At 45.6% G+C, this 260,685-nt stretch overlaps 7 protein-coding genes, 3 long non-coding RNA genes, 1 other non-coding gene and 1 pseudogene across 15 annotated transcripts; 2 read left to right on the top strand and 10 right to left on the bottom strand.

Moving 5' to 3' along the window:
• Positions 1-5,851: 5,851 nt before the first annotated feature.
• On the bottom strand, positions 5,852-17,412 carry BPIFA3 (BPI fold containing family A member 3). Its single transcript, XM_061437282.1, has 8 exons — positions 17,334-17,412; positions 17,022-17,160; positions 10,478-10,628; positions 9,359-9,466; positions 8,332-8,481; positions 7,085-7,169; positions 6,600-6,663; positions 5,852-6,082 (listed from the first exon to the last, which is right to left on the bottom strand). Exons 2-8 carry the CDS (start codon positions 17,143-17,145, stop codon positions 6,048-6,050), a joined length of 717 nt encoding a protein of 238 aa, XP_061293266.1. The 5' UTR covers positions 17,146-17,160; positions 17,334-17,412; the 3' UTR covers positions 5,852-6,047.
• Positions 17,413-33,525: 16,113 nt separating this feature from the next.
• On the bottom strand, positions 33,526-54,693 carry LOC133259612 (latherin-like). The gene is made up of 9 exons (XM_061437300.1): positions 54,523-54,693; positions 47,702-47,815; positions 46,456-46,585; positions 43,023-43,127; positions 42,009-42,158; positions 38,988-39,069; positions 37,997-38,060; positions 36,629-36,708; positions 33,526-33,838 (listed from the first exon to the last, which is right to left on the bottom strand). The coding sequence occupies exons 2-8, from the start codon at positions 47,799-47,801 to the stop codon at positions 36,653-36,655; spliced, it is 687 nt and encodes a 228-aa protein (XP_061293284.1). The 5' UTR covers positions 47,802-47,815; positions 54,523-54,693; the 3' UTR covers positions 33,526-33,838; positions 36,629-36,652.
• Positions 54,694-68,374: 13,681 nt separating this feature from the next.
• On the bottom strand, positions 68,375-108,315 carry LOC133259600 (short palate, lung and nasal epithelium carcinoma-associated protein 2B). 3 transcript variants are annotated; one of them, XM_061437281.1, is made up of 9 exons: positions 108,303-108,315; positions 77,753-77,913; positions 75,725-75,854; positions 74,334-74,438; positions 73,211-73,357; positions 71,179-71,260; positions 70,070-70,133; positions 69,127-69,200; positions 68,375-68,569 (listed from the first exon to the last, which is right to left on the bottom strand). In XM_061437281.1, exons 2-8 carry the CDS (start codon positions 77,898-77,900, stop codon positions 69,172-69,174), a joined length of 705 nt encoding a protein of 234 aa, XP_061293265.1. In that variant the 5' UTR covers positions 77,901-77,913; positions 108,303-108,315; the 3' UTR covers positions 68,375-68,569; positions 69,127-69,171. The 3 variants fall into 3 exon arrangements, with proteins under 3 accessions (XP_061293265.1, XP_061293263.1, XP_061293264.1); XM_061437279.1 differs by lacking the exon at positions 108,303-108,315 and adding an exon at positions 78,715-78,819; XM_061437280.1 differs by lacking the exon at positions 108,303-108,315 and adding an exon at positions 78,715-78,819 and having other exon boundaries at positions 68,375-68,556.
• Positions 93,034-93,469, bottom strand: LOC133258859 (large ribosomal subunit protein eL33-like; annotated as a pseudogene).
• LOC133258784 (short palate, lung and nasal epithelium carcinoma-associated protein 2A-like) lies at positions 98,766-113,644 on the bottom strand. Its single transcript, XM_061435509.1, has 8 exons — positions 113,511-113,644; positions 109,996-110,156; positions 106,953-107,067; positions 103,957-104,064; positions 102,492-102,644; positions 100,105-100,186; positions 98,995-99,081; positions 98,766-98,789 (listed from the first exon to the last, which is right to left on the bottom strand). Exons 1-8 carry the CDS (start codon positions 113,642-113,644, stop codon positions 98,766-98,768), a joined length of 864 nt encoding a protein of 287 aa, XP_061291493.1.
• An 8,785-nt stretch (positions 113,645-122,429) lies between these two features.
• Positions 122,430-158,332, bottom strand: LOC133259598 (short palate, lung and nasal epithelium carcinoma-associated protein 2A-like). Of its 2 annotated transcripts, XM_061437276.1 has the most exons (9): positions 158,219-158,332; positions 157,266-157,410; positions 155,890-156,052; positions 154,538-154,645; positions 153,190-153,339; positions 151,012-151,105; positions 149,943-150,006; positions 149,008-149,086; positions 148,234-148,416 (listed from the first exon to the last, which is right to left on the bottom strand). In XM_061437276.1, exons 2-8 carry the CDS (start codon positions 157,402-157,404, stop codon positions 149,049-149,051), a joined length of 756 nt encoding a protein of 251 aa, XP_061293260.1. In that variant the 5' UTR covers positions 157,405-157,410; positions 158,219-158,332; the 3' UTR covers positions 148,234-148,416; positions 149,008-149,048. The 2 variants fall into 2 exon arrangements, with proteins under 2 accessions (XP_061293261.1, XP_061293260.1); XM_061437277.1 differs by lacking the exons at positions 148,234-148,416; positions 158,219-158,332 and adding an exon at positions 122,430-122,613 and having other exon boundaries at positions 157,266-157,946.
• Positions 124,882-180,088, top strand: LOC133259602 (uncharacterized). The gene is made up of 2 exons (XR_009740462.1): positions 124,882-124,925; positions 179,484-180,088. It is a non-coding gene; the product is annotated as an uncharacterized LOC133259602 (long non-coding RNA).
• On the bottom strand, positions 177,710-188,365 carry LOC133259599 (short palate, lung and nasal epithelium carcinoma-associated protein 2A). Its single transcript, XM_061437278.1, has 9 exons — positions 188,261-188,365; positions 187,317-187,477; positions 185,423-185,555; positions 184,053-184,157; positions 182,933-183,085; positions 180,495-180,576; positions 179,341-179,404; positions 178,459-178,533; positions 177,710-177,891 (listed from the first exon to the last, which is right to left on the bottom strand). The coding sequence occupies exons 2-8, from the start codon at positions 187,462-187,464 to the stop codon at positions 178,499-178,501; spliced, it is 720 nt and encodes a 239-aa protein (XP_061293262.1). The 5' UTR covers positions 187,465-187,477; positions 188,261-188,365; the 3' UTR covers positions 177,710-177,891; positions 178,459-178,498.
• A 2,773-nt stretch (positions 188,366-191,138) lies between these two features.
• On the top strand, positions 191,139-191,211 carry TRNAC-GCA (transfer RNA cysteine (anticodon GCA)). Its single transcript has one exon. It is a non-coding gene; the product is annotated as a tRNA-Cys (tRNA).
• A 9,093-nt stretch (positions 191,212-200,304) lies between these two features.
• LOC133259596 (uncharacterized) lies at positions 200,305-202,062 on the bottom strand. 2 transcript variants are annotated; one of them, XR_009740461.1, is made up of 3 exons: positions 201,802-202,062; positions 201,092-201,168; positions 200,305-200,489 (listed from the first exon to the last, which is right to left on the bottom strand). It is a non-coding gene; the product is annotated as an uncharacterized LOC133259596 (long non-coding RNA). The 2 variants fall into 2 exon arrangements; XR_009740460.1 differs by having other exon boundaries at positions 201,097-201,168.
• Positions 202,063-230,594: 28,532 nt separating this feature from the next.
• LOC133259595 (uncharacterized) lies at positions 230,595-232,280 on the bottom strand. The gene is made up of 2 exons (XR_009740459.1): positions 232,057-232,280; positions 230,595-230,926 (listed from the first exon to the last, which is right to left on the bottom strand). It is a non-coding gene; the product is annotated as an uncharacterized LOC133259595 (long non-coding RNA).
• Positions 232,281-241,014: 8,734 nt separating this feature from the next.
• Positions 241,015-255,043, bottom strand: LOC133259594 (uncharacterized). The gene is made up of 6 exons (XM_061437273.1): positions 253,125-255,043; positions 248,673-248,736; positions 248,255-248,315; positions 246,718-246,809; positions 243,931-243,992; positions 241,015-241,437 (listed from the first exon to the last, which is right to left on the bottom strand). The coding sequence occupies exons 1-6, from the start codon at positions 253,541-253,543 to the stop codon at positions 241,425-241,427; spliced, it is 711 nt and encodes a 236-aa protein (XP_061293257.1). The 5' UTR covers positions 253,544-255,043; the 3' UTR covers positions 241,015-241,424.
• Positions 255,044-260,685: the final 5,642 nt, after the last annotated feature.

The raw sequence follows: 260,685 nt of genomic DNA, 5'->3' as shown, positions 1-260,685 counted from the left end.
TCCCCCTGCTGTTAGCAGGGGCCCGAGTAAAGTCTTCCCTGAACTTATTGTCTGGCCTCTAGTCAATTTCTATTGACTAAGGAAGGCCAAGAACCCTGGTTAGTGTCATTAGGACTCAAGCTACCGGATAATAATCACAATAAAAACTATGACAATAGCTAAGGCTTGCGGAGCTCTGCCTAAATGTCAGGCCCAGCATTGCTATTTTTCACATCCAGCCCTTCACGAATCCTCATAGCCTTGTGTGGGGTGGGAATGAATACATCCATTTTACAAAGGGGGAAACTGAGGCTTGGAGTCTGAGGCGATGAGTCCAGAGTCTCACGGTGGGCATGGGGCCCAGGTATCCATGCTCCAGTTCTTTCTCTTGATCACTGGGCTGAAACGAGGATGGCTTGGGCATGCTATGACCATTTTGCATCCCTCCATCTGTGAATGTCATGCTCCCACTTGTATAACCTGAAAAAGGCTACCCGGTCTCCGAGGCCTGAGGGATTGTGTGGCATCCTGATCTCTACCCTTACCCTTTTTTCTCCCCGTCCCCAAATGAAGGTATGAGGAATTTGTTCCCACCCCTTGGGTCTTTGGAGTCTGTTTTACAGACGAAAAAAAAATGAGGCACAGGGAGTTCCAGGTCTTAGTCCAGTGAGAGCAGCTCTTGTCTTGTGGAACCAAACACCTTATAAGCAAAAGCAGACAGTGAAGGAGGAAATGCACATTTATTGAGGACCTACTGTGTGCCAGATGTTTCCATACATGAACTTCATCTTTGACATGATTGGTTGATATGGTTGAACCTCAAATGTCAGAGGAGACTAAGGTTCAGAGAGGGTGATTATTGCCGAGGAACACACAGCGAGTGAGTCATGGAATCAGAATTCTCCCCCGTGTCTGATGTCCTGGTAAACAGTGAGCCGTGCTGCCCTCCCTTCATTTCAGACCATCACAGGAGCTACTCCTGCTTCCTGTGAGTCTGGCTGATGCCTCTAGGAGGCTGTGGCTTTGAACTCAGTTATCCATTCAAGCACATACCAGACTGTTCCTACAGCCTGTGTGTTGACAGTCACCCTCAGAGGGGCCCCCTTTTTATGTTATTTTGGTACAGCTCTTCTGGACTGGGTCACATTGTTACTATCTTTTGGGGAAACAGAGGCAGATAAGTCAAGGAATAGATTCAAGTTTGTTATTGGACAGCTAACAGCCAAGCTAGGAAGTCACATTTGTGTTACAGCAGAAAGGGGATGGCTTTGGGCACATATTGCCCTGGTTCAAATCCTATGACCCTGGGCAAGTCCCTCCAATCCTTTGAACCTCAGTTTCCTCATCTGTAAAATGGGGAGTTAGTATCTACCTCGCAGGGCTGTGGGGATAATGTCTAAGGAGGGGGTTTATGTTCAGTTCATAAGCTCATGTGTTTACATGTTTTTTGTTTTTTTTTAAAGTTAAAAAAGTTAAAAAAATGTACTATCTGTTTGGCTGTGCCGAGTCTTAGTTGCGTCATGTGGGATCTTTTGTTGCAGTGTGTGGACTCTGGCTGTGGCACACAGGCTCCAGATTGTGCAGGTCGGTAGTTGCAGTTCTTGAGCTTAGTTGCTCTGTGCCCTGTCCTTGTTTTGACTGGAAATGTAGAGACAGCCACACCCCATTTAGTCCCTTGATGCCTAATGCTGTGCTTTCCTTTCTTCCTAAAAGCCCCTTCGAGTTAACTTTTTAAATTATATTTTCTCTTTTATTTTTAATCGGAGGATAATCGCTTTACAGTATCGTGCTAGTTTCTGCCATAAAACAACACGAATCAACCACTGGTATACTTAACGTCCCCTCTGTCTTGAACCTCCCTCCCACCCCCACCCCATTCCTTCCCTCTTATTTGTCTGCACTGGGTCTTGGTTGAAGCCTGGGGGAACTTTCATTGCCAGGTATGGGCTCAGTCGTTGCTGCAGGCAGGCTTAGTTGCTCCATGGTATGTGGGATCTTAGTTCCCTGACTAGGGGTTAAACCTTCATTCCCTGCATTAGCAGGTGGATTCTTAACCACTGGAACATCAGGGAAATTCCATCCCTTTAAATTTAGCCTTTACTTTTTACTCTTTTGCTGGACACCCAAAAGTGTTCTGTGTCGCAATTCCTTGGGCCTTGGGCAGGACCTTAGCCCATCTGTCTGGACTATGACCTTCCAGTTGACCTTCTCTCCTTGGGGTCCAGCCATCTTTCCTGGCTCTGGAAGGGAATAGGGGCACAGACTCTGCCCATTCTGGAATCCCCCACTTCGACCTGGGGTTTCTGCTGGCCCTCCTCTCACGCCAAGGTTTGCCTGGGGAGAAGCAGGAGACACTTCTCAGAACCCACGACAATTATGTGCTCTTCAGTTTCTCTTGGACTCTCACACACTCCACCAACAGGGAGATTTTCTAGTCCTGGGAGCAAGAAACCTTGCTTCAATTAGCCATATGCATACTATTCTATACATTAGACTATGCTATAACATAGTCATATACATGTTATTCTCCTATGTCCCACATTTTGAAAATGAAAAACTCAGGCTTAAAAAATAATTAACCTACAGTAAAATTGACTTTTGGGGGGGTGTATAATTCAATGAGTTTTAACACATGAATAGTTCTATGTAGCCACAATAATAATCAGGTTACTACAGAACATGTCCATCACCCCCAAAATACCCTCATGCTGCCCTTTCAGAGTCACTCCTTCCCTTCTCCCGACTCCCTCCCGCCCCTGCAACTGGCAACCACTCATCCGTTCTTTGTCACTGACGCTTTGTCAGAGACCCAGGCTTCGCAGACTCAAAAGCCTTCTCTCAGCTTCTGCTGCAGTTGCCCTTCCTGGAAGCACCGGTGTGGCTGGTTTCCCTGCCCCGAGCAGGACAAGGGTCATGAGGCATCAAGAAGTGTGGACGGACACCCAGCTAACATTTCAAGACAGTGTTTTCCGCTTTGGTGACGTCAGTGCCTCCTGTTGTGTTTCTCAAACTGGAGATTGTGCCCTTTTCATCCTACATATCAGACTGTGATTGTGTTGGAGAGTCTTTGCTGGCATTGTTTTGTGAATCAAGAGATCCCTTTTTAAAGGGCAGAGTTCATTTTATTTTTCAATTGTGCAAGGTCTGCTCTCCAGAACTTGGGAGTGGGATGCTAGCTCTGTCCCCTGGGAGCCAGAACTCTGTATGGAAGCGAGAGGAAGTCGTTACAAGCATAGGCGGGCAGGGTCTGGAGCAAGCATCTGAGTATTTGGGGCTGAATATCTGCTTCAATTACCCCCTACCCCAGACCCCGGTATCATATTAGAGGTCCATTGTGCACCAAGCTCCTCCAGGAGAAAACATGATGAGTCCACAGCTCTGTGAACCTTAAAACAAAACAAAACAAAACCCAGAATTCAAGAAACCCGAGAAGGGCTCTTGAGAAAGGCACTCCTGGCAGGGGTCAGAAGAAAGGTGGACAAAAGCCACTTTCACCGAGGGACCAGGCAATCTCGCGGGAGGATGAGGCCCAGCCCTCCCGTGTTTGCTCTCTGAATCACGAGCAGGAAAATCCCGTAAACTCAAGGCTGTCAAGGGGAATCTTTTGTGTGAACGTGGGCGTTTAGGGTTGCAAATCCCCAGTGAAGCATTTTGGATTAGGGAGTCTGAGTTGAAAGATGGAGACGTGAGTATCGCTTGCCCTATTCTCATCTCTGAGCTGTTGACACCTCCTTGTTTGAGCTTGTCAGTCAAGCTGAATGAATATTTCATCATTTTCCCCTCAAGCTGAATGAATATTTCATCATTTTCCCCTAAGTGTAGGGTGTGTGTAGGTGGGTGCAGGAATGTTGGGAGGGAAGACTGAAGTGGGGGATCCACAGTGGTCAAAGATGTGGGCTCTGGAGTCTGGCTGCTTGAGTGCAGTTGGCTTGGTCATTTCCTGGCTGTGTAAGGAGAGCAGTTTTGAATAAGATAGCAGTTTTGAACTTCATGCGGTTTCTGTGAGGATTTGATGAGATGCTGGATGCAAGCTCTGAGCACCAAGCTTGGCATATGCTGAGTCCTTAAATGTGTGTGTTACTGCTATTAATTGTGTGTATGTTATTTCCTCTTTATTTCTCAGTATGCTCTTCCTTGCCTTGGGTGGAGGAGGACAGGAATCTATATTTAAGAACCGAGGGACTTCTCTGGTGGTCCCAGTGGCTAAGACTCCGAGCTCCCGGATGCAGGGGGCCCACGTTCAATCCCTGATTAAGGAACTAGGTCCCACATGCCATAACTAAGAGTTCTCACACTGCAACTAAAAAAAAAAAAAAAATTGAATAGTCATTAATCAACTTATTAACAACAAATTAAATGACTTTTAATTAGCACTTCCCGTGGACCTAGCACGTGTTAATCATACTGCAACTGCTTTTGTGTATTCCTGCAAATATCCTGCAGGGTAAATAGTTTTTATTTTCAAAATAAAAATTTTTGGTTAAACTATAACATAAATGGGAAAAACGCACATAAGTGAATAGCTCAATGAACTTTCACAAACTGAATGCCTTCCCTGTAAATCAGCGCCCAGATCAAGAAACAGAATGGCATCAGCCCTGCAGAGCCCCTCCCTCTACTTCTAGTCACCAAGCATCTCCCCAAGGATAACACCAACTTGACTGCTGACTACATGGATTAGGTCTGCTGTGTTGTGGCTTCACATAGATGGGAGATCTGTGTTTTGGAGCCTGGCTTTATTAGGTGTGTGAGATCCATCCATGCAGTTGAGTGAGTGCAGGTAATTCTCTTTACTGTAGAGGATTCTGCTGGTGACCTTCCCACAAGCTAATTATCTATCCACTGTATTTATCCTTTTTTTGGATGTGCACTTAGGGAGTTTTCACTTTGGGGCTCTTATGACTATGGCTGCCACGAGCAATCTTGGACAGATCTTGTGGGATCCACAGACACGTATTTCTGTACTTAGGGGCGGGATTTTGGGTCAGAGGGAGGAATATGCTGCCCTTTTGGAGATGCTGCCACCTAGTTTTATGAAGTGGAGTTATGACTCACCTCCCTCCAGCCGTGTGCTGGCTCCTGTTGCTCCACGTCCTGCAAGATTTCTATCCCCTTTCTGCAGGGGAGGAAGACCAAAAGGTTACGTGCCTTGTCCCTGACATAGCCAGGGAGTCCTAAGACCAGGACTTACCCAGCATCTAACCACGAGTAAATGTGCCAGGCCGATGCTGGGGGCGGGTACGGGGTGTGTGGTCACTGGCTGCCCTGATGCACATGTCCATATACTCACGGAACTTCATATTGGGTTGAATTGAACTTGAACGCAGATCTTTTTGGTGCAATGTTTCTACTTTACCACTCTATCACCATTCTTCACTCCCTTGGAATCCAGCAGAGCGGTTGGCACATATTAGATGCTCAATAAAGTGAAAGTGTTAGTCGCTCAGTCATGTCCAACTCTTTGCAACCCCATGGACTATAGCCCTCCAGGCTCCTCTCTCCATGGAATTCTCCAGGCAAGAATACTGGAGTGGGTTGATGTTTCCTTCTCCAGGGGATCTTCCCAACCCAGGGATCAAATCCAGGTCTCCTGCATTGTGGGCAGACTCTTTACCATCTGAGCCACCAGAGAACCCAGGTGCTTAATAAACATGGGTTCAATGGATGAGAGGATGAGAAACCTCAACAGGACCCTCCCTGCACTGTTGAGCAGATCTGTGGATGGGGGCTACTGGCTGCCAATTACAGGATAAGAAACGATGTTTTCTGTGTCATTTCTGGGCTGATGAGCAAACCCAGGCATATCCAGTCTCAGGATGGATCTTCATCAGGTCTGACTTTTGGAACCCAAAACTCAGGACCTAGGCAGAAGGCCTTTTGCACTCTTCAGAGCTAGAATTTATTATGGAAGAGGACAGGATGTCCATAGAACCTGTGGTACAAGTTTTTGGAGCATCAGAAGTCCCACCATAAGGGAGACTTAAGGTCTCCAAGTGTGTTATTTCCCTCTAATGGATCAGTGGCTGCTGAAGGGTGCTCAAGTCTGGTTCATGGAAGGTTGGCTGGACTCAAAGTTGGTTGAGTTTGTGAGCAATATCCTGTTCTGTAAGGAGAAGAGGCAGAATCAGTCACCAGGTGTCTGCCCCCAAATCCCCAGCTCCACACTGAAGGGGTCTCTCATCCTTTCATGATGACCAAGGCCCAGTGCTGGGAACATTTGCACTGAAACTCTTCAAACGATATCTAATCACTTCTTGTGTCTTCCATTCACAGTGAGTTCCCTGATGGCAGGAACTTTATCTGTTTGTCTGCAACTGGGGCTCAGGTGAGCTCAGGTAGGGGGGTCAGTGCTCCCTAAAGGATTGAGCGGAGATCTTGGGGGAAGCTCTGGTGACCTGGAGGTTTGATGGGGTACAGCCTGATTGGTAGGGGTGCCCTCCACTGTCCCACCTCACTTGGGGACAGTGATGGTCATGGTCACACATTCACCTCCGAGTGTCCTCAGAGCACATGCAGGCACCCCTCAGAAGGCCTCCATGGGAGCTGAAGCAGGGACAGCTCTCTTGTCCATTTGCCCATCTTCAGTCCTCCCCACCAAATGGACACAGATGCTCACTTACCCATGAGACTTTTCAACAGTTTCACATCCAGCTGCCTGAGTATCTCGTCAATCAGAGGACATACCTGGGCCACCAGGACAGAAAGAAGGGTCAGACCAGGGACTGGAAGAAGAAAACTGGAAGGCTTGTGGCTGGGAGCCATGGGATTTCAACAAGGAATCATGGCAAGAGTGGCTCTCCTGTATTGAGTGCCAACTATTTGCCAGGAGCCATGCACCACACTACTCTGCTTTGTCCCCCTGAATCTCTGTGGCTTTCTGTGAAATAGAGAGTGTGATGGCTCCCATGCTACAGATGGGGAAACTGAGGTCCAGGGAGGCTAAGTCACTTGCCTAAACACACAGCCAGTAGATGGCAAAACTGAACATTTTAATGGAGATTTCCCAGGTTCTAAAGACCCATTTCTCCAATGAAATGCCAATATATATGCCCTGACCCACAGACTCAGGGATGCCCAAGGTGAAAACCCTTTTTCTCAAACTTACCTGACTTTCTATCAGATGTGGGATAACTTTTTCCAGGTTATCTCTGAAGTTGCGGAGAAAAGGATTCACCTTTGGTGGGATAGCTCTAGAAAGAGAGGTGGGTGTATTGCACAGATAAATACAGGAAACACCAATGGCAAGGGCTGTGTGTGGAGGGCATCTCACAGCCATTGACTCCTCAGCCAGCTCTACACGAGAGCTGTCACTGTAAGCAATAATCGAAGGGCGAAATGATATGCCTTGCCCAAGGTCACACAGCTAGTTAAGTGCTGATTAGATTAGAACCAGGTCAGTAGCCACACCCCACAGTCCTCTTTGTGGATGTCTGGCATGATCTAGGCATTCAGTGAATATCTGATGAATAAATGAAAGGACATACACTGAGGACCTAGTTGCTTTCAGCCATCTGGAATTATGGAGAGAAATCAGACATAGATCTTGCCCTTGAGGGACTCACTAGTCTGTTGGGATTCACTCACTTGGTCAGCCAGCTTACAGATCTTCATTTAGATCTGTTTTTTTCTATCTTGCTCACTACTGTATCCCTAGCAGTAAGCGCACCGTGCCTAGCACATAGTAGGCTCTCATCAAGTATCTGTCGACTGGCTGAGTGATGAGGAGGAGCTTTAAAGGAGAAGGGAGGGGCGTGTAGGCCTAAGGATGAAAATATATCATGCTGATGGAGGGAGTCCTGAGGGGCTCGAGGGCACAGGGCCGCAGAGTGGGGCATGGGACAGGACAAGCAGGGCCTTGAGTGACAGCCAGGAGTTTGCTCTCTATCCAGAGGGTGTTGGAGAACCGCTGGAGAGTTTGAAGCAGAGGTGGGGGGAACAAGACCAGATTTCTGGGCTGGGGGAGAATGAAGACCAGAAAATCTCCCTGCTGCAGGGGGAGAACGGAGTGAAGGCAGTGAGGTCTGAGTCAGGGAAAGCCGGAGGAGGTTCAGAAAGTGGACTATGAGCCCGGCCAGTGGGTGTGAGGATGGAAAGAGAGGGAGCAGGTGAGGGTTGCCAGGAGGTCACTGATGGGACCTGGTGAAGATGGCCTGTGGGGAGGGGGAGGAAGAGTCTGGCTTCTGGGAGGGTGGCAGGGCCATCCCCAGGATGGGAATGCAGGAGGAGGAAGAGATCTGGGGGAAAGCATGAGGTCGGTCTAGGGCTTTCCCAGGAGCTGGTGGAGACGTGCGACCGAAGTCAGTGCCGGTCCGGAAGGGGCCCAGCCCTGGGAAGGGGTGGCTGGGATCTTACTCAGTGAGGAAGGTCGTGTGGACACTCCTGGGCTCCACGTGGCATTTGCCTATCACCAGATCCCTCCGGCCAAACTCATCTTTCTCCAGCCAGAACTCCACAGAGAGGTTCATGCGTTCGTGTGTCTTTATGATATGGTTATTGAAGGGCCTGGGGATGAGACAGCAGAGGAGAGGGAAGGGCAGGAGACAGAAAAAGAGTAGAAGGAGGAGAAAGCAGCCAATATGGAGAGTGGCTGTTTTGCCAAACCAGCCCAGTGGGGCTCCACGGTGCCTGGATGTTAAATTTTGTTGTCAGTGATTAAGGAGAAAAATGTTATTAGCCTGAGTGACTTCCAAAGATCCTTTTAAATAGACTAGATTAGGGGGCCTTTGGGCTTCCCTGGTTGCTCAGATGGTAAAATAATCTGCCCGCAAGCCAAGAGACCCAGGTTCAATTCCTACGTTGGGAAGATCCCCTGGAGAAAGGAATGGCAACCCACTCCATTATTCTTGCCTGGGAAATCCCAGGGATGGAGGAGCCTGGCAGGCTACAGTCTATGGGGTGGCAAAGAATCAGACATGACTGAGTGACTAACACTTTCTGGGAGGGGGCTTTGGAAATTAAAAAATGGAGATTTAATTTTATTATAAAAATCTTTATCATTTAGTGGAGCCCTCCATTTCCTTGGGAGCAGCAAATGTTAAAGGACAGTTTAAACAGGTAGAGGGAAGGGTGATGAGATCATTAAAGTGTTTCTCTTTTTAAAGATCGTTATAGGGAACTCACATAGGTTTAAATGAGCAAATGACCTGTCTCCACTTATCAGTGATCGCCATCCACATTTCAGCTGAAGAAACCAAGGCTCAGAGAGGTGAAGTGACTTGCTTGAGGTTACATAGCAAGTGAGTTTGGAAACCAGGATTTGAAACCAGGTTGGGGCAGAAAGATCTGGGTTCCCCAAATGGCCAAAATCTGCCTGCCCCCACTCCCGGCTTCCCAATGAAGAAGAACAGTGCCCTTTAGACCCTGCTTCTGAATGACTCACAGTCTCAAGTCAATGTCAAATCCAAGTGAGATGTTTGCTGTGAACCACTCCTTATGGAAAGACATCCGGATCCCACCATAGTCCAGCTGAGCGTTGGTAATGTTGGCACTACACAAGGAAGGAGAAAAAGGCCCCCACCAATGCTGAAGGACCTCAGACCTAAAGACCTTGGGTTGACAGACAAGGCTGGCAGTTGGGTTTGGAGTCAGATCCTTTTACAGATGTTCTGCTGGCAAGAGCTCCCGGTAGGAGTCCTGGGCTACAAGCTGACCCCAAGCACCCCTAACAGCTCCATACAGCTGTCTCGTGAAACCCACAGCCAACTGCAGACCCAGCCACTGGGCTTGTTCTCAGAGCCAGCCTAATACTCTCAGAGGATGACTGTTAAAGGAATGAATGAAGGGAAGCGATTGTGGCCTCATACATCAAGGTGATGAGCACTGGCACTCATTAAAATGGAGGGAATAAGGCATTCAGATCACAGAGAAGGCAGGTCAAGGGCACAGAAGGTGTTACAGCTGAGTAGCTTTGAAACCTGCATCCATTGAGAGGAAGGAGGGAAAGTGAAGGTGAAAGACAGGCCCAGTTCTGCGAGACTGATTATACCAACGGCTATGCAGTTGTTTAACCAGTGGCTATGCAGTGGCTATGAGTGCAGTGGGGAAAGCCCCTAACAACTCCAGGATGCAGCGGTCGTTATGCCCATTTCACTGATGGGACTCAAGGCTGAAGCTCGGGGAGCTCAAATGCCTTGCCCAGGGTCACACAGCTTTCAAGCAATAAAGTGGGGTTCGAATGTCTGACTCTAGCCCTGGGTTCCTATGGCACCCCAGATGTTATCCGGGCTGTGCTCTGGGTACCTATGTCTCATAGATGAGATCAGAGTGGTCCAAAAATTTCCCCAAAGTTGGTGGCAGCGCCAGGATGTAAGTGAGGACACTTTTGCTCCCGAAACCTCTACCTTTAATGACTATGCTGTGCTGCCTTCCCCAGTGACGCCCCAACTCATCTTCCCTCCTTCCTTCTTCATAGGGCTTGCACCTCTAGGCCTCAGCTCTGCCCTCTGACCCAGAGCCTTTTAAGGAATCCCAGGGCCAGGGATGGTGTTCAGGATCTCACCTGCCTTCTTGATGGTGATGAAGGCTCATGCTGCCGATTAGCCAGCCCACCATCCCCGGGGCCATCTTCCCAGAGGCATTCAGACTGTCCAGGAGGTGAATGTTCTGGATTCGGCCCTCTGTATTATGCTTCATGAGGCCCTGGGCAATAACTGGAAATGGACATGGGACAGTGACATTGCACGATGTCCTGGCAAAAGTTGGGGGGTGGGTGTTGGAGCCAGGAGGCCCAGGTTGCTGGCTGCAGCACCCACTTCTTGCCGAGTGACTGCTGGGGGCTTCCCTGGTGGCTCAGATGGTAAAGAAATCTGCCTGAAATGCAGGAGACCAAACGTTTGATCTCTGGAGGAAGACCCCCTGGAGCAGGAAATGCAACCCACTCCAGCACCCAGTGCTCTTGCCTGGAGAATTCCATGGACAGAGGAGCCTGGCGGGCTACAGTCCATGGGTCACAAAGAGTCCCTGGTTTCACGGAAGACTCTTACCCAACTTTATAAAAAGGTAATTATGAAAGTAAATGGGAAAAGAAGATGCAAAATTCATTTTATGAGCCTAGTACGACTTGCTTCAAGAACAGTACAAGACTGATGACCTAGAGGGGTGGGGTGGAGTGGTGTGAGGGAGGCTCAAGAGGGAAGGAGCACACGTATACTTATAGCTGATTCACATTGTCGTATAGCAGAAACCAACACAACACTGCAAAGCAATTATCCTCCAATTAAAAATAAAAATTTAGAAAAAAAGAACAGTACAAGGGAAGTTATGTATCAGTTTTATATATATATGAAAAATTTGCTAAGATCCTAAATAAATGACTAGCTAACAAATCTAATAGTTCAGTTCAGTTCAGTTGCTCAGTCGTGTCCATCTCTTTGCGACCCCATGAATCACAGCACGCCAGGTCTCCCTGTCCATCACCAACTCCCAGAGTTCACTCAGACTCACGTCCATCGAGTCAGTGATGCCATCCAGCCACCTCATCCTCTGTCGTCCCCTTCTCCTCTTGCCCCCAATCCCTCCCAGCATCAGAGTCCTTTCCAATGAGTCAGCTCTTCGCATGAGGTGGCCAAAGTACTGGAGTTTCAGCTTTAGCATCATTCCTTCCAAAGAAATCCCAGGACTGATCTCCTTCAGAATGGACTGGCTGGATCTCCTTGCAGTCCAAGGGACTCTCAAGAGTCTTCTCCAACACCACAGTTCAAAAGCATCAATTCTTCAGAGCTCAGCCTTCTTCACAGTCCAACTCTCACATCCATACATGACCACTGGAAAAACCATAGCCTTGACTAGATGGACCTTTGTTGGCAAAGTAATGTCTCTGCTTTTGAATATGCTATCTAGGTTGGTCATAACTTTTCTTCCAAGGAGTAAGAATCTTTTAATTTCATGGCTTCAATCACCATCTGCAGTGATTTTGGAGGCCCCCAAAATAAAGTCTGACACTGTTTCCACTGTTTCCCCATCTATTTCCCATGAAGTGATAGGACCAGATGCCATGATCTTTGTTTTCTGAATGTTGAGCTTTAAGCCAACTTTTTCACTCTCCTCTTTCACTTTCATCAAGAGGCTTTTGAGTTCCTCTTCACTTTCTGCCATAAGGGTGGCATCATCTGCATATCTGAGGTTATTGATATTTCTCCCGGCAATCTTGATTCCAGCTTGTGTTTCTTCCAGTCCAGCGTTTCTCATGATGTACTCTGCATATAAGTTAAATAAGCAGGGTGACAATATACAGCCTTGACGTACTCCTTTTCCTATTTGGAACCAGTCTGTTGTTCCATGTCCAGTTCTAACTGTTGCTTCCTGACCTGCATATAGGTTTCTCAAGAGGCAGGTCAGGTGGTCTGGTATTCCCATCTCTTTCAGAATTTTCCACAGTTTCTTGTGATCCATACCGTCAAAGGCTTTGGTGAACAAAAATGAATTGGAATGGGTGAATTTAACTCAGATGACCATTATATCTACTACTGTGGGCAGGAATCCCTTAGAAGAGATGGAGTAGCCATCATGGTCAACAAAAGAGTCTGAAATGCAGTACTTGAATGCAATCTCAAAAACGACAGAATGATCTCTGTTCATTTCCAAGGCAAACCATTCAATATCACAGTAATCCAAGTCTATGCCCCAACCAGTAATGCTGAAGAAGCTGAAGTTGAACGGTGCTATGAAGACCTACAAGACCTTTTAGAACTAACATCCAAAAAAGATATCCTTTTCATTATAGGGGACTGGAATGCAAAAGTAGGAAGTCAAGAAACACCTGAAGTAACAGGCAAATTTGGCCTTGGAATACAGAATGAAGCAGGGCAAAGGCTAATAGAGTTTTGCCAAGAGAATGCACTGGTGATAGCAAACACCCTCTTCCAACACATAAGAGAAGACTCTACACATGGACATCACCAGATGGTCAACACCGAAATCAGATTGATTATATTCTTTGCAGCCAAAGATGGAGAAGCTCTATACAGTCAACAAAAACAAAACCGGGAGCTGACTGTGACTCAGCTCCTTATTGCCAAATTCAGACTGAAATTGAAGAAAGTAGGGAAAACCACTAGACCATTCAGGTATGACCTAAATCAAATCCCTTATGATTATACAGTGGAAGTGAGAAATAGATTTAAAGGACTAGATCTGATAGACAGAGTGCCTGATGAACTATGGATGGAGGTTTGTGACATTGTACAGGAGACAGGGATCAAGACCATGCCCATGGAAAAGAAATGCAAAAAAGCAAAATGGCTGTCTGGGGAGGCCTCACAAATAGCTATGCAAAGAAGAGAAGCGAAAAGCAAAGGAGAAATATCTAATGCAGAGTTCCAAAGAATAGCAAGAAGAGATAAGAAAGCCTTCTTCAGTGATCAATGCAAAGAAATAGAGGAAAACAATAGAATGGGAAAGACCAGAGATCTCTTCAAGAAAATTAGAGATACCAAGGGAACATTTCATGCAAAGATGGGCTCGATAAAGGACAGAAATGGTATGGACCTAACAGAAGCAGAAGATATTAAGAAGAGGTGGCAAGAATACACAGAAGAACTATAGAAAAAAGATCTTCATGACCCAGATAATCACAATGGTATGATCACTCACCTAAAGCCAGACACCCTGGAATGTGAAGTCAAGTGGGTCTTAGAAAGCATCACTACGAACAAAGCTAGTGGAGGTGATGAAATTCCAGTTGAGCTCTTTCAAATCCTGAAAGATGATGCTATGAAAATGCTGCACTCAATATGCCAGCAAATTTGGAAGACTCAGCAGTGGCCACAGGACTGGAAAAGGTCAGTTTTCATTCCAATCCCAAAGAAAGGCAATGCCAAAGAATGCTCAAACTACTGCACAGTTGCACTCATCTAACACGCTAGTAAAGTAATGCTCAAAATTCTCCAAGCCAGGCTTCAGCAATACGTGAACCGTGAACTTCCAGATATTCAAGCTGGTTTTAGAAAAGGCAGAGGAACTAGAGATCAAATTGCCAACATCCGCTGGATCATCAAAAAAGCATGAGAGTTCCAGAAAAACCTAATAGTACATTATAAAAATATGACATGACATTACAAAATATAAATTTTGGTTTGCTACATTATAGATACATTATAGTATACTACAAAAATACATTATAAAATAGTAGCTTGTAAAGATATAGTATATTATAAAATATAATATTTATTTTAGAAATGATAGGATGGGTTTAACATAAGAAAATCTGTTAATATAATTTATCATATTAACATAATAGATATGTTTTAGTATGGTAATTTTTAGATGCAGAAAAGCACTTGTTAAAGGCTAATATGGATTTATGATTAAGAAAAATTTAGGAAACTAGGAATATAAGGGGACTTCTTTAACAAAATAAAAACTATATTCCAAAAACCTACAGAAAATATACTTAGTGAAGAATTCTAGATATATTCCCACCCCTATAGGAGACCTTGGCTCTACTGCAAAATAAGAAAAAGGCATAAGAACTATAAGGTTTAGAAGAAAATAGGAAAGACTGTCACTATTTGCAGATGATGTAATACTCTAGACAGAAAATTGAACAGAATAAATAAGACAAATTATTAGAACTAATAAACCATAAGACTTTGGGGTAGCAGATTAATTTTCAAAAATCAACAACTTTCCTCTCATCTGTACCAGCAATACCAACTAGAAAACATAATAGAAAATCAGGCAGTGTTTACTGAGGCAACAAAACTCACAAAATCTCTAGGAATCAATTTTACAAAGCATGCTCAAAGCATTTACTGAACTTTAAAATTCTATTAAGGGTTATAAAATAAAATCTGAATAAATGAAAAGTTATACTAAGTTTGCAATTGGATAATGTAATATTGCAAAAATATCATTAAATTCATAAACAAATTCAATGAAATCCTAATTAAATTTCCAGAAGATTATTTTTTCTTTTTCAATGAACTAAACCCAGTCTAAAATTCATTTGGAAGAAGAAAGTTCTATCAGATGAAATGGCATTTTACGAAGATGTAGTGTTTAAAATACTATGTTCTTGGTACGGAAACAGTTACACAGAAACAGAACACAGAACTCAAAAAGGAATCCACGTGTTTGGAAACTTAATCATTTAGTAGATGAGTTGAGAAAATGGACTCATATGGAGAGAAGTGAAGTTGAATCTCTAACTTACGTATATAAATATACATAAAGACAGCCTACAAATAAATTAAAATCTTACATGTAAGTTTGAAAATATTCCTGTTCAATGAAGCATCTACAAACAAAGTTAACAGGTGACAGTTTGGGAGAAATGTTAGCAGTACTTAGACCGAGAAGGGACTAACGTCAAATAAATTAACATCTCCTCAAATGAAAGAGAATTAAAAAAATGGAAAGCAAATAGAAAAATGGGCAAAGGGTAAGAAAAGGGAATTCAAAGAAGTCAAAATGGCTAAAGAAATTAAGATGTGATGCTCAGGACCTCCGTGGTGGCCCAGTGGTTAAGAATTCACTGGCTAAGGACCCATATACTGCAGGGCGACTAAGCCCATGCACCCCAATTGCTGAGTCCACGCTCCAGAGCCCAGGAGCTGCAACTACCGAGCTGACATGCTGCATCTACGGCAGTCTGCACGCCTAGAGCCTGTGCTCTGCAGCAAGAGAAGCCAGGCAATGAGAAGCCCGTGCACGGCGACGAGGAGCAGCCCCTACATGTGGAAACTAGAGAAAGCAACAGAGACCCAGTGCAGTCATAAATAAATAAATAAAGTTAAAAAAGGATATGATGCTCAAAGTTCCTACTAATCAGGTAGTTAAGCTACAACAATTAGATATTGCTCACAACAAAACAAAACAGACTAGCAGACATTTAGAAAGATGACATTATGTACTGAATTGCGTTACCCCTCCCCAAATGAACATATTGAAGCCTCAGACTCCAATTTGACTGTTTGGAGATGAAGGCTTGAGGGAGGAGTTAAGCTTAAACCAGGTCTTAAGGGTGGGGCCTTAATCCAATGGGACTGGTGTCCTTTTAAGAAGAAGGAGAGACACCAGAGTACACTCACTCACTCACTCTCTGTGTGCACACAGAGCAAAGGCTCGGTGAAGACACAAGGTTGCTGTCTGCAAGCCAAGAAGAGACGTTTCACCAGAAACCAACCCTGGCAACTTGAACTTCCAGCCTCCAGAGATGTGAGACAATAAATATCTGTTGTTCAAGCACCCTGGTCTGTAGTATCTTGCTATGGCAGCCCAAGAGGACTGATTCAGTGTTGGGAAACGTGGGGACAGAGGTATGCTTGTTTGCTACTGGAAGGGGTGTAATCATTCTAGAGAGCAACCTAGCAGTCTTTAAATTCAGTTTGCATCCGCTTTAGAGCCCAGCCATCTCCCTTTCGGATATACCCCAGAAAAATTCTCCCACAGGTTCTAAAAGGAACACATATGAGAATGTTCATCACCGTGCAGTTCATAATAGCAGGGAGTTGGGGACAACTCAAGTGTTCATCCCTAGGGAAATGGACAAGTGGTGGTGAAGTGGATGAATTTCATGGACTTTTCTGCACTAACATGAAGCAACATATGTCAACAGCATAATGTCCAGAAAAAACAGTAAAAAAAAAATGAAGTCTTATTTATTGGGTTGGCATCAACTTATTTATTGACATCATTAAGATGTCATGGAAGAACCTGAACAACCATTACGGCCAACCTATGTTTTATAAGGATATGGGCATTTTAAAACACATATATTAAACACACTGCATTGCCTGCCAAGGAAGAGGGGAATAAGAAGAGGTTTAGGGGAAAATAACATAAAATAATATCCAGAAAAAACAGTACAACAAGAGGTTGAGGGGAAAATAACATAAAATAACACAAGAGGGGCCTTGCTATTGTGCCTGATAATGACAATGTGCTATGAATAGGCATATGATCAACTCAACCTCAATTTTTCGTACTTTGAGTCTACGAAAAAGAGAAAGAAAAGAGGGTAAGTGACTGATCCCAGCTCATCTAGCTGGGTAATGCTTTCCCACCCTCCCTGTGACAGCGGGCAGAGCATGAGGTTAGCTTACTTCTTGCCAGAGCCGATTTGCTGTCTGTGTGAGTCTTGGCCAGGCCAGGCTGGTGTGGCTTGTGTAGGGCTGAGGGCAAGGCCAGCAAGCCGAGGAGGACCAGGAGCCTCCAGACAGAATGCATCTTGGGTTCTGGGACCTGTGGGTATCAAGAAAGATCAGTTGATACACAGGTGGATGGCTGCAAGGGTGGCCACCGGGATGAATGGACTCATGGTTTTTGGTAGGAAGATGACACCAGAGTTAGCCCCCCAGCATGCTCTGGGGAGGTGTTGTGATGGGCTCTGGCAGCTGCCGCCGGGGCTTGCTCACATGGTGAGGGCAGCAGGTGGAACACTGGGGTGAGGCCAGGGATCCAGAGGGAGGCTTGGTTGCTTGGAGACACCCAGTAGAGCCCACTGTTGGGTCATCCAGCAGGGGTCCTCTCCCAGACTCTGCAAAGCCTGGATGTTGGTGACTCTTCAGTGAATAAATGAATGAATGAATGGGTGAGGATGGCTAATCTCAGGCTTCCCAATTGGGCTAGGATTTTCCTAAGGGCAGGATCATCTGTAATGTCTACCACCATGCTTGGTTGGTAGAAATTAAGTGCTGGTGATTGTTTATTGATGACTGAATGACTGAATACATGAAATAATGAGATACATGAATACATGAATGGTGGTTGGTCTCTGTTCAGTTCAGTTCAGTCACTCAGTCGTGTATGACTCTTTGCGACTCCAGGGACTGCAGCAAGCCAAGCTTCCCTGTTCATCACCAACTCCCAGAGCTTGCTCAAACTCATGTCCATTGAGTCGGTGATGCCATCCAACCATCTCATCCTCTGTCATCCCCTTCTCCTCCTGCCTTCAATCTTTCCCAGCATCAGGGCCTTTTCCAATGAATCAGTTCTTCGCATCAGGTGGCCAAAGTATTGGAATTTCAGCTTCAGCATCAATCCTTCCAATGAATATTCAGGACTGATTTCCTTTAGGATGGACTGGCTGGATCTCCTTGCAGTCCAAGGGACTCTCAAGAATCTTCTCCAACACCACAGTTCAAAAGCATCAACTCTTCAGCTCTTAGCTTTCTTTATAGTCCAATTCTAACATCCATACATGACTACTCTAAAAACCACAGCTTTGACTAGACGGACCTTTGTTGGTAAAGTAATGTCTCTGCTTTTTAATATGCTATCTAGGTTGGTCATAGCTTTTCTTCCAAGGAGTAAGCGTCTTTTAATTTCATGGCTGCAGTCTTCATCTGCAGTGATTTTGGAGGCCCCCAAAATAAAGTCTGACACTGTTTCCACTGTTTCCCCATCTATTTGCCATGAAATGATGAGACCAGATGCCATGATCTTCGTTTTCTGAATGTTGAGCTTTAAGCCAACTTTTTCACTCTCCTCTTTCACTTTCATCAAGAGGCTCTTTAGTTCTTCTTCACTTTCTGCCATAAGGGTGGTGTCATCTGCATATCTGAGGTTATTGATATTTCTCCCGGCAATCTTGATTCCAGCTTGTGCTTCATCCAGTCCAGCATTTTGCATGATGTACTCTGCATATAAGTTAAATGAGAAGGGTGACAATATGCAGCCTTGATGTATTCTTTTCCCAATTTAGAACCAGTCTGTTGTTCCATGTCCAATTCTAACTGTTGCTTCTTGACCTGCATACAGATTTCTCAGGAGGCAGGTCAGGTGGTCTGGTATTCCCATTTCCTGAAGAATTTTCCAGAGTTTATTGTGAAGCACACAGCCAAAGGCTTTACCATAATCAATAAAGAAGTAGATGTTTTTCTGGAACTCTTGTTTTTCAATGATCCAACACATGTTGGCAATTTGATCTCTGGTTCTTTTGCCTTTTCTAAATCCAGCTGAAAATCTGGAAGTTCACAGTTCATGTACTGTTAAAGCTTGGCTTGGAGAATTTTGAGGGTTGCTTTGCTAGCATGTGAGATGAATGCAATTTTGCGGTAGTATGAACATTCTTTGGCATTGCCTTTCTTTGGGATTGGAATGAAAACTGACTTTTTCCAGTCTTGTGGCCACTGCTCAATCTTCCAAATTTGCTGGCATATTGAGTGCAGCACTTTCACAGCATCCTCTTTTAGAATTTGGAATAGCTCAACTGGAATTCCATCACTTCCACTAGCTTTGTTCATAGTGATGCTTCCTAAGTCCCACTTGACTTCAGACTCCAGGATGTCTGGCTCTATGTGAGTGATCATACCATTGTGGTTATCTGGGTCATGAAGATCTTTTTTCTATAGTTCTTCTGTGTATTCTTGCAACCTCTTCTTAATAACTTCTGCTTCTGTTCAGTCCATGCCATTTCTGTCCTTTATTGAGCCCATTTTTTGCATGAAATGGTCCCCTGGTATCTCTAACTTTCTTGAAGAGATCTCTAATCTTTCCCATTCTATTGTTTTCCTCTATTTCTTTGCATTGATCACTGAGGAAGGCTTTCTTATCTCTCTTTGCTAGTGTTTGGAACTCTACATTCAAATGGGTATGTCTTTCCTTTTCTCCTTTGCCTTTAGCTTCTCTCCTTTTCTCAGTTGTTTGTAAGGCCTCCTCAGACAACCATTTTGCCTTTTTACATTTCTTTTTCTTGGGGGTGGTCTTTATCACTGCCTCCTGTACAATGTCACAAACCTCCAACCCAGGCATTCTGTCTGTGGCCTCTCTGACTGCAACCCCTACTACTCTATCTCTCCTCTGCTCCCCTGCAGCTGCAAAGACCTTGGGGTTCTGGGCTCCACAAGTCAGCTGCCCTGAGCTCTGAGACAAAGGCACTTTCCCCTTCCCATGCTCCCCCCACAGAGCGGGGAAGTGCAGGTCCTGTGTGAGTTTCTCTGAAGCCCTGGGCCATTCCCGGACACTTCACTTCTGGTTTCGTAAATCAAAAGCATCAGTTCAGGGTGATAGCTTTCCTCATTTGAGGTTCTCTCTCAGGGTTCATGATCCCCTTGAGGATGTTTGTAGAATATCAATTACTTTGAAATGTACTTTTCTAGTCTTCCTGGTCTTGTGTAACCAGCTGGGATTTTGTTATTATTTTATTAAGAGAATTGGAGAAGAGAGGGCACTGTTGTCCTTGGCTCTTTGGAGGTGTGAACCGGGGGTGAGGGTAGGGGCTGTCAGTCCCACTTCATCACAGGCTGTGGTTCTCAGGGCCACTGAGTGTAAAGAAATGATGATGTGGAAGGTGTAGACTGTCCAGGTCTGGGGCATGATTTGGGAACAGGAAGCACTGCTCAGGGGTGAGCCCTGGATTTGGAGTCATAATCCGGAGAAGTCAATGGCACCCCACTCCAGTACTCTTGCCTGGAAAATCCCATGAACGGAGGGCCTGGTGGGTTGTAGTCCGTGGGGTCGCTAAGAGTTGGACATGACTGAGTGACTTCACTTTCACTAACGCATAATCACAGGTGGTTAAGAGCATGGGCTTCTCAGTCACACGGACCAGGATGCAAATCCTGGCTTTCCCTCCTGGCAGACTCAGTTTCCAGATCTGTAAAAAGAGGAGGATCATCGTGCAGGGCTATAGTGAGAATTAAGGGGAATCATGCTCAGGGCGATGCTCAAAATGCTTGTAGCTATGATTGTGGTCACCCTCACCCTCGCCTCTCTGAGTCTCAGTTTCCTCACCTGTAAACTGGAGAAGCTGGCGCAGTGAATGACACCATGTATGATTAGCCTGGAGATGGTGCCCAGGACACTGAAAATGCACAGCATGTTAGGGACCCACCTCTCCTGAGTGTGTCTGCAAATGAACGCGTGGCTGTTTGGGCAATTCTATCAGGAATTACAAGGCAGGGCTGTGTGCCTCCAGTGCCTGGAGGGCGTTTGCAGATGTCCAATCAGATGGTGGGCTTCGCTCTCATTCATTCAACAAACAAAGCCCTGAAGTGTTGAATGCTACATGTCAGGCACCACAGCTCCGAGCATCCAGGCGGGTTCCTCATGTCCACGGGGAGACAGTCTTCAGCGAGCATGTGGCTATGAAGCTGGGCTCTGCTGTGGAGTGGAGGTGGGAGGAGCTAAGCCAGGGTACAGTGAGGGAGACCTGGCTGGTGGGGAGGGGGTAATCAGAGAAAAGACCTGCCCAAGAAGGCAGAGTTGACATTTAAGGGAAAGACTACAGCTAGCTGAGTGTTGTCCCACCTCTGTCCCTGCTGGTGCTCCCAGAGAAGGGGGTGCTGGAGGGAGGCTCAGCTCTTCTGTAAGCAGCTACCTACGAGGATGGTGATGATATTTATCTGATGGCCTCATTCACCGTGCTAAGCCTGCTTCATGCAAGATCTAATTCTACCCTCCTGCCAAACATGAGGGGACAGGGACCCAGAGAAACCCACCAGCCTGCCTCCCCAGAGCAGTGAGATGCTGTTTCCCTTTGGAAGATGGAGCTGCTGGACATCCCAAACTTCACCCATTAGCAATCCCCAATACTATTTCAAATAACGTTCCTTAGAACAGGCTTCTTTACGTTTTGGGGAGACATTTGGAAATGTGATGAAAACTTGGGTTTGTGATGATAAACATATATGTACCTGGTTTAAAAATGTTGCTCACAGTAGCAGAATTTCTGTGGTCCTCCTAAGGCATGTAGGTAATTGGCTTTCAAATTGTAGTGTTGGAGAAGACTCTTGAGAGTCCTTTGGACTGCAAGGAGATCACAGTCAATCCTAAAGGAAATCAATCCTGAATATTCATTGGAAGAACTGATACTGAAGCTGAAACTTCAATCCTTTGACTACCTAATGTGAAGAGCCAACTCATTGGAAAAGACCCTGTTGCTGGGAAAGATTGAGGGCAGGAGGAGAAGGGGCGACAGAGAATGAGATGTTTGGATGGCATCACTGACTCAATGGACACGAGTTTGAGCAAATTCGGGGGAATGGTGATGGACAGGGAAGACTGTCATGCTGCAGCCCATGGGGTTGCAAAGAGTTGGACACAACTGAGCGACTGAACAACAGTTGGCTTTCCAAGAGTTTGACTTGCAGGAACATTGATTTGTCTACTCAACCACTATTTCCTGTGGGCCCACTATGTGCCAGGTACTGCACTTGGTTTGGGCAATATCAGGATCCCTGCTTCTCTTGCAGCTTATAGTCTGGGGAGAGAATCAGGACAAAAGATGAACAATACATGAAATAATTACGAATTGTATTGAGGGGGTAAAGTGAGGTGAGACTGGGAATTGCAGGGAGGTCACTTTGGACAAGGGTTAGGGAGATTCTCTGGAGAAAGTGGCCTCTGAACTGGAACCAGGAGAAGGAGATGGAGCTGGCCTTGGGCACTTATGTAAGAGCTGCCAGCAGATGGAACCACAGGCTAAAGGCCCTGCGGTGGGAGAAGGCTCAGTAGGTCAGAGGAACAAATGAACTGCGTGTGGCTGGGACCATCAGGTAAGAAGTTAGCAGCCATGTGCCCGGAAGAGGCCCCGGCTCACATCCACAGCTCCAGGGAGGGGCATCCAGCCATGAAAGGGGACAGACACCCCGGCAGAGTGAAGGCTGTGCAAGTGCTGTGTGCGAGTGCCCTCCTGTGGCCATTGGGAGTGGCTTCCCCCATCTCCTTGCGCTCTAAGACAGCTTAAGGTCCCCCAGGGCAGAGGTCTTCAAACTTCAGGGAGCAGCAGAGCAAGTGGGTAACAGGCAGCCTCCTGCACCTGAATCAGCAGGGTTTGGGACAGGCCTTCTTGGTCCACTCATTGAGAATCACTCGTCTAAGGAATGGGATCCATTATTCATTGATATGCTATTTATCACACAAGATTAGAACTTTAATCCACATACAAGTTTCCCTAAAATGGAGGTAGGGGCCTTCCTGAATGGAATATTGGAATTTAACAAAAAAGGATGACAGTGGGTTCTACCGTGGCCTGGAGAAGGGGAAGAGAAGACAGAAGAGCTGGGGTTTCTGGGGCATTGCTGTACTTTTGGAGGGATGGGTGGTCCTTGTGAAAATTCAGATTTCTAGGCCACCCCTGAGCCATGGAGTCAGAGTCTCCCTGCATATGGGACTTGGGAATGAGCTTCCGGGCCATCCTGCTGTACAGGGTGCAGGAGGTCTGTTCAGCTGAAATAAGAGTAATGATACTAGTCAACATTTGTTGAGTGCTGACTGTGCATGAGGGGCCATCTAAGTGCCTTCCTTGTAATTGCTTAGTTAGTCCTCCACGCCACCCCTGAGGTAGGTACTGTTGTTATTGGCCTCCCTTTGCAGAGGCACAAAGAGGTTAGGTAAAATTCCCAGTCACCCAGCTGTGGGAGGTGGGGCTGGGGCAGGAACCAGGCAGCCAGACCCACAGGAGGGAGATCAGAGGAGCTGTCACTCATTTCCCACCAAGCTCCCACCCTACACTCCTCTGTGCCCCCCAACACCATCCATAGCCCCCCCAGGCAGCACAAGGAGAGGCAGGAAGAGTAACAAGAGCAGACTCATTGAATCCCGAATCTGTACCAGGCTCTGCTCTAATTCTTTGTAGATTAATTTGACGACTCCTCCCAACAACCCTTGAGGCTTGCTTTGTTGTTGCCCCATTTCACAGATGCAAAGCCTGAGACACAGAGAGATGGGGGCACTTGCCTACAGACATGCACCCAAAAGTGTGAAGTTGTCTGATAAAGGTAGGCGCTAGTTTGTCTCTGGATAAATTCACTCACAGTTCTCACCCTTCGTTCTGGGCTCTGTGAGCTTGCCTTGTCCAGTGGCATTTCCTCTCGTATTCTACAGAGACCGCTAAAGAGTCCGTGGGACCCGCATGGCGAATATCAAAGACTTTCAATGAGCCGGAGTTGCTGGGGCACCAAGGGAGTGAAGACTGCCCGTCTTGCCACAACCGTGAACACTCTGGACCACAAGAGGGCAGAAGCTGACTCCATCCAGCCCAGGGTCCTGCACAGCGGAGGTGTTCTCAGGACGGGGGAAGGCGGGTCATCCGGGGGCACCAGCCATTCAGGGCCACAATGCTGGCCTTAAATGTCAGCCAGTGGGAAGGAGGGAATGTGCTTGAGCCCTTACTACACACATCAGACCTCAGCATCCATCGTAAGAAGTTAGAAAAAGAGTCAGCTAAACCCAAAGGGAGCAGAAGCAAGGAAGTAATAAAAGTCAAAGTAGAAACTAATGAAATAAATGCAGAAAAATAGTAGAGAAAATAAAATCAAAAGCTGTTTCTCTTAGAAGATTAATAAAATTGAAAAAGTCTCAGCAGAGAGATTAGGAAAGGGAGAGGACACAAGTGACCAATATTGCGAATGAAAGGGGTGGCAGTATTACAGAATTCACAGGTATTAAAAGGTTAATAAAGAAATATTGTGAAGAATTCTGTGACAGTAAAATCTACAACTTAGACAAAAATAAAGTCCTTGAAAGACACAAACTACCAAAGCTTCTCTAGAAGAAATAGATGACCTGAAAAGCTCTATATCACTTACAGAAATTGAATTTGTAGAAAAAGCCTTAGCACACAGAAAACACTAGGCTAAGATCATGTCATCACCAAACACGACATTATATCCAAGCTATTCCAGAAAACTGAAGAGGAAGGAAGACTTACCAAGTTCTTCTCTGAGGCTAGCCTTACCCTAATACCAAAACCAGACTAATACAGACCAATGTCCATTGTGAACACAGAGACAAAACCCCCCAAAATTTTAGTGATTTAAATATGGTAATGTATAAAAAGGGTAACACATCTTGACTATGTAAGGGCTTATCTCAAGAATGAAATATTGGTTTGGCATTTGAAAATCACCACATTAACAAACTAAAGAAGAAAAATTACACAACTCAGTAGATACTTAAAAAGCATTTTATATATCTCCAACATCTAGATTTGATCAAAACTTTCATCTTGCTAGGAATTGAAGGGAACTTCCTCAGTCTGATAAAGTAAAGGGCATCTACACAAAACCTATAACTAACATTGTAGTTAATGGTGAAAGACTGAATGCTTCCCCACTAATTTCAGGGACCAGACAAGGATGTCTGCTCTCACCACTTCTGTTCAACATTGTTCTGGATGTTCTACCTAGACGGGAAAGGAAATTAAACAGCTGGATCAGAAAAAGAGATGTCAACTAGCTTTATTCACAGATGATATGACCATCAACACAAAGTCTGATGGATTCTACAGAAAAGTCACTAGAACTAATGTGTGAGCTTAGCAGTTACAGAATACAAGATCAAGAAGCAAAATCAAATTACATTTCTACATACTAGCCATGAATGATTGGAAACTGACATTAAAACAATACTATTTTGATAACATTAGCACTGGGATGACCCAGAGGGATGGTATGGGGACGGAGGTGGGAGGGGTGTACACTCGTGGCGAATTCATGTCGATGTATGGCAAAACCAATATAATATTGTAAAGTAATTAGCCTCTAATTAAAATAAATAAATTTAAATTTAAAAAATATTAAATACTTTGGAATAATATGGCCAAAGGCATGTAAGATCTGTACACTGAAAACTACAAAATATTGCTGAGAGATATTTTAAAAGATCTAGATAAATGGAGAGATATGTTCTGTTGGAAGACTCAATATTGTTAATAAGTTTTCTCCTCCGGTTGGATTTCAGACTCAATGAAATTCCATTAAAAATCCCTGCAAGATTGTGTAGAAATTTATAAATTTATTCTTAAAATTCACATGGAGATGTTAAGGAGTTAGAATAGCTAAAATAACTGTGAAACGAAGCAAGAGCAAACTAGGTACAAGAAGCTTTGGTGATAGGGAATAATACCAGGTGGAGCCTTTGTCAAGCGCCAACAGAAAATCACAGTGCATACCCCTTGGAGCTCTAGAACAAGGCCACACCATCTGCTGCAGAGAACTATAAATCATTTGGAAAATAGCACCTAGCTTGATACCAGCCCCTGGTAGACAACTGTGTCTGACTGTGGGCTCTCAAATAACCATGTGGCCAGAACTTCTCCTCTTGAGCTTGGTACAGCCCGAACCACCAAATAAGCCAAAAAAGTCAGGTTGGCCCAGGATCAGTCCATGATACATTGGAAGTGTCCTATCCAGGACTAGTCCTGAGCAGTTCAGAGGGTACAAATAAGGTACATAAGCAGGCGGCCCAGGTCCCACGTCACCTCTCACTGTTGCACTGGCATCTTTTCCTCGACATCTATGGCCTTATAGAAGTTTTCTACAACCAACTGACAGAGGAGAAAAATTTTTGAAATTTGATTCATGAGTGGATCAGCTTGGTATGCTGATATGACATGAAAAAGATCTGTTCAGCACTACAGCTCCTCTCACAAGGAGCCCAGACCATTTCTCTGGACAGAGCTTTAGGCCGAGTACCTGTCACCTACTCTGTGCAGAGAGAGTGGCCTGAGGTAAGGCTAGACATGGACCTGTGGGCTGTGATGAAGGGCTCATTGGTCATAGGACTGGAAGGAACAATATTGGATGGTTGAGGATATTGGATGGGTCTGGGGAAGAGGCGCATGAATGAACAATGGGAGTGAATATCACTATAAATGGAAGTTTTTGTCCCCCTGAAATTCATATGTTGAAACCTAACACTCAATGTGATGGTATTTGGAGGTGGGGCCTTTGGCAGGTGATTAGATCATGACGTTTTCAGGATTAGTGTCCTTATAAAGAGGCCCCAAAGAGCTCCCTTGCCCCTTCTGACATGTAAAGGCACAGCAAAAAAGATGGCCATCTATGAACCAGGAAGTGAAGGCTCACCAGACACAGAATCTGTCATTCTTTAATCTTGGGCTTTCCAGCCTGCAGAACCATAGAAATAAATTTCTGTTAGTTATAAGCCATTCAGGCTAAGGTGTCTTGCTATAGTAGCCCGAATGGACTGAGACAATATAAAGAGTGTGAATATGTGTGTGTGTGTGTGTGCGTGTGTGTGTGTGTGTGATCAGTTCCCTTTTATTATTTTTAAAAATAATTGATTTACAATGTTGTGTTAGTTTCTGGTATATAGCAAAGTGATTCAGTTATACATATATAGATCGTTACACACGTATTTCTTCTTTTTAATAAACATTTATTTATGATTTTTGGCTGTGCTGGATCTCTGTTGCTGTGCGTGGGCTTCTCAGAGGGTGGCTTCTCTCATTGTGGAGCACGGGCTTAGCTGCTCCGTGGCATTTACAACCTTCCAGGACCAGAGATACAACCTGTGTCCCCTGCATTTGCAGGCTGCCTCTTAACCACTTGGCCACTGAGGAAGTCTTATATTCTTTTTCATATTTTCTCCATTATTGTTTATTACAGGATGTTGAATATAGTTCCCTGTGTCCTATAGCAGGACTGTGCTGTTTGTCTATTTTATATATGGTAGTTTATATCTGCTAATCCCAAACTCCTAATTTATTTCTCCCCACCCCCTTTCCCCTTTGGTAGACAAAAATTTGTTTTCTGTGTTGTGAGTCTGTTTCTATTTTGTAAACAAGTTCATTTGTATGATATTTTAGATTCTACATATAAGTGATGTCGTATGATATTTGTCTTTGACATATTTCACTTAGTATGATAATCTCCACTTCTGTCCATGTGACTGCAAATGGCATTACTTCATTTTTCTTTATATGGCGGATTACTATTCCATTGTGTATATTTATGTATGCCACATCTTCTTTAGATGTTCATCTGTTGATGGACACAGATTGCTTCCGTGTCTTGGCTATTGTTAATAGTGCTGCTATGAACATTGTTGTGCTTGTATCTTTCTGAATTAGAGTTTTCTCTGGATATACGCCCAAGAGTGGGATTGCTGGATCATATGGCAATTCTTTTTTAAAGGAAGCTCCATACTATTTTCTATAGTGGCTGCACTAATTTACAGCCCCACCAACAATGTAGGAGGGTTACTAACGGGTGTGAATCTTTGTGTTGCACCAGTGCCCACCAGAGAGCATTCATTGTAGAAGAGTCACAACCAACCAACCGGTTGAGATGACTCCGAGGGTAGATGCCGGCAAGCCTCTGTCCTCAGCCACTGAGTACTGGTCTCTCTTCTTAGCAAAGTATCTCCACCCAGGGCACACTTGCATTTCAATCATCCCGAATATTTATCTAAACTAGACAATTGACCCCAGATATTATAGAAGCCACTATTCTTTAATCATCAATGCAGGGTTTGTCCATTTTGAATTTAGTTCATTTCAATGACTTTAAGAAAAAGTGTGGATTTCATGTAACTGTTGTTTTATTGTTGGAACAATGGTCTTTCACTTCTCAGTCCTAACCAAAGTGGAAAGCTTTTTCTGTAACATTAAAAAGAAAATAAGAACCAATGTTGTGTGGGATACCATAGGGGTAGATAGGCATTATGTCAGACCACAGATAGTGATGATGGCTGAATCACTAGGGACAGAAAGGCAAACCCATATCAAGAAGATGTGCTTATTACAGTGAGTAGAAATGACTGATTCTTCTCAACCTGCCATAACCTGGCTGGATGGTGTTCTTCCTTCCCGCTGGAATGGTGGTACATTAAGGGCTTATCAGAATTAGTGTTTAATATTCAGAGAGTATTGGGCATAATGTATATGAAAATAATAGCATATTTTTTTCTTTGCAAGGAGTCAAATATATAAATTAACTTGTGACTTTGGACCTGCTCAGGCTCAGTCTCTTATACAGTTTCCAACTGGACAAGGATTGTTGCTGTGCATGCCCAATATTAAAACCTGATAGATCAGACTACACATACTCTAGGAAGGGCATCTCAGGTTGCATGGTCATTTGATATCTCATAGTTAGATGGTCATCTCTACCAGGACTCAGTTTCAAGACAGGAGCGGTTTTTCAAAATCAAAACAGTTATCCGCACAATAGGATAGTACTCTTCTCCAAAATGCTGGAGTTTTCTCCAAAATTTTGTGTTGTGTTTCTCTTATTAAAGTTTGCCAGAACATCAATACAACGCCCTTGTTTGCTAAAGATACTTTAAAAGTATAACTGGCTCTGCCTTGGTCCTAAGGACAAAGTGGTAGAAGAGCTTGAACTGCTTGGTGGAGAGATTTTTCTTGCTCTGAGTCCTACTCAAATCTGGTGCCTTAAGAGTTAGTACATGCAATCAGAAAGGCACTTTTAACTGTGGTATGTATGCGTGTTTGTGGGTGCTCAGTCATGTCCAATTCTTTGTGACTCCATGGACCGTAGTCTACGAGGCTCTTCTGTCAATAGGATTTTCCAGGCAGGAATACTGAAGTGGGTTGCCATTTCATTCTCCAGAGGATCTTCCCAACCTAGGGATTGAACCTGAGTCTCTTATGTCTCCTGCATTGGTAGGTTCTTTACCACTGACACCGCCTGCGAAGCCTTAGTTGTATTATATATTGTCTTAAAAATCAAAATGGCTTATGAAGCTTTGCGCTTTTTTGTAAGAATAAGCATTGCAAGGGCACAACAATTTTTTATTTATCTTGGAGGGACATCCTGACATGCTCCAAACCATTGTCCTTTCAAAAGTTTCATCACAGTGGTGGGGTCCTGGGTTTTCATGAAATTTTGTCATATCTTTTTGCTCTCATGTATTTTGATAATGCATTTAAATTTCTTGCTAATTTCTGCTCATCACATATAACAAGCATAATGTTAACAGTGTATTGGATGTATGAAATGTTCTTTGATGTCAAGATAATCAATAGTTTTGCAAGCCATATTACTATTATTTTAAAATTGTACACTTTTAAATTTTATTTATTTTTGGCTGTGCCGGGTCTTTGTTGCTGTGTGTGGCCTTTCTCTACTTGCATTAATCAGGGGCTGCTCTTTAGTCATGGTGGATGGGCTTCTCATTGTGCTGGCTTCTCTTGTTGCAGAGCAAACGCTCTAGGGCAGGTGGCCTTCAGTAGTTGTGATGCATGGGATTCGCTGCCCTGTGGCATGCGAAAGCTTCCTGGACCAGGGATCGAATCCGTGTCCCCTCCATTGACAGGCAGATTCTTAACTGCTGGACCACCAGGGAAGTCCTGCAAACTATATTATGGTAGAGAGCAAGATGCTTACTGGCCCAAAGCAAAACTGTGAAGGTGTGTTGATAGCATTGACAAGTAAAAGCAAGCTGATTCTGATGGTTCCTACAGCTTGGTATAGGGTAAAAAATGTTTCCCAGGGCAATAGTGGATCCCAGGTGTCAGGTGCTGTGGACAGTGAGCAGTCGTGTTAGGTGGGGATGGGATAATAATATGATTTTCTTTTTCAGTGTGTCCATTTGGCTAGGCTACAGTCCCCAGTTATTTAATCAGGTACAAATCTAAGCGTTACTTTGAAAGGAGTTTCCAGATATAATTCAAGTCCATAATGAGATGACTTTATGTAAATGAAGTTATCTTGGATGATTTAGGTAGGACAAATTCAATCAGTTGGAAGACCTTTAAGGCAATGCTGAGGGGGAGGGAGAGATAGAAGGAGACAGAGAATAAGAAGAACAAGAAGGAGGAAGAGAAGGAAAAAGAAGAAAAATTTCTTGTGGGATGCAGCTTCAGTTCTGGCTTTTCCCTTCCTGGTAGCTTTACCTACTGGTTTTGGTCTTGCTTAACCCACCTCCATAATCACATAAGCCAATTTCTCAAGAGCTTGAGCTTGCACTCTCTCTCTCCTCCCTCTTCTGTAAATTGATCCTGAATGATAGAGTATCAGCATCATTTTGTCTCTCAAATCTAAATTATAACCTTTGTCTCTTCAACTCCTCCAACTGCTTTTGGTTTATTATCCTGTGACAAGAGAAAACTCCAGGAGTTTCTGCTTGCCATTGTCTCCTAAAACAATTCTCACTCTATAAATCAGAGAGCCATCTGGGGATTCTGTCAGTTGCTAATTATATCTGTTCCAATTATACATGAATGAACTGGGGAAATAATCACAGAATGGGTCCCCATAATTATTGGGCCCACTCTGAATCAAACTTGTACCAAAATCCCATTTATCACTTGAAAAACAGAAGCCCGTTTTAACTAGTGGACCTGGAAAATTGGGTTCCCAGAAAATTACATAAACTCGCAGCCAGTATCTCACATTCCCAAAAGTTTGGGGTATTTTTTTTCATGGTACACCATGATTGTGATGATTGTCAATGGGCCAGTCTGGGAGAGACTTGAAGGAAGATTTACAGTATACACTGTGGCCACATTGTGGGATCCTTTGCCTTCCTTTCCATCAGTGTCTTCCTGATTCTGAACTAGCTTATAACTGGAAACTGGATGAGAGGCTCTGATTCTCCCTTTTGGCAACCCGAGTCAGGTTTCTGGATACCAAACTTGAAGAGTCCCCTGATCAATTAACATTTAGTAGATGGACTAGTTCTTTTTTAGGGAGACTGATCAATTAGAAACTGCCAAGTAGTCGAATTACCAATTTATCATTGCTATTCATTAAAATGAGCTTGCCATCTTGTTCCTGCCAATTAAGCTCTGCACTTGCTCTCTGTTTTTTTATATCTCATCATCCCAAGTGAAATAAAGGAATCCTTCACTCTCTCTTTTGGCAGCACCACATGGCATATGGGATTTTAATTCTCCAACCAGGGATCAAATCTGTGCCCCCTGCAGTGGAAGCATGGAGTCTTAACCACTGGACCACCAGGGAAGTCCCATTAACCATTTTTTTATGGAGGCCTTCTCAATGGTCACATGTCCCAAGAAACAAAAAGCCATCATAAAGCTCTTCAAGGATACTGATGCTCTTCTCCTAATGCAAACTATTTCTCAATTTTCTAGTGAAGAGATGTTCTTTGGGCCCCCTCAGGAGATAACGATGGTGTTGGGGGAGGTGCATGTATTTGCAAAACATAAATCCACTCCAACAGTCCTATCTCCCAAACCTTTGGGAGACTTACTTTAAGTAAAGCCTTAATTAAGTAAAGCTTTAAAGCCTGGGAAGTTGTAGCATCTCAACCACATTGGATGAAGGCCATTGTTGAGTTCAATTTCCAGTAACCAACATAATAAACTATTAAAGCCATTTTCAATTGTCTGATACTAGGACTAGATTCAGAATCTTTCATAAATGTACCCAGCAATTAATTAAGTACAACCTATTGCTATATCCTATCATCCTTGGTCTAATGTATTTAGAATCACTTGCTACAATATTCTCCATATCTGCTTAAATAAATTGTCAAAAATTTCAATTAAGTGTAAAAGTTGTTTTATCTTTTATTTTTGTCTCCCCCCCCACCCCCCCCAGTACTCTTGCCTGGAAAATCCAATGGATGAAGGAGCCTGGTAGGCTGCAGTCCATGGGGTCGCTAAGAGTCGGACACAAGTGAACAACTTCACTTTCACTTTTCACTTTAATGCATTGGAAAAGGAAATGGCAACCCACTCCAGTATTCTTGCCTGGGGAATCCCAGGGATGGAGAAGCCTGGTGGGCTGCCATCTATGGGGTCGCACAGAGTCGGACATGACTGAAGCGACTTAGCAGTAGCAGCAGAGCATGCTGAGATCTGAACCTAGTTGTGGGTCTAGTGGCAGCAGAAAGTGGTAGGATGAACTTTGAGGATCTTTGAGGAGTAATCCTATGGAACTTGGAAGCAAACTTCTGAGGAAGGGACTCCTATCAGCTGGTGCAGTACCCAGAAAATGCTTTTGATAAGGCTGGTTTTAGGAACATCAAATAAAAACCTAAACTCCATCTGACTTCCCCTAGCTGAGTGAAGAACTATTGCCAGGTGATGCTCAGAGGAATAGAAATAAACAGGAGACAGGAGTTTTCTTTTCTTCTCCTCCAGCTTTGCAATCTCCCTCTAGTAGCCTCTGTTGACAGACCCTAACAAGGAGCAAACCAGCAAAGAAGACACGTGGCTTGCAGGGTCCCAGACCAGCATGGCAAAACAGAGTACAGAATGATAGATTTGGAAGCAAGAGGAAAAATCTTAATAACCAACATGGTTTATTTAGAAGAGTAAGTGATGTAATATTGTAAAATGCACAGAAGAGTGCCAGGTATGAATCAAGGTAGTGATGAGGAAGAAAAAAAGGGGGCAGAGCAGGTAGAGGGTAGGTTGGGTTGTCATCCAAAGTGCTAACTGCTAATGAATTGAGAAATATGAACACCTGATAAGGGTTCTTTGGCACTGGACACAAAGAAGTTCATAGACAGCCCTGGGCAAGTTATTTTGAGGAGTTAGGGGAAGAAACCAGATTATCCAGAACTAAACAGTGGAAGCAGATGAAGAAGTAGAGGTAGTGGATAGCTGTATGTCTTTTGAGCCTGGTGATGGATGGAATAAAAATGGGAATACTAGAACAGACAGTTTTTCTTTCATAAAGCACAAAACTTGTAGACTGTTCTAGTCTGAGAGCAATTAGAAGACAAGATTGACACTCTCACTTCACAGTGAGGAGACCGTGGCCCAGAGCAGGGAGCTACCCAAGGTCACAGAATCAGTTTAGAAAACACTTCAGATTGGACAGGAAGACTTGGTTCTTAGCTTTTGGGAAACTCTGTATCGAAGTGTTCTGGTATTTCTGAGATAAAGGCTAAATCAATCCAGGCATCTTCTTCCATCTTGTGAACTTTTGTTGTCATAACCAGACCCACTGCCATCTCTGGTTATTGTTGTCCCTGCTCACACGGTGCTATGGAAGCTGGACAGTCCACAGGTCAGAGCTGCAAAAAATTTATTGTGGGAAAATTATAGTGAATCAATATATGGATTCTGATGAGATTTATAGGGAAATAGTCTCTATATCAAGAGTAGTAGTAAGTCTTTGGGTCCAGGGCAGGTAATGAAATTCCAGGCAGCAGCTGAATAATCAACATGAACATCTACATAGGTGATGGCCTGGAGCTTGGAGGACATTCCAGGGAGACCAGCCAGAACCTGACTCTGTATGAAATAATCAAGATATTAGTTAACTTCATACCCTTTCTAAGGAGGTTGTAAGCCAGTGCTGAGCCTTTCCCCTTCCCCCACCTTCCTTCAGATTGGTACGACTGTCCGCTATCCATGGTGCTGAACCATATTCCTAGCCTGACACGCACGCTCTGCCTATCACTGAATAACAAATTCTTGCTGTTTTCTGGACTCTCATCAACTAAGGTGAATCATGCTCCTCACCTTGGCCTACTTCATGACAGAAAGATGTAAAGTATTGCCAGATGCTTTGGTTGATCAAAAGACGTATTTCTTACTTTTAATATTGGCAACTCATTCACATTTATAAAACACTGGGTTGGCTAACAAGTTGGTTTGGGTTTTTTTGCAAGTGTTATAGAGAAGCCTGAATGAACTTTTTGGCTAACCCAAAGCTTTCTATGTCAGTGGGCTGAATAAAATATAGGGGACAAAGTTCGGGACTTCTGTCCCAAGCAGAATAGGATGCCTAGATATATTGATGGGGATAAAATGAGATGCTATAGGCCTTTCAAAAGTTTGTAACTGGCAGCAAACTAGCTTAGTTAGAGCTGCACTGTCTAATATGGCAGCAGCTAGCCACACGTGCATATTAAGCACTTAATATTGAAATGTGCTGTAAGTATAAAATACACAATAGTTATAAAAGATCTGGTACAAAATATAGAATGTAAAGCATTTCATTAATATTTTATATTGATTATATGTTGACATGGTAATATTTTAGATATATTAGCTAAATAAAATTTATTACTAAAATTAATGTAATCTATTTATTTTTCTTTAGAAAGTGGCATTACTAAGGCACTCAAAATTATGCATGTGTTTTGTGTGTTACATTTCTGTTGAACCACACTGGCTTATTAATAGACTATTATGTAACTAAGCTAATCAACCCAAGGACATAGATCCAATTGTGATGTTGACTATTCAGTTTCTTAAGTCTCCTGTCATGGATGGCATCTACTACTTGGTGGCTGAATTCATCATATCCACCTTGTCTCCAGAAAGCATGTGTACAGTTCATTACAAACTTATCATTACCTCTCAGAGGAGGATGCCTCCATCCCCCATGAGTCCTATGTCCAGGCACCCAAAAGTTCTCCCCATTGGAGAGAGCATCAGATGCTTTCCTACCCCTGTGTGTTTGCACATGCTGTGTATCCTTTGCTTTGTTATTATTAATTTATTTACCTATTTATTTTTGGCTTTGCTGGGTCTTCATTGCAGCACACAGGCTCTTCATTGCTGTGCAAGAGCTTTCTCTAGTTGCAGCAAATGGGGGCTGCACTTGTAGTGCACAGGCTTCTCGTTGGGGTGGCTTCTCTTGTTGCAGAGCATGGGCTGTAGAGCGCTCAGGCTTTAGTAGTTGGGGCACACAGGTTTAGTTGCCCCATGGAATGTGGGATCTTCCCAGACCAGGGATTGAATCTGTGTGCCCTGCATTGACAGGTGGATTCTTAACCACTGGACCACCAAGAAAGTCCTTATCCTTTGCTTTTAATGTCTTATATCACAAGAAAATTCTTAATCATCCTTCATCACCCAGTTTAAATCCTGCCCCCTCTGTGAAGCCCCCCTTGATCTTGCCTCTCTACTTCCACAGAACACTTTACTGCATATAAAACTTTCTATTCATTTGTCTTATCCTTCAGTAGGCTGGGGGCTCTTGAGGTTATAAGCCATGTGTGAGTCTTTGTAATCTGGCACTTGGAATAAAACAGGGAAAAAGATAAAGTCTTTGTCTTCATGAAGTCTATATTCTAGTGGAGAAGACAGAAAATAAACAGGTAGTATAGTAGGAAGTCAGACAGTAAAGAATGTTATGATGGAAAGGAAAGTAAGGAAGAGAGTGGGAAATTTGTGTCTTTTTGAGAGACCTGAGATTGTGACACTTGAGCAGGGTGTATCAGCACAGAATAATTGCAAAAAGTACATGACACATGAATAATGGCATCTCCTTTTACAGAAACCTCCCTCTTTTCTCCATCAAACATCACCCTTGTAAAGACGCTTCCAATAGCTGAGCCCTTTCCACACTGCAGTCACATTGCTCTTCTGTCTTTGCTTCAAAAAGGAAATCTTCCTGCCTCAGGACTTTTGCACGTGTTCATCCTCCTGCCAGTGATGTTCTTTCCCAGGGTTTGGCACAACTCCTGCTTTACAATACAGGGCTCAGCTGAAAGATCTCCTCAAAGGGGCTTCTGCCTGCTTATATTCTCTTAATTTGATGTGTTCTTCCCTGCATTCACCCCAGCCACTCTCCTCCTATTTGGTTTTCTTCACCGTGCTCACCATTCTCTGGAATTTAGTTGACTGTGTATTTATTTCCTAGTTCATTGTTAGTGCGCTCAACTAGGATATAAGCTCAGGAGAGAAGAGTCTTGTTTTGTTCATGGCTGTATCCCTCATATCTAGCACATGTGTGTGTGTGTGTGTGTGTGTGTGTGTGTGTGTTAGTCACTCAGTCGTGCCCAACTCTGCAACCCCATGAACTGCAGCCCACCAGGATCCTCTGTCTATGAAATTCTCCAGGCAAGAATACTGGAGTGGGTTGCCATTTCCTTCTCCAGAGGATCTTCCTGACCTAGGGACTGAATCCAGGTCTCCTGCAGCAGGCAGATGCTTTACCATCTGAGCTACTAGGAAAGCCCCATCTAGCACATAATAGACCCTTAAATTGAAATTTTATGAATGAATGACATAATGGCTCTAGAGGCCAAGCATCGCCACTAAGGAGTGGAATATGTTCTGATGTCTTACCAGACTGGTACAAACATGGCTTCTTCACTTTGAAGCTATTTCAATGGCGGCTTGGTACCCACTCTGCTGCAGCAGCCAGTCTAGAATGCAAAACAGATAGCTCAGAACAGTGGGAGTGAAGGCAGATCAGACAGACCAAAAGGAATTCCCTCTGCTTTAACTGGGGGTGGCAGGGTAGGGGAGTGAGCCAAAGGCTTGAAGACAGGAAGCTGGGCTGTCACTATCAGTCACTAGCTGTCTCTGACCACTTCACTGACAGTTCTGAGCCTTCTTTTCCTCATCTATATATTGGGAACAACTATCCTTCCCAAGCGAATCACTGAAGAGTAAGACAGTAGAGGAAGTTGGCATTATAGCAGCCAGAGTCTCCATTTGCCCGGCCATCTCCCCATTGTGGTGGCCCAGAATCATCAGGGTGAGATTGAGCTCCTCCACTCACATTTACTTTGAGAAGCTGGGGACTAAGCTTTGGGAACTTTAAAGCAGTGGTCCCCAACTTTCTTGGCATTAGGGACTGGTTTCATGGAAGACAATTTTTCCATAGATGGGGATTGAGAGAAGATGGTTCAGGTAGTAATGGGAGTAATAGGGAGCTATGGGGAGTGGCAGATGAAGCTGCTTTGTGGGCCAGTTCCTAACAGGCTATGGACTGATAGAGGTTGGGGACCTCTGCCTTAAAGCTCAACCAGATTTAACTGCCTTGAGCTTCCTATTGCATAATCTGGGTGTACCCTGTCAATGGAGGGATATGAACAGCCACCAGAAAATTGCTTACTGGGAGAGAAACTGTAGCATCTAGCACTTGGTAGAACTAGTGAATAGTCAGTGAAGGTAGGAAGAGTCTTTTAAGTCCATTGGTTTTCAGAGTCCCACTGGGGCCTCAGCTGCTGAGATTCAATCTTGGATCTGTTGCTTTGGGTTCTTGCAGATGTGGGAACTTCAGTGGCTTAGAGATAGTGACTGTTGGAAGGAGGCAGGTTTTGACTGGGCTGAAACTATTTTCTGCTTATAAAGCAACATCTAAAATTTAGGAGGAATTGGACAGCTTTTGTCTCCCACAGAAACCTCCATTCATACTTCAGCTTCTCTAGGCTTTTGGGACCAGAATAGAATTGAAATCAGCCTGACTTAGCTAATGGTGGAGGGTTAACGGCTAGGGCAAGCAGGGTGATTACCCCTGGGCTTGGTGTGCACAGGACTCTCTCAATTAATGGCAGTTGAGGTCATTAGAATTGTTATTATTAGGGGCCATTCTGGTTTCAATCTGAGAGAAGCATAAGGTGAGGTCAAGGCAGAGGGGATGAAGTGTGAAGGAGGGTTGGAGCTTTCTCCTGGAGTACTCCATCCCTTTCCATCGCCATCACTTACTCATCAGCTCATTAGCCACCTGTGGGTTCAGGTTATAGAGCCATGAATTGATGAAGGGGCATACCTGAAAGATAAGGAAATATGCAAGAATCAGGAGGAAGGTGCTACCCACTGGAGCCTGAATGGGAGTAATCAAGGCAAGTTCTTCTAAGCCAACCCATCCGAGGGAAAAATCAGGTAAAGGGCTTTGGGGGACAGACTGCCCTGGCATCATATGTCAGCTGAGCCATTTGACAGCTCTATGACTTGGGTAAGTCATTCTTCTCTGGGACATTTTTTTTTTTTTTAATTTGGAAAGTGGAAATAATATTGTTACCTAAAGTATGAGATAGTTTGAAGGATGGGATAAGAAAATTCATGTAAGATACTTAGCACAGTTTCTGTGACCTTAATGAATGTTAGCTCTCAAATTTATAATTACCTTCTACTGATTTTACTGATAAGGAAATTGAGTCTTGGAGAGGCTTATCAATTCGCCTCCAATCACACAGAAGCTGGTTCTGATATGAAGAATTAAATGTTTGTAAAGCACTTTCTCCATGCCTGGATGCAGAATGGAAGCTTTTTTCTCCCATTTCCTCTTTCTCTAACTTTCCTTCCTGGGAAATTTCCTTCCAGTTTAAGAATAGCTAATCCTGGACATCCCTGGTGGTCTAGCAGTTAAGACTGCACTTCCGATATGTGCGTGGGTGCTAAGTCGCTTCAGTCGTGTCCGACTCTTTGCGACCCTAGGGACCGAAGCCTGCCAGTCTCTTCTGTCCGTGGGATTCTCCAGGCAAGAATACTGGAGTGGGTCACTGTGCTCTTCTCCAGGGGATCTTCCCAACTCAGGGATCTGACCTGTGTCTTTTATGTCTCCTACATTGGCAGGCAGGTTCTTTACCATTATCATCACCTGGGAAACACTTCCAATACAGGCAAAGTTTAATTTCTGGTTGGAGAACTAAGATCCTATATGCTGTACTGAAGCAATTGGATTTTGTAGACTTACTTTTTCTCCCAAATTATTGATGATCAGGTTTTTTATAGTTATCTCCACATATTCCCAAACAAAATTTGGTATCCGACTGGTTCTAAATGAAGAATGAAAAAAGTGGGTAGAATGGATTAATTTCTCCCAAACTCTCCTTTTTTCATTTCACTTCTTTGCTCAATGGACCCCAAATTGCTTAAAGTCTATTGCTTGTTTCCATAGCACTTTATGGGTCTTCCCTAGTAGTTCAGACGAGAAAGCATCAGCCTGCAAGGCAGGAGACCCGGGTTTGATCCCTGGGTCAGGAAGATCCCCTGGAGAAGGAAATGGCAACCCACTCCAGTATCCTTGCCTGGAAAATTCCATGGACAGAGGAGCCTGGTGGGCTATAGTCCATGAAGTCGAAAAGAGTTGGACATAACTGAATGGCTAACACACACATACAGAGCGCTTCATGACCCAGCCTTGCCCTTCTGCCTTGACCTACTTCTTAGGGATCCTCAAAATGAATCTTCCCATTCAAATCACCCTGACCTCATCACTGCTGCCCTTCATCCCCCTCTCTGTGACTATTTTATTTTTCTCTCCTGAGATGCCTTCTTCAACTCCTGTCACCCTTTTAGGTCCAGCTGTTTCCTCCAGAAAGCCCTTCTGAAGTTTTCCAGCCAACTCTGAGTTTGCTCTGGCAAACTCCTATTTCGCTGATTATCTAACACCCTAGTAGAACGTGTTCCCTTGGCTAGATGGTTGTGCATTCACCAAAGGAATATTTTAACAGTCTTCAGCTGGGAGAGATGAGAAAGAAACAGGAAATAACAGTGACAAGGTATCTTTGTATTTCTTACTCAGTCTTTAATCCTTACAGGTGAGGGAAAATCTAATTCTCAGGCATCAGGTTTGTGCCTGTATTCTATAAATTATATATAAATATATATATATATGTAAATATATATAATCATGGGGAGATGGCATGCTTGTGTGCTAAATCGAGTCTGACTCTTTTCAACCCCATGGACTGCAGCCCACCAGGAACTAGGGGAACTTCCTGATCCAGGGATTGAACCCAAGTCTCCTGTGTTTCCTGCATTGTCAGGCAGATTCTTTACCACTGAACCACCTGGAAAGCCCATATATAATTACATGTAAATATAAATTCCATGTGTCTTTATTCTATAAAAACCTTGCATATAAATCAGTTGATCTACCCCTGCCAGCCTGACATCTTAGATTTCCCATAGAGAAGGGACTTGTTTTCTTCAACACATCAAAAGACATGGGAGCCATCTTCAGAGAAAAGCAGAGACATTACTTTGCCAACAAAGATCCGTCTAGTCAAAGCTATGGTTTTTCCAGTAGTCATGTATACTTGTGAGAGTTTGACTATAAAGAAAGCTGAGCACCGAAGAATTGATGCTTTGGAACTGTGGTGTTGGAGAAGATTCTTGAGAGTCCTTTGGACTGTAAGGAGATCCAACCAGTCCATCTTAAAGGAAATCAGTCCTGAATATTCATTGGAATGACTGATGTTGAAGCTGAAACTCCAATACTTTGGCCACCTGATGCAAAGAACTAACTCATTTGAAAAGATTCAGGATGGGGAACACATGTATACCTGTGGTGGATTCATTTTGATATTTGGCAAAACTAATACAATTATGTAAAGTTTAAAAATAAAATAAAATTAATTAAAAAAAAAAAAAATAAAAAATAAAAAATAAAAAAAAAAAAGAAAAGACCCTGATGCTGGGAAAGATTGAAGGTGGGAAAGATTGAAAAGGGGATGACAGAGGATGAGATGGTTGGATGGCATCACCAACTCAATGGACATGAGTTTGAGTCAACTCCAGGATGATGGTCAGGTGATGGACAGGGAGGCCTGGTGTGCTGTGGTCCATGGGATTGCAAAGAGTTGGATACAACTGAACGACTGAACTGAACTGAAGTGAAGGGGAGGTGACTGAGAGCCAGGGAGGCTGTGTTCAGCTTGGTTCTCACTTATGTTTGAACATGACTGAAGAACATTACCAGATCTGTATGGGCTCAGAAAGGATTCCACACTCAGTTCTCTCTGGAAACAGTGAGAAAACTGGGAGATGAATCAAAATAAAGAACACGGGAGTGAAAAAAGACAGGGAATAAAATAGATTGGGGTGATCACTGGATTCAGTTAATTGTGGATGTCAGCCTAAGTTTTAAAAAATTTTACTAAAGAAGATTGTAAAAAAGAGATTATAAATGTATAGGAAAACACTAAAACTCTGGTTAATAAAAGAGCAAACCTCTGAAGATGGTTACTCAGAAGAGGAAATGTCACAGACTAATAAGAGATTGATGAAATCCTGGCCCTACTGGTAGCCTGCCCACCTCCTCCTCCAAATAAAAAGAAAAGGAAAGAAAAGAAAAGAAGAGAATTTCATCTATGGTATTTTCTAGCTACTGAAGAGAAAAGTTGTGAAAATGGAATAATTGGTGTTGTTTGAATATGAAGTGAAACTGACCAACACTGGCTAGAAACAAATCACTTAATTTAGTTTTAATGGTGAAGTATTTGGTAAGTTATTTGGAATGTCTTTAAACTATTATATGCCTTCAGATTTTAAAGTCATAAATATGTTTACACTTTTTCAATATTTTTAGCTATCTACAGTAAGGAAATGATCCCATTTATAATTCTATTTTTGGAAAATATTTTCCAAAAGTCTCAGGATTATTTATGAGAGTAAAAAATTCATAAATAACCTAAATGCCAACCAATGATCAAGTGATTCTGTTTTCTTTGTCCTTAGTACTATTCAGGGAACCATTTTCATATAAATGAAATTATGAATTTTACAAACTACACAATTCTAAATTACTGTGAAGCTCTATTTATAAAATGTAGTCCATGAGGTCACAAAGAGTCGGACACGACTGAGTGACTGAACTGAACTGATTTACACAAAAGGCTGCTTTTGGAGGGTACAGTTGCTGGTGACATCTTTCAGTTGAAGCCTCACTGTGGGCTTCATCACACCTGGTGGAAAAAGATGGAAAACTCACAGACTTCCAGATTGGATCCGAACACTCTCAGGAACGAGCCTGCAATGCCCGAAGGTGAGCCGGTATATGCCATTTACATCTTTCTCCAAACGCAGCTGGACTTTCATATGTGTCCTCACTTGAAATATGAGGGGATTGAGAACTGGAAGCCTGTGGGAGGGAAGAGCTAAGGATGGTGGGAGAGAATTTCAGAGCTTTCTACATTCCCATTTATTTCTAGAATGAGGGTCTCCATATTTGCACAAGATCCTAAAAATCACCCTATTACAACCCTTTCCTCATTTTTCAAAAGATGTGACTCAAGACTGGAGAGCAGGAGTGGCTTTCTTGAAGTCATGTATCCAGCCAGCAGCATCCAGCACACACGACTGATACTACCTCTGGCTCAGGGGACAGTTAGAAAGGAAAAAGTTAATTCTGAGTATGGCATCCTATCAAACCAAGAAACCATGACCTTGGAAAGTACTTTTTTAGAGGTCTTAAAATCTACTGCCTCGAGGGTCAGGCTTGAAATGGAAATGAATGAAATAGACCAGGGCTTGGCTTTGTAGGGAGATGAGTGAAGGCTGTGATGAACTGAAGAACGCCCATCCTCTAAAAATATACCATGCAGACTAAAAATACATATCCCTAGGCATCTGTATGTGTTACTGCCAAGGAGTATAGGGGTCTAGAGCAGATTCCTGAGTTCTCACCTTAAATCCTATTCAGTCAGAACTGAGTTGGCTCATGAAGTCCAAATCAATGAGTGGGGGCCTTTGAACGAAGCAGGGAAAAAGAAACTCACTCAACCTTCCTCCTTTCCTTAGAGGGGCCCCAGGATGGAAGCATTCGAGTATTCTGCAGGCTCCTGATTCTACACATAGGGTGACCCAGGCCTGGGGGAGGGGCTGTTTCATCTCAACCACACAATGAGTCTTTCTGAGGCTGTGCTGGACATCCTCCCCCCTCCCCCTGCTGCACACTGTGCAAAAGTGAACGGAGCTGCACATGAGATTCACAGCTGTTACTTACTTTGTATGTACAGAAAATGCCAATGCTACCAGTAATTCGGCTTCCTTGTTGTTGACGGAGTCCTGGAGGAAGACCTGAATGAGGCGCGGGTCTTCTAGTTCTACCCTGGGTGAAGAAATAGCACAACAGGGGAAGGTTGTGGGCTTCAGCTGTGGGTGGACCTCACTTTGTGTGAAGGCAGGTTCCCTGCAGAGCAGAAGCTGAAGGCATGCAAATATGGTTGCTCACTCTTTAATCATGGAATTGCATAGCTACTGCATGTTATGAGCACTGGGAATATAGCCCTGAGCAGAAGGAAACTCTTGTCTTAATGCATCTCAGGGTGATCTGGTCCAGTCCTTTGGTCAGCACTAAGCAGTTTGGAGGGCTTCCCAGATGGCACTAGTGGTAAAGAACCCACCTGCCAATGCAGGAGATGTAAAGGGACGTGGGCTCGATCCCTGGGTTGGGAAGATCCTCTGGAGCAGGGCATGGCAACCCACTCCAGTATTCTTGCCTAGAGAATCCCACTGACAGAGGAGCCTGGCGGGCTACAGTATGTGTGTGTGCGTGCTAAGTCACAAAGAGCCAGACATGACTGAGTGACTTAGCATGCACACACAAGCAAAACCAGGCTGGGATAAAAGGGTGGATAAATAGTAAGGAAAAGACTGAAAGCCATATGTAGCACATACCTAGAGAGGGTGTGTATGTGTAAAGCAATAAACCCAGTAAATAAACCCAGGTGACAGGTACTGTGAAAAGGCCCTGTAGGATCAGGCAAAAAAGGATGACATTGGGAAGAATGGAGTTTTAGATAGGGTAGTCAGGGAAACCATTTCATTGGCGGTGACATTTGGCCAGAATCATGAATAAAGTAAGGGTACAGGTCATGAGGAGGGGGGCTTCCCTGGTGGCTCAGCAGTAAAAAATTCACCTGCCAATGCAGGAGACTTGGGTTTGATCCCTGGGTCTGAAAGATCCTCTGAAGAAGGAAATGGCTACCCACTCCAGTATTCTTGCCTCAGTTCAGTTCAGTCGCTCAGTCATGTCCGACTGTTTGCGACCCCATGAATCGCAGCACACCAGGCCTCCCTGTCCATCACCAACTCCTGGAGTTCACCCAGACTCACATCCATTGAGTCAGTGATGCAATCTAGCCATCTCATCCTCTGTCATCCCTTTCTCCTCCTGCCCCCAATCCCTCCCAGCATCAAAGTCTTTTCCAATGAGTCAACTCTTCGCATGAGGTGGCCAAAGTACTGGAGTTTCAGCTTTAGCATCATTCCTTCCAAAGAAATCCCAGGGCTGATCTCCTTCAGAATGGACTGGTTGGATCTCCTTGCAGTCCAAGGGACTCTCAAGAGTCTTCTCCAACACTACAGTTCAAAAGCATCAATTCTTCGATGCTCAGCCTTCTTCACAGTCCAACTCTCACATCCATACATGAACCCAGGAAAAACCATAGCCTTGACTAGACGGACCTTTGTTGGCAAAGTAATGTCTCTGTTTTTGAATATGCTGTCTAGGTTGGTCATAACTTTCCTTCCAAGGAGTAAGCGTCTTTTAATTTCATGGCTTCAATCACCATCTGCAGTGATTTTGGAGCCCCCCAAAATAAAGTCTGACACTGTTTCCACTGTTTCCCCATCTGTTTCCCATGAAGTGATAGGACCAGATGCCATGAAATAAACAAGTCACAAGGATAACCAGGGGAAGAAACAGCTAGGCTGAAGACAGAGTAAGTGCAAAAGCCCTGAGGCTGAAATTTGGCCAGCATGTTTGAGGAACAGCAACAGACTCAGTGTGGCTGGTGGGCAGTGGGTGAGGGGAGAATTATAGGAGAAGCAAGAGAGTCAGGGCCAGGCATCACAGAGGCTTGTGGGCCAGTGATAAGAACTTTGGGTTTGGTTTTGAGAGCAAAGAGAAGATGTTGGAGGGTCTCACTAAGGGAGTTACAGAGTCTGTCTTACTCCTTAGATTTTTCTGGCTACTGGTGGAACAGGATGGAGGGAAGGGGCTTAAAGTGAAAGAAGAGGGTCTCTCAGATCAGAGGAGGTTGGCAAAATGGGCAGATGCCTGGATGTGTTTTGAAGGTAGGGCTGCCCAGATTTGCTGAGAGGATGTGGCTCTGAGGGAAAGAGAGGAGGCTAGGACCATATTAGGAGCTTTGGCCAGAGCAAACTTCCTGAGTGGAGCTGTCATTAACTAAGATGAACTAGGTCGGGGAAGGACCAGGTAGGGTGGGATGAGGGTGGGTGGGAATCAGCAGTTATGTTGGATGTGTTAGGAACAGGAGCTGGGTCTTTTTCACTCTGGTGGTCAGATAACATTGATTATTGTAGAAAAAGTGAAAGAGAAAGTGTTAGTTGCTCAGTCGTGTCTGACTCTTTGTGACCCTTATGGGCTGTAGCCTGCCAGTTTCCTTTGTCCATGGGATTTTCCAGGCAGGAATACTGGAATGGGTTGCCATTCCTTTTCTCCAGGGTATCTTCCCGACCCAGGGATTGAACGGAGGTCTCCTGCATTGCAGGCAGATTCTCTACTATCTGAGCAACAAGGGAAACCCATTATTGTAGAGGTTGCTATTGTTGCTGCCATTTGGGTTCTTACTAAGGATGGGGAACTGTGCAAGCATTTTACATGTATTATTTCATGTAATATCACAGCAGTTCTCCAGGGATACATGCTATCATTCCCTATTTAACAGGAAACAAGAGTTGAGAAGGGAAGGGAAGAGGAAGAGAGAAGGGAAGAGAACTGTTGCCCTCCTGGCAGATAGAGAGATTGAACCCTGTCTGCAGCACCTCCTCAACTCCTGTAGCCCCCTCGACAACCCCCACTGTGGGAATTTCTTCCAACTATAGTACATCCTCTCTGTACGAATCTTTAAGTTGTGAACTTTCAAAGATGCAACATGCGTTTGCGTGTCCAATCACATAAGGTGTGAGTGAAACTGCAGCTTGCCCTCTGTCTCCCATTGCTGACCATCCTTCAGCTCTATCATCTCTCACCTCCTGCAGTCAGCAGCTCTTCTCGTCCTGTTCACTCAGTGCCAACCCCGGTGTGCCAGCTGTTGTGCTGTATGACTGTACTTTTCAACATACTGTGCTATAAGACTTAAAATGTTTTCTTTTTTTTTTTGTATTTTTAATGCATTATTTGTGTGAAAATATTATAAACCTATTATAGTACAGTACTATATAGCCATTGGTGTTAGTTACCAAGGCTAAATTTGTTGGACTTACAGACACATTGGACTTATGAACATGCTCTCTGAAAGGAACTTCTTTTATGTAGGGGACTTACTGTAGTGGATCTAAGGTCATAGGTGCTGGAAGGGCTGCTGACTGAAGGGAAGGTCTCTGTGAAGTCAGGGCACGTGCGGTGAGCTCTAATAAACTGACAATCCCGATGAGCCTGGACCTGGGGGCGGTAACTGGAGCACACTCACACAACATTGCTGTCACTGTTGATGTCCAGCAGGCCAGCTGGTTGGCTGAAGACATTCTGCAAGGACTCTTGAAGGTCAATATTCTGCAGGCTCGGGAGAAAGCCCACGCTGAGGAGTTCTTTAGTCAAGACTGAAAAACATGCCCCCCACCCCCACCCCCAACCCAATTAGACATTTAGAGGTCAAAGTGTCTCAGATGCAACCTTGACCTCTGAGTAAGTCCCATACGAGGTGCTTCCTCTTCGTTCACCTAGTCTTTCTGGTCTGCTCAGTGCTGGGCCAAGTTCCAGATGCCATCACTTAGTAAACATTTACAGGAGCCACAGCTCTGTCAGGGATGGGGCTGCCACAGTGAGAACAGGCAGAACTCTCTGCCCTGGTGGAGCTGGCTTTTCAGTGGGAGTGAGGGGAGAGATGGCAGAGCCATGAATGAAGAGACTTGCAGGAGGCGGGGGCAAATAAATGCTATAAAGGGATTGATTTCAAAATATTTAGCAACCAGTTTGGCATGGCACTGGCTGGTCAGAAAGAACATCAGCTGTAGCTGAGGCCTGGTCCTGGGGCTCCTGTGCTTAACTTTTCAGATTTTTGGTTGGTGAGGAGCCTGGAGTTCTGGGTTGGGGGTGAAGCTGGGATGGTTCGGGTGATGAGAGAGAGCTGCTAGGAGTCTCTGAATAGGGATTATTTCCTAGGGAGAATAGACAATTTTTTCAATATACTGAATTCCCCTGAATGCTATTTCTGTCTATGAGGGAAAATAAAAGGCAGAGTGAGGAATTGAGAGTCCTGGGTAAGGGTGTTAATATATGCAGTGAGATGGAGGAAGGTCTTCATGCAAATTCAAAATTTTAGCAGAGATCTGAAGAAAGGGAGGGAACGGTGCTGATAGTTAGGGGAGGAGTGTTCCAGCCAGAAGGAATAGCATGTGCAAAGGTCCTGGGGTGTGCTTAATGTGCTGAGGAGGCTACTGTGGCAGAAGGGCGGGCGTGAGCATGCGGTGGCAGGGGAGGTGGGCAGAGGTTTTAATAGATGAAGCACGGAGACAGGAAAGGCAGGAACCTTGGGGGAAGGGGGTTAAATAGAATAATGCAGTGATGATCAGAGCTGTTAATGATTATTGGAGTTAACTGTGTCCCAGGCACTAGGCTAATCAGAACTTAACTGACATTAGTTAATGCCCTGGATCTCTAGAAGAGGCCTGTGGGCCTGACACAACCAGGCATGACCCAAGGCTGGACAGTCTCACCATCGTTGATCTGGGAAGAAACTTCAGATAGGACTTCTTGCGCAGATGATAAAGCAAGCAGCCCACAGAGGAGAATGAAGAGGCTGGAGACCTTCAGCATCTTGGAATGGGCACCTGTGAGTAAGCAGGGCAGAGAGGGTTCTCTGAGAGAATCTCCCCAGAGCTTGGATCCAGGATGGCCACAGAACTCACTGGACCCATTTTACAGATGGGGTCACTGAGGCTCAGAGGGGAGACACGCTTTTCCCCATAGTACTGAGCAAGAAATGGAAGGTCCAGCCCAAGGCTTCACAACCCATATTTTATGCCCAAGAGATCTAGGCATACAACTCTTCCTTCAGGGACACAGCCTCCCCCAGTGGAGCTCTGACTGCCCCAGTGAGAGGCTGTATAAAGTTGTAGCTACGAGACTGTAGCAACAAAATCAGAAATGAGGCTTTTCCTCTCCTGATAACAAAAAAAATAAAGAGAACAGCGAACTGGTCTAGAGAAACAGCATAAACAGGCCTGAAAAAGTTGATCTATCTGAGTTTTAACTGTTACTAATCTGTAGTGTCTGTAACTAGATGGGCTCCTCAAAAGCTAACCTCTAACACTCCCTGACTTGGTGTGAATTACATTTTGCAGGGATTAACACTCCCTACACTCCTTTGCGGGCTTCCCTGGTGGCTCAGATGGTAAAGAATCAGCCTGCAATGCAGGAGACAGGGGTTCAATCCCTGGGTCGGGAAGATTGCCTGGAGAAGGGAATGGCTACCCACTCCAGTATTCTTGCTTGGGAAATGCCATGGACAGAGAAGCCTGGTGGGCTACAGTCCATGGGGTCACAAAGAGTTGGAAACAACTTAGCAATGAAACAACAACAGCAACAACTATATGTGTGTGTTTTTATTTTATATATATATATATATGTATATAAAACTCAATCACTTTACTGTACACCTGAAACATTACAAATAAACTATACTTCAATTTTTTGAAAAATATTCTGTAAAGAAAGAGAGAAAAACAGTCAAGTGCTCTCCACTCTCCAAGTTCCCATTTCTTGCTCATTAATGTCAATATCTTCTCTTAGGACTGAGCGGTTATAAGGACTTAGTGCATTCCTCCAGCATTCAGGGTCCCCCCGCTTCAGACTTTGTTAATCTGTGAATCTTCCAAAGGCAGGGCTAATGAGGAAGTTTAATACTGTGAATGAAAAATGTTGCCTGCCATATCATTAAACAGGATGTTGCAGCAATCAAGCCAGTACGGCCACCACCAAAGGTAAGCCTTGAGGGAACTCAGGATGGAGACATGCAGGCTGCCCCACAGCCAAGCCCACAGCATCCCAAGTGGCACCCCCTCTCCCTGAGGGGACTCAGCATAAGAAAGAACAGAATCCTGGCCGTGGATACCTAAGGTGCATACCAAAGGAATCTTATCAATGAGCCCAGACCCTCGCATCTTCCTATATATAGAAAAGCACTAACTTTTTTAGCTTGAGATAGCTGTTTTTTTTTAGTTGGCAGTAATCTTTTTTTTTTTTTTTTTTAACCTTTCAATTATTTCAGATTGGGCAGTAATCTTTTGATGTTTCAACTACCTGACTTTTGTTGCAAAGCTCTTGTAGATTCTGGCTCTTCCCTTACCTCTTCAGAGTAGTCCCTCAAACCTATCTGAGAGACTGCCCCCTGTGCTTGAAGTCCGCAGGAAGTCAGCCAGATAAAACAGAATTTCCAACTTTTAGGTTGTGCATTCTCTTCACTTGAAAGTTTGGTGACCAATTACGAATGGACCAAGACCAGACTTCTCTCCTTCACCTGAACTATATGAGGAACTGGAGCTTGGTGCCAGCAGAGCCTTCTTGCTCTTATTTCCCTTCCTTGAAGAGTCCAGATGAGTTTGAGTGAAACTTTCTCCTGGTTCTTGGATCACCCATTTGTTGGTTGATGATCCTGATTTTTAATTGGTGATATCTGACAGGTACCTGGTTCCCTAGTGGAAAGATTGGGAGGGACCACCCCTAGTTAAAAGATGCTGGGGGTACCCAGTCAAAAGACTCTATGGAAAGGATAAACTCCCAGAGTTGAAAGGTATTAGGCAAGTCTGGTTGAAAATACTGGGATTTGTTCAGCTAAAAAGATACTGAGTTGGCAGAGCTGAGAGGTTAGGGAGGAGACTGACCTGTTGTCTTTCTTCAGATTGGCTACCTTAACAAGAATTTGTAGAGCTAGAAGTGAAGATATTACACAAGAGCTTTCAGCTCTGAAGAAAGTACTCTCCTCCTGGCCAGCAAGGGCTTTCTTGGGTGACTGAGAAACTTGCAAGAGTGCTAAAGGCAAGTGCAGCTGTGCCTATAGGGAAACCCACTCTTTTTAATTAACAACTTGATCTGCTGGAGATTCGGGCTTCCCTAGTGGCTCAGCTGTTAAACAATCTGCCTGCAGTGCAGGAGACCTGGGTTTGATCCTTGGGTTGGAAAGATCCCCTGGAGAAGGGATTGGCTACCCATTCCATTATTATGACCTGGAGAATTCCATGGACTATACAGTCTATGTGGAGAAGGCAATGGCACCCCACTCCAGTACTCTTGCCTGGAAAATCCCAAGGACGGAGGAGCCTGGTAGGCTGCAGTCCATGGGGCCGCTAAGAGTCGGACACCACTGAGCAACTTTCACTTTCACTTCTGCTGCAGAAACAGATAAGAACTGGTATCTCTGCTATCCAAGCATCTACCATGGTCTTATATTTAATACTACCCGAGGCAGACATAAATACTACCCTGAGACATGTAGAAGGAGCTAAAATGACTCTAGGGTAAAAACCCAGAGGAGTTAAGCTCACAAGAGGCATATTGGCCCACCACACAATTTCACTAGAAAATTTTATCCCTGACCAATCCAAGTTTAAAATGGGAGACAGATTCTTTCAAATAGAAAAATGAGTGGCATCAGAAAGCCAGCCTATAACTAACACCCTAGCCAGATTCAGGTACCATATGTCTCAATTTCATATTTGCAAGTACTCACTTAATTGAAAATTAAAGTAAATCTTGCCCTGCACATGAATAAGGGGGCTCTCATTGCACAGGCAGTTGTTAGAAAAGCTATCTTGATATAAACCCCTTTTCAAATCTCTGATCTCGAGAAAAAAAAAACAAAAGCCCTTCTGCAGGAACCTGCATTTCTCTTCCTGTGCCTTTGAAATGTAAATATTCTGATTTTTTTCAGCTAAAGTGTATGAGTTGAAAACTTGGTCTTTCCCATCCAAAAGGTACACTTATAGTGTGCATTTGGCAGTCAATCATATACACTGGGATTATGAACAGTGATTTTTCTGACTGTACCAACTCTCAGGGGCTTTTGGCCATCTTAAATTTCATTGCATCGGCCTGTACAATGATGGTCTTTACTTCCTTAGACTATTTTGGGGAGTAAACTTTCTAGATCTTGTTTAGCCAGCCTCCTTCACACTTTCTTGTGGGGAAATCTATTCCATCTTTACACTATTAAAATATATCTCACTAATGGCCAGATGATGGATCCTTTAAACTAGAAAAACTCAAAATGATAAATTTCTAGACAGTTCTCATTACAAGCAGCTGTTTTATTGGTACCTATGAGGAAATTATCAAAGTAAGAGGCAGAAAAAAATATATAACTGTTAACTGAAGAACTTCCTCAGTTTAAAACGAACAAGAAAACCAGTTTAGGAAGACTTTTTTGTGTTTCCTCTTCCCCTCGGTGGGTCTTACAGATGCTAATAAAAATATTAGAATAATAATATTAATTGGTTGATTAATAGGAAAATAAGAAAAAAACTTAGGGAAAGCCTAGAGAGTTTTTCCCAACAAGGTAGAAATTTTAAGGGACTTATCTAAATGGATAAAGAAATCTTTGGATGGTTATTTTTAAATGGGTTAGATTGAAAGGACATTTATGAGATTAAAACAGAAGGTTTTTTAAAAAAATTTATTTGATACTATACTACCTAAGGTTGAATGGGCCAAAGGGATCCCCTACTGTCCCCCAACATTAAAGAGCCCCTATGGGCTTCCCTGATGGCTCAGATGGAAAGGAATCCACCTGCAATGCAGGAGACCTGGGTTTGATCCCTGGATTGGGAAGATCTGTTGGAGGAGGGAAAGGCTACCCACTCCATGGACAGAAGAGCTTGGAAGGCTAGAGTCTATGGTGTCGCAAAGAGTTGGACATGACTGAGTGACTAAGCACAGTGACTAACATATTTAAAGGGCTAGAAAAATTTACACTGAGATATCTGACCAACAACTACTTGGGGCAACAATTAGGCCAATTAATCAAATTAAAAGATTGACAAAAGTTGAGTCCCTTGGCTCAACCCCTCTTGGAGGACACCAGAGCCTTCTATACAAAATAGATAAAATGATTAAGAAATAAAAGAAAGGAAAGCTCCTTCTTGTAAAACCAAGACTTGTTGATTGGATCCTAATGAAAACTAAAGTTGAAGTTATAAAGGTTGATAGAATTGAGATAAATGTTGTAAAAAGTGGTGTATTTAACTGAGCTTTATATAAAATGGTTACATCTCTCTTGCTTAATTATTTTGTGGAAGACATGTTTCACTGGGAAATATTTCCCCTGCATAAGACAGGGCACACAGGAAATATTAATTAAACATACTAAAGGACTTCCCTGGTGGCTCAGATGGTAAAGTGTCTGCCTACAGTGAGGGAGACCTGGGTCAGGAAGATCCTCTGGAGAAGGAAATGGCAACCTACTCCAGTACTCTTGCCTGGAAAATCCCATGGACAGAGGAGCATAGTAGGCTACAGTCCATGGGGTCGCAAAGAGTTGGACACGACTGAGCGACTTCACTTTAAAGGAAACCAATAGGGTTACCTGAGGCATACAATATAAAGTAAAAACTGGCAACTAATATTCAGGGGCTAATAAAATAAAATTAGTGATTTTGCTCTGGGTTTAACTTGTACACTCAGAAAGAGAGCCTTGTTGAATTACCTTATGCAAGCTTTTGAAAGTGAAAGTGAAGTCGCTCAGTCGTGTCTGACTCTTTGCAACCCTGTGAACTGTAGCCCACCAGGCTCCTCCATCTATGGGATTCTCCAGGCAAGAATACTGGAGTGGGTTGTCATTTCCTCCTCCAGGGGATCTTCCCGACCCAGGGATTGAACCCAGGTCTCCCGCATCGTGGGCAGATGCTTTAACCTCTGAGCCACCAGGGAAGCTTTTGAAGGCATGATAATTAAAACCTAAAGTTGAAGAACATAAAACTCTCAAATTTCAGTTTAGTTGGTAATCTCATTGAAAAGTGATTAAAGAAAATATAGTTGAGCAAATCAATTTTTAATATTATTTAGGTGACAAACCAGTTCTTTGGGGAATTAAAAACAATTGTCTTTATTTTTCTAATCTCTATAAATCAGAAATATAAATACAGTCCACAAGGACCTTAGACTGAGCCTAATTAGCCCAATCAAATAGAACCTAAAACCAAAGGGACAAAAAAGAGGAAAAATGGCCTTTTTAAACTCAAGTTACAGAAAATCTAATTCATAGCCTCCTTCAGACTTTATCAAGGATAAATACAAATCTTGAGTCTTTCCCACAAGTAGTAAAGTCTTAGTTATCTAAGCAAGCACATTTAATTCATTCCAACTGTTACTTGTAAACTTATAAGTTTTCATTATAATGCCTGATTTGCAAGTTTTTAAAGTGAAGCTATGAGATCTATAGTTTTGTCTGTTTGTTACTGAGTACAAGCTTGCTTGGAGAAGGCAATGGCACCCCATTCCAGTACTCTTGCCTGGAAAATCCCATGGATGAAGGAGCCTGGTAGGTTGCAGTCCATGGGGTCACTAAAAGTCGGATACGACTGAGCGACTTCACTTTCGCTTTTCACTTTCATGCATTGGAGAAGGAAATGGCAACCCACTCCAGTGTTCTTGCTGGAGAATCCCAGGGACAGGGGAGCCTGGTGGGCTGCCATCTCTGGGGTTGCACAGAGTCGGACATGACTGAAGCGACTTAGCAGCAGCAGCAGCAGCACAAGCTTGCTTTGCTTGCTGCAGGACAGGCCAATAAATTGGGAGACAAGATACTGAGACAAGGAATAGTGACTTTATTTGGAAAGCCAGCAGACCGAGAAGATGACAAACTAGTGTCCCCCCAAACCATCTTATCAGGGTCTGGGTGCCAGACCAGAGACAGGGAGGAGATGAGGAAGTAAAGTGAAAAGGCCATTAGTCTTGCAAAAATATCTCTTGGCTTGGCCAGCATCAGGGAGAGGATGTATTAATTTCTTCTTTTCTGTAGCCATTCACAGGTGGGCAGGGTCAGAACGTCTCCCTGTGATCTGGCACTTAAGTCAGAGCCGCAGATTCTGAGGCCATGAAGTATGCTTACAGCTATAGGCAGCATCCTTTTAGTGATTATAATAACAAAAGCAATGAAAAGCAAAGGTTAAAGTAAAAGAAACAGATCCAGCATGGAGTCAGGGCTTCGAAAAAATTCTTTCAAGGTGGTTGATCCAGCTTTTATTTTCCTGTCCTGTTTTTTTCCTGATTGAATATCAGACATGATGGCTGGAGCTCAGCAGCTGTTTCATTATCATAAAGATGAAAGCCCTGACCTAAGGGGAAGCAGAAGGAAGAGCTGGAAGGATCCCCCATGTCAGTGTAACGATCTACCTCTGGACTTTTCGTTATTTAAGTCACTATTTTCTTGTGATCTGTACTAGAACCAATCACAATGGCAACTGGTAGCATTTATCAGAGGCTTTAGTCTTGTTTGACATCTCATGAAAAGGCAGGTTGGGGAGTGTCATTGCGTTGGGCTCACCTGGATGCCTGTGGTGTGCTGCAGAGATGCCCTGGGTCTCCGTTAGTTGGCTCCCAGTGGACTCTGCATTGGGGCAGACTTTATAGATGGTGAGTGATCCTATTGCTGGGGAAGACGTGGCACTGAATGACGGACTGCTGGAAAACTGATGAGAAGCCCTTGATCTTACCATGTCCATCCAATACCTCCAAAGTAAACTTTCCTGCATGGAAGGCCACAGGAGATTAAGGGGATTAGTGAGTCACTTAAGCACTTTAATGGATGTGTCAATAATGTATTTGGAACTGTACATCATGAATGTCACCATATGCAGAGGTGTGGGGAACATGGAGAGCAACCAAGAGGGCTGGGAGACTGTGTTCATGATTCATTCACATTCCAGTCCTGCTTTGAGCCATTTTCCTCATCTGTATCATGAGTGAGGTGGATCCAGGGACTGTGAGGAAGGAAGTCTCTGAGTAGAAGCAAGGGAGAGGGTACTCTTGCTTCCATCTGTTGCAGGGAGGAAGACAATTCTGACTCCATGTTGGAAACTGTTTCTTTGACTTGCTTTTCATTGCTTTTGTTATTATCAGTTCATTTCAGTTCAGTTGCTCAGTTGTGTCTGACTCCTTGCAACCCTGTGGACTGCAGCACACCAGGTTCCCCTGTCCATCACCAACTACGGGAGCTTACTCAAATTCATGTCCATTGAGTCCATGATGCTATCCAGCCATCTCATCCCCTGCTGTCCCCTTCTCCTCCCACCTTCAATCTTACCCAGCATCAGGGTCTTTTCCAATGAGTCAGTTCTTCTCATCAGGTGGCCAAATTGTTATTTGTTATTATAATCATTGTTATTATAAAATTAAAATCATTGTTATTACAAAATTGTTTTATAAAAATTGTTACTACAATCATACTTAATAACTTGACTCAGAGGACCCTACCCTTCTGCTTGACTGTAAACTAAAGTGTCTTTGGTCAGTTCATAGAGAGAGAATTTGTCCCTACCCACCTGTGAACAGAAGAGATTAACACATCTTTTCCAAAGGCTGGCCATTCCTTTGGAAATGTTTTTCAAGACTGAAGACCATTTCACTTCATTTCCCCACTGCCATTCCCTCTCCAGTCTGCCTGTTGACTCTAGTTCCTCATTGCTTTTCCTCTGACTCTACAAAAGCGCCTGGCATCCAGACCCTGACAAGATGGTTATTTTGAGGCACTAGCTTGCCATCTTCTTGGTCAGCTGCTTTCAGAGTCATTTTCCTTGCCTTAGCACCACATCTCTCAGATTCATCGGCCTATTGTTCAGTGAGCAGAGCGAGCTTGTACCCAGTAATTCATCCAAGGAATCTTGTGCTCTGGACCGGCTCTGCCCATTCCTTGCTGTTTGACACGGACAGCTCCCATGCCCTTCCTGGGCCTCAGTTTCCCCATCTGTAATAACAATAGCTGACACTGACAATTTTCACAAATGTTTGTGGAATCCTCCTTGAATCCTTATAATATAAAAACTTTTATTAGTCCTATTTTACAGATGAGGAAACTAAGATTCAAGAGAGGAAAAATTTTGCTCAAGATCACAGAGCTAGTTTATAGCAGAGTCAAGATTTGAATCCAGTTCTTCCTTTTGCACAGGCTTATCACCTTGACATCACATCACAAATTCCTCTTAGAGCAGAGCTGAAGCCTCCTTTTCGGGTAAGGGTAACAGCTCTCTGTTGCACTGAGAAGGAAGGCTTGTTTCTTAAGTCTCCGAGGACAGACACACTCCATCATTTGTTCCAAAATGCTGGCACCACCTCCATCAAGCCTTAGTCTTAAATTTGTATTAAAATATGTATTTTAGGTTGTTTAAAAAAATCCACATTTTCAAAGAAATATTTTTAAAATATAGAAATATGGAAGACAATGTCTCTATTTAGAGCTAAGCCCTGCTAGTACTTTGGTTCATTTCCCTCTAGTCTTTGTCCTAGGAGACTAGATGTAGACAGAGATGAAGAGACACGAGCAGCCAACTATCCTCTCTGTGGCAGGTCCTCTGGAAGGGAGAACTTAGGGATCTGCTTCCTCATCTCCCACACTAAGTCATGTAACAATTCTGGGCAAAGATAAGGATAAGACAGGCTCATGGAATCTCAGCCAAGGGGCCCTTGTCATGCTGATCTCCACCCACCATCCCCAAATGCAGCTGAAGTTCTCTGCTGCTTACCTGTTGTTTCCCTGGAATGTCCCTCCTGCTTCTGGGCCTTTGCTCAAGCTGTTCCTGTGGCCTGCCCGGAATACGGCAAATGATCCACAAAGAATGAATGATTCAACCCTTGCAATCTTGCTTTATTTATTTATTGAAGTGTTCTGTAGCTGGTTAACAATGTTGTGTAGGTTTCAGGCGCACAGCAGAGTGATTTAGTTATACACAAGTACGTGTATGAAAGGGAAAGTGTTAGTCACTCAGACATGTCCGACTCTTTGTGACCCCACAGACTGTAGCCTGACAGGGTCCTCTGTCCACAGACTTCTCCAAGTAAGAATACTGGAATGAGTAGCCATGCCCTCCTCCAGGGGATCTTCCTGACCTAGGGATTGAACCTGGGTGTCTCACATTGCAGGCAGTTTCTTTACCCTCTGAGCCAACAGGGAAACCCCACATACATATATACATATGCATTCTTTTTAAAATTATGTATGTATTTATTTCTTTTTGGCTGCACTGGGTCTTCATTGCTGCGTGCTGTGTGCATTCTCTCATTGCAGAGCATAAGTCAGTCGTTGCGGCGTGAGGGCTCTAGACAGCAGGCTCACTAGTTGAGGCACATGGACTTTGTTGCCCCACATCATGCGGAATCTTCCCAGACCAGGGATTGAACCTGTGTCTCCCGCACTGGCAGGCAGATTCTTAGCCACTGAACCACCAGGGAAGTCCTGTAAATTCTTTTTCAGATTCTTCCCCCTTATTCTTACAAAATATTGCATATACTTCCCTGTGCTATACAGTAGATCTTTGTTGATTATCTATTTTATATGTACTGTATATGTCAATCCCAACCTCCTAACTAAAATCTTGGTTAATTTCACCCAAAGTAAGAAACTGTTTTAGAGTTCCTTGCTAGAAATTAGTTTCTGTCTTATTCCAAGGCTGGACATTTGTCCCTCTGCTCAACCCTAGGTCTGAGTACATGAACTTCTTCCACTTATTTATCAGATCTTAGAGGCTGTCTCTAATTTTGCTCTCTTCCCAGACCTGTGCTTTGTACTGTGCACACCACATCTTATTTCATCCTCTCCAAACCCTGAGAGGTGTTGATGCTCTGTTACTCACATTATAGGAAGAGACTGTAACCTGAGAAGCTGAGCAATGTGCCTCTAGCTTCTGGAAGAGTCAAGATTCACAGCCAGGAGGCAGACCCCAGAGCACTTAACCATGATTCAGTTTCATCTAGTACATTTCCTACCTACTGATACATACTGAAGCCAGAATGCCATTCTGACTTTGTAGAGCAGAGTTCCCAGTAAATATTTCATCATGAGCACCCACCAAAACATCACTGCATGATTCTTTGTTTATAGAACGTGAATCAGGAAGCCCAGGTGAAGAGGCTGAAAGGGAGGCAGTGGTCAGGTTCTAGGGGAAATGCAACAGCAGACTTGAATCCTCTACCCTGTAAGTTTTAATTTTTAATAGACTATTTTTTAGAGCAATTTTAGGTTCTCAGCAAAACTGAGCAGAAAGTGCAGAGAGCTCTTATATATCTCCTTCCCCTCCATCCCCAGAGCCTCCCCTGTAATTGATATCCTCTACCAGAGTGGGACATTTGTCATAATGATGAACCTACATCGTTATCACTCAAAGTTTACATGAAGGTTTCGTCTTGGTGTTATACCCTCTGTAGGTTTTGACAAATGTGTAAGAATGTTTCTCTGCCACTTGTGTACAATTTCATTGCACTAAAAACCCTCTGTGCTGTGCTGTGCTTAGTCGCTCAGTCATGTCTGACTCTTTGTGACTCCATGGATTGTAGCCCACCAGGCTTCTCTGTCCATGGGGATTCTCTAGGCAAGAATACTGGAGTGGGTTGCCATGCCTTCCTCCAGGGGATCTTCCCAACCTAGGGAATGAACCCAGGTCTCTTGCATTGCAGGTGGATTCTTTACCATCTGAGCTACCAGGGAAGCCCAAGAATACTGGAGTGGGTAGCCTATTCCCTCTCCAGGGGATCGTCCTGACTCAGGAATTGAACTAGGGTCTCCTGCATTACGGGTGGATTCTTTACCAACTGAGCTACCAGGGAAGTGCCCAAAGCCCTCTGTGCTCTGCTAATTCATTTCTCCCTCCCTCCTAACCTCTAGTAACCACTGATCCTTTTACTGTCTCCTTAGTTTGCCTCTTCCAGAATATCACAGAGCTGGAATCATATAATATGTAACCTTTCAGTAGACTTCTTTCATGTAATCATATGCATTGAAGATTGCTCTGTGTCTTTTCATGACTCCAGAGCTCATTTCTTTTCAGGGCTGAATAATATTCCATTGTCTGGATGTACCATAGTTTATTTATTTATCCACCTATTGAAAGACAGAGGCTTCCCTGGTGGTTCTGATGGTAAAGAATCCGCCTGCAATCTGGGATACCTGGATTTGATCCCTGGGTTTGGAAGATCCCATGGAGAAGGGAATGGCTACCCACTCCAGTATTCTGGCCTGAAGAATCCCATGGAGTATACAGTCCATGGGTTCGCAAACAGTTGGACATGACTGAGTGACTTTCACACACACTGAAAGACATGTTGGTTGCTTCCAAATTTTGGCAGTTGCAAATAAAACTGCTATAAACATCCACGTGCAGGTTAGTATGGGCCTTTAATTGGGCACCGTAGAGTGTGACTGCTGGATCATGTGGTAGGACACTCTGAAAGTTTTGATGAAGGTATAACATTTAATTCACGGGTACCATTGTCAGCCCAGCTGCTCCCATCGGTGGCCACGTCTGCAGAGGCTCAGATGGATGGATAGTGTTTGCAGGACCACGGGGACAAGTGCTGACTTGGCCTGCAGCCTCGGATAAGAGCCAAAGGGAATGGCTTTGCTCCCTCTTCTGGAACCAGAGGTGTGGTCTTGCTCCTTCCTGCAACACTGGCTCCCTCCTAAGTGGGGGAGATCATAATGTAGGCCCCTGAGCCATAAGCCCTGGCCCTGGAGCCTAGACTGGGGCCCCAGGATGGCAAAGGCTCAGCATGAATGAGTCACAGGAAGGCCTTCTCTGGGCGTCCCTCTCTCATAAGCACCTCTTCCCTTGGAGGGAAGTCTGTCTGCAGCCCTGCCATCTACCCCAACGGCTCCTGCCCTGGGTTGGACCTGGACCAGCCACAGCCTTTGTCACCTTTTAATCCACGTACCAGAGGAAACTTCCTCAAACTAAGAGCTGAGATGGTCTCTCCTCTGCTCAGAAACCTTCCTTGGCTCCCTGGTGTCTAACCTGCCAGCTAAGTCGCTTCAGTAGTGTCCAACTCTTTGCCACCCTATGGACTCTAGCCCACCAGGATACCCTGTCCATGTGTTTCTCCAGGCAGGAATACTGGAGTGGGTTGCCATTTCCTTCTCCAGGGATCTTCCAGACCCGGGGATTGAACCCGCATCTCTTAGGTCTCCTCCATTCACTGGAGGGGTCTTTATCACTAGCGCCACGGAATGCCTAACCTGGTGGTTTTCAAAGTGGTCTGGGGGATCCCAAGTCCCTTTCCAGGGAATTTGCAAGATTCAAATGAATTCTAAATTAATTTAAATACATTATTTGCCTCTTCATTCTCATTCTCTCACAAGTGGGGAGCAGAATTTTCTAGACACTTCGTCACATGTGATTTTGAAACAGACCGAAGTCTTCTGAAGTCCAGAAGACTCTTACCACAGACCATGCTGGCTTGGAGAGGAACTGCTTAAAGTCACCCTGAATTGCCCAGCAGAGAGCATGGCTTAGTTAGGTAGTCAATCATCTTTCTTTTAAAAATCCATTTTATTTCTTGCATGAAGATTTCAGCATCCTTTTCAGTTTTTACCACCTACGTTCAGTCTTTTGCATCATTATGATTCTGGCTAAGCACAATTCTAAGATCTATATTTTCACCCAGCTGTAAAGCACAAATATTTCCCAATTTTTTTTTTTTTTTCAACATTCAGAAAATAGTGTATTGAATTGTAGTAACAATGAAGTCTCCTAATTTGGGACCTTGGCTTTTCCACTGTGATGAAGTTTATTCTACCCCCATCTCAAGAGCAAATATCTAAAATAAAAGTGTCCATCTGCTGTCAAATATATGGGGAAAAGTATATACTCTCCCATCTTAGTGTAAATAGAAAGATCCGGTTTGGCAAATAAATTTGTGACGTGTTTTTGGAGCCATAAAATGTTCCAAGGCATAGAGCTAATAATTCTGATCCTCAGATATTATCCTGAGGGAATTGGACAAACATTGGAAATATCCAGCATTTACTTAACTGAATTAAGTCTCCAAAACAGCCTGCACTGGAGTTTGGCACTTGAGTTTGTGGATGACTCAGAGGACACTCAGGTTTTGCCGTCTTTCTTCCTATATATTCCCCTATGGCAGACAGCCTCTCACCCTCTCAAAGTATCCTCCTCTCCCCTGAATCCTCCCTCATAGGGTATCACTGCCTCTAGAAAAACTTCACTCCTTTTTGAGGTCTGGGCAGGGAGCCAGAGCTGGTCCTGGGGGTGCCAGAGTCACAGTAGTAGAACATTCTCTCACTTCTCCACCCATCCCCTTCCTTTTCCCTTCATTGTCCACATCTGTTATCTGTGGGGCCCAGTGGCCTTGGCCCCACCACTCCATGTCTTGGCTTCGCTCACCTAGTCAGTTCCGTTCAGTTGCTTAGTTGTGTGCAGCTCTTTGCAACCCCACGGACTGCAGCACACCAGGCTCCCTTGTCCATCACCAACTTCCTGAGCTTGCTCAAACTCATGTCCATCGAGTAGGTGATGCCATCAACCATCTCATCGTATGTCATCCCCTTCTCCTCCCACCTTCAATCTTTCCCAGCATCAGGGTCTTTTCCAATGAGTTGGTTCTTCATATCAGGTGGCCAAAGTATTGGAGCTTCAGCTTCAGCATCAGTCCTTCCAATGAATATTCAGGACTGATTTCCTTTAGGATTGACTGGTTTGGTCTCCTTGCAGTCCAAGGGACCCTCAAGAGTCTTCTCCAACACCACAGCCTTCTCCATCACTCAACTAGGGCCAACACAATTGGCCATAGCCCATCACACATGTCCTTGAGTGCCAAGTATCTGGCCCTGGCTACTGGAAAATAATGACAGGTCTCCCACATCCCCCAAATCCTGAGTTGCTAGAATTTTCCTGTTCACCACCCACTTAGCTGTCCTGGAGATGATGTCTGATTGTGTACTACAGTCAAAAAGAGGTTCATTCACTCATTGATTCATTGAACACTGGTTAGTGCCTGTATTACATCTGGTCCTTTACTGGACACTGGGGTTGCTGAGAAGACAGAGGTACTGGCCCTCAAGGAGTTCACAGGCTTGTGGGGCAGAGATGAATAAGGAAAGTGAGAGAGTGATGTCACCAAATGGAGACATAGTTCACTTCTGACTTTGCTCCTGTCACAAGAACAACTAACAATGATTCAAGAACAAGACACCACTGAGAGGATCCTAGTGAGGCTGAAGCACCCTCCACACCACGGAGAATCAGGGCAGACCACCTTATAAGTGTAAGAAGCAGCTCCACGTAGCCCTCCTCTAGGCCAGCACAGCACCACAGGGAGAGGTCTCCTCTGAGCCTCCAGAGGGAAAAGAGAACCCTGGGGGGCAACCAGAGCCTCCTCAGCACTGGGGTCAATTTGGGGGATGTCTTCTTGTTTCACAGCATGGGGACTGCCAGGGAATCTGTGAAGGCTCAACCACTGGGAAACTGACTGCTGGAGAAGGGGGAGGAAGTATTGCATGCCCAATCGCGTCTGAATCTTTGCGATCCCATGGACGGTAGCCCACCAGATTCTTCGGTCCACGGGATTCTCCAGACAAGAACACTGGAGTGGGTTGTCACTTCCTTCTCCAGGGGCTCTTTCCTGGATTGAACCCGCATCTCCTATGTCTCCTTCATTGGCAGCCAGTTTCTTTACCACTGAGCCACCTGGGAAAGGGGGAAGGGGCTTGCAAAAACAGCATGTGGATCTTGGCAGACCAAGTTCATACTTACAACATCCAAGCAGTCATCATAACCAGTGGTTCTGTCCATCTGCAGAACCAAGTTGGGGGTGCACTCTGATGAGGGAACTTGGCCAAGAGCAGTTCTACCTGATTCAAATCCTCAGACAAGGAGTTTTGCTGGTCCTAGAGCTCAGTTTATCCACGTACAGGAAGGGAGGGGAGTCCTAGCCCCACTCGCTGTGGGGAATGTCTTCTGGCCCCATCTGTCCAGAAGGGCTAATGCCAACTCCTGGAAGCTGTGCTGCCCAGATGGAGCCTAGAGAAGGGCAGGTAGAGCCCAGAGTTTGTAAAGGAAAAGTAGTGACTCTGTTCACTCAGGAAACTTGGGGGTGTGGGTTGGTTTGAATTTAGACAACAAACAAAAAGCTTGACCAGCTTTGGAGCTGCTTCTCCTACTGTACCTGGGCAGTGAATCTAACTGATAGCCCCATTCATTGCTAAACACAGCCTTCAGCCAGTTTAGCTAGGGAATCTACCCAGAGCACACAGGAAGTTGTGTCACCCATTCAACAGTTCTAAGTACAGGGGTATTTGAAGGGACCACAGTTCCTGGCTTCCCTTGTTTGCAGAGCAAAACTGATGGCTTCACCTGACCAGGGGACACAGGCTTCCAAACAACAAGCTGTACAGGTACTGGGTCCTGTCCTGCTGCATCTTGTACTACATACAGTATCAAGTCCTGATCATCTAGTAAGTCTGGCCAGAGAATCCAGGCAACCGTAGAGCCCATCTTACAGCTTCACCAAGATAGGAAATTAAGCCAGCAGTCCTTTACAGCTATCTTCAGGCAGAGGCACATCCCACCCCATCCCCATCCTCAGAGCTCAGTTGACTCACCCCAACCATTATTATGCCCAAGGACATCACCACCACACACACACACCCCAAAAAACAACTGAGCTGACTGGTGAAGAACTGTCTCTGCCAAAGCAAACCTATAAAGTCTGGAAGAGGACTCAAATGTGCAGATTCCAATGTAAGGAATCAAGGATCACACACAGAAAACCAGTGAACTATGATACCATCAAAGGAAACTAATACAGTTCTATAAATGATCCTCAAGAAAGGAAGGTCTGTGAACTGTCAGACAAAGAATTCAGAATAATCCTCTTAAGGATGTTTTATTGTTCAGTTACTCAGTTGTGTTTGACTCTTTGTGACCCCATGGACTGCAGCATGCCAGGCTTCCTTGTCCTTCACCATCTCCTGGAGTTTACTTAAACTCATGTCCACTGAGTCAGTGATGCTATCCAACCATCTCATCCTCTATTATCCCTTTCCCCTCCTGCCTTCAATCTTTTCCAGCATCAGAGTCTTTTCTAATGAGTCTAAGGAAGTTTAGTGAACTATAAGAAAACACAGACAACCAAATGAAATTAAGAAACCAATGCATGAATAAAATGAGAAGTTCAATAAAGAAATTGCAACCATAAACAACAACAACAACAGAAATCCCAGAGTTGAAAATACAATAATTGAATTGAAAAAAGTCAATGAAAAGTTTCAAAAGTAGATTTAACAATAAGGAGGAAAGAATCAGCAACCAGGAGAATAGGACATTAACAATTAAGCTAGTCAGAGGAGAAAAAGGAAAAAGAGTGAAGAAATTATTGATCCTTGGGTTGGGAAGATCCCCTGGAGAAGGGAAAGGCTACCCATTCCAGTATTCAGGCCTGGAGAGTTCCATGGACTGTATAGTCCTTGGGGTGGCAAAGAGTCAGACATGACTGAGTGACTTTCACTTTCATGGAAATTATGTGACACAATGAAAAGAAATAATATTTTCATTATAGGAATTCCAGAAGGAGAAGAGAAAAAGGACAGAAAGTATATTTAAAGCAATACTAAAACTCCTAAACCTGGGGAAATGGACATCCAGACCCATGAGATCCAAAGAACCCTAAATAGACAGAATCTGAATAGATCTATATGAAGACACTTTATAATTATATCCTCAAAATTCAAAGACAAAGAAAAAATTTTAAGAGCAACAAGAGAAAAAAACCGAAGTTACATACAAGGGAATCCCGTGAGATGACTGGTGGATTTCTCAAAAGAAACTATTCTGACTGAGAGAGAATGAGGTGACATTCAAAATATTGAAAAAAGAACCGTCACCCAAGAATTCTATACCTGGCAAGGCTGTCCTTCAGAAACAAAGGAGGGATAAAGAAAACAGGAATAAAGTTTCTTGACATGGGTCTTGGTAATGACTTTTGGATGTGATACCTAAAACACAAGCAACAAAGTGAAAAATAAAGAAGGGAACTACATCAAACTAAAAAACTCTTCCTAACACCAACAACAGCAAAAACAAACAAACAAAAAAACAGTAAAAGGAAAAGACAAGGCATGCTGTTAAAAAAAATATTTACAAACCATATACCTGATAAGGGGTTAATATCTTAAATATATAAAGAATGCAAACAATTCAATAGCAATAAAAGAAAAAACAGCACATGGACGATTTTGTCCACTGCTGTGTCTATAATTACTAGGAGTTTCTTAGCACACAACAGAGGCTCAGTAAATACTTACTGAATGTATACCTGCACGCATGAATGAAAAACCCAGTTGACTGGTATACTGCCCAGAATGGTTGTCTAAGCCAACTCAGATATAAACTATAAAAATTGTGTTCTTATACTGGTTATTCCATACTGACAATAAATGTGGTATTTAATGATAAAATACTTTTAGGAAGTACTAAAGAGGGATCATTTTTTTCAAAACATAGGCTTTTATAATGAGAAGAAAAAAAGAAAAACAACAACACAAGAAACAAAACAAAAAACAAAAAATGGGCAAAGATATTTCTCCAAAGAAGATATGTGAAAGACCAACAGGTATGTGAAAAGATGCTCAACATCACTAGCAACTAGGGAAATACAAATTAAAATCACAATGAGATGTCATCTAATGCCTGTTTGAATGACCATCATCAAAATGACGAGATCACAAATGAGGTTGTGGAGTAAGGTGAACCCATGTGCATTTGTTGGTAAGAATATAAATTGATGTAGCCACTATGGAAAATAGTGTGGAAATTCCTCAAATAATTAAAAATAGAACTATCATGTGATCTAGAAGTTCTACTTCTGGGAATAAATCCAAAAGAAATGAAATCACTAACTCAAAAAGATGTCTGCACCCCTGTGTCTATAACAGCATTATTTATAATAGCCAGCACACAGCAACACTTGTGTTCATTGATGGATGAATAAATACATAAGTTATAGTATATATACACAGTGGAATATCATTTAGTTGTTAAAAACGAGGAAATCCTATTATCTGTGACAACATGGTTGGACCTTGAAGGCATTATGATAAGTGAAATAAATTAGAGAAAGACCTGTACTATGCGATCTCACTTATGTGTGGAATCTGACAAACAAAAACACCGAAGTCATAGAAAAACAGATCAGACTTATAAATATCAAAGGAGGAGGCAACTGGAAGAAGATGGCCCAAAGACAGGAACTTCCAGTTCTAAAATAAATAAGCACTAGGAATGTATTATACAACATGGTGACTATATCTAACAATGATGTATGATACGTAGGAAAGTTGTTAAGACAACAGATCCTAAGAGTTCTTATCACAAGGAAAATGTTTTCTTTTTTCTTCTTTTCTTTTTATTGTATATGTATGAGAAGATGAATGTTAGCTGAACTTATTGTCACAATCATTTCATAACACACACAAATCAAACTGTGGCCTTCAACTTATTTCAACTGAATGTCAATTACTTCTCAATAAAAATGGAAAAAAGATTTTAAAAGTATAATGAGATACTCATACTCATACGTAATAACGAGAGCTGACGCTTCCTGAACCCTCTGTCTGTGTTGGACAGTAATGACAAGGTAGCTTGTTTAGAACCCCCAGCTGGAAAACACGGTCTCTTATTTTGGGAAACATTGAGGAGTGGCCCCCATTTAGCTGGGACACAGCTCCTAAGCAGAGCTGTGGGGCTGAGGAGGATCGAGAAGCTGGAGGGGGAGAAGAAATGGTGGATGGAATAGTGTGCACAGGGTCAAGTGGGTGGCTGCCCAAAAGAAGTCTTGAATTTTGAGACGTTCTTCTATATTTTTTGTGGAAGTTGAGATAGTCACAAAATAGGCACAAAGGAAAACTCTGATCCATCTTCCGTGGCCAAGAGGGGAAGAACCAGCTGCGGAGACTGACATCAAATGGAATCTAGTTTTGCCTCTGACCAGCTGTGTGGCCCTGGAGAAGTCACTTTACTTCTCTGAGACTCAGTTGCCACATCTACTCCAAGAACCGTTCACTGCATCACTCAGTAGATATCAGAATCTAATGACATACAGTGTGTAAAGATTAAATGTGTGGTTTCTCAACACTGTTTGACAGTAATTCCAGTGGGTAGAGCCTGAGTTGTGCTCACTAGTGTCAGACCCTGGTAAAGCACTTTCCACTCATTGACTCGTTTAAATCTCACAACAGCACAATGAGGGAGGTTTTACTGTTAATTCTTTTTGGCAGGTGAGAGAACTGTGGTTCCAAGAGAAACTTGCTTGAGATTACACAGCTAACAAGGGGCAGAGGCCAGGTAAGCCAAGTTCAGCTCTGTCCAACCCCTCACCCTATGCCTTGTCAGCAGCCCTGGCACAGCCTGAACTAAGGTCCGCTTTGCAGAGCTAAGGAGAGATGGTTGAAGTCTCCCCTAGGCAGCCCCAGGGGCTCAAGGCTCCCCTGAGGTGATTTGACCTTGTGAGGCAGCCTTCATCAGGTAGAAAGCTCTTGGGTGGAGTAAGCGCTCTTGCAGGCCTCTGTGTGACCCTGGCCTCTCATAACCCGAGTCTCACAAGAGGATGACGGTGGTTCTTCCCTCACAGAATTGCACACAAAGCACTGAGATGGCTGCTTGGCCAAATGGGCAAAGGTTCCCTGGGCCTTTTGGCAGGAAAGTCAGGGGCCCTCCTGGATAAGAGAGGCTGCGGGGACTCTGAGGTGACAGCCTGGATCACTCCTCCAAAGAGGTGATGCAGCATGGAGTAAGGGATGTGGTCCTCTCTCTTCCAGGGCAAAAGGGAAACTAAGGGCTTGCATGTTAGGGAGGAAGAGTGGACTCGAGAGGATCTCATCAGTCCTGCTCAGAAGAGAGCAGGGCCAGGATGATGGGACCTGCTGGGGGCAGGAGAGAGGTGGCTGAGTACTGAGAACCAGGGTGTCACCTCTCTGAGCAAGTGTTCCCAGGGACATGGGTTAAAATTCTAGCCCTGCCACTTGCCACCCTGTAACCTTGATGAATCACTTATCTTCTGTGAGCCTCAGTTTCCTCATCTGTACAATGGGGGCAAGAGCCAAGTCTCCTGGCAGAAGGGTGCTGTGAGGAGGTCATGAGGTCAGGTGTGCTGGGGAAGGCAGCCCTACATCATGGAGGTGCTGTAGCGGAAGCAGGGTGAGGCTGTCTCTACGATACCTCAGGTCACTTTCTTGCCCATCCTGGGCCTCAGTGTTCCTGATTGTAAGACAAGGAGGTGAGGCTGGATAATCCCTAAACTCCCTTTTAGCTTCAGATCCAGGTCTCTGCTTACCTGGTTGCACATATCCCACATCCCCCAAAATTCCAGTGGAAGAATGCAACAGACCATACAGGAGGTGCTGAAAAGGCTTTTTATTGCTGGGGGTGGAGGGTGATGAGCATAGGGTGTCCTGACTATGAGCATGAGTATCCGAGAGTGTCCTTTGACTGGGCTCAGTTGTCACTCCTGGGGGATGGTGGCAGCACCGCCTGTCCCAGAGGGAGACGGTACAGAGATTCAGTCTAGTCCTGGAACCAATCTGGAAGGAGACCCTCGTGCGAGGCATGGACACCCTTGGGACCCTTTCCTGCTGCTGCATTCAGCAGGCACAGCTCCCAGAGTACTTCCCCACAAACCCTGTGAGCTCTGAGGCTTGGGGAGGGTCTGGCACCTGTGGTTTGGGGTCTTTCTCTGGCACCTGGCACTGACCCCCCTTATCCCCTCACCCTCCCATCCCCATCACCTTAGCAACAATGGCCAATGTAAAAAGACTGATCAAGGCCCAGAGGAGCCAGGGTTCAGGGCTCAGTGTATGATCAGGATCAGGGATCAGACTGAGATGCGATCTGGTCTCTATCTGTGACCAGTGTCAGGGCTCAGTCAACTGCTGGAGTCAAAGCTCAGTCTGGCTGTTCCGGGCTCAGTCAGGGAGCAGAATCAAGCACAATTTGTGTGTCTGATTTAGGGTCAGGAGTTGGTCTGTGACCGAGATCAGGGCTGAGTCTACCACTAGAGAAAGAAGAGAAGCCAAGCTTGTTTCTGCTTCTCCACAGGCCCCTGTGGGGGGTCTCATCCTCTCTCAGCCTGGGGCCCTGGACCCAGCCCTCACCAGCAGGTGGGCATCCCAGTGGTTTCCTCATCTCTGGCCTTCAGTTTACGGTTGGGTGGTGACCTGAGGTTCACCTGAGGGAACACAATTAGTAGCAGTTCTCAGGCGCCAGCACTGGAAAGCCGAATACAAATCAGACACCAGTGACTGCCACCCTCCAGCAGGTCAGACTTGACAGCCATGGGACCTCTTGTGTGTCCCTCCATCTATCTGAGCCTCAGCTAGTTCATCTGTAAAATGGGTATGATGACACTACCCATCCCCACAGGGTCATTGCAAGGATCCAATGAGATAGTATATAAGAAGCACAGATCGATGGCCCAATGAACTGTTTTGTGGCTATTTTGTAAAAGAACTGCCTCCAGGACCCTGATGCTTCACTCATCCCATTTCTGTTGCCCACAGCCCCAGCAACCCCAGTGATGCCAGAGACCCAGGTCCAGGCTGGGGGTGAAACCACACCTCCTTATAAGAAGGGAAAGGGAAGGGGCGGTTTTTATCATCAATGCCTACTGGATATTAGGCTTTTTCTGCTTTTTCTTTAAATCCATTCATCAGCTAAGCCATGTTTACAATCTCCTTTCACCTGGCAGGAACCTGAGGCTCAGAGAGGTGGAGCCAGTTGACCAGGACTACACAGTTGCTAAGTAGCAGATCCAGGGTTTGAATCCAGATCTGGCCTGACCTCTTTCTCACATCATTCTGGGCATCAGGTTCTGCCAGTGGGACAAAGGAGGGCAGCAGAAGCTCTCAGAGGTTGACAGAGACCCTCAGTCTGCAGGACACCTCCAACCACACTCCTGACTTGCTCAGGATGAAGGGTCCTCAGCTTCTCTAGGATCCCCTGACCAGACCTGCCGGTGCTGTAGGCATAAAGCAGCATACCATCCCTGGTGAGGCTGCAGAGGGAGCCCCCTCCCTGCTTCCCCAGGCTGTGTCTTACCGATGAGTTTCTTAACACACTCTGCATCCAGGCTTTCAAGGAGCTCGCGGAATCGTGGGCACAGCTGAGGGTCATACAGAGCCAGTGAAAGAGAGAGAGACACACAGAGAGAATTGGAAAGAGGGAAGGAAAGAAAGAGGTCAGGAGATGAGGAGGGAGAGGAGAGATGGGAGAAGGAAGAGGACTGGTTATTACCTGCTACGAGCACCCTGCCTGCCACCCACAGAGATGCTCACTACTTGGGGCCTCAGAACTTCTGACCCTTAGGATTCTAGAAGAGTGGAAACCTAGAAGGCCCATATCTGAGATCCAGAGGACACTAGAACCCTAAAAACCTCAGAACACTATAATCCCAGTACCTTAAGTATCTAGACTGTAAGCATCCCATATCCCTGTGCTCTTAGAAACCTTGTCCTTTGGACTCTGAAACCTCAAGGGTCAAATGGGGCCCTGGGAACCATAGAGAAGTGTTTCTCACAATTTTGTGTGCATACAATTCCTCGAGGATCTCTTTAAAAGGCAACTTAATGAGCAGCAGGTCTGGAGTGGGACCTAAGGGTCTGCATTCTAAAAACTGCCCAGGGAAGGTCAGTGCTGCTGGTCTGACAACCATAGTTTTAGCAGTGACCCTCCAGTTCAGTAAATCTCAGGGCCTCCTGGAGGATTTGAAAAAAAAAAAAAAAACCCAGATTGCAAGCCCGCTTCCAGAATGACTAATTTAGAATCTTTGGAATTTAGGGCGCATGGTACATATGATTTTGTATATGATACATAGGAATCTGACCTGTGGCATGTACAGATTTTGTATTTAAATAAATTAAATACAGTTGTATTGAAATAAGAAAAATATTAGCTAAAAGGCCTACTGGCAGTCCATGGGTATGGCCAGTGGTCAAGTGTGGGACCCAGTGATTTCAGCTCATGTTGGGCCCTCTTCTCCTCCCCAGGCCAGGCTGAGCGAAGCGGGGTGGGGTGGGGGGAGTAGCAACTGACAACTCAAAGGGAAGTTGGCCCTTCAGAAAGGAAGTTGCCCAGTACAGCCCACCCATGGAATGTCACACCTGCCCCCACCAGGTGTGACTCTATACCCCCAGGAGTGGGTGACTCACCTCGTCCTCCACTACAGAGGACACCACCCTTCTGGCAAGGTTGACTCCAATGTCCACGACATCACTGAGCAGTCCAAAGCGGCTGGAGAAGAGAGGAAATTGATAAAGGTCAGTGAAGTTGGCAGAGCGGCCAAGAAGGAGCAGTGGGAAAGAGGGTGGAATATGGTGGAGCTCCTTGAAATCAGGTGACTTGAGCCTCTACCCAGGGGGATCATCACTTAGAACCCCATGGTTGACCAGCAGCTCACCCCAGTAGCTCATGAGCATCTCATCACAATCCTGAGAGCTCATCCATCCATCCATCCATTCTTTATCCATCCATCCATCTAGCCATCCATTCATTTATTCATCAGTACATATTTATAAAACACCAACTATATGCTGGGAACCAAGCCTGACTGGAACCAATACCAGACCACCTGACCGGCCTCTTGAGAAACCTATATGCAGGTCAGGAAGCAACAGTTAGAACTGGACATGGAACAACAGACTGGTTCCAAATAGGAAAAGGAGTACGTCAAGGCTGTATATTGTCACCCTGCTTATTTAACTTATATGCAGAGTACATCATAAGAAATGCTGGGATGGAGGAAGCACAGGCTGGAATCAAGATTGCCGGGAGAAATATCAGTAACCTCAGATATGCAGATGACACCACTCTTATGGCAGAAAGTGAAGAAGAACTAAAGAGCCTCTTGATGAAAGTGAAAGAGGAGAGTGAAAAAGTTGGCTTAAAACTCAACATTCAGAAAACGAAGATCATGGCATCTGGTCCCATCACTTCATGGGAAATAGATGGGGAAACAGTGGAAACAGTGTCAGACTTTATTTTGGGGGGCTCCAAAATCACTGCAGATGGTGACTGCAGCCATGAAATTAAAAGATGCTTACTCCTTGGAAGGAAAGTTATGACCAACCTAGATAGCATATTCAAAAGCAGAGACATTACTTTGCCAACAAAGGTCTGTCTAGTCAAGGCTATGGTTTTTCCTGTGGTCATGTATGGATGTGAGAGTTGGACTGTGAAGAAAGCTGAGCACTGAAGAATTGATGCTTTTGAAGTGTGGTGTTGGAGAAGACTCTTGAGAGTCCCTTGGATTGCAAGGAGATCCAACCAGTCCATCCTAAAGGAGATCAGTCCTGGGTGTTCATTGGAAGGACTGATGCTGAAGCTGAAACTCCAATACTTTGGTCACCTTATGTGAAGAGTTGACTCATTGGAAAAGACCCTGATGCTGGGAGGGATTGGGGGCAGAAGGAGAAGGGGATGACAGAGGATGAGATGGCTGGATGGCATCACCGACTCGATGGACATGAGTTGGGTAAACTCTGGGAGTTGGTGATGGACAGGGAGGCTTGGTGTGCTGCGATTCATAGGGTCGCAAAGAGTCAGACACGACTGAGCGACTGAACTGAACTGAGCAGGGTTTACTCTTCTTGCCTGCTCCTAACTAGAGGCAAGAAGGTAAACACAATATATTATTATTGTTATTATCATTATTTGAGGGACATTATATAATAAGAGAAGGGTCAGTTCTTCAAGTAGATGTAACAATGCTAAATGTGCATGCAACAGAGTTTCAAAAACCTTGAAGCCAAAACAAATAAAGATGAAAGGTGAAATACACAAATTCACAGCTATGGTTTGAGAGGTCAACACTCCCGTGTTGGTAATGGGAAGACCCGAGAGACAGAAAATAAGGATAGATATTACTATTACTGAAAGCTTAGTATGTGCTTGGCCAAATATTCTCCGAGTATGCTATGTATTTTCTCATTTGGTCAACATAGTAGCCTATGAGTTAGGTAATGTTACCAACCTTAGTTTAAAGATGTGATAGCTAAAGCTTCTATAGGCTAAATTGATTACAAAGACCCAAGTGAGTGGCAAAGCTAGCTTGACTCCAGAGTCTGAACTTTTTTTTTTTTTTTTTAACAATACTCTGCTCCCTCCCAGGTAAGGAATAGGGCTGAAACTATGGGTCCCAGCTCCTCTGGAATTCCTTGCTCTGCTGAGATGTGTTGGGCTGACCTGTGCAGCACCGTGAGTGAGATGCTTTCTGGGTTGTTGGTGCATTCTCCCACGACCACCTGGGGGTCACCAGTATCAGTTTCAATGCTGACAGTAGTTTGGAGGTCCACATCGAGGTCCAGGTCGACAATCTCACCCAAAAAAGGCCTACAGGGAATAAGATTCACAGTGAACAGAGGTGGAGAAGTCTCTTCATGTTGCTCACCTGAGTCTCTCTAGATGGCCATTGCATGGGATATCTATGGATATAGTCAATAGTGTGTAAATTTTTTATGAAATCTACATTCTTACATTAGGTAATACTTTTCTGGCCCCGTGGGTTTGGCTTGTATGAAATTTTTATGCAGTATCACACCGATAAAATAAAAATAATAGTTAACATTTCTTGAGCACAAACTGTGTTAAGTATTTCACAAAGTTTTTTACTTGAATTAAGTGATTTAATCTTGACAGCAGTACCATGAGGGAAAAATACTATCCTTATCTCTATTTTCAGACTGAGGAAATGTTTGGTATAGAGAGGTTAAGTAACTATCCCAAGATCTCACATCCAATGAATGATGAAATCGCAGTACACTTAATTTATAAAGACTCTTCTACACATCTGCATTTTCCTTTCTCTTTGTATTTAAAAAGTAATTAAAATACTTAGAAATTATTGTTTCTAATATAACTTATATAATTAATGAATTAATAAAATTCCTAATATAATTATAGTTTCCATATAATTTCACATGCCCTTCATTACATACTGTACACTACTATATGGCCATACTGGTCACTGCTACTTAAAGAGAATCTTGAGAGATAAAATGATGCTGGAAGAAACTTTGCCTAAGAGTTATAAATGTTCATGTCTTCTCAATTTTCAGCTATTATGATTAGATAAGTTTTATGATTTTGGAAATATATTTCATGGAGGATTTTTTAAAAAAGAGATTTGGTTCTGGGCAGTGTTTCTTAGAACATGTTAAAGGTTAGGATTTAGGAGTTGCAAAGGCCTCCTTATTTTACTGATTGGGAGACCAAGGCAGCAGGGTGGAAAAGTGCCTGATTCCAGATTGGAGACCTATTGGCCATACCTCACTGCCTCTCCCAACCCTCAGATTCCAAGGCTACTCACAGGCTCACAGTGACGTCAGCAGTGATGGGGATCGACACATTAGCACTGTTTTCAGAAGTCGCTTCGAATGTGATATCCGGGACCTGGACGTTCCTGATTCTCACCCTGTGTAAAAACCACAGTTCACCCCTGTCACTCCTGACAGCCATTGCTTGGCTCTTCTCTGTGCCAGCTTTGTGCTGAGTTTTGAGCCTCATGGACTTTGCCTGCTTTGGTCTTCATGAGAGCCCTGCTCAGAGGCTGAATTCTCTCCATTGGATGGCGTGGCAGACTGAGGATCGGACAGCTGTGATTTCCTCAAGAGGCCAAGGGTGAATATGTGCCAGAGCCAGTATTTGCTTTTTCGTTTTTCTTTTTAGTTGAAGTATAGTTGCTCTACAATGTTGTGTTAGTTTCAGGTGGGCAGCAGAGTGATTCAGGTAGAGATATGTATATTTATAGAGGTATCTTTATTTCAGATTCTTCTACCTCATAGGCTATTACAGAATATTGAGTATAGTTCCCTGTGCTATATAGTAGATCCTTGTTGGTTGTTTTGTGTCTGTGTGTATGTATACATATATAGTTTGTATATGTTAATGCCTGGAGTAGGAAATGGCAGCCCATTCCAGTATTCTTGCCTGCACAGTCCCATGGACAGAGGAGCCTGGCGGGCTATGGTCCACAGGGTTGTAAGGAGTTGGACATGACTGAAGCAACTTAGCAATGTTAATGCCAAACTCCTAATTTCTCCCCCACATTGCTTTCCCTTCTGGTAACCATGAGTTTGTTTTTATGCTCACGAATCTGTTTTGTATAAGATCTTTTGTATCATATTTTAGATTCCACATATAAGTGGTATCATATGGTACTTGTTTGTCCTCTGTCTGACTTACTTCATTTAGTATAATAACCTCTGTGTCCATCCTTTTGTTGCTGCAGACAGCATTATTCCATTCTTTTTATGCAGAGACAGATTTTGAACCCAGAACTGCCTGACTCCAAGATGTTATATAGGTGTGGAGCCACCTATGTGGTGTGAATTCTAGTTTTCTCTCTCCTGAGGCCATTCAGACTTTTATACTCAGCTATATTCAGAGAAGAAAAGTCTTATTCCTTAGAAAAGGGACTTTAGGCATCAGCAAACAGATAGAGGTGAGGAAGAAGAGAATCTTCATTGTGACCCTGAAATCACAGAATGAGAAGGTCCAGACCCATGAGATGCTCACAGGCCCTGCAGCCCTGACTCTAATTTCCCCAAGATCTGGCAGAGCTGGCCTCAGACCGCTTCTGCTCTGCAAAAACACACAAGGTTTATTCATCTTTCTTTCTTTTATATTAAACTTACCTCCCCAAAGATATGTATTCTCTTTTCTGGGAACAAAGATCTCCAACATGAAGCATCAACTCACCCTGTAAGCCTGCTCACTACTTGAAAAATTCTAGAAATGAGTTGTTCCAAGAAATTCTCAGTTTCCTGTTGCTCCACAACCTCGTCTGAACACCTGGATTCCAATTCAGTCTTCAAATTCTGAAAGATAACTGCAAAAACAATCTCCGTTTAGTGTGGTACACAACTTAAGAAGCAGCTCCTAGGCACCAGGTACTAATGAGACTACTTTCCTAGGTTATTTTATTTCATCTTATAACACCTTCATAAAGTAGGTATTACTATTATCTGTGCTTTCAGATGAGGAAATAAAGGATCAAAAGATTAAGAAATGGGCCAAAGTCACACAGCTAGGAGACCTTGTTCCTAGTATGCTGCCTTCATGCTAATATATGCTCATTATTTCAACAAAGCAATCAATCCACTATTGAGCAGGCAATAGATATTGATTGTACATCAGATTCTAGTAGTAAAGATTAAGGAGATGCTCATACAAACTGAGAATAAAATAAGAAATGGAAAATGTAGAATCAAAGAAAAAACATGGCTCCAAATTATTAAAGTGGCAAGTAGGAGCCCTAGATAAGAGGCCTAGAAAGCAGTGATTCATTCAGGAGCAGGAGGACAGAGAGTCCTAACAGAGGGTCTTTCAGAGAAAAGAGGGATTTGATAGAGGAAGTGGCATGGCAGATGTAGAATGGCACAGTTGAAAAGAGTTCAGAATATACATATAGAAAAGAATTCAAATGAGAAACAGGAAGGCAGCAACGAGCTCAGAAAAAACCACACAAAAGGCTACAGGAAAGGATATGTAATCAGAGTACTCCAGATTGGCTCTGCAATGGACAATATCTACCTAATTATAATGATGGAAACAGAGGCGGAAACTCCGTCTGGTCCTATAGATAATCCAGACACTTCTGCTTCTGAGCTCAGTTTTGTCAGCACTGAAACTGGAAAGTGGGTCCCTCCTATATCTTTGACATTTGCCCAAGCCCTGGCAAGGTTTGAAAGGCCATCATATACAGAAATTAGTTTCTCCTACAAAGAATGTTTCTCAGGGCAATGTTTCCAGAAATTGAAAAGAAGGCCAAGTTCTTTCAAGAAATCAGAATTACAAGGACGTATGATTAACTAGATAGGTAGGTAATTTTAAAGCTACCTAGGCTAGGTAGGCAGAGAAGGTGATGGCACCCCACTCCAGTACTCTTGCCTGGAAAATCCCATGGATGGAGGAGCCTGGTAGGCTGCAGTCCATGCGGTCGCTGAGAGTCAGGACAGGACTGAGCGACTTCACTTTCACTTTTCACTTTCCTGCATTGGAGAAGGAAATGGCAACCCACTCCAGTGTTCTTGCCTGGAGAGTCCCAGGGACTGGGGAGCCTGGTGGGCTGCTGCCTATGGGGTTGCACAGAGTTGGACACGACTGAAGCGACTTAGCAGCAGCAGCAGCAGGCTAGGTAGAAATTCCTTTCCAGTTAATTAATACAAAGTACTAAGAAAATTGAATAGCCCAGCAAAAGAATATGCTACAAATATAAATAAAATATTTAAGTTAAATATGTAAATGACTAATAAAATATGAAAAATACGAGTGAATTCTTTCATAATTAGAGAAAAGCTAAGTGACATGAATTATAACCTTTCATCTGTGAGATTGGCAAAAAATTCAGTTGTCCAAAACAGTGCTGTCAGGGAAGTGGAAAAAAAAGTAATCTCATAGTTTGGAGAAAATATTACCATAGGGTATTATTTGTCAATATCTACTGTAATTTAAAATATGCATACTTTTGAACTTTTGAAATGTCACTTTGAGGAATTTATCCTACGAATATATTAGCAATGTTTACCATGATTTAAGATGTAAAGTGATATTCAGTTAAGTGTTGCTTGTTTCTAGAAAAATAATAAATGGTGACCCAGGAACCAATTAGTCACCTCTCTTAATAAACAACCCATAAAGAGGCCCCGCTACAGCCTCTGGTGATACAGGCAGAGTATTTAGCAGGAAGCTCCCAGGCACCACTGAGCGTCCCTGTTGTTAACTCACTTTCAATTGTACTGTCAAAGGTGTCAAGTCCTCTCTCAAGACCAGATTTCAGCCTCCTCAGAACATCGTTGCCACGAATGTCAGGAAGAGACGCTGAGGTCCCGGCAAGCAGGCTGCACAAGAGAACAAGTTTCCAAAGCTGAACCATCTTGTCCTGACACCTGGACAGTCATGGGAGGAACAGGAGTGAGAATTATCCATAGGGAAATGGGATCTTGGATGAGCACCTATCACTCTGACACTCAGCAGTGCTTGACGATAGACGTGGTTATCTCCTCTCTTTCAGATGGGCAGCCCAGGTCAGGAAGTTAGAGCAACTTGCCCAGAGAAAAACAACCAGTGAAAGAAGGAGATACTATTTGAAAAGTCCTGCCTGACTCCAGGTCAGAGCTCTTTACCACATGCTGGCTTCTCTGCCTGGAACATTTCTCTCTTCTTTTCATTTTTACCTGAGTCACTTCCTACCTACTCTGCAAATTCAGTAAGATATCATGTCCTCTAGGAAGATCACTCTAGACTCTCCCCAGTGTCTAGGTTAGGGGCCCCCACTCCACCATCTTGCTGCCTTCATTGTATGACCAGAGTCCTGGGTACCAGTTAGGGAAGACTTGGCTGCCTCTCCCATCAGGCTGTGCACCGCTTAGAGGAGGGATTGTGACTTATCTCACTATTGAATTCATCACACATAGTAAAAACCCTGCTCCTCGCTCAGTACAACAAAATAAAGTTTGCTGAATAAAAGTATGAACACATAAACGGACACCACATCATGACCCTGCTTTGCTTGTCAGTTTGGCACTTCTCCTAATTGAATCTATTTCTTAATTTGCTCTAATCAAGATAGAAGCTAACTGAATTAGACCAATCCCTCTGCCTCCAGCCCCAAAGCCTTCTGAAGGCCTTAGGTGGGGTGACATTAGGTGGAAAGCCCGTCAGTCACAGGTTTGGAGGAAAATACTTACGAAGTCCTTGCTCGCCTGCACAGCCTCCTGAATTCCGCTGGGTGCTGATGGCCCTTATATCCTCTGGATGGCGATGGGCAGGGAGGCTGACCCCGGAAACAAGCCCTGTGTCCAGAGCCATCCAAGGAGACTCCAATGAAAATAACCCCTGTCCAGAGTGAATAGAGAGAGACTTCCGAAGCAAAGGTCACCCAGGATGACTGAAGTGGAATGGGTGGATATGGAGAGGACTTTGTGCCAAGACTAAGAGCAGGTTCTCATGCTGCCAAGACAGCGGCCATTGCAAGTGGGGGCTGGGATAAAGACCAAGAATGGATGAAGTGGAGAATGTTCTGGTAGAAGGACTTATGGTGATCATCCAGCTTCAGTCCATCAGGATTTGGAAACGCAGGCTCAGAGGGAAATTATGATACTATTCAATCAGTATTTGGAAATCAGCTTGAGGTCTTCCAGAAAGACAGGGACAGATATGGGGCTAGAACTGTGGCCCACAGAGTCAGGGTCAGTGACCAGTGAGATCATTCTTCCCAAACTTTCTCTTATGTCTGCTGCTGCTAAGTCGCTTCAGTTGTGTCTGACACTGTGTGATCCTGTAGACGGCAGCCCACCAGGCTCCCCTGTCCCTGGGATTCTCCAGGCCAAGAACACTGGAGTGGATTGCCATTTCCTTCTCCAATGCATGAAAGTGAAAAGTGAAAGTGAAGTCACTCAGTCGTGCCCGACTCTTAGCAACCCCATGGACTGCAGCCTACCAGGCTCCGCCATCCATGGGATTTTCCAGGCAAGTGTACTGGAATGCGGTGCCATTGCCTTCTCCATCTTATGTATGAGTGCTCTCCATAAAATCCCTCACAGTAGAGCCGGCCTTAGGGCAAATGTTTTCAGTTGTTCAGACAACCCTCTTCCCTGTCTGCCTACATCATTTAGTCAATAGAGTTACTTCTGTGAGTGAACAAAATCTGCCTCCACAGGTACCCTCATGTATGCAGGATTCCTATGCACACGTGCCCCTAACCCCTCTGCTCTCAATGCAGCGGCCAGAGGTCGAAGCACTCAGCTTTAAAACAGCAACCCCATCAAGGCCTTGCGGTACTGTTCACTGCCACCCCAAACTCATCTGCCTCTCCTTCCATGGCCCTACTGACTTCCTTCTGTTCCAGATGGATACCAACCCTTTTGCTGCCTTTGACCTCCACACAAACTGTTCCCTTTTCCCAGAATTCGCCTGCCTAGCTGTCCCTGGCTCTCGACATCCCCTCGCAACCTCTGTGACGGCTCACCTGAGGTGGTCCCTCCCCATCTTCCCCGAGCTCAGCTTCTTGCTGGCTTCTGTCACAGCAGATCATTATCATTTGACTTCTTCCCTTGTTCTCTGCCCTCAGCAAGTTGTTACCACCCTTTCTCTAGGCCTTTCCTCTCATGTGGGTCCCAAGACCCTGTCCTGGCTCTAGAATGCTCCAAGCATCTCTGTGGCATCTGATAAGGCCGTCCACTCTCTGATAAGTTGGTGAGGGTCCCATCCTTAGAGATGCTTGGTAATTTGACCAGATGATTGCTAATGTCCTGTGTGACTTGATGTGACTGTGAGCCATGATTTGAAATTTCCTTGGTCTCTCGTTCGAAGATCACTGTGGCACATTTGTATGACTCTTGCTCCCAGCTTTTATTTCTCCCTGAGTCTCGCTGCCTCATGGGGATGCGGTTCCCTCAGGCTTCCTGCCTCTTTCCTTTTCTCACCATCCTGTCTTCCCAAGACCCACATCCACCTGGCCATGGTCTCCTGGAGTCACACTGGCTGGTGCTGGGTAGTTTCTCATCATGGACCACATCCAGGACAAAGTCAGTTTCTTTTTTGTCTTCTGGGGGCAGCAATGAGTGGCAATCATTAGCCAAAATGCCCATCTCCTAGTAGGGGCAGGTGAGTGCCAGGGCCTGGGCTTGGCACTGCAGGTCCACTTTCCCAACTGGTGCTCAGGACAACTCTGTGAGGAGGTTCAGAAAGCCCCATTTTCTGGTGAGGAAAGAGGTTTACGGAAGGGAGGTGACTGGCCAAGATCTCACAAGGAAAGGACCCAGCATTTGGGTCCCCAGGGAAGGACATTTCACTCAGATCACCTTGAGGCCAGCTGGTAGGGCAAGAGAGTCCTTGGACTTGAATACCCTGTTTATTCCTTGACCTCTGCTGTCTGAGTTGGTTGTAATGCCTGGTGCATTGGGCCCCTGTCAACCTGGAACACCCGGTCCGGGAAGCGCAAATGCATGCTCACTTGGCATTAGGCTGGGAGCACCCGATAGTCACCCAGGGTCGTCTCTTCCATTTGCCCACCTGCATCTCAGTAGAAACCTGGAACCCTGTCCTGGACATGATAGCAGCCAGGAGAATGTAAGGGTAGGTCCAGAGGTTTCGGGAGTTAGATTTCCTCACCCTGACTGTGGTCCTACCATCAAAGCACAGGGCAGGTGTCCAAGCCTAAGCCTGGGTCATGGAGAACCCTGTCCAGCAGAGCCTTGGGCCTGTCAGCAGATCACCCTCCCAGACTGTCTGTGCCCAGTTCTGCAAATATCTGAGGCCCTTCTTCCCCTGGTTTTGGGCACAGAGCTGAGGGCTGTGCAGAAACCTTGTGCAGAGAATTGTCCCTACTCAGGACACAGCCCAGGGGACTGAGTGTGATATAGTGAGCCCAGACCTGGTGTTGGCCCCAGGCTTCAGCTGGTAAAATAGGTAATCAACCTGTGTTTGGATCCTGGTGGCAAATGGAAATTAAAATGGTACTGAGGTGCTGCTGCTCATACCCCGGCTCCAGTGCTGGGCCAGCTGAGTTTGAATCCTCTCCTCCTGTTACTGGCTGTGCAGCCTGGACAAGGAGCTTCATCTCCCTGAGCCTCAGGTCCCCTGTGTGTGAAATGGGACTAAAGATGGGATTCTCCTCCAGGTGTGTGGTGATGATGTGGCGGGATAACGTGTATGAAGGGCTGAGCATGAAGTAGGTCCCTGTTATGCGGTGACACCAGTGATGAAATGATGATGTCAGTTGCTCCTGTTGTCTGGCCACTTCACTCCCCCCCGGTCTATACGTGGTCCCACCCCAGAGGGTTATGGAGAAGACTAGAGAAGATAAAGCACTCAATATGCTTAGTGCTTAAGCAACGGCTACTGCATTTCTTACTTTTGTGTGCAGTAGAGACTGAAAGAGATAAAATGGGCTCAGGCATCCATAGACCAATGTCCACAAGTCCTGGCTCCCTTGGGTGATGCTGTACAGCCCTGACAGGTGTGTGTCCTTGTGTGCTTCCTCATATGCCTGTTTCCCTTCTAGGGCTGAGTTAGTGAAGACAGTACCATGGTCTCAAATATGATCTGATCGAATATAGGGATTCGATGGAACTTTCTGGTAAGAAGTTCTCTCAGGCAGCTCCTGAACTTGGGGGGAAGGATTAATGAGTGATGTCTGACACGACTGAAGCGACTTAGCAGCAGCAGCAGCCACAAGTTCAGGAGGGGAGAGTGGAGGCACTGCGTGTGTGCCACTGTGGGACCAGGTCATATCCAAGAGGCCCTTTAGCCAGCGATGGGCACAGCAACACCACACAGTCATGGACAGTGGGACTCTGGGACCTGCCTGGTGCTGGGAGAAGGAAATGGAGACCCTTATCTAGATTCCAGTCTTGGCCAGTAAATAACCTGCTTTGTGACTCTGAGTAACATGTTCATTTTCTCCCAAGGTCTCCATTGCCTCTAACTGCAAAATGAACAGAGGTTCTCTGCTAGATGGCTGACTCCTCAGGGCTCTAAGAGGTGGTCAGCAACATCTAAGGGATACTTGCTACATTCCCACCTGCCCAGGCACCCCACACTCTTGCTTTGAGCATGAATCCCATCAGCTCCTTGGGCACAGTGATAACCGCCCCCTCTCTGAAGCCATAAGGGCCAAAACCACAGGCTTCATGCCCAGACCCTGACACAGAGCGGATTTTCAATAAATATTTTTTAGAGCTTGCATAAGCATTTCTAATGCTGATTAATTAAAATGTACCCATCCAGTAATCCATGTGTTTTATTTGTAACAGTACAATAAGCTTGCTCTTAGGTCATCCTTGGGTGTGCATCCCAGAAGCTTTCCTTGTTGGTGGTGTGACAGCAGGTAAATGTCATAACCTCTCTGAGCCCTGTTTTTTTCCTTTCAACCATGAAAATAAGCACTAGAATATCCTCTACCTTAGGAAGAGCTGCTGGGGGCACTAAATGAGGAAATGTCAGTAGAGAGCCCAACCCAGTCCTGGCTGAGGAAGGTGCTCCATGAATAACAGAGGTCATCATAATTACTATTACTGCAGTACATAGTAGTGAGTGGTGACCTAAGGCAGCATTCAGGAGCCCTGGAATATAGGGAGGGAGACAAGGGGGAGTGTGCGCAGTTCTTGAAAGTATGATGAGGCTGTAAGCAAAGCAGAGTGCTCCCACTTACTAGCCTTATGATCTTTCCCTCTTCAGTCAGTTCAGTTCAGTCACTCAGTCGTGCCTGACTCTTTGTGACCCCATGAATCGCAGCACACCAGGCCTCCCTGTCCATCACCAACTTCTGGAGTTCACTCAGATTCACGTCCATCAAGTCAGTGATGCCATCCAACCATGTCATCCTCTGTTGTCCCCTTCTCTTCCTGCCCCCAATCCCTCCCAGCATCAGAGTCTTTTCCAATGAGTCAACTCTTTGCACGATGTGGCCAAAGTACTGGAGTTTCGGCTTTAGCATCATTCCTTCCAAAGAAATCCCAGGGCTGATCTCCTTCAGAATGGACTGGTTGGATCTCCTTGCAGTCCAAGGGACTCTCAAGAGTCTTCTCCAACACCACAGTTCAAAAGCATCAGTTCTTCAGTGCTCAGCTTTCTTCACAGTCCAACTCTCACATCCATACATGACCACAGGAAAAACCATAGCCTTGACTAGATGGACCTTTGTTGGCAAAGTAATGTCTCTGATTTTCAATATGCTATCTAGGTTGGTCATAACTTTCCTTCCAAGGAGTAAGTGTCTTTTAATTTCATGGCTGCAATCACCATCTGCAGTGATTTTGGAGCCCCCCAAAATAAAGTCTGACACTGTTTCCACTGTTTCCCCATCTATTTCCCATGAAGTGATGGGACCGGATGCCATGATCTTCGTTTTCTGAATGTTGAATTTTAAGCCAACTTTTTCACTCTCCTCTTTCACGTTCATCAAGAGGCTTTTTAGTTCCTCTTCACTTTCTGCCATAAGGGTGGTGTCATCTGCATATCTGAGGTTATTGATATTTCTCCCGGCAATCTTGATTCCAGCTTGTGCTTCTTCCAGCCCAGCGTTTCTCATGATGTACTCTGCATATAAGTTAAATAAGCAGGGTGACAATATACAGCCTTGATGTACTCTTTTTCCTATTTGGAACCAGTCTGTTGTTCCATGTCCAGTTCTAACTGTTGCGTCCTGACCTGCATACAAATTTCTCAAGAGGCAGGTCAGGTGGTCTGGTATTCCCATCTCTTTCAGAATTTTCCACAGTTTATTGTTATCCACACAGTCAAAGGCTTTGGAATAGTCAAAGAAAGTCATAGTCTTTCCCTCTTAGAGACTCAGTTTACTCACCTGTGAATAGGGCAAATGGGTGTACTACACCACTGAACTGGTCTGAAGGGTACACAGTTAACATGCATAAATCTGGACCGCGGTCCCTAAAGATTAGCTCTCTTCCTCATCCACCGGAGAGGGAGCCCCACTAGGCAGGGATCTCGTCTGTTTTGTTCCCTGACATGTCCCCTGTGTCATAACAATGCCTTGTGATCGTAGCTGATGAACACATGCTCCCTGACGTGTTGTTGTCACTGTTATTATAACACACAGATCGGGGACTCTGCCCATGGGTGACCCTGAGGGAGAGTACATTGCTCTGTCTCCAAGTACTTTCTGTGCATGTCTGCCTCTCCCCAGACATGGGGCGCTTCTGCTGCATTAGAACCCACCACCCCCCTTCTCTCTGGCCCCACAGGTGACCACAGGTGTGTGTAGTGGCTAATGGTGTGGGCGGGCTGGCCCAAGATTTCTCTCCTACGTATGTTGCTCCAGCTGGTGGGAATGTAGCAAGTAGCCCCCAGACATTCCTGACCACCTCTCAGAACACCAAGGGGTCAGCTGTGTAGCAGGAGGCCTCTATTCATTTTGCAGTTAGAGGAAATGGAGACCCTGGAGAAAATGAACGTCTTCCTCAGAGTCAGAAAACAGGTTATAAACTTAGCCAAGCCTGGAACCCAGATCAGGGTCCCTCCTCCACCCCACAGCACTAGGCAGGTCCCAGAGTCCCAACCTCTGTGAATATATGTGGTGTCCATGCCCCTATCACTGGCTGGAGGGGCCATTAGAGATGACCTGGTCCTGATCTGGTGAACATGCAGTCATTCCACTCTCCCTTCCTGAACTTGGGGCAGACATCACTAATCAATCCAGCCCTCCAAGTCCAGGAGTGCCTGGGAGGGCTTCTCTGCAGAAAGCTCCATCCAGTCCCTACAGTTAATGAGGTGTACTTGACATCATATTTCTTGGAATCTTTAACATGGTCCTGACAGGAAGCTGAGGGTTAGTGAGGAACTGTACCTCCCAAAGCTTATACACCAGTCACCAGGGAGCCAGAATTTATAGACACATGCGTACTGGAAGTCTGAGCCCATCTAGGTCATGTGGTCTTTATAGTGCACAAAATAAGAAATCTGGTTTCCATTGATTAAGGATAAAGCATATTGGATGCTTGATCTCCTCCCTTCGTCCTCTCCATAACCCTGTGCAGTGGGGTCATGTACAGGTGGGACACCTGAGGTGGAGGGGAGTGAAGTGACGAGACACCAGCAATAATTATAATATCATCATCACTGTTGTAACTATGTATTAGGAGCCTACACACATTATCCCTCCACATCCTCAAGGCACACCTGGGAGGAGACTCCCATACTTAGTCTCATTTTGCACACTAGGGACCTGAGGTTCAGGGAGATGCAGTCCCTAGTCCAGGCCATAAGCCAGCAACAGGAAAAGAGGATTAGGAAGCAGTCTGCCCGAATCCAGAACTGAGGTCTGACCACCATCCCCTTGGTACACTTTTAATCTCCATTTTGCCACGGGGATCCAGATACCAGGTTGTTAACCCATTTACAATGAGGCAGCAGAAGCCTGGGGCCAACTCCAGGTCTGAGTTCATTACATCACTCTCCACCCCCTGGGTTGCAGTCTTGAGGTGAGAACAAGTCTCTCCACAAGATTTTCCTCACATCCCTCAGCTCTGTGCTCACAACCAGGGGAAGAGGGACCTCAGGTGTGTATAAATGAGGCTCAGATAGTGTGGAGGGTGGTCTGTTGATGGATCCAAGGCTCTGCTGGATGTGGTCCTTCATGTCCCAGCACCAGGCTTGGGCACCTGGGCTGCTACCTTCTCCCTACTCTGTGCTCTGATGGTGGGACCATAGTTACGGTGAGGAAGGCTAGCTCCTCAAGCCTCTAGCCCTACTTGTACTTTGTCCTAGCTGAGTTCATCAGGTTCCTACTGAGATGCAGGAGGGAGAACAGAGGAGATGGACACAGGTGACCCAGAGGACTCTGCTGGTGCTATAAGCCTGTAGCCAAGTGGGCACCCATCTGGGCTTCCTGGACCAAGTGTTCCGGATTGACATGGGCACAATGCACCAGGCGTAACAACCAACTCAAGCAGCGCATGTCGAGGAATAACATATTCAAGTCCAAGGACTCTCCTGCCCCACTAGCTGGCCTCAATGTGACCTGACTTTTCCTGCGGACGCAAATGCTGGTTTTCTGTACTTGTGAGGCCTAGGACAGTCACCTCCCTTCCCTTAACTTCAGTATCCTCAACTGGAAAGTGAGGTTTGCCATGCCTACTAGGTGAGTTGACGTGAGCACCAATGGTGAGAGTGCACCTGCAGTGCCAAGGCGTTTGCCTGGGCCACAGTCTCCCTAGACTTTTCAGCCAAGAGGTGAAAATGATGACCTCTAAGCTCTCCTGTGGCTTTGATATTTGTTGTTCCCAGTGTGGTTGTGTGACCCTTGAGTAGGCATCAGATTGGAGGAGGGAGACATGGTCTACAAATGTGTTGCTAGTTTTGGATCCAGGTATCCACTGCCCTGATTGCCCATACCTTGCTCTTTCTGAAATCTCAATGGAAGGAATGCAATGGACCACACTGGACATGCAAAAATGGCCTTTCATTGCTGGGGGTGGAGGGTGATGAGCATAGGGTGTCCTGACTGTGAGGAGGAGTATCTGAGAGGTGTTTTTTGACTGGGTTCAGTTGTCACTCCTAGGGGATGGTGGCAGCACGGACGGTCCTAGAGGGAGACGGTACAGAGATTCAGTCAAGTTCCTGGGAACCAACCTGGAAGACGACCCCGATGTGAGGCACAGAGAGCCTGGGGCCCTTACTGGCTCCTATGTTCATGAGGCACAGCTGCAGGAGTGTTTCCCCCAAAACCCTGCGAGCTCTGAGGATCAGGGAGGGACTGGCACCTGTGATTTGGGGTCTTTCTCTGGCACCTGGCACTGAGCCCTCCTCACACCCTTACCTTAGCAACAATGGCTAATGTGAAAAGAATGACCAAGGACCTTGATGAGTCATGGTTTGGGGCTCAGTGTTTGATCAGGTTCATGGATCAGACTGAGACACAGGTCAGGTCACTATCCATGACCAGTGTCAGAGCTCAGTCAACAATGGAGTCAAAGCTCAGTCTGACTGTTTTAGGCTTAGTCAGTGAGCAGAATCAAGTGCAGTCTGGGTGTGTGATTAAGGGTCAGGACTCGGTCTGTGACCGAGATCAGGGCTCAGTCTGCTATTAGAGACAGAAGAGGAGCCAAGCTATGCTGCTTATCCACAGGCCCCTGTGTGTGTTTCTGGAGGGTCTCAACCTCCGTCAGCCCAGGGCTCAAAGCCTGGCCTTTACCAGCAGGTAGGCATCACAGAGGTTTTCCTCAACTGTTCTATGGATTTTCCAGTTAGAGTTTATAAACTTCCTCTCAAGGAACAAACAGCAGTTCTCAGGCTCCAGCACTGAAAGCTGAATAGAAGTCAGACACCAGTGGCTGAAACTCTCCAGTGGGTCAGACTTGACAGCCATGGGACCTCTTGCATGTCACTTGATCTCTCTGAGTCAGTTAGTTCATCTGTAAAATGGGTGATAACACTACCCATCCCCACAGGATCATTGCCAGGAGCCAATGAGAGACTATATGAGAAGAACAGAGCAATCGCCCAAGGAACTGGGTCTGTGGCTATTTTCTAGAACTGCCTCCAGGACCCTAACATTGTTACTCACCCCATTTTGTTGGTCCCAGCCTTGTCAGCCTCAGTCTTTCCAGAGACCCAGGTCAAGGAGAGTCTCCAGGAGCTGGAGGTCAAACCACAGCTCCTCATAAGAAGGGAAAGAGAAGGGGCCATGTTTATTAACAATGCCTACTGGATACCACGCTCTTTCTGCTTTGTTTTTAAATCCACTCATCAGCTTGGCAGTGTTTATAATCTCCTTTCACTTGGGAAGAACCCGAGGCTCAGAGAGGTGGAGCCAGTTGACCCCGAACTCACAGTTGCTAAAAGAATACCCAGGATTTGAGCCCAGATCAGGCCCGTCTCTTCGTCACATCATTCTGGGCAGCAGGTTCTGCCAGTGTGACAAGGGAGCAGAGTAGAAGCTCTCACAGACTCACAGAGGCCATCAGGCTGCAAGGGCCCCTCCGGCCACAATTTTCTGACTTGCTCACAAGGACTTGCTCACAATTTTCTGACTTGCTCACAAGGGTCTGCAGCTTCTCCAGGATCCCCTGACCAGACCTGCTGGTGCTGCAGGCTAGAGTGTGGTGCCCTCTCCTGTAAGGCTGCAAAGGGAGTCCCCTCACTACTTTCCCAGGCTGTGACTTAGCCTTGTGGTTCCTAACAGAATCCACATCCAGGCTTTCAAAGTAACTGTGGACTCATGGGCACAGCTGAGGGTCACAAGGAGCCAGGGCAAGAGAGTGACACAGAGAGAAAAACGCAGAGAGGGAAGGAAGGAAACAGTTGAGCAGCTGAGGAGGGAGAGGAGAGACGAGAAGGAAGACGACTGATTAGTACCTGCTGTGAGCATCCTGTTTGCCACCCACAGAGATGCTTAGCACTGCGGCCTCAGAACTTCTGGCCATTAGGATTCTAGAACAGTGGAAGCCTAGAAGGTCCAAATCTGAGAGCCAGAGGTCACTAGGACCCTAAAACCTCAGACTATTAGAATCCTAGAACCTTAAAGAATCTAGACTTTTAACATTCCAGAACACTATTCCCTTAGAAACCTTGACCTCTTGAGCCTGAAACTTTATAGAGTGAAATGGGCCCCTGGGAACCATAGAGAAGTGTTTTTGTGCTTTTCACAGTTTTGTGTGTCTACAGTTACCCGAAGGTGCTGTTAAAATGCAAATTAGCAAGCAGGTCTGGGGTAGGACCTAAGAGTCTGCATTTCTAATGAGTGTCCATGGAAGGTCAGTGCTGCTGGTCTGAGGAACACACTTTGAGCAGTGACTCAAGTTCAGTAAATCACAGAACAACATGGAGGACTTTTTAAAATATAAATCCAGATTCCCAGCCTCCTTCCAGAATGACTAATATAGAATATTTGGAATTTGGGGCACATGGTACATATGGTTTTCTTATATGATACATGTGAATCTGAACTATGATGTGTATAGTTTTTGTATTTAAATGAATTAAAATTGTGTTGAATGAAGGAATATGAGTAAAAATCCTACTGCCAGTCCGTGGTTATGGTAAATGTTTCAAGTGTGGGACCATTGATTTCAGCTAATGTCAGGCCCCTGCTCATCTCCCAGGCCAGGCTGAGTGAAGGGGGGCAGGGAGCAACTGACTGTCCCAAGGAAGATGGCCCCTCAGAAAGGAAGGTCCCTAAGAGTACAGCCCAGCCAGGAAAAGTCACCCCTCCCCCCACCAGGCCTGGCTCTGCACCCCCAGGAGTGGACAATTCACCTCGTGGTGCATTACCAGGGACAACAGCTCATTCACGAGGTTGACTGCAAAGTCCACAACCCCACTGAGCAGTCCAATGCCCCTGGATAAGAAAGGAAACTGATAAAGGTCAGTGATCTCCCTGGTGCTATAGGCTAGGCAGGGTCTAGCGGGGCCCAGGCATTTGGACTCACATGCCAGTCTTTCCAAGTGCTGGCCAATCTTTTGCTTTGCAGTTCTGTAGGCAAACCTATGGTCAGATCGCTTGTTGAGGCAGGATGCTCTGACCTCTGCTCGTGGCTCAGCCTTGTTCCTTGCCAAGGCCAATCTGCTCCAGCCTTCAGCTTCCAGACCATTTCTCCACTTCCAGCCAGGAGCAGGATCAGCCTTTCTCCTTCCATCCTCTTCCCTGGACTAAACATGTTCTTTCAAGCACACAGTTTAAGATGTAGATTTGGTGGGTTACTGAAGATCAGCAGTTTAAATGGAGAGGATTCAATTTTCAAGATCTCATTTTTCAAATTTCCCAGTGGGTGGATGATGATTTGGGGACACTCTGCAGGACCTGATCTACCCAGCACGGTGAGAGAGATGCTGTGTTGATCGTTCCTGCATTCTTCCACCACCACCTTGGCGATATCAGACTCTTAATCAGTTTCAATGCTGAAACTATACTGGAGGACCAAGTGGAGGGCCAAGACGACAATCTCACCCAACACAGGCCTGCAGGGAAACAGATTCACAGTGAACAGAGGTGGAGAAGTCTCTTCACATTTCCCACTTTAGTCTCTCTCTTGTGTGGACGTTTTATGGAATGTCTATGGACAAGGACAGGCCTGGTGTGCTGCGGTCCATGGGGTCACAAAGAGCTGGATAGGACTTTAGTGGCTGAAAAACAAATGGACATTGTGAATACTATCTGTTTTCTTTATGGAATCTACATTCTTACAGTAGGAATTTCTTCTCCTGGCCTCAAGGGTTTGGCTCATGTGACATTTCTATAGATTATCACAGCGATGATTAAAAAAAAAAAAAGAACATTTAAGGTATTTTTCTTGGATTAATCCATTTAATCTCTACAGGAAGACCATTTGAATAAAGTACTATCATTATCTCTGTTTTCAGAATGAAGAAACATGTGGTACAGAGAAGTTAATTAGCTATCTCAAAATCTCATAACTAAAGTGATAAAGTCATAGTGCACTTTAATTAATAAATACTCTTTTACACACCCTCATTTTTCTATCTTGTTGTATTTTCAATGTAACTAAAATACTTAGAAATTGTATTTTCCATATAATTTTCACATGTTTTTCATTAAATACTGTACACTATATGGCCTGTTCTGGTCACTGCTGTTTTAAGAGTATCTTGAGAGGAAAAATGATGTTGGAATAAGTGTTCATGTCTTTTCATTTCTCAAGTTTTATAATTACATGTGTTATTATTTTAAATATGGAGGATTTTTTTTAAAGAGAGACTTGGTTATGGGAAAAGTTTCTTAGAACATTTTAAAGGTGAGGATTCTAGAGCTGCAAAGGCCTCCTTATTTTACAGATTGGGAGACTAAGGTAGCAGGGTGGAAAAGTGCCTGATTTCAGATTGGAGACCTATTGGCCATACCTCACTGTGCCTCCCAAACCTGATTCTAAGGCTACTCACAGGTTCACGACACCTTCAGCAGTGATGGGGATCCTCACATTAGCCTTGTTTTCAGAAGTTGCTTCGAATATGATATCCAGAATGTGGAGGTTACTGATACTCACCCTATACAAAACCCACAATTCACCCTTGTCATTCCTCCTGACAGCCATTGCTGGGCTCTTCTCTATGCCAGCCTCGTGCTGAGCATTTGAGCCTCATGGACCTTGCCTGCTTTGGTCTCATGAGAGCCATGCTCAGGGGTTGGATTCTCTCCATTGGATGGCATGGCAGACTGAGGATCAGACAGCTGTGATTTCCCTCAAGACGCTGAGGGTGAATATGTGCCAGAACCAGAATTTGTTTTTTTTAATTGATATATATGGTTGCTTGACAATGTTATGTAGGTTCAGGTGTGGGGCTACCATGGTGGCTCAGAGGTTAAAGAGTCTGCTTGCAGTGCAGGAGACCTGGGTTTAATCCTGGGTTTGGGAAGATCCCTGGAAAAGGAAATGGCAACCCACTCCAGTATTCTTGCCTAGAGAATTCATGGACAGAGGAGCCTGGTGGGCTACAGTCTGTGGGGTGATAAAGGGTCAGATCAAATGAGCAACTAACACTTCCACTTTTAATTAGGTTCAGGTGTACAGCAAAGTGATTCAGATACATATATATATATATATATATATATATATATATAGAGAGAGAGAGAGAGAGAGAGAGAGAGAGAGAGAGGTATTTTTATTTCAGATTCTTTACCCTTATAAGTTATTACAAAATATTGAGTATAGTTCCCTGTGCTATATAGTAGGTCCTTGTTGGTTGTCTATTGTATATATAGTAGAGTGTGCATATTTATGCCAAACTCCTAATTTATCCTCCACACTGCTTTCCCTTTTGGTAAACATGAGTTTGTTTTTTTTTTTTCTTTTTCTTTTTCTTTTTTTATGTCCATGAGTCTTTTTGTATAAGTTCTTTAGTATCATATTTTAGATTCCATAAATTAGTGCTATCTATGATATTTGTTTTTGTCTGAAATTAAAAGATGCTTACTCCTTGGAAGAAAAGTTATGACCAATCTAGATAGCATATTCAAAAGCAGAGACATTACTTTGCCAACAAAGGTCCGTCCAGTCAAGGCTATGGTTTTTCTAGTGGTCATGTATGGATGTGAGAGTTGGACTGTGAAGAAGGCTGAGCGCCGGAGAATTGATGCTTTTGAACTGTGGTGTTGGAGAAGACTCTTGAGAGTCCCTTGGACTGCAAGGAGATCCAACCAGTCCATTCTGAAGGAGATCAGCCCTGGGATTTCTTTGGAGGGAATGATGCTGAAGCTGAAACTCCAGTCCTTTGGCCACATCGTGTGAAGAGTTGACTCATTGGAAAAGACTCTGATGCTGGGAGGGATTGGGGGCAGGAGGAGAAGGGGACAACAGAGGCTGAGATGGCTGGATGGCATCACTGTATTGATGGACGTGAGTCTGAGTGAACTCTGGGAGTTGGTGATGGACAGGGAGGCCTGGCATGCTGCGATTCATGGGGTTGCAAGGAGTCGGACACGACAGAGCGACTGAATGGAACTGACCTAGTTCATTTACTATGATTATCTCTACATCCATCCACTTGTTGCTGCAAATGTTATTATTTCATTCTTTTTTTTTTTTAACAGGACAAATCCACACTTTTATTTATTTTCAAGAAGTTTAAATTCTCGAAGGGTACAGCATCACACGAATTCTGTGTCCAATGGCCTTAGCAGGAAGGTTGCTTCAGAATTTGGCACGAACCATGCCACTGTTTCCATGAGCTTGAGTTATCTTTCCCCAGATTACTCTGGTTTTGTTAGGTTTTCCACCAGGAGTTTCTGTGTTGTTCTTTGCTTTGTACTCATAAGCACATCTCTTGCCTAAATAGAATTCAGTTTCATCTCGAGCATATACAGCTTCAATTTTCAGGAGAGCAGTGTGTTCCCTTTGGTTCCGTAGACTCCGTTTATAGCCAGCAAAAATGGCCTTGGACCACAGCCTTCCAGACATATTTGTTGTTTTAGAAGTCCCGTTCCCAGCAGGCCTTCACAGGGTCCAAGATGGCTGAAAGAGCTATTTCATTCTTTTTTATGCAGAGCCAGAATTAGAACCCAGAACTGCTTGATTCCCAGACTTCACGTGTGGGCCACCTACATGGTATGAATTCTAGTTTCCTTTCTCTTGAGGCCATTCAGACTTTTATACTCACTTATATTCAGAGAAGAAAAGTCTTATTCTTGGGGAAGGGGTGTGCCTTGGTGTGCCTTATTCTTGCCATGGGTGTGCAAGAAGTCAGACATGATGAGCAACTAAAGCACAGCAGAGCACAGCACTCCAAGAGGAACCTTTTTCCACATGAGTGACTCAACAAACTATGGGCTTCCCTGGTGGCTCAGCTGGTAAAGAATCTGCCTGCAATGTGGGAGACAGAGGGGTTTGTGTTAGGAAGATCCTGTGGGGAAGGGAGTGGCTAGGCACTGCAGTATTCTGGCCTGGAAAATTCCATGATCTGTATGGTCTGTGGGGTCGTAAATAATTGGACACAACTAGGTGACTTTCAGTTTCACTTTTTGGCCTTTGATATTAAACTTATGTCTCCAAAGTGATGTATTCTCTTTTTTGGGAACAAATATCTCCAAATGAGGCATCAACTCATCCTGTAAGCCTTTAAAAATTCCAGAAATGAGATGCAGTTGGGGGACTGGAGGAGATGGACACAGGTGACTCAGAGGTCTCTGCTGGTGCCAAGGGGGCACCCATTTGGGCTTCCTGGACCAGATGTTCCAGGTTGACAGGGGCCCAATGCACCAGGGCTAACAACCAACTCCAACAGCAGTAGTGGAGGAATAAACATATCCAAGTCCAAGGAATATCTTGCCCCACCAGCTGGCCTCAATGTGCCCTGACCTTCCCTGCGGATGCAAAGACTGGGCTCCTGTCCTTGTGAGACCTAGGGCAGTCACCGTCCTTCCCTGAACCTCAATATCCTCAATCGGAAAACGAGGTTTTCCATACCTATTAAGTGTGTTGTCGTGAGCACCAATGGTGAAGTGCACCTGCAGCGCCAAGCCATTTGCGCGGGTCACAGTCTCCCTAGACTTTCCAGCAAAGAGGGTAAAATGACGACCTCTACGCTCTCCTGTGGCTTTGATGTCTGTTATGTTTCCAAAGTGGTTGTGTGACCCTCGTGTAGGCATCAGAATGGAGGAGGAAGATATGAGTCTACAAATGTGTTGTCAGGACTCCCTGTGGATTTGAATGGCATAAGCTGACTCACATTGGCTTCAATAAAAATAAAAACAAGAAGTGAGAAATGTATTTGAACTGAAATTTTTGTGGCAAGGAGGACTTCAGGCACACTTGGATCAAGACATTATAACAATACATTGTCTCATCCCCTTTGTACAGCTTCTTTTTTTAGTGAACTTTGCCAAAATATTTGTATATAAATACTATCTTGAGGACAAAGCAGACCCAGGCAACATGTGAAGACTTAAAGCCCCCTGTGAATCATAAGATCTAGCTAAGGGTTTTTCATTTCTTTTACATTTTCAAAGCACCAATATTAGTTTGGTTAATATTTTCAATTATTTTTCTCTTCTTATTTAATTCACTCCTGCTGTAATCTTTATTGTACTCTTTCAGTGGTAACTTAGGGCTTAGTTATTCTTCTTTTTCTAATCCCTAAGGTACAGAGGTAGGTTGTTTATTTGGGTTTTTCTTGCTTCTTTATGTAGGCATTTATTGCTACTCTTCCTAATATTTTAATACTAGGGGTATAATGTACAACATGATGACTATAGCTAGCAGTGATGTATGATATATAGAAACTTTGTTAGCAAATTCTAAGAGTTCTCATCACAAGGAAAAATTGTTGTTCTTTTTCCTTTATTTTTTATTGTGTCTATATGAGAACTTGAATGTTAGCTGAACCTATTGTCATAATCACTTCATGGTACACAGAAATCAAACTGTTGGCTTCAACTTATACAGTGATGAATGTCAATTTTTTTCTTACCAAAAATATGGGAAAAAGATGACTAAAAAAGTGTAAACCTTTTTTATGAGAGCTGACACTTCCTGAGCCCTCCGTCTGTATGGGACAATGATGACGAGGTAGCTTGGGTAGACCTACCAGCTGGAAAACATGGTCTGTTTGTTGGGGAGACAATGAGGAGTGGCCCCCACTTACCAGGAGACAGCTCCTGAGCAGAGTCTTAGGGCCGAGGAGGATTGAGAAGCTGGAAGGAGGGAAGGAATGATGACCAGGTGGATGGAACAGCCTGGACAAAGGCTCAGCACTGACCCAAGTGGGCTACTGCTTAAGAGAAGTCCTGAATTGTGAGACCTCCTTGTGTACTGTTCTGGGAGTTGGGATTGTCAGAAAATAAGATGGAGAGTAAAACTCTCATCTCTTTGCTATGGCCAGCAGGGGAAGAACCAGCTCTGACTTCAAATGGAATCCAGTTTTGCCTCTGACAGCCTGTGTTGCCCTGGAGAAGTCATTTCACCTCTCTGAGATTCAGTTGTCATGCCTACTCCAAGAACCATTCACTGCATCACTCAGTAGAAACCAGAATTGAGTGAGATACAGTGTATAAAAATTTAATACAGAATTTCTCAACACCGTGTAGCAGGGATTCCAGTGTGAGAGGCTGACATTCATCTTGTGCTCACCAGTGTCAGACTCTGGTAAAGCACTTTCCACTCATTGACTCATTTAATTCTCACATCAACACAACGGGGGAGATTTTGCTGTTAACTCCATTGGGCTGGTTTGAGGACTGGTTCTGAGAGGTTAAGTAAGTTGCCTGAGATCACACAGCTGGCAACGGCAGAGACCAAGTCAAGCTCAGCTCTGTCCAACCTCTCACCTCATGTGTGTCAGCAGCCCCGGCACAGCCTGAACTGATGTCTCTTGGGAGAGCCCGTCCAAGGCCCCTCCAGCTGCCCCAGGGGCTCTAGGACCCCCTGTGGTGACTTGACCTTGTGAGGCATCCTTCAGACAGAAGGCCCTTGAGTGAAGCAGCGCTGGTTCAGGACTCCGTGTGACCCTGGCCTCTCTTAACCAGAGTCTCCCATGAGGACGAGAGCCAGTTCTTCCCTCACAGAATTGCACACAGCACTGAGATGGCTCCTTGGCAACATGGGCAAATGTTCCCTGGCCCTCTTGGCAGGAAAGTCAGATGGCCTCCTGGACAGGAGAGGCGGGGGTCCCTGAGGTGATAGCCTGGGTCAGTCCTCTGCAGAGGTGACACAGCTGTGAGTAAAGGGCTCTGTGCTCCAGGCTCCAGGGCAAAGGGGAAACTGAGGGCTTGCACTTTGAGAAGGGCCCCGAGAGAAAACTCATCAGTCCTGGGTGGGAGAGATCAAGGCCAGGACAGCGGGACCTGCTGGGGGCTGGGGAGAGGTGGCTGAGTAGTGGAAGATGGGTCGTCTCCTCTCTGAGAAAGAGATCCCACACCCATGGGTTTAAAACCTAGTCCTGCCAGTTGTTACCCTGTAACCTCAATATGTCACTTGTCCTTATGAGCCTCAGTTTCCTCATCTGTCCAATGGGGACGAGATTGGTGTCTCCTGCAGAAGGGTCCTTATGAGGAGGTCATGAGGTCAGGTGTGCTGGTGAAGGCAGCCCTCCAAGATGGCAGCGGTGTTAGCAGAAGCAGAGTGAGGCTGTCTCCACGTGACCTCGAGTCACCTTCTTGCCCATCCTGGGCCTCAGTGTTCCTATTTTTTTAAGACATGGAAGAGGGGTTGCATTATCCCCAAATTTCCTTCCAGCTACGGATCCAGGCCTCTGCTGCCTGTATTGCCCATACCTCGCCTTCCCTGAAATCCTAGTGGAAGGAGTGCAATGGGCCACACAGGATGCAGAAATGGCTCTTTATTGCTGGGGTGGAGGGTGACGAGCATAGTGTGTCCTGATTGTAGGGAGGAGTATCTGAGAGTGTCCTTTGACTGGGCTCAGTTGTCACTCCTGGGGGATGGTGGCATCACCGACCATCTCAGAGGGAGACGGTACAGAGATTCAGCCACGTCCCTGGGGACCAATCTAGAAGGAGACCCTGGTGTGAGACATGGACACCCCAGGGACCTTACTGGCTCATGTGTTCACCGGACACAGTTGCAGGAGTGGTTCCACACAAGCCCTGCGAGCTCTGAGGCTCGGGGAGGGGCTGGCACCTGTGGTTTGGGGTCTCCCTCTGGCGCCTGGCACTGAGCCCTCCTCATCCCCTCACCCTCCCACCCCCTCACCTTAGCAACAATGGCCAATATGAAAAGACTAAGCAAGGCTCAGAGGAGCCAGGGTTCAGAGCTCAATGTATGATCAGGATCAGGGGTCAGACTGAGATGCAGGTCAGCGCTCTATCCAATACCAGTGGATAGAGACTCAGTCAGGGCTCAGTCAGCAACTGGAGTGAAAGCTATGTCTGACTGTGTTCTAGGCTCAGTCAGAGAGCAGAATCAAATGCAGTCGGGGTGTATGTCAAGAGTCAGGACTCAGTCTGTGACCAAGATCAGGGCTCAGTCTGCTAGAGAAGGAAAAGAAGCCAAGCTTTGCTTCTGCTTCTCCACAGACCCCTGTGTGTGTGTCTGTGTGTGTGGCGGGGCAGGAGGAGGGGGTTGCTGCTTATCCTCCTTTAGCCCAGGGCCCAGAGCCCGGCCCTCAGCAGCAGGCAGGCATCGCAGAGGCTTTCCTCATCTGTGCTCTTTATTTTGCCTCTGGGATTTCATAAAGTTCATCTGAAAGAACAAATAAGTAGCAGGTCTCAGGTTCCAGCACTGGAAGCTGAATAGAAATTAGACACTAAAGGCTGAAACCATCCAGCGGGTCAGACTTGACAGCCATGGGACCTCTCATATGTTACTCCGTCTCTCTGAGCCTCAGTTACTTCATCCGTAAAATGGGTATGATGATATTACGTATCCCTACAGGGTCATTGCAAGGATCCAGTGAGATAGTATATAAGAAGCACAGAGTGATGGCCCAATGAACTGGGTCTGTGGCTATTTACTACAAGAACTGCCTCCAGGACCCTGACACTGTTACTCACCCCATTTATGTTGCCCCCCCAGCCCCAGTAACCCCAGTCTTGCCAGAGACCCAGGTCAAGAAGAGCTTCCAGGGGTTGGAGGTGAAGCCACAGCTCCTCATAAGAAATAAAAGGTGAGGGGCAGTGTTGATTAACAATGCCTACTGGATATTAAGCTCTTTCTGCTTTTTCTTTAAATCCACTCATCAGCTCGGCATTGTTTACAATCTCCTTTCACTTGGGAGGAACCCGAGGCTCAGAGAGGTGGAGCCAGTTGACCCCACCACACAGTTGCTAAGAAAATATCCAGGATTTGAACCCAGACCTAGTCTGTCCTCTTTGTCACATCATTCTGGACAGCAGGTTCTGCCAGTGTGGCAAAGGAGGGATAGAAGCTCTCAGAGGCCCACAGAGGCCATCAGTCCACAGGGACACCTCCAGCCACACTTTCCTGACTTGCTCACAACGAAGGGTCCTCAACTTCTCCAGGGTCCCCTGACCAGACCTGCCGGTGCAGCTGGCATAGAGCAGCATGCCCTCCCCTGTAAGGATGCATAGGATGCCCCCTCACCATTTCCCTAAGCTGTGACTTAGCGATGCGGTTCTTAAGATAATCTGCATCCAGGCTTTCAAAGAAACTGCGGACCAGTGGGCACAGCTGAGGGTCACAAGGAGCCAGGGAAAGAGAGAGAGACACAGAAATGCAGGGAGGGAGGGAAAGAAAGAGGTTGGGAGGTGAGATGGGAGAAGGAAGAGGACTGGTTATTATCTGCTGTAAGCACCCTGCCCGCCACCCACAGAGATGCTCAGTACTGGGGGTCTCAGAACTTCTGACCCTTAGGATTCTAGAACAGTGGAAACCTAGAAGGTCCAAATCTGAGAACCAGAGGACACTAGAATCCTAAAACTTTAGAACATTAGAATCCTAGAACCTTGAAGAATCTAGACTTTTAACATTCCAGAACCCTATGCCCTTAGAAACCTTGACCTCTGGACTCTGAAACTTTATAGAGTTAAATGGGGCCCTGGGAATGATAGAGAAATGGTTTTGTGTTTTTCACACTTTTGTGCACCTACAGTTCCCTGAAGATGTTGTTAAAATGCAAATTACTGAGCAACAGTTCTGTGGTATGATCTGAGTCTCCGTTTCTCATGAATGTCCATGGGAGGTCAGTGCTGCTGGTCTGAGGAACACACGTTGCGCATGACTCAAGTTCAATAAACTGCAGAACAACATGGAGGACTTTTTTTTTAAATTAAGCCAGATTCCCAGCCCCCTTCCAGAGTTGAGTAATATAGAACCTTTCGAATTTTGGGCACATAGTATATATGGTTTCTTTATATGATGCACATGAATCTGAACTATGGTATGTACAGATTTCTTTTTACTTAAATGAATTAAAATTATGTTTAATGAAGAAAAATATTAGCTAAAAGGCCTACTGGCAGTCCATGGGTAGGGTAAATTGTTCAAGTGTGGACCCAGTGATTTCAGCTCATATCAGGCCCCTGGTCACCTCCTCCCCAGGCCAGGCTGAGTGAAGGGGGCAGGTAGCAACTGATTGCCCCAAGGAAGTTGGCCCCTCAGAAAGGAAGGTGCCCAGAGAGTACAGTCCAGCCAGGGGAAGTCACACCTGCCCCCACCAGGCCTGGATCTGCACCCCAGGAGTGGGGGACTCACCTCGTAATGAGTTACCAGGGACAATACTTCATTCACGAGGTTGATTGCAAAGTCCACAACCTCAGTGAGCAGTCCAATGCGCCTGGAGAAGAGAGGAAACTGATGAAGGTCGGTGAAGTTGGCAGAGCACCCAAGCAAGAGCAGTGGGAAGAGGGTGGAAGATAGTGGGGCACCGTGAAGCCAGGTCACTTGGGCCTCTCCCCAGGGGGATCATCACTTAGAACGCCATGGTTGACCAGCAGCCCACTCCGATAGCTCATGAGAGTCTCATCACAACCCTGAGACCTCATTGATCCAAACATCCACTCTTCTATTCATCTACCCATTCTTCCATCCATCCATTCTTCCATCCATCCATTCTTCTATCCACCCATCCATCTACCCATTCTTCCATCCATCCATGCGTCTAGTCATCCATCCATTCATTAACATATATTTAGAGAGCACCAACTCTGTGCTCAAAAGCAAGACTGACTGGTGACATATAGATGAACAAAGCACAAGCAGCTCCTAATGTGGCACCTGAATATTGGGTGGATAAAAGTTTTGTTTGGAGTTTTCTGCAAGAGCTTATGGAAAAACCCAAAAGACTTTTTGGCCTACCCAGTATTAACAGGTTTTCCTAAGGCTGACTCCTTCCCACCTTCAGCTCTCCACATAACTGTCACCTCCTCAGGGCAGCCCTTGTGACTGCTTGCCTAAGGGAGGGCTTTCTGTCATAGCGCCCTGCTTGGTGTTCTGTTCTGCCCAGGGATGATAGCAATCGAACATTTTCCACGTGGGTTCTTTACTGCTGGACTGAATGCTCCCCTGTCTGCTGTTCCTTCCAGAGACTAAGCTCCATGAGAACAAGCACCTTGCCGGCAGTCACCAGTACTTTCTTCTGAGCTCAGGATGGTGCCTGCCTGTATGGAGCAGCTGCTCCACACATTTTTGGCTGAAGGAATAAATGAAGTAAACTTACGATTGAATATTTAATGACAACTTGTGACAAGTAGTGAGAAGGGCAAGAGTAGAATCTTATGAGAGAGAAAGAGAGAAACCTTATTCTAGACCCAAAACGATGAGACAAACATGGAAATGGGATGCGGGAAAGGTGTCCTAGGTGCCTGAGCAACCCGTGCACAGGTCTTGAGTGGAAGGAGTTTGTCTGAGGCTCAGACCAAAAGCTAGCGGGTCCAGGGAAGAGTGGGCAAGATGTGGATCCAAATTAAGTAGAGCCTAGATGACCCTGAGAGGGCCTGAGATTGCATCCAAAGTGGAAAGAAGAGCCCCCTGAGAGTTTGGAGCAGCAGAGTGGAATCCCATTTTACAGACACGGACACTGAGACCCGGAAGGCAGGATGGTTTCCCTGGCTCTACCGGCTACTCAGTGTCCAGTAGGGCTCAGGCATTTGGACTGACATCTCAGTCTTTCCAAGTGCTGATAGGCTGCAGACCTATCCTATCTTTTACTTTGGGGGTGTTTAGGCAAAGCTGTGATCAGACACCTGTTGGGCAGGATGAACTGACCTCTGCTCATGACTCAGCCTTGTTACCTGCTAAGGCCAACTTGCCCCAGCCTTCAACTCCAGACTAGTTCTCTCTCAGCCAGAACCAGGATCAGCCTTTCTCCTTCCACCCTCTTCCCTGGGCTAAACATATTCTTTCAAGCACACAGTTTAAGATGTACATTTGGTAGGTTACTGAAGATCAGTGATTTAAATGGAGATGACACAGTTTTTAAGATGTCATTTTTGAGAATTTTTCAGTAAGTAGAGGATGGTTTGGGGACAATCTGAAATTAGAGTCCATAGTAGACATTTACTATTCATCTTGCCCTCTCCTAGCTAGAGGCAGGAAGGTGAACACAGTGAATTATTATTATTATTGAGGGCCATTATGTAATATGAGATGGGTCAGTTCTTCAAGTAGACATAAGAATGCTAAATGTGCATGTATCTAATGACAGAGCTTCAAAAAGCATGAAGCTAAAACAGATGAAGCTGAAAGGTGAAATATAGCAATTTACAGGTATATTTGGAGAGGTCAGCACTCCGGTCTCAGTAAGGGGAAGAACAAAGAGACTGAAAGTCAGCATGGATATTATTTTTACTGAGAGCTTAGTATGTGCCAGGCTGTATGGTAAACACTTGGTTTTCTCATTTGGCTAACACAGTAGCCTGTGAGTTATGTATTCTTACCATCCTTCGTTTACTGAAGTGAAAACTGAAGCATCTAGAGGCTAAATTGATTACAAAACCGCAAGTTAGTGGCAAACCTAACTTGATTTGAGAGTCTAACCTCTTTTTTCCATACTCTGCTCCCTTCCAGGTAAGGAATAGGGCTGAAATTATGAGTCCCAACACCTCTGACATCCCCACTCTGCTGAGATGTGTTGACCTGACCTGCCCAGCATGGTGAGTTTGGTGCTCTGTTGATCACTCCTGCATTCTTCCATGACCACCTTGGAGACTTTAGTCTCTTCATGAGTTTCAACGCTGACACTATACTGGAGGACCAAGTTGAGGGCCAAGTCGACAATCTCACCCAATACAGGCCTGCAGGGAAATAGGTTCACAGTGAACAGAGGTGGAGAAGTCTCTTCACATTGCCCACTTTAGTCTCTCTCTTATGTGGACATTATATGGGATGCCTATAAACAAGTACAGCCCTGGTGTGCGGCGGTCCATGGGGTCACAAAGAGTTAGATAGGACTTAGTTGATGAACAACAAATGGACAATGTAAATACTATCTGTTTTTTTTTTTTTTAATGGAATTTACATTCTTACATTAGGAATTTCTTCTCCTGGCCACAAGGATTTGGCTCATGTGAAATTTATATAGAGTATCACACCAATGATTAAAATAAAAATGAGTTAACATTTCCTAAGAAAATACTCGGAGATGACAATGGCACCCCACTCCAGTACTCTTGCCTGGAATATACCATGGATGGAGGAGTCTGGTAGGCTGCAGTCCATGGGGTTGCTAAGAGTCCAACACAGCCGAGCGACTTCATTTTTCACTTTCCTGCATTGGAGAAGGAAATGGCAACCCACTCCAGTGTTCTTGCCTGGAGAATCCCAGGGATGGGGGAGCCTGTTGGGCTGCTGTCTATGGGGTCGCACAGAGTCAGACACGACTGAAGGGACTTAGCAGCAGCAGCAGCAAGAAAATACTACGTTCAGATCAGAATACTACGTTAGGTATTTCCAAAAAGATATTTTACCTGGATTAATCCATTTAATCTCTACAGCAATAGCATTTGTAAAAGTACTATCATTATCTCTGTTTTCAGAATGAGGAAACATGTGGTATAGAGAATTTAAGTAACTATCTCAGGATCTCATAACTAATGAATGATGAAGTCATAGTGTACTTTAATTTATAAAGACTCCTACACATCCTCATTTCCTATCTCTCTGTATCTTCAAAGTAATTAAAAGACCTAGAAATCATATTTTCCATATAATTTTCACATGCTCTTCATTACATACTGCACACTGCTCCACAGCCCATACTGGTCACTACCATTTAACGAGAATCTTGAGAGACAAATGATGCTGGGGTAAACTTTGCCAAGAGTTATAAGTGATCATGTCTTCTCAATTCTCAAGTTTTATAATTAGAAAAGTGTTAAGATTTTGGAAATGTATTTCATAGGGGGATTTTAAAAAAAGAGAGATTTGGTTATGGGAAAAGTTTCTTAGAACATTTTAAATGTTAGGATTCTAGACTTGCAAAGACCTCCTTATTTTACAGATTGAGAGACTAAGGTAGCAGGGTGGAAATTGCCTGTTTTCAAATTGGAGATCTATCGGCCATACTGCACTGCATCTCCCAAACGTCAGATTCCAAGACATACTCACAGGTTCACGTTGACTTCAGCAGTGATGGGGATTTTCAAGGTAGCACCTTTGCCATCAGAAGCTGGTTCGAATGTGATATCCAGGATGTGCAGGTTACTGATATTCACCCTGTGCAAAACCCACAATTCACCCTTGTCATTCTTCCTGACAGCCATTTCTGGGCTCTTGTCTATGCCAGCGTTGTGCTGAGCATTTGAGACTCATAGACCCTGCCTTTGGTCTCATGAGAGTCCTGCTCAGGGATTGGATTCTCTCCATTGGATGGCATGGCAGACTGATGATCAGACAGCTGTGATTTCCCTCAAGACTCCAAGGGTGAATGTGTGTCAGAGTCAGAATTTGTTCTTTTTTATTAAATTGATATATAGTTGCTTTACAATGTTATGCTAGGTTCAGGTGTGGGGCTTCCACGGTGGCTCAGAGGGTAAAGAATCTGCCTGCAATGCAGGAAACCTGGGTTTTATCCCTGGCTTGGGAAGATCCCTGGAGAGGGAAACGGCAACCCACTCCAGTATTCTTGCCTAAAGATTTCATGGACAGAGGAGCCTGGTGGGCTACAGTCTGTGGGGTCACAAAGAGTCAGACATAACTGAGTGACTAACACTTTCACTTTTCATTAGGTTCAGGCATAGAGCAAAGTGATTCAAAAATAGATATATATAGATATAGATGTATTTTTATTTCAGATTCTTTTTCCTTATAAGTTATTACAAAATATTGAGTATAGTTCCCTGTGCTATATAGTCGGTCCTTGTTGGTTGTCTACTGTGTATATAGTAGTGTGTATATATTTATGTCAAACTCCTAATTTAGCCTCCACACTGTTTGCCTTTTGGTAACTGTGAGTGTTTTTTTTTTTTTTTCTATTGTCAATGAGTCTTTTTATATAAGCTCTCTAATATCATATTATAGATTCTATGTATTAGTGGTATCTATGATATTTGTCTTCTCTGTCTGACCTACTTCATTTAGTATGATTATCTCTACATCCATTTGGTTATTGATGCAAACAGCATTATTTCATTCCTTTCTTTGCAGAGCTAGAATTAGAACTCGGAACTGCTTGATTCCCAGACTTCATGTGTAAGGCTACCTACATGGTGTGAATTCTAGTTTCCTCTCTCTTGAGGCCATTCAGACTTTTATACTCACTTCTATTCAGAGAAGAAAAGTCTTACTCTTTGGGAAAGGGATTTTAGGCACCAGCAAACAGGTAGAGGTAAGAGTGAAGAGAACCTTCATCCTGACCCTGATATCACAGAATAGAAAGCCTAAGCCCGTGAGATACCTGGACAGCCCCCGCAGCCCTCTAATTTTCCCAAGCTCTGGTGGAGTTGGCCTCAGACCACTTCTGCTCTGTAAGAATATGCAAGGTTTATTCATCTTCCCTGGTGGCTCAGTTGGTAAAGAATCCACCTGCAATGTGGGAGACCTGGGTTTGATCCCTGGGTTGGGAAGATACCCTGGAAGAAGGCATGGCACATCCCTCCAGTACTCTTGCCTGGAGAATCCCCACGGACAGAGGAGGCTGACAGGCTACAGGCCATGGGTGTGCAAAAAGTCAGACATGATGAGCAACTAAAGCATAGCAGAGCACAGCATTCTAAGAGGAACCTTTTTCCACATGAGTGACTCAACCAACTATGGGCTTCCTGGTGGCTCAGCTGGTAAAGAATCTGCCTGCAATGTGGGAGACCTGGGTTCAATCCCTGTGTTAGGAAGATCCCCTGGAGAACAGAATGGCAACACACTCCAGTATTCAGGCCTGGAGAGTTCCATGATATTCGTAGTCAATGGGGTTACAAAGAGTTGGATGTGACTGAGAAAATTTGACTGTGTAAATCACAACAAACTGTGGAAAATTCTTCACGAGATGGGAATACCAGACCACCTTACCTGCCTCCTGAGAAATTTGTATGCAGGTCAAGATTAAACAGTTAGAACCAGACATGGAACAACAGACTGGTTCCAAATTGGGAAAGGAGTATGTCAAGACTGTATACTGTCACCCTGCATATTTAACTCATATGCAGAGTACATCATTTGAAACGCTGGGCTGGATGAAGCACAAGCTGGACTCAAGATTGCTGGGAGAAATACCAATAACTTCAGATATGCAGATGAGAGTGCCTTTATGGCAGAAAGTGAAGAAGAACTAAAGAGCTTCTTGATGAAAATGAAAGAAGAGACTGAAAAAGCGGGCTTAAAACTCAACATTCAAAAAACAAAGTTCATGGTAACTGGTCCCATCACTTCATGGTAAATAGAAGGGGAAACCATGGAAACAGTGACAGAGTTCATTTTTTGGTCTCCGAAATCACTGCAGATGGTGACTGCAGCCATGAAATTAAAAGATGCATGCACCTTGGAAGAAAAGCTATCACCAACCTAGACAGCATATCAAAAAGCAGAGATATTACTTTGCTGACAAAGGTCCATCTAGTCAAAGCTGTGGCTTTTCCAGTAGTCATGTATGGGTGTGAGAGTTCAACTATAAAGAAAGCTGAGCACTGAAGAATTGATGGTTTTGTACTGTGGTGTTGGAGAAGACTCTTAAGAGTTCCTTGGACTGCAAGAAGATTAAACCAGTCCATCCTAAAGGAAATCAGTCCTGAATATTCATTGGAAGGGCTGATGCTGAAACTGAAACTCCAATACTTTGGCCACATGAGGCAAAGAACTGACTCCGTGGAAAAGACCCTAAGGCTGATAGATTGAAGGCAGGAGGAAAAGGTGATAACAGAGGATGAAATGGTTGGATGGCATCACTGACTCGATGGACATGAGTTTGAGCAAGTTCCTGGAGTTGGTGATGGACAGGGAAACCCTGGCCTGCTGCAGTCCATGGGGTTGCAAAGATTCGGATACAACTGAGTGACGAACTGAACTGAGCGACTTCCACCTTCACTTTTTATCTTTGATATTAAACTTATGTCCCCAAAGAGATGTATTCTCTTTTCTGGGAACAAAAATCTCCAAATGAAGCATCAACTCACCCCGTAAGCCTGTACACTACTTCAAAAATTCCAGAAATGAGTTGTTCCAACAGGCTCTTAGCTTCTTCAGTCTTCTCTGGGTCCGCCTCAGCAGTCTTCAATTGCTCCAAGATAGCTGCAAAAGCAATCTCCACTTAGCGTGGTACACAACTTATGAAGCGGCTCCTATGCACCAGGTACTAAATGAGAATATTTGCCTATGTTATTTCACTTAATCTTTGTAACAACTGCATAAACTAGGTATTACTAATATCTTCACTTTCAGTAAGGAAATAAAAGATCAAAAGTTTTAGAAATTGATCAAAGTCACACAGCTAGGAGACCTTGCTCTTTTTATGCCGCCTTCATGCTAATACATACTCATTATTCATCAACAAAGCAATCACCCCACTGAGCAGACAATAGGTGTTGATTACACATCAGTTTCTAGTAGTGAAGCACTAATGAGCTGCTCATACAAACAAAACAAATGTAGAATAAAGTAAGAAATGGAAAATCTAGAATCAAAGAAAATATATGGATTGTCAAACAGGAGTCTAGGAATGACAGCTTTGCATAAGGCCTAGAAAAGGGTTGACTAAAGAAGAGAACAAGAACAGAGAATCCTAATGGACAGAGGAAAGAGGGATTTGATAGAGGAAGTGACATGGCAGATGTGGAATGGCACATTTGAAAAGTATTAAGAAAATATGTGTAGAGATAATTCAAATGAGAAACAACGAATAAGAAAAGGCTGCAAGAAAAAGTATGTAATCAAAGTACTGCAACGTGGCTCTGCAGTGGACAGTACCTAGTTATAATGATGCAGCGATGGAAACTACATCTGGTCTTATAACTTACTAGGTGACTTTGATGCAGACACCTCTGCTTCTGTGTTCAGAAGCATTGCTGTTTTATCAGCAATGAAATTGGAAAGTGGGTCCCTCCTGTATCTATAAGGTTGCCTAAGCCCTGGCAAGGTTTGAAGGGCAGTCCGTTACAGAGGTTAGCTTCTCCTACAAAGAACATTTAGCAATGTGCCAGTAATGTTTCCAAAAAGTAAAAAGAAGACCAAGGTCTTTCAAGAAATTAGAATGACAAGGAAATATGATTCACTAGTTCAGTTCAATTCAGTCGCTCAGTCGTGTCTGATTCTTTGCGACCCCATGAATTGCAGCACACCAGGCCTCCCGTCCATCACCAACTCCTGGAGTTCACCCATGGGGTCCCAAAGAGTAGAGCATGATTGAGGGACTAACACTTTCATTTTCATCCCTATGCCTCTTGTCCCCAAAACCTTCTGTAGGCCTTCATGTCGAGTGACATTAACAGGGAAGCCCAGGAGTCACAGGTTTGAAGAAAAATACTTACAAAGTCCTTGCTCCCCTGCATCAGTTCAGTTCAGTCACTCAGTTGAGTCCGACTCTTTGTGACCCCATGAATCACAGCACGCCAGGCCTCCCTGTCCATCACCATCTCCCGGAGCTCACTCAAACTCACGTCCATAGAGTCGGTGATGCCATCCAGCCATCTCATCGTCTGTCATCCCCTTTTCCTCCTGCCCCAAATCCCTCCCAGCATCAGAGTCTTTTCCAATGAGTCAACTCTTGGCATGAGGTAGCCAAAGTACTGGAGTTTCAGCTTTAGCATCATTCCTTCCAAAGAAATCCCAGGGCTGATCTCCTTCAGAATGGACTGGTTGGATCTCCTTGCAGTCCAAGGGACTCTCAAGAGTCTTCTCCAACACCACAGTTCAAAACCATCAATTCTTCAGCACTCAGCTTTCTTCACAGTCCAACTCTCACATCCATACATGACCACTGGAAAAACCATAGCCTTGACTAGATGGACCTTTGTTGGCAAAGTAATGTCTCTGCTTTTGAATATGCTATCTAGGTTGGTCATAACTTTCCTTCCAAGGAGTAAGTGTCTTTTAATTTCATGGTTGCAATCACCATTTGCAGTGATTTTGGAGCCCAAAAAAATAGTCAGCCACTGTTTCCACTGTTTCCCCATCTATTTGCCATGAAGTGATGGGACCAGATGCCATGATCTTCGTTTTCTGAATGTTGAGTTTTAAGCCAACTTTTTACTCTCCTCTTTCACTTTCATCAAGAGGCTCTTTAGTTCTTCTTCACTTTCTGCCATAAGGGTGGTGTCATCTGCATATCTGAGGTTATTGATATTTCTCCCAGCAGTCTTGATTTCAGCTTGTGCTTCTTCCAGCTCAGCGTTTCTCACAATGTACTCTACATATAAGCTAAATAAGCAGGGTGACAATATACAGCCTTGACGTACTCCTTTTCCTATTTGGAACCAGTCTGTTGTTCCATGTCCAGTTCTAACTGTTGCTTCTTGACCTGCATATAGGTTTCTCAAGAGGCAGGTCAGGTGGTCTGGTATTCCCGCCTCTTTCAGAATTTTCCACAGTTTATTGTGATCAAGGTAGGTAATTTTAAAGCTACCCAGGCTAGGTAGAAATTCTTTTCCAGTTGGTTAATACAAATTACTAAGTAAATTGGATGACCCAACAGAAGAATATGCTACCAATATAAGTTAAATATTTAACTTACAATACATAAATGGCTAATAAATATGAAAAAAATGAGTGAATGCTTACATAATTATAGAAATGCTGTGATGAATTATAACCTTTCATCTGTGAGATTGGAAAAAATTTCAGTTGTCCAAACCAGTGCTGTCAAGAGAGTAGAAAAAAGATACTCTCACAAATGACTGGAGAAACTATTAATATACAGGATTATTTGTCCATATGTGCTGTAAATTAAAATATGCAAGCCTTTTGACCTTTTGAAATGTCACATTGATGATTTTATCCTGTGAATGTATTAGCAAAGGTTACCGTGATAGAAGATGTAAAGTGATATTCAGCATTTCCTGTTTCTAGAAAAAGAGTAAACAAATGAACCAGGAACCAGTTGGTCACCTCTCTCAGTAAAGCACCCATAAGGAGCTGCCCCTGCTGGCAGCCTTTGGTAATACAGGCTTAGTATTTAGGAAGCAAGCTCCCAGGTGCCACTGCCCATCCCTGTTGTTGGCTCACTTACAAGTGTACTGTCAAGGTTGTCAAGTCCTTTCTCAAGACCAGATTTCAGCTTCCTCAGACCATCCTCGCCAAGACTGTCAAGAAGAGACGCTGAGGTCCCAGGGAGCAGGCCGCACAAGAGAACACGTTTCCAAAGCTGAAACATCTTGTCCGGACACCTGGACAGTCACGGGAAGAACAGGAGTGAGAATTACCCACAGGGAAATGGCATCGTGGATGAGCACTTAGGACTCTGACACTCAGCAGTCCTTGAAGATAATGTGGTTATCTCCTCTCTTACAGACCAGCAACCCAGGTCAAAAAGCCAGAGAAACTTGCCCAGAGACAACCAACCAGTGAATGAAGGAGCTACTATTTGAAAAGTCTGTTGACTCCAGGTCAGCTGTCTTTACTAGAGGTCCTTTGCACATGCTGGCTTCTCTGCATGGAACATTTCCCTCTTCTTTTCATTTTTAGCTGTATCACTTCTTACTGACTTTCCAGCTTCAGCAGGACATCATGTCCTCTTGAACTCTCCCCAGAGACTAGGTTAGGTGTCACCACTCCACCATCTTGCTGCTTTTATTCACTGTTAAGAGTCCTGGGTCCCTATTAGTGACAACTTGGCTGCCTTTCCCACCAGGCTGTGAATTCCTTAGAGGAGGGATTGTGACTTATTTCACAAGGAGTTGAATTCCCAACTCATAGTAAAAAACTGCCGCTAGTAAGTATAACAAAATAAAGTCTGCCAAACAAAAGTATGAACAAATAAGTGGTATTGTATCATGATGCTGCATTCATCATCAATTTGACATTTCTCCTAATTGAATCTATTTCTTGGTTTGCTCCATTCAAAGTTAGCTAATTCAAGTGGCCCCACCCCTCTGCCTCTTGTCCTTAGAGCCTTTGGAAGGGCTTCCCTGGTGCCTCAAGGTAAAGATTGCAATGGATGAGACCCAGATTCCATCTGTGGGTCAGGAAGATCCCCTGGAAAAGGAAATGGCAAACCACTGCAGTATTCTTGCCTGGAGAAATCCATGGACAGAGGAGCCTGATAGGTTACAGTCCATGGGGTCACAAAAAGTCAAACACAACTGAGGGGTTAATTTAATCTCTATGCCTCTTTTCCCCAATGCCTTCTGTAGGCCTCCATGTGGAGTGACATTAAGGTAGAGCCCACCATTCATGGTTTGAGGAAAAATACTTACAAAGTCCTTGCTCCCCTGTGCAGTTTCCTGGAATTTTGCTGGGTGCTGAGGGCTCTTTTATATTAATGGCGATGGGGTAGGAGGCTGCCTCCGGAAACAAGCTCTGCGTCCAGAGCCATCCAAGGAGACTCCAGTGAAAATAAGCTCTGTCCAGAGTGAACAGAGAGACTTCCAAAGCAAAGGTCAGCCAGGATGCTTGAATTGGATGGCTATGGAGAGGACTTTGTTCCAAGACTAAGAGCAGGTTCTCATGGAGCCTCCAGATACCAACATGGTGGCCATGTGGGTTGGGGCTGGGGCTAAAACTGTGAATGGATGAATTGGAGAATATTCTGGCAGAAGGGTCCATAGTGATCATCTAGCTTAATTTTATCAGCATTTGCAAACTCAGGCTCAGAGAGGGAAAGCAGTCAGCCTGTAAGAGAGGGACAGAGATGGGGCCAGGCTTGCGGCCCATAGTAGCATCAGGGTCAGTGACCAGTGAAGTCGTTCTTCCCAAACCTTCTCTTATGTCCAAGTGCTCTCCATAACATCCTTCACAGTAGAACCAGCCTCAGGAAAAACATTTGCAACGACAGTTTGCTCAGGACCCACCCTCCCCCATCTGCCCACTCCATTAAATCAGTAGAGTTTCTCCTGAGAGTGAATATGGTCTGCCTCCATATATATGCCCATATATGCAGTATCCCTCTGCACACTTGCCCCCAACCCCTCTCTCTACTCTCAATGCAGCTGCCAGAAGTTAAAGCTCTCACCTTAAACCGAAGTCCCCATCATAGCCCCTGTGTCATCTACTCACTGCCACCCCAAACGCACCTACCTCTTTCTCCCTGGCTCTATTGTCTTCCTTCTTTTCCAGAAAAATATCAACATCATTGCTGCCTTGGCCCTCTGCACAGATCATTCCGTCTTTACAGAACTCTCCTCTTGAAGCCAGCGTGAGTTGGGTCCTGCTGTTCAAACTCACAGTAAGTCCTGATTTAACACATTTATAGATTCACATCAACTCCTCCCTTTAGGTGACAACTCCAGGGTCAACTTACCACACTGGAAACATAACAGACATCAAAGCCACAGGAGAGCTTAGAGTTCAATGTAACCTCCTTGCTGGGAAGATTGGGGTACCCATGGTCCAGAGAAGGAGAAGGACTCAGCCAAGGCTAGACGTGAATTGAACCTCACTTATTTTCCTCTTCCATTTCACGTGTTTTAGTTCTGTTGAAGTCTTCCGCCTGGGCAATATATTTTTAAAAGAAAAGATTATCGTTACCATCTTTCTAAATTCCATATATATGTGTTAGTATACTGTATTGGTGTTTTTCTTTCTGGCTTACTTCACTCTATATAATAGGCTCCAGTTTCATCCACCTCATTAGAACAGATTCAAATGTATTCTTTTTAGTGGCTGAGTAATACTCCATTGTGTATATGTACCACAGCTTTCTTATCTACTTATCTGCTGATGGACATCTAGTTTGTTTCCATGTCCTGGCTATTATAAACAGTGCTGCAATAAACATTGGGGTACACGATTCATGTTGATGTATGGCAAAACCAATATAATATTGTAAAGTAATTAACCTCCAATTAAAATAAATTTATATTAAAAAAGAAAAGATTAAATAGAATTATCAAATAAGTTTGCTTAAGCTGTAGATGCCCAAGCTCCTCTCTAAGTGGAGGTAACTGGACTAGGGTGGCTCAAAGCTACTTTTGACCTTGAGTTCTAAGAGCTGTGATCCTAGCACTATCCTCTGGACCCCATCTTTGCCTGGACACGACTGCACAGCACTAGGTGCTTATCTTGCTTCACCTTGCTTTTTCATCTCATGAGCAACCAGGGGAAAGTGAGGCTCAGAAGGGAAGGATGACTTACTCAGGGTGGAATAGATGGGAAGGGGCAGATCTAGAGAGGGCACCCAGTTCTGCATCCTCTCCCATTGAGATCAGCTGTTCCAACTCTCAGCCTCTGGGAGAAGCATCGAGTCTCACTCTGGCCCCAGTAAGTCCAGGGTAGTACCTGGCCATTTGCTTGGCACTGCAGGACTACTTTCACCGTTGGTGCTCAAGACAGCTCGCTAAATAGGTTTGGAAAGCTCCATTTTCTAGTTGAGGAAACTGAGGTTCAGGGAAGGAAGGTGACTGGCCGAAGTCTCCCAAGGACAGGAACCAGCATTTGCTATCTCAGGGAAGGACCTTTCTCTCAGATCACATTGAGGCCAACTGGTGGGGCAGGAAAGTCCTTGCACTTGAATACCCTGTTTATTCCTTGACCTCTGCTGTTTGAGTTGGTGGTAATGCCTGGTGCATTGAGCACATGTCAACCTGGAACACTCGGTCCAGGGAGCACAGATGAGTGCCCATATAGCATTAGGCTGGGAGCACCAGTAGAGCTCCAGGTCACTCAGGGTAAGTCTCCTCCGATCACCTACTTGCACCTCAGCAGGAACCTGTAACATTTTGACGTGAACACGGCCAGGTCAAAGTAGGGGTAGGACCAGAGGCGTGGGTAGCTAGTGTTCCTCTTGCTGACTATGGTCCCATCATCCGAGCACAGGGCAGCTGCCTAAGCCTGGAGCTGGGACACAGAGGACCCCATCCATCTGAGCCTTGGAATGGTCAGCAGACTCACCTCCCAGGCTGTCTGTGCCTAGTTCTGCAAACGTCCAGGCCCTTACTCCCCAGGTTGTGGGCACAGAGCTGAGGGCTGTGCAGGAATTTTGTGAAGAGAGTTTTTCCACCTCAGGAACACAGCCCAAGGGGCCGGTGTGATGTAGTGAGTCCAGACCTGGTGTTGGCCCCAGGCTTCAGTTGCCTCTTGTAAAATGCAAGACAACTCCATGTCTAGTGGCAAAATGGAAATTACAATACCCCAACTCTGGGGTTGGGCGGACTGGATTCAAATCTTCCTTTTGCCCTTTGCTGGCTGTGTGGCCTGGACAAGGAGCTTCATCTCCCTGAGCTGCAGGTCCCCTAAGTATGAAATGGGACTAACTATGGGCCTCTCCTCCCAGGGGCGCTGTGAGAAGTGGTGGGATAATGTGTGTAGGCCCCTGACAGACAGTTGCTACAGTGATGGTGATGATTACAATTGTTGCTGGTGTCTGGTCACCTCACTCCCTTCCACCTCAGGTTTCTCATCTGTTTAATACCCCACTGCACAGGGTCATTGAGAGGCTGTAGTGGGTCGATTAAGCAGCTAATATCCTTAATCAATTGCAACTGCATTCATTATTTTTGTCTTCTGTAAAGATTAAAAAAGCTTGAATGGGCTTAGATCTACAGGGCACCTATATTCACAAATTCTGCCGTGCTTGGGTGCTGATATATAGCCCTTGGCACATATATTTCCTCATTCTGCTCCAGCTTCCCCTCGAGTCCAGTTAGGGAGTCTCAGTAGGATTCTCATTGATTGTAGGGCCTGGATGGAGCTTTCGGCCAAGATGCCCTCCCAGGAAGCCCCTGGGCTTGGAGGGAAGGATTGATTGGTGATGTCTGCCACAAGTTCAGGAGGAGAGAGTGGACACACTGCATGTTTCCCAGTGCAGGATCAAGTCATCTCTAAGGTCCCTGCAGCCAGTGCCGGGTACATCGACAGCACATGTCCAGGGAGGATGGGACCCTGACTTGCCTGGAGCTGGAGGAAGGGAAAGGAGACCCAGATCTGGATTCTAGTCTTGGCTCTGTTAAAAACCTGCTTTGTGAGCCTGAGCAAGACATTAATTTTCTCCCAGAGTCCGTTTCCTCTAGTTACAGAATAAGCAGTGGTTCTCTGCTGGACAGCTGACACTTCAGGGCTCTGAGAGGCGATCAGGAACATCTGGGGCTACCTGCCATACTCCTACCAGATGGCGCACCTGGAGCTCTTGCCTTGCAGGAATCCCAGCAGCTCCTTGGGCACAGAGATAACAGCCTACTCTCTGAGGCCATGAGGACCAGGACCACAGGGCATCATCCCCAGGACCTGACACGCAGATGCTCAACAATTATTTATTACAGCCTGCAGAAGCATTTTTCTTTATTGCTTATTAATAAAGTGTACACATTTAGACATTCATACATTTTGTTTATAATAGCATAGTACACTTGCTCTTAGTCAGCCTTGGGTGTGCATCCCAGACTTTTCCTTTGTTGCTTGTGTGACAGAAGTCAAGTACACTTAACATCTCTGAGCTTTGTTTGTTTTTTAACATGAATCTGGAATAAGAATGTCATCAGTCAGTTCAGTTCAGTCGCTCAGTCTTGTCTGACTCTTTGCGACCCCATGAATCGCAGCACGCCAGGCCTCCCTGTCCATCATCAACTCCTGGAGTTCACCCAGACTCACGTCCATCAAGTCAGTGATGCCATCCAGCCATCTCATCCTCTGTCGTCCCCTTCTCCTTCTGCCCCCAATCCCTCCCAGCATCAGAGTCTTTTCTAATGAGTCAACTCTTCGCATGAGGTGGCCAAAGTACTGGAGTTTCAGCTTTAGCATCATTCCTTCCAAAGAAATCCCAGGGCTGATCTCCTTCAGAATGGACTGGTTGGTTCTCCTTGCAGTCCTAATTACCTTAGAAGAGCTGCTCAGGTATCTGAGGAAATGTCAGTAGAGATCCCAGCCTATCCTTGGCTAGATAAGGTGCTTCATGAATAATAGAGATCATTGTCATTACTATTACTGCAATAAAGAGTACTGAGTGGTGATCAAATGTAGCATTTAGGTGCCCAGGAAAATAGGGAGAATGACAAGGGGCAGTGTGTGCAGTTCTTGAAAGTATGATGGGTCTTGGTTCAAATCCTAGCTCTGCCTTGTGAGCTCTCCTTCTCATAGACTCAGCTTACTCACCTATAAACTGGGCACAATGAATATACCTACATCACTGAACCAGTCTGAAGCGTACACACATTAGCATGTATAAACCTGGACACCTATCCCTAGAAATGTGTTCTCCTTGCTGTTCCACTGGATTGGGAGCCCCACAGGGCAGTGACCTTTTCTCTTTTGTTCCCCGATGTGTCCCCTGTGTCATAACAATGCCTGTGATCTTAGCTGATGAACACATGTTATTGTTGCTGTTATTATAACACACAGATCGGGGACCCTGCCCACGGGTGACTTCCCTGGAGAGCCATGCTGCTCTGTTTTCAAGTACTTTCCAGGCACATCTGCCTCTCCCCAAACACTGGGAAGTTTTGCTGCATTAAGATCCACCCCTCCCTTCTGTCTGGTCCCTCCCTGTTCAGGTGACCACAGGTATGTGTAGTGGCTAAGGGTGTAGGCTTGGCTGCTGAGGTTTCTCCCCTATGCATGTTGCTCCAGCTGGTGGGAATGTAGCCAGTAGCGCCCATTTATTCCTGACCACCTCTCAAAGTGCCAAGGGGTCAGCTGTCTAGTAGGGAACCACTGTTCATTTTGTAGTTAGAGGAAACCGAGACCCAGGAGATAATGAACCTCTTACTCAGAGTCACAAACCAGGTTATAAACTGGGCCAAGCCTGAACCCAGATCAGGGTCCCTCCTCCATACCACAGCACTAGGCAGGTCCCAGAGTCTCAACCTCCATGACCATGTGGTGCCCATGTGCCCTCACAGGTAGAGGGACCATTAGATATGACCTGGTCCTGCCCTGGTGAACATGTGGTTGTTCCACTTTCCCTTCCTGAACCATGGCAGGCATCACTAACCAATCTTGCCCTCCAAGCCCAGGACTGCCTGGGAGGGCGTCTCTGCAGAAAGCCCCATTCAGTCCCTACAATCAATGAAGTGTATTTGACACCATAGTTCTTAGAGTCTCTAAAGTGGCCTGGAAGGGAAACTGAGGCTTAGTGAAGAACCGCACCTCCCAAAGACTATACACCAGTCACCATGGGAGCCAGAATTTGTAGACAGAGGCCTACTGGAAGTCTGAGCCCATCTTTATAGCACACAAAATAGGAAATGTAGTTGCCATTGATTAAGCATAAAGCATATGAGATGTTTAATCTCCTCACTTCATTCTCTCCACAACCCTGTGCAGTGGGGTCATGTACACATGGGAGACTTGAAGTAGAGGGGAGTGAAGTGATCAGACACAAGGAATAATTATAATATCATCATCACTGCTGTAGCCGTGTATCAGGGGCTTGCCCACATTATCCAAATGCATTTTCTCAGCATACTATGGAGAAGAATACCAAGTGTGTGAGTGCTAAGTGGCTTCAGTTGTGTCCGATTCTGTGTGACCCTAAGGACTGTAGCCTGCCAGGCTCCTCTGTCCATGGGATTCTCCAGGGAAGAATAGTGGAGTGGATTGCCATGCCCCCTTCCAAGGGATCTTCTCAACCCAGGGATCAAACCCAAATCTCTTATGTCTCATGTGCTGGCAGGCAGGTTCTTTACCATTAATGACACCTGGGAAGCCCGGAGAGTCCCATGCTGCTGCTGCTGCTGCTGCTAAGTCACTTCAGTCGTGTCCGACTCTGTGCGACCCCATAGATGGCAGCTCACCAGGCTCCCTTGTCCCTGGGATTCTCCAGGCAAGAACACTGGAGTGGGTTGCCATTTCCTTCTCCAATGCATGAAAGTGAAAAGTGAAAGTGAAGTGACTCAGTCATGTCCGACTCTTCGCGACCCCATGGACTGCAGCCTACCAGGCTCCTCTGCCCATGGGATTGTCCAGGCAAGAGTACTGGAGTGGGGTGCCATTGCTTTCTCTGGGAGAGTTCCATACTTACTCTCATTTCACAGAGAAGGGACCTGAGACTCAGGGAGAGGGGTCCCATGTTCAGTCCACATATCCAGCAACAGGAAATGAGGGGATTGGGAGAGGAGTCCCATGTTCAGTCCACATATCCAGCAACAGGAAATGAGGGGATTCGAACCCAGTCTGCCCGAACCTAGAGCTGAGATCTGAGTACCACTTCTTCTGTATCTTTTTGCCAGGGGGATCCAGGTACCATGTAGTTTTAGCCAATTTACAGTGGGGAAGCTAAAGCCTGGGACCTCCAGCAGATCTGAGGTCACTCCATTACTCTCCAACCACTGGGCTATGATCCTGAGGCCAAAAATTCTCTTCACCAGATTTTCCCACAGCCCACACCTCTGTCCCCACACCGAGGGAAGGAGGATCCCTGGTGCTTGCAGAACTGGGCACAGACAGTGGGGAGGGTGGTCTGCTGACGGTCCAAAGATCTGCTGGATGGGTCCTCCATGTCCCAACCCCAGGCTTGGGCACCTGGGCTGCCACTTTCTCCCTTCTCTGTGCTCTGAAGTCGGAACCACAGTCAGGGTGAGGAAAGCTAGCTCCTCAAGCCTCCAGCCCTGCACCTATTTTGTCTTGGCAGTGTTCATTGGGTTCCTTCAGATGTAGGAAGGTGACCAGAGGAGATGGACCCTGGATGACCTAGAGCTCTCTACCAGTGCTCCCAGCTGATTCCAAGCGGGCATCCATCTGTGCATCCTGGACCGGGTGTTCCGGGTTGACAGGGGCCCAATGCATCAAGCGTAACAACCAACTCAAACAACAGAGGTCAAGGAATAAACAGGATATTCAAGCCTAGGATTCTCTTGCCCCACCGGGCGGCCTCGATGTGATCTGGATGAAGGGTCCATCCCTTTGGAGCAAAATGTTGGGCCCTGTCCTTGTGAGACCTGGGCCACTCACCTCCTTTTCCTGGACCTCAGTATCCTCAATTGGAAAAAGGGGTTTTCCCCTGCCTCCTTAATGGTGAAAGTGGACCCTCAATGCCAAACCCAGGGCCAGCCATTTGTATGCCCCTCCTGGGTGCTGGACTGGGGTCAACAACTGTGACTTACGGTTGCTTCCAAAGGCTGTGAGCTGGAACAGTTGATCTCGATGGGAGAAGATGCAGAACTGGGAGCACTCTCCAGATCTGCCCCTTCCCATCTTTTAACGTTGAGCAATTCATCCTCCCCTTCTGAGCATCACACCCCTCAGCCAAGAAATGAGGACAGTAACACACTCTGCCTGGTTCCTGTTGAGCTGAAACAAGATGAAGATGAGAAGCACACAGGGTTGTGAGGGTCTTGTCTAGGCAGAGTCGAAGTTCAAGAGGAAGACGGGGGTGGGGGGCGGTCACAGCTCTTAGAAATCAAAGTTGAAAGTACCTTTGGGCCACCTATTCCAGTTGTTTCCATTTCTGGCCAGACACTATGGGACCAGACTATCCAGGCACCCCTGACCCTAAGTATCTAGGAAGAGGCTCAGCATCTAAAGTTTAACCAAACGTATCAGGTAATATTGCTTAATCTTTATGGTAAAAGGCTATTGCCCAAGTAGATAATTTTAAGAAACCTAACATATGTGAAGAGAAAGAGGAAAATAAGTGGGATTCAAGTCTCGAGCAGCCTTAGATGAGTCCTTCTCCTTCTCTGGGCTACAGTCTCCCTAGACTTTTAAGCAAAGAGGTGAAAATGATGACCTCTAAGCTCTCCTGTGCCTTCGATATCTGTTATGTTTCCAATGTGGTCGTGTGACCCTCGAGTAGATGTCACAATGGAGGAGGAAGACATGAGTCTACACATATGTTGTCAGGACTTCCTGTGGATTTGAATGGCAGGATCCAAGTCAAACTGACTTCAACAAAAATAAAAAATAAGAAGCCAGAATTGTATTTCAATTGGAACATTTCTGGCAAGGAGGGCTTCAGGCACACTTGGATCAAGGCACTAAAGTGATACATTGACTCTTCCCCTTCCTATGGCTTCTTTTTCTAGTGAACTTTGGCATATAATTATGTCTAAATTCTATCTTTGAGGACAAAGCAGAATCAGGAAACATGCGAAGACCTATAGCCCCCTTGTGAGTCATGGGATCTAGCCAAGGATTTTTCAATTTTTTTTTTCAAAGGACCAATACTAGTTTTATTAATATTTTGGTTAATATTTTATATTCTTTATGTCTTTTTATTTCATTTACTCCTGCTGTAATCTTTATTGTATTCTTTCAATGGTAACTTTGGGCTTAGTTTATTCTTCTTTTTAGTCCCTTAAGGTATAGTTGTAGGTTGTTCATTTGGGTTTTTCTTGCTTCTTAATGTAGGCATTTATTGCTATTCTTCCCATATTTTAGGTTCTAAATAAATGAGTACTGTGGATGTATTGCATAACTTGATGACTATTGCTAACACTTTATGATATATGTGTGTAACATCACACATCTTTTGTATATCATACATCTGTTATGATGTATGATATATAGGAATGTGGTTAAGAGAGCAAATCCTAAAGAATCTAATCACAAGTAAAAAGTGTTATTCTTTTTCATTATTTTTTATTGCATCTACATGAGAAGATGAATATTAGCTTAACCTATTGTCAAAATAATTTCTTAATACACAGAAATAAAACTTGCCTTTAACATATACAGTGATGAATGTCAATTATTTCTCACAAAAAATTGAAAAAAGTGTATTAAAAAAGTGTAAACCATAATCATGAAAGCTGAACTTCCTGCACCCTCTGTCTGTATGGGACAATGATGGCGAGGTAGCTTGGGTAGACCTACCAGCTGGAAAACATGGTCTCATAGTTGGGGGAACATTGAGGAGTGGCCCCCACTTACCAGGAGACAGCTCTTGAGCAGAGTCAGAGGGCTGAGGGGGATTGAGAAGCTGGAGGAAGAGAAGGAATGATGACCAGGGGAATGGAACAGCCTGGACAAAGGCTCAGCCCTGACCCAAGTGGGCTACTGCTCAAGAGAAGTCCTGAATTGTGAGACCTCCTTGTGCAATTTTGTGGGAGTTGGGATTGTCACAAAGTATAGACAGAGAGGAAAACTCTCATCCCTTTGCTATGGCCAGTAGGGGGAGAACCAGCTCTGGAGGAGACTGACTTCAAATGAAATCCAGCTTTGCCTCTGACCAGCTGTGTGGCCCTGGGGAAGTCACGTCACCTTTCTGAGACTCAGTTGCCACACCTCCAAAGACCATTCACAGAGTCACTCAGTAGAAATCAGAATTGATATACAGTGTATAAATATTGAATATGGGATTTCTCAACACCATTTGACAGTAATTCCAGTGTGTTGAGGCTGACATTCATCTTGTACTCACCAGTGTCAGACTCTGGTTAAGCATTTTACACACATTGACTCATTTAATCATCATGACTGTCAACGGGGAGGTTTTGCTTTTAACTCCATGGGGCAGGTGAGAAAACTGCGGTTCTTGTAAATTGCCTGAGATCCCACAGCTGGCAAAGGGCAGAGGCTAAGTCAAGCTCAGCTCTGTCCAACCTCTAACCTCATGCTGTGTCAGCATCCCCGGCACAGCCTGAACTGAGGTCCTCTTGGGAGAGCTCAGGAAGGCTGGTCCAAGGCCCCCATGTGGCCTCAGGGACTGAAGGGCTCCTTGGGGTTACTTGACCTTGCATGGCATCCTTCAGACAGAAGGCCTTTAAAGAAGCAGCCGCTCGTGCAGGCCTCTGTGTGACCCTGGCTTCTCTTAACCTGAGTCTCCCACGAGGACGACAGTGGTTCTTCCCTCACAGAATTGTGCACAGCACTGAGATGGCTCCTTGGCAACATGGGCAAATGTTCCCTGGGGCTCTTGGCAGGAGAGTGAGACGGCCTCCTGGAGAGCAGAGGCCCAGGGTCACTGAAGTGATAGCCTGGGTCAGTCCTCAGCAGAGGTGACACAGCTGTGAGTAAGGGGTGCTGTGCCTCCCACTGCAAGGCAAAAGGGAAACTCAGTGCTTACATGTTGAAGAAACAGAAGGGCCACGAGAGGACCTCATCAGTCCTGAGCAGAAGAGACCAAAGACAGGACAGTGGGACCTGCTGAGGCCTGAGGAGAGGTGGCTGAGTGCTGGGAGATGGGGTCACCTCCCTGAGCAATCAGTCCCATAGATGTGGGTTTAAATCCTAGTCCTGCAAGTGGCTACCCTGGAATTACCCTGCTACTTGATGAATCACTTGTCCTCTATGAGCCTCAGTTTCCTAATGTGTACAATGGGAACAAGAGTGGTGTCTCCTGGTAGCAAGGTGCTGTCAGGAAGTCATGAGGTCAGGTGTGCTGGCAAAGACAACTCTCCAGCATGGTGGTGATGGTAGCAGAAGCAGAGTGAGGCTGTCTCTACATGACCTCGGGTCACTTTCTTGCCCATCCTGGTCCTCAGTTTTCATGTTTGTAAGACAAGGAGGTGGGGCTGGATAATCCCCAAACTCCCTTCCAGCGCTGGATTCAGGTCTCTGCTGCCTTGGTTGCCCATACCTCATCTTCCCTGAAATCCCAATGGAAGGAATGCAATGGACCACACAGGAGGTGCAGAAATGGCTTTTTATTGCTGGGGGTGGAGGGTGACGAGCATAGGGTGTCCAGACTGTGAGGAGGAGTATCCGAGAGTGTCCTTTGACTGGGCTCAGTTGTCACTCCTGGGGGATGGTGGCAGCACCGACCGTCCCAGAGGGAGACGGTACAGAGATTCAGTCCCATCCCCGGGAACCAATCTGGAAGGAGACCCCACTGTGATGCATGGACACCCTGGGGCTCTTACCAGCTCCTGCGTTCACCAGACATGGCTGCAGGAGTACTTTCCCCAAACCCTGTGAGCTCTGAGGCTCGGGGAAGGACTGGCACCGGTGGTTTGGGGGTCTCCTTCTGGCACCTGGCACTGACGCCCCCTCATCCCCTCACCCTCCCACTCCCTCACCTCAGCAACAATGGCCGATGTGAAAAGACTGATCAGGGCCCAGAGGGAAAAGGGTACAGGTCTCAGAATATGATCAGGATCATGGATCAGACTGAGATGTAGGTTGAGTCTCTATTTGTGGCCAGTGTCAGGGCTCAGTCAACTACTGGAGTCAAAGCTCAGTCTGACTGTTTTGGGCTCAGTCAGGCAGAAGAATCAGGTGCAGTCTGGGTGTGTGATTAAGGGTGAGGACTCGGTCTGTGACCAAGATCTGGGCTCAGTCTGCCACTAGAGAAAGAAGAGAAGCCAAGCTTGTTTCTGCTTCTCTTCTAGCCCCTGTGTGTGTGTGGGTTCTCACCCTCTCTCAGCCCGGGGCCCTGAGCACAGCCCTCATCATCAGGCGGACATCGCAGTGGTTTTCCTCATCTGTGCTCTTCACTTTCTCTGTTGGGTTTCCTGAAGTTCATCTGAAAGAATTCAGTAGCAGTTCTCAACTCCAGCTCTGGAAAGTTGAATAGAAATCTGACACCAATGACTGACACCCTCCAGCCAGTCAACTGATTGCCATGGATCTCTTGCATGTCACTCCATCTCTCTGTGCTTCTGTTCAGTTCAGTTCAGTTCAGTCACTCAGTCATGTCCAACTCTTTGAGACCCCATGAACTGCAGTACGCCAGGCCTCCCTGTCCATCACCAACTCCTGGAGTTCACTCAAACTCACGTCCATTGAGTTGGTGATGCCATCCAGCCATCTCATCCTCTGTTGTCCCCTTCTCCTCCTGTCCCCAATCCCTCCAAGCATCAGAGTCTTTTCCAATGAGTCAACTCTTCACATGAGGTGGCCAAAGTATTGGAGTTTCAGCTTTAACATCATTCCTTCCAAAGAAATCCCAGGACTGATCTCCTTTAGAATGGACTGGTTGGATCTCCTTGCAGTCCAAGGGACTCTCAAGAGTCTTCTCCAACACCACAGTTCAAAAGCATCAATTCTTCAGTGCTCAGCTTTCTTTATAGTCCAACTCTCACATCCATACATGACCACTGGAAAAACCATAGCCTTGACTAGACGGACCTTTGTTGGCAAAGTAATGCCTCTGCTTTTGAATATGCTATCTAGGTTGGTCATAACTTTCCTTCCAAGGAGTAAGCATATTTTGATTTCATGGCTGCAATCACCATCTGCAGTGATTTTGGAGCCCCCCAAAATAAAGTCTGACACTGTTTCCACTGTTTACCCATCTATTCCCCATGAAGTGCTTCCTTTAGTTCTTCTGAAAAAATGGGTATGATGCTACTACTCACCCCCACAGGATCATTGCAAGGATCAAATGAAATGGTGTACATGAAGCACAGAGTGATTGCCCAAGGACCAGGGCCTTTGGCTATTTTCTAGAGGAACTGTCTTCAGGTCTCTAACACTGTCATTCACCCAGCTTCTGTTACCCAGAGCCCCAGCACCCAGCCATGCCAGAAACCCAGGTCAAGGAAAGCCCCCAAGGGCTGGAGGTAAAGCCACAGTTCCCCATAAGGAGGGAAAGGGAAGGGACATGTTTCTTAACAATACCTACTGGATATTAGGCTTTTTCTGCTTTTTCTTTAAAACCACTCATCATATCGGCAGCATTTACAATCTCCTTTCATCTAGGAGGGACCCAAGACTCAGAGAGGTGGAGCCAGTTGATGACTCCACAGTTGCCAAGTAGCCAATCCAGGATTTGAACCCAGATCTGGCCCGTCCTCTTTCTCACATCATTCTGGGCAGCAGGTTCTGCAGACTTGACAAACGAGGGCAGTAGAAGCTCTCAGAGGACCACAGAGGCCATCAGTCTGCAGGGACCACCCCTAGCCACACTGTCCAGACTTGCTCAGGATGAAGGGTCTGCAGCTTCTACAGGGTCCCCTGACCAGACCTGCCAGTGCTAGAGGCGTAGCATGGCATGCGCCCCGCTGTGAGGCTGCAGAGGGAGCCCCCTCCCTGCTTCCCCAGGCTGTGACTTACCGATGTGGTTCTTAACATACTCTGCATCCAGGCTTTCAAGGAGGCTGTGGATTAGTGGGCACAGCTGAGAGTCACAAGGAGGGAAAGAGAGACACACAGAGAGAAATGGAGAGAGGGAAGGAAGGAAAGAGGTTGGGAGGTGAGGAAGGAGAGGAGAGATGGGAAAGGAAGAGGACTGGTTATTACCTGCTATGAGCACCCTGCCCGCCACCCACCGAGATGCTCAGTACTGGAGGTCTCAGAACTTCTGACCCTTAGGATTCTAGAACAGTGGAAACCTAGAAGGTCCAAATCTGAGAACCAGAGGACACTAGAATCCTCAAACCTCAGAGTATTAGAATCCAAGAACCTTGAAGAATCTAGATTTTAATATTCCAGAACCCTATGCCCTTAGAAACCTTGACCTCTGGACTCTGAAACTTTATAGAGTTAAATGGGGCCCTGGGAACCATAGAGAAATAGTTTTGTGTTTTTCACAATTTTGTGTGCCTACAATTCCCTGAGATATTGTTAAAATGTAAATTACTGAGCAGCAGGTCTGGGGTAGGACCTGAGTCTGCTTTTCTAATGAGTGTCCAAGAAAGGTCAGTGATGCTGGTCTGAGGAACACACTTTGAGCGTGACTCAAGTTCAATAAATCACAGAACAACATGGAGGACTTTTTTTTTTTTTTTTAATAAATCTAGATTCTCAGCCCCCTTCCAGAGTGACTAATATAGAATCTTTGGAATTTTGGGCACATGGTATATATGGTCTTTTTATATGATACAAATGAATCTGAACTATGTTATGTATATGTTTTGTATTTAAATGTGTTAAATTTGTGTTGAATCAAGAAAAGTATTAGCTAAAAGGCCTGCTGGCAGTTCATGTGTATGGCAAATGATTCAAGAGTGGGATCCAGTGATTTCGGCTCAGGTCGGGCCCCTGCTCATCTCCCAAGGCCAGGCTAAGTGAAGGGGGGTAGGTAGCAACTCACAGCCCAAATGGAAATTGGCCCTCCAGAAAGGTAGGTGCCCAGAAAGTGTAGCCTACCCAAGGAAAATCACCCCTCCCCACCACCCGGCCTGGATCTGCACCCCAGGAGTGGGGGACTCACCTCGTAGTCTGTTACCAGGGACAACACCTCATTCACGAGGTTGACTGCAAAGTTCACAACCTCACTGAGCACTCCAATATGCCTAGGAAAGGGAGGGAATTGATAAAGCTTTGTGAAGTTGCCTGAGCAGCCAAGCGCGAGCAGTGGGAGGAGGCCAGAAGGTGAAGCACCTTGAAGTCAGGTGACTTGAGCCTCTACCCAGGGCGCTCATCACTGAGAACCCCATGGTTGACCAGCAGCCCACACCAATAGCTCATGACAATCCTGAGACCTCATCCATCTATCCATCCATCCAACCATCCTTCCCCCATCCATGCACCTAGTCATCCATTCATTCATCAACACATATTTAGAGAACACCAACTATGTGTCCAGAACCAAGCACAAAGCAACTGTGATAAATTTGTGATAAACAAAGCACAAGCAACTCCTAACGTAGTACCTAGGATATTGGCTAATTATTGGCTTGAAGGTTCATTTGGAGTTTTCTGTAACAGCTTATAAAAAAACCCCAAAGACTTTTTGGCCAACCCAATATTAACACATTTTCCTAAGCCTGGCCCCTTCCCACCTTCTGCTCTCAGCCTAGCTGTCCCCTCCTCAGGGCAGCCCTCATGACTGCTTGCCTAAGGGGGGCTTTGTGTCATAGCACCCTGTCAGGTGTGCTGCTCTGCCCAGGGGTGACTGCAACTGAACAGTTTCCTGTGGGCTTTTTACTGCTGGACTGAGTGCCTGTCTGTCTGCCCTTCCCTCCAGAGACTAAGCTCCACAAGAACAAGCTCCTTGCCCTCAGTCACTAGTAAGTTCTCCAGAGTTCAGAATGGTAGCTGTGGCAAGGAGCAGATGCTCAAGACACTTTTGGCTGAAGGAATACATGAAGTAAACTTACGATTGAATATATAATGATACCTTGTGACAAGTATTCAGAAGAAGAAGAGTAGAATCTTACGAGAGAGAGGAGGAGGTACCTTGTTTTAGATCCCAAATGATGAGACAAACATGGAAATGGGATGCAGGAAAAGTGTCCCAGTTGCCTGAGGAGCCCGTGCACAGGTCATGAGTAGAAGGAGCTTGCCTGAGGCTCAGAGCAAAAGCTAGCACATCTAGGGCAGAGTGGGCAAGGTGTAGACCCAGACTAGGTAGAGCCTACATGGCCCTGGGAGGGCCTGAGTTTTCACCCATAGGAGAGAGAAAGCCCCAAGAGTGTTTGGAGAAGCAGAGCGGAATTAGACACTGAGACCAAGAAGGCAGGATGGTTTCCCTGGGACTATAGGCTAGGCAGGGTCCAGCAGGGCTCAGGCATTTGGATTTACATCTCAGTCTTTCCAAGTAATGATAGGCTGCTGCTGCTGTTAAGTCGCTTCAGTTGTGTCCGACTCTGTGCGACCCCATAGATGGCAGCCCACCAGGCTCCCCCATCCCTGGGATTCTTCAGGCAAGAACACTGGAGTGGGTTGCTATTTCCTTCTCCAATGCATGAAAGTGAAAAGTGGAAGTGAAGTCACTCAGTCATGTCCGACTCTTCACGACCCCATGGACTTCAGCCTACCAGGCTCCTCCATCCATGGGATTTTCCAGGCAAGAGTACTGGAGTGGTGTGCCATCGCCTTCTCCGATGATAGGCTGCAAAGCCTATCTTTGGTTTGAGGGGTGTCTTAGGCAACCTGTGGTCAGATCCCTTGTTGAGGCAGGATTCACTGATGTCCGCTCATGGTTCTACCTTGTTCTTTGCCAAGGCCAACCTTCCCCAGCCTTCAGCTTCCAGATCACTTCTCCTCTCCCAGCCATGACCAGGATCAGCCTTTCTCCTTCCACCCTCTTGCCTGGGCTAAACATGCTTTTTCAAGCACACAGTTTAAGACATAGATTTGGTGGGTTACCAGAAATAAGTGATTGAAATGGAGAGGATTAAGTTTTCAAGATCTCATTTCAAGAATTTCTCAGTGGTAGAGGATGATTTGGGGACAATCTGAAATTAGAGCCCATGGTAGGCATTTACTACTCTCTTGCCATCTCTTAACTAGAGGCAAGAAGGTAAACACAGTGAATTATTATTATTATTATTGAGGGACATTATGTAATATGAGAAGGGTCAGTTCTTCAAGTGAACATAACAGTGCTAAATGTGCAGGCATCTAACAATGTAACTTCAAAAAAGCATGAAACAAAACACATAAAGTTGAAGGTGAAATACAGCAATTCACAGTCATGGTTGGAGAGGTCAACGCTCCTGTCTCAGTCAGTATGGATATTATCATTACCTGAGAGCTTAGTATGTTGCAGCCTATATGCTAAACACTCATTTTCTCATTTGGCTAACATAGTAGGCTATGAGTTAGGTATTATTACCATCCTCAGTTTACAGATGTGTAAGCTGAAGCAGCTAGAGGCTTACAAAACCATAAGGGAGTGGCAAAGCTAGCTTGACTCCAGAGTCTTCCTCTTCTTTACATTACTATGCTTCCTCCCAGGTAAGGAATAGGGCTGAAATTTTGGGTCCCAGCCCCTCTGAGGTCCCACAGCTCTACTGAGATGTGTGGACCTGACCTGCTCAGCACGGTGAGTGAGATACTGTGTTGATCATTCCTTCATTCTTCCATGACCACCTGGGAGACACCAGTCTCTTCATCAGTTTCAACATGGACACAAAACTCGAGGACCAAATCGGCAATCTCACCCAACACAGGCCTGCAGGGAAATAGATTCACAGTGAATGGAGATGGAGAAGTCCCTTCACATTGCCCACTTTAGTCTCTCTTCTATGTGGACATTATATGGGATCTCTCTGAACAAGGACAGGGAAGCTTGGTGTACTGAAGTCTGTCAAACAGGACTTAGTGACTGAACAACACATGGACAATGTCCGTATTTTCTGTATTCTTTGTGGAATCTATATTCTTGAGTTAGGAGTTTCTTCTCCTGGCCACAAGGGTTTGGCTCGTGAAATTTCTATAGTAATCATTTATATACCAATGATTAAAACAAAAATAAGATCTAACATTTCTTGAGAAAAATGCTGCATTAGATATTTCCAAAACAATTGTTTTACCTGAATTAATCCATTTAATCTTGATAGCAATACCATGAGAACAAAGCACTATTATTATCTCTGTTTTCAGAATGAGGAAACATGTGGTATAGAGAAGTTAAGTCACTATCTCAAGATCTCATAACTAATGAATGATGAAGTCATAGTGCACTTTAATTTATAAAGACTCTTCTACACATCCTCATTTTCCTATCTCTTTGTACCTTCAAAGTAATTAAAATACTTAGAAATTGTATTTCCACATAATTTTCACATGCTCTTCATTACACGCTGTACACTGATTTTTTAAAATATAAATTTATCTATTTTAATTGGAGGCTAATTACTTTACAATATTGTATTGGTTTTGCCATACATCAACATGTATCCGCCACGGGTGTACACGTGTTCCCCATCCTGAACCCCCTTCCCACCTCCCTCCCCATACCATCCCTCTGGGTCACTGATTTTTAAAGAGAATCTTGAGAGACAAAATGATGCTGGAGGAAACTTGGCCAAAGAGTTATAAATGTTCATGTCTCCTCAATTTTCAAATTTTATAATTAGATAAGTGTTTTGACTTTGGAAATATATTTCAAGGAGGATTTTTCAAAAGAGATTTGTTTATGGGCAAAGTTTCTAAGAACATTTTAAGGGTGAGGATTCTAGAGTTACAAAGTCCTGCTTATTTTACAGATGGGGAGACTAAGGCAGAGGCAAAGAAAAGTGCCTGATTCCAGATTGGAGATTCATTGACCATATCGCACTGCATTACCCAAACCGCAGATTCTAAGCCATACTCACAGTTTCACGTTGATGTCAGCAGTGATGGGGATCCTCACTTCAGTGTTGTTTCCACAAGTCGCTTCTAATGTGATATCCAGGATGTGCAGGTTACTTATTTTCACCCTGTGCAAAAACCGCAATGCACCCTTGTCATTTCTCTTGACTGCCGTTGCTGGGCTCCTCTCTGTGTCAGTGTTGTGCTGAGCATTTGAGCCTCATGGACCTTGTCTGCTTTGGTTTTCATGAGAGCCGTGCTCAGGGGTTGGATTCTCTCCATTGGATGGCATGGCAGACTGAGGATCAGACAGCTGTGATTTTCCTCAAGACTCCAAGGGTGAATATGTGCCAGAGGTGAATTTTCTTTTAAATTGATATATAATTGCTTTACAATGTTGTGCGAGGTTCAGGTGTGGGGCTTCCATGGTGGTTCAGAGGGTAAAGAATCTGCTTGCAATGCAGGAGACCCGGGTTTGATCCCTGATTGGGAAGATCCTCTGGAGAAGGAAATGACAACCCACTCCAGCATTCCTGCCTAGAGAAACATGGGCAGGGGAGCCTGGTGGGCTACAGTCCATGGGGTTGCAAAGAGTCAGACAAGACTGAGTGACTAACACGCTCACTTTTCTTTAAGTTCAGGTGTACAGCAAAGTGATTAAGATGTAGATATATATAGATATAGAGGTATTTTTATTTCAGATTCTTTCCCCTTATAGATTATTACAAAATACCTCAGTATAGTTCCCTGTGCTATATAGTAGGTCCTTGTTAGTTGTCTATTGTATATACAGCAGTATGTGTATATTTATGCCAAACTCGTAATTTATCCTCCACCCTGTTTTCTCTTTTGTTAGCCATGAGTTTTTTGTTTTTGTTTTTTTTTACTAGAAGTAGTTTATTTTTAATTGGAGGAAAATTACAATATCACATTGGTTTCTAGATTTTTTAAAAAACACATCAATTAATTTCAATCCATTACCTAATGAGGTTACTCTCAATTTCTTCAGCATACCATTTTCTCGATGAACTATAAGCCCTGAAACAGAAACTTTTACAGTAAATCTTTGTCCTGCTCAATTTTTTTAAATTTTATTTTATTTTTAAACTTTACATAATTGTATTAGTTTTGCCAAATATCAAAATGAATCCACCACAGGTACACATGTGTTCCCCATCCTGAACCCTTCTCCCTCCTCCCTCCCCATACCATCCCTCTGGGTCGTCCCATTGCACTAGCCCCAAGCATCCAGTATTGTGCATTGAACCTGGACTGGCATCTCGTTTCATACATGATATTTTACATGTTTCAATGCCATTCTCCCAAATCTTCCCACCCACTCCCTCTCCCATAGAGTCCACAAGACTGTTTTATACATCAGTGTCTCTTTTGCTGTCTCGTACACAGGGTTATTGTTACCATCTTTCTAAATTCCATATATATGCGTTATTATACTGTATTGGTGTTTTTCCTTCTGGCTTACTTCACTCTGTATAATAGGCTCCAGTTTCATCCACCTCATTAGAACTGATTCAAATGTTTTCTTTTTAATGGCTAATACTCCATTTTGTATATGTACCATAGCTTTCTTATCCATTCATCTGCTGATGGACATCTAGGTTGCTTCCATGTCCTGGCTATTATAAACAGTGCTGCGATGAACATTGGGGTACACGTGTCTCTTTCCCTTCTGGTTTCCTCAGTGTGTATGCCCAGCAGTGGGATTGCTGGATCATAAGGCAGTTCTATTTCCAGTTTTTTAAGGAATCTCCACACTGTTCTCCATAGTGGCTGTACTAGTTTGCATTCCCACCAACAGTGTAAGAGGGTTCCCTTTTCTCCACACCCTCTCCAGCATTTATTATTTGTAGACTTTTGGATCGCAGCCATTCTGACTGGTGTGAAATGGTACCTCATAGTGGTTTTGATTTGCATTTCTCTGATAATGAGTGATGTTGAGCATCTTTTCATGTGTTTGTTAGCCCTCTGTATGTCTTCTTTGGAGAAATGTCTATTTAGTTCTTTGGCCCTTTTTTGATTGGGTCATTTATTTTTCTGGAGTTGAGCTGTAGGAGTTGCTTGTATATTTTTGAGATTAGTTGTTTGTCAGTTGCTTCATTTGCTATTATTTTCTCCCATTCTGAAGGCTGTCTTTTCACCCTGCTAATAGTTTCCTTTGATGTGCAGAAGCTTTTAAGGTTAATTAGGTCCCATTTGTTTATTTTTGCTTTTATTTCCAATATTCTTGGAGGTGGGTCATAGAGGATCCTGCTGTGATGTATGTCAGAGAGTGTTTTGCCTATGTTCTCCTCCAGGAGTTTTATAGTTTCTGGTCTTACATTTAGATCTTTAATCCATTTTGAGTTTATTTTTGTGTATGGTGTTAAAAAGTGTCCCAGTTTCATTCTTTTACAAGTGGTTGACCAGATTTCCCAGCACCACTTGTTAAAGAGATTGTCTTTAATCCATTGTACATTCTTGCCTCCTTTGTCAAAGATAAGGTGTCCATATGTGCGTGGATTTATCTCTGGGCTTTCTATTTTGTTCCATTGATCTATATTTCTGTCTTTGTGCCAGTACCATACTGTCTTGATAACTGTGGCTTTGTAGTAGAGCCTGAAGTCAGGTAGGTTGATTCCTCCAGTTCCATTCTTCTTTCTCAAGATCACTTTGGCTATTTGAGGTTTTTTGTATTTCCATACAAATTGTGAAATTATTTGTTCTAGCTCTGTGAAGAATACTGTTGGTAGCTTGATAGGGATTGCATTGAATCTATAAATTGCTTTGGGTAGTATACTCATTTTCACTATATTGATTCTTCCAGTCCATGAACACGGTATATTTCTCCATCTATTAGTGTCCTCTTTGATTTCTTTCACCAGTGTTTTATAGTTTTCTATATATAGGTCTTTAGTTTCTTTAGGTAGATATATTCCTAGGTATTTTATTCTTTCCGTTGCAATGGTGAATGGAATTGTTTCCTTAATTTCTCTTTCTGTTTTCTCATTATTAGTGTATAGGAATGCAAGGGATTTCTGTGTGTTGATTTTATATCCTGCAACTTTACTATAGTCATTGATTGTGTCTGTTTTGTACAAGTTCTTTTCTATCATATTGTATTTCCAAATATTAGTGGTATCTATGATATTTGTGTTTGTCTGACCTACATCGTTTTGTATGATATCTCTGCTGCTGCTGCTAAGTCGCTTCAGTCGTGTCTGACTCTGTGCGACCCCATAGACAGCAGCCCACCAGGCTCCCCGTCCCTGGGATTCTCCAGGCAAGAACTCTGGAGTGGGTTTCCATTTCCTCCTCCAATGCATGAAAGTGAAAAGTGAAAGTGAAAAGTGAAAGTGAAGTCGCTCAGTCGTGTCTGACTCTTCGCGACCCCACGGACTGCAGCCCACCAGGCCCCTTCATCCATGGGATTTTCCAGAAAAGATGATATCTCTACATCTATCCATTTGTTGCTGCAAATGTTATTTTATTTTTTTTATGCAGAGACAGAATTAGAACCTGGAATGTCTTGACTCCAAACTTCATGTGGGGCTGCCTATGTGGTGTGAATTCTACTTTCTTCTCTCCTGAGACTGTTCAGACTTTTATACTCAGCTATATTCAGAGAAGAAAAGTCTTATTCCTTGGGAATGGGACTTTAGGTACCAGAAAACATGTAGAGGTGGGGGTGAAGAGAATCTTCATCCTGACCCTAAATCACAAAAGGAGAACTCCCAAACTCATGAGATCCAAACGGGGCCTGCAGCCCTGACTCTAATTTTCCCATGCTCTAGTAGAGTTGGCCTCAGACTACTTCTGCTCTGCAAGAACAGGGGATCTTCCCAACCCAGGGATCAAACCCAGGTCTCCTGTGTTGCAGGTGGGTTCTTTACCAGCTGAGCCACCAGAGAAACCAAGAATGCTGGAGTAGGTAACCTATCCCTTCTCCAGTGGATCTTCCTCACCCAGGAATTGAACTGGGGTCTCCTGCATTGCAGGCAGATTCTTAACCAGCTGAGCTACCAGGGAAGCCTTCTGAGAGAAACACGAGGTGTATTCAACTTTCTGTCTTTCATGTTAAACTTGTATCCCCAAAGAGATCTATTCCCTTTCCTGGGAACAAAGATCTCCAAATAAAACATCAACTCACCTGGTAAGTCTGTACACTACTTGAAAAATTCCAGAAATGAGTTGTTCCAATAAGTTCTTAGTTTCCTCAGCCTTCTCCTGGCCCTCCTCAGAAGTATTGGATTCCTGGGGGAGCATGAAATCAGTCTTCAATTGCTGAAAGATAGCTGCAAAACAGTCTCCATTTAGTGTGGTACACAGCTTAAGAAGCAGCTCCTAGGCACCAGGTACTAAATGAAACAATTTGCCTATGTTATTTCATTTAATCTTTGTAACAAATCCACAAAGTTGGTATTACCAGGCAATGGCAACCCACTCTAGTACTCTTGCCTGGCAAATCCCATGGACGGGGGAGCCTGGTAGGCTGCAGTCCATGGAGTCGCTAGAAGTCGGACATGACTGAGTGACTTCACTTTCGCTTTTCACTTTCATGCATTGGAGAAGGAAATGGCATCCCACTCCAGTGTTCTTGCCTGGAGGATCCCAGGAACGGGGGAGCCTGGTGGGCTGCCGTCTATGGGGTCACACAGAGTCGGACATGACTGAAGTGACCTAGCAGCAGTTTCAGATGGGGAAATAAAATATCAAAAGTTTAAGAAATGAATCAAACTCACACAGCTAGGAGACCTTGTTCTTTCTACACTGCCTTCACACTAATATATACTTGTTATACATCAACAGAGCAATCAACCCACTGAACAGGCAATAAGTTTTGATTGCACATCAGGATCTAGCAGTGAAGCACTAATGAGCTGCTCATGCAAACAAAATAAACTTAGAAGAGAATAAGAATTGGAAAATCTAGAATCAAATAAAAAATACAGATGTAAATCATGAAAGTGGCAAAGATGAGTCCCTGAATGACAGCTTTGCATGAGGCCTAGAAAGAGATGATGCATACAGGAGAACAAGGGCAGAGTCCTAATGGGCAGAGAAAGAGGGATTTGATAGAGCAAGTGACATGGCAGATGTAGAATGGCACATTTCAAAAGTATTAAGAAAATCGCTGTAGAAAATAATTCACATAAGAAACAACAAGGCAACTAGCTGAAAGAATAAGAAAGAGCTGCATGAAAATGTAGGTAATCAAAGCACTGCAATGTGGCTTTGCAATGGGCAGTACCTAGTCATAGTGATGCGGGGATGAAAGCTACCTGGTCCTGTAACCTACTAAGTAAGTTTGATGCAGACACTTTGGCTTCTGAGCTCAGTTTTATCGGTAGAAATTGGAAAGTGGGTCCCTCTTGTATCTTTCAGGTTGCCAGGATTCTCTGGTGGCTCAGATGGTAAAGAATCTGCCTCCAGTGGAGATGACCTGGGTTCAGTCCCTGGGTTGGAAAGATCCCTTGGAGAAGGCAATGGCAGTCCAGTCCAGTATTCTTGCCTGGAGAAGGCCATGGACAGTAGAGCCTGGCAGGCTATAGGCTATGGGGTCACAAAGAGTTGGATACAACTGAGCGACTATCACACAGTCCCTCTCAACCCCTGGCAAGTTTTGAAGGGCAGTAATTTTCAGAATTTAGCTTCTCATGTAAAGAATGATTAGCAGTGTGCTAGTAATGTTTCCAAAAAGTGAAAAGAAAACCAAGTTCTTTCAAGAAATCAGAATTACTAGGAAATATACACTAGAAAGTTAGGTAATTCTAAAGCTACCTGGTCTAGGTAGGAATCCTTTTGCAATTAGTTAATACAAATTACTAAGAAAATTGAATGACCCAAAAGAAGAATATGCTACAAATATAATTTAAATATTTAAATTGAAATATATAAATGGCTAATAAACTATGAAAAAAATGAGCTAATTCTTTCATAATTAGAGGAATACGGAAATGAACTATAACCTTTCATCTGTGAGCCTGGAAAAAATTTCAGTTGTCCAAACCAGTGCTGTCAAGAGAGTAGAAAAAAAGATACTCTCACAGATGATTAGAGAAACTATTAACATAGGGGATTATTTGTCAATATGTTCAGTTCAGTTCAGTTCAGTTCAGTTGCTCAGTCATGTCTGACTCTTTGCGACCCCATGGACTGCTGCACGCCAGCCCTCCCTGTCCATCACCAATTCCCTGAGTTTACTCAAACTCATGTCCATTGAGTCAGCGATGCCATCCAACCATCTCATCCTCTGTCATCCCCTTCTCCTTTCGCCATCAATCTTTCTTAGCATCAGGGTCTTTTCAAATGAGTCAGCTCTTCGCATCAGGTGGCCAAAGTACTGGAGTTGCAGCTTTAACATTAGTCCTTCCAATGAATATTGAGGACTGCTTTCTTTTAGGATGGACTGGTTGGATCTCCTGGGAGACCAAAAGACTCTCAAGAGTCTTCTTCAACACCACAGTTCAAAGCATCAATTCTTTGGCGCTCAGCTTTCTTTATAGTCCAACTCTCACAAGAATACATGACTACTGCAAAAACCATATTCTTGACTAGATGGACCTTTGTTGGCTAAGTAATGTCTGTGCTTTTTAATATGCTGTCTAGGTTGGTCATAACTTTGTACTGTATTTTAAAATTTGCATACCTTTTGAACTTTTGAAATGTCACCTTTAGGAATTTATCCTATGAATATATTAGCAAAGTTTATCATGATATAAGATGTAAAGTGATATTCAGTTAAGTAATGCCTGTTTCTAGGAACCAGTTAGTCACCTCTCTTGGTAAACCACCCATAAGGTGCACTCCTGCTGGCAGCCTTGCTAATACAGGCTTAGTGTTTAGGAAGCGAGCTCCCAGGTGCCACGTATCATCCCTGTTGTGACTCACTTTCAAGTGTACTGTCAAGGCTGTCAAGTCCTTTCTCAAGACCAGATTTCAGCTTCCTCAGAACATCCTTGCCAAGACTGTCAAGAAGAGATGCTGAGGTCCCGGCGAGCAGGCCGCACAAGAGAACAAGTTTCCAAAGCTGAAACATCTTGTCCAGACACCTGTACAGTCATGGGAGGAACAGGAGTGAGAATTTTCCACAGTGAAACAGGATCTCGGATGAGCACCTATCACTCTTACACTCAACAGTCCTTGAAGATAGACGTGGCTATCTGCTCTCTTACAGATGGGCAGCCCAGGTCAAAAAGCCAGAGAAACTTTCTTGCCCAGAGATAAACAACCAGTGAATGAAGGAGCTGTGATGTGAAAAGTCAGGTCAATTCTCTTCACTGAAGGTCCTTTGCACATGCTGGCTTCTCTGCCTGGAACACTTTCCACTTCTTTTCATTTTTAGCTGAGTCATTTCTTACTGACTTTTCAGCTTCAGAAGGCCGTCATGTCCTCTAGACCCCTCACCAGAGTCTATGATAGGGGGCCCCACTCCACCATCTTGCTGCCTTCATTCACTGTGCAGAGTCCTGGGTACCAATTAGTGACAAATTGCCTGCCTTCCCTACCAGGCTGTGACTTCCTTAGAGGAGGGATTGTGACTTATTTCATGGTTGAAATCCCAATTTACAGTAAAAAACCTGCACCTACAACAGTGTTAATGTTGGTCACTGAGTCGTGTCCAACTCTTTGTGACCCCACGGATTGTATCCTGCCAGGCTCCTCAAACCATAGGATTCTCCAGGCAAGAATACTGGAGTGGGTGGTGTGCCCTCCTTGAGGGGATCTTCCCATCCCAGGGACCGAACCCGCATCTCTTTTGTCCCCTGCATTGGCAGGCAATTTCTTTACCAAGTACCTAGTACAGTACAACATAGTAAATTTTGCCAAATAAAAGTATGAGCAAATAAGTGTGTACCACATCATGACATTGCATTCCTCATCAATTTGACACTTCTCCTCATTGAATCTATTTCTTAATTTGCTCTATTCAAAATATTAGTGAACTCAAGTGGCCCCACCCATCTGCCTCTTGCCCCCAGAACCTTCTGAAGGGCTTCCCTGGTGGCTCAGATGGTAAGGACTGCAATGCAGGGGAAGCAGATTCAATCCCTGGGTCGGGAAGATCCCCTAGAGAAGGAAATGGCAAATGGCTCCAGTGTTCTTGCCTGGAGAAATTCATGGACAGAGGAGCCTGGTGGGCTACTGGCCATGGGGTTGCAAGGAGTTGATCACAACTGAAAAACTAACACTTTCACTTTCATCCCTATGCCTCTTACCAAAGACTTCAGTAGGCCTCCATGTGGGGTGACATTAAGGGGGAGACCCAGCAGTCACGGGTTTGAAGAAAAATACTTACAAAGTCCTTGCTCCTCTGCACAGCCTCCTGGAATTCTTCTGGGTACTGAGGGCCCTCATATTGATGGTGATGGGAAGGCTATCCCCGGAAACGAGCTCTGCATCCAGAGCCATCCAAGGAGACTCCAATGAAAATAAGCCCTGTCCAGAGTGAACAGAGAGACTTCCAAAACAAAGGTCACCAAGGATGCTTGAATTGGATGGCTATGGAGAGGACTTTGTTCCAAGACTAAGAGCAGGTTCTCATGGAGCCTCCAGATACCAACATGGTGGCCATGCTGGTGGGGGGCTGGGGTAAAAACTGAGATGAATTGGAGAATATTCTGGTAGAAGGATCCATAGTGCTCATCCAACTTAATTTTATCAGAGTTTGGAAACTCAGCTCAGAAAGGGAAAGCAGCCAGCCTGTAAGAGAGGGACAGAGATGGGGCTAGACTTGTGGCCCATAACATCAGGGTCAGTGACCTGTGAGGTCATTTTTCCCAAACCTTCTCTTGTGTCCGAGTACTCTCCATAACATCCCTCATAGTGGAACCAGCTTCAGGAAAAATGTTTGCAATGACAGTTTGCTCAGGACCCGCCCTCCCCATCTGCCCACTCCATTGAGTCAGTAGAGTTTCTCCTGAGGGTGAATATGGTCTGCCTCCGTATATATCCCCATATATGCAGTATCTCTCTGCACACTTGCTCCCAACTCCTCTACTCTCAATGCAGCTGCAAGAAGTTAAAACACTGACCTTAAACCAAAGTCCCCATCATGGCCCCTGTGTCATCTACTCACTGCCACCCCAAACTCATCTGCCTCTTTCTCCGTGGCCCTATTGTCTTCCTTCTTTTCCAGAAAAATACCAACATCATTGCTGCCTTGGCCCTCTGCACAGACCATTCCCTCTTTCCAGAACTCTCCTCCTGAAGCCAGTGTGAGTTGTTTCCTGCCATTCAAACTCACAGTCAGTCCTTATTTAATACATTTGTATACTCACATCACCTCCTGCCTTTAGATGACAACTCCCAGTTCAAATAACCACACTGGAAACATAACAGACATAATCGCCACAGGAAAGCTTAGCATTCAACTTAACCTCCTTGCTGGGATAACTGAGGAGCCCATGGTCCAGAGAAGGAGAAGGATGAATCCACAGCCACACATGAATTGACCCCAACTTATTTTCCTCTTCCATTTCATATCTTTTTCGTTTGTTGAAATTTTCTGCTTGGGTAATCACTTTTTAAAACAAAAGATTAAATAATTTTTAAATAAATTATTTTATTTTAATTGAAAGCTAATTACTTTACAATATTGTGGCGGTTTTTGCCATATTGACATGAATAAGCCACAGGTGTACATGTGTTCCCCCATTCTGAATCCCCTTCCCATTTCCCATCCCATCCCATCCCTCTGGGTTGTCTCAGAGCACTGGCTTTGAGTGCCCTGCTTCATGCATCGAACTTGCACTGGTCATCTATTTCACATATGGTAATATACAGGTTTCAATGCTATTCTCTCAAATCATCCCACCCTCGCCTTCTCCCACAGAGTCCCAAAATCTGTTCTTTACATCTGTATCTATTTTGCTGTATTGCATATAGGATGGTCATTACTATGTTTCTAAATTCCATATACATGCCTTAATATACTGTATTGGTGTTTTTCTTTCTGACTTACTTCACTCTGTATAATAGGCTCCAATTTCATCCACCTCATTAGAACTGACTTAAGTGCATTGTTTTTTATAGCTGAATGATATTCCATTGTGTATATGCACCACAACTTTCTTATCCATTTGTCTGCCGATGGACATCAAGGTTACTTTCACGTCCTAGCTATTGCAAATGGTATTACAATGATTTTGGTGTGCACATGTTATTTTCAATTCTGGTTTCCTCGGTGTATATACCCAGCAGTGGGATTTCTGGGTCATATGGCAGTTCTGTTTCCAGTTTTTCTAAAAAGTTTGTTTAAACAATAGATCCCTGAGTTCCTCCCTAGATACTTAGGGTCAGGAACTCCGGGGTGGCTGGCCAGAATTGGAAGTAACTGGACTAGGGTGGCTCACAGGTACTTTACCTTGTGTTCTAAGAGCTGTGATCCCCACAGCATCCTCCAGAGCCCCACCTCTGCCTAGACATGACTGCACAACCCTAGGGGCTTATCCTGCTTCATCTTGTGTCACCTCATCAGCAACCAGGCAGGGATGTTACTGTCTTCATCTTGACTTTGGGGCGTGAGGCTCAGAAGGGGAGGATGACTTCCTCAAGGCCACACAGATAGGAACGGGCAGAGCTGGCGAGTGCACCCAGTTCTGCATCCTCTCCCACTGAGATCAGCTGTTCTGACTCTCAGTCTCTGGGGGCTGCAGCAAGTCTCACTCTTTGGCCCCAGTATCCAGAATCCAGTAGGTCAAGGGCAGTACCCGGGCCATGGGCTTGGCACTGCAGGTCTCCTTTCACCATTGGTGCTCATGACAACCCCCTAAGGAGATTTGGAAAACCCCATTTTCCAATTCAGGGTACTGATGTTCAGGGAAAGGAGGTGAGTGGCCCAGGTTTCACAAGGACACGAACCCAGCATTTGACTCCCCAGGAAGGACCTTTGACTCAGATCACACTGAGGTCGGATGGTGGGGCAAGAAAGTCCTTGCACTTGAATGCCCTGTTTATTCCTTGACCTGTGCTGTTTTAGTTGGTTGTAATGCCTGGTGCATTTGGGCGTATGCCAACCTGGAACTCCCAGGCCAGGAAGCACAGACGGGTGCCCACGTGGCAGTAGGCTGGGAGCACTGGTAGCTCCAGGTCAGCCAAGGTCAGTCTTGTCCTTTCACCCACCGGCACCTCAGCAGGAAACTGGAACCCTGTCCTAAGGTGAACGTGGCCAGGACAAAGTAGGGGTAAGATCGGAGGCTTGGGTAGCTAGTGTTCTTCATGCTAACTGTGATCCCGTCATCAGAGCACAGGGCAAGTGCCCAGTTCTGGGGCTGGGACACAGAGGATCCCATCCAGCAGAGCCTTGGACTGGTCAGCAGACTCACCTCCCAGGCTGTCTGTGCCCAGTTCTGCAAACACCTGAGGCCCTGCTTCTCCTTGTTGTGGGCACAGAGCTGAGGCTTGTACAGAAATCTTGAGCAGAGAGTTATCCTGAATCAGGAACACAGCCCAGGGGCCCAAGTGTGATGTAGTGAGTTCAGACCAGGTGTTGGCCCCAGGCTACAGCTGCCTCATTGGAAAATGGTGAGACAACTCCATGCCTAGTAGCAAAATGGAAATTAAAATACCCCAATTCTGAGGTTGGGCAGACTGGGTTAGAACCTTCTTTTTGCCTGTTGTTGGCTGTGTGGCCTGGACAAGGAGTTTCATCTTCTTGAACCTCAGGTCCCCTAAGTGTGAAATGAGACTAACTATGGGCCTCTTCTCCCAGGGGTGCTGTGAGGAAGTGTGGGATATTCTGTGTCTGCCCCGATAGACGGTTACTACAGTGATGTTGATGATTACAATTGTTGCTGGTGTCTGGTCACCTCACTCCCCTCCGCCTCCGGTTTCTCATCTGTTTATGGAAAATATTGAAAGAGATGGGAATACCAGACCACCTGACCTGCCTCTTGAGAAAACCATGCAGGTCAGGAAGCAACAGTTAGAACTGGACATGGAACAACAGACTGGTTCCAAATAGGAAAAGGAGTACATCAAGACTGTATATTGTCACCCTGCTTATTTAACTTATATGCGGAGTACATCATGAGAAACGCTGGGCTGGAGGAAGCACAGGCTGGAATCAAGATTGCCAGGAGAAATATCAATAACCTCAGATATGCAGATGACACTGCCTTATGGCAGAAAGTGAAGAACTAAAAGGCCTCTTGATGAAAGTGAAAGAGGAGAATGAAAAAGTTGGCTTAAAGCTCAACATTCAGAAAACAAAGATCATGGCATCTGGTCCCATCACTTCATGGTAAATAGAAGGGGAAACAGTGGAAACAGTGTCAGACTTTATTTTGGGGGCTCCAAAATCACTGCAGATGGTGATTGCAGCCATGAAATTAAAAGACGCTTACTCCTTGGAAGGAAAGTTATGACCAACCTAGATAGCATATTAAAAAGCAGAGACATTACTTTGCCAACAAAGGTCCGTCTAGTCAAGGCTATGGTTTTTCCAGTGGTCATGTATAGATGTGAGAGTTGGACTATAAGGAAAGCTGAGCACCGAAGAATTGATGCTTTTGAACTGTGGTGTTGGAGAAGACTCTTGAGAGTCTCTTGGACTGCAAGGAGATCCAACCAGTCCATTCTAAAGGAAATCAGTCCTGAATATTCATTGGAAGGACTGATGCTGAAGCTGAAACTCCAACACTTTGGCCACCTGATGCGAAGAGCTGACTCATTGGAAAAGACCCTGAGGCTGGGAAAGATTAAGGGCAGGAGGAGACGGGGATGGCAGAGGATGAGATGCTTGGATGGCATCACTGACTCAATGGACATGGGTTTGGGTAGACTCCTGGAGTTGTTGATGGACAGGGAGGTCTGGCGTGCTGCTATTCATGGGGTCGCAAAAGTTGGACACGACTGAGCGACTGACCTGAATTGAACTATGACCCCACTGCACAGGCTAATGGAGAGGCTGTAGTGGGTAGATTAAGCAGCCAATATGCTAAACCAATTGCAACTGCATTTCTTATTTTTGGATTCAGTAAAGACTAAATGAGCTTAAATGGTCTTAGATCTACAGTATACCTATTTCACAAACTGTAGCACCCTTAGGTGCTGATATATAACCTTTGGCATAGATGATTCCTCGTTTTCTGGGGAACTGATTCCCCAGTTTCCCTTCTGGGGTCAAGTTAGGGAGTCTCAAGTAGGACTCTGATTGTAGGGCCTGGATGGCATGTTGTGCCAAAATGCCTTCCCACGAAGCTCCTGGGCTTGGAGGGAAAGATTGATTAGTGGTGTCTTCCAGAGGTTCTGGAGGAGAGATTGGAGACACTACATGTTTGCCAATGCAGAACCAAGTCATCTCTAAGGTCCCTGCAGCCAGTGATGGGCACATGTTCATGGAGGGTGGGACCCTGGGATCTTTCTCCTCTGGTGCAGGAGAAAGGAGGAGACCCTGATCTCGTTCCAGTATTGGCTCTGTTAATACCTTTCTTTGTGACTCTTACCAAGACATTCACTTTCTTCCAGGATCTCCGTTTCCTCTAACTACAAAATGAACAGTGGTTCTCTGCTAGACCGCTGACACTTCAGGGTTCTGAGAGGGGATCAGGAATACCTGGGGCTACCTGCCACATCCACCAGATGGCACACTCTTGCTTTGCAGGCATCCCTCCCGCTCCTTGGGCACAGTGATAACTGCCCACTCTCTGAGGCCATGAGGGCCAGGACCACAGGGCATCATCCCCAGGACCCGACACACAGATGCTTAATAATTATTTATTACAGCCTGCAGAAGCATTTTTCTTTAACACTGATTAATTAAAGTGTACACATGGAGAAATTCATGCATTTTATTTATAACAGCACAATAAGCTTGCTCTTAGAGTCAGCCTTGGGTGTGCATCGCAGACTTTTCCCTTGTTGATTGTGTGACAGCAGGCAAATGCCCTAACTTATCCGAGTTTTGCTTTTTTTTTTCTTTTAAACATGAAGCCAGAAATGGAATGTCCTAGGATATTCAGTTACTTTAGAAGAGCTGCTCAGGGAACTAACTGAAGGAAATGTCATTAGAGAGCCCAGCCTAACCTTGGCTAGCTAAGGTGATCCATGAATAATAGCAATCATTATCGTTACTATTACTGCAATAAACAGTAGTGAGTGGTGAACAAAGACAGCATTTAGGAGCCCAGGAAAATAGGGAGTGTGACAGGAGGCAGTGTGTGCAGTTCTTGGGACTGGGTTCAAATCCTAGCTCTGCCTTGTGAGCTTTGCCTCTTGTAACTCAGCTAACTCACCTGGAATGTGGGCAGCATGGGTGTACCTACCTCACTGAATCAGTCTGAAGGGTACACAAGTTAACATGTATAAACCTGGACACACAGTCCCTAGAACTGTGCTCTCCTTGCTCTTCCACTGGACTGGGAGCTCCATGAGGCAGGGATCTCGTCTGTTTTGTTCCCTGACGTGTCCCCTGTGTCATAACAATGCCTTGTGATCGCAGCTGATGGACACATGCTCCCTGACATGTTGTTGGTGTTCCTATAGCACACAGGTCGGCTGCCCACTGACGACTTCCCTGTGGGAAAGCCACGATGCTCTGTTTTCAAGTACTTCCCATGCACGTCTGCCTCTCCCCACTGGGCACTTCTGCTGTGTTAGGACCCACCCCTCCCTTCTCTCTGGTCCCTCTCTGTTCAGGTGACCACACATATATGTAGTGCTTTAGTGGGTGGGCCTGGCTGGCCCAAAGTCTCTCCCCTATGGGCATTGCTTCAGCTGATGGGAATGTAGCAAGTAGCTCCCATTTGTTCCTGTTCAGTTCAGTTCAGTCGCCCAGTTGTGTCCAGCTCTTTGCAACCCCATGCACTGCAGACGCCAGGCTTCCCTGTCTATCATCAACTCTTGGAACTTACTCACACTCAAGTCCACCGAGTTGGTGATGCTATCCAACCATCTCATCCTATGTCATCCCCTTCTCCTCCTGCTTTCAATCTTCCCCAGCATCAGGGTCTTTTCTAATGAGTCAGTTCTTTGCATCAGGTGGCCAAAGTATTGGAGTTTCAGCTTCAGCATCAGTCCTTCCAATGAGTATTCAGGACTGATTACCTTTAGGATTCACAGGTTGGATCTCCTTGCAGTCCAAGGGACTCTCAAGAGTCTTCTCCAACACCACAGTTCAAAAGCATCAATTCTTCGGTGCTCAGCTTTCTTTATAGTCCAACTCTCACATCCATACATGACTACTCTGAAAATACAGCTTTGACTAGATGAACCTTTATCGGCAATGTAATGTCTCTGCTTTTTAATATGCTGTCTAGGTTGGCCATTGGAGAAGGCAATGGCACCCCATTCCAGTACTCTTGCCTGGAAATCCCATGGATGGAGGAGCCTGGTAGGCTACAGTCCATGGGGTCGCTAAGAGTCGGACAGGACTGAGCGACTTCACTTTCACTTTTCACTTTCACACATTGGAGAAGGAAATGGCAACCCACTCCAGTGTTCTTGCCTGGAGAATCCCAGGGATGGGGGAGCCTGATGGGCTGCCATCTCTGGGGTCGCACAGAGTCGGACACGACTGAAATGACTTAGCAGCAGCAGCAGGTTGGCCATAACTTTCCTTCCAAGGAGTAAGCGTCTTTTAATTTCATGGCTAAAGTCACTATCTGCAGTAATTTTGGAGCCCTAGAAAATAAAGTCTCTCACTGTTTCCACTGTTTTCCCCTCTATTTGCCATGAAGTGATGGGACCAGATGCCTTGATCTTAGTTTTCTGAATGTTTAATTTTAACCCAGCTTTTCCACTCTCCTCTTTCACTTTCATCAAGAGGCTTTTTAGTTCTTCTTCACTTTCTGCCATAAGGGTGGTGTCATCTGCATATCTGAGGTTATTGATATTTCTCCTGGCAATCTTGATTCCAGCCTGTGCTTCATGCAGCCCAGCATATCACATAATGTACTCTGCATAGAAGTTAAATAAGCAGGATGACAATATATAGTCTTGACATACTCCTTTCCCGATTTGGAACCAATCTGTTTTTCTATGTCCCATTCTTACTGTTGCTTCTTGACATGCATACAGATTTATCAGGAGGCAGGTCTGCTGGTCTGGTATTCCCATCTCTTTAAGAATTTTCCACCATTTCTTGTGATCCACACAATGAAAGGCTTTGGCGTAGTCAATAAAGCAGAAGTAGATGTTTTCCTGGAACCCTCTCACTTTTTCGATGATCCAGTGGATCTTGGGGACTTGATCTCTGCTTCCTCTGCTTTTTCTAAATCCATCTTGAACATCTGGAAGTTCCTGGTTCATGTACTGTTGAAGCTTCGCTTGGAGAATTTTGAGCATTACATTGCTAGTGTGTGAGATGAGTGCAATTGTGCGGTAGTTTGAACATTCTTTGGGGATTGCCTTTCTTTGGGATTGGAATGAAAACTAACCTTTTCCAGTCCTGTGGCCACTGCCGTGTTTTCCAAATTTAATGGCATAATGAGTACCATACTTTCACAGCATCATCTTTGAGGATTTGAAATAGCTCAACTGGAATTCCATCACCTCTACTAGCTTTTTTCATAGTGGTGCTTCCTAAGGCTCACTTGACTTCGCATTCCAGGATGTCTGGCTCTAGGTGAGTGATCACACCATTGTGGTTATCTGGGTCATGAAGATCTTTTTTGTATAAGTCTTCTGTATATTCTTGCCACCCACTAAAAATGGGGGGAAAATATTATTTTAAAAAATGCAACCATAACCATGAGAGCTGACCCTTCTTGCCCGCTCTGTCTTTATGGGACAATGATGACAAGGTAGCTTGGGTAGACCTACCAGATGGAAAAACAGTCTCTTTGTTGGGGCAACATTGAAGAGTGGCCCCCACTTACCAGGAGAGAGCTCCTGAGCAGAGTTGTAGGGCTGAGGAGAATTGAGAAGCTGCACAGAGGCAAGCAATTATGTTCCAGGTGGACAGAATTACCTGGACAAACGCTCAGCACTGACCGAAGAGGGCTACTGCTCAAGAGAAGTCCTGAATTGTGAGACCTCCTTGTGTACAGTTGTGGGAGTTGAGATTGTCACAAAAATTAGACAGAGAGAAAAACTCTCATCCTTTTGCTATGGCCAGCAGGGGAAGAAAAATCTCTGGAGGAAGGCAACTTCACATGAAACTTAGCTTTGCCTCTGACCAGGTGTATGACCCTGGAGAAGTTATTTCACCTCTCCTCTTGGAGATTCGCTTGCCACACATTCCCCAAGAACCATTCACTGCATCACTCAGTAAAAATGAGAATCTAATGAGATACAGTGTATAAAGATTTAATACATGGTTTCTCAACACTGTTTGACAGTAATTCCAGAGACTGACTCGTGTAGAGCCTGACTTGTGCTCAGCAGTGTCAGACCCTGGTTAAGCACTTTCCAGTCATTGGCTCATTTAAACCTCACACCAGTGTACTAAGGAAGTTTGGCTGTTCATTCTATTTGGCAGGTGAGAGAACTGTGGTTCTCAGAGTAACTTGCTTGAGATTAAACAGCTAGCAAGGGGTAGAGGCCAAGTAAGTCAAGTTCACCTTTGGCCAACCCTTCACCCTATGCCTTGTCGTTAGCCCCAGCACAGCCTGACCTAAGGTCCGCTCGGCAGAGCTGAGGAGAGCTGGTTGAAGACCCCGGATATAACCCCAGGGGCTCAAGGGTTCCCTGACGTGAGTTGACCTTGTGAGGCAGCCTTCATCAAGTAGAAAGCCCTTGGGTGAAGTAGCTGCTGGTGCAGGCCTCTGTGTGACCCTGACCTCTCCTCACCTGAGTCCCCAAGGAGGATAACAGTGGTCCTTCTCTTACAGAATGGCACAAAGACTGAGATGGTTCCATGGCACAATGGACAAAGTTTCTCTGGGTCTTTTGTCAGGAAAACCAGATGGTTTTCTGAAAATAAGAAGCCCAGGGACCCTGATGTGACAGCCTGGGTCAATCCTCTGTGCACGTGATGCAGCTGTGAGTAATGGGTGCCTTGCTGCCCACTCCAGGGCAAAGGGGAAATTGAAGGCTTCCATGTTAGGGAGGAAGGGCGGACTCAAGAGGACCTCATCAGTCCTGCTCAGAAGAGAGCACGGCCAGGATGATGGGACCTGCTGGGGGCAGGGGAGAGGTGGCTGAGTACTGAGAACCAGGGTGTCACCTCTCTGAGCAAGTGTTCCCAGGGCCATGGGTTAAAATTCTAGCCCTGCCACTTGCCACCCTGTAACCTCGATGAATCACTTATCTTCTGTGAGCCTCAGTTTCCTCATCTGTACAGTGGGGGCAAGAGCAATGTCTCCTGGCATAAGGGTGCTGTGAGGAGGTCATGTGGTCAGGTGTGCTGAGGAAGGCAGCCCTCCATCATGGCGGTGCTGTAGCGGAAGCAGAGTGAGGCTGTCTCTACATTACCTCAGGTCACTTTCTTGACCATCCTGGGCCTCAGGTTTTCCTTTTGTAAGAGAAGTTGCGGCTGGATAATCCCAAATGTTCCTTCCCTCTTTGGATCCAGGTCTCTGATGCCCTAATTGCCCGTACCTCACCTCCCCGAAATCCCAATGGAAGGAATGCCATGGGCCACACAGAAGGTGCAGAAATGCCTTTTTATTGCTGGGGGTGGAGGGCGAGTAGCATAGGGTATCCTGACTGTGAGGAGGCGTATCTGAGAGTGTCCTTGACTGGGCTCAGTTGTCACTCCTGGGGGATGGTGGCAGCACCGACCGTCCCAGAGGGAGATGGTACAGAGATTCAGTCAAGTCCCCGAGGACCAATCTGGAAGGAGACCCCAGTGTGAGGCATAGACACCCCGTGGCCCTTACCAACTCCTGCGTTCAGCAGGCACAGTTGCCAGAGTGCTTCCCCACAAACCCTGCAAGCTCTGAGGCTTGGGGGTGGCGGACTGGCACCTGTGGTTTGGGGTCTTTCTCTGGCACCTGGCACTGACCTCTTTTCATCCCCTCACCTTCCCACCCCCTCACCTTCCCACCCCCTCACCTTAGCAACAGTGGCCGATGTGAAAAGACTGATTAGGGCCCAGAGGAGCCAGGGTTCAGGGCTCAATGTATGATCAGGATCAGGGATCAGACTGAGATGCTGGTCGTGTGTCTATCTGTGGCCAGTGTCAGGGCTCAGTCAACAACTTGAGTTAAAGTTCAACCTGACTGCATTCCAGGCTCAGTCAAGGACCAGAATCAAGCACAATCTGGGTATGATTAAGGGTCAGGACTCAGGCTGTGACCAAGATCAGGGCTAAGTCTGCTACTAGAGAAAGAAGAGAAGCCAAGACTCGCTTCTGCTTCTCCACAGGCCCCTGTGGGGAGGTCTCAACCTCCTTTAGCCCAGGGCCCCGAGTCGGATCCTCACCAGCAGGCGGGCATCACTGTGGTTTTTCTCATCTGTTCTCTTCAGTTTACAATTTGTTTTGCGGTTTTCTGAAGTATATCTGAGGGAACAAAATCAGTAGCATTTCTCCAGATCTGGATATAGCTGAATAGAAACTAGATCCCAGTGGCTGCCACCCTCCAGCAGGTCAGACTTGGCAACCAAGGGATCTCTTGCATGTCACTCTGTCTCTCTGAGCCTCAGTTTGTTCATCTGTAAAATGGGTGCACTACCCACTGCACAGTGTTTTTGAAAGAATTCAGTGAGATGCTGTATACGAAGCACAGAGCTATGGCCCAGGTAACTGGGCCTGTGGCTATTTTCTAGAAGGACCACCTCCAGGACCCTGACACTGTTACTTATGCCATTTCTGTTGCCCTACAGCCTCAGCAACCCCAGTCATGCCAGAGACCCAGATCAAGAAAAACCCCAAGGGGCTGGGGGTGAAGCCACAACTCCTGATAAGAAGGGAAAGGGAAGGGGGAGTATTCAGTAGCAATGAGTATGGGATATTAGGCTCTTTCTGTTTTTTCTTTAAATCCGCTCATCAGCTTGGCAGTGTTACAATCTTTCATTTCTGAGGAACCCAAGGATCAGAGAGGTGGAACCAGTTGACCAAGACCCCACAGTTGCTAAGAGCAAATGCAGGATTTGAACTCAGATCTGGCCTGTCCTCTTTCTTGCATCACTCTGTGCAGCTGGTTCTGCAGGTTTAAGAAAGGAGGGCAATAGAAGCCTTCAGTCTGCAGGGACACCATTCCCCCAGCCACACTCTCCTGACTTGCTCAGGACAAAGGATCCTGAACTTCTCCAAGGTCCCCTGACAGTCCTGGCTGTCGAGCAGGCGTAGAGCAGGGCGCCTGCCCCTTGGCAGGCTGCAGAGGGAACCCCCACCGCTTCCCCAGGCTGTGACTTACCGTTGAGGTTATTAACCAAATTCTCATTCAAGGAGCTGATGATGGTGCCAATTCGTGGGCACAGCTGAGGGTCACAGGAAACCAGGGAGAGACACAGCGGGAGATGGAGAGAGGAAGACAGGAATGATGTTGGGATGGAGATCGGGGAGAGGAGAGACACGAGAGAAAGAGGACTGATCATTAGCCACTGGAAGCACCCTGCAAACCACCTGCAGAGATGTTCCCTACTCGGGACCTCAGAACTTCTGACTCTTAGGGATCTATAATGATGCAAACCTAGAAGACCTAAATCTGAGAGCCAGAGAATGCTAGAGTCCTAAACCTTCAGATTAAAACCTTAAAATCTAGACTTTTAACATTCCAGAATGCTATGCTCTTAGAAACCTTGACCTTTGGAACACTGGAATTCTAAGCAGTCAAATGAGGCCCTGGGAACCATCGAGAAGTGTTTCCAGTGATTTTGTGTGTATACCATCCACACGGATCTCGTGAAAATGCAAATTATTGAGTCAGCAGATCTGGGGTAGGACCTGAGAGTCTGCATCTCTAACAAGTGTCCAGATGAGGTCAGTGTTGCTATTCTGAGAACCACAGCTTGAGCAGTGGCCCTCCAGTTTAGTAAGTCACAGAGCCTTCTGGAGGAATTTTTCCCCCATAAACCGTGGTCCCCAGCCAAATTCCAGAGTGACTAATTTAGAATCATTTCTGGCACGTGGTGCATGTGGTTTGCATATGAGGCACAGGAATCTTACAGTATGTGTACTTTTTATATTTAAATAAATTAAATAAAATTGTATTAAATAAAGAAGAACATTGCTAAAAGGCCTCCTGGCAGTACATGGGTATGGTATATGATTCAAGTTGGAACCCAGTGATTTCTGCTAATATCAGATCCCTCCTCCCTTTCTCCCCACATGAGGCTGAGTGAAGGAGGGGAACAGCAGCTGACAGCCCAAAGGAAGTGGGCGCCTCAGAAGGGAAGTTGCCCAAAGAGTACAGCCCACCCAGGGAATGTCACACCTGCTCCCCACCTGGCCTGGCTCTGAGCTGCCAGAAGTGGGGTACTCACCACATACTTCACTATGTAGGTCTCCACCAGATTCACGAGTGTGGTCACAGTCTTTCTGATATCGCTCATCAGTCCAGTGAGGCTGGAGACAGAACTGATAAAGACAAGTGAAGTTGGCAGAGCAGCCAAGGAGGAGTGATGGGAAGGGTGTGGGATGTGGTGGAGCACCTTGCAGTCAGGTGACTTGAGCTTCTACTCAGGGGGATCATCACCTAGAACCACATGACTGACCAGCAGCTCATGAGAGTCCCATCACAAACATGAGACCTCATCCATCCATCTATCCATCCTTCCATTCATTCATTCAGCACATATTTATACAGCAACAACCATATATGCCAGGAACCAAGCCAGACTGGGGACACAGGGATAAACAAAGCACAAGCAGCTCCAAGTCTGGTAACTAAATACAAAGTACATGTAGCTAAGGCTGGCTCCTTCCCACCTTCAGCCCCCAGCAAAACTGTCACTTCTTCAGGGCAGCCCTGCATGACTGCTGTGTAAGGGAGGGCTTTGTATCATTACTGTTAAGTGTGCTGCTCTGCCCAGGGATGGTTGCCATCTGACATTTGCCTCGTGTGCTGTTTATTGTTGGACTGAATGCTTGTTTGTCATTCCCTCAAGAGAATAAGCTCCAGGAGAGCAACTTTTTTGCCTGAAATCACGGATACATTCTCCAGAGCTCAGAATGGTGACTGCCTGGCATGGAGGATATGCTCAGCACATTTTTGGCTGAGGGAATAAATGAAGTAAACCTGCAATTAAATATATAATGACAACTTGCAGAAGGTATTCAGAAGGGCAAGAGCAGATTCTTACAAGAGCGAAGAGGAGGAACATTGTTTTAGACCCTGAGTGATGGGATGTACATTGAAATAGGATCGGGGATAAGTGTACTTGGCATCCAGAACAGCCTCTGCACAGGTCTCGAGGTGGAAGGAGTTTGTTTGAGTCTCAGAGCAAAAGCCAGTGTGTCTAGGGCAGAGTGGCAAGGGGATAGGCACAGTGAAATGAGGGTGGGTCCAGATCAGGTAGTCTGGATGGCCCTGAGGAGGGCTTGGGATTTTACCCAAAGTGGAGAGAAAAGCCCCCAGAGGGTTTGGAGCAGCAGAGTGGAATGCCATTTTACAGACACGGTCACTGAGACCCAGAAGGCAGGATGATTTCTCTGGTGCTATAGGCGAGGCAGTGTCCAGCAGGGCTCAGGCATTTGGACTTACATCTCAGTTTTTCCAAGTGATGGTAGGCTTCAGGGCCTATTTTTGGTTCTGGGAATCTGTAGGCAACCTGTGATCAGATCCCTTGCTGAGGCAGTATGGACTGACCGGTGCTCATGGCTCAGCCTGGTTCCTTGCCAAGGCCAACCTGCCCCAGCTGTCGGCATCCAGACTATTTCTCCTCACCCAACCATGACCAGGGTCAGCCCTTCTCCCTCCACCTTCTTCCCTGGGCTAAACATGGTCTTTCAAGCACACAATATAAGCTGCAGGTTTGGTGTGTTACCAGAAATCAGTGATTTAAGAGGAGAGGATTCAGTTTTCAAGATCTTATTTTGGGAATTTCCCAGTGTGTGGAGGATGATTTGGGGACAATCTGAAATTAGAGCCCATGGTAGCCATTTACTACTCCTCTTGCCCCTCGTAAATAGAGGCAAGAAGGTAAACACAGTGAATTATTATTATTATTGAGGGACATTATATAATATGAGAAGGGTCAGTTCTTCAAATAGACATAGCAATTTAAATGTGCAAGCATCTAACAAGAGAGCTTCAAAAAGCATGAAGCAAAAACAGATAAAGCTGAAAGGTGAAATATACAAATTCACAACACTCCTGTCTCAGTTAGGGGAAGAACTGAGAGACAGAAAGTCAACATGGAAATTATTATTACTGAGAGCATAGTGCCAGGCTGCATGCTAAACCCTGGCATTTTCTCATTTGGTCAACAGAGAAGCCTATGAATTAGGTATTACAACCATCCTCAGTTTAAAAATGAACACTGGAGCTCCTAGAGCTAAAATGATGATAAAACCATAAGTTAGTGGCAAAGCTAGCTTGTCTCCAGAGTTTCATCTCTTTTTCACCATATTCTGCTCCCTCCCAGATATAGGAATAGGGCTGAAATTAGGGATTCCAACTCCTCTGGGGGTCCCGCTCTGCTGAGATATCTGGGCCTGACCTGTTCACGAAGGGGAGTGATATCTTGGCTGGTGTGTAGGTGCATTCTCCCAGGACCACCATTAAGGTACCAGCTTCATCCATTTTAAAGCTGATACTTCTCTGTAGGACAAAGTTGAGGGTCAAGTCAATGACCGCACCCAACAGAGGCCTGTAGGGAATAAGATGCACAGTTAACAGAGGTGGAGAAATCCTTTCTTGTGGCTCACTTGAGTCCCCTTCTCTGTGGACATTACATGGGGTGTCTATGGACAATGTCAATATTGTCTGCATTCTTTACAGAATCTACATTCTTATATTAGGTTTTTCTTCTCCTGGCCACAAGGGTTTCTCTCATGTGAAATTTCTATGTAGTATTACACTGATGATTAAAATAAATATAATAGTCAACATTTCTTTAGCACAAATTCTGTGTTAGGTATTTCAAACAAAAATATTTTACCTGGATTAATCCATTTAATCATGACAGCAGTACCATGACAGAAAATTACTATCTCTATTTTCAGAATGTGGAAACACAGAATGTGGAAACATTTGGTATAGAGGTTAAGTAACTATCCCCCAAGATCTCATAGCTAATAAATGATGAAATCATAGTGCATTAATTGATAAAGACTCTTCTACACATCTTCATTTTATCTCTTTGTATCTTTAAAGTAATTAAAACGCTTAGAAATTATAGTTTCCATATAATTTCATATGCTCTTCATTACATACTGACAATACTATGTGGTCCATACTGGTCACCGTCATTTAAAGAGAATCTTGAGAGACAAAGTGATGCTGCAGGAAACTTTATCAAAGAGTTATAAATGTTTGATCTTCTCAGTTTTCAAGTTTTATAATTAGATAAGCATGATGATTTTGGGCATATATTTCATGGAGGATTTTTTAACAAAAAGCTTAATTATGGCCGGTGTTTCTTAGAACATTTTAAATGTTAAGATTTCAGGTGTGTTTGGCTCTTTGCAAGCCCATGGACCGTAACCCACCACGCTCCTCTGTCCATGGAATCCTCCAGGAAAGAATACTGGAGTTGGTAGCCACTCCCTTTTCCAGGGGATCCACCCTCTGAGCCACCAGGGAAGCCCAAGAATGCTGGAGTGGGTAGCCATTTCCTTCTCAAGGGGATCCTTCCAACCCAGGGGTTGAACCCAGGTCTTCCACGTTTCAGGCAGATTCTTTACCATACGGAGCCACCAAGGAAGCCCGTAGACCTGGAAAGGTCTCCTTCTTTTACAGACTGGGAGACCAAGTCAGAAGCATGGAAAGGTACCTGATGCCAGATTGGAGATCTATTGGCATACCGCACTGCATCTCTCAAACCTCAGATTCTAACCAATACTCACAGGGTCAGGGTGACCTTAGCAGTGATGGAGATACTCAGGTTAATGCTTGTGCCTCCAGGAGTCCCTTGGAATATGATATTCCCGATGCTGATGCTCCTGATTGTCAACCTGTGCAAAAACCACAATTCACCCTTGTCATTCCTCATGCAGCCATTGCTGAGCTCTTCTCTATGCCAGTCTCATGCTTAGTGTTAGAGCCTGACTGACTTTGCCTGCTTTGATCTTCGTGACAGCCCAGGGTGAATATGTGCCAGAGTCAGAATTTGGTTTCTTAAAAATTAAAGTATAGTTGCTTTACAGTGTTGTGTTAGTTACAGGTGTACAGCAAAGTGATTCAGATGTATATGGATAGATAGATTTGTGTGTGCTAGTCACTCTAGTCATGTCTGACTCTTTGCGACCCTACTGACTGTAGCCCATCAGGCTCCTCTGTCCACCAGGCTCCTCTTGATTCTCCAGGCAAGACTACTTGAGTGGGTTGCCTTTTCCTTCTCCAATAGATGGATGTAGATATAGGTATATATAGGTAGAGATAGAGATACTTTTCATTCCACATTTTTCCCCTTATAGGTGGTTACAAAATATTGAGCATAGTTCCCTGTGTTGTATAGTAGGTCTTTGTTGGTTGTCTACTTCATATACAGCAGTGTATATGTGTTAATGCCAGACTCCTAAGTCATCTCCCATCCTGCTTTCCCTTTTGGTGGCCATAGGTTGTTGTTTTTGCCCACCAGTCCGTTTCTGCTCTGTGTAAGTTCATAGCATCATCTTTTAGGTTCCACATGTAAGTGACATCATGTGATATTTGTCTTTCTCTGAATTCACTTAGTACGATCAGCTCTACATCCTTCCATTTGTTGCTGCCAACGGCATTATTTCATTCTTTTTTAGCAGAGCCAGATTTTGAACCCATAACTGCTTGGCTCCCAGACTTCATGTATGGGGCCACCTATGTGGTGTGAATTCTAGTTTTCTCTGTCCTGAGGTCATTCAAATTTTTACACTCAGCTATATTCAGGGAAGAAAAGTTTTATTCCTTGGAAAAGCAACTTTACACACCAGCAAATAGGTAGAGACGAGAATGAAGGGAACCTTCATCCTGAACCTGAAATCACATGAGAAGAAAGCCTAGACCTTTAAGTCCCTTGATAGGTCCTGCAGCCCTGCCTCTAATTTTCCCAAACTCTAGAAGAGCTGGCCTCACACCAGTTGCACTCTCAGGGATGCACAAGGGTTTTTTTTTGGTTTTGTTTTTTTTTACTTTTCTGTCTTTGATCTTAAACTTACCTCCCCAAAGACATGTATTCTCTTTTGGGACAAAGACCTTCAATGTGAACTCAACATCAACTCACCGTAAACACCTGACAAGTAGCTGACGATTGTTACTATTGTCCTTGTCCAACACGATCTCAGCATCCTGGATCTTCTCGGGAAGTACCTCCTTCACAGCGATCATCTCCAAACATGTGAAATCCTGGAGCAACTCAAAATCAGCCTTCACTTTCCCAAGGACAGCTGCAAAAGCAATCTCCATTTAGTGTGATACACAACTTACGAAGCAGCTCCTGTGCACAGGCGCTAAATGAGACTGTTTGCCTCTGTTATTTCATTCAGTCTTTACAGCTCCATAAAGTTGGTGTTCCTTTTATCTGCACTTTCATATGAGGAAATAAAAGATCAAAAGGTTAAGATATGGGCCTCAAGTCCCACAGCTAGGAGACCTTGTTTCTTCTATGCTGGCTTCATACTCATGTATACTCACCATTCATCAACAAAACAATCAATCCACTTTGTAGGCAATAGATATTGATTGAACACCAGCTTCCAATAGTGAAGCTCTAATAAGATACTCAAACAAATGAAATAAATTTGGAATAAACTAAGAAATGGAAAATCTAGAATCAAGGAAAAATTATGGCTCCAACTCAAGAAAGTGGCAAATAGGACTCCCTGGAACAGTCTTGCAGCAGGCCTAGAAAGAAGTGACTCATACAGGAGAAGAAGGACAGCGTGTCCTAAGGGGGGCCCTTCAGGGAAAAAGGGATTTGACAGAGTGATGGTAGATGTAGAATGGCACATTTGGAAAGAATTAAGAATATATGTTTCAAGAGTAAGTCAAATGAGAAACAAGGCAATAGCTAGCTCAAGGGAAAACAAAAGGCTACAGGAAAAGATATGTAATCATAGTAGTGCTACTTGGCTCTGCAACACAGAATCACCTAATGATAATGGTGCAGACAGAGATGGAAACTACATCTGGTCCTGTAACCTACTAGGTGACCTTGATTCAGACCCTCTGTTTCCGAGATCAGTTCTATCAGCAATGAAACTGGAAAGTATATTTTTGAAGGTTGCCTAAGTCCTGGAAAGGTTTAAAAGGCAGTCATTTTCAGAAGTTAGTTTCTCCTATAAAGAATGTTTGTCAGTGTGCTGATAATGTTTCCAGGAAATGAGAAGGCCAAGTTCTCTTAAGAAATCAGAATTAAAAAGTGATATGACTACCTGGAAAAGTGGGGAGTTTTAAGCCTACTTAGGTTTGGTAGGGATTAATTTCCAATTAGATAATACAAATTATCAAGAAGATTGAATGACCCAACAGAAGAGTATGCTTCAAATATAAATAAAATATTTAATTTAAATAATGTAGATGACAAATAAAAGATGAAAAATTGAATTTTTTCAAAATTAGAGAAACAGGTGCCTCTGGTCATCCCGCTTTCTGACTCACGTTCAGATGCACTGTCATCCGTCTCGAGCTCTTTTCTAAGAGCAGATTGCAGCTCTCTCACAACGTTGTTGTCAAGAAGAGACGCTGACGTCCCAGTGAGCAGGCCACACAAGAGAACAAGTCTCCAAAGTGGAAGCATATTGTCCTGGACAGTCACGGGAGGAACAGGAGTGAGAGTCACCCACAGGGAAGTGGGATCTTTAATGAGCACCTATCAGTCTTACACTCAGCAGTCCTTGAAGGTAGACGTGGCTATCTGCTCTCTGACAGGTGGGCAGCCCAGGTCAGGAAGCTAGAGCAGCTTGCACAAAGATACACAACCACTGAGTAGAGGAGGTACTATTTGAAAAGTCACGCTTGACTCCAGGTCAATGCTCTTTACACAGAGGTCATTTGCATTTTCTGGCTTCTCTGCCTGGAACATTTCCCTCTTCTTTGCATTTTTGCATGAGTCACTTCTTCTTGAGTCTCCAGCTTCAGTAAGACATCATATCCTCTACAAAGCCCACTCTAGGCCCCTTCCCGGGGTCTAGGTCAGGGGACCCCCCTCTACCATCTTGTTGCTTTCATTCTCTGATCAGAGTCCTTGGTACAGTTAGTGATGACTTGTCTCCTTTCTCACCAGGCTGTAAACTCCTTAGATATGGACTGTGACTTTGTGAATTCCCAACTGAGAGTAAAAAACCTGCACCTAATACAGTACAACAAAATTAAAGTTTGCAGAATAAAAGTATAAACACATAAACGGGCACCACATCATGACCCCACATTGCTCACCAGTTTGAGACTTCTCCTAATGTAACTGATTTCTTAATTTGCTATACTGACAATATTAGCTAATTCACGTGGCCCTATCCCTCTGCCTCTTGAACCCAGAGCCTTCTGAAGCTCTCCATGTGGGGTCACATTTAGGGGGAAGCCCACCATTCACAGGTTTGGAGGAGAATACTTACAAAATCCTTGCTCCACTGCGCAGTCTCCTGGAATTCTGCTGGGTGCTGATGGCCCTTATATTGTGGTGATGGGTGGGAGGCTGCCCCTGGCAACAGGCCCTGGGTCCAGGGCCATCCAAGGAGACTCCAAAGAAAATAATCCTTGTCTAGAATGAACAGAGAGAGACTTCCAGTGCAAAGGTCACCCAGGACGCTTGAATTGAAATGGGTGGATATGGAGAGGACTCTGTGCCAAGATTAAGAGTAGGTTCTCACGGAAATTCCAGCTGCCAAGACAGTGGCCACTGTAGGTGGGGTTTGGGGTAAAGACTGAGAATGGATGAATTGGAGAATGTTGTGATAGGAGGACCCATAGTGATCATCCAGCCTAATTTTGTCATCATTTGGAAACTCAGTTCAAGAGAAGGAGAGCAACCAGCTTGAGGTCACCCAGTAAGACATGGACAGAGATGTGCTAGAATTATGCCCCATGGAGTCAGGGTCAGGGACTAGTGAGGTAATTTTTTCCAACTCTTCTCTGATTTTTGAGTGCTCTCCACCACATCCTTCACAGTGGAGCCAGCCTCAGGGCAGATGTTTGTAATGATGCATTGCTCAATACCATCCTCTGAAGTCTGCCTACTCATTTAATTGGCAGAGTCCCCCCTGAGAGACAACAATATCTGCCTGCAAAATACCTTCTTATATGCGGTCTCCCTCTGCACACCTGCCCTCAGTCCCTCTACCCTCAACGCAGCAGCCAGAGGGGTCTCATTCGGTGTAAAACCGAAGTCCCCATCATGGTCCCTGTGTCATCTGCTCACTGCTACTCCAAACCATCTCCCTCTCCTTCCATGGCCCCTACTGTCTTCCTTCTGTTCTAGAAAGATTCAAGCCTCTTTGCTGCCTTGGGACTCTGCACAGACCATTCCATCTTCCAAGAACTCTCCTCCCTGACTGTCACTGGCTCTCGACATCACCTCACGAATTCTGTGACTGTTCACCTGAGGTGGTCCCTCCCTTTCCCCCTGACTCATCTTCTGGTTGGCTTCTTTCACAGGAAATTATCATCATTTGACTTTTTCCTCTTGTTCTCTGCCCTCAGCAACTTGTTACCATCCTTTGCTCTGTGGCTTTCCTCTCACATGGGTCCCCCAAACCTTGACCTGCCCATAGAATGCTCCAAGCCTCTCTGGAACATCCTATAAAGTCATCTACTCCCTGGGAAGATGGTAAGGGTCCCATCACCAGAAATGCTCAGGATCTTGACCAGATGGCTGCTAAGATCCTGTGTGACTTGATGTAACTGTGAGCCATGATTCTAAACTTCCTCAGTCTCTGCTAAACCACTGTTACACATTTGTATGACTCTTCTTCCCAGATTTTTTTTCTCCCTGAGTCTGGCTCAGGGAGAGCTGTGGTTCTGAGCTATGGGAACATGGAGCTATGGTTCCCTCAGGCTTCCTGCCTCTTTCTTTTTCTCAACCTCCCTGCAGTCACAGTGGCTGGTGCTGTTTCTCATCATGGACCACACCCAGGACAAAGCCAGCTTCTGGCACTGATATCAGCCTCCTCTCATGGCTGAGCTTTGAGGTGAAATGATCTTCATGCTTGATCCTTGATGGTGAGTCTGGGGCTGGCACACAAGTTTCTACTTTCTAAGGAGCCATGTTCTCATGGCGACTCACTGCTTTAGCGGTTGCTGGCTCTAATTCACATGAAGACAGAACTTCACCATAATCAATGTCCCCATCTGCTAAAGCATTTGGGGGACTCCCTGGTCTAGTGCACACTAAGCTAAATCTACCAAAGTGGAGAGAAACCATGTCTTCCTTCTTTCTGAGGTCCTCTATCCTCTGCTCCCTACAGTGTGTTTGGAACTCTTGAAGAACCATATTCATACTTACACATGTGAACATTCAACATGCATGCATGCATACCTGCGAGACAAGACAACATCATTAGATTCAAGGAGAAAACACCTAAATTATCCCCCTATTTTAAGGGCACTTTTACAGAATCATGGAGTCCATGTTACCAGAGTTCTGGTGAAAAAGCTCAGTACGCACAAAAGGGGCTATGGGTCTCCACAGATTGCCTGGGTTTGTTTTTGTCCTTAGAGATACAGTTAAGATACAATTCTCTGACAGAGTTCACTAGAAAATGAAGCCATACAAAGGGAAACGAGACACTGTATCCTTTCAGTGCCTGGATCCAGCTGTGCCTGATGTCCTCTGTGCCCTAGATTTTCCAGTGCAAATACATTTCTCCCTCCCTATCTTTTTTGTTTGAAGTCAGTGTGAATTGGGTTCTGCTATTCAAACCCATAGTAAGTCCTGGCTCGGCACACTTGTAGACTCACATCTGCTTCCTCCCTTCTGATGACTACTAGAGGGTGACATGACCACACTGGAAACATAACAGACTTCAAAGCCTCAGCAGATCTTAGAATTCATCAGTTTAACCTCTTTGCTGAAAAGTCTTGGGAGCTGTGGCCCAGAGAAGGAGAAAGACTCATCCAAGACTACATCCAAGGGTTCAAAGTGATTTGAACCCCACTTACTTTCCTCTTTCATTTCATCTCTTTTGGTTTTGATGACATTTTCTACTTTGGGCATTAACTTAGGGGAAAAAAGAAAAAGATTAACCAGAATCACCTAGTAAGTTTCTTTAAATTATAGATGCCTGGGCCCCTCCCTAGGTACTTAGGCTCAGGGGCTCCATGGTGGCTGACCAGAAATGGAAGTAACTGGACTAGATGGCTCGAAGGTACTTTCTACCTTGAGTTCTATGAGCTGTGACCCCCATGCCATTCTCTGGAACCTCAGCTCTGCCTAGACATGACCCTCACAACCCAATATGCTAATGCGGCTTCATCTTCTTTCCTCTTCTCAGCAACCATGTAGAGGGTGTTACTGCCCCATTTCCCAGCTGAGAAACGTGAGGTTTAGGAGGGCAGGATGACTTGTTCAAGGTCACACAGATGGGAAGGGGCAGAGCGGATAGTGACCCAGTTTTGTGCCTTCTCCCATTGAGGTCGGCTGTTCCAGCTCCCATCCTCTGGGGGCAGCAGCGAGTTGCATTCTTTGGCCCAGATGTCCAGCACCCAGAAAGGCCACGGGTGAATGGCTGACCCTGGGCTTGGCCCCACAGGTCTGCTTTCGCCATTGGTGCTCACGACAACCCCATGAGGAGACTTGGAGCCCCATTTTCCAGTTGAGGAAACTGAGGCTCAGGGAAGAGAGGTGACTCACACAGGTCTCACATGGACAGGGCCCAGCATTTGAGTCACCAGGGAAAGACCTTTCACCCAGATCACATTGAGGGCAACTGGTTTGGCAAGAGCATCTTTGGGCTTGAATACCTTGTTTATTCCTCGAACTCTGCTGTTTGATTTGGTTGTAACGCCTGGTGCATTGGGCCTGTGTCAACCTGGAACACCCGGTCCAGGAAGCACAGATGGGCGCCCACTTGACATCAGACTGGGAGCACCGGCAGAGATCTCTGGGTTATCCAGGGTTTGCTCCTCCGTTCTTCCACCTGCTTCTCAGTAGGAACCTGTAAGTCTGTCCTGGATATGACTATGGCCAGGGCCGAATAGGGGTAGGGCTGGAGGCTTGGGGAGCTAGTGTTCCTCACGCTGACTGTGATCCCGCCATCAGAGCACAGAGCAGGTGCCTAAGCTTGGAGTTCGGATGTTGAGGAACCCATCCAGCAGAACCTTGGGCCCGTCAGCAGACCACCCTCCCAGACTGTCTGTGTCCAGTTCTGCAAACACTGGGGTCCCTCTTCCCCTGGTTGTGGGCACAGAGCAGAGGGCTGTGCTAAAATCTTGTGAAGAGAGTTTTCCCAACTCAGGAACACAGGCCAAGGGCCTGAGTGTGATGTAGTGAATTCAACCCGGTTTTTGCCCCAGGTTTCACCTTTTAAAATGGGAAAACAACTCTGTGCTTGGATCCTGGCGGCAAAAGGAAATTAAGAGCATGCGGAGGGGGCGGTGCTCATGCCCCGCCTTCAGTGCTAGGCCAGCTGTGTTTGAATCCTCTCTCTTCAGTTGTTACAGGCTGTGCAGCCTGGACAAGGAGCTTCATCTCCCTGAGCCTCAGGTCCCCTGTGTGTGAAACGGGACTAAAGATGGGATTCTCCTCCATGTGTGTGGTGCGGAGGCGGTGGGATAATGTGCATGAAGGGTGGAGCATGACGTAGGTCCCTGATATGCAGTGACACCAGTGCTGAATGATGATGACAGTTGCTCCTGTTGTCTGGTCACTTCAGTCCCCTCCACCTCAAGTCTCCCATCTACACTTGGCCCTACCCCAGGGGGTTATAGGAAAGATGAAGTGAGAAGATAAAGGATCCAGTATGCTCAATGCTTAATCAGTGGCTAATGCACCTCTTATTTTCGAGTGCTGGATAAGATAAAATGGTCTCAGGTCACCAGTATACCAGTGTCCACAAATTCCAGCTCCCTTGGGTGATGGTGTATCACCTTCCTTGGCAGGTGCGCTTCCTCATAAGCCTCAGTTTCCCTTCTGGGGCTGAGTTAGCAATGACAGTACTGTGGTCCCAAATACAATCTGATTGAGTATGGGAGCTCGATGAAGCTTTCTGGTAAGAATTCCTCGCAGGCAGCTCCTGGACTTGGAGGGAAGGATTGATTAGTGATGCCTGCCACAGGTCAGGAGGGGAGCATGGAGGCAGTGTGTCTTTGCCACTGCTCAGTTCAGTTCAGTTCAGTTCAGTCGTTCAGTCGTGTCCGACTCTTTGCGACTCCATGAATCGCCACTGTTGGCCCAGGTCATATCCAAGAGGCCCTTTATCCAGCGATGGGCACACCAACACCACATGTTCATGGAGGGTGGGACTCTGAGACCTGCCTGAACTGGCAGAGGAGAAGGAGACCCCTATCTGGGTTCCAGTCTTGGCTCTGTTGGTAAGCTGCTTTGTGACTCTGAGTGTGATGTTTGTTTTCTCTCAGCGTCTCTGTTTCCTCTAACTGCAAAATGAACAGAGGTTTTCTGCTAGACGACTGACCCCTCAGGGCTTTGAGAGGTGTTCAGGGACACCTGGTGGCTACTCGCTACATTCCCACCAGCTGGGGCACCCCACGCTCTTGCCCTGAGCATGAATCCCACCAGCCCCTGGGCACAGTGATTACAACCCATTCTCTCAAGCCATGAGTCAAGACCACCATCTTCATGCCCAGGGCCTGACATAGAGTAGACAGTCAAATATTTATTATAGCATGCAGAAGCGTTTTTCTTTAATGCTGATTAATTAAAATGTATACATTTAGAAACCATGCATTTCCTTATAATAAGACAGAAGCTTTGGCTAGAGTCAGCCTTGGGTGTGCATCCCAGATTTCTCCCTTGTTGGCTGTGTGACAGCAGGCAAGTGACCTAACACCTCAGCATTTTTTTAACTACGAAATTAGAACTAGAGCGTCCTCTAACTTAGAAGAGCTGCTGGGGGGACTAAATAAGGAAATGTCAGAAGAGAGCCCACGGCAGTCCTGGCTGGAGAAGGTGCTCCATGAGTAACAGTGATCTTCATCACTGCTGGTATTGCGATACATAGTAGTGAGGTGACCTAAGCAGCATTAGGAGCCCAGGAAAACGGGGAGGGTGACATGGGGCAGTGTGTGCAGTTCTTAAAAGTGTGATAGGCCTGGGCTCAAGTCATGGCATTGCCGCTTACTAGCCTTGTGAGCTTTCCCTCTCAGAGACTCAGCTTACTCACCTGTACTTTACAGGGCACAGTGGGTTCACCCACATCACTGAACCGGTCTGAAGCGTACACAGTTAGCACGTGTAAGCCTGGACGTGCATCCCTAAAGATGTGCTTTCTTCCTCTTCCACTGGAGTGGGGGCCTCACGAGGCAGGGATCTTATCTGTTTTGTGCCCTGACATGTCCCCTGTGTCATAACGATGTGATCGTCGCTGATGAACGTGTCTCCTGACATGTTGCATTTGCTGTTATTATAGCACATAGACCAGGGACCCTGCCCATGGGTGACTTCCCTGAGGGAAAGCACATTGCTCTGTTTTCAAGTACTTTCCATGTCTGCCTTTCCACAGACACTGGGACTTCTATTGCATTGAGACCCACCCCTACCTTCTCTCTGGGCCATCCCTGTTCAGATGACCACAGGTATTTGCAGTGGCCAAAGGTGTGGGCCTGACTGGCCCGAGGTTTCTCCCCTACACATGTTACTTCAACTAGTGGGGATGTAGCCAGTAGTCCGCAGATATTCCTGACCACCTCTCAGAGCCCTGAGGGTTCAGCTGTGTAGGAGGAAATCTCTGTTCATTTTCTCATTAGAGCAAATGGAGACTCTGGAGAAAATAAACATCTTACTCAGAGTCACAAAGCAGGTTATAAACTGAGCCAAGACTGGAACCCAGATCAGGGTCCCTCCTCCATCCCACAGCACTAGGCAGGTCCCAGAGTCCCACCCTCTATGAACGTGTGGTGTCCACATGCCCATCACTGGTCGGAGGGGCCATTAGGGATGACCGGTCGTGCCCTGGCAAGCATGTAGTCATTCCACTCTTCCCTCTGAACTTGTGGCAGACATCACTAATCAATCCTGCCCTCCAAGCCCAGGAATGCCTGGGAGAGCTTCTCTGCAGAAAGCTCCATCCAGTGTCTACAATCGATGAGGTGTACTTGACACCATAGTTCTTAGAGTCTCTAACATGGTCCTGGATGGGAAGATGAGGCTTAGTGAAGCCTACACTTTCCAACAAAGGGAGTCAGAATTTCTAGACACAAGTCTATACACCAGTCAGCAAGGGAGTCAGAATTTGTAGATGCAAGTCTACTGGAAGTCTGAGCCCATCTAGCTCATGTCGTCTTTATAGCACACAAATATAAGAAATGTAGTTGCCTTTGATTAAGCGTAAAGCATATTGGATGCCTGATCTTCTCACCTCATCCTCTCCATAACCCTGTGCAGTGGGGTCATTGCAGATAGGGGATCTGAGGTGGGAGGGAGTGAAGTGACCAGACACCAGCGATAATTACAGTCATCATCACTGTTGTAACCATGTATCAGGGCCTACACACATGATCCCTCCACATCCTCAAGCACACCTGGGAGGACAGTCCCATAGTTAGCTCCATTTCACACTAGGGGACCTGAGGCTAAGGGAGATGAAGTCCCTAGTCCAGGTACCACAGCCGGCGACAGGCAAAGAGAAGATTCAAACCCAGTCTGCCTGACCCCAAAGCTGGGTCTGACAACCACGCCCTCGGTATGCATTTTATTTACATTTTGCCACCAGGATCCAGGCACAAGGTTTTACTCATTTACTTACTCACATTTTACAATGGGGCAGCTGAAGCCTGGGCCAACACTGTGTCTGAATTCACTCAGACAGTTCAACTCAGAGAGTTGAACTCAGTCAACTCAGAGAGTTCACACTCTCTCTGGAACCCCTGGGCCATGGTTCTGAGGTGAGAAAAAGTCTCTTCACAAGATTTTGGCACAACCCTCAGCTCTGTGCCCACAACCAGGGAAAGAAGGACCTCTGGTATTTGCAGAACTGGGTACAGACACTGAAGAGGGTGGTCTGCTGACAGGTTCAAAGCTCTGCTGGATGGGGTCCTCCATGTCCCAGGCCCAGGCTTGGGCACCTGGCCTGCCACCATCTCCCTGCTCTGTGCTCTGATGGCGGGACCACAATCAGAGTGAGGAAGGCTAGACTCTCAAGCCTCCAGCCCAGCTCCTACTTTGTCCTGGTGGCGTTCATCCAGACCCTGTGAGATGCAGCTGGGGGACCGGAGGTGATGGGCCCTGGATGACCTGGAACTTTCCACCTGTGCTCCCAGCCTGTGCCAAGTGGGCACCCCTCTGGGCTTCCTGGATTGGATGTTCCGGTTGACAGGGGCCCAATGCATCAGGCGTAACAACCAACTCAAACAGAAGTGGTCAAGGAATAAACAAGATATTCAAGTCCATGGACGATCCTGCCCCACCAGCTGGCCTCAATGTGATCTGGGTGAAAGGTCCTTCCCCTTGAGCCCCAATTCTGGATTCCTGTCCTTGTAAGACCTGAGCGAGTCACCTCCCTTCCCTGAAACTCAGTTTCCTCAATTGGAAAATGAGGTCTTCCAAACCTTATAAGGTTGTGGTGAGCATCAGTGGCAAAAACGGATGAGCAGCGTCAAGCCTAGAGCCATGCATTCACCTGCACCTCCTGAGTGCTGGACACTGGGGCCAACAACGGGGACTTCTGCTGCCCCCAGAGATGGAAGAGCTGACCCCGATGGGAGAGGGTGCAGAAGTGGGTGCACTCTCCAGCTCCACCCCTTCCCATCATGTGGCCGTCAGCAAGTCATCCTGCCCTTCTGAGCCCCACGTTCCTCAGCTGGGAAATGCGGCAGTAGCACCCTCCTCGTGGTTGCGGAGAAGATGAAGCAGGATAAGCATGTAGGTTGTGAGGGGCATGTCTAGGCAGAGGTGGGGCTTAGAGGAAGGAGTGGCATCTCAAGCTCTTAGAACTTAAGGTAGAAAGTACCTTTGGTCCATCCAGTCCAGTTGTTGCCATTTCTGGCCAGACACCCCAGGGCAGCCTGTCTGGGAGCTGGTAACCCCAAGTATCTAAGAAGTGGCTCAGGCATCTATCATTTAAACAGACTTATTAGATAACTTTGTTGATCTCTTTTCTTTTTTTAAAAGCAAAGCTTAACATATGTGAACAGAAGAAGATAAGTGGGGTTAAAGTCACGTGTACTAGTCACGTGTACTTTGAACCCTTCTCTGGGCCATAGCCTCCCTAGACCTTCCAGCAAAGAGGTTAAAATGATGACCTCTAAGCTTTCCTATGGCTTTCATGTCTGTTATGTTTCCAGTGTGGTCGTGTGACCCTTGAGTAAGTTTCAGAATGGAGAAGAAAGATGTGAGTCTATAAATGTGCTAAGTCAGGATCTACTTACTTGGCTCCCGAATGGCAGGATCCAACCCAAACTGACTTCAACAAAAATAAAAAATAGGAAGGGAGAAATGTATTTTAACTGGAAAGTTTAGGGCATGGAGGACTTCAGGCACACTTGGATCAAGGCACTGAAGGAATACATTCTCTCATGCCCTTGGTATAGGTTCTTTTCTAGTGAATTTTGCCAAGTAATTGTGTCTAAATTCTATCTTTGAGGACAAAAGCAGACCCAGGCAATATGTGAAGACCTAAAGCTCCGTTCATGTGTCATGGGATCTAGCTAAGGGCTTTTCAATTTCTTTTACATTTTCAAACAATAAACAAAAAGCTTTACCAGCAGTAGAGCAACTTCCCCCACTGTGCTGGCACAGGAAAGCTAATTGCTGAGTGCAGCCTGTAGCCTGTTCAACTACAGAACTTAACCAGAGCACGTGGGAAGCTGTGTAGCCCATTCAACAGTCTTAAGTACTGTAGCCCTTGAAGACAGCACAGCCAGTGACTTCGCTTGTTTGCAAAGCAAAACTCATTGCTTCATGGCATGGAATTCAGGATACTCAAGCTTTCAAAGAATAAATCTAGAGGTTGTGGGTCCAGTCCTGCAACATATTGTACTGCATATAACATCACGTCCCTGAATATCTAGTAAGTCTGGCCAGAGAATCCAGGCAACTGCAGAGCTCATTCTACAGCCTCACCTAATTAGGGACTCAAGCCAACGTTTGGATCCAAATGTCTTCAGGCAGAGGCACACCCCTATCCTCATTCTCAGAGCTCAAACCATTGCCTCACCGGGCTCCTCTATCCACGGGGATTCTCCAGGCCAGAATACTAGAGTGGGTTGCCATGCCCTTCTCCAGGGGATCTTCCTGACCCAGGAATCAAACTGGGTCTCCTGCATGGCAGGAAGATTCTTTACCAACTGAGTTACCCGGGAAGTCCCCATTTGGCCTATAATGTTGTTCAAATCCTCTGTTTCCTTATAGATTCTCTATCTGAATGATCTATCCCGTTTTGAGAGTGGGATAGTAAAGTCCCTAGCTGCCACCGCATTGCTGTTTATTTCTCCTTGTAGCTCTATTTACTTTTGCTTCATATAGTTAGGTGTTCTAATGTTAAGCACACTAACATTTGCTATTGCTAAATCTTCCTGGTGTATTGACCCCTTGATCACTTTATAATGAGTCTCTTTGTTTCTTTTTATCATTTTTAATTTAAAGTCTATGTTGTCTGTTTTAAGTATGGCTAACCCTGCTGTTGATTTATTTGTTAACATTTTCTTGAAATGTCTTTTCCTATCCCTTTACACTCAAACTCTGTGGGTACTTAGTGTTAAAGTGAATCTCTGGTGGGCAGTATATTTTTGGACCTTGCCTTTTATTTATTAAGCCATGCTATGTATTTTAATATGATAATTTAATCCGTTCCCATTTAACTTAATTTTTGATTGGTAAGGACTTACCATTGCCGTTTTGTTAATTGTGCTTTTTTGTGGATCCATTGTTTCTTATTTCTTGTCCTGCTGTCTCTTTTTGTGTGTGTTTTAGTATCCTTTTGTTTCAGTATGATTTAAATTCTTTATGTGTTTTTTTATGTAACAACTGCAGGGCTTTCTCCTGTGATTGTTATTGTTCAATGGCTCAGTTGTGTCTGACTCTTTGCGACCCCAGGGACTGCAGACTGCCAGGTGATGATGAAGGACAGGGAAGCCTGGTGTGCTGCAGAATTCTATAAGTGGTGAAGCACAAGCTGTCCTTCAGAACCAAAGAAGGGATAAAACTATTCTGAACAAGTAGAAGCTGAGAGAGTTCATTCTTTGTCTGGCAGTTCATAGATCTCCATTTCTTGAGGATCAGTTATTAGAGCTTCTGTAGTTTCCTTTGGTGGTATCATAGTTCACTTCTGTTGTGTGATCCTTGATTCCTTATACTGGAATCGCACATTTGAGTAATCAGGCTCCTCTTCCAGATTTACAGGTTTCCTTTGGCAGAGACAGTTTTTCACCAGTCAGCTCAACTTCGTATTCTGGGTGTGTCTCTGGTGATGTGCTTGGCCAGATGGAACCTGCTATTTTGGTCTATTTGGAGGTGAGGCAATGGTTTGAGCTCTGAGAATGAGGATAGGGGTGTGTCTCTGCCTGAAGACATTTGGATCCAAATGCTGGCTTGAGTTCCTACTTAGGTGAGGCTGTAGAATGAGCTCTGCAGTTGCCTGGATTCTCTGGCCAGACTTACTAGATATTCAGGGACGTGATGTTATATGCAGTACAATATGTTGCAGGACTGGACCCACAACCTCTAGATTTATTCTTTGAAAGCTTGAGTATCCTGAATCCCATGCCATGAAGCAATGAGTTTTGCTTTGCAAACAAGCGAAGTCACTGGCTGTGCTGTCTTCAAGGGCTACAGTACTTAAGACTGTTGAATGGGCTACACAGCTTCCCATGTGCTCTGGTTAAGTTCTGTAGTTGAACAGGTTACAGGCTGCACTCAGCAATTAGCTTTCCTGTGCCAGCACAGTGGGGGAAGTTGCTCTACTGCTGGTAAAGCTTTTTGTTTATTGTTTTAATTGAAACTGACTCACACCCCAAGTTTCCTGGGTGGGTAGTCCTTAGCTTTGCTTTGAGAACTTTGGGCTCTGCCTGCTTTTGTCTTGTTTTGTGCTTGGTAAACATAGTTTCCAATAGTTGCCACCAGCCCTTCTGGTTAGATGAAACCACAAGACATTCTTCTTGGGGGAGGAAGCTGGGACTCCCCTCCCTGACTGTTCATGGACAAACTGAGCTCTAGGGCCAGTAAACTCCTTGTTTGAGGATGTGGGTCAGACAGACTTGCTTCCCACCAAGTTCTCTGCTCAGCGTGCACCCCCAGTTCAGTTCTGCAACTGGGCGAAGGCACTGGTTGTGATTACTACTTGATCGCTGCAGGTATGAACTTGGTCTGCCAACACATCCATGTGTTGCTTGTTGCAAGCCCCTCCTTCTCTTTCATTGTCAGTATCCCAGTGGTGAGCCCTCACAGGTTCCCTGGCAGTCCCTATGCTGTGAGATCATAATCGGGGCATCCCACAAATTGATCACAATGCCGAAGGTGCTCTGATTGCCTCCCAGGGTTCTCTTCTCTCTCTGGAGGCTCAGAGGAAGTCTCTCCTCATGGTGCTGTACTGGCCTAGAGGAGTGACATGTGGAGCTTCTTTCTTACCCTTCTAAGGTGGTCTGTTCTGGTTCTCTGTGTTGAGGGGGATGCTTCAGTTTCACCCTTGTATTCTAGGATCCTCTCTGTGGTGTTTTGTTCTAATAATCATTAGCTGTTCTTACCAGGGGAGCAAAGTCAGGAAGGATCTTAGTCTCCATCTTGGTCACAGCACTCCCTTAATTTTCTTACCATCTCTGCCCCACTAGCTTGTGAGGTCCTTGAGGGCTGGCACCTCCCTCTTCTAAGAAACCCCATTACCAAGCAGAGGACCAGATGCAATACAGGCACTAACTGGTGTGGAATGGATGAACGCACTTCTTTTTGACTGTACACAATGAGACTGTATTCTCAGGATAGCTGAATGGGTGGTGAACTGCAAAACGCTAGCAAGGAGATTCCTTGTACCCTGGAGGTGAAGGAAGAGGCGGGATGCCCAAGGAGGAGGGAAGAGGGGGTGCGAGGCTTGATTGCTTCTCTTTCTGGGATTATATGGACAAACCAGCCTGGAACTCAGATAGCCACAGAGTGTACTAACGGCCCCACACAATGCCAGCACCATCTGTGTGCCCCTTGTACACAGGCCCTGCAGGGTTTGAAGAGTTGAATCACTCAGCATGGTGCCAGGCCAGGCTGGGTTCTTCTTACCCAATGTTACAGCAGAATAGAGGAGCCTGAGACTCACAGTAATATCCAGAGTGGCTGTGTAGGGGCTGTGAGTGAGGCCTTGGCAGGCTGAGGGCTTTTCTGCTCAGCTGTGGGCCACTCTGAGCCAGTTGCTTCTCTGCTCTGGATTCTAATGCCTTGCTCAGTGCACGTGGGGTGCATCAACACCCTTGCCTGCCCGAACACTCTCCAAAACTGGAAGAGTCTGGGTTAGAGGGACATGCAAAGGGCAGGGAGCTTGGTACCCTTGGCAAGAACCAGTTAGGTGTGTCAAGGTCACCCATAGATTAGTGAACTACAAAAAAACATGGACAAGTTAAATAAAATTAGGAAAACAAGACATGAATAAAATTAGAAGTTCAACCAAGAAATAGCATTCGTAAAAAAAAGCAAACAGATCCCACATTGAAACTACAATGCCTGAACTGAAGAACTCAATGGAAAGTTTCAAAAGTTTTAATCGACTTGACCATACAGAAGATAGAACTATCTACCTGGATGATAGGACATTAGAAACTACCCAGTCAGAAAAGCAAAAACAAAAAGAGTAAAGAAAGCCTATGGGAATTTTATGGGACAGGATGAAAAGAAATAATATTCATTATGGGAATTCCAGAAAGAGAAAACAACAAAAAGTATAATTAAAGCAACGATGGCTAAAATCATCCCAAACCTGGGAAGAAATGTACATCCAGATCCATGAGGTCCAAAAAACCCCAAATAGATTGAATCTGAATAGGTCTGCACCAAGACACATCATTATTATCTTCTCAAGAGTCAAAGAAAAAGAAAGAATTGTAAGAGCAGTAAAAGGAAAAAGAGAAGTTGCATACAAGGGGACCCTGTAAGATTATTGGTTGAGTTCTCAACATAAACTGTTCTGACCAGCAGACAATGGAATGAGATATTCAAAATACTGAAAGAATATAACTATCAACCAAGAATTCTACAGCTGGTGAAGCACAAGCAGTCCTTCAGAAACAAAGAAGGGATAAAGATTTTATGAACAAGTAAAATCAGAGAGAGTTCATTACCATCAGACCTGACTTATAAGAAATGCTAAAGGAAGTTCTTTGAGTAGAATAAAAGTAGGCTAATTAATAGCATAAGAACATTAAAAGTAGCATAAATTTCACTGGTAGTGGTAAGTATATAGTCATAGTTAGATTCCAATATGGCAATATTGGTGCATAACTCACACAAGTTTAATTAAAAGTTAAGAAAAGAAAGAAGAAAGATAGTCATAACTATAATAATCTATTACTAGTTTTATGATATGAAAACATGTACATTGTAAAAATAACCTAAAATGTGAGGAAAAGATGAAGTAAAAGCATAAAATTTATTGATTCTACTGAAGTTGAGTTGTGATCAGTTTAAAATAGGATATTTCAAGCATAAAATGTTTTATGTTATCCTCACAGTAGCTGGAAGAGTTATTACATAAAAATAACAAGAGTTATTACATAAAAACCCTGTAGTTATTACATAAAAGAACACGGAAAGAATTCAAAGCATATGTAAGAGTTATTGCATAAAAACCCTGTAGTTATTACATAAAAGAACACGGGAAGAATTCAAAGCATACTGAAACCAAAAGACACTAAAATACACACAGAAAAGATAGCAGGATAAGAAATAAGGAGCATTAAATCTAGAGAGGAGCAGAAAACCATTCACACAATGGGGATAGTAAGTTCTTTCCAATCAATAGTTACTTTCAATGTAAATGGATCAAATTCTCCAATCAAAATACTTAGAATGGCTAAATAAATTTAAAAAACAAGATTCAAAAATGCATTTCCAAGGGAGTGGATCCAGATGGTGGAGGATTAGGACAAATTCTCACCTTTTCCCACAAATTCATCACAATACATCTACATGTGGAACACTTCTTGCAGAAAACTACTGATCTCTGGAGGAAGACCTCAGAGTGAAAGAAGAAGAAAATCTCTATATATCTGGGTGGTGGTGGTGGTTTAGTTGCTAAGTCGTGTCCTACTCTCGCGACCCCATGGACTGTAGCCTGCCAGGTTCCTCTGTCCATGCGATTCTCCAGGTAAGAATACTGGAGTGGGTTGCCATTTCCTTGTCCAGGGGATCTTCCCAACTCAGGAATCAAACCCGGGTCTCCTACACTGCAGCAGATTCTTCACCAACTGAGCTGTGAGAGAAACCCATTATCTGGGTAGGACAAAGCAAAAAAGAAAAAGAAAGAGAGAGAAAGGAGTGGGAATGGAACCTGTGCCCCCGGAGGGAGCTGTGAAAGAGGAGAGGTTTCCACACACTGGGAAGTCCCACCATTGGCAGGGAGATCAGCCAGGACAGAGCGGGAGCTTTGAAGCCTCAGAGGAGAACATGGCCACTGGTTTCTGGAAGGTCAGTTGGAAAGAGACCTGCACAGGTGGTTGTCATTGCTGCCAGACTCCCCAGCCTGAGATGCTCCTCTGTCAGCATGGGCGAGGGCTAGCTGCTGAGGTTTGGGCTTCAGAAGTCAGCTTGGAGAATGGACATAGATTTGGCGCCTAGAGACAGCCTGAGGGGACAAGGGTGTGGTTCTCCACAACCAAGGGAGTATGGGAAGAAGGGAAGAAGCCTGGGCCCCAATGAGGCGAGGCCCCATTGTTGGGAGGCCTTGAGGAGGGCGGTGGGATTGCCTCAGGACCTTCTTTCTCCATGAGTGTGCCCCTCAGGTGGCAGGGCACCAGCCACGTGAACTCCAGGGGTGGGTGCAAGCCACTGCTTCCATCTCAGTCTCCACAGGTGGGTGCGGACTGCTGATGCCATGAGGATCCCATGATTGGGCACCAGCTGCGGCCCCCACCTCCCCAGGCACTCACCCTGTCAAGGGAATAACGGCCAACATATGCTGAGGAAAGAGACAGCAAGCATCCAACCTCCAAACGTCCCTTAGGCCAAGGAAAATTAGGCTCACACAAGCTACACGGGGACACTCCCATATATAAACAGTATGGGAGTGTATATAGACATATTCAAAGTCTTGCAACCTAGAATACTCTACCCAATAAGATTAGCATTTAGAAAAAGAGAGAAATAAATAGTTTCTCAGGGAAGCGAAAACTAAAAGAACACAACAATACTAAACCTATCTGAAAAGAAATATTGAAAGATCTTCTCAAAGTAGAAAAGAAGCAAGAAGGTACAGGAGGTAGGAAATCAAAATCGGAAGTTAAATCACTTTAAAAAGCCAGTATACAGACCAAAAATAAAAATGAAACTATTTGTGAAAGCGAAGATAAACTAAGCTCAAAGTTAACAGAAGAAAGAACCTAATAAAGATCAGAACTGGAGTAAATGAAACAGTGAAGAGAAAAATTATAGAAAATATTAACCAAACTGGTAATTGGTTCTTTGAAAAGTTAAATGAAGTTGATAAACTCTTGCTAGACTAACCAGGAAAAAAGAGAAATGACACAAATGAACAGAATTACAGGACAGGAAGGGAAGGGGATGACAGAGGATGAGATGGTTGGATGGCATCATCGACTCTATGGACATGAGTTTGAGCAAGCTCTGGGAGCTGGTGATGGACAGAGAAGCCTGAAGTGCTGGGGTCCATGGGGTCACAAAGAGTTGGACATGACTGAGCGACTGAACTGAACTGAAGGACCTACTGTATAATACAGGGAGCTATACTCAATACTCTGTATGACCTATATGGGAGAAGAATCTAAAAAAGAGTGGGTGTATGTATAAGTGTAACTGATTCACTTTGCTGTACAGCAAAACTAGCACTGTAAATCAATTATACTCCAATACATTTAAAAAAAATTTTAAGCGAAAAAGGAGACATTACAAGAGATTCTATAGAGATTCAAAGAATCCTAAGAGGCTACTATGAACAGCCATAATCTTAACAAACCGGACAACCTGAAAGAAATAGAAAAGTTCTTAGAAACATACAATTTTCCATGACTGAATCAGGGAAGAATAGAAAATGTGAGTACACTGATTACTAGTAAGGAGATTGAATCAGCAATGAAAACTCTCCCAACTAAGAGCCCAGAGCCATATGATTCAGCAATTTTATCAATACTTCTGGAAATACTTCCAAAATAAATGAAATCACGGACTCAGAAAGATCTCTGCACCCCTATGTTTATAGCAGTATACTTGGAAACACTTAAATATACATTGATGGATGAATGGATAAAGAAATTATGGTATATATAATCTATCTATCTATATATATGTATATATATATACACACATATATACACACACAGAGAGAGAATATTATTTAGTCATTAAAAATGATGAAATCTTACTTTTTGTGACTACATGGCTGGCTCTTAAAGGCATTATCCTAAATAAAGTAAGTTAGAAAAAGACCTATACTGTGTGATCTCATTTATAATTAGAAACTAAAAACAAAAACAAATTCATAGAAAAAGAAATAAGATGTGATAACCAGAGGTGGAGAGTAGGAGAAGAGGGAATTGGAAGAAGATGGTCAAAAGTACAAACTTACAATTCTGAACATATGAATACTGGGGATGTAATGTACAACATGACAGCTAGAGCTAACAGTGATGCATGATATACAGAAATGTGGCCGACAGCAAATCCTAGGAGTTCTCATCACAATGAAAAAATGTTTTTCTTTTTTTCTGAATTTTTTATTGTACCTATAAGAGAAGATAAATGTTAGCTGAACCTATTGTCATAATCATTTCATAATACAGAGAAATCAAACCAATGCCTTCAATTTATATAGTGATGAATGTCAATTATTTCTCACTAAAAATGGGGAAAAAAAGATTGTTAAGATGTGTAAACCATTATTATGAGAGCTGACACTTCCTGCACCCTCTGTCTGTATGAGACAATGATGACAAGGTAGCTTGGGTAGACCTACCAGCTGGAAAACATGGTCTCTTAGTTGGGGAAACATTGAGGAGTGGCCCCCACCTACCAGGAGACAGCTCCTGAGCAGAGTTGTAGGGCTGAGGATTGAAACAGATGGAGGGAGAGAAGGAGTGATGTTCCAGCTGGTGGAACAACCTGGACAAAGGCTCAGCACTGACCCAAGTGGGCTACTGCTCAAGAGAAGTTCTGAATTGTGAGACCTCCTTGTGCACTTTTGTGGGAGTTAGTTCAGTTCAGTTGCTCAGTCATGTCTGATTCTGTGACCCCATGAACCGCAGCACGCCAGGCTTTCCTGTCCATCACCAACTGCCGGAGTCTACCCAAACCCATGTCCATTGAGTTGGTGATGCCATCCAACCATCTCATCCTCTGTCATCCTCTTCTCCTCCTTCCCTCAATCTTTCCCAGCATCAGGGTCTTTGCAAATGATTCAGCTCTTCGCATCAGGTGGCCAAAGTATTGGAGTTTTGCTTCAACATCAGACCTTCCAATGAATACCCAGGACTGATCTCCTTTAGGATGGACTGGTTGGATCTCCTTGCAGTCCAAGGGACTCTCAAGAATCATCTCCAACACCACACTTCAAAAGCATCAATTCTTCAGTACTCAGCTCTCTTTATAGTCCAACTCTCACATCCAGTATGACCACTGGAAAAACGATAGCCTTGACTAGACGGACCTTTGTGACAAAGTAATGTCTCTGCTTTTTAATATGCTTTCTAGGTTGGTCATAACTTTCCTTCCAAGGAGTAAGCGTCTTTTAATTTCATGGCTGCAATCACCATCCGCAGTGATTTTGGAGCCCCCCAAAATAAAGTCTGACACTGTTCCCACTGTTTCCCCATCTATTTGCCATGAAGTGATGGGACCGGATGCCATGATCTTAGTTGGTGGGAGTTAGGATTGTCGCAAAATATAGACTGAGAGGAAAACTCTCATCCCTTTGCTATGGCCAGCAGGAGGAAAACCAGCTCTGGAGAAGGCTGACTTCAAATGGAATCCAGCTTTGCCTCTGACCAGCTGTGTGGCCCTGGAGAAGTCACTTCACCTCTCTGAGACTCAGTTGCCACATCTACTCCAAGAACAATTCACTGCATCACTCAGTAGAAATCAGAATCGAGTGAGATAGAGTGTGTAAAGATTGAATATGGGATTTCTCAACACTGTTTGACAGTAATTCCAGTGTGTTGAGGCTGACATTCATCTTGTGCTCACCAGGTCTCAGACTCTGCTTAAGCATTTTCCACACATTGATTCATTCAATCATCACAACAGTGCAACAGGGAGGTTTTCCTGTTAAGTCCATTGGGGAGGTGAGAGAAGTGTGGTTCTAGTAAGTTGCCTGAGATCACACATCGGGACCTGCAGTGGCTGGGGAGAGGTGGCTGAGTACTGGAAGATGGGACATCACTGCTCTGAGCAAGTGATCCCATAGCCACGGCTTTAAATACTAGTCCTGCCACTTGCTACCCTGTAACCTCGGTATGTCACTTGTCCTCTATGAGCCTCAGTTTCCTCATCTGTACAATGGGGACAAGAGCAGAAGTGTGCTGTGAGGAGGTCATGTGGTCAGGTGTGCTGGGGAAGGCAGCCCTCCATCATGGTGGTGCTGTAGGGAAGCAGAGTGAGGCTGTCTCTATGACACCTCAGGTCACTTTCTAGCCCATCCTGGGCCTTAGTTTTCCTGCTTGTAAGACAAGGAGGTGAGGCTGGATAATCCCCAAACTCCCTTCCAACTTCGGATCCAGGTCTCTGCTTACCTGGTTGCACATATCCCACATCCCCCAAAATCCCAATGGAAGAATGCAACGGACCACACAGGAGGTGCTGAAAAGGCTCTTTATTGCTGGGGGTGGAGGGTGACAAGCATAGGGTGTCCTGACTGTGAGCACGAGTGTGTGAGAGTGTCCTTTGACTGGGCTCAGTTTTCACTCCTGGGGGATGGTGGCAGCACCGACCGTCCCAGAGGAAGACGGTACAGAGATTCAGTCACGTCCTGGAACCAGTCTGGAAGGAGACCCTGGTGTGAGGCATGGACACCCCAGGACCCTCACCTGCTCTTGGGTTCACCAGACATGGCTGCAAGAGTACCTTCCCCAAACCCTGGGAGCTCTGAGGCTTGGGGAGGGACTGGCACCTGTGTTTGGGGTCCTTCTCTGGCATCTGGCACTGAGCCCCATTCATCCCCTCACCTTCCCACCCCCCTCACTTTAGCAAAATGGCCAATGTGAAAAGACTGATCAGGGCCCAGAGGAGCCAGGGTTCAGGGCTTAGTGTATGATCAGGATCAGGGATCAGACTGAGATGTGATCTGGTCTCTATCTGTGACCAGTGTCAGGGCTCAATCAACAACTGGAGTTAAAGTTCAGTCTGACTGTTCCGGGCTCAGTCAGGGAGCAGCATCAAGCACAATCTGTGTGTCTGATTAAGGGTCAGGAGTTGGTCTGTGACCGAGATCAGGGCTCAGTCTACCACTAGAGAAAGAGGAGAAGCCAAGCTTGTTTCTGCTTCTCCACAGGCCCCTGTGGGGGGTCTCATCCTCTCTCAGCCCAGGGCCCTGGGCCCAGCCCTCACCAGCAGGCGGGCATCCCAGTGGTTTCCTCATCTGTGCACTTCAGATTTCCTGTTGGGTGGTGACCTGAGGTTCACCTGAGGGAACACAATTAGTAGCAGTTCTCAGGCTCCAGCATTAGAGAGCTGACTACAAATCAGACACCAGTGACTGCCACCCTCCAGCAGGTCAGACTTGATAGCCACGGGACCTCTTGTGTGTCACTCTATCTCTCTGAGCCTCAGCTAGTTCATCTGTAAAATGCGTATGATGACACTACCCATCCCCACAGGGTCGTTGCAAGGATCCAGTGAGATAATATATAAGAAGCATAGAGCGATGGCCCAATGAACTAGGTCTGTGGCTATTTTCTAGAAGAACTGCCTCCAGGACCCTGATGCTTCACTCATCCCATTTCTGTTGCCCACAGCCCCAGCAACCCCAGCGATGCCAGAGACCCAGGTCCAGGCTGGGGATGAAACCACATCTCCTCATAAGAAGGGAAATGGAAGGGGCGGTGTTTATCATCAATGCCTACTGGATATTAGGCTTTTTCTTTAACTATTCATCAGCTAAGCCGTGTTCATAATCTCCTTTCACCTTGGAGGAACCTGCGGCTCAGAGAGGTGGAGCCAGTTGACCAGGACTGCACAGTTGCTAAGTAGCAGATCCAGATCTGGCCCGTCCTCTTTCTCACATCATTCTGGGCAGCAGGTTCTGCCAGTGGGACAAAGGAGGGCAGTTGAAGCTCTCGAAGACCGACAGAGACCCTCAGTCTGCAGGGACCCCTTCAACCACACTCCTCCAGGGTCCCCTGACCAGACCTGCTGGTGCTGTAGGCATAGAGTGGCATACCAGCCCCTGTGAGGCTGCAGAGGGAGCTGCTTCCCCAGGCTGTGGCTTACCAATGAGTTTCTTAATACACTCTCTATCCAGGCTTTCAAGGAGTTCACGGATTCGTGGGCACAGCTGAGGGTCACACAGAGCCAGGGAAAGAGAGACACACAGAGAGAAACAGAAAGAGGGAAGAAAAGAAAGAGGTGAGGAGGTGAGGAGGTGAGGAGGGAGAAGAGAGATGGGAGAAGTTAGAGGACTGGTTATTACCTGCTATGAGCACCCTGCCCGCCACCCATGCTCACTACTTGGGGCCTCAGAACTTCTGACCTTTAGGAGTCTGCTGCTGCTGCTAAGTCGCTTCAGTTGTGTCCAACTCTAGAGCCATGAAAACTTAGAAGGCCCATATCTGAGATCCAGAGGACACTAGAATCCTAAAAACCTCAGAACATTAGAATCCCAGTACCTTAAGTATCTAGACTATAAGCATCCCAGATCCCTGTGCTCTTAGAAACTTTGTCCTTTGGACTCTGAAACCTCAAGGGTCAAATGGGGCCCTGGGTACCGTAGAGAAGTGTTTTTCACAATTTTGTGTGTATTCAACTCCTCAAGGATCTTGTTAAAATGCATTAATGAGCAGCAGGTCTGGAGTGGGACCTAAGGGTCTGCATTCTAAAAAATGCCCAGGGAAGGTCAGTGCTGCTGGTCTGACACCCACAGTTTGAGCAGCGATCCTCCAGTTCAGTAAATCTCAGGGCCTCCTGGAGGATAAAAAAAAAAAAAAGCAACACAACAACCCAGATTCCTAGCCCCCTTCCAGAGTAAATAATCTAGAATCTTTGGAATTTAGGGCACATGGTACATACAGTTTTGTATATGATACATAGGAATCTGACCTATGGTGTATGTAGTTTTGGTATTTAAATAAATTAAGTAAAGTTGTACTGAAATAAGAAAAATATTAGCTAAAAGGCCTACTGGCAGTCCATGGATATGGCAAATGGTTCAAGTGTGGGACCCAGTGATTTCAGCTCATGCTGGGCCCTCTTCTCCTCCCCAGGCCAGGCTGAGCGAAGCAGGGTGGGGGGAATGGGTAACAACTGACAACTCAAAGGGAAGTTGGCCCCTCAGAAAGGAAGGTGCCCAGAGAGTACAGCCCACCCATGGAATGTCACAGCTGCCACCACCAGGCCTGACTCTGCAGCCCCAAGAGTGGGGGACTCACCTCGTGCTGCACTACAGAGGACACCAACTGTCTTACAAGGTTGACTCCAAAGTCCACAACATCGTTGAGCAGTCCAGGGCGCCTGGAGAAGAGAGGAAATTGATAAAGGTTGGTGAATGGTAGAGCACCTTGAAGTCAGGTGACTTGAGCCTCTACCCAGGGGGATCATCACTTAGAACTCCATGGTTGACCAGCAGCCCACCCAGTAGCTCATTCGAGTCTCATCACACACCTCATCCTTCCATCCATCTATCCATCCATCCATTCTTTTATCCATCCATCCATCTAGCCATCCATTCATTTATTCCTCAGCACATATTTACAGAATACCAAATGTGCTGGGAACCCAGCCTGACTGGGGCACAGTGATGAACAAAGCACAAGCAGCTCTATTGTGATACCTAAATATTAGAGCCCAAAATGCTCGTTCTGAGTTTCCTGTAACATCTTATGGAGAACCCCAAATAAATTTTTTGGTCAGCCCCATATTAAACAAGCTTCCCTAAGGCTGGCTCCTTCCTACCTCAGCATACCTCTCACCACCTGAGGGCAGCCCTCCCTGACTGCTTGCCTAAGGAAGGACTTTGCAACACTTTGTACTATAGCATTCTGTTAAGCGTGCTGCACTACTCAGGGATCTTTGCCATCTGAAATTCCCCGTGTGAGCCCTTTATTGCTGTACTGAATGCTCTCCTGTCTGCCTTCCCCTCAAGAGACTAAGCTCCACGAGAACAAGCTCCTTGCCTGCAGTCACCAACAAATTCCTCAGAGCTCAGAATGGCGGCTGCCTCACGTGGAGCAGCTGCTCCACACATTTTTGGCCGGAAGAATAAATGAAGTAAACATATGATTGAATATATAATGACAACTTGTGACAGGTATTCAGAAGGGGGAGAGTAGATCTGGAAAGAGAAAATAGGAGGAACCTAGTTTTAGACCCTGAATGATGAGATGTACATAGAGATGGGGTGGGGGATAGGTGTTCTAGGTGCCAGAGCAGCCCATCAGAGATCTTGAGTGGAAGGAGTTTTTCTGAGACTCAGAGCAAAACTAGCGTGTTTAGGGCAGAGTGGCCAAGAGGGAGAGCACAGTGATATGAGGGTGGACCCCGATCAGGCAGAGCCTAGATGGCCCTGGGAAGGCCTGAGATTCCACCCAAAGTGGAGAGAAAGGCCCCCTGAGGGTTTGGAGCAGCAGAGTGGAATGCCATTTCAGAGATACGGTCACTGAGACCCAGAAGGATATGATTTCCTTGGTGCTGGAGGCTGGGCAGTGTCCAGCAGAGCTCAGGCATTTGGACTTAGTCTTTCCAAGTGATGGTAGGCTGCAGAGCCTATCTTTGGTTTTGGAGGGCTTCTAGGCAATCTATGATCAGACCCCTTCTTAGAGCAGGATGGACTGACCTCTACTCATGGCTCAATCTTGACACCTGCCAAGGCCAACCTGCCCCAGTCTTCAGCTTCCAGACCACTTCTCCTCTCCCTGCCAGGACCAGGATCGGCCCTTTTCTCTCTACCTTCACCCCTGGACTAAGCCTGCTCTTTCAAGCACACAGTTTAAGATCTAGATTTTGTTGGTTACTGGAGAGCAGTGATTTAAATGGAGAGAATTAATTTTTCACCATCTCATTTTGGGAATCTTCCATTGAGTGGAAGATGATTAGGGCAGTCTGAAATTAGAGCCCAAGGCAGAGATTACTCTTCTTGCCCACTCTTAACTAGAGGCAAGAAGGTAAACACAGTATATTATCATTATTATTTTTTGAGGGACAGTATATAATAAGAGAAGGGTCAGTTCTTCAAGTAGATGTAACAATGCTAAATGTGCATGCAAAGAGTATCAAAAACCATGAAGCAAAACAAATAAAGCTGAAAGGTGAAATACACAAATTCATAGAAATGGTTTGAGAGGTCGACACTCCTGTCTTAGTAATGGGAAGAACCAAGTGACAGAAAATCAGGATGGATATTATTATTACTGAAAGCTTAGTATGTGCTTGGCCATATATTCTCTGAGTATGCTAAACACTTGCATTTTTTAATTTGGTCAACATAGTAGCCTATGAGTTGGGTAATGTTGCCAACTTTAGTATACAGATGTGATCCCTGAAGCTTCTATAGGCTAAATTGATTACAAAGACCCACGTGAGTGGCGAAGGAAATGGCAACCCACTCCAGTGTTCTTGCCTGGAGAATCCCAGGGACGAGGGAACCTGGTGGGCTGCCGTCTATGGGGTCGCACAGAGTCGGACACGACTGAAGCGACTTAGCAGCAGCAAGTGAGTGGCAAAGCTAGCTTGACTCCAGAGCCTGAACTCTCTCCTTTTTTTTTTTTTTTTTTAACCATACTCTGCTCCTTCCAAGGTTAGAAATAAAGCTGAAATTATGGGTCCCAGCTCCTCTGGAATTCCTTGCTCTGCTGAGATGTGTGGGCCTCACCTGCGCAGCACCGTGAGTGAGATGCTTTCTGGGTTGTTGGGGCATTCTCCCACGACCACCCTGGAGTCACCAGTCTCAGCATCTGTTTCAATGCTGACACTAGTTTGGAGGTCCACATTGAGGTCCAGTTTGACAATCTCACCCAACAGAGGCCTACAGGGAATAAGATTCACAGTGAACAGAGGTGAAGTCTCTTCACATTGCCCACATGAGTCTCTCTCTCTAGATGGCCATTGCATGGGATGTCTATGGATAAAGTCAATAGTGTGTAAATTTTTTATGGAACCTGCATTCTTACATTAGGTATTACTTCTCCTGGCCACATGGGTTTGGCTTGTATGAAATTTCTATACAGTATCACACCAATAAATAAAATAAAAATAATAGTTTACATTTCTTGAGCACAAACCCTGTGTTAGTATTTCACAAAACTATTTCACCTCGATTAAGGCTGTTAATCTTGAGCGCAGAACCATGAGAGAGAAACACTACCATTATCTCTACTTTCAGCGTGAGGAAACGTTTGGTATAGAGAGGTTAAGTAACTATTCCAAGATCTCATATGATAGTTAAATGATGAAATCACAGTGCACTTAATTTATAAAGACTCTTCTACACATCTGCATTTTCCTTTCTCTTTCTATTTATAAAGTAATTAAAATACTTGGAAATTATAGTTTCCATATAATTTTCTCATGCCCTTCATTACGACCTGTACACTACTATATGGCCCATACTGGTCACTGCTACTTAAAGAGAATCTTGAGAGGAAAAAATGATGCTAGAGGAAACTTTGCTAAAGTGTTAAAAATGTTCATGTCTTCTCAAATTTTCAACTTTTATCATTAGATTAAGTTTTATGATTTTGGAAATATATTTCCAAAAAAATATATTCCAAAAAATATTCCAAAAAAAAATGGAGGATTTTTTAAAAAAGATTTCATTCTGGGCAATGTTTCTTAGAACAATTTAAAGGTTAGGATTTAGGAGTTGCAAAGGCCTCCTTATTTTACTGATTGGGAGACCAAGGCAGCAGGGTGGAAAAGTGCCTGATTCCAGATTGGACCTATTGGCCATACCTCACTGCCTCTCCCAACCCTCAGATTCCAAGGCTACTCACAGGCTCACGGTGACGTCAGCAGTGATGGGGATCGACACGTCAGCGCTGTTTTCAGAAGTCGCTTCGAATGTGATATCCGGGACCTGGACGTTCCTGATTCTCACCCTGTGTAAAAACCACAGTTCACACCTGTCACTCCTGCTGACCACCTTTGCTGGGCTCTTCTCTGCCAGCGTTGTGCTGAGTTTTGAGCCTCATGGACCTTGCCTGCTTTGGTCTTCATGAGAGCCCTGCTCAGGGGTTGGATTCTTTCCAACCCCTGGATGGATGGCGTGGCAGACTGAGGCTCAAACGGCTGTGATTTCCCTCACAACGCCAAGAGTGAATGTGAGGCAGAGCCAGAATTTTTTTTTAATTGGCGTATAGTTGCTTTAGAATGTTGTGTTAGTTTCAGGTGGGCAGCAGAGTGATTCAGATAGAGCTACGTATATTTATAGAGGTAATTTTATTTCAGGTTCTTTTCCCTTATAGGTTATTACAAAATACTGAGTATGGTTCCCTGTGCTATATAGTCGGTCCCTGTTGGTTGTTTACTGTATATAGAGTAGTGTGTATATGTTAATGCCTGGAGTAGGAAATGGCAGCCCATTCCAGGATTCTTGCCTGCACAGTCCTGTGGACAGAGGAGCCTGGCGGGCTATGGTCCATAGGGTTGTAAGGAGTTGGACATGACTGAAGCAACTTAGCAATGTTAATGCCAAACTCCTAATATCTCCCCCACATTGCTTTCCCTTCTGGTAACCATGAGTTTGTTTTTATGTCCACGAGTCTGTTTTATATAAGATCTTTTGTATTATATTTTAGATTCCACATATAAGTGGTATCATATGGTACTTGTTTTTCCTTTGTCTGACTTACTTCATTTAGTATGATAACCTCTATGTCCATCTTTTTGTTGCTGCAGATAGCCTTATTTCATTCTTTTTATGCAGAGACAGATTTTCAACCCAGAACTGCCTGACTTTAAGACATTATGTGTGGAGCCACCTCTGTGGTGTGAATTCTAGTTTTCTCTCTGCTGAGGCCATTCAGACTTTTATACGCAGCTATATTCAGAGAAGAAAAGTCTTATTCCTTAAAAAAGGAACTTTAGGCATCAGCAAACAGATAGAGGTGAGAGAGAAGAGAACCTTCACCCTGACTCTGAAATCACAGAATGGGAGGGTCCAGACCCATGAGATGCTCACAGGCCCTGCAGCCCTGACTCTAATTTTCCCAGGCTCTGGTAGAGCTTGCCTCAGACTGCTTCTGCTCTGCAAGAACACACAAGGTTTATTCATCTTTCTTTCTTTTATATTAAACTTACCTCCCCAGAGATATGTATTCTCTTTTCTGGGAACAAAGATCTCCAACATGAAGCATCAACTCACCCTGTAAGCCTGTTCACTACTTGAAAAATTCTAGAAATGAGTCCTTCCAACGAATTCTCAGTTTGCTGGGTCTCCTCCACAACATCGTTCAAACACCTGGATTCCAATTCAGTCTTCAAATTCTGAAAGATAACTGCAAAAGCAATCTCCATTTAGCGTAGTATACAACTTAAGAAGCAGCTCCTGGGCAACAGGCACTAAACGAGACTACTTGCCTATGTTATTTCATCTTATAACACCTCCATAAAATAGATATTACTATTATCTGCACTTTCAGATGAGGAAATAAAGGATCAAAAGATTAAGAAATGGACCAAAGTCACACAGCTAGAAGACCTTGTTCCTGGTATGCTACCTTCATGCTAATATATGCTCATCATTTCAACAAAGCAATCAATCCACTATTGAGCAGGCAATAGATATTGATTGCACATCAGCTTCTAGTAGTGAAGATTAAGGAGATGCTCATACAAACAGAATAAACTGAGAATAAAATAAGAAATGGAAAATGTAGAGTCAAAGAAAAAACATGGCTCTAAATTATTAAAGTGGCAAGTAGGAGCCCTGGATAACAGGCCTAGAAAGCAGTGATTCATTCAGGAGCAGGAGGACAGAGTCCTAACAGAGGGTCTTTCAGAGAAAAGAGGGATTTGATAGAGGAAGTGGCATGGCAGATGTAGAATGGCACAGTTGAAAAGAGTTCAGAATATACGTGTAGAAAGGAATTCAAATGAGAAACAGGAAGGCAGCAACGAGCTCAGAAAAAATCACACAAAAGGCTACAGGAAAGGATATGTAATCAGAGTACTCCAGATTGGCTCTGCAATGGACAATATCTACCTAATTATAATGATGGAAACAGAGGCGGAAACTCCGTCTGGTCCTATAGATAATCCAGACACTTCTGCTTCTGAGCTCAGTTTTGTCAGCACTGAAACTGGAAAGTGGGTCCCTCCTATATCTTTGACATTTGCCCAAGCCCTGGCAAGGTTTGAAAGGCTGTCATATGCAGAAATTAGTTTCTCCTATAAAGCATGTTTGTCAGGGTGCTGGGAATGTTTCCAGAAATTGAAAAGAAGGCCAAGTTCTTTCAAGAAATCAGAATTACAAGGAAATGTGATTAATTAGAAAGGTAGGTAATTTTACAGCTATCTAGGCTAGGTAGGAATCCTTTTCCAATTAGTTAATACAAAGTACTAAGTAAATTGAATGGCCCAGCAAAAGAATATGGTATAAATAAGTAAAATATTTAAGTAATTAGCCATAATTATGAAATTATGAAAAAAAATGAATGAATTCTTTCAGAATTAGAGAAAAGTTAACTGACATGAATTCTAACCTTTCATCTGTGAGACTGGCAAAAAATTCAGTTGTTCAAACCAGTGCTGTCAGGGAAGTAGAAAAAAAGGTAATCTCATAGGCTATTGGAGAAAATGTTAGCATCGGGTATTATTATTTGTCAATATCTGCTGTAACTTAAAATATGCATAGTTTTGAACTTTTGAAATGTCACTTTTAAGAATTTATCCTATGAACATATTAGAAAAGTTTACTGTGATAGAAGATGGCATCACCGACTCAATGGACATGAGTTTGTGTAAACTCCGGGAGCTGGTGATGGACAGGGAGGCCTGGCATGCTGCAGTTCACGGGGTCGCAAAGAGTCAGACACGACTGAGTGACTGAACTGAACTGAACTGAAGATGTAAAGTGATATTCAGTTAATCTTTGCTTGTTTCTAGAAAAATAATAAACAATGACCCAGGCACCAATTAGTCATCTCTCTTAGTAAACAACTGATAAAGAGAGGCCCTGCTACAGCCTCTGGTGATATAGGCACAGTATTTAGCACGAAGCTCCCAGGCGCCACTGACCGTCCCTGTTGTTAACTCACTTTCAATTGTACTGTCAAAGGTACCAAGTCCTCTCTCAAGACCAGATATCAGCCTCCTCAGAATATCGTTGCCACGAATGTCAAGAAGAGATTCTGAGGTCCCAGCGAGCAGGCCGCACAAGAGAACAAGTTTCCAAAGCTGAACCATCTTGTCCTGACACCTGGACAGTCATGGGACGAACAAGAGTGAGAATTATCCATAGGGAAACGGGATCTTGGATGAGCACCTATCACTCTGACACTCAGCAGTGCTTGGGTTGTTTCCTCTCTTTCAGATGGGCAAACCAGGTCAGAAAGCTAGAGCAACTCGCCCAGAGATAAACGACTAGTGAATGAAAGAGCTACTATTTGAAAAATGATGCCTGACTCCAGGTCAGAGCTCTTTACCACATGCTGGCTTCTCTGCCTGGAACATTTCTCTCTTCTTTTCATTTTTACCTGAGTCACTTCCTACTGACTCTGCAAATTCAGTAAGATATCATGTCCTCTAGGAAGATCACTCTAGACTCTCCCCAGAGTCTAGGTTAGGGGCCCCCACTCCACCATCTTGCTGCCTTCATTGTCTGACCACATCCTGGGTACCAGTTAGGGAAGACTTGGCTGCCTTTCCCATCAGGCTGTGCATCCCTTAGAGGAGGGATTGTGACTTATCTCACTATTGAATTCATTACACATAGTAAAAACCCTGCTCCTCGCTCAACACAACAAAATAAAGGTAGCTGAATAAAAGTATGAACACATAAACGGACACCACATCATGAGTCAGCTTTTCATGTCAGTTTGGCACTTCTCCTAGTTGAATCCATTTTTCAATTGACGCTAGTCAAGATAATTGAGTTAGACCGATCCCTCTGCCTCCAGCCCCCAAAGCCTTCTGAAGGCCTTAGGTGGGGTGACATTAGGTGGAAAGCCCGCCAGTCACAGGTTTGGAGGAAAGTACTTACAGAGTCCTTGCTCCCCTGCACAGCCTCCTGAATTCCGCTGGGTGCTGAGGCCCTTATATCTCCCGATGGCAGTGGGGTGGGAGGCTGCCCCTGGAAACAAGCCCTGCATCCAGAGCCATCCAAGGAGACTCCAATGAAAATAACCCCTGTCCAGAGTGAATAGAGAGAGACTTCCGAAGCAAAGGTCACCCAGGATGATTGAATTGGAATAAGTGGATATGGAGAGGACTTTGTGCCAAGACTAAGAGCATGTTCTTGTGCTGCCAAGAAGGCAGCCATTGTAAGTGGGGGCTGGGATAAAGACTGAGAATGGCTGAAGTGGAGAATGTTCTGGTAGAAGGACTTATGGTGATCATCCAGCTTCAGTCCATCAGGATTTGGAAACGCAGGCTCAGAGGGAAATTATGATACTATTCGATCAGTATTTGGAAACCAGCTTGAGGTCCCCCAGTAAAATAGGGATAGATATGGGGCTAGAATTGTGGCCCACAGAGTCAGGGTCGGTGACCAGTGAGGTCATTCTTCCCAAACCTTCTCTTATGTCTGAGTGCTCTCCATAAAATCCCTCACAGTGGAGCCAGCTTTGGAGCAAATGTTTTCAGTTCAGGACCACCCACCGCTGTCTGCCTACTCCATTTAGTCAGTAGAGTTACTCCTGTGAGTGAACAAAATCTGCCTCCATATATACCCTCATGTATGCAGGATTCCTATGCACACTTGCCCCCAACACATCTACTCTCAGTGCAGTGGCCAGAGGTCGAAGCACTCAGCTTCAAAACAACATCCTTATCATGGCCTTGTGGCACTGTTCACTGCCACCCCAGACTCATCTGCCTCTCCTTCCATGGTCTTATTGTCTTCCTTCTGTTCCAGAAAGATGTCCCTTTCTGACTTTGACCTCTACACAAACCATTCCCTTTTCCCAGAACTCGCCTGCTTAGCTGTCCCTGGCTCTCGACATCCCCTCGCAATCTCTGTGACGGCTCACCTGAGGTGGTCCCTCCCCATCTTCCCCGAGCTCAGCTTCTTGCTGGCTTCTGTCACAGCAGATCATTATCATTTGACTTTTCCCCTTGTTCTCTGCCCTCAGCAAGCTGTTACCACCCTTTCCTCTAGGGCTTTCCTCTCATGTGGGTCCCAAGACCCTGTCCTGGCTCTAGAATGCTCCAAGCATCTCTGTAGCATCTTATAAGGTCATCCACTCCCTGATAAGGTGGTGAGGGTCCCATCCTTAGAGATGCTTGGTAATTTGACCAGATGACCGCTAATATCCTGTGTGACTTGATGTGACTGTGAGCCATGATTCAAAATTTCCTTGGTCTCTCAATTGAAGATCATTGTGGCACATTTGTATGACTCTTGCTCCTAGCTTTTTTTTCCTCCCTGAGTCTGGCTGCCCCATGGGTATATGGTTCCCTCAGGCTTCCTGCCTCTTTCCTTTTCTCACCAGCCTGTCCTCCCAAGACCCACATCCACCTGGCCATGGACTCCTGGAGTCACACTGGCTGGCACTGGCCAGTTTTCATCACAGACCACACCCAGAACAAAGCCAGCTTTTTTTGTCCTCTGGGGGCAGCAGTAAGTGGCATTCATCAGCCATGATGCCCAGCTCCCAGTAGGGGCAGGTGAGTGCCAGGGCCTGGGCTTGCCACTGCAGGTCCACTTTCCCAACTGGTGCTCAGGACAACTCCGTGAGGAGGTTCAGAAAGCCCAACTTTCCAGTTGAGGAAACAGAGGTTTAGGGAAAGGAGGTGACGGGCCCAGGTCTCAGGGCCCAGCATTTGGGTCCCCAGGGAAGGACATTTCACACACATCACATTGAGGCCAGCTGGTGGGTCCTTGGACTTGAATACCCTGTTTATTCTTTGACCTCTGCTGTTTGAGTTGGTTGTAATGCCTGGTGCATTGGGCCCCTGTCAACCTGGAACACCTCGTCTGGGAAGTGCAAATGCATGCCCACTTGGCATTAGGTTGGGAGCACCTGCTAGTCACCCAGGGTCATCTCCTCCATTTGCCCACCTGCATCTCAGTAGAAACCTGGAACCCTGTCTTGGACATGATAGCAGCCAGGAGAATGTAGGGGTAGGTCCAGAGGTTTTGGGAGTTAGCTTTCCTCACCCTGACTCTGGTCCCACCATCAAAGCACAGGGCAGGTGCCCAAGCCTAAGCCTGGGTCATGGAGAACCCTATCCAGCAGAGCCTAGGGCCCGTCAACAGACCACCCTCCCAGACTGTCTGTGCCCAGTTCTGCAAATATCTGAGGCCCCTCTTCTCCTGGTTGTGGGCACAGAGCTGAGGGCTGTGCAGAAATCCTGTGCAGAGAGTTGTCCCTGCTCAGGACACAGCCCAGGGGACTGAGTGTGATATAGTGAGCTCAGACCTGGTGTTGGCCCCAGGCTTCAGCTGGTAAAATAGGTAATCAACTTGTGTTTGGATCCTGGTGGCAAATGGAAATTAAAAGGGTACCAAAGGGCTGCTGCTCATACCCCGGCTCTAGTGCTGGGCAAGCTGAGCTTGAATCCTCTCCTCCTGTTACTGGCTGTGCAGCCTGGACAAGGAGCTTCATCTCCCTGAGCCTCAGGTCCCCTGTGCGTGAAATGGGACTAAAGATGGGATTCTCTTCCAGGTGTGTGGTGAGGATGTGGTAGAATAATGTGTATGAAGGGCTGAGCTTGAAGTAGGTACCTGATATGCAGTGACACCAGTGATGAAATGATGATGAGAGTTGCTCCTGTTGTCTGGTCACTTCACTCCCTTCCACCTTAAGTCTCCCATCTATATGTGGTCTAACCCCAGAGGATTATGGAAGAGACTAGGTGAGAAAATAAAGCCCTCAATACGCTTAATCTTAAGCAATGACTACTGCATTTCTTGGGCTTCCCTGGTAGCTCAGACGGTAAAGCTTCTGCCTGCAATGCAGGGGACCTGGGTTCGATCCCCAGGTCAGGGAGATCCTCTGGAGAAGGAAATGGCAACCCACTCCAGTACTCTTGCCTGGAAAATTCCATGGATGGAGGAGGATGGAGGTTACAGTCCATGGGATCACAAAGAGTCAGACACGACTGAGCAACTTCACTGACTGCATTTCTTATTTTTGTGTGCAATAAAGACTGAATGAGACAAAATAGGCTCAGGTCTCCAGTATACAAGTCTCCACAAATTCTGGCTCCCTTGGGTGATTGTGTATAGCTCTTGGCAGATGTGCTTCCTCTTAAACCTAAGTTTCCCTTCTGGGGCTAAGATAGCAGAGACAGTACTATGGTCTCAAATACGATCTGATTGAATATAGGGATTGGATGGGGCTTTATGTTAAGAAGCCTGCAGGGTGGGAGACCTGGGTTCGATCCCTAGGCCGGGAAGATCTGCTGGAGAAGGAAATGGCAACCCACTCTGGTATTCTTGCCTGGAGAATCCCATGGACGGAGGAGCTTGGTGGGCTACAGTCCACAGGTCGCGAAGAGTCAGACACGACTGAGCGACTTCACTTTCACTTTATGTTAAGAAGCCCTCGTTGGCAGCTCCTGAACTTGGAGGGAAGGATTGATTAGTGATGTCTGCCACAAGTTCAGGAGGGGAGAGTGGAGGCATTGTGTGTCTGCCACTGTCATATGACCTGTGTTGGCCCAGGTCATATCCAAGAGGCCCTTTAGCCAGCAATGGGCACACAAACACCACACGTTCATGGAGGGTGGGACTCTGGGACCTGCCTGGTGCTGGGAGAAGGAGATGAAGACCCTTATCTAGGTTCCAGTCTTGGCCAGTAAATAACCTGCTTTGTGACTTTGAGTAACATGTTCATTTTCTCCAAAGGTCTTAGTTGCTTCTAACTACAAAATGAACAGAGGTTCCCTGCTACATGGCTGACTCCTTGGGGCTCTGAGAGGTGGTCAGGAACATCTAAGGGATACTTGCTACATACCCACTTGCCTGGGCACCCCACACTCTTGTTTTGAGCACGAATTCCACCAACTCCTTGGGCACAGTGATAACCGCCCCCTCTCTGAAGCCATAAGGGCCAAAACCACTGGCTTCATGCCCAGGCTCTGACACAGAGTGGATTTGCAATAAATATTTATTAGAGCTTGCATAAGCATTTTTAATGCTGATTAATTAAAATGTCCCCACCCAGTAATCCGTGCTTTTTATTTGTAACAGTACAATAAGCTTGCTCTTAGGTCATCCTTGGGTGTGCATCCCAGAAGTTTTCCTTGTTGGTGGTGTGACAGCAGATAAATGTCATAACCTCTCTGAGCCCTGTTTTTTTCCTTTCAACCATGAAAACGAGCACTAGAATATCCTCTACCTTAGAAGAGCTGCTGGGGGCACTAAATGAGGAAATGTCAGTGGAGAGCCCAACCCAGCCCTGGCTGAGGAAGTTGGTCCATGAATAACAGAGGTCATCGTAATTACTATTTCTGCAGTACATAGTAGTGAGTGGTGACCTAAGGCAGCATTCAGGAGCCCTGGAAAATAGGGAGGGAGACAAGGGGGAGTGTGCACAGTTCTTGAAAGTATGATGAGGCTGTAAGCAAAGCAGAGTGCTGCCACTTACTAGCCTTATGATCTTTCCCTCTTAGAGACTCAGTTTACTCACCTGTGAATAGGGCAAATGGGTGTACTACACCACTGAACTGCTCTGAAGGGTACACAGTTAACATGCATAAATCTGGACCGCGGTCCCTAAAGATTAGCTCTCTTCCTCATCCACCGGAGAGGGAGCCCCACTAGGCAGCGATCTCGTCTGTTTTGTTCCCTGACATGTCCCCTGTGTCATAACAATGCCTTGTGATCGTAGCTGATGAACACATGCTCCCTGACGTGTTGTTGTCACTGTTATTATAACACACAGATCGGGGACTCTGCCCATGGGTGACCCTGAGGGAGAGCACGTTGCTCTGTTTCCAAGTACTTTCTATGCACGTCTGCCTCTCCCCAGATACGGGGCACTTCTGCTGCATTAGAACCACTCCCCCCTTCTCTCTGGCCCCACAGGTGACCACAGGTATGTGTATTGGCTAATGGTGTGGGCGGGCTGGCCCAAGATTTCTCTCCTACGTATGTTGCTCCAGCTGGTGGGAATGTAGCAAGTAGCCCCCAGACATTCCTGACCACCTCTCAGAACACCAAGGGGTCAGCTGTGTAGCAGGAGGCCTCTATTCATTTTGTAGTTAGAGGAAATGGAGACCCTAGAGAAAATGAATGTCTTTCTCAGAGTCACAAAACAGGTTATAAACTGAGCCAAGCCTGGAACCCAGATCAGGGTCCCTCCTCCAACCCACAGCACTAGGCAGGTCCCAGAGGCCCAACCTCCATGAACATGTGGTGTCCATGCCCCCATCACCGGCTGGAGGGGCCATTAGAGATGACCTGGTCCTGATCTGGCAAACATGCAGTTGTTCCACTCTCCCCTCTGAACTCGGGGCAGACATCACTAATCAACCCAGCCCTCCAAGCCCAGGAGTGCCTGGGAGGGCTTCTCTGCAGAAAGCTCCATCCAGTCCCTATAATTAATGAGGTGTACTTGATACCATAGTTCTTGGAATCTCTAACATGGTCCTGACAGGAAGCTGAGGCTTAGTGAGGAACTGCACCTCCCAAAGCTTATACACCAGTCACCAGGGAGCCAGAATTTATAGACACAGGTGTACCGGAGTCTGAGCCCATCTAGGTCATGTGGTCTTTATAGTGCACAAAATAAGAAATCTGGTTTCCATTGATTGAGGATAAAGCATATTGGATGCTTGATCTCCTCCCTTCGTCCTCTCCATAACCCTGTGCAGTGGGGTCATGTACAGATGGGACACCTGAGGTGGAGGGGAGCGAAGTGACCGGACACCAGCAATAATTATAATATCATCATCACTGTTGTAACCATGGATTAGGAGCCTACACACATCATCCCTCCACATCCTGAAGGCACACCTGGGAGGAGAATCCTATACTTAGTCTCATTTTGTACACTAGGGACCTGAGGTTCAGGGAGATGAAGCCTCTTGTCCAGGCCATAAGCCAGCAACAGGAAAAGAGAGGATTAGAACGCAGTCTGCCCGAATCCAGAACTGAGATCTGACCACCATCCCCTTCAGTTCAGTTCAGTGGCTCAGTCGTGTCCGACTCTTTGCAACCCCATGAATTGAAGCACGCCAGGCCTCCCTGTCCATCACCAACTCCTGGAGTTCAATCAAACTCATGTCCATCAAGTAGGTAATGCCATCCAGCCATCTCATCCTCTGTCGTCCCCTTCTCCTCCTGCCCCCAATCCCTCCCAGTATCAGAGTCTTTTTCAATGAGTCAACTCTTCGCATGAGGTGGCCAAAATATTGGAGTTTCAGCTTTAGCTTCAGTCCTTCCAATGAACATCCAGGACTGATCTCCTTTAGAATGGACTGGTTGGATCTCCCTGTAGTCCAAGGGACTCTCAAGAGTCTTCTCCAACACCACAGTTTAAAAGCATCAATTCTTCGGCGCTCAGCCTTCTTCGCAGTCCAACTCTCACATCCATACATGACCACTGGAAAAACCATAGCCTTGACTAGATGGACCCTTGTTGGCAAAATAATGTCTCTGCTTTTGAATATGCTATCTAAGTTGGTCATAACTTTCCTTCCAAGGAGTAAGCATCTTTTAATTTCATGGCTGCAATCACCATCTGCAGTGATTTTGGAGCCCCAAAAATAAAGTCTGACACTGTTTACCCATCTATTTGCCATGAAATGATGGGACCAGATGCCATGATCTTCGTCTTCTGAATGTTGAGCTTTAAGCCAACTTTTTCACTCTCCTCTTTCATTTTCATCAAGAGGCTTTGTAATTCCTCTTCACTTTCTGCCATAGGGTGGTGTCATCTGCATATCTGAGGTTATTGATATTTCTCCCGGCAATCTTGATTCCAGCTTGTGCTTCTTCCAGCCCAGCGTTTCTCATGATGTACTCTGCATATAAGTTAAGTAAGCAGGGTGACCATATACAGCCTTGACGAACTCCTTTTCCTATTTGGAACCAGTCTGTTGTTCCATGTCCAGTTCTAACTGTTGCTTCCTGACCTGCATACAAATTTCTCAAGAGGCAGGTCAGGTGATCTGGTATTCCTATCTCTGTTAGAATTTTCCACAGTTTATTGTGATCCACACAGTCAAAGGCTTTGGCATACTCAATAAAGCAGAAATAGATGTTTTTCTGGAACTCTCTTGCTTTTTCGATGATCCAGTGGATGTTGGCAATTTGATCTCTGGTTCCTCTGCCTTTTCTATAACCAGCTTGAACATCAGGAAGTTCACGGTTCACGTATTGCTGAAGCCTGGCTTGGAGAATTTTGAGCATCATTTTACTAGTGTGTGAGATGCGTGCAGTTGTGAGGTAGTTTGAGCATTCTTTGGTATTGCCTTTCTTTGGGACTGGAATGAAAACTGACTTTTCTAGTCCTGTAGCCACTGCTGAGTTTTCCAAATTTGCTGGTATATTGAGTGCAGCACTTTCACAGCATAATCCTCAGAATTTGGAACAGCTCAACTGGAATTCCATCACCTCCACTAGCTTTGTTCGTAGTGATGCTTTCTAAGGCCCACTTGACTTCACATCCAGGATGTCTGGCTCTAGGTCAGTGATCACACCATCGTGATTATCTGGGTCATGAAGATCTTTTTTGTACAGTTCTTCTGTGTATTCTTGCCACCTCTTCTTAATATCTTCTGCTTCTGTTAGGTCCCTACCATTTCTGTCCCTTATCAAGCCCATCTTTGCATGAAATGTTCCATTGGTATCTCTTATTTTCTTGGAAAGATCTCTAGTCTTTCCCATTCTGTTGTTTTTCTCTATTTCTTTGCATTAATTGCTGAGGAAGGTTTTCTTATCTCTCCTTGCTATTCTTTGGAACTCTGCATTTAGATGCTTATATCTTTCCTTTTCTCCTTTGCTTTTCACTTCTTTTCACAGCTATTTGTAAGGCCTGCACAGATAGCCATTTTGCTTTTTGCATTTCTTTTCCATGGAGATGGTCTTGATCCCTGCCTCCTGTACAATGTCACGAACCTCCATCCATAGTTTATCAGGCACTGTATCTAACAGATCTAGTCCCTTAAATCTATTTCTCACTTCCACTGTATAATCATAAGTGATTTGATTCAGGTCATACCTGAATGTTCTAGTTTTTTTCCCTACTTTCTTCAATTTAAATTTGAAGTTGGCAATAAGGAGTTCATGATCTGAGCCACAGTCAGCTCCTGGTCTTGTTTTTGCTGACTGTATAGAGCTTCTCCATCTTTGGCTGCAAATAATATAATCAATCTGATTTTGGTGTTGACCATCTGGTGATGTCCATGTGTAGAGTCTTCTCTTGTGTTGTTGGGAGACAGTGTTTGCTATGACCAGTGCATTTTCTTGGCAAAACTCTATTAGACTTTGCCCTGCTTCCTTCTGTATTCCCTTGGTACCCTTTTAATTTCCATTTTGCCACAGGGATCCAGGTACCAGGTCATTTATCCATTTTGCAATGAGGCAGCAGAAGCCTGGGGCCAACTCCAGGTCTGAGTTCATTACATCACTCTCCACCCCCTGGGTTGTAGTCTTGAGGTGAGAACAAGTCTCTCCACAAGATTTTCCTCACATCCCTCAGCTCTGTGCCCACAACCAGGGGAAGAGGGACCTCAGGTGTGTATAAACCAGGCTCAGACAGTGTAGAGGGTGGTCTGCTGATGGATCCAAGGCTCTGCTGGATGTGGTCCTCCATGTCCCAGCACCAGGCTTGGGCACCTGGACTGCTACCTTCTCCCTACTCTGTGCTCTGATGGTGGGACCATAGTTACGGTGAGGAAGGCTAGCTCCTCAAGCCTCTAGCCCTACTTGTACTTTGTCCTAGCTGAGTTCATCAGGTTCCTACTGAGATGCAGGAGGGAGAACAGAGGATATGGCACAGGTGACCCAGAGGACTCTGCTGGTGCTCTAAGCCTGTAGCCAAGTGGGCACCCATCTGGGCTTCCTGGACCAAGTGTTCCGGGTTGACATGGGCCCAATGCACCAGGCATAACAACCAACTCAAACAGCAGCAGTCGAGGAATAAGTAGATATTCAAGTCCAAGGTCTTACCCGCCGCACCAGCTGGCCTCAGTGTGACCTGACCTTCCCTGAGGATGCAAATACTGGGTTCCTGTCCTTATAAAGCCTAGGCTAGTCACCTCTCTTCCCTGAACCTCAGTATGCTCAACTGGAAAACGAGGTTTTCCATACCTACTAAGTGTGTTGTCATGAGCACCAATGGTGAAGTGCACCTGCAGCGCCAAGCCATTCGCCCGGGCCACAGTCTCCCTAGACTTTCCAGCAAAGAGGTGAAAATGACGACCTCTAAGCTCTCCTGTGGCTTTGATGTCTGTTATGTTTCCAATGTGGTTGTGTGATCCTCGAGTAGGCATCAGATTGGAGCAGGAAGACTTGAGTCTACAAATGTGTTTTCAGGACTTCTGGAGGATTTGAATGGCAGGAGCTGACTCACACTGGCTTCAATAAAAATAAAAAATAAGAAGCGAGACACATATTTGAACTGGAATTTTTGTGGCAAGGAGGACTTCAGGCATACTTGGATCAAGGCACTATAACGATACATTGTTTTATCCCCTTTGTACAGCTTCTTTTTCTAGTGAGCTTTGCCAAAATATTTGTATATAAATAGTATCTTGAGGACAAAGCAGACCCAGGCAACATGTGAAGACCTAAAGCCCCCTTGTGAGTCATGAGATCTAGCTAAGGGTTTTTCATTTCTTTTACATTATCAAAGCACCAATATTAGTTTGGTTAATATTTTCAATTATTTTTCTCTTCTTATGTAATTTATTCCTGCTGTAATCTTTATTGTAGTCCTTCAGTGGTTACTTAGGGCTTAGTTATTCTTCTTTTGCTAATCCTTTAAGGTACAGAGGTAGATTGTTTATTGGGTTTTTCTTGTTTCTCTATGTAGGCATTTATTGCTATTCTTCCTCACATCTTAGTACTAGGGATATAATGTACAACATGGTAACTATAGCTAGCAGTGATGTATGATATACGGAAACTTTGTTAAGAGAGAAAATTCTAAGAGTTCTGATCACAAGGAAAAACTGTTTTTTGTTTTTTTTTTTAATTGTTTCTATATGAGAACTTGAATGTTAACTTAACCTATTGCACAGAATCAAACTGCTGTCTTCAACTTATATAGTGATGAATGTCAAATTTTTCTGACCAAAAAATGGGGAAAAGATTACTAAAAAAAATGTAAACTGTTCTTATGAGAGCTGAAGCTTCCTAAACCCTCTGTCTGTATGGGACAATGATGACAAGATAGCTTGGGTAGAGCTACCAGTTGGAAAACATGGTCTCATTGTTGGGTCAACATTGAGGAGTGGCCCCCACTTACCAGGAGACAGGTCCTGAGCAGAATGTTAGGGCTGAGGAGGCTTGAGAAGCTGGAGGGAGAGAAGGAATAATGACCAGGTAGATGGAACAGCCTGGACAAAGGCTCAGCACTGACCCAAGTGGGCTACTGCTCAAAAGAAGTCCTGAATTGTGAGACCTCCTTGTGTACTATTGTGGGAGTTGGTATTGTCACAAAATATAGACAGAGAGGAAAATTTTCATCCCTTTGCTATGCGAGGAGGGAAAGCGCCAGCTCCGACTTTAAATGGAATCCAGCTTTGCCTCTGACAAGCTATGTGGTCCTAGAGAAGTCACTTCACCTCTCTGAGACTCAGTTGCCACACCTCCTCCAAGAACCATTCACTGCATCACTCAGTAGAAATCAGAATTGAGTGAGATACAGTGTATAAAGACTTAATACAGAATTTTTCAACACTGTTTGACAGTAATTCCAGTGTGTGGAGGCTGACATACATCTTGTGCTCACCAGAGTCAGACTCTGGTAAATCACTTTCCACTCATTGACTCATTTAATTCTCACGTCAACACAATGAGGGAGGCTTTACTGTTAACTCCACTGGGCTGGATTGAGGACTGTGGTTCTGAGAGGGTAAGTAAATTGGCTGAGATCACACAGCTGGCAACAGCAGAGGCCAGGTCATGCTCAGCTCTGTCCAACCTCTCACCTCACGTGTATCAGCAACCCCGGCACAGCCTAAACTGATGTCTCTTGGGAGAGCTGGTCCAAGGGTCCCCCAAGTTGCCCCAGGGGCTCAAGGGCCCCCTGTGGTGACTTGACCTTGTGGGGCATCCTTCAGACAGAAGGCCCTGGAGTGAAGCAGCGCTGGTTCAGGACTCCGTGTGTTCACGACTCTCCCTTGAGGACGACAGTGGTTCTTCCCTCACAGAATTGCACACAGCACTGAGATGGTTCATGGTAACATGGGCAAATGTTCCCTGGCCATGTTGGCAGGAAAATCAGATGGCCTCCTGGACAGGAGAGGCGGGGGTCCCTGAGGTGATAGCCTGGGTCAGTCCTCTGCAGAGGTGACACAGCTGTGAGTAAAGGGCTCTGTGCTCCAGACTCCAGGGCAAAGGGGAAACTGAGGGCTTGCATGTTGAGAAGGGCCACAAGAGAATCCTCATCAGTCCTTGGTGGGAGAGATCAAGGCCAGGAGAGCGGGACCTACTGGGGGCTGGGGAGAGGTGGCTGAATACTGGGAGATGGGACGTCTCCTCTCTGAGCAAGGGATCCCATACCTGTGGGTTTAAAACCTGGTCCTGCCAGTTGTTACCCTGGAACCTCAATATGTCACTTGTCCTTATGAGCCTCAGTTTCCTCATCTGTCCAATGGGGACAAGATTGGTGTCTCCTGCAGAAGGGTCCTATGAGGAGGTCATGAGGTCAGGTGTGCTGGTGAAGGCAGCCCTCCAAGATGGCAGCGGTGTTAGCAGAAGCAGAGTGAGGCTGTCTCCACGTGACCTCGAGTCACCTTCTTGCCCATCCTGGGCCTCAGTGTTCCTATTTCTAAGACACGGAAGTGGGGCTGGATAATCCCAAGATTTCCTTCCGCCTATGGATCCAGGTCTCCGCTGCCCTGATTGCCCATATCTCACCTTCCCTGAAATCCCAATGGAAGGAACGCAACAGGCCACACAGCAGGTGCAGAAGTGGCTTTTTATTGCTGGGGGTGGGGGGTGACGAGCATAGGGTGTCCTGACTGTGAGGAGGAGTATCTGAGAGTGTCCTTTGACTGGGCTCAGTTGTCACTCCTGGGGGATGGTGGCAGCACCAGCTCTCCCAGAGGGAGACGGGTCAGAGATTCACTCAGGTCTCTGGGAACCAAATCTGGAAGGAGACCCCAGTGTGAGGCATGGACATCCTGGGCCCTTACCTGCTTCTGCATTCACCAGGTACAGCTGCCAGAGTGCTTCCCCCCAACACTGGGAGCCCTCAGGCTTGGGGGTGGGGGACTGACACCTGTGGTTTGGGGTCTTTCTCTGGCACCTGGCACTGACCCCTCCTCACCCCCGTACCCTCCCACTCCCTCACTAACAACAATGGCTGACATGAAAAGACTGATCTGGGGCCATGATGAGTCAGGGTTTGGGGCTCAGTATATGATCATGATCATGGATCAGACAGATACAGGACAGGTCTCTATCCATGACCAACATCAGGACTCAGTCAACAACTCGAGTGAAAGCTGTGTCTGACTATGTTCTGGGCTGTCAGGGAGCAGAGTCAAGTGAAGTCTGAGTGTGTGATTAAGGGTCAGGACTTGGTCTGTGACCGAGATCAGGGCTCAGGCTGCTACTAGATAAAGAAGAGAAGCCAAGCTTTGCTTCTGCTTCTCCACAGGCCCATGTGTGTGTGTGTGTGTGTGTGTGTGTATGGTGGGGGCGAGGGGGCTGTTCATCCTCCCTCAGCCCAGGGCCCAGAGCCCAGACCTCACCAGCAGGCAGGCTTCACAGCTGTTTTCCTCATCTGTTTTATGGGTTTTCCTGTTGGAGTTTATAAACTTCCTCTGAAAGAACAAATTAGTAGCAGTTCTCAGGCTCCAGCACTGGAAAGCTGAATAGAAATCAGACACAAGTGGCTGCCACCCTCCAGGGGGTCTGACTTGACAGTCATGGGACCTCTTGCATGTCACTCCATCTCTGAGCCTCAGTTAGTTCATCTGTAAAATGGGTATGATGGTACTGCCAATACCCACAGGGCCTTCAAGGATCTAATGACATAGCATGTAGGAAGCACAGAGAAATTGCCCAAGGAACTGAACCTGTGGCTATTTTTAGAAGGCCTGTTTCCAGGATCCTGACACTATTACTCACTCCATTTCTGTTGTCCTGCAGCCCCAGCAACCACAGTCTTGCCAGAGACCCAGGTCAAGGAAAGCCCCCAGAGGCTAGAGGTGAAGCCACATCTCCTCATTAGAAGGGAAGGGGAAGGGGTCATGCTTATAAACAGTGCATACTGTTGCAACAATGCAATCTTTCTGCTATTTCTTTAAATCCACTCATCAACTTGGCAGCATTTATAATCTCCTTTCACTTTGGAGGAAACTGAGGCTCAGAGAGGTGGAGGCAGTTGTTCCCCACCCACTCTTGTTAAGTAGCACATCCAGGATTTGAGCCCAGATCAGGCCCTTCTTTCTCACATCATTCTGAGCATCACTTTCTGCCAGCATGACAAAGCAGGGCAGTTGAAGCTCTCAGAGGGCCACAGAGGCCATCAGTCTGCAGGGACCCCTCTGGACATCCTCTCATGACTTCCTCAGGACAAAGGGTCCTCAGCTTCTCCAGGGTCCCCTGACCAGACCTGCCAGTGTTGCAGGCATAGAGCGGCTTGCGCCCTCCCCCCTCCCCCCGCCCCCGTGAGGCTGCAGAGGGAGCCCCCTCCCCGCTTCCCCAGGCTGTGACTTAACAATACGGTTCTTAACATACTCTGCATCCAGGCTTTCAAGGAGGCTGCGGACTAGTGGGCACACCTGAGGGTCACAAGGAGTGAAAGAGAGAAACACACAAAGAGAAATGGAGAGAGGGAAGGAAGGAAAGAGGTCAGAAGGTGAGGAGGGAGAGGAGAGATGGAGAAGGAAAGAGGACTGGTTATTATCCGCTGTGAGCATCCTGCCTGCCAACCACAGAGATGCTCAATACTGAGGCCTCAGGACTTCTGACCCTTAGGACTCTGGAACAGTGGAAATCTAGAAGGCCCAAATCTGAGAACTAGAAGACACTAGGATCCTAAAACCTCAGAAATTTAGAATCCTAGAACCTTGAAGAATCTAGACTTTTAACATTCCAGAACCCTATACCCTTAGAAACCTTGACCTCTGGATCCTGAAATTGTAGAGTAAAATAGGGCCCTGGGAATCATAAAGAAGTGTTTTGTGTTTTTCACCATTTTGTGTGCCTACAATTCCCTGAGGATGTTGTTAAAATACAAATTACTGAGCAGCTGGTCTGGGTATGATCTGAGTCTCCATTTCTAATGAATGTCCATGGAGGTCAGTGCTGCTGGCCTGAGGGCCACACTTTGAGCATGACTCAAGTTCAGTAAATCATAGAACAGCATGGAGGATTTTGTTTTAATAAAGCCAGATTCCCACCTTCCTTACAGAGTGACTAATATAGAATATTTGGATTTGGGGGCACACTTATATACGGTTTTTATGTGATGCACATGAATCTGAGCTATGGTGTGTATAGTTTTCATATTTAAATGAATTAAAATTGTGTTTAATGAAGAAAAATATTAGCTAAAAGGCCTCCTGGCAGTTCATGGGTATGCTAAATGGTTCAAGTGTGGGACCCAGTGATTTCAGCTCATGTCAGGCCCCTGCTCACCTCCTACCCAGGCCAGGCTGAGTGAACGGGGGAAGGTAGCAACTGACTGCCCCAAAGAAAGCTGTACCATCAGAAAGGAAGGTTCCAGAGCGTACAGCCCACCCAGGGAAAGTCTCATCTGCCCCACCAGGCCTGGCTGCAGCCCCAGGAATGGGTAACTCACCTTGTAGTGTGTTACGAGGGACAACCATTCATGAGGTTGACCGTAGAGTTTACAACCCTGTTGAGCAAACTGGAGAAGAGAGGAAACTGATAAAAACTTGGTGAAATTGGCAGAGCAGCCAAGCAAGAGCAGTGGGAAGCGGGCAGAAGATGGTGGAGCACCGTAAAGCCAGGTGAGTTGAGCTTCTACTCAGGGTGATCATCACTTTGAACCCCATGGTTGACCAGCAGCTCATCCCAATAGCTCATGAGAGTCTCATCACAAACCTGAAACCTCATCCATCTATCCATCCATCCATCCATCCATCCTTCCATCCATCCATCCAGTCATCCATTCATTCATCAACACATATTTAGAGAGCACCAACTACATGACCGGAACCAAGCCTGACTGCGGACGCCGTGATGAACAAAGCACGAGCAGCTCCTAACGTGGTACCTAAATATAGGGTTGTCTAAAAGGTTCTTTTGGAGTTTTCTGTAACAACTTATGGAAAAACTGATAAGACTTTTTGGCCAACCCGATATGAAGCACGTTTCTAAGGCTGGCTCCTTCCCACCTTCAGCTCTCAACGTAACTGTCGCCTCCTTGGGGAAGCCCTCATGACTGCTTGCCTAAGGAAGGGCTTTGTGTCACAGCTCCCTGTTAGGTGTGTTGCTCTGCCCAGGGATGATTGCAGTCGAACATTTTCCTTGTGGGCTCTTTACTGTGGACTGAATGCATGTCTGCCTGCCTTTCCCTCCAGATACCAAGGTCCAGGAGTACAAGCTCCTTCTCTGCAGTCACCAGTAAATTCTCCAGGTTTAAGACTGGTGATTGCCTGTCACAGAGCAGCTGCTCCACACATTTTTGGCTGATGGGACAAATGAAGTAAACATATGATTGAATATATAATGACAACTTGTGACAGGTATACAGAAGGGAGAGAGTAGAATACTAAAAGAGAAAAGAGGAGGAAACTTATTTCAGACCCTAAATGATGAGACAAACATGGAAACGGGATGCAGGAAAAGTGTCCTAGGTGCCTGAGCAGCCCGTGCACAGGTCTTGAGTGGAAGGAGTTTGTCTGAGGCTCAGATAAAAGCTAGTGGGTCGAGGGCAGAGTGGGCAAGATGTGGATCCAGATCAGGTAGAGCCCAGATGGCTCCGGGAGGGCCTGAGATTGCACCCAAGTGGAGAGAAAAGCCCCCAGAGGGTTTGGAGCAGCAGAGTGGAATGCCATTTCACAGATACGGACACTGAGACCTGGAAGACAGAATGGTTTCCCTGGGGCTTTGGGCAAGGCAGGGTCCAGCAGGGCTCAGGCATTTGGACTTACAGCTCAGTCTTCTAAGTGATGGTAGGCTGAAGAGCCTATCTTTGGTTTTGGGGGTCTTTAGTTAACCTGTGGAGAAGGAAATGGCAACCCATTCCAGTGTTCTTGCCTGGAGAATCCCAGGGATAGGGGAACCTGGTGGGCTGCCGTCTATGGGGTCGCACAGAGTCGGACACAACTGAAGCGACTTAGCAGCAGTTGCAGCAGCAACTGTTGAATTCCGAACTCATAGTAAAAAAACATGCACCTAATATAGTACAACAAAATAAAGATTTTCCAAATAAAAGTATGAACAAACTAACGGGCACCACATCATGACCCCACATCACCCACGAGTTTGAAACTTCTAATATAATTGATTTCTTAACTTACTATACTGACAATATTAGCTAATTCAAATGGCTCCATCCCTCTCCCTTTTAACCTGAGAGCCTTCTGAAGACCTCCATGTGGGGTGAAATACAGCACGGGGCCAACCATTCACAGGTTTGGAGGAAAATATTTACAGAAACCTTGCTCCTCTCAACAGTCTCCTGGAATTCTTCTTAGTGATGATGGCCCTTATATGGTGGTGATGGGAGGGAAGGCTCTTCAGAGAAACAAGCCCTGGGTCCAGAGCCATCCACAGAGACTCCAAAGAAAATAACCCCTGTCAAACCAGTTGATCCTGAAAGAAATCAACCCTGAATATTCATTGGAAGGACTGATGCTGAAGCTGAAGCTCCAATACTTTGGCCACCTGATGTGAAGAGCTGACTCTTTGGAAAAGATCCTGATGCTGGGAAAGATTGAGGGCAGGAAGAGAAGGGATGACAGAGAATGAGATAGTTGGGTGGTATCATTGACTCAGTGGACATGAGTTTGAGCAAACTCTGGGAGATAGTGAAGAAAAGGGAAGCCTGGCGTGCTGGGTCAAAAAGAGTCAGACACGACTGAGTGACTGAACAATAAAGAGTGAACACAGGAAAACTTCAAAAGCAAAGGTCACCCAGGATGCTTGAATTGGAGTGGATGGATACAGAGAAGACTTTGTGCCAAGACTAAGCGCAGGTTCTCATGGAGCCTCCAGCTACCAAGATGGGGGCCACTGTGGGTAGGGGGCTGGGGTAAAGACTGAGAATGGATGAACTGGAGAATGTTCTGGCAGAAGAACCCATAGTGATCTTCCATCCTAATTTTGTCATCATTTGGAAACTCAGGGTCAGAGAGGGAAAGCAACCAGCTTGAGGTTGAAGTCACCCAGTAAGACATGGACAGAGATGGGTTCTAGAAATGTGCCCCATGGAGTCAAGGTCAGTGAATACTGAGGTCACTTTTTCCCAATCTTCCCATCTTTCCTAATCTCAGATTTTTGAGTGCTCTCCACAGCCTCCCTCACAATGGAACCAGACTCAGGGCAAATGTTTTCCATCGTGCCTTGCTTAATACTACCCTCCCCGATCTGCCTACTCATTTAATTAACAGAGTTCCCTGTGAGAGACAACAATATCTGCCGGCATAATACCTTCTTATATGAGGTCTCCCTTTGGATACTTGCCCCCAAACCCTCTATTCTCAATGCAGCAGCCAGAAGGTTCTCATTCAGCTTAAACCCCCCAATTTCTATCATGGCCCCTGCATTATCTGCTCACTGCTGCTCCAAACCCATCTATCTCTCCCTCCAGAGCCCCTACTGTCTTCCTTCTATTCCAGAAAGATCCCAGCCTCTTTGCTGCCTTGGGCCTCTGCACAGACCATTCCCTCTTCTCAGAACTCTCCTCCCTAGCTGTCTCTGGCTCTCAACATCACCTCACAACCTCTGTGGTGGCTCACCTGAGGCAGTCCTTCCCCATCTTCCCCTAGCTCAGCTCCTTGTTGACTTCTGTCACAGCAAATAACCATCAATTGATTTTTTTTCCCTTGTTCTCTGCCCTCAGCAAGTTGTTACCACTCTTTCCTCTGGGGATTTCTCTCTCTTGGACCCCAAGACACTGACCTCTATCTGGAATGCCGCAAGCATCTCTGGAGCATCCTATAAGGCTGTCCACCCCCCTGGGAATGTGGTAAGGGCCCCATCATCAAAGATGCTTGTTAATTTGTCCAGATGACTGCTAACATTCTGTGTGACTTGATGTGACTGTGAGCCATGGTACTAAATTTCCTTAGTCTCTTGTTCAAAGATCATTGCTGCACATTTGTATGACTCTTCCTCCCAGCTTTTCTTTCTCCCTGAGTCCGATTGCCGCATGGAGATATAGTTCCCTGAGGCTTCCTGCCTCTTTCCTTTTCCCACCCTTCCTACCTCCCAAGACCCCACCTCCCCCTGGCCATGGCGTCCTGGAGGCACAGTGGCTGGTGCTGGGTGCTGTTTCTCATCATAGACCACACCCAGGACAAAGCCAGCTTCTCTCACTGATGTTGGCCATCTCTCATGGCTGAGCTTTGAGGTGAAATTAACTAGACGCACTTGATCCCTGGTGGTGGGCTGGCACACATGTACCTCAAGTTCCTGCTTTCTAAGAAGCCATATTCTCAGGGTCACTCACTCCTTTGCAGCTTCACTGGCTCCAACTCACATCAAGACAGAACTTCACCACACACTCAAGGTTCCCCTTCTGCTAAAGCATTTGGAGGACTCCCCAGGCTTGAGCACACTAGACTAAGTCTACCAAAGTGGAGAGAAATCATGCTCCCATCTTTCTGAGGTCCTCTGGCTCATACTCCCAACAGTGTGTGGGGGACTTGTGAACAAGAACATTCATACTTACACATATTAAGACATGCACATTCAACATGCGTGCATGCACATGTGCAAGAACAAGACAGCACACACTAAGCCCATATGAAGGAAACATCTACATTTTCCTCCCTACACGAGGGGTACTTTTTACAGAATCATGGAGACCCTGTTACCAGTGTTCTGGTTAAAAGAACTCACTACCAATAAAAGGGACATTGGGTTTCCACAGGTTTTTGTCCTTAGATACAATTATCCAGCAAAGCCCACTGGAAAATGTGCCATACAAAGGGAATGAGACAATGCATGCTTTCAGTGCCTTGAACCAGCTGTGCCTGAAATCCTCTATGCTCTAGACTTTCCAGTTTAAATACATTTTACCCTCCCTATTTTTTATTTTTGTTGAAGTGTGGATTCAGTCCTACCTTTAAAACTCAAAGTAAGTCCTGACTTAACACATTTGTAGACTCACATCTGTCCCCTTCATTCTGATGACTACTTGAGGGTCACTTAAGTAGTCACTACTTGAGAGACCACATTGGAAACATAACAGACATCAAAGCCTCGGAAGAGTTCATCAGTTTAACCTCCTGGCTGGAAAGTCTTGGGAGTTTGTGGCTCAGAGAAGTAGAGGGATTCATCCAAGGCTACATATGACATGAGCCCCATTTATTTTCTTCTTTCATCTCATCTCTTTTAAGTCTGTTGACATTTTCTACTTTGAGCAATAGCCTTTAAAGACAAAAAGGTTAACAAAAATCACCTAATAAGTTTCCTTAAACTAGAGATGCCTGAGCCCCTCCCTAGGTACTTAGGGTCAGGGACTTGGAATGTCTGGCCAAAAATGGAAGTGACTGGACTAGATGGCTCAAAGGTACTTTCTGCCTTGAGTTCTATGAGCTGTAACCCCCCATGCCATCCTGTAGAACCCCAGCTCTGCCTAGACATGACCGTCACAACCCTAGGGGCTTATCCTGCTTCATCTTGTTTCACCTCATCAGCAACCACGCAGTGGGTGTTACTGCCTTCATTCCCAACTGAGGAACATGAGGCTCAGAAGGGCAGGACAACTTGCTCAGGGTCACACAAACAGGAAGGGGCAGAGCTGGAGAGTGCACCCAGTTCTGAATCCTCTCCCATTGAAATCGGCTGTTCCAGCTCCCATCCTCTGGGGGCAGCAGTGAGTCTCACTCTTTGGCCAAAGTGCCCAGTACCCAGTAGGTGTAGGCCAGGTGAGTTCCAGGCCCTAGTCTAGATGCTGCGAGTCCACTTTCACCACTGATGCTCAGGACAACCCCCTGAGGATATTTGGAAAGCCCCATTTTTCAGTGGAGGAGACTTAGGTTCAGGGAAAGATGTTACTCACCTAGATCTCACAAGGACAGGAACTCCCAAGAATGACCTTTCACCCAGATCACATTGAGGGCAGCTAGTTTGGCATGATAATCTTTGGGTTTGAACACTATGTTTATTCCTCAGCCTCTAATGTTTGAGTTGGTTGCAATGCCTGATGCTTTGGGCCTCCTTTCAACAGGGAACACCAAGTCCCAGAAGAACAGATGGGTGTGACACTTGGCATCACACTGGGAGCATCAGCAGAAATCTCTGGGTTACCCAGGGTCAATGTCCTCCATTCGTCCACCTGCTTCTCAGTAGGAACCTGTAAGCCTGTCCTGGACATGAATGCACCCAGAGCAGAGTAGGGGTAGGGCTGGAGTCTTGGGGAGCTACTTGTTCCTCACACTGACTGTGATCCCATCATCAGAGTACAGAGCAGGTTCCCAACCCTGGGTCTGGGATGTTGGGGAACCCATCCAGCAGAGCCTTGAACCCATCAGCAGGCCACCCTCCCCAAGTCTGCACCCAGCTCTGCAAACACTGGGTCCCTCTTCCCCTGGTTGAGGGCACAGAGCCGAGTGTTGTGCCAAAATCTTATGAGGAGAGTTTTCCCAACTCAGAAAAACAGCCCAAGGGACTGAGTGTGATGTACTGAGCTCAGACCTGGTGTTGGCTCCAGGCTTCAGCTGGTAAAATAGGTAATCAACCTGTGTTTGGATCCTGGTGGCAAATGGAAATTAAAAGGGTCCCAAGGGGGTGGTGCTCATGTCCTGGCTCCAGTGCTGGGCCAGCTGTGTTTGAATCCTCTCTCTTCTCTTATTATAGGCTGTGCAGCCTGGTCTCAGAGCCTGAGGTCCCCTGTGTGTGAAATGCGACTAAAGATGGGATTCTCCTCCAGGTGTGCAGTGAGGATGCAGCAGGATAAAGTGTATGAAGGGCTGAGTGTGAGGTAGGTCCCTGATGTGCAGTAACACCAACAATGATGATGATGACAATAGTTTCTATTGTCTGGTCACTTCACTCCCCTCCACCTCAGGTCTCCCATCTGTACGTGGTCCTACCCCAGAGGGTTATGGAGAGGACTAAGTGAGAAGATAAAGCATCCAATATGCTTAATGCTTAATCACTGGCTACTGCATTTCTTATTTTGTAAAGAGTGGAGTAAAGACTGAATGAGATAAAATAGATTCAGGTCTACAGTATACCAGTGTGATTCCTCATTAAGCCTTACCTTCCTTTCTGGGGCCAAGTTAGCAATGACTGAGTACTATGGTCTCAAGTACAACTCATTCGATTCATTATAGGGACTGGATAGAGCTTTCTGGTAAGAAGTCCTCGCAGGCTGACCCTGGGCTTGGAGGGAAGGATTGATTAGTGATGACTGATAGAAGTTCAGGAGGGGAGAATGTAACAACTACACATTTGCTACTGTTGGAACAGATCATATCTAAGGGACCCTCCAGCCAGAGATGAGCACATCAATACTACACGTTCATGGAAGGTGGGACTCTACAACCTGCCTGGTGCTGGGGGAAGGAGAAGACCCCTAACCAGGTTCCAGTCTTGGCTCTGTGAATAATGTGCTTTGTGACTCTGAGAAAGATGTTCTTTTTCTCCAAGAGTTTGTTTCCTCTAACTACAAAATGAACAGAGGTTCCTTGATAGACAGCTGACCCCTTGGGGTTTTGAGAGGTGATCAGGAACTTCTGGGGCTACCTGCTACACTCTCACCAGATGGAGCACCTTGTGCTCTTGCTTTACAGGAATCCCACCAGCTCCTTGGACACAGTGATAACTGCCCTCTCTCTGAATCCAAGGGCTTCCCTGGTAGCTCAGACAGTAAAGAATCTGCCTGCAATGCAGGAGACCTGGGTTTGCTCCCTGGGTAGGTTAATATCCTTTGGACAAGGAAATGGCAACCTATTCCAGTATTCTTGCCTGGAGAATTCCATGGACATACGAGCCTGGTGGGCTACAGTCTATGTGGTCGCAGAGTCAGACATGACTGAATGACTAACACACACACACACACACTTAGCCATAAAGGCTAAGATCACATAAACACGGCCTGACACAGAGCAGATATTCAATAAATATTTATTACAGCCTATCAAAGCATTTTTTAATCCTGATTAATTAAAATGTACACATTTAAACATCCATGCATTTTGTTTATAACAGCATGATAAGCTTGCTCTTAGAGTCATCCTTGGGTGTGCATTTCAGACTTTTTCCTTGTGGGCATTGTGGCAGCAGGCAAATGCCCTAACCTCTCCAAGCTCTGTTTCTTTTGTTTCAACTGTGAAATAAGAATTAGAATATACTCTACCTTAGAAGAGCTGCTCGGGGCAGGCACTAAGTGAGGAAACGTCAGGAGAGAGCCCAGCCCAGCCCTAGCTGGGGAAGTTGCTCCATGAGTAATAGCGATCATCATCATTACTATTACTATAATACATAGTAGCCAATGGTTACGTAAGGCAGCATTTAGCAGCCCAGAAAAATAGGGAGAGTGACAAAGGGCAGTATGCGCAGTTCTTGAAAGTATCATGGGACTGGGTTCAAATCTTAGCTCTGCCGCTTACTAGCCTTGTGAGCTTTCCCTCTCAGAGACTCAGCTTACTCACCTGTTAAGTGGGCACAATGGATGTACCTCTCTCATTGAACCAGTCTGAAGAGTACACAAGTTAACATGCATAAACCTGGACACACAGTCCCTAAAGATGTGCATTCCTTGCTCTTCCAATGGAGTGGGAGCCCCATTAGGCTCCGTTACTTATTATAGCCTTGTGACTGCCTCTCAGAGACTCAGCTTGCACGTAGTTGCTCCGACTCTTTGTGGCCCCATGAACTGTAGCCCACCCGACTCCTCTGTTAATGGGGATTCTCCGTGCAAGAATTCTGGGGTGGGTTGCCATGGCCTCCTCCAGGGGATCTTCCCAACCCTGGAATAGAACCCAGGTCTCCTGCACTGCAGGCGGATTCTTTACCATCTGAGCCACTAGAGACTCATCTTACTCACCTGTAAACTGGGCACAATGGGTGTACCTACTTCATTGAACTGATCTGAAGGGTACACATTTAACATGTATAAACCCAGACACACAGTTCTTAGAAATGTGCTCTCCTCACTTTTCGACTGGAGTAGGCGCCCCACAAGGAAGGGACTTGTCTGTTTTGTCCCCTGACATGTCCCCTGTGTCATAACAATCCCTGGTGATCGTGGCTGATGAACACATGTTCCCTGACATGTTGTTGTTGCTGTTTCTATAACACACAGATTGGGGACCTTGCCCACAGGTGACTTCCTTGAGGGAGAGCCTGGTGCTCTGTTTTCAAGGACTTTCCATGCACGTCTGCCTCTCCCCAGACACTGGGCACTTCTGCTGCATTAGAACCCACGCCTCCTTTCTCTCACCCTCCCTGTTCTGGTGACCACAGGTATGTGTAGTGGCTGAGAGCGTGGGCCTGGCTGCCTGAGGTCTCTCCCCTAAACACATTGCTCCAGCTGGTAGGAATGTAGCCAGTAGCCCCCAGATGTTCCCTGACCATTTCTCAAAGCCCTGAGGGTTCAGCTATGTAGCAGGAAACCTCTGTTCATTTTCTTGTTAGAGGAAATGGAGACCCTGGGAGAAAATGAACATCTTAGTCAGAGTCACAAAGTAGGTTATTAATTGAGCCAAGACTGGAACCTAAATCAGAGTCTCTCCTCCATTTCACAGCACTAGGCAGCTTCCAGAGTCCTAATCTCCATGAACATATTCTGTCCATGTGTCCATCACTGGCTGGATGGGCCATTATAGATGACCTGGTTCTGTATTATGCTGTGGTTCTGCTCTCCCCTCCTGAACTTGTGGCAGACATCACTAATCAATCCTGCCCTCCAAACCAAAGTGCTGCCTAGGAGGGCTTCTCTCCAGAAAGCCCCATCCAGTCCCTACAATCCATGAAGTGTACTAGAGGCCATAGTTCTTAAGAGTCTCTAACATGGCCCTGGATAGGAAGCTGAAGCTTAGTGAGGAAACTTACCTCCCAAAGGCTATACACTAGCCACCAAGGGAGCCAGAATTTGTAGACACGGGTGTACTGGAAGCCTGAGCCCATCTAGTTCATGTGGTCTTTATAGCACACAAAATAAGAAATGTAGATGCCACTGGTTAAGCATAAAACATACTGAATCCTTGATATACTCACTATCCTCTCCATAATCCTGTACAGTGGGGTCATGTACAGATAGGAGACCTGAGGTGGAGGGGAGTGAAGTGATCAGACACCAGGAATATTTATAATCATCATTATTACTGTTGTAACTGTGTATCAGGGGCCTACCCACATTATCCCACCACATTCTCACAGCACACTTAGGAGGAGAGTCCCATACTTAGTCTCATTTCACACAGAAGGGACCCAAGACTTGGAGATGAAGTCCCTTGTCCAGCCCGCATAGGCAGCAACAGGAAAAGAGAGGATTCAAACCCCATCTGTCTGACCCCAGAGCTGATCTGCCCACCAACCCCTCTGTACCCTTTTAATCTCCATTTTGCCACGGGGATCCAGGTACCAGGTTGTTTACCTGTTTTACAATGGGACAGTTGTTGAAGCCTGGGGCCAACACTGGGTCTGCACACACTACATCACTCTTGATCTGCTGGCCTGTGGTCCTCAGGCAAGAAGAATTCTGTTAACAAGATTTTGGCACAGGCTTCAGCTCTGTGCCCACAACCAGGGGAAGAGGGACCTCAGATGTTTGCAGAACTTGGCACAGTCAGTGGGGAGGGTGGTCTGCTAATGGGTCCAAGGCTCTGCTGGATGTGGTCCTCCATGTCCCAGCCCCAGGCTTGGGCACCTGGGCTGCCACCTTCTCTCTGCTCTGTGCTCTGATGGTGGGACCACAGTTAGGGTGAGGAAAGCAAGTTCCTGAAGCCTCCAGCCCTGCCCCTACTTTGTCCTGGCCGTGTTCATCAGGTTCCTACTGAGATGCAGGTTGGGGTCTGGAGGAAACTGACCCTGGATCACCTGGTGTTCTCTACTGGTGCTTCCAGCCTGATGCCAAGTGGGCACCCATCTGGGCTTCCTGGACCGGGTGTTCCGGATTGCCAGGAGACCAATGCATCAGTCATAACAACCAACTCAGACAGCACATGTCAAGGAATACACAAGATATTCAAGTCCAAGGATGCTCCTGCCCTACCACGGCCTCAATGTGATCTGGATGAAAGGTCCTACCCTTTGGACTCAAAGCTGGGTCCCTGGGCCATTCATCTCCCTTCCCTGACCTGAGTTTCCTCAAATGAAAAAGGGGGGGTTTCAACGCTTCTTTAGTGGGCTGTTGTGAGCACCACTGGTGAAAGTGGACACGCAGTGCCAAACCCTGGGCCAGCCATTTGCTTCCCTCTCCTGGCTGCTGGACTGGGGTCAATGACTGTGACTCACTGTTGTTTCCAGAGTCTGTGAGCTGGAATAGCCAATCTCAATGAGAGAGGATGCAGAACTGGGAGCACTCTCCAGATCTGCCCCTTCCCATCTGTTCAAACTTGAGCAAGTCATCCTCCCCTTCTGAGCATCACACCAAGAAATGAAGGCAGTAACACCCCCTGCCTGGTTCATGTTGAAATGAAACAGGATAAGATGTAGGGTTGTGGGTGTCAAATCTAGGCAGAGTTGGGGTTCTAGAGGATGGCATGGGTAGGGGGGGGCAGTGTCACAGCTCTTAGAACTCAAGGTAGAAAATACCTTTGGGCCATCTGGTCCAGTTGTTTCCATTTCTGGCCAGACACTCTGGTGCCAGCCTATCCAGGAACACCCGACCCTAAGTATCAAGGAAGGGATTCAGGCATCTATAGTTTAAGCAAAGTTATCATTAATGCTGTTTAATCTTTGCTGTAAAATGGCTTCCTTGGTGGCTCAGATGGCAAAGAATCTGCCTGTAGTGCAGGAGACCTGGGTTCGACTCCTGGGTTGTAAAGATCTCCTGGAGGAGGGAATGGCAAACCACTCCAGGATTCTTGCTTGAGAAATTCCATGGACAGAGGAGCCTGGTGGGCTACAGTCCATTAGCCAGACAGACATGACTGAGTGACTAACACTATTGCCCAAGTAGATAATTTCAAGAAACCTAACATATGCAATGGGAAATAGATGGGGAAACAGTGGAAACAGTGTCAGACTTTATTTTGGGGGGCTCCAAAATCACTGCAGATGGTGATTGCAGCCATGAAATTAAAAGACGCCTTCTCCCGGGAAGGAAAGTTATGACTAACCTAGATAGCATATTAAAAAGCAGAGACATTACTTTGCCAACAAAGGTCCATCTAGTCAAGGCTATGGTTTTCCCAATGGTAATGTATGGATGTGAGAGTTGGACTGTGAAGAAAGCTGAGCACTGGAGAATTGATGCTTTTGAGTTGTGATGTTGGAGAAGACTCTTGAGAGTCCCTTGGACTGCAAGGAGATCCAACCAGTCCATCCTAAAGGAGATCAGTCCTGGGTGTTCATTGGAAGGACTGATGCTGAAGCTGAAACTCCAATACTTTGGCCACCTCATGCGAAGAGTTGACTCATTGGAAAAGACCCTGATGCTGGGAGGGATTGGGGGCAGGAGGAGAAGGGGACGACAGAGGATGAGATGGCTGGATGGCATCACCAACTCAATGGACACGAGTTGGGTAAACTCTGGGAGTTGGTAATGGACAGGGAGGCCTGGCGTGCTGCAGTTCATGGGGTCACAAAGAGTCGGACATGACCGAGAGACTGAACTGAACTGAACTGAACATATGCAAACAGAAAGTATAAAATAAGTAGCATTCAAGTCACATGCGGCCAGAGATGAGTTCTTATCCCTCTCTGGGTCAGTCTCCCTAGACTTTTAAGCAAAATGGTTAAAATGATGACCTCTAAGTTCTCCTGTGACTTTGATGTCTGTTATGTTTCCAATGTGGTTGTGTGACCCTAGAGTAGACATCAGAATGGAGGAGAAAGACATGAGTCTACAAATATGTTGTCAGCACTTACTGTGGGTTTGAATGGCAGGATTTGAAACTGACTAACGAAGACCTAAAAGACCTTTTAGAACTAACACCCAAAAAAGATATCCTTTTCATTATAGGGGATTGGAATGCAAAAGTAGGAAGTCAAGAAACACCTGGAGTAACAGGCAAATTTGGCCTTGGAGTACAGAATGAAGCAGGGCAAAGACTAATAGAGTTTTGCCAAGAGAATGCACTGGTCATGGCAAACACTGTCTCCCAACAACACAAGAGAAGACTCTACACATGGACATCACCAGATGGTCAACACCGAAATCAGATTGATTATATTCTTGCAGCCAACGATGGAGAAGCTCTACACAGTCAGCAAAAACAAGACTGGGAGCTGACTGTGGCTCAGATCATGAACTCCTTATTGCCAAATTCAGACTTAAATTGAAGAAAGTAGGGAAAACCACTAGACCATTCAGGTATGCTGCCGCTGCTGCTAAATCGCTTCAGTCGTGTCCAACTCTGTGTGACTCCATAGATGGCAGCCCCCATCCCTGGGATTCTCCAGGCAAGAACACTGGAGTGGGTTGCCATTTCCTTCTCCAATATATAAAAGTGAAAAGTGAAAATGAAGTCGCTCAGTCATGTCTGACTCCTAGTGACCCCATGGACTGTAGCCTACCAGGCTCCTCCATCCATGGGATTTTCCAGGCAAGAGTATGACCTAAACCAAATCCCTTATGATTATACAGTAGAAGTGGGAAATAGATTTAAGGGACTAGATCTGATAGACTGAGTATCTGATGAACTATGGACAGAGGTTCATGACATTGTGCAGGGTACAGGGATCAAGACCATCCCCAATAAAAAGAAATGCAAAATGGCTGTCTGAGGAGGCCTTACAAATAGCTGTGAAAAGAAGAGAAGCGAAAAACAAAGAAGAAAAGGAAAAATATACCCATTCGAATGCAGAGTTCCAAAGAATAGCAAAGAGAGATAAGAAAGCTTTCCTCAGTGATCAGTGCAAAGAAATAGAGGGAAACAATAGAATGGGAAAGACTAGAGATCTCTTCAAGAAAATTAGAGATACCAAGGGAACATTTCATGCAAACATGGGCTCAATAGAGGGGTGGTCTTAAGATGGTGGAGGAATAGGATGAGGAGACCACTTTCTCCCCCACAAATTCATCAAAAGATCATTTGAATGCTGAGCAATTTCCACAAAACAACTTCTGAACACTGGTGGAGGACACCAGGCATTCAGAAAGGCAGTCCATTATCTTTCAAAGAAGGTAGGACAAAATATAACAGACAAAAAGAGAGACAAAAGAGTTAGGGATGGAGACCTGTCCCAGGGAGGGAGTCGTGAAGGAGGAGAAGTTGCCAAACACCAGGAAACCCTCTCACCAGCGAGTCTATGGGGAGTTTGGGAATCTCAAAGGGCAACATAATCAGGAGGGAAAAAAAAAACCCACAGAATGTGTGCTTTAACCACAACTCCCAGCAGAGAAATAGCCCGGATGCTCACGTCTGCCACCAGCTAGTGGGGGAGGCGTGGGTTGCACGCTTAGGGTAAGGACCGGGTCTAAATGCTCTGAGGACAATCTGAAGGAGCTAACGTGAGATACTAACCCAAACTGTGGGATAGCCAGGGAGAGAGAAAAAAGAGAGAGAGAGAACTTTACCGTGAAAAGCTCTAACCTGAGGCAGACTGGCCAGCTCACAGAACAAAGGACTAAGCAAATACCAAAGGAGAGTTAGTCGGCTGCGGACCGGCCCATCCCCCTGCTGGAGGCAGAGAGGCAGGCAGGCGACAGCCAGAGCTGGAAGGTGAGAGCAATCTCAGCCCCAGAGATGACATCCTCCACCAAACTGTGAGCAGGCTCCCCATTGCTAACCAAGTCTTCCTGGGATCCTGGACGGTTGACATCTGCCAGGAGGGTAGCAGCCCGAGATCAGCTCCCCAGAGGAGACACACAGCACACCTGAGGCGGCACTGTTGTGGCGCACCCCGGAAACTGAGCGGCTGGGACCAGGGAGGTGATTAAGACACAGAGACCACCTGGGACAGTGAGCTCGCCAAGCACCTGGTCGCCTGAGCTCCTCAGACCTGGGAAGGGCACAAAATGCAGGCCCAACTGAGTCTGTGCCTTTGTAGAGTACCTGAGAACCTGAACCTGTGCGGCTTAGACCTGGGAAGTGCACGCAAGCCAGGGCCTGCTTTGGACAGTTCCCCTTCAGAGCAACCTGGAGCCTGAGCAGTGTAGACTGGGAAAGCACAGGCGCCATGAGCTGGGATACACCCACTGTGGTCCATACACTGCGAGCACTCCCCACACACGCATTAATCAAATTAAACACATATTAATCAAATTAACAAAGATCAAACACAAAGAGCAAATATTAAAAGCAGCAAGGGAAAAGCAACAAATAACACACAAGGGGATTCCCATAAGGATAATAGCTGATCTTTCAATAGAAACTCTTCAGGCCAGAAGAGAATGACAGGACATACTTGAAGTGATGAAAGAGAAAAACCTACAACCCAGATTACTATACCCATCAAGGATCTGATGCAAATATGAAGGAGAAATCAAAAGCTTTACAGACAAGCAAAAGCTCAGAGAATTCAGCACCACCAAACCAGTTCTTCAACAAATGCTAGACAGGAAACACAGAAAAGGTTTATAAACCCGAACCCAAAACAACAAAGTAAATGGCAACAAGATCATACTTATCAATAATTACCTTAAGTGTAAATAGGTTGAATGCCCCAACCAAAAGACAAAGACTGGCTGAAGGTATACAAAAACAAGACCCCCATATATGCTGTCTACAAGAGACCCACCTCAAAATAAGGGACACATACAGATTGAAAGTGAAGGGCTGGAAAAAGATATTTCACGCAAATGGAGACCAAAAGAAAACAGGAATAGCAATACTCATATCAGATAAAATAGACTTTGAAATAAAGGCTATGAAAAGAGACAAAGAAGGACACTACATAATGATCAAAGGATCAATCCAAGAAGAAGATATAACAATTATAAATATATATGCACCCAACATAGGAGCACTGCAATATGTAAGGCAAATGCTAGCAGGTATGAAAGGGGAAATTAACAGTAACACAATAATAGTGGGAGACTTTAATACCCCACTCACCTATGGATAGATCAACTAAACAGAAAATTAGCAAGGAAACACAAACCTTATATGATACAATGGACCAGTTAGACCTAATTGATATCTATAGGACATTTCAGCCCAAAACAATGACTTTCACCTTTTTCTCAAGTGCAGAAGGAACATTCTCCAAGATAGATCACATCCTGGGCCATAAATCTAGTCTTGGTAAATTCAAAAAAATTGAAATCATTTCACGCATCTTTTCTGATCACAATGCAGTAAGATTAGATGTCAACTACAGGGGAAAAAAAACTATTAAAAATACAAACATATGGAGGCTAAACAACACACTTCTGAATAATCAACAAATCACAGAAGAAATCAAAAAAAGAAATCAAAATATGCATAGAAATGAATGAAAATGAAAACAAGACAACCCAAAACCTATGGGATTCAGTAAAAGCAGTGCTAAGGGGAAAGTTCATAGCAATATAAGCTTACCTCAAGAAATGACAGAAAAATCAAATAAATACCCTAACTTTACACCTAAAGCAACTAGAAAAAGAAGAAATGAAGAACCCCAGGGTTAGTAGAAGGAAAGAAATCTTTAAAAATTATGGCAGAAATAAATGAAAAACAAACAAAGGAGACTATAGCAAAAATCAACAAAACTAAAAGCTGGTTCTTTGAGAAGATAAATAAAATAGACAAAACGTTAGCCAGACTCACCAAGATTAATCCATTTAATCTCTACAGCAATACCATGAAAAAAAGTACTTTCATTATCTCTGTTTTCAGAATAAGGAAACGTGGTATAGAAAAGTTTAGGCACTATCTCAAGATCTCATAAGTAATGAATGATGAAGTCATAGCACACTTTTTACACATCCTCATTTTCCTATCTCTTTGGATCTTCAAAGTAATTAAAATACTTAGAAACTATATTATATATATAATTTTCAGATGATCTTCATTACATAATGTACACTGCTATATGGCCCATACTAGTCACTGCTATTTAAAGAGAATCTTGAGAGACAAAATGATGCTGGAGGAAACTTTGCCAAAGAGTTATGTGTTCACATCTTCTCAATTCTCAAATTTTATAATTAGATAAGTGTTATAATTTTGGAAATATATTTCATGGAGGATTTTTTTTAACAGAGATTTGGTTATGGGCAAAGTTTCTGAGAACATTTTAAAGGTTGGATTTAGGAGTTTCAAAGACCTCCTTACTTAACAGATTTGGAGACTAAGGCAGCGGCTGAAAAGTGCCTGATTCCAGGTTGGAGATCTATTGGCCATACTGCACTGCCTCTCCCAAACCTCGGATTCTAAGGCTACTCACGGTTCACATTGACTTCAGCAGTGATGGGGATGCTCACTTCAGTGGTGTTACCAGAAATCGCTTCTAATGTGATATCCAGGATATGAAGGTTACTGATATTCACCCTGTGCAAAAACCACATTCACCCTTGTCATTCCTCCTGACAGCCATTGCTGGGCTCTTCTCTATGCCAGTGTTGTGCTGAGCATTTGAGCCTCATGGACCTTGCCTGCTTTGGTCTCATGAGAGCCCTGTTCAGGGGTTGGATTCTCTCCATTGGATGGCATGGCAGACTGAGAATCAGACGGCTGTGATTTCCCTCAAGACTTCAAGGGTGAATATGTGCCAGAGCCAGCATTTATTTATTTATTTATTTAAATTTATTTATTTAAAATTGATACATAGGTGCTTTACAATGTTGTGTTAGGTTCAGATGTGGGGCTTCCTTGGTGGCTCAGAGGGTAAAGAATCTGCTTGCAGTGCCAGAGACCTGGGTTCGGTCCCTGGGTCAGGAAGATTCCCTGGATAAGGAAATAGCATTCCACTCCAGTATTCTTTCCTAGAAATTTCATGGACAGAGGAGCCTGGTGGGCTACAGTCCGTGGCGTCCCAAAGACTCAGACACAACTGAGCGACTAACACTTTCACTTCTCATAGGTTCAGGTGTACAGCAAAGTGATGCAGATATATCGATATAGATATAGAGGTATTTTTATTTCAGATTCTTTTCCCTTATAGGTTATTACAAAATATCTCAGTATAGCTCCCTGTGCTATATAGTAGGTCCTTGTTAGTTCTCTATTGTATATATAGTAGTGTGTATATATTTTCCAGCAGATCTTCCCTACGGAAGAATCAAACTGGGGTCTCCTGCATTGCTGGTGTATTCTTAACCAGCTGAGCTACCAGGGAAGCCCTCTGCAAGAACACACAGGATTTATTCATCTTTCTGTCTTTGGTATTAAAATTACATCCCCAAAGAGATGTATTCTATTTTCTAGGACAAAGATCTCCAAATGAACAATTAACTCACCCTGTAAGCCTGTTCACTACTTTAAAAATTCCAGAAATGAATTCTTCCAGCAAGTTCTTAGTATCCTCAGTCATCTCCTAGGCTTCCTCAGCAGTATTGGATTCCTGGGGCAACATGAAATCAGTCTTCAATTGCTGACAAATAGCTGCAAAAACAGTCTCCATTTAGTGTGGAACACAACTTATTAAGCAGCTCCTAGGCACCAGGTACTAAATGAGACTATTTGCCTATGTCATTTCATTTAATCTTTGTAATAACTCCACAGAATAGGTATTACTGATATCTGCACTTTCAGATGAGGAAATAAAAGATCAAAGGTTTAAGAAATGGATCAAAATCACACATCTAGGTGATCTTTCTACGCTGCCTTCACGCTAATACATACTCATTATTCATCAACAAAGCAATCAACCAACTGAGCAGGCAATAGGTATTGACTGCACATTGGCTTCTAGTAATGAAGCATTAACGAGCTGCTCATACAAACAAAGTAAACTTAGAATAGAATAAGAAATGGAAAATCTAGAACCAAAGAAAATATATGGATCTAAATTATAAAAGTGGTAAATTGGGGTCCCTGGATGACAGCTTTGCATAAGGCCTCAAAAGAGATGACTCATAGAGGAGAACAAACAAGGACAGAGAGTCCTAATGGACAGAGAAAAGAGGGATTTGATAGGGGAAGTGACTTGGCAGAGGTAGAATGGCACATTTGAAAGTATTAAATCTCTGTAGAGAATAATTCAGGTGAGAAACAACAAGGAAACAACTAGCTCAAAGAATAAGAAAAGGCCGCAAGAAAAAGTATGCAATCAAAGTACTGTAATGTGGCTTTGTAATGGGCAGTACTTAGTTAATGATGCAGAAATGGAAAGTACATCTGGTCCTATAACTTATTAGGTGACTTTGATGCAGATGCTTCTGAGCCCAGTTTTATCAGCAATGAAATTGGAACGTGGGTCCCTTCTGTGTCTTTAAAGTTGCCAGGCTTCCCCTGTGGCTCAGATGGTAAAGAATCTGCCTGCAATTCAGGAGGCCTGTGTTCAATCTCTGGGTCGGGAAGATCCCTGAAGAAGGAAATGGCAACCCACTCCAATATTCTTGCCTGGAAATTCCATGGACAGAGGAGTCTAGCCTGCTACTCCATGGGGTCACATAGATCCGGACACAACTGAGCAATTATCACTCAGTTACTCTCAAGCCCTGGTAAGTTCTGAAGGGCTGTCATTTTCAGAAGTTAGCTTCTCCTATAAAGAATGTTTAGCAATGTGTAGTAATGTTTCCAAAAAGTGAAAAGAAGACCAAGCTCTTTCAAGAAATCAGAATTACAAGGAAATATGATTAACTAAAAAGGTAGGTAATTTTAAAGCTACCTAGGATAGGTAGGACGAAGAAGGCAATGGCACCCCACTCCAGTACTCTTGCCTGGAAAATCCCATGGATGGAGGAGCCTGGAAGGCTGCAGTCCATGGGGTAGCTGAGGGTTGGACATGACTGAGCGACTTCACTTTCACTTTTCACTTTCATGCATTGGAGAAGGAAATGGCACCCCACTCCAGTACTCTTGCCTGGAAAATCCCATGGATGGAGGAGCCTGGTAGGCTGTAGTCCACGGGGTCACTAAGAGTCAGACACGACTGAGCGACTTCCCTATCACTTTTCACTTTCATGCATTGGAGAAGGAAATGGTAACCCACTCCAGTGTTCTTGCTTGGAGAGTCCCAGGGACGGGGAGCCTGGTGGGCTTCCGTCTATGGGGTCGCATAGAGTCGGACAGGACTGAAACGACCTATCAGCAGCAGCAGCAGCAAGGAGCTGCCCCTGCTGGCAGCCTTTGGTAATACAGGCTTAGTGTTTGGGAAGCAAGCTCCTAGGTGCCACTGATCATCCGTTGTTGACTCACTTTTAAGTGTACCGTCAATGTTGTCAAGTCCTTTCTCAAGACCAGATTTCAGCTTCCTCAGAACACCCTTGCCAAGATTGTCAAGGAGGGATGCTGAGGTCCCGGCAAGCAGGCCGCACAAGAGAATAAGTTTCCAAAGTTGAAACATCTTTGTTTCATGAAACATCCAGGTGTCCTGACACCTGGACAGTCATGGGAGGAACAGGAGTGAGAATTTCCCACAGGGAAACGGGATCTCGGATGAGGACCTATCACTCTTACACTCAGCAGTCCTTGAAGATAGATGTGGCTATCTCCTCTCTTACAGATGGGCAGCCCAGGTGAAAAAGCTAGATAAACTTTTTTGCCCAGAGATAAACAACCAGTGAATGAAGGCACTACTTTGTGAAAAGTCAAGCCTGACTCCAGGTCAATTCTCTTTACTAAACGTCCTTTGCACATGCTGGTTCCTCTGCCTGGAACACTTTCCTCTTCTTTTCATTTTTAGCTGAGTCACTTCTTACTGACTTTTCAGCTTCAGAAGGCCATCATGTCCTCTAGACCTCTCCCCAGAGTCTAGGTTAGGGGGCCCCACTGCACCATCTTGCTGCCTTCATTCACTGTTCAGAGCCCTGGGTACCAGTTAGTGATGACTTTGCTCCCTTTCCCACAAGGCTGTGAATTCTTTGAAAGAGGGACTGTGACTTATTTCATGGTTGAATTCCCAACTTGTAGTAGAAAACCTGTACCTAATACAGTACAACAAAATAAAGTTTGCTGAATAAAAGTATGAACAAATAAATGGGCACCACATCATGATGCTGCATTAATCATCAACTTGACACTTCTCCTAATTAAATCTATTTCTTAATTTGCTCTATTCAAAATATTAGCTAATTCAAGTGGCCCGCCCCTCTGCCTCCTGCCCCCAGAGCCTTCTAAAAAGCTTCCCTGGAGGCTCAGATAGCAAAGACTGCAATGCAGGAGACCTGGATTTGATCCCTGGGTCAGGAAGATCCCCTGGAGAAGGAAATGGCAAACCGCTGCAATATTCTTGCCTGGAGAAATCCATGGATAGATGAGCCTGGTGGGCTACTGGCCATGGGGTCCCAAAGAGTAAAGCATGATTGAGGGACTAACACTTTCATTTTCATCCCTATGCCTCTTGTCCCCAAAACCTTCTATAGGCCTCTATGTCGAGTGACATTAACAGGGAAGCCCACCAGTCACAGGTTTGAAGAAAAATACTCACGAAGTCCTTGCTCCCCTGCATGGTCTCCTGGAATTCTGCTGGGTGCTGTGGGCCCTTAACTTATATTGGTGGCGATGTGGTGGGAAGCTGACCCTGGAATCAAGCTCTGGATCCAGAGCCATCCAGAGTGAACAGAGAGACTTCCAAAGCAAAGGTCACCCATGATGCTTGAATTGGATGGCTATGGAGAGGACTTTTTGCCAAGACTAAGAGCAGGTTCTCATGAAGCCTCCAGCTACCAAGATGGTGGCCATGCAGGTGGGGGGCTGGGGTAAAAGCTGAGAGTGGATGAATTGGAGAACATTCTGGTAGAAGGATCCATAGTGATCATTCAGCTTAATTTTATCAGTGTTTGGAAACTCAGCTCAGAGCGGAAAAGCAGCCAACCTGTAAGAGAGGGACAGAGATGGGGCTAGACTTGTGGTCCATAGCATCAGGGTCAGTGACCAGTGAGGTCATTCTTCCCAGGCCTTCTCTTATGTCTGAGTGCTCTCCATAACATCCCTCCCAGTGGAACCAGTCTCAGGACAAATGTTTGCAATGACAGGTTGCTCAGGATCCACCCTCTGCCATCTGCCCACTCCACTGAGTCAGTAGAGTTTCTCCTGAGGGTGAATATGGTCTGCCTCCGTATATATCCCCATATATGCAATATCCCTCTGCACACTTGCCCCCAAGCCCTCTACTCTCAATGCAGCTGCTAGAAGTTAAAGTGCTCACCTTAAACCAAAGTCCCCATCATGGCCCCTATGTCATCTATTTGCTGCCACCCCAAACTCACCTACATCTCTCTCCATGGCCCTACTGTCTTCCTTCTTTTCCAGAAAAATAACAACATCATTGCTCTACCTTGGCCCTCTGCACAGACCATCCCCTCTTTATAGAACTCTGCTCTTGAAGCCAGTGTGAGTTTGGTCCTGCTGTTCAAACTCACAGTAAGTCCTAACTTAACACATTTAAGTCCTGACACAACACATTAAGACTTACATCACCTCCTCCCTTTAGATGACAACCCCAGGGTCAACTAACCACATTGGAAACATGAAAGACATCAAAGCCACAAGAGAGCTTGCAGTTCCACTTAACCTCCTTGCTGGGAAGCCTAGGGAGCTTATGGTCCAGAGAAGGAGAAGGATGCATCCAGAGCTCTGTGTGAATTAACAAAATTTATTCTCTTCCATGTGATATCTTTTAGGCTTGTTGAAATTTTCTGCTTGGTAATCCAAGAATAGCAAGAAGAGATAAGAAAGCCTTCCTCAGTGACCAATGCAAAGAAATAGAGGAAAACAACAGAATGGGAAAGACTAGAGATCTCTTCAAGAAAATTAGAGATACCAATGGAACATTTCATGCAAAGATGGGCTCGATAAAGGACAGAAATGGTATGGACCTAACAGAAGCAGAAGATATTAAGAAGAGGTGGCAAGAATACACAGAAGAACAGTACAAAAAAAGATCTTCATGACCCAGATAATCACAATGGTGTGATCACTGACCTAGAGCCAGACATCCTGGAATGTGAAGTCAAGTGGGCCTTAGAAAGCATTACTACGAACAAAGCTAGTGGAGGTGATTGAATTCCAGTTGAGCTATTTCAAATCCTGAAAGATGATGCTGTGAAAATGCTGCACTCAATATGCCAGCAAATTTGGAAAATTCAGCAGTGGCCACAGGACTGGAAAAGGTCAGTTTTCATTCCAATCCCAAAGAAAGGCAATGCCAAAGAATGCTCAAACTACCGCACAATTGCACTCATCTCACACGCTAGTAAAGTAATGTTCAAAATTCTCCAAGCCAGGCTTCAGCAATATGTGAACCGTGAACTTCCTGATGTTCAAGCTGGTTTTAGATAAGGCAGAGGAACCAGAGATCAAATTGCCAACATTCGCTGGATCATGGAAAAAGCAAGAGAGTTCCAGAAAAACATCTATTTCTGCTTTATTGACTATGCCAAAGCCTTTGACTGTGTGGATCACAATAAACTGTGGAAAATTCTGAAAGCGATGGGAATCCCAGACCACCTGACCTGCCTCTTGAGAAACCTATATGCAGGTCAGGAAGCAACAGTTAGAACCGGACATGGAACAACAGACTGGTTCCAAATAGGAAAACGAGTACATCAAGGCTGTATATTGTCACCCTGCTTATTTAACTTCTATGCAGAGTACATGAGGAGAAACGCTGGGCTGGAAGAAGCACAAGCTGGAATCAAGATTGCCAGGAGAAATATCAATAACCTCAGATATGCAGATGACACCACCCTTATGGCAGAAAGTGAAGAACTAAAAAGCCTCTTGATGAAAGTGAAAAACGAGAGTGAAAAAGTTGGCTAAAAGCTCAACATTCAGAAAACGAAGATGATGGCATCTGGTCCCATCACTTCATGGCAAATAGATGGGGAAACAGTGGAAACAGTGAGAGACTTTATTTTGGGGGGCTCCAAAATCACTGCAGATGGTGATTGCAGCCATGAAATTAAAAGACGCTTACTCCTTGGAAGGAAAGTTATGACCAGCCTAGATAGCATATTGAAAAGCAGAGACATTATTTTGCCAACAAAGGTCCGTCTAGTCAAGGCTATGGTTTTTCCTGTGGTCATGTATGGATGTGAGAGTTGGACTGTGAAGAAGGCTGAGCGCTGAAGAATTGATGCTTTTGAACTGTGGTGTTGGAGAAGACTCTTGAGAGTCCCTTGGACTGCAAGAAGATCCAACCAGTCCATTCTGAAGGAGATCAGCCCTGGGATTTCTTTGGAGGGAATGATGTTAAAGCTGAAACTCCAGTACTTTGGCCACCTCATGCAAAGAGTTGACTCATTGGAAAAGACTCTGATGCTGTGAGGGATTGGGGGCAGGAGGAGAAGGGGACGACAGAGGATGAGATGGCTGGATGGCATCACCGACTCGATGGATGTGAGTTTGAGTGAACTCCAGGAGTTGTTGATGGACAGGGAGGCCTGGCGTGCTGCGATTCATGAGGTCGCAAAGAGTCGGACACAACTGAGCAACTGAACTGACTGAATACCTTTTTAAAACAAAAGATTAAATAAAATTACCTAAAGTTTGTTTAAACTATAGATGCCTGAGCTCCTTCCTAGATATTCAGGATCAGAGGCTCCAGGATGGCTGGCCAGAAAAGGAAGCAACTGAACCAGGGTGGCTCAAGGTACTTTTGACCTTGAGTTCTAACTGCTGTGACCCCACACCATCCTCTGGAAGCCCACTCTGCCTAGACATGACCCTCACCACCCTTCCCAGGTGGCTCTCATGGTAAAGAATCCACCTGCAGTGCAGGAGACCCAGATCCTATCCCTGAGTTGGGAAGTTTCCCTGGAGAAGAGAATGGCAATCCACTCTGACATTCTTGCTTGGAGAATTCCATGGACAGAGGAGTCTTCTGGGCTATAGCCCATGGCGTCAAAAAGAGTCGGACATGACTGAGTGACTAACACAAGTGCACAAGTACAAGTACAGGTGGCCAGAAAAGGAAGCAACTGGACTAGGGTGGCTCAAAGGTACTTTTAACCTTGAGTTCTAAGAGCTGTGACCCCCACGCCATCCTCTGGAACCCCACCGCTGCCTAGACCTGACACAACCCTAGGTGCTTATCCTGCTTCATCTTGTTTAGCCTCATCAGCAACCAGGCAGGGGTGTTACTGCACTCATTTCTTGACTGAGGAACATAAGACTCAAAAGGGGAAGATGACTCTCTTGACAAGAAGGATCAGAGCTGGGGAGTTCACCCAGTTGTGCATCCTCTCCCACTGAGACTGGCTGTTCCCACTCTCAGCCTCTGGGGGCAGCAGCGAGTCACACTCTTTGGCCCCAGCATCCAGAACCCAGTAGGGGCAGGCCAGTGCCTAGCCCTGGGCTTGACACTGCAGGTCTACTTTCACCATTGATGCTCATGACAACCCCCTAAGGAGGTTTGGAAAACCCCATTTTCCAGTTGAAGAAACTGAGGTTTAGGGAAAAGAGGTGACTGGCCCAGGTGTCACAAGGACAGGAACCTCGTATTTGCATTCTCAGGGAACGACTTTCGCTCAGATCACATTAAGGCCAGCTGGTGGGGCAGGAAAGTTGAACTTGAATACCGTGTTTATTCCTTGACTCTGACTGAGTTGATTGTAATGCGTGGTGCATTGGGCCTATGTCAACCCAGAACACCCAGTTCAGGAAGCACAGATGGGTGCCCACGTGGCATTAGGCTGGGAGCACCAGTAGAGAGCTTCAGGTCACCCAGAGTCAGCCTCCTCCGTTTACCCATCTGCACCTCAGCAGGGACCTGTAACCCTGTCCTTGACATGACTGCAGCCAGGACAAAGTAGGGATAGGACCAGAGGCTTGGGGAGCTAGTGTTCCTCATATTGACTGTGGTCCCGTCATCAGGGCACAGGGCAGGTGCCCAAGCCTGGACCTGGGACATAGTGGACCCCATCCAGCTGAGCCTTGGACTGGTGAGCAGACTCACAGGCTGTCTGCTCAGTTCTGCAAACACTGGGTTCCTCTTTCGCTTGTTATGGACACAGAGCTGAGGGCTGTGCCGAAATCTTGTGAAGAGAGAGTTCCGGACTCAGGAACACGGCCCAAGGGACCAAGTGTGATGTAGTGAGCTCGGACCTGATGTTGGCCCCAGGCTTCAGCTGCCTCATTGTAAAATGGCAAAACAATTCCATGCCTAGTGGCAAAATGGAAATTCAGTTCAGTTCAGTGGCTTAGTTGTGTCTGACTCTTTGCGACCCCATAGACTGCAGCACTCCAGGCTTCCCTGTCCATCACCAACTTCCAGAGCTTGCTCAGACTAATGTCCATCCAACCGTCTCATCCTCTGTTTCCCCCTCTCCTCCTGCCCTCAATCTTTCCCAGCATCAAGGTCTTTTCCAATGAGTCAATTCTTCACATCAGGTGGACAAAGTGTTGGAGCTTCAGCCTTAGCATCGGCCCTTCCAATGCATATTCAGGGTTGATTTCCTTTAGGATTGACTAGTTTGATCTCCTTGCAATCCAAGGAACTCTCAAGCATCTTCTCCAACATCACAGTTCAAAAGCAAAATGGAAATTACAGTACCCCAACTCTGGGGTTGGGCAGACAGGGTTCGAATCCTCTTTTCACTTATTGCTGGCTGTGTGGCCTGGACAAGGAGCTTCATCTCCCTGAGCCTCAGGTCCCCTAAGTGTGAAATGGGACTAACTATGGGCCTCTCCTCCCAGGGGTGCTGCAAGAAGTGGTGGGGTAATGTGTGTAGGCCCCTGACAGACAGTTGCTACAGTGATGGTGATGATTACAATTGTTGCTGGTTTCTGGTCACCTCACTCCCTTCCACCTCAGGTTTCTCATCTGTTTATGACCCCACTGCACAGGGTTATGGAGAGGCTGTAGTGGGTAGATTAAGTACGCATTATGCTTAATCAATTGCAACTGCTTTTCTTAATTTTGCATTCACTAAAGACTGCTGCTGCTGCTGCTAAGTCGCTTCAGTCGTGTCCGACTCTGTGCGACCCCATAGACGGCAGCCCACCAGGTTCCCCTGTCCCTGGGATTCTCCAGGCAAGAACACTGGAGTGGGTTGCCATTTCCTTCTCCAATGCATGAAAGTGAAAAGTGAAAGTGAAGTCGCTCAGTCGTGTCTGACTCTTAGCGACCCCATGGACTGCAGCCCACCAGGCTCCTCTGTCCATGGGGTTTTCCAGGTAAGAGTACTGGAGTGGGATGCCATTGCCTTCTCCATCACTAAAGACTAAACGAGCTTAAATGGGCTCAGATCTACAGTATACCTGTGTCCGCAAATTCTGGCACCCTTGGGTGCTAATATATAGCCCTTGGCACAGTTGGTTTCTCCCTCTTCCTGTTTCCCCTCTGGGGCCAAGTTAGGGAGTCTCAAGTAGGACCCTGATTGACTGTAGGGCCTGGAGGGAGCTTTCTGCCAAGATGCCTGGCCAGGAAGCTCCTGGGCTTGGAGGGGAGGATTGATTAGTGATGTCTTCCATAAATTCAGGAGGAGAGAGTGGAGACACTGCGTGTTTGCCCATGTGGGACCAGGTCATCTATAAGGTCCCACAGCCAGTGTCACCACTTGCTCGTGGACTGTGGGACCCTGGGACTTGCCTGGTGCTGGAGGAAGAAGGAGACCCTGATCTGAGTTGCACTCTTGGTTCTGTTAATAACCTGCTTTGTGACTCTGACCAAGACGTTCATTTTCTCCCATGATCTCCCTTTCCTCTAACTGCAAAATGAACAGTGGTTCTGTGCTAGACAGCTGACACTTCAGGGCTCTGAGAGGTGATCAGGAACATCTGGGGCTACATTGCCACATTCCCACCAGATGGCGCACCTGGCACTCTTGCTTTGCAGGAATCCCATCCGCTCCTTGGGCACAGTGATAACTGCCCACTCTCTGAGGCCATGAGGACCAGGACCACAGGGTATCAGCCCCAGGACCTGACATGCAGATGCTCAACAATTATCTATTACAGCCTGCAGAAGCATTTTTCTTTATTGCTGATTAAAGTGTACGTATTTAGAAATGCATGCATTTTATTTATAACAGCACAATAAGCTTGCTTTTAGAGTCATCCATGGGTGTGCCTCCCAGTCTTTTCCCTTGCTGGCTGTGTGACAGAAGACACGTGCCCTAACACCCCTGAGCTCTGTTTTTGGTGGTGGTGGTGGTGGTAGATACAAACTATTATTCTTTTTTAAAAAATTTTACTGTAGGAAAAAGTCATATAATATCAGTTCAGTTTAGTTCAGTCGCTCAGCTGTGTCTGACTCTTTGTGACCCCATGGACTGCAACACGCCAGGCTTCCCTGCCTGCTGGGAGTGAGCTCCGCCCGTGGCAAAGGTCATGAGGAAGGAGGCTCGGCATACGCAAAGGCGGGATCGAGCCTCAGGAGTCCCCCTGGAAATTCTCAAGCATCTACCCCCAAAACCAGAGTCTGCCTACTTTCTGCTTTGTGCTCTCACCTACACCTCTGACTTTACAGGGGGCTGTCCCCCACTACCTCTCTCTGAAAAAGAGTTAGCTTACAGCTCCAGTTAATAAAGTTCCTGGGTGTGACAGTGTTTAAACCTACAAACTCCTTTGGAAATCCTCTAGCCTGCCTGAACAGGTTTTTCCGGCCACACGTGATTGCTCAGAGCCTCCCAACTGTGAGAGGCAGGAGATGTTCTAAACTGTCTAAATACAGATTCCTTTGAGCAGTTAAAAGATTGATTAGAAATTGTATTGGTGAAGGGATTTTCACTTGTTGGGCCAATGTTTGCTGCTAAGTTTCCATATCCCTTACCTGCTGTGTCCCTGGCAGTGTATTGATTAATATAATTGGTGTAAGTAGTAGCTTTAATGTTTGTAACCTGGGACCCTTGAGTTAATTCTTTTTCTTGTTATAGCCCACCACACCTTTGCTCTGTAGGAATGCAACTTTATCTAATGCTTTTGGAGGGTGGCTCCTTGACCAATCACCTTTAGAGAAAAATAAGTTTTCTGAAGAAAGGGTCTTAAAATGTTAACAGGCCTCCGGGCCAAAAGATGATGCAAATCACCTAAGCTTTTGCATATGATAAGTTTGCAGGAAGAAAGCCTGGCTTGCTGCCTGACTCTACCCCTTCCCCCATTATCCTCTATGCATAACTTAAGGTATAAAAACTACTTTGGAAAATAAAGTGCGGGCCTTGTTCACCGAAACTTGATCTCCCCATGTCGTTCTTTCTCTCACCTTCTGGCTGAATTATTCAGCCTCTTTTCTCCACTGAATTTCCTCACTGAGCTATCCTTATTTCAGCCTCTTTTCTTCACTGAATTTTCCTACTGAGCTATCCTTATTCTATTACTCTTTATATCCTTAATTAACGTTTAATTAAGCAGTTGTTTCCTGATCCTCACCGACGCCGTCCCCGCTTCGAATTCCCTGGATCCACCGGGGCTGGACACCAGCACCTGTCCATCACCAACTCCCAGAGTTCACTCAAACTCATGTTCATTGAGTCAGTGATGCCATCCAACCATCTCATCCTCTGTCGTCCCCTTCTCTTCTCACCTTCAGTCTTCCCCCCATCAGGGTCTTTTCAAATGAGTCAGTTCTTCACATCAGGTGGCCAAAGTATTGGAGTTTCAGCTTCCTCATCAGTCCTTCCAATGAATATTCAGGACTGATTTCCTTTAGGAAGGATCTCCCTGATTTGATCTCCTTTCAGTCCAAGAGACTCTCAAGAGTCTTCTCCAACACCACAGCTCAAAAGTATCAAGTGTTCGGTGCTCAGCTTTCTTCATTGTCTAACTCTCACATCCATACATGACTACTGGAAAAGCCATAGCTTTGACTAGAATAGAAAACATACTATTTTAAACACATTTAACTGAACAGTTCAGTGGCACTAACTACATTCACATTATCGTACAACTCTCACCATCATTTGTCTCCTGAAATTTTCACCTTCCTAAACTGAAACTCTGTCCCCATTAAGCACTAACTCCCTATTCCTTCTCCCAGGCCCTCCATTCAGTTCAGTCTTATCTGACCATTTGTGACTACAGCACACAACCTTCCCTATCCTTTGTCATCTCCCTCAAGTTTGCTCAAATTCATGTCCACTGAGTCGGTGATGCCATCCAACCATCTCATCCTCTGTTGCCTCTTTCTCCTCCTGCCCCCAATCTTACTCCTGGCATCTACCTATGTATTTTCTAACTCTATGAATTTGACTATTCTAGGTACCTTGTATAAGTGGAATCAAATGGTATCTGTCTGCACCTAACGTATATTGGAATGCCTTTTTCAGATTAGCTCAGTATATGTCTTCCAGGCAGATTGTACTTTCTTCTTTTTATCCCCTGTGCTATATGGTAGGTTCTCATTAGTTATCTATTTAATTTTATTTATTTATTTATTTTTGCTGCAGTTTAGTTCCTGGATCAGGTATTGAACCCTCAGCCCCTGCATTGGAAGCGTGGGGTCTTAACTCCTGGACCACCCGGGAAGCCCCTCGTTAGTTTCATATAGCTAGTATTGGACATATGTCAATTCCAATCTCCTAGTCCATCCCACCCACCTCTTTCCCTCTTGGTAGCCACACGTTTGTCCTCTACATCTGTGTCTCTATTTCTGCTTTGCAAATAGGTTCATCTGCACCATTTTTCTAGAGTCCACAGGCATGCAGTAATATACAATGTTTGTTTTTCTCTCCCTGACTTACTTCACTCTGTATGACAATCTCTAAGTCCATCCAGGTCTCTGCAAATGGCACAATTTCCTTCCTTTTTGGCCTGAGTAATATTCCATTGTGTTTATATACCACATATTCTTTGTCCATTCCTCTGTTGATTGACACTGAGCTTGTTTCCATGTCCTGGTTATTGTAAATAGTGCTGCAGTGAACACTGGGGTGTATGTATCTTTTGGAATTGTGGTTTTCTCCAGGTGTGTGCCCGAGAGTGGGGTTTCTGGGTCTTATGGTAACTCTATTTCTAGTTTTTTGAGGAACTGCCATACTGTACTCCATAGGGACTGTACCAACTACCAACTTACATCCCACCAAGAGTGTAGGAGTATATCCTTTTCTGCACTCCCTCTCCAGCAATTATTGTTTGTAGATTTTTTGATGGTGCTCATCCTAACCAGTGTGAGGTGTTACCTCATTGCAATCTTGGTTTGTAGTTCTCTAATAATTAGTGATATCAAATACCTTTTCACATGCCTTGTGGCCATCCATATATCTTCTTTGGAGAAATGTCTATTTAGGTGCCCTGCCCATTTTTTGATTGGACTGTTTGTTGCTTTGATATTGAGTTGCATGAGCTATTGGTAGCTCTGGGGGGTTTTTTAACTGTAAAACAAGAATAAGAACATCCTCTACCTTAGTAGGGCTGCAGGGGGAGCTAAATGAGGACAGGTCAGTAGAGAACCCAGCCCCGTCCTGACTAGAGAAGATACTCCATGAATAATAGTGAAGGTCACCATTACTTTGGTGGTGTTTAGTTCCTAAGTCATGTCCAGTTCTTTTGCAGCCCCATGGACTGCAGCCTGTCAGGCTCCTCTGTCCAGAGGATTTCTGGAATACTGGAATGGGTTGCCATTTCCTTCTCCCAACCCAGGGATGGAATCCGCATCTCGTGCATTGTCGGGGGGATTCTTTACCACTCAGCAACCAGGGAAGCTCGTCATCATTACTATTACTGCAATTAACAGTAGTGAGTGACGAGTTGATGCAGCATTTAGGGCCCAAGAGAATAGTGAGGGCAGCAAGGGGCAGTGTGTGCAGTTCTTAAAAGTATGATAGGCCTGGGCTCAAATCCTGGCTCTGCTACTTACTAGCCTTATTATCTTTCTCTTTCAGGGACTTAACTTACTCACCTGTAAAGTGGGCACAATGGGTGTACCTACGTCATTGAACTGGTCTGAAAGATACACAGTTACCATGTATAAACCTGGACACACAGTCCCTAAAGATGTGCTTTCTTCTTTATCCACTGGAGTGGGAGCCCCACAAGGCAAGGATCTCATCTGTTTTGTTCCCTGATGTGTCCCCTTGTGATCACAATGCTTTTTGTTCATGGCTGATGAACACATGTTCCCTGATGTGTTATTGTTGCTGTTGTTATAACACAGAGATCATTGACCCTGCCCACCGGTGACTTCCCTGAGGGAGAGCACGTTGCTCTGTTTTCAAGGACTTTCCATGCTCATCTGCCTCTCCCCAGACACTGGGCACTTCTGCTGCATTAGAACCCACCCCTCCTTTCTCTCTGGTCCCTCCCTGTTCTAGTGACCACTGGTATGTATAACGGCAAGAACATGGACTTGGCTGGCCGGGGGCTTCCTCCTCATTGATGGGCTCCTCTGAGCCTGTTGCATCTCTGCTCTGGGAGCTAATGCCAGGCTCAGTATTTCTCCAGGCAGCTGTGTCTGTGCAACAAGAAGATGTCAGTCCAGGGCCAGCACAATGCGGGGTGCATCGGTGCCCATTTCTGCCCACTCTCCATACCCTGGAAAGCAAAGGGCACAGGCAGTGGGCAAGGAGGCTGGTTCCCTCAGAGACCACCTGAAGTCCAGGCAGATTCATCCAGGCCATCCTGGAGACAGAAGTGATGACAGCTCCTCCCATGCATCCTGTCTCTTCGTCCCTCTCCGGGAACAAGGAATTTCCTTGCACAGAAGATATTTGCTTTTCAGGGCCAAAAGCGCCAGCCATGAGGGTCGTGAGATGAATTTCTCATTGAAATTTTCCAATGAAGCATGAAGGATTAGCTGTCCTAGGACTAGGACATCCTACCCGTGGCATGACAGCTAATCCTCAGCCAGGGCAGCTTCCTCGTCCCACTGACAGCCCTTAAGCTCTGAGCTGGTATCTTTTTCTGAACACAGCTCAGCTTCCTGGCAAGAAAGATTCTAGAAGGTCATCCAGGCTACCGAGACCAGAAAGGGCAAGTGTGGGATTGGGGCTGCTCAGAGGCAGGGGCAGGGCTGGCTGAGGCTCAGGGTTCCCACTCAGCTCCCAGGTTTCACCCCCAGGCACCCCCTCCCCAAACCCTGATTAACACAACGGTAGACTTACGGAGAAGCAATGGCACCCCACTCCAGTACTCTTGCCTGGAAAATCCCATGGATGGAGGAGCCTGGTAGGCTGCAGTCCATGGGGTCGCTAAGAGTCGGGCACGACTGAGCGACTTCACTTTCCCTTTCCACTTTCATGCATTGGAGAAGGAAATGGCAACCCACTCCAGTGTTCTTGTCTGGAGAATCCCAGGGATGGAGAAGCCTGGTGGGCTGCCGTCTATGGGGTCGCACAGAGTTGGACGCGACTGAAGCGACGCAGCAGCAGCAGCAGCAGACTTACGGAAGGGTATTCTCCTCCCATCCACCAAATGTAATTTCTTCACTTTGCTATGAAAAAAAGCTGAAAGAACTGCCATTTTGCTCTTGAAATCAACCAGACAGGAACAATTCATCCAATTTATAAAAGACTCCCGTTTCTCACATTTGAATTGCCTCCGCAGGAATTCTTGGCAAATACGGAAATCAAAGTAACAACTGTTTTCAAATGTATTGTCATTTTCATGACTGCTAAATATAACAACTAATAAAGTTGTCATAATGGTACAGTCTGAAGACCTTTAATTTAAACTTCCAGCCTTTTTGACATTTTTCTGGTTTTGAAGCTAACACATTTTGTTTTTTCAGCTTGCAAACATTTTCCTAAGCCCTAGGCTCTGTGTCTGGACCACCTATCGGGTAAAACAGCTCTCCCAGGTGTCGGGCCCTAGAAAATGCATAACTGCTTCTCATGGACTGATGGATGGACAAGGGGGTCTCATCCCCCACCCCCAGGCTCTTCTTCCTCCTGCTCTGTGAAAAGCCCCTTGAGCACTTTGCCCAAACCTCCCAGAGAAGAGTCACTACACAGTTGAAAGGAAAGTTCAATGGGTCTGGCTCCTTCCCAAGTCCCCTGAAGCCCAGACACCTTATCTCTTCCGCCCTTGGGTCCCTCAGAGCTGGCATAGGATCTGACTTAGAGTAGGAATCAAATGATGTTTGGGGGAGGAAAGAAGAAAGAGAGGATGGAAAGAGTGGAGAGGAAGGATAGGAAGAAAGAGCAAAGAAAAGAGAGAGGGTGTGGGAAAAGGGCATCAGCCATGCCCCATGTGACCAGATCACTGAGGGCAGGGACCACAGAGGACCTGGCTTGGCTAACTGGCATTGACTGTCTGAATGTGTGAATGAATGAATAGACAAGAGAATGAGGGCAACAGCCCACTGACCTTCCAGAATTTTTTTTTTTTTAATTATTCTTAGCGCGCCGCCGCTTTGCGGTTCAGCCCGGGCGCCGCCAGCAAACTTGTTTCTCTGGCCTTCCCGCCCCGCCTCCCGCCCCGCAGCCAATCAGAGGCGGCGCCTCTGTCTGACCTTCCAGAATTTGACCTGTCTGTCTTCTCCCCGTGTCATCTTCCAGATGCCTCCTGCTAAAATGAACTGGATCCCGCACCCACCTATCTAGTCATTCATTCACTTAACAAATGTTAATAGTTCTGTGCTGGGCCCACTCATCCACTCCATAATTGTTTATTGAGCACCTCCTGCATCAAGCCCTGTGTCAAAGATGAATGAATCTTGGTCCTTGTCCCAGAGAGGGGCCAGCCTCCAGGGCAATAGATGAGTCATTGAGGTCAGCTCATAACTGGTAGGAAAGTGTGATCTCATTGTTTACTCCTCCAAACCACCAGAGGCAGGTAATAGTTTATCCTCATTTTATAGACAAGGAAACTGAGGCACAGAAAGGTAAAGTAAATTGCTCAAGGCCACCCACCTAGTAAGTGGCTGAGCTGGGGGATTTGAACCTAGGTAATCTGGTCTCAGAGTCCATGCTCTGAGACATTTACAACACAGTCATTTTCACCTTAATGATAGAGAGCACTCTGATTCATTCATTTTTTTTCTGTTTCCTTAGCATCACTCAGCCCAAGTTTTGTTCAGGGGAGGCACTCCATAAGAGTTCGTTGGTTGAAAGAATGTGTATTAGCCCTTTCTCCTCTGCTAGGCTGGGGCTCCTTCAGATCAGGGACTATAGTTCTGCCATCTTTGTGTCCCCAGCAGCCACCTAGGGCCTGGTTTGTGGTTGTTGTTGTTCAATCACTGAGTCGTGTCCAACTGTATGCAACCCTATGGACTGTAGCCTGCCAGGCTCCTGTGTCCTCCACTATCTCCCGGAGTTGGCTCAAATTCATGTCCATTGAATCGGTGATGCTATCTAACCATCTCATCTTCTGCCCCTGCTTCTCTTATTGCCTTCAGTCCAGGTCCCAATGAACATCACATTGAATTAAAATGAAAAGAGTAAGCTAATCAACAGACCAATTGGCTGAATAGAGAATGTAACGGATAAGATCCAGAATCCAGCAAGAAGAATCCAGAATTCCATCCATCCACCCTTCCTCCCACCCTTCCATCCATCCACTCATCCTGTCATCCATTCATTCATCATATATTTTTGAAACTTCTGTTCTGGCCCTGTCCCATGCCAGGCTCTGGGATCCCAAAGAGCACTCATGGGTGTCCCAACCCTCATCACCCATCAGCAGTCAGTCCGTTCAGTCACTCAGTCATATCTGACTCTCTGTGACCCCATGGACTGCAGCATGCCAGGCTTCCCTATCCTTCACCAACTCCCAAAGCTTGTTCAAACTCATGTCCATTGAGTCAGTGACACCATCCAACCATCTCATCCTTTGTTGTCCCCTTCTCTTCCTGCCTTCAATCTTTCCCAGCTTCAGGGTCTTTTCAAATGAGTCAGTTCTTCACATCAGGTGGCCAAAGAATTGGAGTTTCAGCTTCAGCATCAGTCCTTCCAATGAATATTCAGGACTGATTTCCTTTTAGGACTTCCCTGGTGGCTCAGACAGTAAAGCATCTGTCTACAATGCGGGAGACCTGGGTTCAATCCCTGGATCGGGAAGATTCCCTGGAGAAGGAAATGGATTTCCTTTAGGATTGACTGGCTTGTTCTCCTTGCTGTCCAAAGGACTCTCTAGAGTCTTCTTCAACACCACAGTTCAAAAGCATCAATTCTTCGGCACTCAGCTTTCTTCATAGTCCAACTCTCATCTTCATACATGACTACTGAAAAAAAATCATAGCTTTGACTACATGGATCTTTGTCGGCAAAGTAATATCTCTGTTTTTTAATATGCTGTCTAGGTTGGTCATGGTTTTTCTTCCAAGGAGCAAGCATCTTTTAATTTCATGGCTGCAGTCACCATCTGCAGTGGTTTTGGAGCCCAAGAAAATAAAGTCTGTCACTGTTTCCATTGTTTCCCCATCTATTTTCCATGAAGTGATAGGACCAGATGCCATGATCTGAATGCTGAGTTTTAAGCTGGCTGTCTCACTTTCCTCTTTCACCAGGTGCAGGCAAACATGCACACTGACAACTCTTTTCCCCAAAGCAGGTACCGTTCCTGAAAATATCTGTACATTGAAAACTTGATGCAAATGGTCAGAATTTTCCCTCTTGCTGCCTTAGCTGCTGTCCCTGGAAGAGCCTGGTCCTGAGGACAGCCTTTCAGAAACACTGAATTGAGTTTAACTGAGCATTTTGGGACTTGAAAGAAGAAACTATACAACATTATGATGTAGTTGGAGATAGCACAGATAATACAAAAGACCGATGTTGGCAGAATCCCCAAACTTGGGATCTGTGAGTATATTTGTCTCCCAGGGGCTTTTGACAATTAGCCAGACCTCAGCTGGAATCCTAACCCTGCTGCTGACTAGCTGTGTGACCTTGCACAAGTAACATGGACTTTCTGAGCATCCAGTCCTCATTTGCAAAGTAGAGCTCATGACAGTGCATTTGCTAAAACTGGTGCGAGGATTAGGTAAGACTTAAGCCTGAAAGCAGTGACTCCTGTGCCTGGCACATGGTGAGTGCTCAGAAAAGCTAACTCTGCCAAAGCGGGAGGGTTGAGGCTGGGAACCAGGACAGGGTCTCTTTTGTGACCCTGCTTCTTAGAGGTGGTGATTTTAGGCAGGTGGGCTCTCTGAACCTCCTCTCTAACATCAGATGCTGATCCTGGTTGGGAGGCACTGGAAATGCATTGAATTAAAAAGAGAGTACATCGTCCTGGAGCCTTATGTGGTGGCCCCTTCTGAATTAAAAGGGAGGAAAGTGCAGAGACAATAGAACTCTTTGCCTTTCCTCACAGGACATACGTCTGTGGGGGTCTCTCCCATCTCTCTGGACCATCCCCCCTGACTCCTCTCTGACTTCCTGGACCTGCTTTCCATCAACTCCTCCCCATTCCCAGTGCCAGGTCTGAGGATGTCACACCCTGCAAATCTCCATCCTTCATGACACCTCCCCTATGAAATCCTCATTGATCCACCCAGACGGCCCTTCTTAATTTTCTACCTTATAGCTTTTGAATAGGTCTCTTCCTTTTCTACACACACACACACACACACACACACACACAACTTTCAATTCTGGGAGGCCAAAGTCTGAGATTCATCTCTTGTTTCCCAGGACGGCTTACACAGAATGAGCTGAAATTTGCTTGTCAATGGCATCTGTCAGGATTATTTGTGTTGTTTGTAACGGAAAACACAACCCGAACTGACTTAAGTGTAAAAGGGAGTCATTGGCTCATATCCAAATGCTCAAAGGAAAGTTTCTGGATGGTTTCTCTCTGTGACTTGGATCTGCTTTCTTCTTCAGTGGCTTCATTCTCAAACTGACCCTCCCCAAAGGGTAGTAGAGAGGCCATCAGGCTCACTTTCTCTCTTAACAACCCTGGCAGAAAGAGCACTCTTTCCTATTATCCCGTCAAAAGTCTAGGTCTGATCCCCATTGGTCCAGCTGGAGTCACATGCCGAGCTCTGAGCCAATCACAGTGGCGGGGGTGAAGAAATACGCTGATTGGCCAATATGAAAACATTATGCCTGCAAAGGGGCAGAGGTAGAATGCTTAGCAGGGTGGGAGAACAGGCAAGGGAGCGTGGCCAAGGGAAGAACTGATTTCAAGGAGGAGGAAGTGATGTCTGTAGTGTGATCAAGTAAGATGAGGCTGACACGTGGTTTCCTCCACGTGGAGGTTGTTGAGGGCCTGATGAGCGCTGAGTTGGTAGGGTGACCAGAGAAAATGGGTGGGTGGAGGTGTCAACGTGTCCCAAACAAGTGTGTTGCTTGAGGGGTGACCTGTGGACTAGTAGTATCAGCTTCTCCAGGAAGTTTTGAGGAAACGTTGAATCTCAGGCCCGGGCCCGGACCAACTGACCAGACGCTGCATTTTAACAAGAGCCCGGGGCGGAGAAGGCTGGTCCAGGCTGAGAAACCCCGCTCTGGAGAAACTGGCTGTGAAGGGAGGGGAGGAGGAAACTGGAGGGACTGTGGCCTTGAGGGAGGGACCTTGATTTTTCCATAAAGGAGGGCCTGGAGCGTGTTCCATTGTGCGTTCTTAACAATGAGAAAAATTAACTTTCTGTTCACAACGTGAAACTTCATTCGTATTTTGCAGGACACTGTTTCAGATTTGCATAAATCAGATTCACGTAGATGTGAGCTGAATCCATTCGCTGCCTGAAGGAAGGAAAGTCGTGGTGGGGTTCTCTCCTGAGAGCCTCCCACTCTGGGTCCTTTGGCACCTGGAGGCCTCCCCGGGATCATTGATTCTGGACCAGGGGCGTCGGGTGTTGAGGGCCCCGCAGAGACTTCCGCAGGAACCGAAGGCTGCTCTAATCCCTCGCTCTTCATTCTTTGTGCCCCCATCTGGCTCCATGTGACTCTCCTCCGTGCCCACGGGGATTCTCGGGGTGTTCACAGAGATGTGCTGGCAAAAGGAGGTTGACAAAACAAAGGCTGTCACATGTGTCACTGGCCCAGAAGGGCCCTGTGAGCCACCACGGTCAGGGTGTCTTCAGGCCGGGGCCCCGGGGCACAAAGGAGAGGAGAGAGGCCTGGGCTCGGTGTGTGGGGTGTGGGGAGACCCTTGAGGGCTTGGGACCCTCCCATCACTGCGGGTGTCAATGCCCCAGCCTGACACCTCCAGGATGTGGTCTGTTGGCTGCCACCCTATGAGTCCCTCCTCCCAGGAGGAGTTGTAGAACCAGGGGGTGGTGAAGGGGCCCAGCTTCATGAATCCCAATTCCCTGTAGCACCAGTGGGGAAAAGGCCAGAGTAACATGGGGGACTCAGCATGGACGTGGCAGGAAGGAGAACCCAGGGCACCTCTCCTCCCTGAGGCCCTAACACTCCTGTCCTCCAGCTCCTCTTGCTCTCACCGGAAGACCTGGGTTCGAACTCACTCTGCCTCCTTCTAGTTGTGTGGGAGTGGGCCAGGCAGTCTCTCTGAGACTCAGTTTCCTCATCTGCAAAACAGGGATACTAACAGCCACTTCCTAGGATGGTTGTGAGGAATACACAGAATGGTCCAGGTAAGGAGCACAGCACAGGACTGGGCATAAAATAAACAGCCAAGGTCTATCAGTAAAGAACCCACCTGCCAATGCAGGAAACAAGAGATACAGGTTCAATGCCTGGGTCAGGAAGATCACCTGGAGAGGGGATGGCAATCCACTCCAGTATGCTTGCCTGGAGAATCCTACGGACAGAGGAGCCTTGTGGGCTATGGTCCATAGGGTCGCAAAGGGTGGGACACGTCTGAGAGACTTAGCATGCACACAAGGTCAATTAACTATCATAACGTTGCTATTCTTATCCTTGTCTTTCAAAGGGAGAGACTGAGGTTGTGTCCCCAAGGCTGAAGAAGTGGGATCTGAGCCCAAGATTTCTGACTCCCAGCCACACGTTTAGTTACATCACTTCTCTGAGACTCAGTTTCCCATCTTTAAGATGGAGCTAAGGATATTGAACTTGAAGTCAAGCTTTGAAAATTAAACAAGGTCAAAAAGACCAAGTGCCCAGAACAGTGCTGTGTTTAGTCTCTCAGTGCTGTCCAACTCTTAGCGAGCCCATGAGCCACTATGAACCCCATGAACCCCATGAGCTGGCCAGGCTCCTCTGCCCAGAATAGAGCCCGGCATAAAAGAATATGCTGCTTTATACAAATTATCGTCCGTGTAAGAAACATGAATTTGCAGCATCATGGCTCCACCTTGTGGTGTAATCTGGGAACTGCGCATTCATCACCCATCCTAGGCTTGCAGGGGCAGGTGGTGGAGGCAGTAGGTAGGGGTGTGGGGGGAACGGAGAGAAGGGTGACTGAAGCTCACCGGCTCTCTTGCCTCTGTGATTGTGGGGGCTCATTTATGGGGTGCAGGGGTGAAATGGAGTGGGGACTGAAGTGGGGTAGGGGGTGACGGTGTGTTCTCATTACCCCTCCACATCTTTGCACAAGCTGTTTCCTCTGCCTCCCAGTTTTTGGACCACCCACTGGTGGAGGCAGTTTGTGGCACTGTCTAAGGCACTGCATCAAGGCTTTCTTGTTGCATTTTCTCAGGATTACCCTATAAAATAGGTGCTATTCTCACTCCCATTTTGCAGAAGAGGAAACTGAGGTTCAGAGTCAGTGGGGAGGATACATTTGAACCCGACTCCAAAGTTGTGCCCTTCACAGTCACGCCAAAGTGCCACATGAGGGCCACCCACTCGCTGAGACACAACCATCATAAAAGTCTCATGTGAAGAAAGGGTTCAGGGCTTCACTTTGTGGGACCAGCAGGCCTGACATTCCTACCCACTGGGAAGGCCCTAGCATTCCCAGGGCCTCTGAGGCCAGGATTCTGACCTTTTAAATGTGTGTTAGCTTATTCTTAAATTTTATCTTTTCCAGGAAGATCCTGAAGTGTACCTTATACACTGAAAAAGCAGCTTTGGGAAAAATGTCTTATACAGAAGAGGAAAGCAGAGCACAGAGGAGCAGGGACTGGGGATCAGGATTAGAAGGTACAGGCGGCTTCACCAGGAGCAGCTGTTGACTCTGAGTCCTAAACAGCCTGGGGCCAATCTTTCAGCCTGGCTCTTGCATCTCACTGGAATGTCATCACTATGCTAGCCTCAGGGGTCCTCAGAAATACTCAGACCCTAGGCCAGCTGCCCGAAGAGGGGGATGTTCAATCCAGTTCTTCCCTCATTAGAGCATCATTCCTTTGATTCAGTTCCTAGAGGCTTTTCTACCTCAATCAATAGCCACCCTGGAGAGATGTTTCATCCGGTCAGTTTCAAACAAATCCAAACCTATGCTCTAAGAAAAGGACTACTTTTTGTTTGGTTGCGAGATCGCTGATGGGTACATCAAGATGACAGTTGCTCAAGATGGGGTCGGAGAGTTCCACGGTGACTCTCCCAGGATTCACACCCTTACCATGTTCCTGGCAGGGGTCCCAAGCTGATCCTAGTAACAGGAGGTTGTCTGGATCCCTGCAACTGACAGCAAAGAGAGACATTAGAAGGTGCTACCATGAGAAGGATCAGTAGTGGCCACGGTTTTGCCAGGGACCTCTCTGGCCTCTGGTCTTGTCCCCCTCTCATTTCCCCAATACTCATCAATGACAAAAAGACCTGTAGAGACTGCTCATGTTTTCTAGCTGGGAGAAGAGAGGCCCAGAGAGGGGATGGGACTGGTATAAAGTCACCAGAGAGCTGGTAGCTGAACTGGGATTTGAACCCGGGTGTCAGGATGCCCAGGCCAGGACTATCTTTCTGGTCATCTTCTCTGGCTTTTGCCATCATCATGGAGAATTCCACAGAAGCAGCAAGGGGGCTCATGGATGAGTCAGGCCCTCCTTGGCTCCCCAGGGGGACAACAGCCTGCCCCTCCTGCTTGACGGGGGTCCCATCTCCTTCCTGCCTCCTGCCTGAGACCCAGTCTTGGTGAGAAACCCAGAAGGAGGCAGAGGTGGCCCCAAAAGAGGCTATGATGACAGTCTGAAAACTCGACCAGGACAGTGCTTCTTCTCTGTCCAGCCCAGGCTCCCCACAGAAGACTTGAGGGTTTGGGGATGAAATGGAAGCACAGTGACTAGACAAATTCTTCTTAAAAAATATTTTGGCTCCCCTGGGTCTTTGTTGTGGCGCACAGGCTTTCTCTAGTCGTAGAGCACGGGCTCTATAGCCCGTGAACTCGTAGTTGTGGTGCCAGGGCCCTCTAGTTTGGACACATGAGCTTAGTTGTCCTGGGACATGTGAGCTCTTAGTTCTCCCACCAGGGATCGAACCCATGTCCCCCGCTTTGGAAGGCGGATTCTTAACCTCTGGACCACCAGAGAAGTCCAACAAATTCCTTTAAAACTCAGAAATCAGTTGGCTCTACTGGAAAGCTTCTCACAATACATGAGTGAAATGTCCTAAGAGTCTCAGCTCAGTGCCCTTTACCATAAAGTGGGATAGGGTGGGGACTGCACCACAATGCAAAGAACAGCCTCCAAGGAGAGGGTCTGGCCTAGAAACCTAGTGGAATGAGATATTTCAATGAACTGACCACCGGAGAGAAATATTTTAGGAATCCATCATAGTAGTCTTCCCTATTTGGTGACATAGCCTAGGAATCCCATAATACTGATCATCATGGAGTTAAAAAAAATCAGCAATTTCACTAAAAGATTTATCATTATGGAGTAGGTAACTCCGGGAATCTCATGACAAATCTCTTCACCATGGAGTTAAGGAGCCCCAGCTTGACACTGGTGACTCTGATGTGGGCTGCCCCCAGAACCCACTCACACTCACCACTATAGCATGGGCTGCTCCACACATCTGTCTCTAGCAAGAGTCACTATGGCATACGGCAGCCTGGACTCCCACCACCATCATCGCCCTATGCAGTGGGCAATCTCGGGATCCCTACTGTGACACTGGTCCCTGGGGATTTGCCATCCAGGAGCCAGCTTTAGTGTTCACTGTTGATCAAAGCACAGAATCAATGCCCGGTGGGCTGTCCATGGTCCCAAGATTTTACACTTGCTTTCAGGATTCTTGAGAAAGAACAGTTCAACATGAAGATGGGGGAGGGGTGGGGGGATTGGGAGATAGTAGTAGGGCTAGATATGAGAAGAAAAAGAGTTAGGTTCAATCAGCAAGCTAATGTAAGAGGCCGGGAAGTGTTTGCCCTGGGAAAAACCAGAAAGCCCACGTTAACTGAGCACCTCCTATGCCAAAGATCTGCATCTCTCATTTAATTCTTGTAATAAAACAACCTTGTAATATAAGGACCACAGATAGAGAAGAGAAGACTCAGTGGTGTGAATGGATTTGCCCAGGTTAGACAGGATGGCAGAACTGTTCCTAAAATCTGGACTTTTGACTCTTTTCCTGAACAGCTGAGCGCTGGCAGGCACAGGGGCTATTGATCCCAAGACCCCTGAAATTTCTACTTGTGAAACAAAGCACATTTCCCATAATTCAGGACTTCCCATTAGTAGGGGGCGGGGAGTTGGCAATATCATGTTAATGCTTAAAAGAAGCTCGGAGGGGAGGAATGCATTTGAGGCCCCCATGGACCACGTCTCCATTGTCGGGTCCCCATGTATTGTCATGCCAAGTAACTAACCTGATTGTTTTAAATCGTTAACTCAAGGGCAAAGAGGAGTAAACCACTAGTGTTTTAGCTCCTCCTGCACTGGACAAGTCACAGATATCCTCTCACCTAGTCACTGTACTATATTTCGTGCACACCAGAATATCACTGATGATTATTCAATGTGCCAGCAAGAAAATTTTTTAATTGACTGTGGCATACCATTGAATATGGGACACACGCCAATTTTAGAAATGTTACAATGTGGGGAAAATGTGTGTCTTGGAAGTGATATTTATGATAACTTTGTGTTGTACATGCTAAGTCACATCAGTCGTGTCTAACTCTTGGCGAACCTATGGACTGCAGCCCATCAGGTTCCCTGTCCATGGGATTGTCCAGGCAAGAATACTGAGTGGGTTGCCATGCCCTCCTCCAGGGGGTCTTCCCGACCCAGGGACTGAACCCCGGTGTCCTACATCTCCTGCATTGGCAGGTGGTTCTTTACCACTAGCACCCCCTGGGAAGCCCCTAGGATAACTTTATATGGGTATGATAATCACCCTGATCTGACAGATGAGAGAACAAATGTGGAGAGGTAAGGGGACATGTGGGACCACCATTCGATGCTCATACCTGAAAGTCCAGGCAGTAATACGGCTCAGATGATGTGGGCACCCTGCAGAAAGGAGGGTGGAGGTTCGTAAACAACTCAAAGGAGTGGACATCTGATAAAGAGAGAGGGAGAGAGGTGGCAATGAGAAGGGAGGACAAGAGATTGAGTTGACTGAAACACAGACTTATAAAACTCACTCATTTGTCCCTGTCATACATAGACTTATCTGGAAGAAGATTACTCAAAAAACTGCTGGAAAATACATTGTAACCCCAATGTCCTACCATCTTCTAGCACAAGAGAGTACAGCATTCTCACCTTGGCAGGTAGTCATCATCCATCCATCCATCCATTCATATGTCCTTCTTATCTCCCTTACCATTATCTTTCCCTTCATCTTTCCATCTACCCACCTATCCATCCACCTAATGTTCCCCTCTCCCTTCCTTTTATCCATTCATCCTCCATCCATATTTATAGTTTTCTTTTTCTTTCCTTCTCCCATTCTGTTATCTATATATTATCTATACACACCTCTCCACCATTCATCTTCCCACACAATAGTAAGAGACCCTTCTTTCCTTCCATTCATCCACTCACCCTCCTGTCTACACATGAACCCTTTCACCCATTCATCCTTTTATCCAACCATCCTGTCTTCCTTCTTTCATTATTTTATCCATTTTTCTTTCCATCCATTCATCCATCTATCCCTCCATCCCTCCATTATCTTTCATCTTTCCGGTTTCTCTTATATCCATCAATTATTTTATCTCTTTCCTTCTATTTCCTTTCCATCTATTCATCTATCCACTTATATTCCCCTCTTTCCATTTTCCTTCCATCATATTCTGTCCACATTTCCTTATATTTATCTGTCCACCAATCCATCCATCTCTCCACTTATTTTTCCATACATGTCTCCACTTATTTATACTTTTGTCCTTTGTTCCATTCATCAATGTTCTTCCCTTTCATTTCCAGTTCATATTCCAACAAAGTGTCAGTAAATACAGAGTGCCTCCTCTGTGCCTAACCAGGAACTATGAAACAACACCAGAAAGAATATAATGCAGAGGTCCCTGATCTCAAGGATCTTCTGTTCTAGTGGAAGCAAAGAAGCAGACAATCACTGAACAGTCTGGCACAAGTGATGGATAGGTGAGCGTGGGAGCCCTGAGGAGGGAGTCATTCTACCTGGAGAACAAAACATCGGAGTCACACCTTGAAGGGGCGCAGGAATTTTCCAGGTGTAGAAGAAGGTGTGGGAAGTCATTGGGAGCAAAGCTATAACATCTCAAAAGGGCATGGAGTGTATGGGATGGCTGAGATCTATAGGCTGAGGCAGCCTGAGGGGCACAGAGGAGAATAAGGAAAGACCTTGACTACCAGCCTTAGGGGTTTGAACTTGATCCTCCTACAGAAGACTCTGAGGAGAGAGGTGTGATTCAGAAAAACCTCTCTGGAAGCCACAAAAGGGAGAAAACAGGAGTGGGTAGGTGGCTACTGCAATAGTCTAAGCCAGATAGCAGGTCTCAGGCCCATAACACAACTTACGTTTTAGGAAGCTCAACTGTTGATTGATGAGGTACATCCAGAATCGGACCACTGGGCACAGCTGGAATACAGATGAGCAGAGGCCTGTATGACAGGACTCTTGGGCCTCCTTCCAGCCCAGCACAGCACAGCCTCTGACTGGTTGTGTAGAACTGAGTGGTTCTATCAGAGTTTTTATAAACACAAAACAAATCTTCTTCTTCTGCAGGTGTAAACTGCTCAGCACAAGTCAATCCTAGAGTAAATGTCCCTTCCCCAGCCACAGGGGCCTGGACAAAGGGCAGGACAACAAAGCCTGGAGAGGCTGGAGAGTCTGAAGATAAAACTGCCTGCCCTGGCTACCTCTCTGTGCCTCCAGCTGCAAAGCCTCTCCAGGGAATCTCTAGGGTCTGCCCAGGGCCCACTTGGTCAAACTCACCATGTTGGGTAGACAGCTCTGCAGGATCTGTCTGAGCATGACTTCTATGACTGCAGAGAGCTGGCTGGGGAGGGGAACAGGGCATTTGAAATAACAGCAGTTATAGCTTACTGGTTATAAATGTTTCCTCCACTCCAGGGACTTGGAGCACTTGTAATATGAGTACTTAATATATAAGTACTATAAGTACTTGGCATATATTAACTCAAATTTGTTGTTGTTCAGTCACTCAGTTGTGTCCAACTCTTTTGACCCCATGGACTGCAGCACACCAGGTTCCACTGTCCTCCACTATCTCTCAGAGTTTGCTTAAACTCATGTCCAGTTGAGTCAGTGATGCCATCTAACAATCTCAACCTTTGCCATCCCCCTTCTCCTTTTGCCTTCAATCTTTCCCAGCATGAGGGTCTTTTCTAACAAATCAGCTATTCACATCAGGTAGCCAAAGTATTGGAGCTTCAGCTTCAGCATCAGTCCTTCCAATGAATATTAAGGGCTGATTCCTTTTAGGATTGACTGGTTTGATCTTGCAGTCCAAGGGGCTCTCCAGAGGCTTCTCCAACACCACAGTTCAAAAGCATCAGTTCTTTGGCTCTCAGCTTTCCCTGTGGTCCAATTCTCACATCCATACATGAGTACTGGAAAAACCACAGCTTTGACTCTATGGACCTTTGTCAGCAACATGATATCTCTGCTTTTTAAAACACTGTCTAGGTTTGTCATAGCTTTCCTTCCAAGGAGCAAGTGTCTTTTAATTTCATGGCTGCAGTCACCATCCACAGTGATTCTAACTCAAATCACGATAATATTAAAAACACAAGATCATTTAACTCCCTGTACCACTATTTCCTGGCTGTGTGACCTTGTCTAACTTACATAACATCTCTGTGCCTCTCGTGTATAATATATAAAATGGAGTCGCTGTGCAGTAAGTGAAAGAAAGAGGTGGGCCAGAGGACATTTGACCACCTCACCAGCAGGGCTCCTGCCACCTCATAAACAGGTGGTGTCTTTTGCATTGTTCATTTTTTTTTTATGTTTGCTCATTTTTTTAATTGGAGGTTAATTGCTTTACAATATTGTGGTGGTCTCTGCCATACATCAACATGAATCAGTGACAATTATATACATAAATACATACATACATCCACTCATCATCCATCCATCCATCCATTCATCTGTGTATCCATCCTTCCAGCTACCCATCCTCCCACCCCTCCTCCCATTCATCTATCCATCCAACCATCTATGCCTCTTTTTCAGTCCTGTTCTCCAATGTGTCTCCAGGTACAACTCTGTAGTGGCGGGCTCAATGTTTGTTGAACAAACAAAAGAACAAATGAATGATAATTACAAAGCAGCTTGTGTTCCCACACAGCTCATACACTCTCAATTACAGCGTAGTATGAGAAGTGATATACCAGAGATTCCACCCAGGATCTCTCATGTGAGCACAGACAAGGGACCATGTAATGTTCTCTACAGGCAGGACCACTTTTAGGGAAGACATGTGCTTCTAGCAAGAAGCTACTCTCTTCTGTTTAGAAGCCTAAATTCTGTGGGGGAGACATCTGAGCAGAAGCTGAGATGAGAGCAGATGCTCTAGTGGCTTGCTGGGATCCAGACCATGGCCCCCAAAGAAAGCTTGGTAACCACCACTGAGCCTGGTACAATCCCCAACTGCACCCTGCACAGTGCCCAGCCCTCCTGGCACAGCACTTACTCTGCTCGCATGAGCATCCTGGTGAAATGAGCTTGCAGTTCTGTGGAGTGAACAGGACTTGGTTCAACCTGATCTGGGGCATCTCTAAGGGAACCTCAATGGTCACATCCACCTTGGAGCTGCCGAGGAAGCTGAATATCCTGGACAACACACACACAGTCAACGGGAGGGAGAGGGCTGTGTGAGCTGAGATCCCAGGGAACCTCCAGAGGGAAGACCAAGCAAGAGGCATAAGAAGTCATGGCCAGAGCACACCCTGGGTCCCAGGCCAGTTCAGTTCAGTTCAGTTGCTCAGTCGTGTCCGACTTTTTGTGACCCCATGGACCGCAGGACGCCAGGCCTCCCTGTCCATCACCAACTCCCAGAGTTTACCCAAACTCATGTCCATTCAGTCGGTGATGCCATCCAACCATCTTATCCTCTGCCATTCCCTTCTGCCTTTGATCTTTCCCAGCATCAGGATCTTTTCAAATGAGTTAGCTCTTTGCATCAGGTCTGGGGGCAAATCATGGCTCCCCTTCTCTACCTCTGCAGCTCAGGCAACCCTCCCCTCCCAGAACAAATGTTTAGGGCTGCTCTAAAGGTTTCCCTGAGGCTTGGAAACAAGCACTGGCATTTGTGGGTGAGAGACGTGGTCCAAATGCATATTTTTTAGTGATGCCTGCTGTTCCATATGTGGGCTTCCTGGGTGGCACAGTGATAAAGAATCCACCTGCCAATGCAGGAGATGCAAGAGATGTAAGTTTGATCCCTGGGTTGGGAAGATCCCTTGGAGTAGGAAATGGCAACCCACTCCAGTATTCTTGCCTGGAAAATTCCATGGACAGGGGAGCCTGGAGCGCTACAGTCCATGGGGTCGCACAGAGCCAGACATGACTGAGCAACTGAGCACAGCACACGGCACAGCTTTTCCGTGTGTATTTTTACTTAATTTTGTTTTTGAATATATATTTAAAAGTAAGTTAAATGCTTTCACTTTACTTTTGCATAGGTAATACATTTTTATGGCTCAAGAGTCAAAATAGAAAGTGTACAGTGCCTCCCACCATATACATCTACATTCCCACACATGCAATTTAATTTAATCTCTCTGAGCTTTTGTTTCCTGTTCTGTAAAATGCTCATGATAGCAATACACCCCTTCTGAGATTATGGTGAAGAATTTATGAGATAATTCACGGATGCCCTTAGCATTGGAATATATTGCCCTGGAATATATCAATATCGAAAATGAAAGTTGCTCAGTCATGTCCGACTCTTTGCAACCCCATGGACTATACAGTCCAAGGAATTCTACAGGCCAAAATACCAGAGTGGGTAGCCTTTCTCTTCTCCAGGGGAATCTTCCCAACCCAGGATTCCAACCAGGGTCTCCTGCATTGCAGGCGGATTCTTTACCAACTGAGCTATCAAGGAAGCCCAATATCAATATTAGGTACTCAATAACAGCTATGCTGTCATCATCTCATCATCTCTTTGGCAGGCAATTTGGCAATACTTGCCAAAATCTATAAATTATACTTCTGAGAATTTCTAAGTAAATAATTGAGGCTATGAACAAAGATTTGTTAGTCAAGATATTAATCACAGAGTTCTTTATAAGAGTGAAATTGGAAACAGCTCAAGCATCTGACAATAGAAAGATGGTTAAAATGTATCATTGTACAATGATGTGATGGAATAGTTACTGACATCCAAAATGATACTGAAAGAATTCTGGGAAAAACAGCCATTGCCTCTGTGTTGTAAATTTGGGTTTATGCTTTAACTTTCCCTTTCCCCAAGTTTGTTATAATAAAGAATGCAAAAATGGCAGAAAAATAATAGATCTACTCTCACAGCTGTCTTACTGTTAACAGTCATCCCTGTGGAGCTGGTGTGTTTAGGCAGATAATGTGAAGATTTCCTGGCCAAGGCTAAATGTAGCCAAGGAACATTGTGCTGATACTGAAAAACTGTCTTCTACCTCCAGGAATCCGCTTCCATGCCCCACTTCTCTAGCTATGAACATTACTCACCTTGGGAAACTGATTGTCAGTCTGGTCTGAAATTGCAGTTGGAAGTGGTTTAAAGGATAGACCTTCCATGATACCTGGATGATATCAAAGTTGATGATGTTGAGCCTACAGAATGGGAAGGGTGAGAGAAAGTGAAAAAGATGTTCCCAGGCCTCTCAGCTCAGCATTCAAACTGCAGTGTGGCCTTTCTTCCATCCTGAGCCCTCCCATCCTTAATCTAGATTTCCATTCTAAGTCCCATTCCTACTAGCTCTAGATAAGGAAAGCATAAGCCAATAACAGATGGTTTCAGTTAACTGGGGTACTAAAGGAGACGTAGGACATCAAATCCAAAGCATCAGTTGGTAACTAAGGTATTAGCTTATAATAAAGAAGCTGTTTTGATCACTGGGGTATTAAATAAGAACTAAGATTTCAGTAGGAAGGGCTTCTGCTGTACCCCTCCTTTCCAGGGCTATTTGTAATTCAGTAGGGGCTCAGACAAGACTATATAAATCCAAAGTATGACATCATAACGGGGGGATACTGGGTGCTAGGTTGACAGTTTGGAGAAGAAAGAGATATCTAATGTTACCTTCTCAATGTCAACTTTCTACACAGGTAAGTGAGATCTGAAACTCACAGCAGAGAGTGATATCTTTCAAATATCTGGAACCTCTACTAACCAATGCTTTGGGGGAACTACTTTATAGCTTAAGGACTCAAACTCACCAGCTGTTGAGTTTCCCAAAAGGAACCACGCTCTTTAGAACATCGTTGATGTCATCAAGACTCCTATAGCTACAGACGCCCCCTAGAGAACCCTTGCAGAGCAAGCCTTCCAGAGCCAAGGACCCAGCTGCCCCCAGGAGGTGATCTTTGCCAGCAGGTAAGGTCTTGCTGCCCAGGAGGATCTTAAGTAGCCTTTCACGCTCCCTGATCAGATGCTTGTTGTTGAGAAGGTTGGCTCCCAGCAGCCCTTCCTGAGCCAAGATGTCTTTGTTGAGAGCATTTGTTTGGCTGGGAGGGTTTCCAGATCCCATTCCAGTGCCTCCTCTTAGATTGTCATGAGCCAGTGGAAGCAACGCATTGCTGTTGACTGGTCTCCCATGTTGGGGAGTCTTGCCATCCACTGGGGTTCCCATTCCCATGGCCAATGTTTCCTCATTTTACTTCTCCAGTGGAGCCAGAGTGGTCAGAGTTGCCATGTCCTGACTGTCCATGACCTAAGAATGTCCCAGCTTCAGACCTGCCATGATGATTATGTGACCCGCTTCCAAAGCAACTGTGGCCAACAGTTATTCCCGCCCCTAAATGACCAGAATCTATGGATGATGTGGTCCCTGAATGAATATGATTAGATACCTTTCCTCCAAGCTGTTTCCTCCTACTGATTCAGCCCCAGATTGAACAGAGCCATCAGATGGTCCAGCCTCAAGCTGACCACTCATCGAACCAGCCCTAGACTGACCTGATGCACCAGATGACCCAGCTCTAGGCTGATGCCGTCCACTCACTGGTCTAGTTTCAGACTGACTAAGATGACGAGATGACCCATAATCAGACTGGCCATTGCTTCCAGATGATCTTGCCTCAAACTGATTGTCACCAGCAGATTTTTCAGGCCCAGGCCGACCATTTGTTGCCCTTGCCCCAGACTGGCCATTCCCTCCAGATGACCCTGTCCCAATTTGACTATACCCAGTAGATGACCTATTCCTAGTCATTAACCCTGTCCCCAACTGATCCAAACCACCAGATTTCCATGACTCAGGATGATCATCCACTGGCTCTGTTACAGGTTGACTGTAGCCACTAGATAACCAAGCCCCAGACTGTCCATTTATTGACCCTGTCCCAGGCAGACCCTAACCCCTAGCAGACCCATCCCCAGCTGGATCATTCATTAACCCTGCTACAGATTGACCCAAACCACCAGATGATTTAGCCCCAGACTGACCATAATCATTAGATGACCTACCACTAGACTGACCCCTCACTAAACCTGTCCCCAACTGACCCCAAACCCTCAATAATTCAGACTCAGACTGCCCACTCACTGACTCTATCCTGGACTGACCATACTCTCCAGATGACCCTCTCCCCACTTGATCACGGACACTGTGTGACCCAGTCCAAGTTTGAACACTTATTAACCCTGACCCCGACTGACCAAAACTACCAGTTTTCCTTGACCCAAGTTCACCATTTATTGACCCTTCCTCAGATTGACTAAAACCAAAACCACTAGATGACCCAGCCATAGACTGACCATAACTTCCAGGCATGGCTGCCCCAGATGTGAGACCGCTTCCTCGAGGAACACCTGCATGATGGTCCCTGCCTGAGACACCCGTACCACCCGTGTTCTTAGTGCCAGGGTGGGTGGGCAACGTGTGGTCAGAGTAGCCATGGCTCATCCTACCCTCTCGATCAGACTGTCTGGAGGGCTTTCCTCCTTCGTGGCCTGAGGATCCTTGGCTGATCACAGGACTTTTGTCAGCAGAGTCTCGGCCACTCATTTCACTTTGACCAGGGTTATGTGTGGTGGCCTGACTTGTCACGTGCGTTCTCATGGGTGGAACTGGAGTAGGCGCAGCCGTTCTCACTCGGGGTGTGGTCAGCAGGTTGGGGTTCTGGGGCCAGTCTGGTTGCATACTGACTTTCTTAGACTGGGCACGACGTCTTCAGTGTCAGTGTCCTTCAGATACACGAACTTCTGGTCATACTCAGGGAAGCTTTGGTCTTGGAAGTGGATGGCTCCTCTGCTACTTGAAGGACTCCTGATGGCTCCAGCCTGCCGGTTGCTCCCACTGAGAAAGCCAGGGCTAACCACACCATCACTGCCAAGCACCTGGCCAGGCTTGAGAAGGAGACCCCCACTTCTACTGCCTGCTGGGACAGACACATGGGTGAGTCCAAGACCTCCCCTTCCCCCATAGAGACGTAGGACTATGGTGCTCAGCTCAGAACCCATTCTGTGGCCACAACTAGGAACCAGGATAAGGATCACCCTCGCAAGTTCGGAACAGAGATTCAACTTCTTGCTAGTTTCTTTCTTTTGTTTTTTTCCTGCACGACGCTGCTTGGGGGATCATCAGCGATGGAACCCATGCCCTTGGCAGTGAGAGCACAGAATCCTACCAACTGGACCACCAGGGAATTCCCTCACGAGGTATTTTTGAGCACTTGACCCAGGAGGCAATGACAATTGAGATACAAGGTGACCACATTTGGGCCACCTATGGTGGAAGCGAGAAAGTGATGAGACTGAGGATAAGTGCTGCGGCCTCATAGGGTGTAGCTATTTAGTGGTTGACAGCTGCCTAGATCTTAGTGTTAGGATCCCGGGAGATCCAAGGGACTTCTAAGCTCTGAAATCAGCGGATGCCATCTCTCCCCTTTTTATAAATCAATTTTCTTTTTGCTAACTACTGTGTAGGGGAGGTTGCTGTTTCTTGCAGCCTAACAGTGTGCTGTGGTGTACTCGGTCGCTTCAGTCATGTCCAACTTTTTGCAACCCTATGGACTATAGCCTGCCAGGCTCCTCTGCCCATGGGATTCTCAGGCAAGAATACTGGAGTGGGTTGCCATGCCCTCCTTCAGGGGACCTTCCCGACCCAGGGATTGAACCCATGTCTCCTGCTCTCTTGCATTGCAGTGGGTTCTTTACCCACCAAGCCACCCAGGAAGCCCACAACCAAACAATCCCTAAAGACAAAACTTGGCACAAGAAGTGAGGTTCCGGATAAGAAGACTTCAGAGACAACATGGACCAGGCTGTGGTCTTGAGGCATACGAGGGATTTCCAAAGAGCCCTTCGTTAAAGATTGGGAACTACAAGCCCATGAGGTGTGGTTTCAAAGCAACTGTTAAACTTTCACTTGCAATCTCATGGGACTTAGATCATCAGAGATTAAAGCTAGAAAGATTTACTTGGGAACTAAGTATAAGAATAGGAGATTATGGTGGGAAGGGTGAATTAGGAGTTTGGGATTAAAAGATACACTCTAAATAAAATAAACAACAAGGACCTACCGTATAGCACAGGGAACTGTAATCAATACCTTATGATAACATACAATGGAAAAGAACCTGAAAATATACATATACATAACTGAACCACTTTGCAGTACTCCTGAAACATTGTCACTCAACTATAATTTTAAAAACAAAAGAAGACTATGTGAGACAGCAGACAGGTGACATGTGGTTTGTATTAAATATATATTCTAGACCCCCAAAGGTGATCTGAAAGGGATTAGGCACCTCTGGGGAAGGCAGTGGGCTTCCAAGTGCCTCCTGTATCACTTTGCAAATCTAAGAACCTCTAAGGAACTGACTTGGTGGCAGGTGCTAGCTTGTCCAACAGAGGTGAGTTTGTTTCTTCTGGAATCTCCTTGGAAGGAGCTCCGAGGAAGGATGGGATGACTTACCTGTTTGGGAACTGGAGCCTCCAAACTGAGCAAGATTGGTACTAAGCAGGTAGCAAGGGAGGAGGAGAGCCTGCAGAAACATTCCCATGATCGCTCTAGGCTCCTATGGAAGCAACGGTTGGTCAATAGGACAACACTGATCTGGGATCCAAGAGCCTGGCCATCTCATCCAATCTTCACCATCACTTTCATTTGGGGCTTAATCAAGCCACTCAATTTCTCTGAGCCTCCATTTCTTTATTTGTAAAGCTGAACTTTTACTTGCCCTACCTCTTGAGAGGGAAACATGACCTTAGAGAAGCACTTTTGAATGTGCAGTAAATTCTTCGGCACACGTGAATCTAATAACAGTTGGCATTTACCAAGCTTGTTATGTGCAAAATATTGTGCTAAGGACTTTGTCTGCATCACCGTATTCATCTTCACGAGAACCTTATAAGTTCTATTATTATGCCTTTTTTTATGGTTGATAGTTCTATTTTATTTACCTGATTAATAGCTAGTTCTTCCACTGAGCAGACATGCACACATAATGTCTCATATTTGCCTGTTTAATGCAGGGTGGGGTAAATGAGGTGCAGAGAAGTAAAATGACTTGCTCTGGACCACACAGCTGGTAGATGGCAGTCAGAGTTCAGAGTCTGGCGGGCTGGCCCGGAGCCCACACTATGGCGTGATGCTTCAGCTGGTCAACGTGGTGGAGGCAGTCACCGTTTACATTTACATGTGCCAGGCCCCATGCTGGGTGATTTCCATTCACCATTTCGCATAATCGGATCCTCAGAACAATACTGAGAGGCACACAGTATTAACTCCAATTTGCAGATGAAGAAATGGAAGGGAAAGGATTTGCTCAAAATCACTTGGTTGGTAATGATAGCAAGAATTGTGAGAGATGGTTATTGCTTGAATCCACTCTCTAATACTTGGGCTAGGGGATGAGGAAGACAGCATTTTCCAAAGATAGCCACAACTATACATTTATCTCATCTTACGTGTTATTACAATACTCTGGCCAACTGATATGAAGAGCTGACTCACTGGAAAAAACCCTGATGCCGGGAAAGATTGAAGGTAGAAGGAGAAGGGGACGGCAGAGGATGAGATAGTTGGATAGTATCACCGACTCAATGGACATGAGTTTGAGCAAACTGCGGGAGATAGTGACAGACCAGGAAGCCTGGGGTGCTGCAGTCCCTGGGGTCACAAAGAGCTGGACGCAACTTAGCAACTGAACAGCAACGTATTATTACACCTGGGCTTCCAGGTGGCACCAGTGGTAAAGAATCTACCTGACAATGCAGGAGATGTAAGAGATAAAGGTCCAATCTCTGGGTGGGGAAGATCCCCTGGAGAAAGAAATGACAACCCATTCCAGTATTCTTGCCTGGAGAAGCCCATGGACAGAGGAGCCTGGTGGGCTACAGTCCATGGGGTCGAAAAGATTCGGACATGACTGAGCGACAGTATACACATGCTATTACAATATTACTGATACTCTCCCCACTGAGAGGTGGAGTTATCTTTCCTCTCCTTGGATGGAGGGTGGGGGCTGCGATAGGGAGAGGCTGGTGACTGCTAAAATGAATGCAGCACTACTGAAGTGATGCCCTGTGACTTCTGAGTGAGTGAAAGTCGATAAGTCATGTCTGAATCTTTGGGACTACATGGATTGTACAGTCCATGGAATTCTCCAGGCCCAAATACTAGAGTGGGTAGCCCTTCCCTTCTCCAGCGGATCTTCCCAACCGAGGGATCAAACCCAGGTCTCCTGCATTGCAGGCAGATTCTTTGCCAGCTGAGCCACAAGGGAAGCCCGTGTGACTTCTGAAGCTAAGTCATTAAAGAGACAGAACTACTCACTCTCTGCAGGCACTTGCCCTCGAACCTAAGTCCCTGTATTGTGAGGAAGCCCAGGCCAAACACAGAGCCCATGTATAGGAGCTCCAGCTGATGGCAGCAACTCCCTCACTGGAGTTGCCTGCCTGGCTCCCGAAGGCATTTAGATATTTTTCAAAATAGACTTTGTGGAACACACACACTGTGGATCCATCCTCAGGACTGCCGGTTGAGAAGTCAAGGCCAGACCTGTGACTAAACTGAGCTGGATGGAGGGGAAAGGGACACAGGGTCAGTATCAGAGGGCAGTGGGCGAGGGCGGACCTCGTTTACCCTGGGGGAGGGGGGAAACAGATATGGGATGGTGGGCCTGAGCTCTCCCGTGATGGTTGCTCATGACGTCTGGAACATCAGTGAGGGATTCCAGAAAGAATGGGCTGCGGCGCTTCTCCAGGCCTTGGGCTGATCCTGGTGGAGACACAAGTAGGTCCCCCTGGAGCCATGCCACAGGGCGGCATGCACAGCCATTGCCCAGGAAAGGGGACTTGTTTGGGGGCTGAGTGCACTCCGGGGGGAGGGGAGGCAGGTGAGAGGAAAAGCTTGGGTTCCTGGGGGATTTAATTTGATTTAGAGAAATAGAGAAAGCTGATAAATATAACATGGGCGGATCTCACAAACACTACTTTCAGTAAAAGAAGGCAGTCTGATTCTGCTTACATGAAGTTCAAAAGCAGATGAGACTTACCTAAGGTGACAGAGGTCAGAAGACTGGTCACCTCTGGAGGGCAGTACTGAGCAGGGTAGGGCATAAGGGAAACTCTTGGGTGGAAATATCTTGTCTCTGAGCTGGGTGTGGTTACAGGTAGATACACATACGTAAAGAATCATCAAGCTGCATTCTTTACTGCATGTAACGTAAACCTCAATTAAAAACATGAAATTAGAGCTTTCCTGGCAGTTTAGTGGTTGGGACTCTGCACTTCTAATGCAGGGTTCAATCCCACATGCCATGCGGTGGGGCCAAAAAATAATAAAGTAAATTAAAAAAAATTTTTTTAAATATGTGAAGTAAAGAAAGATGGTGGGTAGGCAGGAGGGGTGATCTTTGCTCCCTGAGGGCTTTGCTGCGATGCTTCCTGGGCTCTGGGGCATTTGTTTGTCCCTCTGACTCTCTCTGAAGTCAGGGCACATCTGACATTGTGTTTTCTTTCTTGGTAGCACCTAGGAGGGGGTTGTCTCATACAGCCAATGCACCTTCACTAGCAGGCCGCAGGTAAGGAGGCAGGAATTATTCCTCATAAGTAGAACAAATGGAATAAGACAGCTAGGACTATCGTTGCTGTTTGCAGACACTCAGTGTAACAATCCTCACCCAGCCCCTCCCCTCGGCATCCAGCTGGCAGGAGCTGCATCCTCCTTCTCACCTGGGACAGGTATGAAGCAGCCCAAGCAGCCCTGGGAGGTGGAGCACCTGTTCTCTTTGGGGCAAACAGTGGGGTCCATGGAACAGCTGGGCCATGTACTGGGCACCTCCTGAGAGCCAGGCCCTGCTCAGCACCCACCTCAGGTCATTTCCGGTGTCCCCTCCTCCCAGGTGGGGGATGTTCTGTGTCCTTAATATTTACCACACATGAGCAAAACAAACACAGAATGTCCGTGAGCTGACAGATCTTTGGTCTCTGGACAAGTGGGCTTTGAGTTCCCTCAGGCATGACGTTGGCTGTTTCACAGACTTGATATATTAAAGGTTGAAGGAAAACATCTAAGGAAAAATGTCTATTCAGGTCTTCTCAGTTTTTAATTGGATTACTTCTTTTTTGGTAACAAATTGTGTGAGCTGTTGTATATTTTGGATGTTAACCCCTTATCAGTCATATGATTCGCAAATATTTTCTCCCATTCAGTAGATTGTCTTTTTGTTTTGTTAATGGTTTCCTTTGCTGTGTAAAAGCTTTTAGTTTGGTTTGGCCTCATTTGCTCATTTTTGCTTTTATCTTTTTTGTCTAAGGGGATAGATC

Source organism: Bos javanicus, chromosome 13 (genome assembly GCF_032452875.1).
Source record: "Bos javanicus breed banteng chromosome 13, ARS-OSU_banteng_1.0, whole genome shotgun sequence".
Taxonomy (NCBI): domain Eukaryota; kingdom Metazoa; phylum Chordata; class Mammalia; order Artiodactyla; family Bovidae; genus Bos; species Bos javanicus.
Note: the sequence above shows the minus strand (reverse complement) of the source record. Positions and strands in the feature narration are given on the sequence as shown.

Bases quoted from the DNA above. Each gene is read 5' to 3' on its own strand.
- LOC133259594 (XM_061437273.1), bottom strand. From the start codon at position 253,543: ATGGGAATGGGAACCCCAGTGGATGGCAAGACTCCCCAACATGGGAGA. The intron at 248,316-248,672 runs GTGAGTTTGACC...TCTGTATTCCAG, and splicing joins AGAGCTGTCTACCCAACATG to CTGTGCCCAGTGGTCCGATT. The intron at 246,810-248,254 runs GTAAGTTGTGTT...TCTCTTTATCAG, and splicing joins ACAGTTGAGCTTCCTAAAAC to ATGTCCACTCCTTTGAGTTG.
- LOC133259599 (XM_061437278.1), bottom strand. From the start codon at position 187,464: ATGGTTCAGCTTTGGAAACTTGTTCTCTTGTGCGGCCTGCTCGCTGGG. The intron at 183,086-184,052 runs GTGAGTAGCCTT...TATTCCCTGTAG, and splicing joins GCTGACGTCACCGTGAGCCT to GCCTCTGTTGGGTGAGATTG. The intron at 180,577-182,932 runs GTGAGGCCCACA...TCTCTTCTCCAG, and splicing joins TCACTCACGGTGCTGCGCAG to GCGCCCTGGACTGCTCAACG.
- LOC133259612 (XM_061437300.1), bottom strand. From the start codon at position 47,801: ATGCTGAAGGTCTCCAGCCTCTTCATTCTCCTCTGTGGGCTGCTTGCT. The intron at 42,159-43,022 runs GTAAGTAACAGC...TCCCTCCCACAG, and splicing joins GCATTTTCTGTACATACAAA to GCTTCCAGTTCTCAATCCCC. The intron at 38,061-38,987 runs GTAAGTCTACAA...CTTATCTTTCAG, and splicing joins TCAATAATTTGGGAGAAAAA to GTATGCCCCTTCATCAATTC.
- LOC133259598 (XM_061437276.1), bottom strand. From the start codon at position 157,404: ATGCTTCCACTTTGGAGACTTGTTCTCTTGTGTGGCCTGCTCACTGGG. The intron at 156,053-157,265 runs GTGAGTCAGAAA...TTGCTTTTGCAG, and splicing joins GGATGACAGTGCATCTGAAC to CTGTCCTTGGGAAAGTGAAG. The intron at 150,007-151,011 runs GTGAGTACCCCA...TGTGACCCTCAG, and splicing joins CCTACATAGTGAAGTATGTG to CTGTGCCCACGAATTGGCAC.
- LOC133259600 (XM_061437281.1), bottom strand. From the start codon at position 77,900: ATGGTTCAGCTTTGGAAACTTGTTCTCTTGTGCAGCCTGCTTGCCGGG. The intron at 75,855-77,752 runs GTGAGTTAACAA...TTGTTTTTGCAG, and splicing joins CTTTGACAGTACAATTGAAA to TTATCTTTCAGAATTTGAAG. The intron at 73,358-74,333 runs GTGAGTAGCCTT...TATTCCCTGTAG, and splicing joins GCTGACGTCACTGTGAGCCT to GCCTTTTTTGGGTGAGATTG.
- BPIFA3 (XM_061437282.1), bottom strand. From the start codon at position 17,145: ATGCATTCTGTCTGGAGGCTCCTGGTCCTCCTCGGCTTGCTGGCCTTG. The intron at 9,467-10,477 runs GTGAGATCCTGA...TTCCTTGTGTAG, and splicing joins CATCACCATCAAGAAGGCAG to TGCCAACATTACCAACGCTC. The intron at 6,664-7,084 runs GTAAGTTTGAGA...CTGGTGGCCCAG, and splicing joins CACATCTGATAGAAAGTCAG to GTATGTCCTCTGATTGACGA.
- LOC133258784 (XM_061435509.1), bottom strand. From the start codon at position 113,644: ATGTTACAGGTTCCTGCTGAGGTGCAAGTAGGTGATCGGAGGAGACTT. The intron at 104,065-106,952 runs GTGAGTTGATGC...GGTTTTGCACAG, and splicing joins GTAGTGTACAGGCTTACGGG to GGTGAATATCAGTAACCTGC. The intron at 99,082-100,104 runs GTGAGTCCCCCA...TGTGACCCTCAG, and splicing joins CCCTGGTAACTCATTACGAG to CTGTGCCCACTGGTCCGCAG.